Source organism: Chaetodon auriga, chromosome 10 (genome assembly GCF_051107435.1).
Source record: "Chaetodon auriga isolate fChaAug3 chromosome 10, fChaAug3.hap1, whole genome shotgun sequence".
NCBI classification, from domain to species: domain Eukaryota; kingdom Metazoa; phylum Chordata; class Actinopteri; order Chaetodontiformes; family Chaetodontidae; genus Chaetodon; species Chaetodon auriga.
In genome coordinates, this window is record NC_135083.1 from 16,943,281 (window position 1) to 17,153,904 (window position 210,624).

The 210,624-nt window shown below is 41.6% G+C and overlaps 1 protein-coding gene across 6 annotated transcripts; it reads right to left on the reverse strand.

Moving 5' to 3' along the window:
• Positions 1 to 12,565: 12,565 nt before the first annotated feature.
• Positions 12,566 to 179,337, reverse strand: casz1 (castor zinc finger 1). Of its 6 annotated transcripts, XM_076740825.1 has the most exons (22): positions 179,229 to 179,337; positions 177,574 to 177,630; positions 147,935 to 148,018; positions 106,662 to 106,709; positions 46,785 to 47,336; positions 40,436 to 41,336; positions 38,746 to 38,811; positions 35,980 to 36,076; positions 33,334 to 33,498; positions 31,540 to 31,712; positions 30,109 to 30,977; positions 26,419 to 26,551; positions 25,936 to 25,999; positions 24,731 to 24,894; positions 24,274 to 24,396; positions 23,847 to 24,167; positions 23,540 to 23,738; positions 22,590 to 22,761; positions 20,871 to 21,019; positions 19,664 to 19,895; positions 18,446 to 18,796; positions 12,566 to 17,672 (listed from the first exon to the last, which is right to left on the reverse strand). In XM_076740825.1, the coding sequence occupies exons 5-22, from the start codon at positions 47,290 to 47,292 to the stop codon at positions 16,393 to 16,395; spliced, it is 5,967 nt and encodes a 1,988-aa protein (XP_076596940.1). In that variant the 5' UTR covers positions 47,293 to 47,336; positions 106,662 to 106,709; positions 147,935 to 148,018; positions 177,574 to 177,630; positions 179,229 to 179,337; the 3' UTR covers positions 12,566 to 16,392. The 6 variants fall into 6 exon arrangements, with proteins under 6 accessions (XP_076596940.1, XP_076596939.1, XP_076596937.1 ...); XM_076740824.1 differs by lacking the exons at positions 106,662 to 106,709; positions 147,935 to 148,018; positions 177,574 to 177,630; positions 179,229 to 179,337 and adding an exon at positions 89,877 to 90,317; XM_076740822.1 differs by lacking the exons at positions 106,662 to 106,709; positions 147,935 to 148,018; positions 177,574 to 177,630; positions 179,229 to 179,337 and adding an exon at positions 61,561 to 61,655.
• Between the last annotated feature and the right edge of the window lie 31,287 nt (positions 179,338 to 210,624).

A 210,624-nucleotide genomic window follows, 5' to 3' on the forward strand; every position in this document is an offset into this window, starting at 1 on the left:
CCTGAACTGAATCTTCAAAAAGCATGACGAGGCAGGGACTTTCAGTCTGTTTTCAGCATTCTCTCTGTAAATGAGTAAGTGACATCGTTATGCACTGCATGTGTGAGTTTTTGTTTATTTCTGTAGGTGGATCATCAGCCTTTTGGTTTCTGTTGTGGGTGGTAGTGTTGCCTTGTCAATAGGGTTTCCTATTCTATTTTGAATACACTGAAGATGTTCAAGGTAGGCGTTTTATGCTAAATTGTGTTTTTTAACAATATTTTTTGTAAATAAATAACCTTTGCTTAATTCAGCAGAACAGAAAACTGTGAGGCAGAAAGAAACAGGTGAAGCAAGGAAGAAGGAAAAAAAAGGTGAGATGATAGTGGCAAATACAAAAAGGCAAGCTGTGAATGTTGACAGTAATCTGATGTCACCACAGTATATCGTCTTCCTGTGGCGTGTAACGTTCAAACCAAAAAACAGCAAAATATCACAGTTGGCCTGAGGCGGCACTTGAGAAAGCCATGTATCCTTCCTACAATCATGTGTTCACAAAGTGGTGAACCTCTCTCCATCCTCGCTTGTGACTGACTGAGCCTTTCCAGGATGCCTCTTTCATACCCAATCATGATCCTATCACCTGTTACCAATCAACCTGTTTACCTGTGGAATGTTCCAAACAGGTGTTTTTGGAGCATTCCACAACTTTCCCAGTCTTTAGTTGCTCCTGTCCCAACTTGTGTTGCTGGCATGAAATTCAGAATAAGCAGATATTTACAAAAATCAATGAAGCTGATGAAGGATTAAAGGATTATCAAGTTAGCACATTGTTTTATTTATGTTTGACACAACTCTTTTGAGATAGGGGTGTCGACGTCCATATGACGATTTATCTTTGCACTCTTAAAATATGTCAGAGCCACAATGGACAGTTTTAAGAAACTGGTGAAAGTCAATACAGCAGATCCAGAGGTATTTTTTTATTTCACCCATTCTTCTTCCAAAATCTGGCGCCTACATTACCCACAATGCAACTCAACCACTGATGGTTTGGTTGGAGATTCGAGTGTGTTACGTGAGAACATTTGATTGAATCTGTCTTCTCTTACACAAGCTATGTATATCATGATTGGATGCTGCTTTTGATTCATCCAAATTTCTGTCATATACTGAGTGTACTCTGTGAGATATAGGACCCAGAGCAGAGATCCATACCAGATAAAATGACAGCTGTGAAAAATGTACACCCCATTATCAAGTGAATGTGTCCTAGCTCATATCTTTATTTAGTGGCAAAATATGCAGCAAAATTTATTGAAGTAATATTGTATATTGAGTAACAATCCTGAGAATCTCAGCTTCAGTCTTTATTGTAATTTAAATTTGAGCATGAATGGGAGGATGCTGCTCGCACAGGTTGGGCTGCTGTTAATTCCAGGAGGTTCCCAGCATTGACAGCACAGCTCAAATCACACACTGCCACAGTTTGTTTTCTTAATATGCAATTTTCTACCATCTTGTCAATACAAGGTCCCACCATAGATCCTCAACCTAAAAAAAAAAAAAAAAAGGCTGGGCTAAAAAAGCTCATTTTTCCTCATACAGGGCATTCTGAATATTGCCATGCATTATCAAGTGTATGAATTTAATTTATCAAGGTCTAAATGATCAATAGCGTTTCACATATTGATGAGGTGTATAAACTTCTCCGAGGTTCGATACCACATCCCTTTGTAATCCATTAACCTCTCCCTGGAGTTCAGGCCAACCTTAGATTTATAGGGACCTACTGTAATAAATCCACTTGTACATCATTTAGTGTCTTATGGGATTTGCAGTGCATTCCTGTCCAGAAGGCACCATCTATCCTACCCTCATATTATCATATACATTCTGAAAGTCTCAACAACATCCACCACCGTCTGCATACCCTTTCAGAAACCATGTGCCCATATAAGTACACTTCCTGGGTAAAGTTGGTGTGTTAACAGGTAACCAGCATCTCTCAGTGTGGTGGTGCAGTGAAGGATTGTTTGTCCAAAGCAACACCTTGGTTTTGACACCATTTGGCTCCCCGGTTGGGAGCCTTAACCTCATCAATCTTGCTGCTAAACGGAGAGCACTCAATAGGGTAGTGTATTGACGCGCTCTGAACTCCATTGTTCACTGGAACTGAGCACTCAGCAGGTTAGAGGGCTGAGTGTCTCCTTGGATCAATGCAAGGGTTGTTAGCCCATCGCAGCCAGTCAGAGGGCTAGCGTGACTCCGTCTGCACCATTCACACATCATCTCTACTCATTTAAAACTCCTTCTTGAGTCCTTGAGCGTTGATCCCAGTCCAGCTTTTGTTTTCTCATCACACTGATTCAGGATAGTTCACATCCCAGCAGCAAAGGTTCAGTTCTTGAATCGTCAGCCTCAACCCAACGTGGTTTCCAGACATCTCTCTCAAGGGGGAAGTGTCCTGTAAAAAATTTGCATAGGAAAGGTCGTGGACAATGCAGGAAGAGGAGGGATGAGGATGAAATATGTGTCCTTCCTCTTCCCTGTGAGATAAGATGCATGTGGCATGCAGCTGGGAGCAATCTAATGTCGTACTTGATCTGTGGACAAGGCCTGTGGAACTCCACCGGTTGCTTTGCCCCTCTGGAAATATCTTTTTACTCCTCGGGAATCCTCGTTTGGAGTAATGTTATCACCATCTGCAGTAAAGATCTGTTAACCTTCTTTCAAGATGTTCTCATCTTAGTCTTACAATTTAGTTTCTCCTGTATATACTATATTTTTGGGGTCTGCGCAGTTTTTAACCATGATAGAGGTGTGACTAGGAATGGCAACATCGGTTGGTCAGTTGGTCTGCCACTTTGGGTCCAGACTTACTTATCTCAACGACTATTGCTTGTATTGCTATTTTGTACAGACATTCATAGCACCCAGAGGATGGATCCCAAAGATTTTGGTGATCCTCAGACTTTTTACCAAGCACTGCCGCCAAGTCAAATCTTTCATCTATCAGTGAATCTAAGGGATGGATTGGATGAGGTTTTGTACCGATATTCATGGTCCTAGATGATGCATCCTTGTTACTTTGGCAATCCCCTGATTTTTTCCTCTTGCGGCACCATGAGGTTGACATTTGTGGTTCTGAGTGATTTGTCTAGACAGCTATAAGATGGATTGTTGTGAAATCTGCTGCAGTCATTCATGTCCCCCTCAGGATGAATTGTAATAACATACTTGATCTCATAACTTTTCATCTGGCTCAAAATTTTTTGTCCATCATTTTAGTTTATGACCCTTGACTGTAAATAAAGATGGACGATGTGTCTCCACTTCCTTGCACTGTACAAAAATGAAGTCAAAATATCCCAGATACAGGCACTGCCCTCTTGGTGATGTCATTTCTTGGAGCCAGAGTCTGTGTGGTAGTGATTGGGAGATGGAGTCACAGTATCGAGGTCCCGCCCATACACTTGCCGAACACAATCACAGGTAAGAGTTAGCTGTCAATCATGATATTGTGCCCTGCTTTTATAGCATCGATTAACTAATTGAAACCAAACTTGAACACTTGAAGAAAAAGTGTTCAATAAACACTCGGCGGCAGGATTTATGAAATATACTGCAGGCACACACCAGGTGCGATTGAGATGTTTATTTTGATTTTGAGGAGCTGTCATCCATCTTATTAAACAGTCCTTGTTTATGGCCAGATACCTGCAAAGCTAATGACAATATTAGTTTCATTTGTACTTTGCCCGAGTACAGCCTCACACAGCTGCTAGCATCGCAGTAGACTCTTAGTCTTGTGGAATATATTAATGGTTTATATTCTGCATAGGTTTATGATTCACTGGGTTAGCAGACCTACACCTTTCACTGACTGATGTGTTGTCATAGTAGTGTTTTCAGCAGTGAAAGTAAGGAAGCATGGGTCACCTCCAAAAGCTCTCGGCGGCTGTCTCTCTAAAAGCAGCTTACCAGCTCTGAGCAGCCGCTGAACACTGGCTCCTTCCTGGTGAAAATGAGAACATTTGACAAGCCAAGGTCACCAGGGGGCTTTGCCTGTATAAGGCTTCAATCGCAGAGCCCAGCGAACACTGCAAAGTCATAAAGCACTTTGTCATCACTCGCTATATAAACTCTCAACAATCAAGTGGGATCACATTCCCTCCCTCCCACCCGCCTACTATGTGTGGCCTGTGTCACTTGATTTTTCTCCTGGCGCTGTTTCAAATCCAAATGGAGTATGTGGATACTGGAAGGCTGTCATGTGGAAGGCTGTTGGGCCTCTTGAACCTGAAGGAAATCTTTACTCATCTTATTGGCAGGTAAAGTAAGGCGCTGGTGAGGAGCAGTGAGGGAAAGCAGCAGCAGCAGGCTGTAAAAAACAGGGAGGTGGGTAGTGGCTGGCAGTATTTATGAATGGTCCAATAATGAGCCATCAGGAGCGTGGTGGCCATGAGAACACAAAGGGAGACAAGAGGTAGAAAAAACAAATGTCCTTGTCCTGCACTGGTGGAGAGCAGCAACGCCGTTGTGAGGAGATTGGATTATCCAAGGGAAGGCCTGTCAGCCTGCTGAGGGACTGTGGCTGCAGGCGGCGCAGGGGCAACAGGTGTGGTGCTTGCCAGCGTTTGTGCAAATTAGACTAATCACAGGGCCCAACTGTGGAACACCTGAAGCATGCTAGCGGCCAGGCGGGGCACGAGGAGGGGTAATGGGGAAATGAGAAGAAAATAAAGGGGGATAGAGAGTGTAAGCACTGTCTCCTTCGTGGCTTTTTGTATTCACAGTGGACCTCGTGTTCTGTTCAAACAGCCATTAAGCTGAGACAATATGTCTCACAGAACTTGTGCAAAAACAAGTCAGTCATGCTAGCAACTGAGACAGTGAAATGCTAACAGGCTGATGTAAGCATCCTCAGATTGATAATGCTAACATGCTGATGTTTAGTAGGTAGATTATTGACCACGTTCAGCATCTTAGCTTAGCATGTTAGCATGCTAACATTTGCTAATTAGCAAATATACAAGAAGTACAGCTGAGGCTAATGATAATGTCGGTGGTTTTTCAGGAATTCAATCATAGATGGCAAATTTTAAATTCCAACACAAAAACTATAAAAACTAGCAACTGAAAGACAGTGAAATGCTAACATGCTGATGTTAGCATCCTCCCACTGACAATGCAAAGATACTGATGTTTAGCAGGTGTAATGTTTAATATTTACCGTGTTAGCAGTTCAGATAGCTCAGATTCTGACGTCACTCCCAAATGAAGTATGTCACATTCTTTCAGCGAGGTCAGATACATACCAGAGCAATGACAGAACGTTCAGTCTTGCCACTTCTCCAAAGCTGATAACAATGAATGTATTTCTCTTGGCAGAAATTTCCGTTTCCAGTCAAAACTTACTTTTTCTCTGATTATATGCAGAATAAATTCTTTTCTAATCGATTTTGTAGGTCTGTGGTGACCATTTTCGGTTTTAAAAACCCAGAGCATTTACATAATAAATGAGCTGAAGACTCATCGGGCCAGGTCCCATAGCTTTGTAATTGTAGTCATTGAATCATGTCTTCTTGCAGCCGCCCTGAAGCCCAAACCTTCGCCCACCACGAGCCACGTGAGAATTAACGGGTAAAGCAGGATGGTCTATGAAAAACAGGAAGGCACCGACCTTGTCCTCCAAAATTGGCATGGATCGTCACTGCGAAATACAATCCACATTTTCATGCCCTCAGTGAGAAGGAGAGCGAGTGAAAAAAATAATCCCAAAATCCCTCAGTGGACACCCAATGTCTTGTTTTGGAGGGTCTGCGGTACTCAAAGAATTCTTTTGGTAACAGAAACCCATAGTGAATGATGGACGTTTTCTATTATTAGCATCAGCAGAATCTTCCCAACCTTTGCTTCTTCCATGCTGCAAATATCACATTGCTGATGTATTCCATATTAAATTACTGAGTTTTAACTGAGCGGGGCTGTGCAGTGTCTGTTATCAACAACCATAATGTGGAAGATTAGCACACACATGATGCCCACCTGTTGCCCAGCTCTGTTTTATGAAGGTCACAGCTGTGATACTGAAACCGGTCTTTTTAAAGGCTCTCGTGATGTTCGCGGGGGGGGGGGGGGGGGGCTGCTGGTGATAATCTAGAGTCATTCAGCATAAATAAAGCAGACTGTAACACTTTTATTTTAAATGTATTGCAACAGTTGTGCAACAAATAACTAACCAGAAACAACAGCAAACTTTAACCCGCTAAGTATTTTCTTAAGAATCCACCACACGCTGTCTGTCAAATGTTTCCGTTGTCACATTTCTGTTCAGCCCACACTTTTTCAAGTTTACCCTCACCCCCCCAGCACTGTTGACCATGTGGGAACAGTGACATTCATGCTTTTTGCCGATTTCCAACCGCCCAAAGAAGGTCACAAGAACCGTTTCATTTTGCCTTAAGTGGTCTCTTGCATCATCACAACAAGGTAACCTAATCAGCATGAAGCCTTTAAGCTTATGTCCAAGCCTGTGTCAGCCAAGGATATTATTAATTAACCACTGCTAATGTGTTTTGGCAATCATTCACCATCTGGCCAGTTAGTTGCTAAAGCTAAATGAGTTCCTGTAAACTGCGAGTTCAGCAGTGTTGATGTTTATGCACAGCACATTCACGTTGAAATAGTGAAATTTTAATGAAAACTACCCAGCAAATGGCCACTGCATTGAGATAATGGACCAAAGTGTATAAAAAAGATCATATTGCATCAATAGTCTGCCCATTTATTTATTTATTTTATAGCTGCTGAGGGTATCAGGAAGTGAATTAAGGTTACAGAAGATTCAGATCTTAAGTTTCTTCATATATTGTTCAATGAGAAAAGGATTGTGATTCCTGCAGAAAAGCAAATCTTTCATTTTCTTTTCAAATCAAAGTTTCTCCTTATTTCAGTGTCTGTTTGACCTCTGATGAGGCAGCATTACAGCGTCGACCTGTTCCCATGCATTAAAAAGATGTTTTGCTTCCACATTTGTGGCCTCTCCCAGACAAGACAGTAAGTTTCTTCGTGTAAATGAGACTCGATGTGCACGTGCACGGTGGCCTAGAGTATGAGGAATTTATTGGCATGTTTGAGTCGAGCAGTAAATACCAGCTTCCTCGTATGTGCAAACAGACAAACCACTTTAACCCGCTTCAGGAGAAAATCATCATTTTCTTCCACTGAAATTACAGTTGAAAGGCTTTCACAGCATTAACATAAGAGTGAGTCATAGAGCTCCGGTGCCAGAGTCAAATGGTTTTACAGCTCTGTCAAACGCTGTCCGTTGTGTGTTCCAGCCATCATCGCACAGCAGAAACACCATGTTGGACCATTCCAGCTTATTGTCAGCCAATATGCCAGGCTTTTTCCCTGAAAGAAAACGATCCCATTCCCCTCGGACTCACGTCAAATTAAGCAAATTTACAGCTTAGCACTTAAGAATTCTGCGTTTGCCAAGAAAGCAGCAGCAGGCCTCACTTGCCAGTTAGCGGTGCCGCACTGTGGCAATTGAACTGGAATGAGAATTACTCTGGCTTCTGAGAGAGCGCCGGGCCATTAGATTTTTTTGCCCCAAGCGTTCCCTTTTTGGATAAGACTTATAAAGTGATGAAACACTCCCACTCAACTCCAGAGACCTCTGGTCCAATTCTGCAGCAAACTACTTGAAGGCTAATGGCCATGTGGCGGCGAGCCAGCCTGGATCAACCGTTTTATTCACTTGTTTCTGGTTGCTGTCTGCTACTAGTTGTTTGCTCTGTTGGCAAAGTCGTGTTTAACTCTGGGGATGACTAATCTATGGCAATGGGCAAACTTGAGGCAAAGTAAAACAAATAGAACACAATGTTTGGTATTTCTTAGTAAACATTTATGTAACAGGGTTGACAGGAGGCTCATTTTTCACAAGCTGTTTAAAGGGCCTCAACTCTAATCTTTCCACTGGATTCTGTTTGTGTTTGTAAGACGACAACTGCGTGTTTACCAAATAACATCTCCCGTGTAACGTTACACCCCCGCCCCCCGCCCCCCCCTTTGTGAAAGTGTGTTCACCTCAAACAGAGCTCACAGAAACACAGGGACTGCATTTCTTCCAAACTCAGAGCAGTGGCCACGTTTCATTTGAACGTGTGGTCAGAGTTTTGACTGAGAAACAAACATCCATCAGCGTTTTAGAGCGAGCAGGCGTTAAGTACCTGATGTGCTGTCTCATCCGGAGGACTTCTCGTCAAGTGTGTTGAAATAATGAACCAGAATTTACATCTAAAGGTCAAACTGCGTGTCTGCAGAACAGCTGTAGCCTTGACTAACCTGCTCCACATCTGTGATAAACTCACATTCAGATTTGTTCTCGCTCACGTTTTAATGCTCTCAGGCTCCTGATCAAGACGCTGAATTCCTGCCTTCTAACAAAGCCTGACTTCTGCGCAGAGGCGAAAAACAACATCAAAATAAAGAACGATGCTTCATCAAGAAAAAAAATACGTGTGTCATTACCATGACAATTTGATCAGGAGTTTCCAGACAGTTTGCTCAACTTAATTTCTGTGAACTCACCAGAGTTGAATCCAGTTTTTCTGGTTTTTGAAGTTAATGACCACACCGCCGTTGTTTGTTTTCACTAACTGACTGTTCCTGCAAAACTGTGAGAAGAATGCTTTGTTATCTTTGTGTCGTAAGAGAAAAAAAACGTGTTGAGAGACAAAGATTTGTAGATACGCCACCCTCTGAAGAATGTGAGGTGTGTTTATGGAAAAAGGAGGAAAAAAAAAAGTTACCTTGCCAGAAAGGAAACACACAGGTGTTGCACAAGAGAGGAATATATGATTCAAAACCTGCTGAGCGTATAAAGCAGCAGGCCTGCGCTTCATGCAGCAAAGGTTCTTTAAAAGATAATTATATATTCGTACGTTTGGAGGAGGATGAAGTCAATACTCGTCTGACCAGCGGTTGCTATGTTGAAAAGCGTAACAACAACCTAGTTCTCCTGGTGTGGTTGGATTTAAATGTGGAAAATATAAAACGGATGGAAATCTCTCGTTTTTGCAGATCTTTGTAGACCAGCTTCTGCGTTTGATGTTTGAAACTATCTCATGTTACAACTCAGACTTTCCTACCAATGGTTTTAATAGCAATTCTTCCACAGACATGGAAATTCTTATTTTGGTTACCGTTATGGACTTGAAGTATTCATTCGCCCCGAGTTTTACTCTTAATATTTTCTGTGTTGTTGCTGAGTAGAAATCCTTCTTGTAATAGCTGCTTAGCTTTTTGGGATAACAGACTTGAGATCGCTGGAACACCGCACTTTGATCCCCAAACAAAGATGCCAGCACCATCGCAGAGCGCAGTCGCACACGTTCAAGAGGAACAGCAGCACATCCAAACAGAGCTACATAAGGCAAAGCCGCATGTTCCTATGGCCCTGCATCCAATAAGGTCTTGTTAATGGTAAATTGGATGAGTGTGTGTCCAATTCTCCATTTCCTCTGAGGTGTCTCAGCAGCAACAGCTGCTACCAATGGCAAAGCAGCTTTTTTCACACAGCCCCCTTTTCTGCCGTGTGACTGAGGCCTTTCCAAAATAAGCCCATACACATGCAAAAATAGATAAATGAACATCTATTGCAAAGGGCACCGGATTTAAAGAGAGGGGCAACTGTGGCGGAGTGCTGAAAGAGAGGAGGCAAACATCTCATCCAAAAACGGGAACTATAAATGGGCCAATGAAGCAGTAAAATGAGCAATGCGGCCATGTCAGAGACGCGTGATACATGATATACTGTATACCTGAGGGGCCTATCAACAACAGGCTGGACTGTGTCTGATGATGAAGGTGGCAGATGATTCATTTTATGTAAAAGGCTTTTCTACTTGTGGCCAGAGCCTCAGTTTCTGCGGTGCTGAGCTGGGCAGCTCCGGGGCTCAGTTATAAAAACTTTTCCTGCCACATTTGGGACGGAAATAATCTCACTGGATGAGTTAAATATCAACCGGTGGAGCTAATAAGATCCCTGATTTACTGTCCCCACGGCCAACAGGCAGAGAGTTGTTGTTGTATTCTTTCACTATTGATACTGATTGATAGTCTAACTATATTTATATATCACTATATATCATCTGCTGTATCTGATATGTCGATATTCATTCATTTATTCAACATTGTTTAAAGAATGCTGACCAGTATGTACTGAGCCGAACATTTACAGCTAAAAAATATTTACATATTACCTCAAACACATCTTTAGCCTTTCTGTGCTGCAAGTTCTGATTACTTTGCTCACTGCGTTGCTGAAGTCAAGGCAGTCGTATGGCGGACTGCGAAGATGCATCAGACTTTTCAGAAAACCCTTGTTATTGGTGATCCCGGTGGCCGTTAAGTGAACTGCAGTCAGCGTCCTGACACGTCAGTGCTGCACACCATTGGTGCTGTAGACATCGCTAATAAATCATTTGCGTTAACGTGGTTAAAATAATGAGGGAGAGTTTTTTTTTTTTAATCAACTAACAGACACAGATATGCGTTTAGCATAAAATATGCATGGAAAACCTCAGAAACATGTTTCAGATGGATGAAAAATCGCTTTACAAAAACTACAAAGTCTGTCATCTAAACGTTTTTGGGTTTTTTTTGGCCATTTGGGGGCATCAGAAACAAGCTGTAAACACAACGTTGACGTAATGTAATTTCACCTTTTAAGCTGAAGTGGCCAACAGTTGCCTATTTACACAGAAAACTCAGAGCAACAGTAGTCTTTATTATGCTAACTAATGCCAACATTCACTCTTTTTTCAGCTCTGTTTTGGGTCTCTGCTGAGGGAAACATCTGCCTCTTCAGCTGCTAAAAGCTGGCTATAAGATCAATGCTAAAAAGAGATGCTAAAATGCTGTGTAACAGCTGACAGGTGATAACTTTCTTCACCCTGCAAGCGAATCCTAGTCATGTGATAACATTGTTCATAGAAAAATATTGAATATAGATTCTTTGTGTATTTATTTTACGTAGTTCTGCATTTCTTTTCATTACAGACATATTTTCTAGTCAGGTCTGAAAAACTCGTGAAGTATGTTCTGCTTCAGGAACAATTTGTCATCTAAAAAATGCTAAAATCATGTGTCAGGAAGCATCAACAGGTCTGAGGGGGAGACGGGCGGATTGACAGACGAGTGAACAGTCTGTTTATTTGAGAGGTGTGTGCCTGCAGGCAGTATTTTCACAGAGACGTGGACTAAACTGAACTGTATTGTCGACATCACATATGACTGAAGCGTCTCTGTCTCAGGCCGTGACAAAGAGCGCTGTAGGTGCTCTGTCATGTTGGCAGCCATCACACTGTGAAGTTCATACAGTCCAAACAGACTCAGCCAATCAGAGCGCGCGTGCCCTGTCTGCCTACACTGATCTGGAGCAGCTTTGTTCGTTTCTCATCACACCTGTATCCTCAAATACACAAACATAATGACACACATTATCACCTTTTCCTGGTGGCTTCATGCGGTGCCTGTAGCTCCTGCAAAAGGGAGCTGAAACATGATGTAGACCCAAACCTGCTCATCGTTAGTGGTCTTCTTACGTCTGTAGCTGACGGTACGCTGTTAAGGGGCAGTGTGTTTTATTATTACAGTGCACATCTTCATGTCTCCACTCTCAACCCCATATTTAGTATGTATTGTTGTTTTTGCACATAATACATATAAAAATATAGGCTCTGTCATTTTTGTCACACGTATACTGATATTTTAAAATTTGCATTTTTTATAATTGTGATATATATCACAATCAGTTCTCTTGCCACTGATATTTTGCTTAATATCTTAATGTAATGTACAACCTGTGCATTTTTACACTTTCATCCATGCTTAAAAATGTCCCAGCGTTTCATTATTTTTGTGTATGAATGATATTCAATTTGTCTTTATTTCTCCGCATCCCTTTTACTCTTTACTGTCGCAGTGACAGACCATACACACAGGTATTATTATACTTTCATCTCATCTTATATGATCACAGTCTGTGGCACATTTTTCTCCCTGAGCCTTTCCAGCTCTCCCTCTCTGGCTATTACTGCAGGATTCGGGAAGAGGCAGGCGGTGAGTCCAGGGCGGGCAAATCTTCATAAATCCTTCCACAGTGGCTACCCTCTTCAGACTCCACTGTACAATATCTGTCTTCATCTAAGAGTGCACAGGCCCAGCCACCTGCTTTTCCTCTGTTCACCCCCTCCCCTCGCTTTGTGAACTTAATAAAAGCTGCCATTAAGCAGCGCTTCATCTGTTTGGGCCCTAATCTGCCTTATAGGCATCATGTGACCACATATGCAGTGCACACCTGTCGTGTGTGTTCCCAGACCCGACTGTTGCCTCTCCACACTGCTCACACTCAACCTGTTCCTGGCACATCAAGCGACCCCATGTCAGCCATGCATGCGTAGCCACCACACTCATAATATGTAGAAGACTTGGAGGTGTTTTGTAGAAAATAAGAGAGATGCGTCTGACTCTTCTTCAACATTCAAAAAGACATCGACACTGAAAACAGGCCTAAAGTCATTCAGTAGGTTTTTATTTCACTGAGTGAAAAGCTCAATCTTTGCATAAGACATGCAGAAACAGAAGAAAAACATAAATATAGCACAATGAAGATGAACAGCACTGTATCCAAGTGTAAATAAGCAATACGACAAGAATGAATAGTAGTGCTGAGGGCAACAAATTCAAGTAGAGACTTTTTAAAAAATTGCTTCATTGTCTACTTTTCATATAAAATGTCTCATGAATCTCGCCAAATTGAACGCTAACGGGAGATGGCTTTTAGTCCAAAAGTGCAATATATTTTACAAAGTCTAAAATGTTGCTCTGTGTATCCACTACGCCACAGTAAGCAGGAGGCTTTCGTATTACATTTTTCCAGCAGTGGAAATACATCTCAGTTTATTTCCCCACCACTTTTTTAAACCATCCTTTTTACTCTGTTAATTAAAACAGTAAAATGATCTGTCGTTTCGGCAGCAGCCTATGCAAGATTTGGAGGTCGTTTCCGTCTGGTTTCTGTGTAATATAATTTTCATGTTTATTCTTTTTTTTTCTGGTAGATTATATACAGGATGCCAGCTGGCTGACAGATGGTGATGCCTTTACCCGTGTTTTTTTTCTTCTTTTTTTATTAAAAAAAAACATCACAAGGAAGAGAAGGAGGAAGGACAGGAACAGCTGTAGACGAAGGGACAGACAGAACCAGCACACTGGCCACTGGGTGACATGAGGGAGTGGGAGGAGAACCCAGCACATGGCTCAAGGCAAAAAAAAAAAAAAAAAAAAAACTGAACTAAAAAATAAATGTGCCCTGTTAACACTGAACAAGACACAGAGAGCCATCTTGTTAGCAGTAGCAGGCCTCTAAATCTCCCTAATGGTCCTCGGCTCTGATCTCGTTCTCACGCCAGAATGTCGAGCGTGAACAACGGGCGACCTCGGCAACAAATATTGTTGATTCCTCCACCTGCACGAATGCAGATTTTTTTTGTTTGTTTGTTTGTTTGTTTTCTTCAAATTCTGACAAAAAAAAGTGTCCTAGTTGGATTCATAGCGGAACAAAGCAGGGAAGAGACGCACAAGGTCATGAAATATGAATCGAAGCTCTGAGCAGCTGGGACGGAGCCACAGGTCTGTGTTCTTACAGCCGTGGCCTATCTGTCTCTCTCAGGGGGAGACTCTCACACACACACACACACACACACACACACACACACACACACGCGCACACACACTTCAGTGGTGTCACTGACAGATACAAAAAGAGACAGAGAGGTCGCTGCTGTGACCTTTTGCCCTGCTGTCGTCCAGCAGCACCTTTCCCCTCCACGTGTGACCCAACGCTGAAGCACTATCAAGCACTACATGTGTATTGTGAATAATTATAGTTTCTTTATTTTCAACTTTTTACAAATCCTGCTATTTTACACCCTCTTTCTCTCTCTCTTTTACACACACACACACACACACACACACACACGCACACGCACACGCACGCACACAAACTAAATTCAAGTGCACAATGTCTCCCAGCCCCTACAGTTATCTCAGCAAGCGATGAGAAAACAAAACAAATGTCGCCTCTGCGTTTCAGCAGAGTCCCGGGAGAGATTTCAGTCTGTGAACGAGGCATGCCCACAGCAAAGTAAATAGAAACCAAGAGTTTCAATTAATGAGGGGAAAAAACCAAAAGCACACACATGGAAAAGTGACAATGAGTAAAACGAGTCGTTAAATAAAACAGAAACATCGATGAATGAATTCAAATCAGTGTATTTTAGTTTGAGCTTCTGACATAGTTTGGAAAAAGAAAAATATATATACTGCAAATGTCACAGCGGAATCTGCCAACGCTACAGTATGAACCACTTCTTCCAAAAATCGGGGGAAATTAAAAAAGGTCACGCACACAAGCAAACTATGATGAGGCTATTTGAATTTTTAACTTTTTATTATTCATTTCTCCTTTTAACGGTTTTCTTTTTAAAGGAAACTGTTCATCAAAGAGCATTTTGTTCATATATAGTTATTTTTTACAGAGGAAAATACTGTACAACCTTTTTTTTTTTCTTCTCAAAACAATATCTGGAGGAATATCATCTACACACATTATTATTCCCTATATTATGATCATTTATTTCCATTGCCAAGCTCAGGAGATAACTCATGATCAGTGTGTCAACTTCTCGGTCGTAAATATTCGCTCAATATAAACCAGAGGGTGGCTTCGACAGATTTATAATTTAGTACTACAGTAAGTGAGCATTGCCATGGACTTCTTAAGAATTAATTTAAAATCACAGTCCGTATTAGTGTTTCTTATCAGGGCACCGTTTCTTTCTGGCGCACAAGTTTTATTTTTTTTTCAAACTGTCCAATCACAGAAGCAAAATAAAAACCAGTCTTTAAATAAATCACAGAACGACAGTTCTTTGTCACACTAACATCTATTTGTGCATTAAAGCAAAAGTGAACTAAAACAACATCTTTAAAGCAAATTCCCTGTTAAAAGATATATATCATTTTTTTTTTTTTCAGACGGTAAAAATGAACCTAAAAAGTGCAATAACACCCTAAAAATTTCTCATTGGAAGGTCACATAAATATTAAATAAAAACCGTTACAAGAGGAGCTCAACCACAGCCATAGTGAATGGAAACAAAATGCCGTTGAGACATTTTCTGTCTGTATATTTTCAACGTAAAACACACTCCCTGACGCTTCCTTTGCCGTCCTCCTCCTCGCTGCGTCTGAGTGACTCATCGTTTCCTCTGGTCAGTCCGACCGCCCCCCGCCCCCCCCCCCCCCCCCGACCCCACTCGCCGGCCGTTAATCACAACCTCGCCTTGCTTACAGATCGATATGCTTCTGACTAACAACACAACAAAACGACATTGTAATGCAAAGATGCAAATGGTAACAAAAATATTTTTAAATATGCTTATGAGTTATCTATCGTCATTGTTATCATCATGGTCAGCTAATATAAAAGTGCACTATCCACACACAAACTTGATTCCTCCGCAGGGGGGTTAAATTACAAGGGCTGAGCTTGGTTTTGGTGCTAGTCGAACATTTCGAGCAGAATGTCAGAGAACTGTTGAGACTGGCGGCTTGTTGGACGCCCGACTGCAGCTGAGACTGACCCAACATTTACTGGTCAATTCCACATCATTGAGAACAAAGAAAAACACCTGAGAGAGGTGGGAACAAGCACAATGTAACTCCCTTTTCTCTCAGTGTCTCGTAATAATAATTAATAATAATAATAATAATAATAATAATATTAACACAGAAAAAAAGATCAAATGTCTGAACACATCCTGTTTCCCCTTAGTGATTCACATCCCTTTTTTTCTGCGTGTCCGCGGCCCTGCAGTTCATGTCGCCTGAGCCAGCAAGTTCCTTTTGTATATCATCGTTCACACACACACTTACATATATAGTTATATAGAGAGATTTGTTTTTGTTTTTCTAACGTTTTTGTTTATCCACACACAAAAAAGTGAAAAAAGAATTAAAAATAAATTAAAGTCAAACATGCACGCACACAAAAAGACTGATGTGTAGTAAAATGCTTTACATTGCTGCCCCGTGTGTAAAACAGGGCCTAATTCTGTGTGTCTCCGTTCATATTTTTTTAATGCATAATTGAATTAATAATGTTGGTCATCTTGTAAACATCATAATAAATCATTTTGGGCCGTCATCTTCTCCACGCTGTTGTTTTTTGTTGTCATCTGAAGTCTCTAAACATGATAAATGAGGCCACTTTCATCGTTGTTTGTTCAAAGTACACAGGGTTTTTCTTCACTTCCTACAGTCACTTTGTTTTTTTCATGGACCAACGTCTTGCTTTTCCAGTTGGGAAGTATCAGTGTGGTTAACGGAAGCATCAAAACTCTCGCCATTGTCCTTTTCACCATCGGGCTCTGCCGTCGAGTCATCATTTGAGTCAGTGTTGAGATCCTCCTCTGCCTCCTCCTCTTCCTCCTCCTCTTCTTCTTCCTCCTCCTCCTCCTCCACGTGCGCCTCTTCCTCTGGTGACAGGTCGTCTTCAGCCTCTCCGGATGTTCCTGTGGTGTCGTCCTGAGCTGCCGGCAGACCCAGCGGAGGTGCGGGGTTGTGGCCGGATCGCGCCGCATCGCGCTGCATCTTCTTGCTGAGGTCGAGTGAGTCGCTGAGACCCAGACCGACTGCATTCTTCAGGAAGAACAGGGAGCTGCTGGTGTCGGTGCTCAGGTTGAGGGAGCTGTCCAGGCTGACAGAGGATGGTGGGTATGGGTGGCTGTACTCAGACGCGATGCCGCCTGTTGGGTAGAGCATGGAGTGAGCGCTGCTGTTAATGGTGTGGGACAACCCGTGGAGGCCACCAGGTGAGGAAGTAGAAAGACCCATAGAGACCGGAGGGACCGCAGACACGCCTCCTCCCAGGTGGTGCGCTCCTTCCTGTTTGGGTGACACGGCTGGCAGCTCTCCCCGCTCCTGCTTCTCATGCTTTCTCTTGTGGGAGTCCATTTGGGACATGCCCACCACCGTGTGCTTGCACTCAGGGAAGGTGCAGTGGAAGTGTGAGCACTTGAGCTTATATTTGCAGTCGGGAATCTCACAATCAACACTGGAGCTGAACTGGCAGAAGCCAGCGGCGCTGATCACATCTTGCTTGCCGTGGTGCTTGCGGTGGGCCGTCACCTTGGTGCTGTCGGTGCAGCGGAAGCCGCAGCGCAGACAGTGGAAGTGGGTGCTGTTGCCTGAAAACTGGCAGTCAGGGAAGTTGCAGCTGAGTGAGGATTTGAAGCGCTTGAAGTCGTCCAGGACCAGGTTGTCCACGCGGTCGTGGTGCTGCGCATGCTTGTACATGTGGGTGCGGCCGCAGAACTTGTAGCCGCAGTTCTCACGTGTGCAGTGGTAGTGGGTCACCTTCAGAGAAAACTGGCAGCCCGAGTCCTTGCAGTTCTCGTAGAGGTCATAGCGGCGGAAGCCCTCCAGCATCATCCCCTCATCCAGCATCTTACGTGACGATGCAGTCTTGCGGCGCTTGCCGAACGGTGACATGTCCTCGATGATCCAGAAACGCTTCTTTGAACCAGTGGCTGTGGGAATGGAGATGGTGTTGCCTGAAAGAAAGGAAGGAAGTACATTAAAGAATAATCAGTTGACTCACAAAGTAAAACCCACAAACTACAAGCAAATTACATTGCGAGACCGCCCTAGTTGAAAGTCTAATGTGCAACCTTACTCAGCCAGAAGTGGTTCACAGCTGAGTAAGCACAGAGAGCCACAAATTTTTTTATTCCTAATTCCCAGAATGATTAAAGGAGGGGGAAAATGATAGATTGACTTTGGAACATGACACTTTTACAGGGTGTCTCCAGCCTCCAAACAGAAGTGGAGCGGTGGGTCTTAACCAACCCTCTTATCTCCATGTTGTTTTATGGGGGGCACCCACCTTTTGCAACACCCTGGGGTCACTGCTAATGATGTGATCCCTGTTCTGCAAGACAGGAAGCAGTGGGCCTCGATAAAACTTGAGGCATGATTAAAATAAGAGCCTGCTGATGCAGTCTTGTTAATGGAAGCTAAACAAGGCCCAGGCTTCATAGTGCAGGTGCCAAATTTACTGCTCCATCTCTAAATCCTAGAAATACTAAACATGAAAACACACGGAAAGGTGTACGAGAAGTCGTCATTATACACACTTGGTCTGTTACGGTACCCACTCAGTAAGCATGCATGTTTCATCAGTTCTACACAAATGTTGCATGCTGGAAAGAAAGCCCCGTTTATTTTTTCCACAATAATCCTGCAGAGAAAGGCTGGATCACACAGTTAAATGCTGCACAGGACTCAACTGACAGCTGCAGTGTTGGTTTGCGCCGGGGATAAGTACCTGCAGCATCCTGAACTATAGGGACGTCATTTTTAACCGGAGACGGAGTGGCAATGATGGGGCTGAAAGCTGGTGTGTTGGTTGGCATGACAACACTCCGAGTGGCTCCCAGAGAGGCGCTGAGCAGAGAGTATGACAGACAGGATGGAGAGAGGATGTATGGGAGTGAAGGGAGAGGAGGTCGGAGGAGAGCAGGAGAGAGAGATGGGACCTGGGACTGGAGGCCAGGCTGAGGAGCAGAGGGAGGAGGTGGTGGCGGTGGAGGAGGAGGGGAAGAAGGAGGTGCATTTTGGGTAGCGCTAGTGTCAGCAGGGGTGGTAGGAGCAGAGGTGGAGGCGGGGTTGCCTTGTCCTGGAGAGACAGGTTGACCAGAGAGGGTGAAGGACAGACAAGAGGGGAAGAAACACACAGAGAGGTATACACACACACAAAAACAAGGGCCAGATCACACACACACACACACACACACACACACACACACACACACACACACACACACACACAGGGATGGGAGGTAAAAAGGGAAAGATAAAAGATAAGAGAATGATACAAAATGAGGGCCATTCAAGACAAGTAACCCAAACACCAGCCAAAACAACAATGATGAGAGTAGTGGATAATATTGGCAACACATGGAGAAATGTGAAAATCACAGGCAGGCTCAGATTCAGAAAAAAGCAGAGGAGAACACATTTATTCAGTAAGTTTGAGGGGAAGGAGGCCATTGCTCCTTTCCTGTCCTTTCTCCCACAATCCAACCCGCTAAAAGTGCTAAAGTAGACATAGAGCCACAGGGATGATCTCTGGCCAAAGGAAAATGTAATAAGCTACATACAGTGCAATAACTCAGTCTACTGATGTACAAAATGGATGTTTTATGAGGATGACCAGGCAGACTGCAGAAGATCTTGACCACGACTCAGAACATAAGAATACACCATTGTCATCAACCCCATATAATATGACTGATGTGTCATTATGCCTTTGATTATAAGTCAAACTACTAAATCACGGAGTGAAGAATGTACGAAATGACACGTTGCTGGCATTCTGGGTAAGGTGGTGGAGTGTGGGCTGAGTGACGCGTGATGTATGATGCTGAATGTAAGGAGAAAACTTGAACTGCACTATTCACCTAAACTTTATTAAAGCTCTCCAAGTTGACACTTAAAAACCTCTCAGGTCGTCTTCTTTTTTTTTTTTTAAACATAATCTTACCTGATGGAGAGCCATCGTTGCCTACAGGTGTGCTGGTGCAGCTCCGGTCCTGATTGGAGGACTCGGAGGAGAGGCCCAAGGGGCTGCCCCCTCCTCCCATGTAGTCCATGTAATCATCAGTCTCATCCATGATGGCGGAGGAGAAGTTGACACCAGGCTGGTTCGCGACAGGGCCGGACATCACGCCGGACGCATGCTGTATCTCATCTGCCCTCTGACCAAGTGGCATCACCTGGAAAACAAACAATGTTCACCGTAAAGGCACATTTGGAACAAGCGTCTGAGGAAACAACGTGTAATTAATGCAGGTGTTGGCTCTTGGCGTACGACCAGGAATTGCTCACGCATTCAAAAGCATTCTGAAAGAACGAAACCAACAATTCAGTCATATGACGGCTTCAAAGTGAAACACAACAGAAAACTAGAAAATCCACATGTCGAAATTCACGCACAGTACAGGATGTACCACAGAGCTTAAGGTGGGAAATAGAGAACACTCCAGCGTGACAAATTCATCAAAAGAATGTCATGAGTGATTTGTCACCAACTGGTATGACAGGGTGTGAGCTGTACACATATTTAGTGTTACGGGACACAGAATGAACTCTTTTACCTGAATCTGACTCACAGAGCAGGAAGCACAACGTAAAAAGAACGACCTGAATAACACGTAAACTCCACTGATTTTGAGCTGAGAGAATAAAAAAAATCTTAGTATTTAAAAATCAATGATATAAAAATCTGAAAAAGAAAACCTGTCCTCAAAAAGACACTTGGCAGTGAAATACTTTAGAGGCTCATCTGGATTTTTTCTCTCATTTTTCTTTTCACTTTCTATAATCGTAAGACTTCCTGAGTGGCGCTTGTTGGAAAAAGACCTTTTCTTACTAAAACTGGATGTGTTTGCTGGAACATACAATTTTGGTGAAAATTCATTTAAATGCATCGTTTTAAAATATTTGGGCATTTTTTTTTTCGGAGCAAACTGGCAAAACCAAAATGGCTGAGCCTCAATCACAGGAAACTGGATCTACGCAGCATGAAGTTAATCTCTCGGTGAAACGGCGTGTGAGGCACTTGGCTTTGCTGGAAAATGATTCAATAAACTATTCAGCACCTGGTTTTGCTCACTGAGGTGTTCCACATGTATTTTCACATAATTACATTTTTCAGCACGTGTCAGACGTCACCGCTCGCGTGTTCGTACCTGTGATGGGACTCTGTCGAAGTTCTTCCCCAGCATCCGCCTCATGTGTTTGCGTGCGTGTGAGGTCATCTGGTGCTTGAGCAGGAAGGAGAACTGGCAACCCTCGCGGATGCAGTGGAAGTGACTGTTGACTTGGTTATACTTACAACCTGCGAAAAGAAACCGGTAACAGTTGTAAATTCTGCATTCGCAGATTAATTTATCTTTGGCTCGTTGAGAGGCGTCGGAGAGAAACTCCTGCGCTAAACGCAATATCATCAGTGAGATGGTGTTGTGATTAGATCAAACACAAAGTGAAATATTTTTAGGTTTTTTTAATTTCATGATATAGCTCTGACAAAAGAGGGATCGGGTTTCAAAGTGTTTCAGAGTGTACATGTAGGAGGAATATTAGATCACTCCAGTGTCACACTGAGCAAGTCAAGGCTTCTGTGCACTAAACCTGTGGAGCTCTTTTATTACACTGACATGCTTTATTCAATTAAGAATTTACATAAATAAATTCTCATTTTCTGTGGGCCAATAACGCACACACCCCTGCAAACCAAAGTAAATATACAATTATTACCATATTAAATTCATTTTTCAAAGTATCTCTATTGTGGTTTTTCCTTTTGTTCTCCACTGTACCGCTGTCTGCTTCACACTCTTCTGTTCTTTTCTCGTGTTTTAACCGGTCTGCCTCTAATTGCTTTATGATTTCAAATTAAATGAATGTTCCGTTTTGTGTCTGTTAATCAAATACCATTATATAAAAGCAGGCAGAAATAATTGAAAGAGTAACATGCTGGGCAGGTGCTAGCATGTCAGTAACCATGGCACCCAGTTTAAGAGCACAACACGTCTGTGTCATCAAATAGCTTCTGCACACACAGTGTTTTAAACACGCAAAGTTGAGCAAATAACAGTAACCCCCGTGACATGGAGGGCCTTTTGTGAGACAGAAACCAGGTAACATCATCAGCGGTGTTCAGTTTAATGTTGCTGCCATGGATACTGGCAACCCATCAATTCTTTATGACTGGAGTGCCACCGATGGTAATCCTTTCTGTTTTTTCCCCCAGCCCAAACAATACAGTTGGCAGATCAGGCTGGGGACAAAAAACAGCTGTTTAGGGCCTGTTTTTGTTTGCTTTTGTCTCTGCGTTCTGAAAAGCTTGTGTAACCGGCTGAAAAAAACAGATCACTTTTAATTCATTTGTGTGTGATGGCAGCGGTGGCTGTGAGGCGCAGCTTCAGAACACAAACAGGCTAAACCAGACAAGCCGGATAATTAACAAACACAAACCTAATTGCTCATTTCTGACAGGGGCAAAAGGAAGAAGAAAACAACCTGGATGTGATTGCCCCCTTTGACGTTATTGCTCATATAGTACAGGCAAGACTACCTTTGGGACTTGAGGTGCCATTGTGAATATGCAAAACACGGCAACAAAACCTATGAGGCAGACTTGTTTCATGCCTCTTAAACAACTCACATAGCACGACACTGTGTTTGCCAACACTGGTCTCTCTCCCTTTGTAAACACGGAGAATATCCTCTTGCAACATCCACTGAAAATCAATCTACATCTTTCTCAATTTAACACCTTTAATCCACACACCTCCCCTGGTAAAATATTATCAAAAGGTGGGGCGTTTAGACACGGAGAGCTTGTGATGCAGAGGCAAAGACAAAAAGGTAAAAACGTATACAGGATCAGAAGTCACTTTTCTTACCCAGCCTTCCACACTCCTCCCTCTTGGTGAAATATTTGAAGCCATTGGCGGCGCGGCGCTCTGCCTTCTCGTGCTTCTTGACGTGCCACGGCAGCTTGGTGGTGATGTTAGTGACAAAGAAGCAGCCGGGCCGTAGACAGTGATAGTGGCCCCTCATTCTGAACTCGCAGTGCTGCAGAAGAGGCCCATCATTTCATGAGTCAAATGTGGTGAACGTTTCAAAGCCATTATTTGATGTGTCTTTGTGCGCAAAGTTAAAGAGAACGCTACACACAGTTTCTCTAAAAACATAATCTCACGCTTCTCACAGTCCTTCACTTTCTGGTCATTTCTAAGTGTGATGACTTTTTTTTGCCAGGCTTCCCCCAAACACCCCTCCTCTCTAACATGTCTGTACACCACCATCTGTTTGTGAGGCTCCGATCCCACAGGACTGGGCTAAATAAGATCTGCTCAGTTCAGGAGATGGAGACTAAGGGGAGGAGGGGAGGGGAAGGAGGAGGAGGGGGCTTTTTGTGAGAGGGGTGATTTTCGACACATTAATGAATTCATTTAAACGGTTTTCCAAATACAGGCTCATGAGAGCAGGCAGGGGCTGCCATTTAGGTTTCATTTGCGAAGCATTCCCCTGATTTTTGCCCTATTCCAGACAGCCTTGTTTACTGTGCAAGTGACAATGATTTATTGGGTAATATCAGCTAAATTGGCCTTTTCTGAGAGGAGAATGCAGCAGTCAAAATGACATCATTGACATATAAACAGGCATTACTGGGGTGAGTCGACTGTCTTTTCCAGCAGAGATGGAAGACGGGGAGCAGCGGTTGTGAAAGCCTTGAGTCAAATAACCTCAAACACTGGTCTAATAGATAGCATACTTCATGCTTAGAAAACTCCGGGCGATGACAGAAGGTGATTCAGCTCCTGGCTGAGTTATCAAGCCACACGCTCACCTGGTTGGGACAGAGACACTGGAGAGAGTAGTAGGAAAACTGGTCACGGATGTTGACCAGGTTGTTGCTGGGGTTGATGTGGTCCAAACAGTGGGACTCGGCCTTGCCAGACGTCTTGCACACATACTTGCAGTTCCCAAACAAGCAGTGGAAGTGGAACTTGTTTGAGTACTTACAGTCAGTGGCCAGACAAGGATCACTGGATGAATAAAAACGGAAAACACGGTTTAATCAACACTTGGCCCAAAGAGGAAATCAAACACACTGTAACGTGATGTAATAAGACACAAATAAATGTTTCTCCTACTTTTCCTGGAACTGCAAGAAACCAGGTTTGACTTGTGGCTTAGCATTCTCCAGAGAGGTGGTGGCCAGAGGGGAGTTGGCTGGCAGGTTGGGCATCGAGGCCGACATCTGAGGGATGCTGCCAGTCAGCTGCTTCCAGGCCAGCAGGGAGGGAGGAGGGGAGCTGTAGCCACCAGAGGAAGTGAGGTGGGCCACATCCATGGAGGGATTGTTGGCCATAGAGACGGGGGCAGCAGGCTGCAGAGGGGCTCCCTCACCGGAGTCCTTGCCCTCGCCGAACTGAGGTTCTGACTTCACTTTCAAGGTGGCTCGGAGGTGGAAGCTGAAAAACAGCAAGATGGAAGCTCATTTTTATGTTGATCAATAAAGCCAAAAGTGAAAATGCGGAAAGGGTATATTTTCTGATTATGAACCGGAGTGACACTCACTTAGCATGTTTTATGGCCCCATCCACAGTGCTGAAGAGTGCCCCGCAGTCCTCCACCAGGCAGTGAAAGTGCACTTTCTGAAGGAAGTCACACTGAGCCTCACAGAAGTCATCTATGTCAAACCTTAACAGAGATAATGAAGATAGTAAATTTACGGTTTCTCAACGAATCAACACTCAGAGGACAACTGGTTCAACGCCTCATTTTACAGTAAGTGTTGTAGGTCTGTCACACTGTAAGTCATTAAAAATTCCTGCAAGACCGGATTCTTTATGTGTCAGGGGATTTCCAATAATGCAAGCATGTGAGGAATAGTATTTACAGAAAAGGGCCTTTTACTGTGTGAACAGTACTTTTAAACATTCTGACTGTTTTCTCACTATCAAAATTAATGAGTCAGGTCTAACTAAGTGAATCAAACTACAGTGACTCTGTGCACCTCCTGCACGCTTTATACCTGCGGAGGTACGTCCTCCAGATCTCAGTGTGTTTGTCTGGCACGGGCCTCTTCAACACTCTGTTCAGATACTGTGCTGCCTCCGAGGCGTTGCTGCTCTGGCCGGCCTCCAGCTCTGTCTTCAGGTTCATGGTGTTGAACAGGCCAGGGTTCACCTGTGACATCTACAAAACACACAGCACATACACAACCAGCTGCTTGGTTAGCAGAGCATACGTAAGCTGGGCACCTGCATATGTTAGTGAGATTCTGAGAGTTAACACACACACACACACACACACACACGCACACACACACACACACACACACACACACACACACAAATGTTTTGGCGAGGCAAAAAAGCACAGCCAGATTTACAAACATAGAGGCTTTTGCTTGAGTGCAGGCCAAGCGTGTTTGCCAAGCGTCCTCTGGGAGAAACTGTTAACCCTTTTATGTGATGTGGTGGCTTGAATCAAACCCCGAAAAGCTGACACGACATGAGGAGCTGTTGGACAACAGGTCTTCAAGCTCCTCCACTGTCTGGGTTTAATGACTGCTTTGAGGAGAGCAACTCTGAAGTTAAGCTCTCCCGGGGAGAGGTTAAAAAAGAAGACACGTGCGTCCCTCTGTGGAGGGGAAGCGCGTGGGGGGAGGGACGACGTTTTGATCGGTTGGTGAGGGGAGAAAAAAATAGAGGCTGATCTGTCATTACACCATCAACGTGATGGAAACCACCCAAAACATTTGTACCGATCAAATAAGATGTATGATTAAGACAATGTCCATTTCAATCTTCACAAAAAAACCCACACATTTAAATTTCCATACGCTAACATTTAGCGTGGTAAAAAATGAGGGCTCGCCTTCCTGTTTTTTTGCCTCCTCTGACTTTTTAATCAAATAATTTACAAACTCTATAAATAAATGTAGAGCGAGGCGGGGGAAGAAAAAGTATAAAGGAGGAGAAAAAATGGACGGTGAGTTCAAAACAGCTCATCAAAAAACAAACATCTCTATATATCTGGCACGACACCCAGCTACTGCTTCATTATATTAATTTGTGAGAGGTGCAGTGAAAATTACACTGTATGAAAAATGGCTGGAAAATTTAAATGATACAAACTCATCTTATTAGCGGTGAAACATTAAAAAACAAACAGGCCCCTCCATGTCCCGCTAATTTGTCTTTGGATGAAAGGCGTTTGATGGATGGATCTTACCTTATTCATAAGCGAGGATAAAAGAGATGTATTCCCTGGTACAGGGTGTCCATTTGATTCATTACTGGAACAAGGAAAATGAACAATGTTTAGTCAAGATTTGCATGAGAACAGTAAATATTACTATTTATCACACAAGGTGTGCCCGCATAATGAAGAAGAAAAATGCTGTCTTCTTAAGAAATAAGATCTACTGTGAGTTGGAGGGAAAATTGGAGTTGAAGGTTTATATAAACATCCTTCTCTCACAAAAACTGAGAAATATGTTGTGCATTTTCTAATTGTATGCACAAGTATATCAATTTGATATTTTTTGATAAATAATTGTGAATAGAAGGCTGGCTGCCAAGAACGTAGGAATCATCTATCAATCAGAGAAACCTTATTTCCTTGTTGATTTACTTCTGAATATATTAGATGAATTTACAACAACAATCAACATTTTCCACGGAGCAACCCTCTATGTACAATGCAGCTGTGTACCTGTGGTCTTTTTTGCTCAGGTCCAGGCTGTGCTCCTGCGTGGAGTCTTGGGAGGCCCCAGAGTTGGCGTCCACTGGCTCCTGCTTCACTTGAACCAGATTGAACTGGCTGGCTGAAGGCGACTGCCCATTCCCTGAGGATCAGGCCAGAGACGCAGAGGAGAGAGGAGACAACAAAGTTATTGTTGGTCAGCATTATTACCCCATGATGAGATCCAATCTGACTTCTGTCCTGGCCCGAAAAGAATACTCCGAGTGATAATTATTATGAAATTATGTCAGGCCGTCAAGCCTTTTAAATGGTGATTGAGAGGCGGGAGATATGAGGGAAAAAGACTCCTTTTTCTGCAGCACTTGTCACAACTCATTTGCCAGGCTGCCTCTTAACTGGTCATTAAGTGAGATGCTAATGCTGAGGGAAAGTGGCAGTCTCAGATTGGCCACCCCCCTCCCTTCCCACCTTCCCAGGCTCCTCGTTGGCCTGACAACGGACGGCAGCCAATGCCACTGAGCGTACCCACAAGGAACAGGGGTGCTATGTCGGTCAGATTGGAGCTGACAGCCAATCAGATTGGTTCAAATAGCGTGACCTCTCAATCACATTCTCCTCCAAATAGGTATTCAGTGGATGCTGTGAGCGAGGACAGGAGTGCTGAAATGAAATAAATAAAGACCACAGGATGACGAGGGGTAAAAATGCTGACAGGAAGGTGAATTCTGCCCCACCCCCGATCCCCAAGGGACTGAAATATTAATTTGTCCTGAGGCTACACAGAGAAAGCAGGGCTTTTGGTAGACAATAAGTGGTGTTTTATTTTTAAAAGAAATTGTGAGTGGGAGGGGTGACCCGGGTATGGCCTGTCAGACACTGTGAGACTGGAGGGTACCAGCGGCCATCATTGGTTTGGTGAGGAATCTGTTGTTTAGGAATTGGAGCTGGTGCTGAGGGATAATGACAGGCAAGGTCATGGGCAACCAAGTGTGTGCCCTTGGCCCTCAGCCTAGTGAGGCTCCTCTCCTTTTTCTTGCTGGGGAGAAAACAAGACCAGCCTACGTAAGGGGGAAACCGACCAGAGTTTCCCCCCTGCTAGAAGATGACCCAGAGACATATCAGGCAGAATAGGAGTGGAAAAGCCAGTCTTGGGCCTTGTCAGCTGAAAGCTAGATGGATATGGGGAAGTGTCAGTGTCAGTTCAGTTTGACAATGGCTGAGGTTGGAGGGGCTGGAGGTGGGGTCAGGGTGGGGCTAAAGGAAAACAGCAGTCAAACAATTTTGCGTCTGGTTTGAGGTCACTGAACGCTAACCAAGTCTCCGTCCAGCACACCTCCCCTCCCCCCAACTGGATAAGAGTACACCCAAAATTAACTAGCCAGACAGATCCTGCCTTGTCATTGACAATTAAATCAACACTCAGACCAAATGAGAGCACATTATATCAAGAGCAGCCACTCACTATATGATCTACATACAATCAGCAGGCAGATTAAAGCATTCCTTCACTATATCAGAGGACAAATTGGCTGTTTAAGGTGGATTATAAAGCATAAGTCACTTATTCTGCTGCACATCATGAAGTTATTTTTTTCTATCTACTTCCCAAAGAAGGAGAACAAATGAGTTTGACTCAAAGCAGCTTCTTTCTGGAAATTATCCAGGAATAATGTATCACCATGTAATTACTCCGGATAAGATACAGAGCTTGTGAGAGATCATTTGTACTGTGTGTCTAATTAGTAAACCCTTCAGATGCTTGAATCTCAGGGAAAAACACTTAGGGGTAAATTAGAGCAGAACATTAATAAAAAAAAAAAAATACGAGAGAATACTGAAAGCAGAAACAGGAAAAATGCACAATACCAGAACAGAGGTGAAGTTTCACAACCCCCTGAAAAAATAAACACTGTGAAAAATAGCCACGAACGCTGTGACTTTTCTCACACCTTTTTGACAGAGAAGCACAAACCACTTCCTCCTCATTTTAGCCCCAAATGTCCTGTTCACACATTTTATGAAGCAAATATGAGAAACAAAACTGCAGCTGCCCCCTCCATCCTGTGTGTGCACAGCTTTTATGATAAAGTGTGTGATTGAGATAGAGGAGCTTATTTTAAACCAGCTTTGTTATCCAGCAGAGAGATCTGAGATGCAGTCTCTCAGTGAGACAACGAGAGGGGTGGTGAAGGCACCATCTGTGGAGGCTCCACCCTCAGCGGGGGCCTTCCCAGTGTTCAGACTACCTGCTGGAAGCCCAGAGGTGGAGCTCAGCCTGACAGCCTGGGCTCAGCTCTGCTCCCCGGAGCAGCTGCCCCAGCTCTCTCACAGGGCCTGTCCTGCTCCAGGAACACCACCAGGAATTGTAATCCTTCCCAGTCCCAACATCCGGAGATGCTCCCCCTCACAGCCCCATTTACAATCCGCACCCCACCTGCTCAGGCTCCGAACAGGAGGCCCCACTGCTACTGAATGCAAGACTGTGCTCTGCACGGCATTACAATTTTAATGCTTTAACTTAATTTTCATTTTCAGAAGCTTTGTTTAGAGCAATATGATAAACATAGACAAGGCAATTACCCCCAAAATTTATGGGAATTGTGTTTATGCTAAATAGATATTGACATGTTTTGTGGGAAGAGAAGGTTTCTAGAAATTCAAAAAGTGTGTCTTTGCTGATGCATGCAAGTGTGTCTGAGTTCTTGTATCAGTGAAAAAAAGCCTCTTTCTCAGCTCTGGTGCATTGAGTCATTTCTGCCTGAGTGATTTCTGTTTTTTTATCAGTTTGCATAGAGGATACGGAAAAAGAAAAAAAAAAAAACAACAACAACATTTTTTTGTTCTCGCAATTTCAGAACTTAATTTCATTCCACCTCCATTTGCTTGGAACGGGCGCAGACACAGATAAGAGACCAATGATGAGGAAACATGTTCGACACAAGCCCCAGGAGCCCCCACTCTGAACATCATAAGAGACTTTTACAGGCTCTACTCTCCCCTGTCAGCGCATTTATCTCCAAATGGATTGTGGGTATCTAACAAACGATCAACACAATAACAAGCCCAGAGCAGAGGACCATGCCTCCGGTATGTCCCTTTAAGCCTGAAAGCAGCAGTTTTTCTGCCTTTCTCTCCACCGTGGGATAGTGATAGAAATGACCTCTGAGTGCACTTTCTCTTCTCTGGCTGTAGTGGAGTCCACACAGAAAAAAAAGGATGTGGTTTTTAGTATACAAGCAGTCTGTTCTCTTTGGACTTTGTCATAGCTCAAAAGGTTTGTCATATATTCCAATTCTTTTGTGACTAAATAGAGCAACAAGCAAAGCTAACCTTTACAGTTGACTATCAATTTATTAATGTGTGTAGAATTTCAAAGTTTGTTAAACTGGTTCAACATTAATCAAGAAGGAGAGGAATTATTAATAAGGCAGTGTGATAAATTAATCTGTCCATTATTTTTAGATTACTCAATTAATAGTTGTCTTCAAATTGCTCTTGTTGTCCGAACACCATTCCAAAACACAAAGATACTAAATTTAGAATAACATCAAACAAAGCAGAAAAATCCACTGTTGAGTAGCTGATATGTTTACCTAGAAAAATATTTAATGATTAAAAATGTTTTTGACCCATTGTTTTCCATTATGCATGTCTCAACACCAGTGATGTACACTAATGGCTACATGAGAAGTGACTGACCTATGTCAGGGTTGTTGGAGGGTTTCAGGGCAGCAGCTGCCAGTCTGGCCATCATGGGTGATATCAGACCTTTGCTTGCTGAGATCTTCTCCATGATGGAGGAAGTGGCAAAGGAGGTTGGGGTGGACGCCATGGCTCCGTCTGCCCCAGCTGTGGAGCAACCTTGGGTCAGTGAGTCGGTGGGCATGGAATGGGCCCCAGAAGATACGGCTGAAATCAGGCTAGCGGCTGGCGGAGGTGGTTGGAGAGGCAGCCTGGGCATGAGGGGGAAGAACGGGTTGGAGGCGGCCAGAGCGCTGTTGGAAAGAGCAAGGGCCACCGGCATGTTGCTGGGCAGGGCCTGGGAGAGCAGGCTGGGCATACGCTGGCCCGCACTGGACAGCGAGGGTGCAGGTTTGAGGGTGTGGCCCACTGTCGAGGAGGAGGAGACAGCGGTGGTGGGCGTGGCCAACAGGTGAGGTACAGTGGTGGACTGCTGGGTCGTAGGCGAGGCACTCAGGCTGGAGTTCTTGCTGCTGATGGCCGAGAAGTCCATCAGGTCATCGTTGCTCGATTCCTCTGGCTCATCCTTCGGCGCCAGGAATGCGGAGGAGAGGCCCATGACACCGGAGGAGCGGATGTGCCGGCGCTCGTGTTTGCGCTTGTGGGAGGTCATCTGGCTGGTGGAGGTAAAGGTGAAGCCGCAGCCTGAGCGGATGCAATGGAAGTGGTTGGTGGCTTTGCTGTACACACAGCCCTCGTACTTGCACTCCTCATACTTATAGAACTTCTTGAAGCCATCTTTGGCATAGGCATCATCCTTGATGTGGTAGCTCTTGTGCTTCTCAATGTCACACTTGTTCTTGAAGGTGAATGTGCAGCCTGGGCGCCTGAAAAAAGAATGGACAATAAAGGGAAAACATGATTGGCTATGATGCTCTGTTACACAGCCATCTCAGTACCTCTGTGCTGATGGGTGCCATGGAGAGGGTCCGCATGATTCAAATACTTCACAATGGAGGAATGATAACTGAGGCTGTTCAGTAACACAGCAGCAGCTCATTGACACGTTGCCACCTGCAACCTTTGCCAGAGGGACATAATCCAGGGAGGCAGTTTGAATCAACCATGTGATTCTGTATCTCTGTATCCATTGATAACAGCTGTGGTGAATGCTCTTCAAAATAAGAGCCTAATTTATGCATTTCAATGCAAGTGTTTCATCCAACTGTGATTCTGTGATGTCAAAAGCACTAATGGTGCAGGCCAAGACGCAGGGAAGCCATTACTTGTGATTTCACTTATTGTTGATGTTAGACTGTATGCGGTCTATGAAATGAAAATATAGGAATTGTATGAATAAAGTGTTTTTTATGCAGTATGCTTAAAGTAGAATTTTTCAATAAACAAAAAATCCCATTGAGAAACATCCATCCCATCAGGCCTATTTACCTGCAGTGGAAGTGTGTAGTCTTCTGCCCATAGAATTGACACCCAACTGTGCCACAGTCCTCAGTGGCACGAAATCTCTGGAAGCCATCATTGATCAGCTGGGCGTTCTTTTTATGGAAGTTTTCATGGGTCATGACATCTGAGGTGCTGGTGTACACCTTGCTGCAGCCCACCTGCAAAACAGAGACAAAGGATTGCAATCGAAAAACAAAATCTGAGCCCACAGCAGACGAGGAAGTTTCACTTTGCAAGAATGGTTTAAAAAAAGCCAACTTCTAAAATGCAGGGCTTTAAAGAGATGTGATATACTATACAAGCTATACCGACAGAAGCTCGGTGTGGTTAAAGAAAATGCTGGTGGCCTAGAAATGGGTGGAAGAAGGTTGCTTTCACACGTTCACAATTTAATTTGTGGTATTGCGCACCAGAGCAGTACAAGTTTCAAGTGAAACCTGTGAATTGGAAACAATCTTGTCAGTGACAATTGGAAAAAGAAAAAAAGTGACTGAAAGAGGCAGTGGTCACAGCAGGCAGCTGAAACTACAGTACCTTCCTGGCAAAGCTGCCTTTTAGAAAATGAAAATCATATTTGAAGGGTGACGATGCAGTCACCACAAACTTACTGTAACTCTGAGTACAAATTTCAAAGGTGGAGGGGGCAGAGGAAAGCAGACGGGAGAAAGATGACTGTCTTGGTCTTAAGTTTAAAATGTTATGGTACTCAGGAGTCCTCAGAGCCAACAGAGGGGGAAAAAACAGGTAATGTTTGAATTAAAAGCAGCAATTGTATATCATCCCTGGCACTTTTCACCGGTACAAACCGGGCAACTTCTCCATATTGAGTCAAACAATGAAAAAAATGCCACTCTGTTTTTTTTCCCCCTAAATCAAACGAGCCGATGCCAACATCTGCAGGTTCTCAGGGACTGTTAAAACAAGGGCTGAAATGTCCTAATAACAATTACGCCGTTAGAGGGGTTTAAAAAAGAATATATCTCAAGCCATCCTCCGCTGTGCTGCTGCCCTGCCGGCATGAAAGCTCTCAGCACAACGACACATTGAAAATAAGCAGATGTAAAAAAAATTAAACAAATCCAGAAGGGGGAATAATCTTCAACTGGCTGCTTGGTACTAAAAGATGAAAAATGTGTAGTTTATATAAACACCTAACTGAATTTTATCCATGCCAATTAAGGAGTGAGAGAGCGAGGAGGTGGGGAAAGCACCGGCAGCCTCACGTGTATTCACCCCTTTTTTTATTTTCTCTTATTTACTTTAGGACACGTTTCATCAAACTGCTCTTTAAAGACATTTTGGTGTAATGAAAAAAAGTGTGGAACTCTTGACGTTGTGTACGTCTCTTGAGTGGCCTGGTGTCCCAGATCCAGGCATCATCTACATCATAATACCCTGCGACTCCTTTTTCACCTGAGCTACGTTGTTATGAACTGACCCGAAAACATGTCATTGCTGCAAAAAGGCTCTTAATGGAACAGAACCAGGGTTTTGGCTCTATATGGACTGTATGCGATCTGGTTTACAGACAACTACACTTGTGTGGCTTTGGACTGTAAACTGAATGATGAATTCTGCATTTATCTCCAACATTATATTTCTTTATTTTTATCAGCATAAGTGAGTTGTTGGTTATTTGTACTGTGTGTAATGCTTAAATGTGTGGTTATAACTGCAGATATTTTACTTTTCCTTTGTGTGCACACATGCCTACTTTACATGTTTCTGGGTTTATTGTGGGTATGTGTGTAGGTGGAGGTGTGGTTCTGTGGAGTGTACCTGCATGCAGTGGTAATGGGTGCTTTTTCCATTGAGGTGGCAGCCATGGTAGTAGACACTGCAGTCATCCAGGGGGCTGAAGCGCATGAAGCCATGCTGCAGGGAGTTGTCCCTCTTCTTGTGCATGTTGTAGTGCCTGATTACATCCTGCTTACTGGTAAACCTCTGCAAAAAAAAGAAAAAAAAAAAGGGGGGGGGGGGATGTACGGCAACAGGTTGGTGTTTATTTAAACCAGTCACAGAATCAGCAACAAGTCACTTTATCTCTGTGGAAGCAGCAGCTGCAACCTGCAGGAGCCAATTGGCAGTTGGGGAGGGCTGTTCACACTGCAATGGAGAGGGCCAGGATGCCTTTAAAGACGACGGCTTCTGTGGTTATTGATTTACTTTCCATATCTCAAAGTTGTGTCCTATCCGAATGCAGCACCAAGGGCTCTGGGACTTTCTGAGCACAGCAGAAGCTTCCACATGGAACATGAAGTATGTTCCCCATACACCCACTGTCTCTGCATTATGTTCTCCCTTCCATCAAAATGTATTTTTTTAATTAAGATGAATCAATTGACATGCAAGATCACAGTTCTGATGTTTCTAGCTCTGGAAAAATTATGTTCCATGCAGATGGTTTCTCAGACGTGCACAGGGGAAAAGAGAAGACAAAAGAAACAAACAAACAAGCAAGCCAACCAAAAAACATTTTCCCTTTCAATTCGCTGAGATATGATTCCATTTTTAATTAAAGCATTAACACTCGCTTTTAGTGAAGGCTTCGTCTGTAATGATGAGCAAATATGCAAAGAGACCCGCCCTCTAAAATTACTAAATAAATAAATAAATAAAATCCCTCCTACACGCAGGAATCAGTATGGGAAAACAGAAAAGTCACTCCTCAGAGACCTGCAGCAACCAAATCTGCTGTAATTGGGCTTAAGCTGATGTTACAGAAACTGTAACAGGAGAAGCTCGAATCAATGAGACAGTTCTGTCTCCAATTTATATTTATCTCCAGTTGAGGGAAAAACATCAGAAAGAACTATTCTAAAAAGCAACTAATTGCTGTACAAAGTAGGGTAATTGCTTTGTGTCATGTGTTCCACTCACGCACAAGTAAAAAGCTAAGATCTCACACAGCTGTTCATTCCCTTGCTCTTGGCCTGTTTCCCACTGCATATTTCTGAGATGTTTGACTCCTGTAGGAGCAAACACTTCATTAGGATTTTTAATCTGACTGATGAATGCTTTGGATTCATCACATTTTAAATTATTTCCCTGACAAAAAAAAAAAAAGGAAACAGCTTATTTCTGGGCTTTGGGCTTTCTGTTACCTAATGGTTAATGATGACCGGAAGATAAGTTGAACTGCGGTCATGGTACATTCGATCCATCAAGCCATCCAAAATAGGCCATGGAGAGAGCTGACTGGGAAAAAGATCTCATTTTCAGTTGAGTGGTGATGAAGGTTGGGAGCCACTTGCTACATTTATTTTAGGATTCCCACTAGTGTGGCAAGATGCACACTCTCCCTCATGTGCAAGCCCATGAAAGGAGAATGTTAAGACTCAGCCAATCGCCCGGAGCCTGGCAGTGGGATAATATTCCAGGAGAGTGTGTCATGTAACATTTCATGAGTTATCGCTTCGAAAGGGGCTGCTCATCATTGCCTGCTTGTTTTTTTCACGGTATTGACATCCCCGAGAGCTGGCTTCCAAAGCATATCTGTGTTTCCACGCAACGCAAAAGCAGCAGAGAAATGTGGACCTGACCGTGGAAATTGCCATGATAACCTGAACTAACACTCTAAATAATGACATGAGATGATTTTCCTTTGTATTCCTCCAAGAATGTGTCCCATCAGACTATGAAGTGGGATTCATGCAGAAAATGAAAGCTTGGATCTGTAATGCTTTTCACCACATAAACAATATTTATCGAGCAGTAATCTCTCTTGATCAGCAGCAGACAAAGGAGATTACAGCTGAAGATGGCTTAATTCAGAAAATTGTTAGGAAAGGAAGGAAAACACACACAGCTCTAGCTGCGCATGGATTTTTGACATCTCTGACAAATCTTCCTGTGTTTGTCTAACTCTCTCAGGCCATATGCTACAGCAAACACAAGGCCTTGTATTATGATCTGCTCTGTGTTTTTCTCTTTCCTGCGCCATACATGACAACTCCTGGGACCAGGACAAGACTAATAACATGAAAGGGGATTAAAGGCAGGCCCCCAGTCAGTGGCAGATGTCTTTAGAAAAAAGAACACATAGATTGCAAAAAAAAAAAAAGAGCCATATTTCAAGCATATTTACAATTAACCCTTGTGATAAAAGGCCAACTGTCAGAGACCGACTGTGCCTGGAAAGATGCCTGCAAACTGAACGGATGTAAACAGCAAAAGCCTGTTGAGCAAACCAAGGGCCAACAGATTTTTCATCAAAGTAGACTTTGGCTGGGTGTGACCGCTAAGAGCTGACGCATTATACTGTTTGGCGATCCAAGGATCACCACGTCCCCTTTGCCCCGTCCTCATGAAAAAATGCTTAGCTTTAAGTCACCTAATCTAACCAAAGTTTGCAGCATACACGAGTAAATATCAAATACATATATGTGTATTTGGATAATGCTCAAGAAGTGATAAAGTACTCACGCTCACCTGGTAGTTACACTCAGGGTCCATGCAGTGGTAATGCTCTCTGTACTGGTATGCACAGTGCACATGTCCACAGTGTTGACTTCCAGAGAACCTGAAAACCAAGTTGCACGACACATTTCAACAGCTACACATTTTAACAGTCACACAGAGCAGTGAATTAAAACGGCATCAAGACTGGGAACATATCAGTGCTTATCGCACACAGAACAGTCACAGGGATGAAAAAGCCGAATGATAAAGCAGCTCGGAAAGATGTTGGCGTGATTCAAAAATAATCAAAAGCAATTCAAGAATGATTAGGGCAGAAAATATTTGAAATCCCAGGAACAGGACAAAATAAGACAGGTGAAGGAGTTTTCAAAGGCATTATGCTCGTCTCACCTTCAAAGTAACACAGCTCATACCTTCAAACTGACTTCTGCTTTCCACACTGCTGCAACAATTTACCCGTCTGTCACACCAATTTCAGCCAAATTAGCTCCATTTATTTCCAAAGCAGCCGTAAGAGACACTTATTACACTGAAACCCTTTCCGCCGACACGCATACACACACCCACTCAAGGATCGGGAACCCCATGCCTACTTTATTCCTCTGCGCTGTGAAAACCCTTGTCAAATCAATGCACAGTTCTTTCAGGTTAACCACAGTTTTACTCTGTGAGGAAAAGGGTCAGGTATCCTGAGATGTAAGCACTGCTCTGTCTTCTTTTCACCTCAAACCCTTTAAATCTCTCATCTGGAGTCCAAAAAACAGATGTTACTCTGGTGCTAGTTAAAAAAAGGCTGCTGCTTGCTACAGTACAGCCACTTTTACGGTGGTGATTATAAGCCTGACGATGATGACTGTTAAAATCCTCCAATTACCAGTGAAAACACACAAATAAACATTTGCACTGCTGCTGCCAAGAGCTCCATCTGCTAGTGCAGAGGAGAGGGGGAAAAGGGGGCTAAGTAATATTTTTTCCATCTCTCTTTCAGTTTTTTCCTTGTTAGGATTATCCCAGAGCTGCATTTACAGATCACTTTGCTGAGTTCATTAAGCTAATTGAACGGCATATCCACTACTCTTTTTAAGTTGGCTGTGTGAGTTTGTGTGTTTGCGTGTGTGTGTGTGTGTGTGTGTGTGTGTCTGGAAAATGGTGATGGGGGTAGAGGGGGCTTTGGGAAGGTTTGATGGCCCTTTTAGAGAAGACAAAACCAGAAGCCGAACTATGTGTGTGCACACAATAAAGCCAACATATGTCCCAAGCATTAGTGTGTTCTATACTCGTCTTTCACATACATAGATACATACACACACACACACACATTTACACTTATGAACGCACAAAGCCCCCCCATCCCCCTGAGACTATGGCCCACCCCTCTGCTCATTGCCCAGCTGTATCACTTTGCCTCTGGACAATTCCCACTTGCCGCGTCAGGGGGCCTAATGGGCCGCTGCTATTCAGCAGCAGATTAAATATTAATATCGCCACGATACAGAGATTGCAGTGCATCTCCAGTTACAATAGAGATACACAGATCAAAGTGCCGAGGCAATAGTGGGTGCATGAAAACATTTAAAGAGAGAAAACTGCAACTAAACGGCATGAGGGAAGCTCTTTCAAACAGCAAACTATGGGGTGGTGAGGAGATGAAGAACTTTTTTCTGTTTTCACAAGGATTGAGTACGAGCACGTTTAGAAAGCTGGTTTTTAGTATTAGTGTGCACTCATTAGCCCCAGCTCCCTCCCCCACTTCTACCTCCCCTCTCGGTGCTACATGCCCTTTTTATGAGCCCTCCTTTTCCATTTTTTTCCTCCCTCCTCTTCTATCCTTTCTCTTTTTTTCCCTACCCCAACACGGAAATTGAAACTGTATCTAAGCTTATCTGCAGCCTCCCCGTGCATCAACTGCCGAGATGTTTAGACAAATTTTATGCATTATGCAGCGCAAATATCAAAACAGTTCTTGGCAGTGCCAGCAGAAGCCTCATTAAAAATTCCTTAATTAAATCTTCTTGCAAAATGTAATCAGTCCAAGGAAGGGGTTTTGTGTGAGTGTGTGTGTATGTGTGTGCAGAAGAGGACGCGTGTGTATGTGTGTGTCTGTCAGTGCCAAGGCTTTGATTTGTGCCCTTCATGTTATGGCTTGGAGAAGTAATCATTAACGCCAAAGCCACTTTGGCTTTTCAAATGCTGTTTTTCTCTCTTTTTAAATGGAATAAACAAACAAGTGATAATCACCTTTCTAGTGTCGGCTCAAAATGAATCCAGAATGGGGGACATTGTTCTGTGTCCACTGAAACGCAAGATACCTCCCCTCCCCTGATGTTTTTGTCTTTGTTGGTGTGAATCACTGACTTTTTAGATCAGTCGCTTGCTCGTGTGTTCAACAGTAAACAGCACAACTCAAGAAGAACCTGGCCTAAGCTCATATCCTCTCTGTGTCAGTTAACAGCCGATAGTACAGAGTTGCACAGAATTATGTTCTCCTCAATGTTTTAGTGTTATGCACACCATGAGTATTTATTCAAGCAGTTACAGTAAGCTACCATCAAACCATTTCCCTTTCATTACTCCTCATCCTTCTACTTCTCCTCAGCACATAAATTGCAGTCTTTTCTTAATCAATTTACTGCACACAGAACGTTCTCATACCAGTCTACGGTGCAGTTACATCACTGAATAAAACACACCATCAGAAGATAAAAAAGGGTTCATTTCTGTTTTGGGTGTATTTTTTCATTGGTGTAGCACATTGAGGGATTTGCATACCTGGCAATATATTTCTGGTAGAGGTTGATGTCATCGCTGGCGGGTTTATCTGGTGGCAGGCCATTCCTAATGCAACAGCAAACACAAAAGAGACAGGATTAATGGTGAGGTTGCCATGCCTGTTGTTAATAAAAACAAACTGACACAATATTTACTTACAAGCCGCTCCCAAACTTTGGACTATCAATATACATTTTCTTGTGGCACAACAGCGTTTTCATGTGCCGTATGAATCAGGGATGGAAGGCGCACACTTTGATGCATGGTCTCCCAACCAATGAAAGGCAAAATGCAGGAGCAAAGGGACATTAATCTTTTATGGGGGTATTTTGGTGAGTGCTCATATGCAAAACTGGATAATGGGGATGTCGAAGAAAAGCTCTGAAAAGGTCTTTTCTGATAATCTCAAAGGGCCTTGGCTCTAATACTGATGTCAAGTTGTCTCCAATCAGTCTGGACTCAAACAAAGATGTGAGACAACACCGCAGCTTCAAATGCATATGGATCAGGCTAATCGACTTAGTGCTAGTTTCAACTCAATTAGTTTCAGTTCAAAACAGGAAATCAAGAGGAATTTATCACACTACAGAGGCGTGCTGAGGAAGGCTGTGTACTTTTTGTCACCTGCCATGTGAGTCCCTTCATGGAGCAGGTAGCAGTACTGCCTGTAGAATGACATAATACAGTCCTGGTTCTGCTTGCTCCCTTTCAGACATGGCATTTAGCTCCATGTGAGCAGCTCCACACGGGGGATGACCTGAGGTTAATCTGGCCCAGAGGGGAGGATGCACTGCAAGACTTTCTCGCTAGCACCCCCTCTCCTCCCTGTATACACGCACCAGACTGGGTCAGTTAGCCAAGCTTGCAGCTTCACTGAGCCCCCAACCTGACAAAGGCCAAAGCCTGAGGGAGAGGTGCCTGAGGGCTCTTGAACAGCGTCTTTGATAGGTCTTGACTAACTAGAGACAAGGTCAAAACCAATCAAACAGACTCTGGGAGCTGTTTCCTACTGGTAGTGCACACGACTGTAGGCTAGCTCCCCAAACCCCTCGTTTGCTTCCTTTAAAGTGCACTCGTCAGGCAGTGTAGAGTCGGCCCCTGTGACTCGCCGGGAGGTTAGTCACGGCTCCAAAGTAATTAAAGGGAGAGTTGTTACACCCTAGCCAAACGAAAAAAGTCAGTCACTTTGCGATGACTGTGCTAAATCAGTCTCCATGGAGTGCTACAGCGAGTAAACACTTCATGTGCCTTCGCAACTCATCATGCCGTGGATCTATTGGGCGCTATGCGCTATTTCACACCACATTCCTGTTGGCTGCTGTGGAGGTAGCAATTACCTTTGCGTTAGGCTAACTGACTCACAGTAGCAGTTAAGTGTATGTGAGCTTCACATTCGCTCCAAGGTGTTCCACTGGAACTTGGAGTATTTTCAGTCCACTGGTAAACTTTAAAGTGGAATTTTACGTCAAGCTAATGAATTTAATAGCTGTTTTTTAGGACCACAAATCTCAGTTATCAGTATGAGATAGGATGAGAAGCAATGGGATGCATGCTGTCATCTCTTTCCTGGTCCTGGTCAAACATGTATCTATTCATACAGGCCACGGTTGATACAGATGAAAAACTTGTCAGGCGTCTGTGCTCTCTGAGGGCTTACTAGTTTCATATTATGATCTTTAAGAAGACTTACTTAACGGAGGACACAGTGCCTGTGGTGATGGAGTCAGTCTTGGAAAAGCTTGACTTTAGGTAGTCAGAGGTGTTGAAGCTTATGTGGCCCGTCTGGTCCATTGTGAGCCCTGGGGCGATGCTGGCCCCAGTTGCACCTACAGTGGGGACACCAGGAGCTCCTGGGTTTCCTGGTGCTGTAGCGAGGACATTGGGCATCAGTGAGGCCTCGGGATTTCCTGGCATTAGCTTCTGAATTGTTCTGATGTCATACTTCGAAGGGCGGCCCACTTTGCCAGTCTTAAAGGCAATGGCACCGCCCATGTCAGGGTTGCCTTCACCAGGCTTGAAGAGGTGCAGAAACTTGACGTTCTCCAAGTCGTACTTGGACGGTCGCTTGTAAGCATTACCGTTCTGCTGCTGTAGACTCTCACCCATCTTCAGCTTCTGAATAAAGAAGTCATACTTGGAGGCTCGGGATGCCATGTTCTGGATGTGAGAGGGATTTGGTGGCTGAGAAATGCCCAGCTGAGGTCCTCCTGGTGGTTTGTGGTCCAGGCTGGAGGGGTAGATCTGCGCCTCGGCCCCTGGGAGGCATCCGGAGGTCTGGAGCATGGTAGTGCTCTTGTCTTGGGCCAGTTTTGAGTTGAGGTCGTCTGGTTTGGGTGGGGAAGCATGCATGGGCCAAGGTAAGGTCTCGCCGGCTTTTAGCTTGCGAATGTACTCTTCGTACTTGGAGAAGCGGGCACGCCGTGAAGCCTCCTCACTGCTGAGGGATGAGGGGTCTGAGGTAGCGGCTTTGAGCTTCTCAAAGCTGATCTTCTTGGTCAGCTCATCCCTTACCTGCTGGTCATCATAACCAAACATTCCCAAAAATTCATTCATGGTGTTGGCTGCATAGTCTCGCAGGGCAGATGCTTCTCCTGCACAAAGAAAAAGAATAATGAGCTTGTTTGTAAGATGTTGAAATCTTATGTAACCACTTTCAGATGTTTCCTTTGAAAGCTGCATTTGTTTGACATCACATACATCTACAAATGGAGTAGTCTGGCAACACAGTTTTGTGTTACAAATGAAGAATACATTTTGCCAGGCAAATAATGTCTCAACATTTTAGACAAACACTCTGCTAGGTTGTGATAGTGGAAGACTGCTAAACTACTGGAACTACATCAATGACATTATGTTATATCTATTTTTCTGAGCCATAAATGTTTATAATGATGTGGTGCTGTTATCCTTGTTATTTCAGAACTTTAGTAAACGTAACAACAGGAAAAGTGACTGTGCACTGCAAGCTACAGCAACATCTGTACATGTCTGTGTACAGTATTCATGTGTCTACAAATAAGCAGTCTGAAGCAATGCTCTTCCTGTTTTGGTTGCACTCTCAGTCAGTCCTGCAGAATTTGCGGGTGACTGTAGCACAGGACACACTGAACAAACAAACCCTTTCTGATTCTCTATGCTCATTATGTTATGCTATGATAACAATAGTACTTCTCTTATTATAAGTTAATTAGAGAATATCTTTGTTGTAAATAAATATTTTACAGCATGAAATCTTAGTAGACCTATGTTAGACAAAAATATGTACGGGAAGCTTAAGAAAAAAAATTGTTTATATAGCTTCTTGGAAATGGGTGACACCATCAGTGCTTTTCCCTGCACATTTTCACATGACATGATGCTGAATGATCTGAAAATTACAGAATTATGACGACTATCTGCCAAGAAATTATGGCATGTTAAATGCAAATCATAAAATCCCCAATGAATCTTTGTGTAAGGTATCTGAAAATAAGATGATTATTGTGTCACCTTCAAGAGTGAAAAGAACGAATCCTTTCCTCCTTTCCTCTTTTTACACATTTGTGAACTGAAACATCACTTTCATTTTAAGAGTCCATTAAATTGGACAACTTCTCCAAGGACATGGGCGAAATATAGCCAATGTATAGTTTAATTGCATTATGTGGAGATTAATTCTGGCCCATTAACTTTCATCCAGGTTAGTGCAAGGGGTCAGAGAGTGGGGAAAAGGGAAAAATGATTTGGCCTGAAAGCAGTGGAGGGACAAAGTTCTGCATAATGAAGAAGACTGTGGACAGAGAGGAAAAGGTACAGAGAAGGGGTGTGTGAGAGAGGCAGAAAATAAAAGAACAGAGAGGGAGGATTCGTGAGGCAAATTTTCCTTGATAGTTGTGTTTGCTGATTGAATTCGATTCCGAAAATCTCCTGTTGGCCCAGTTTGCATGTTGGGGAGAACACCAGCACAGCCATGCTCGCAATGCAGCAGATGAAAATTTCACCTGGGTCATGTAAAAGCTCGGCCCTCTAAACTCTTCCTTGGCACAGTGACAGGACCAGGGTCCAAAACCTTTTTTTAAAAATTTGTTTTATTGCTTTTATGACCACCAGAGCACAGATGGGCTGGCGAGAGGTAACACCACCGACCACCCGGGTAATTAATACACAAATATTTCTGCTCTTGTCTCAGATTTCTCAGTTATTGCTAAATCAGTCGCTGTGCCCTGCTTTTCACATCTCGTACCCAGCATGTAAAATAATCCCTAAATTTCCATTCACCGTGTTGGGGTTGCTCCTCCAGTGGATCAGTATGAAAGAGTATCTGGTGGATCGAAAGGGCATGAAAAATTGAAGAGAAATTGATCAGGTATTTGAGAGGAAATACCTGCATGTTTGCCACAGATCATTTGATCAGATCTAGCACGTTGTCACATGTACTGAAACCACAGAGTGACATACTGAACATACAGACCTAACTAATGCTGGGTACAGTGCATCTGACCTTATTCTATACTTGCAGTTTTGTTTTTCCTTAAGATGTTCAACTGACAATATGACACAAAGGATGACTGGAAAGGCATCTGAACATGTCAATTTAAAATGTAATTTGGCTGAACATGCTTCTCACTTGATTAAGGTGTTGATAACCTTAGGAGTTGGCTGGATTTTACTGCTACCGTATTTATGAGAGCATTTCAGGTCGCAGTATATCATATAGCTCTAAAGTTAGGGCAGACCCACCCACAGCAGAGTCAGAAAATGGAACTACACTTTACTGAGTGAGGAAAGATATTTAAAAAGAACGAGGCAGAATAAACATCATTGGATGAGAATAGCTAAAATTTTTTGAATAATAAAAAAATCTAAAAAACTGTATTGGCTGTGAATAATGTCCTGGCTGACTGTTTTTTTTGCAGTAGCTCTCAAACTGAAGAAAACATTTATTTTTTGTGGGTCATTCGGGTCAATTGCTAATTATAGCAGAGGGACTAGTAGTTTCTGTCATCGGAGCACTGGCATGCCTTTTTTCATATTCTATTTGCTGAGGGTATTATCATCACCTTTTTCAAGTCTCTTTTTTCATCAGCGGAGCCATGTGACAAGCTATCAATGAAAGGCAAATGATTGGACTTGAAAGGATTATGACTGGGACTGACAGGAGATAACCTTTCTAAAACACCCTGTAAATGAGTTTCCTACTCAATCTGGCTGCCTCTTAATGATGCCATGTGACACCAAGTGAGAAACTATGTAAGAGTGTATGGGTTAAAGTGAGACTGGCCCCACCACTAACGCTACTTCCCACCCCCATCAAACATAAATAAATAGACCTCTCTTTTTCATTTACTCTCATCGTTTTCTCATGTGTTTGCTGATGCATCTGACATTTCCCTCTGCACTCTCTCTGGTGTCACTTGAAAATCTACAAAGAAGTGCCTCCTAATCTTGACACTTAGGCGAGCAAAATCCAACACACGACACGGACCTGCCTTGTCTACATTTGAGGCAATTAGACCACATTTTCCCTCTCAGATATGATAACAGATGGGCATTATATCTCCTTTTGGTTGACCAAACATGGCCATCAGTGTGGCATAGCTTCTCTGCTCACAGGACTGAGAGGCAGAGGTGTCGCTGATGATAAAAGTGCATGCTAGTGGCTATATATGGACTAATCTAGAGTTTGATTACCCTGTAAAGGATGTCACTTTTGAACCACGCATGCACAGTGTAACTGTTTTAAAAACATGCAGCGTTTTCAGTGGAGTTCAGCCGCAGAAAGTTTTGAATAGTGGGATTCTTTTATAATGTACAATCATTTAAATAGAGTTTTAAAAAGCAATTTGTGTTCATGTTAGTGAATTAGTTTAAGTGTGTTTTGTTTAAATGGACAGTGGTATCCTAATAAAGAGTTGCTTTGAATAAATGACATTATGTGCATTTGTTTGGACTAATTTGACACTCACAAAAGTGTACAGAGCTTCAAACTTCCTCGCTGTTTGGTTAGTTAATTAACAGGCAGTAAATAGAGAGGGCTTTGAAACAGCTTGAAATGAACAATAACCTTTTACAGTGAACCCAGAATTGCAAATGGAAGTCATGGTCAAGCCTGTTTGATCCATCGCTATGAGCATCTCTGTCATTGCTTTCATAGTTTTTATTCATTGGTTTTTCCATTGACTGGCTTATGAGGGCTCTAATGCGACATCTAAATTATCTAGGAAAAGTATTCTGGGGTTTTGCACTGATAGGAAATCCGCACGATGCCTCAATGTGAGGAGTTAAATGTTTTGAAGGTCGCAGTTTCTCTCATTGATCTTGCAATGTTTGTTAATTACATTGTCACTGATGTTGTGAGAGATAATTAAGCCACTATGTTTATATGCATAATTACGTGCACTCCGCATCAGCCTTTGAAAGACAGCGGCGAGAGAGAGAGAGGAGAAAAAAATGTTTTAATTGTGAGCTGAGCAGAAACATGGCAATATAGATGCCCTAGTTACAATCAACAAAGAGCAACTCTGAAAAAAAAAAAAAAAAACACTCTAAAGACAAGATTTGCAACTGATGCAGTATGCTCTCCCCGCAGTCTTCAAACACTCTGGCTTTGTTGTGAGATGTAAAGTAGTAAAGGAACCAGTGGAGGGAAAGGTGTAGGCCTGCTGCACAACAGTAATACATATTTACAGACAGCATTTTTTCACGGCCATGAAATAAACACAAAATGACTAATTAAAACCACAAAGCCTTTTTCATTTGCCTCTGAAATGAAACCGGCTTCATTTTCTGAGAAGCCCCTGCCCCCAATTCTGTATGTGGCCAGAGTTACTGCTGTGCACTTAGTGAAAACAAAAAAAAAGAAGACAAAAAGAGCATGTGTACATGACTCTGAGGTAGATACCTAAACCTAGATGAAAGACCAAAAAACTGTTAAACTGAGGCAAGCGAGCACAAAACAAAACTTGTTTTCGTACCGCAACAACCGGTCTCACCTCCAAATTGCTGTTTTTTTTTCCTCTGGGTGTCTGTGAAAAGGGCTTTATCTATTCATATAAGCGCGCTATGTTTTTTTTTTTTCCTTTCACTGGCTCTGTATTTTAACTTGTGCTATACAAAGGCCGGATCTCTCCTATAGTGCGTATGCCTCTAGTTTCAAGGGTCACAAAGCATATAACTATAAAAGGTACTTTCTTAAAAGACTGTTTGTGCTGTTAACACTTAGTATTGCTAAGTCAGAATGACTGTTGGAAGTCTCTGCCACCTTTATCTATTTGATAATCAGTAAATTATAGCAAGGGAACATCATGTCACAATTAAACAGAGGTTATTATGAGTCATTTACAAAAGCACATTGTATCAAGGAATATATTAAAATATGTTCATGTCTGCTAACAATAAATACATGGTGCCACTGTTGTTTGTGAGGAGATAATAACACACTTAAGTGTGATATGGCGTTGCAATATAACTTCCCTATTTCTGACTTTATCTGACATTTGATCTCTTGGATTTGACAACTGTGGAGGGAAAAAAAACAAAAAACAAACTCCTCCACGGCAGACTACAACTCCATGTAATAGAGGAGCTTGAAGCAGTGGCTAAGTTTAGTGAGCTTAGGGAAAATCAAAGACTCAATATTTAATCCTGGGTGTAATATGAAGCTTAGCCTGGTCCTGCCATGCGCTCTTGGCCCACAGCTGCTGGGAGAGTGCACAAACGGCCTTACGTTATAAGCCTACTCCATTTATGAATTTCTTCGTCCAGTTAACCACACACTGACAAGTTCCTGTTTTCCCCCCTGGCATGCCAGATGAATCTGTCTTTAGGGTAATAATGTCACTGGCTATTCATAATGTAACTCTAGAGTATCTCTTTCCAATAATGGGCACACTTAAGCTTATGTGGATGTGGCAATGTCACCCCCCCTCTAGGTAGGCCTTTGCCCTGTAATACTATAGAGTTGGAGAAGTTAGTGTTACTTTAAGATGTATAGAAAGGGTGAAGTATGAATCAGAGAATAGCCGGGTGGGGGGTTGGGGGGGCAGAGAGTCAAAATGTACCTGGAGAGGAGAAAGGTGGTTGGTGACTCTGGGCCTCGCTTGTTGGCATGAAGGTGTCATCTTTAGAAGGCTTGTCTTCTGTTTCTTTGTTGTCATGGAAACTGCCATCCTGAGACCCCGCCACGGGCTCGGCCTCCTCTTCGTCGTCGCTGCAGCCTTTGGGCTGTACCATGTACACGCCCTCAGGAGGGCCATCTTCGTCAGTGCTGACTTTGAGTTCATGCTCCTGTTCATCCTCAGGAGCCGGCGGCTCATCGCCGTACTCACCGTTGACCCACCTCTCGATGGCCTCGCGTCTCTTCTGGTCCTCCTCTAGGCTCTGATTTAGGCTCAGGCTCTCGGGGAAGTTGGTCTCATTGTCATCGTAGTGGGAACTGCCACGCTCACTATTGTCTGCTACACTCTGGTCTCCCTCTGCATTCTGGGAGCTGTTGTCGAACACCACCTGGCGGCTCAGCTTGGCACAGATAGCATTGAGTTTTAGGCCACCTTTCCTTTTGGCGGCCATCTTGGATTTTCCTGAGGTCGTTTCAGTGCATAAACTCCTTTCAGCTGATGGAAACAAGAACAAAAAAGATTCAAGATAAGTTAAAGTTGTTCAGTATCACAATTACCTGTGTTACAGTTCAAGAAATAGAACTCTACTTTTCACTCAATCAGCAGGTTTTTTGAATGAGGGCCAGGCATGCTTTCAGTGTGACCAGAAACAAAGTTTGAAGCAGCTTTTCCATGTCAGTAGAGACTTGTAGAGATTTGAAATATCACAATGGAAAAACAACATAGAACAACAGTGACTGCTGCTATTAATAACATCCAAAAGCACTTAACAATAACAGCACAAGACTGGAAGGACACACAGAGATACTGTACATATCTTTGTAAGTCACACCTCTTCGGTCAGCGCAGAGTTTAACACAGGGGTGGAAAAAAAAAAAAGAAGTGAAAAAAACACAGACGGCTGAAAATCACTGGCAGATAGGCATCAGACCTCCTACGGTACTACAAGCAGCAAATACACGGCTACATAATCCTTCACATGACAGCGCCATAGAGACACTGTGAAATGTTATCTTCACTCTCACCTCAAGAGGCTGTGGTCCTGCCACTGAGAAGGGGGCTGCACAGCATTAAAGCTGTCAGTATGTGGAGTGAATATGCTGAGCACTTTTGGGCTGTTTGGAGCCCTGTTCTCATGTTGGCTATTCAATGGGATTAGACTCAATAAATGTTTCTGTAGAGGCTGCTGGTTTGACTTTATTAAAGGGAAAATAATAAGCCATGTTTATAAGCTCTTTCCACCCACCGCTGTTTTTTGCTTTGGATCCAGCCAAGACAGTAACATGCATATGTCAAACAGAAAATGTTAAAGTTGCTGTCTTTTACATATCTTTGTTTACCAAGACATACTGTACAGTCTCAACATTTTTTTTCCCCGGTGCGGCCTCTCTGAACAATAGAGTATGATAGAGTGTGCTTTGGGGCAGGAATGGGTGGCATTATTTCAACCCAAGTGGGGCTATCTTTATAACATGTCCTCTGATGAGGCAGGAACAGCTGCCTGTGGCATTCCATATCCAGAGCTGCCTTTTTAGGGCAGAAAATGCACTCTAGTACCTTTCACTTTATTTCCAGAGCCACCAAAGTTCACCTTCCAACAGCACTTTCCAGACTCAAAATCAAGGCCAGATCTTTATCAAGTTGTAAATAACTTTTAAAAAGCAAGGAGGAGGTGACTGTGAGTAACACAGTATTCATGATATTAAAAAAAAAAGCAGTGAAATCACCAGGGATCAGACAAGGAAGTTAACTTGCACTCTGGTTTTTATTCGGTAGTATGTAAAGCTGTGTCAGTTGAGGCTCTGTGAAAACAGTTAAACAGCACAACCACAGCAGAGATATTTCTTCTTGTGTGACACTGTATTGAATCTTAACTCAGCCACACTGTGGTTAAGATAATACACTTCACTGAGCTACCGACACACCATTTCAGCAGACAAAAATATGTGATATCAGAGGTAACAAAGTTCTATCTTAAAGACTCAATTCACTCTCTATAACAATGAGTGCGAGCCTCTTCATTTTCCCTCAGCCATAAAGCCAAGCACAATCATGTGTGAGCCATTGCCAGCATTATGTAAATCACATCGGTGCAACATAAAATCCTGTTTTCATTTTCTTTTGCAAAGCTGTGGAATCATTAGAGGATATACAATTTGAAGGAGTTTACAGATCACCCCGTCGCCAGACAATGCACCCCGCGCTCCCCACACATGCTTTCCCAGTTACTGTATTTACATTGCGGGCTTCCTCTCTGAAACAATGACTTCAGGAATTATGTAGTTCTGAGTGGGCCGTATATCAGTGGCACATTACTGTACAATTTAGTGTTAGACAATTGCAGGCGGGGGTGAAAGGGTCACCTTTTAGACGACAGCAATTTTGAAAAAAGAAAAAAAAAAGGAATCAGCTGGAAAAACTATTAGGAAGTGGAAGACATAAATTTTCAAGTTTTTTTTTTTTTTTTCAGAAATACTCTACAAAGGAAGATTGAGGTCATTTGGGTGTTGCAGTGGAGGTCATTTTCTCTGTTTACTACGTTCAGTATTTCATGCTTTAACTACCGATTTCCTTTGCATTGCAATCTCAAGCTCCTTGTAGGAAATGACCCCTACACAGTTGTTTCTTTCCATTAGTGAGTATTTATGTATGATTGTCTGTTAACAATAAGGAGTGTGAGTAGAGGACCGAGTGCTACTGGTTGAGTATCTAAACAGGCCGCTAACTGAATTATCAGACATCTTAAGCACATATTCAGTGTTTTCCTTTTAAAGGTAGTGCATGAAGGCAAACAAATTTAATATTGTGAGCTTCCCATGAGGAGGAACATGCTATGGTTCGATGGTTTATGGAAACTGTCTAAACTATTATTTATGCCGAGGGTTTCTGTCCACAGCAGCTTTTTGCCATTGCTTACAATAGGGATTGCTATGGTAACACTAAGCTGTTTACCTCAAGTCGTTTGTGTGCATGATAGCGTACAATGAGATAAAATCTGTGGGGACCTACATGAAAGAACAACTTTTCCCTCTGGGACCGACTCCCCCACCTCCCTGAGAGTCCAGTAAGCATTCTGCCTTATTAATGAATATCAGAAAGAAAAACAACACTGACACATGCATTGGACATTATTTACAGTCTGTTTTAGCCTGGTGTGCTAATTGTCAAGGAGGAGACACCTCAGTAAGCACTGGGAGTTGGAAAAAATAGACAGGTCTGAATTTGAACACAACAGCTGAAACTAATTTTTCCAACTGCTTATGTTAGCTGTGACACTATTTTTACTGGAAACAGTGCAGGGCCACAAAGGAGCGCCATATACTGTCTGTATAAGGCCAAAACCTGAGGAAAAAGTCAAGAAACTATTTTGAATACATTTGGAAGAGGTCAGACTCTTTTTCATCCTCAGTCAAAAATAAGTGCATCAAAGTTCTTTTGAGTCCTGGTTCTTGTCAGCGCTGGATGACACAGCCTGTGTTCAACTCCAGCCCTCCGCACTGACAAACTTACTCTTCCACAGCTCTGAGCCCCACAGGTCTTGTTGGTTTTTGATGCAGAGTCTCTGTTTGTGTGCCAGAATGATATCATGCCCAATCAAGTGGTGTTTCAAATCCTAATAACGCTGTTGGAAGTGCATTATTTGTGTGAACGTGCACAGACTGCAATCAAGGCAGCTACGGGTAAAAGATGTGGGAGTTAACAATGGTTGTGAGTGGCAGGGTCACGGCTTTACCTCTTTCTGACATACAAGACGAGGCAGCTTATGTCCAGAACGCTTGCGTAATCATCTTATGGAAGATGTAAAGCCACATGTACAACATACAGAAAACTGAATAACTTGGCTTTATTGTTCATTCAGAGCGCAGTGCTGCCCCATAAACACACAGACTCCCTGCAGTGTTGTCAGTTTGAATGGAGCGAGCACACAGGAGGGTCTGTATATAAGAGGGGTAGATATTACCTGTTTAAACTGAAGCTTATGTCTTCACCTAATCAAACACAGGTACAGGGCTTGTTGTAGATTCCTGCTGAGTTCCAACATGACTGACACAGGGACAAACCCCCTGCAATATCAGGAGTTAATTAATACAAACAGGGTCTGGGAGATGTCTGCTTAGCTCTGGATTATTTTACAATATGCAACCGAGAGTTGCAGTAGCTCTTTAAAAAAGCCCGGTTATAACTTTATGAACCTTTGGCACATTAATCGACAAGGCTGCAGCTCCCTCTGTGTAGCTCAGTGAACCTTTTGTGTCTCTGGCACTCAAGGGAGATGTACGTGTGAGAGGCTGTGTGCATGTGTGTTTCAGGGAAATCACTGAGCCACACAGGCAAACATACACAGACACTTGAAAATTACCATGTTTTTATTTTTGTAAATTTACGGCTTGCAGGAAGAGAATGTTTTCCTCTTCTCTCTCTCCCCCTGCATGGTAGAGAGGCTGCGGCAGCCGCGAGGAAGTCAAGCGGAAAGCCACTGATGGACAACTTCGCCACGACACCCAGACCCCAGCATCTGGCCCCTCTCTCATTTTTATTACACAAGAATAACAATAAGCAGGTCGCCGACCCCACCGTGAGATTTTGCCACAGTTTTCCAACAGTCGGTGCAGCCGATGCTGAGAAATTTCCATTTTTCCGCATGCATATTTAATTGAGTTTTGTCCCAGTGGTGCGGAAATGATTTGTTTTTTGCTCTCTGTTCACTTGACTCCTCTTCGGAGTCGCTAACCCTGATTAAGACGTTCCCGTTAATTTCCCAGCGCACACCTTTTTTTTGTGCATTAATGGTTCTGATCGTCTAATTAAAACTTCTCAGCTCGGCTGCTGATCACCGCTCGTTGTGCCTCTGACCTGAAGTTTTAATTGCCGCATCAGAAGCGATAATAATAATTTTGAGGTTCTGATGATTAAAAACAATGCCACTGCCAACTAGTTGATAGATGGGGGTTTAGGGGTGGGTACATCTGAGGAGAAGTTTATGTAGAGAAGGGATTTAGAAAGCAGGCTGTAAAGGCGGGTATACACTTCCACGGAGCAAGAAGGGTGGAGGGAGACTATTGTAGGTGATCACTGAGGGGAAGGGGGTAGCAGAGCATATGGAAATCTCCCAGCCTCCTGTCCCTCAGAGTCTTTTAGAAGAAACAGGTTTGGCTGGGACTGGGACTTAGCGTTCCCCACCTCAAATCTAAATCTACCACTAACTGATCCACTTTGGAGCTCTACTCACTTGGCAGGTTTACCAGGTTGGGGAAGAGAGAGAACAAGAGATAGAGAGAGCATGCAAGAAAGAATGATAAAGGCACATAAAAGATGACGACAGTTCAATACCCTCTGCTTATTTTCATAAAAAGATAATAGCACAGTAGGTGCAGTACAAAAGGCGCTTTGTTCATAAAGTGACTGCATGGAAAAAAGGAACCTGAGGTGACTGTTGTCTCTGTCATAAAACATGAAACTGATGAGATATATATGATGCCTAGATTACTGTTAAAAGAGGAGAAGTGAGCTGTTTGTGATCTTCTTTTCCACTGTACTTTCACACTGTACAAATCACACAAACTCCAGTAATGACAGGAAATGATTCAGGCAGCGAGAGGAGAGAGACCAGCACCAATCTGTCACATTTTGTTCTTTTTTTAACCACTGGATTTCTGATAGATTTTTTTAGGTTCCACTAGAGGATCAATGTGTTGCTGTGAAACACGCTGTACATGCAGGCACGCACATACAGCACACACACACACACACACATACACACACGGACATAGAGTCAGAAGGTGGCTGTCTTCTCCTCCCTGCCCCCCCCCTCCCTCCCTCCCCCCTGTCCCTCTCTCTCACAAATGTATTTTATTATTAATCAGTTGGTTGCACATCTGCCTGCTTGTTGTTTTTTTTCTCTATCAATAAAGCACTTATTGCTTTTAGTCTAGAATGTGACCTTGCACACTGTGTGCTGTCTTTCTGGGGGTGCTGACCTTGAAGGACCCGTTTGGACTATTACACTGCAGCTCAGTCCACGGGCTGTTATCAAACACAAGCCCTCAGCCAAGTGCCACGCTCCCGTCACACCACCGCGAAACACAAAGAAGACGCTGCAGGACAAAGGCATCACAAATGGCCTCACTGACTACACGGGACAATGGCTGAGGAAAACAATGTATATTTCAAGTGCAGACGGAAGAGGAAAGACGTTGAACTTCAGGGCAATCAGGCAGGAAAGTTGAAATCTAAGGACAAACACGCCCTCCAGCTTCATCACAAACAGGGTAATTATTGTGTTTTCCAGAACAGAGGACAAGCAGCCTAAAATGGTCTTAGGGAGAAAAAAAAAAAACAATCTGACATGAGTGACAAGAACCATTCTGACAGCTACGTACCAAAACAGCCAACTTTTATTGAGTTTGCTGCTTAGGGTAATTCATGGGACACGTGGCAAACTTGTTAAAAATGTACATCAAATCTGGACTCACAGCTGGCACCAGATGACAACTTAATTTGCAAGTGTTTGTGTTATGGGGAGGAAAAAGTTTACACAATCGCATACAGTCCCATGCTTCCATAGACTGAAAGAAGGAGAATGTATTCCCGTAGCTTTGTTTTGAAGCTCAGCTCCCATGTTCAGTTTCAAGACACGAGGAGTGCAATTTGATAAGCCAACCGCCATGGTAAATGAGCAGACGACCCCGTGTCCCTCCCTCATGGTTGCTGCGCTTGGTGCGGCAGCAAGGCAGTGTGGGTAGTACAGTGGAGAAGGGGCTCAGCGGTGCACCTCTCAAGGGCCCTTGAGCTAATATCTGTACAGATTAACTGCTTCAGTTGTATTTTGGTCACGGGGATCTCTCCTCGCCTTTGTGGCTTGTTGGGAGGGAGACGGGGAGATGTGTGTGAGTGTGAGTATTGTGCTCATGCAGAATGTGTGTGTCAGTTACACACTTTCTTCTAAGTGAGTGGCCTGCTCGCCTAAGAGGTCAGGAGCAGCCAGACTGGTGTTTATCACTCCATGTAATTTTCTTTTGGGCCATATTTAATTTACCAGAATCTGGAGCTACGCTGGTGCGTAAGTCATCCCCATCTTCTCACCATCACCTAGCCCTTCTATCTCTCCACAGGACACGAGCACCCACACAAAAACACACAGTGTCAATCCTCCGGGGTAAACTCAGCACACGCTGCTCCATTAGTTATCAATTAAGTCTGGAAATCTCCACCTGGCTTACACACACAGACGAAGCCGACACACTCGCGTAGCACCCCTCTCAACAGGAAGTTGAGGAGAGCGTGCCTTATTTGACTGTGAGTGTGGGTGAGAGAGTGCGTTTGTGTGTCCGTGCGGGTGGCACTTTTGTCCATGAGGTTAACCTTGATATGAGGCCCTGTCAGGCCAGATAATGTCAATCAATGACAAGCCCTCACAGATAACCCCTAATGTGAAGCCTAAAAAGCAAAGCTGTTTAGATCTTTAGACATGCCCCCTTTCACCAGCATATGAATTGCATTACAAGGAAATGAGCTGTGGCATTTCTTTAATAAGACTCTTAAGACATTTTGACAGCATATAAGGCACTCTGCCGTTAAAAAAAAAATTAAATAAAGCCCCCGCTGACAAAGCCTCCTCACACAAGGTAGCGTTCTGATGGGCAGATCCAAGTCCCTGTTAAGTGGAGGAGAGGAAAAGACATGCAGGGAGGGGGGGGAAAAGGAAAAAGGAGGTTGGGCCTTTCCCTTCTTTTTTCTCAAGCTCCTGGGGACTTCTTAATTGATTTCCAAGGTTACGTTTCAAATTTGTTTTTCAGATACGGGGGCCCTGTGAATGAGAGTGCGACTCAATGTTTTTCAAGCAATTTCCCTAAATTCAGCCTGGTTTGGAATGTTTGCATCAGCTCTCGCTGACCTCCTTTCCCCTCCCACCTCCTCCTTCTCCTCCCTTTGCTCTTTTTCTCCTTTCTCTCTCCTTGAAAAGAAAGGAGGAGGTGACATTTACAAAAGCATGTATTTCCAGACAGGATGCCTGCGCTGACAACATCGATCCCTGGCTCCCATTAAAAAATTTGCTCTGCCTGACAGACTTTTCCTCTTTTGGACTTTATAAGCAGTAGAATGAATCACAGGTGCCTGTTAAAATGTCATCCCGGGCAGGTTCTCTACCTGTCCAAAAACGGCCCGCGGCTCGCTTAAAACTGGAGGCTTTTTCAAATGCTTAGTTTTTATGACACTTTCAATGTTCAGTGTTTTCTTCTTATGAAGCACTATTAAATTTTGATCAAAACACATCTCTTTGTAGGGCTAAGAGAGGAAGTGATGAGAATCCGTCTTCCTGCTCCTGGGATTTGCATTTTTTAGACCCTGTGGCTGTGACTGCGCTGCCAGAACTTTAGTTTTACTTTTCTGATAAGCAGGATGACAGTGACAGTAGGGCTGAAATGAAATGATATGTGATATTTTAGTGTGTGTGTGCGTCCTTGTGTGGGTGCACAATATACTGTAAACACATATGTTAAGTGGCTATAACCAATATTAAGTGTGTGTGTGTGTGCGTGTGTGTTGCATGCCTGCCTGCTTGCAGCCTTGTAGACAGCAGGGCATTGTGCTCTGTGCTCTCTTTCTGCTCCTCTCTGTCTCGTGGCTGTAGGTCACATCATTTGCTCTGAGACGCACACTGTCAAAGACGCACACTGGCATTTCTACACACTCAGGAGAAGCAGATCCACTGGGAGGATAAACACGACGGTGTCAGTGACAGCACGAAAACAGTGTGCTTTACCAAAAAGTTCAATGTGAAGTGGGGGCGGAACTAAACGTGGCAATTTTCACCTAAAACAGGAACATTCTTGTTTCTGGGAGTTCAGTCGAGGGAGGAATGTGCTGTGACTGAATTTGAAGGTGTGATAAAACAACATGCACAATGAGGGAGGGAAAAAAAAAAAAGAAAGAAAAATGACTGTGAAACGATGAAACAAGCAAAGCCGCTTTACAGGAAAAAAGAATGCTGTCTATTTTGGGTCTCAGTATACAAAAGGAAGTGCTTCTAGTTGACTCAAACAAATAAATTTGCTTTTGATAAAACCACAGCAACTACTTTTGCATTCTACACCAAACCCACTTTGTTTCCTGCATCTTTATCTTCATGACTTGCCACATTTGTGAGAAGCCACTCACTAAATTGTCAAGCACAAACAACTGAGGGTTTTCAAATGGCGCAGTGTTGGCTGCTTAAAATGTAATTTTATTTGAAAAGTGACAGGTTAAAGGAAAGCCTCACAAGTGAACATGGAGTGCTTGCCAATTTGTGCTGTATCCAGCTGCCCGTTTTACATTTCTCCAACATTAATATTCCTCTTATTATTATTTTAAAGTGAAAACGGATACTCTGTTGAAGTGCAAATCTGATGAATTACGGGAGCAGATTGCTGCTATTAATTATTAAAACCTATTTTATAAATATTCAGGTCTGTCATGCATCTAATAATGAACGCTTTAGAGGAGGTTACTTCCCGTGCGCATCCTAATGTGTCAGAAATATCACTTTTAATCACGCTCGTGTCAGCGAGTGCTGGGTTTGAACCTGCCGAAAAAATCTACCAAATCAAGGAAACTCAGCTGGCCCACTACTGTGCTCATCACAGCTCTTCCGTTCCCGCTGTTTTGCATGATCCAGGTTCTTCTCTTGCCCCGTCTAAAGAGGTGGTGAACACCTCTCAGCTCCCCGCTGCATTCTTACTGTGGTAATTTGAATGGAGAATAATGCATCGGCAGCACTCTACCCTTCTGGACACACCTAGTCCCCGCGCTACTGCTGCCATATGCTGTGTTGATACATATTCATAACACTTTCTCGTGTGTTGAGTGTTGGTGTGCAATGAGGCTTAAATGAGTGTCTCACAACTTCAAATGAGAGGAGGAAAAAAGGAAAGAAAAAGCCGGGCACAAAGGAAGTTGGACTGCTCTTCCCCTTTTTCCGCTTTCCTCTTTTCTTCCTCCCTCTTCTAAAGCAAGACGACAAGTTCGGGTGCTGATAGGTGATGCCGATGCTTCTGTGAGGATTAGCGAGAGGCTGCGGAGTTTCAGGATCGTCTTCAAGAGGCGGCAACTGTCAACATGTTGGAAAAACTGTGCTGTCAGGTGGGCCGGATGGTCCCACTGGAAGAGCGAGAGTCAGTGGCACTGTACCACAACCCTCGTACACCCCGGCAGTATATACGTACCCTGCACAGTGAATACACACAACCAGATAGAGACACACACACCCACACACACTCACACACACACACACACATTGTGAAGCACTCTAAGATTAACGCTGTCAGAGCTACAATGATACCCCTTCATTATCTGCACACGGGGCCTCCTTCGTGCGCTTGCTTGCCTCACTGTCCTCTCCACTGCTTCTCTATGGAGGTAGTAATTACTAAAGCTAAGATTTCTTGCTCTCTGTGCCTCCAACTACCTTCCACTTCCTCCTTATTTTTTCTCCTTTTTGCAGCGCAGTTTCAAGTGCTTTGCCAGCCTTTTGCCAACTTGTGACACAGATGAACGTATGCCAATGTTGATGGCAGCGCCAGTGTGACTCACAGTGTGTGTGTGAGTGCTGTATTATGAGATTATTTGGTGCCCAGCTGATGTGCAATAAAGGCACAGTGTGGTACCCCAGATTCAGATCAGTCCACTGAGTCAAATACCCATCGTGGTACAACAGAGAAATGCTTGATGCACCACTGCAGTATCTGTTGTACTATACATTGTTGGTTTCACAGGCTGGGATCAGAGAGATGCTCCCTCTTGCATGGCATTTTTCATTACCAACAATGCTCTTAGTCTTTGGCTTTCTTCTCCCTCTCCCACTGGAACTATGGCTTTATCAAAGGTGATAGCTTGCTCAGGCGCATTTTCTCAAACGTCTTCTTCAGCCGGCCATTTCCCAAGCCGCTCTCGGGTAAACGTCACTCATAAAAACAGGGGAAGATTTGATGGTGAGATCAAAAAGAAAGGAAGGACAGCAAGGAGAGCGGGGAGATGGGGGGGAAAAGAGGAACGATACCCTCCTCCCCCATCTGACACCCACGAGTGCTGAGGGTAATTCCTCCGAGCAGGGCCTGTGTTTTCAGACGCAAATACAACAAAACGCCGGGTGCTGCCATGAGACATCAAAATGGGCGATTTTGACTTCAGAGGGTCTTCAGATGCTTGAGGAGCTGAGAGAACAGAAGGTACCAGCAGGCTGTTAACAACCAATACGGGAACCACGCCAGAAAGACTGTCTCCTCCCAAAATGCCAATCGGCACCAGATCAGTAAAGGCTTCCACCATACTGTAATATCCCACCTGAGCACTTTCATCTGCTCAAAGTGAAATGACTTTAAAGTTTATTAGCTGCTGCGTCTGGTATCATCTGTACTACTGGAGTAACACGCTTAAAAGTAAAAATTCCACAGGTAGGTGCCATGAAGGCAGAAAGACAAAAACAAACCACACGCAAAGACTATTCTGAAGAGTCTGAAGGCTTCGACAGGTGCGTTGAAAGCAGGAATTTTATGTCATTTGCCTCAGAGAGAGATTTTCATCAGCAAATCAAAGACTTGCCTCGTTCTTTGGAGACCTGAGTTGTGTTGTGACATGCCGAGAGGGATGTCCGCATTTTCTCCGGTGTTGTTCTCGCTCATTCTTGGAGCATTAGGCTCACTCTAAATAGCCTCAAGGAGATTAGGCTGGCTCATATTCAAATGCACATTTCTTCTAAAACCCACTCCACGAGTGGGCCAAGGAGATCAGTGCAGGAGCCTGGTGAGACGGTAGTCAGAGAAGATTCTGTCATGTATAAATCAGGTGAGAGGAGGAAAAGAGACAGAGAGGAAGAGTGGGAGAGAAAGGCCGGGGTAAAAGACAAACAAGTGTTGGCTCTGCTATATGAGTTTAGTTAGCTAGAGAGTTAGTGCATGAGTTATGGCTAGCGAAGGGCTGAGGGACGCTGTATTTATGAGGGGACTGAGTGAGTGTTAAATCCCTGGTAAGAAATAAAGTCGTCCCTGAGCGAACAGGGGAAACATTTCACTCAGTCTAAGAGGTGCCTTGAAAAAAAATGAAAGCCATCCCTCTTCCAGGGGAAGCACTATTCCGTATTCCCCAAAATTGCTTTATTCCTTAAAAATGCTATAGATCACCTCCAAGTGGATTGAATCTCATATTTGAATAGAGAGGAGGATTCTCCATGTGCATAATATCAAGGGAGTTCATGAGCCAAGGAAAGGGAAAGAATCTGATTCTTCTAAAATTGCATGCGGATTTTCTGAGGGATCTTTGGCTAAGGGGGGCTGCCAAAACACACAGTGCACTTGTTGCAGTGCAAGGGTTCATCCAAGAGAAGTTTTCCACTGTGGTTTACCCAGGAAAAAGTCACTTTTTTCAATTCAAATACTTGAAATCTCAGGGAATCTAAACATCGATACATCCATCAATCTATCTAAATGCATATACAATTCCTTTAAATGTATTTTTCCTTAAGAAACACTTGCAATGTTTAATGAAGTGAAGAAACAAGTGAGAAACAAAGGAGGGCACATGGCCAACAGAAAAGGAAAATCTTCACACTGCACCTCAACTCCAACTCTAACTCAGAGCGCTCTCCAAACCCTGCAGTGGTAATAACAATTATTACTTAAAAAGGCTATATTTTTGCATTAACTTAAAAGGCTATATCTTTTTCTTCCCTTCCAGCCTGTGCGGCCTCACTTACCCTAAGTATCTTCATAAATCACCAGTTACTGTTAACATGTACTCCACAATTCAGTCATCAATCTCCTACCAGGTCAGAGTGAAAACAGAGGGGGAAATGTCTGCTTAGTAAAATGTCTCTCTCGTGAATGCTGCTACCACCACCCACTACTCACACACACACACACACACACACACACACACACGCAATGTAGACACACACCAGTTAAATAACAAACACACGCGCCCGGCACACAGCAACCAGAGCAGTCCTATGGGACACGGGAGCGGTTGCCAGATCGCCACGGTAACGCAAGCCAAATTCAATTCTGACTTCACCTTTCACTCAGGAAGCTGCTTCCATTTGTTATAAAAACAAATAAACAGCAAGCGTGAAGTTAGAGCCGGCCAACTTCTGCCTCATCTTTCTTTTCCTTTTTCTTTTTTTTTTTTTTTTTTCCTGTGCGCTTTGACAAGAAATATCAGGCCCAGGCTGTAGCTGTAGGCTGTTTGAGAGACTGACACCCACAGGGCCGCATGTAAATCTGTGTTTATGTTCACAGACACAGTATTTATTTAACCAAAAGGAGAAAATCTAATTGTACACGAGGAGGATTATTCCTCTCAGAACCGTGTCTCCACGCAGAAGAAAAGGACTCTTTAGCCTTTGTTCAACAGACACTGTTTACATCAGCAGAGTGGAAAATCCCTGCGATGACAAACCTCTCCATCACAACATCTGTATCTTAACAGCCAAATCAATCTCAACCCGCACCGCAGATTACCTCATGTCGCATCCGAAAACATCTGCACTTTACATTAGAACAGAGGGATTTAAGGTGCTTTTTAATAATTCCTATTTTGAGCCTGCGGACTGGTGTTATATACATCATATTTTCTTTCCCTTTAAAGTCAAATGAAGTCTACTCGTGTAGCCTGTGATCACTTTAACAGCCTGAAATGGCTTCATGATAAATTAAAGTATTTACTATAAAGTTAAGTAATGTGTAATTAGTGGTTGGATGAAGTATTTAGATCCCTAACTGACACAGAAGTAGCAACACACAATTTAAAAATACTCAATTACAAGTAAAAGTAAAAGAATAAATATACATACTTTAAACGTACAGAAGTATTATAAGAAAAAGTATCAAAAGTCATAGTACTCATAACAGAGCGTTATATTATTATTGGATTATTATTCTTGATTTATACGCAAGCAACATTTCAGTGTTGTAGCTGGTCGGGGTGGAGCTCATTTATAACTACTTTATATACTGCTGGGTAGTTTCATCTGAAACTGTGTGTCATATTTTATAAGACAAGCTTCTCTTTCCTTTGAAAAGTATTAATCTGTTAAGTCACTGGAGTAAAAACTACAAAATGTCCCTCATTCCCCCATTACCCTGAAATGTAGTGGAGTTAAAGTATAAAGTAAAAGTACCTCAAAATATTGCAGTGCAGTATTCCAATAAATGTACCATCACTAAATGTCATAAACATAACTGTAAAATATCTAAGTGGAACTGAGGAGTGCCATAAAGCATAGCACAAAAAGTCAACAACAGAACTTTTGAGGAAGCAGCACACCATTAAAACTAATTAAACACACCACTGACATCCAGTGCACTATAAGTACAAATATGCATCTGTAATTAAAAACTACAATTTTTTTCTAGAAAGCAAATATTACACCTGCTCTGTTTCCTCACTCTCACACGCGCACACACTCTCTCTCTCTCTCTCTCTCTCACACACACACACACACACACACTTTGACACCACCCACCACATTACTACACATGCGTGCCTGACTCATGCCAACTGCAACTAGTAGCAGACCCGTTCACCTCGAGGTAGCACTCAACTTCTGTGTGTGTGCGTGTGTGTGTGTGTGTGTGTGTGTGTGTGTGTAAGGGGGGAGGGACAAGGAGGGCGAGAGAGAGAAGGAGGAAGAGAGAGAGAGAGAGAGAGAGAGAGAGGGCGAGAGGAAGGTGTGTGTGAGTCTTACCTGGCAGCAGACCGCCCTCTGCGCTCTGTCTCACCTCTCCCTCCTGCCCTGGAAGAATTCTCTCCACAAAGCAAGGCATTTTCTCCTCAACTGCTCTATGCCAAGGCTCTGCTCTCTCTCTCTCTCTCTCTCTAACTCTCCCTCCCTCTCTCCTTCTCACTCCTTTCCTCTTTCCCACTCTGTCCTCCTCTCTCACTGTCTATCTCTCCTCCCTCCTTACCCTCCCCCTCTCTCCTTCTCTCTCCACTCCCTCTCCCCCCTCCTTCCGTCTCTGAGCACAGATGTCGAGGCTGTGCGAGTTTACCCACTTTACCAGTAGGGGTCCTTCATCGCCCTTCTCCACCCCACAGCCACATGGGGACACACACACACACACAGACACACACACACACACACTGGCACACAAACACACACACACACACACACAGACACGGGCCCCAGGAAGAGAGAGCCACTTAACGGGCGCCCTCCTGTCACTGCTACAATGAGAGCCCTGTGCCGAGCAGCACGGCTGTATGAGCTGCGTGTGTGTATATGTGTGTGTGAGAGAGACAGGTGTGAAGTGGGTGGTGTGCACAGGGAGCTGGCCCTCAGCCCTTTCCAGCCCTGTTCAGCCCTGTTCGGCTAGGGTCGGTCCTGGCTCCTGGCCCCTGAAGTGTAGTACAGTAGTGGCTCACATGCACGCATACACACACACACACACACACACACACACACACACACACACACACGCACACACACACACGTACGCACAGGTATATGAGCACACAGATTGACTTACAGTGGGTCCCTCAGAGCCAGCAGCCAGAGAGAGGGTGAGAGAAAGATTTTGGGCATGCACAAGCACACACTTTCACTCATACACAACACAGACACACACACACACTGAACAACTGCCGCTGTTTGCTACTGCCTCTGGTGACAGTGATAACATGTGCTTCGTGCCCTATGTGTGTGCGTGTGTGTGTCAGTGTGCATGTGCACGCACACACAAACACACGCTTCCATACACAAACACACAGCGGATGACTATCGGCTCTCGTATTTCAGGTCTGTTCTATCCGTTTCATTTAAAAAAAACAAACAGTTTTCATTGACACTGGCATGTTAGATTTGAAGGCTCTTAGCTAGTGTACAGTGGGGAATTTCTAGTTTCTCTCCTACTTGTGGGGCACCTTTCACATTGCAATAACAGTACTGGAGAATCATAGCTGTCCCTGCTGAAGAATGTCAGATCTCTGTTTGCCTTTGATAAGGCCAGATTCCCCTGAGTAAAAGAAAAGGAAGTAACTATCAGAGTCTCAATAAGCCGGCAATTATCATCTGTGCGCAACATCATGTTAACAACAGAATTAAAGGTGGAAAATGTTACAATAGGGCTGAAAGCGCTGTTTTAAAGGAGAAAGAAGAGTGTGAAGACAACAGAGTTTGTACACCTTAACTGTGTATTAAGCAACAAACTAATTCTAGGAAAGAGAAAGGTCTAAGATTAACACTAAGTGGAACTTGATCCCACATTTTTTTTTTTTTATCAAATATTACCCAACTTTTATGATGCTTTATATTGCAGGAAAGCTGTGATCCTGATCAGGATCCTATGCTATTAAAATATCAGAACAGTAATTATCAGGTCAAGCTTTGTGCAAGGACTTGTTTTTCCATTTATTGCTGCCTGGAACAGGATAAGGGTATCTGCACTCAAGACGTGATATCCCGGACCTGCTGTTGGTATCATTTGAACAAAGGGTGGATCACCTTTATTTGAGTTAAACAAAGCCTTATAATGACACAAAAATCGTAGTCACTACTTGACAGAGAAGGCTCCAACGCCCAACCAGCCAGCCTTCAAAACGTTGACAAAGAGTAATAAAGAAAATAGGATCTTCAAAGAACAGGACACGGATGTTGAATAAAGCCACCAGAAAGTGTACATACTAAAAGTCATGATAAGCTAATGAGGGCAACAGAGCTGTGCTTTTGGTTTTGACTCTTATCACTGTTTGCATCAGTAGCAAATCTCCCTTGACAACAAAACTGAAATCAAATACAGGTTTTTAGACAGATGACGGAAAGTCATTTGTATTTACAGGAAATAAGAACGATGCACTCAATCACTATTCCCTTGCTGTGCTAACTAGAACGCAGCCCCTGTATTAGATGTTGGAGGAGCAGCACAAGGACAAGTAAAACATACCTTAAATAGACTACAAATGAAGTCACTTAACACCCACTCGCTTCCCTCGCCACCCCCTGCTCTGTCTGTCTTCAACAGAAAAAGCCTGTGTTTGACTGTCTCCCTCTCAGGTTCATAGTTGTCTTTTGCTTTTTAAACAGGCACCTCGCCTGTCACAGTGCAGGAACGGGCGCATTCCCCTTAAATGGCTCCTTTTGACAACTGATCTGTAAATACAGCCGGATCTGCAACTTCCCCCTTTCTCTCGCTGCACTTTCTCCCTTCTTGTCGATGCTCTCCCTCCCTCTGCCCAAACTCCTGCCAGATCCCCCCTCACACACACACACACACACACACAACATGAAGGTCTCACTAAGACACCCCCACCCCACCCCCCCGCCACCGACAATCTCACGGACGCACGCACACACAGACTGAAACACAACCATACACACACATTTACCCCCACATCCCCCTCTCAACTTCCCCAACTCCATTCCCCCTGCCTCTATAAAAACACAAATATGCCATAACTCAGGCAGTGCTGCCACATAGCCTCCATCTTGCCCTGTACCGGGGAGGGGGAGGCCTCTCAGGAAGGTCACCAACAAATGGTTTTCCGATTCACTGCCCCTGAAATAATTTTGTGTATTAAAACCTGAATCTGCACTTTCTGGCCTGAAAGCTTTTCTAATTATTCCGGTGTCCTTGGGACAGACACAGATCCTTCACACGCCGGGGGAAACAAGCTATAGAGCAACCACTACAGCCACAAACACCCCTCCACCTCCCTTTCCGCTATCCCTCCATCTCCCCACCTCCTCTCTCCTCTGCTCTGCTTTCCTCTCCTCTCCCCGCTTTACAGCCACCCCCCTCCCCAATCTGTTTTCAAAGCGTGTCTGTCCTTTATTAAATTGTTTTCTTTTCCACATTATCAGTTGCCATGGAGACCTCATCTCTCGGATTATTTGAATTTCATTATATCTATTGATTTGGGAGCATTTCATCTTTTTTATTGTTTTTCTGTCAATTTTCGAAACGAATAACCATCTAATTTGCGTCAGCGCTGATTACGTTCGTCCCTCAATAGAGGTCGGCAGCTGCGCCGGGGAAACAAATCAATGGAAAAACATCATAAAACTCGAAAGTACAATCAACCAGGATATGGGTGACATTCCGTGGTTGCTGAAACGAAGTCATCAAAAAATATATACTTTTTTTTCCTGCGCCTCTGCATGTGTGGGGGTGTAGTGAGGAGGACACATATGTGTCTGGGCAGATATATTACTATATTTCAGCAGATAATATACTATGGTAAATTTCCATACTGATAACAGCCCCTCCCTGCCTGACCAAAACAAAAAAAATGCTTACTGTATCTAAATAATTTATGCAATTTTAGCATTTATATATAAATTTTTTAATAAGCTGCTTGGAGCAAAGTGGCCATTAACAAAACACACAGCTGTCCAATGGGCTAAGCCCAGCAGATCAATTGCGCATTTTTATGACATGATAAAATGCTTTTAAAGCAATTTACACAAATATGGAAAAAATGACTTCATGGACTTCATTTATTCATAAGGATGTATTAGGAAAAAAAAAGTCTTACAAAAGCCAGACAGGAGAGATCGTCCCGGTCCTAACTAGAACGGACTTGCTGCCCTCTCCACAAGGACATAAAGTTTCATTACTGATGCACGCAGTCAAAGGCAATTTAGCAAACACAGTGTGCAAAAGAAAACATCAGCATATTGCAAGTGTTCCTGTATTAGGCGGACCTTGCATGTTGTTTTCCAATTTTGATTCATTTTTGTGGGGGCAGGGTGTGCGGGTGATGGATTTTTTTTTTTTTCTCCCCCTTCCCAGTGTCACCCTGACCCAAAGCCAAGGGGAGGTAGCCTCAGTGACAGGGACGTGTGCTTTCTGGCCCACAAAACCAAGCCAAACCATGTGCCAGACAATGGGGCCTTGCAGGAGGACAATGTGTACACACACACACCTTCAGCTGCACAGTGATATACATCACATGACACCCAGACTCATTCTGGGAGAAAACAGGCCCACAAATATTTCAGTGGATCTGATCATTTAGCATCTTAGTGCAGACGCACACACGCATGCACATTATGCACAGGGGTATGGATGGAGGGGGGAGGGCAGGCAGGGCCATTTGGAGGCTAATCTTGTTTCAAAGCATCCTCTCTTCATGTGCCGACAATGTGCCTGAGCCGCTCGACAAAACGCTGCTGCTGTTGCTGCTGCTGAAGGCCCCATGTTTGCAACACATGTCAACATTTGACAAAGCATTACTTTTCCCCCCAACAATATTCTCCTGCTCAGGCCTCTGAAATGAGGGCGCTAACAAATTAGCTTTTTATGTTTATTTGTGTGTGGGTGTGTCAGAGGGGGGAGAAAGTGAGATCTCATTTTCTAAGGCACCAGTCCTCAACCCGAAAGAGAGAGAGAGCGGGAGAAAGAGGGAGACAAAGAGGGGAAGAGAGAAAAGAAAGAAAGGCTGAATGTTTTGGAGTCACGATTCTTCTCCTGATTGCCCTAGCTGTCTCAGTTGTGCAAAACATGACCCTCCCCTCCCTCAGCCACGACAGAAACACGGGCGACTGGATAAACACTATTTTATGCAGTGACTAGATGAATCGTCAGACAGTAATTACAGTCTTCCTCTCGCGCCAACAAAACTCTACTGTACAGGCTCTTTCTTTGACACCAAACTGCAGTAGCACGTACTATAAAACTGCAGGTGTGTGACATGTTTGTCAATGCCTCTCCCAACTAGATAAATATAAATATTAGACCCTGTGACAACAGAGAAGTGCTCTCTGCCGCTCTCAGCGATGTGTTAATAATCTGTGGCTGAAAGAGGACTTGTTGTGTGGACGGACGATGTTATCATGTGCAGTCAAACGTTGCAGGGGCTGGCTTTGTAGAGAAAGTTTGGTGATTTTTTCTGCTACCCTTGCAGTTTGCGCTTTCCTCTCCTCGATGTAACAAAAATAACACGGTTGTGTCCCAAACTAAACATTCCCACACAGTGGCTGGTAGTCCGCTAGGTCTCTGACACCAGCCTGCCGAGCACAGGCGACTCAGTCCTCACGTCTGTGTAGAAGAGTTCCAAACTTGATGTGCTGACAAACCTGCTCAGCAAAGGAGTTGTTTTCTTCATTTGGTGTTGACGTGCATTGAAATGTCAGAAATGAAGATCGCTTCTACATCAGCTATGAGTCGGCGATGAGAGCAGTGAAACACACTCGCACACTCTTTCTCTCACTCCATACTGATTCATCCGGTCAGGCCGAGCCCCAAACGTGGTGCAGTAAACCATGCTGTCAATGTCCGAGCTCTAAAAAGCACAATTACAGAGGACCTCGACTGAATAATTTAAAGAGCATAATTATTGACCTCTATCCGAATTCCTCTGAAAGGTACATTAAGATATAGAAAAGCGCTGGAGGTGGAAGTGGAACTGAGGGAGTGTGTCTCCCCAGGCCTCCCTAATGCACTCTCCTGCTGTAGTCTAACTTCCTGTGGACCCCTAATGTGCCCGCTGCTCGCTGGCCTGATGAAGACTACGGTTAATGAGGCCCCTGTTTCTGAAATGAAGTATCTCTGAAACCATCAACATGCATTACTATCAAGCCACCACCCCCACACCAAACCACACGTATATACACAAATACACACCACCACTGTCCCAAACCAGCATACACACACACATACACACAGACCACCAGTCCTAACCCCCCCCACCCCCTTTTAGTACCACCACAGGTTCTGGTAGGCTGGATCAGTCTGGGGGAAGGGTGGAAGAGGGGAGGTTTTTTCTTTTTCTTTTTTTCTTTTTTTTTTTGGAGGTGGGGGTGTTTGAGGGTTAACTGTCCCTCAGGGGGCTATCAGTGAACTGGGCAGCCGTCACTGCTGGTGTCCCTGGTACTCAATTGACAACCAGGCTCTGACAGATTAGCAGCTAGTCAAGAGGAATCCATGGCCCAGGACACAATTAAAATAATCACTTCTCTCAAATTTGGCTGTATGTATGTGACTGTGAGTACAACTGGATTTGAATAAAGCATCACAAGAGTGTGTATGTGTGTGTGCATATGTGTGTGTGTGTGTGTGTGTGTGTGTGTGTGTGTGTGTGTGTGCATGCGCTGGGGGGGGTCGCTGAGAGCTGGCAGCAGGCTTGGGGGAGGATACAGCGAGATGAGGCCTTTTTAATTAAAAGAAAATATTTGTGTTTGCATACTATCAGGGTTGGAACCTGGGACAATTCAGAGAATTCTGGTCGTTTAATGGCTCACTCTTTAAAGTGATTCGAGGTATTTCAGATCCTCTTTGCATACATGCATTTTTAAAATTTCAATTAGGCTATACATTTTTAAAGTAAGATTCAGAAGTTGCATGTTTTTGGGTTTGTGTTACTCTACTGATGTTTTGTTTTTTTCCTGAGATAAATGACCACATTTTGGCAGAAATATATTCCTTTAGGATGGACTTATTTATCAACAGAAGGGTGCTCCTGTCTCTGCTGTGTGTCAACCAGGAAGGATAGAGGGCACTGAAATAATTAGGCGACTTCTGCAACATCCTGAATGCCAAGGACAGGTGGATTAAAGTATTAAAACAATCGCATTTCAGTCTTGAAATAGTCCTGTGCACGACTCAGCACCATGCGCATCCGTTCAAGTTCAGCTGCCAGCTCCATAACGCCACAGGAGAGGGATAGAAAAAAAGCCCAATCCCATTAGCTACGTACATGCATCTCAGCAGACCTGATAGAAACGTGAGCAAATCTCAGAGATGATTATCCCCCAAAGCTCTCAAATGATAATACATAATCGAACAGTACAGAAGATTTCTCTGAAATCTCACAGCCAGCGAGTACTAATTTGTGTTTTCCCATTTGTGTTAGAAAGTGGTGCTTTCCAAATGAAAAAGAAGAGACTGCCGCAATCAGTCCCCTCTGCACCCGAGGAGACACTTAAATGTTGTCCTCCAATTACAGGCCCGAGAACGGAGCTCCCTACATTAAGAGAAGGAAATTATTTAAGACAAAGGTTAAGACACAAGTTCACATTTGATTCTATTTACAGTGCAAAATTATTAAGAAGCAAACTGCTTCGTAGTCCCAGTTCACTCAAACATTTGGGTGACTGATCTTCAATTTAATCAGGGGTGTTTAACATAACTCTGCGCTTCAATCACAGACTATAAGAATAAAAGATAACAATGAAAAAAGCTTATTCTTCTTCAAAATGTGTAAAATTCCAGCTATGAGCGTTAAGAATTAAACTACAGTCACTTTTACTGATGTTGGGAAAGAAAAAGGGTTAAGGGTGCCTGTTAAATTCTTTTAAAACTCCATTAGTGAGCTCATTACTATCATGGGATTTTATCTTATCACAGACTGAAACACTTTCTTTAGAGATAACGGATGTATTTCATCAGCATCCACTGGCCAGCTCTCTAAACTGAAGCATCCACTTACAGAGATGCCTGTGAACGAAAAATACATTGAAATCAGTCCAAAAAAAGTTCTGTCGAGAAAATAAGTGATGTGCAAGGCTTTTGATTCAATTTTGTAAGTAGGCTACAGGTTACACAAGCAGTGAAAAGATCCTCTTTTCTTACAATTGACAATAATTAAGGTGAGCTGTTCAATGAAATCTAAGCCTCTTAGCCCACCTCCTGCCATCTGTGGCTCCAATATTAGAGCTCACGGAGGAAGGAACAGGGGAGAAATAAGTGCTATCTATACTACGAGTCAGAGTACCACGGTCAACCTGCTTGCCGTGGAGGTGGAATGAACAGTCTGTGACAGAAAACAAACAGGAAGCCGAAAGACGAGAGAGAGAAAGAGAGAGAGAGAGAGAGAGAGAGAGAGAGAGAGAGAGAGAGAGAGAGAGAGAGACCTGTGCCCTTCAGTCTCCCCCAGTAAAGACGCTCTTAACCAGGTCTGACAGCTGACAGCTCCTTGGCAATTGGGGTCAGTTAAAGGAAAAGTAGCTCAAGTTTTGTTGGGGCTTTGGCTTCAGAGATGTTCAGGAGCCACTGCCCACCACAGCATCAAAGGGGATTATAGGGACAGGGCCATCTGTTGCCAGAATGAGCGTGAGCCCTTTTATGTCTCTGCCTCTATGGCTGTGTGAGTGAGTGTGTGTGTGTGAGTGTGTGTTTTTGTCAGGGTGTATGTGTTTATTTGAGACAGACAGCGAGAGAGCAAGACACAGAACCCCTCATGTCTCTGTACTTTTAACTTAAAGGGCAGCAGAGGAGAGGGGTGCAGCATACACTACGGCAGACAACTGGTTTTAATCCGGGCTGGGGGCACTAAAGGTTAAAATCATGTCAGACAGGGCATCACCGTCAGATGGGGGAGTCCCTTGAAGGTTGAGTATGTCAGTTAAGCATGAGCGTGACAGTGATAAGTATGCTAAAACACGAAGTTCACACGATCTGTGCCAAAGTTAGGATCCACCGATCGTATTTATGTTCAACACTGCTTTACTAAAACATCCTACTCTGATCACAAAGAGTGTGTCTTTTGTCAACCAGGCAAAACACAGAACTTCTTTCTGTTGTGGGTTTATTGGAACACAGAGCCAACCTTGTTCCCCCTTCACCTCTCTAATTTGTTTTGGGTCCTGTTCCTGGCCTCCGCCTGGGAATGTTTTCTCGTCGATACTCTGCTACCTTTTAGCTGAGCCGCCCAGTGCTTGACCTACTGCCGACACTTATTTTCAGCACTCTAATTGTCGTTTAATCACATATCAACCTGTCACTTAAAGACCCCCTTTTTTTTCAAGGGGGAACATTTGCATATGCTGTAAAACTAATTCCTATCGAAAGCTCCAGTGGCTGTGAAAGCGGGTGCTCCGTCTCTCTTTTACTTTCACACCCATGTAGACACAGTTAAGCACGAGAGAGAGAGGGAGAGAGTATAACACACGCGTGCACACACGCAGAAAAGTCTACTGTATCGCACCTTAACAGACAAAAACACACATAGACAGACACCATACCTGATATTCTCGATTCAGGTGGTTTTATCACATTTGTTAACAGTGTGTGGTGACACGTAACGTGTTAGAATAGGGACAGCGACAAGAGTGATTCAGAGCGCACGTACTCGTGCGAGCCAAAACGAAGGTGACAGTGAATGTATAGTGTTATAAAGGAATCAATTAGAGTTAATAATGTATCACTCTTCCAAACGTTACATTCATTTGTTCACACTTAGATAAAGCTACTGCAAAATAGGTTGTGCCGGGTTTGCCTGGGAGACTATGCAACATTTACATTATCACCCTTATACATCGAGGAGCCATGTTCCGCTTGAGTGGTGACGGCAGAGCAGAGGGGGGAGTGAGAATCATGTTTTTCGGGCCCAAGGAATGCGAGTCCTCAGGAGATCTCCCCCTCTAATTACAGAGTGGGGGAAAGAAAGCTCTTTGTTCCACCTTTTATTACATTAATTGATAAAACGGAGCTCGGGTGGAGCCGTCTTATGGGGGGGGGGGGTAAGAGGGGATAGGGCTGGGGGTGAATTGAGGGGGATCCTTTGGGCAGATGAAGGTGGGTGAGAGGCTTTTGGAGCTGAGGTCCTATTTTCAGAGGACTCCTAATCCCGTTAGGGGCCCCAATGGTGGCACAACCCCCGCGCTCTGCTTTCCCACAGGCCCCGGCGGCTGCAGAGTTGAGGAGGGGAATGGTAGCAGCAGGGGCAGACGATGGTGTGGAGGGTGAGAGTCCCAGCAGCGTTGTCTGGGCACAGGCCTTAATTAACTGTCTCTTCAGGGGGTCCTGAGGGCCACACTGAGACCCTATGTCACAAACGCCAGCAAGCGATGGGAGGCTTTAAGAGGAAGTGGCATCTCACCCACTGTGGAATCGCAGGAAACCCTGTGGATCTTTAATATGGACCCCATACAGCTCAAAGCCATATAGATGTCGCAGGACATTAGCAGGGCTATTTTATGACTGGTTATTAGCTTAGCACAAATTGCACAGGTGGTTGATATTTTTAACAACTACACAGCCTTTCAATTCTAAACTAAATATGAACGGTTGAAATACCAAAGGACTTTTTTATTCTGACATCAGCATTGACTTTTAATATGACTTAGATGTTATCATCTTTCTAAAGTAAAAAGGACAATAAGTTCCATTTCTGTTTGCGCAGGATTGGCCGATCTTATTCGTCAGCGGTTAAGTAGCTGTAACAGGCTTTGTCATGGCTGTAATCTGCTTCTGCTCGTTTAGGCTACCTGCAGACAAGAGAGGCTGAGAAGTGTTGGTACAGTAGCCAAACGGAGTCTGAATATGTTACAGAGGCAATTAAACATGTTGGTGTGTGTGCACACACACACACAACAGTGTCAGAGGTGCTAAGCCGGGCCAAACACGCCTCATTGAAATGTCCATCTTAAAGCCACCCAAGTTCCTCATCTCCCCCGCCCTGCGACAACCAAGATGCTTCAAGACTGTCAAAAGCATTTTCCACAAAGCTGAGGAGAGGGCAAAGAAAAAAAGGACCTGCCACTGTCACATGCATGCTTGCGCATGCACACACACACTTGCGAGGCTGTCAGGTAAATTAGATCTGAAAGCTGACAATTTCTGACCATATTTCCTTGATTATTTCGAACAAATGCACACCAGCCGCTCTAAGGAGATTAAAGTGACATAAAAGTCCCGAGTGGGAGGAGGGAGGGCAGAGAATCCAGGTCACCCCCATTTGTCCCCCTGCCTGACAGCAGCTATATCGCTATCCAATCCAATAAAAGTCCCCCCCTCCTTTTGCTTTAATTAATTTTACAGCTAGCTTGCTTAATTACTTTCAATCAAAATCCTCTTGCCATCACAAAATTAGAAATGGTTCAACTCCATTAGTCTAAATTCTTCATTTACATACACAAAGACTGTCAGCTCTTGCTAAGCAAACGGCCTCCTGCTTGATGAGATTGTTTTTTTTCACACACTCTATCACTCTCTCGCTTACACACAAGCATGCGACTGTGGTGTTAATTTTTTTGAAAGGAGAAAAGTAGCATAAAATTATTTGATCCCTTTACTTAAGACATTCTCTCCCTAATCAGGGTTCAGGTAAGCTGTGGTGCACATCATCCAGGGTAATGGAGAGTTGAGTGTGGACCTACAACTGTTGAAATTGAATGCATCCAAAACTCTGAGTCAAAGGAAAATGGCTCGACCTTAAACAATGCAGCACACAATATGCGCTGTATATAAGGGATAAACAGAATTAGCAGGCACTGGCCAAGATCATGTAAATGAAGCTAACTAGTTTTTCCTCCGGATTAGCTATTATTTCCAACGCAATAGACGAGGTGCAGACTACCTCGTGGCACATACATAAATCTGCCTCCTTTGTGGCAGGGTGTCACTAGACTGTGGAAACTAGCAATGCACCACCGCCGGTCGGCTGCTGTGAGCAAAGCAATGGGATTTTTCAGAGGGGTGAGGGCCCATGCCCTGCCGCCTGATCACTTCAACTTGGCACACAGACATCCTCTCCATCACATACACTGCCTAAGGCCTACACATCATCAAGAATTAAGGACATGCAGATAGGGTTTGTGCACTGACCAAAGTGAAAACCCAGGCACACAAGCACACCACTGCGTGTGCGTGCACACCCACACTTCACACACACTACTAGTGCCATAATTGGGTCCCACGACGAGGGCATTAAACTGGTATAATGCACTCAGTGCTGCAGTACACTACCGCAAAATATATTGACACTAACCCTACATGCTCACCAGTGACACCCTCCCATTGCTTTTCTTTATTCGCGTGCAAGCTACTCATCAGGCCCAGCGCAGAACCACACAACACAACAGCCTTTGATCTGCTGTGTTCAGATCATCTTACAGGTGAGGGCCTTTTATAAAGGTGTGGGGGAAAAAAAAGAAGACCTCGAAAAGGACAGAGGTAAGGAGGGTTTGTATTTATGAACGTTGTGCCACAGTCTGGACACACTTATAAAATAATCCCCAACAAGCGCCCATGGGTTGGCACAAGGAAGTGGGGGCATCCCTTATGAGTTGCCAGGCTGAATACAATGCAGGTGTGACCTGGCCCCTTTGCTCTGTGTCTGCAATCACCGGTTTCCCTTGCCCTCTTTAACCAGTCCCCATTAACACTGTTAATTATCCAAATCCATCATTCTTGGGGTAAATGAAGACTGCCTCTTTAATTCAATTTAATAGGATCATTTTCCAACTCACGTTCACTTTAGCCCCAGCTGCCCGCCCACTTGTCCCCCACTGTGTCTCCCCTCACTGTATCTTCACTCCCTTGGCTGCATCCTCTATGGTCTGGCTCTCTCCCATTGGTCCAAGGGGAGGGTGATGAGGGCTAAGGCTTGATGGCAGCAATGGGCTGACACACTGTTGATCTCCCCTGTCTTGTCTTGGCTCGGCTGGTGGCGAGCAGCAGTTCTGGGTTCCCAGTCTGCTGTGCACACTGCCTGCCCGTCGCACACACACACACACACAGGCTCACAGTACCAGCCATGCTCACCGGGGCTTAGCTAATCCTGTCACATCAGGCCACGTTGGCTGAGTTGAGGCCTTTAGAAGCAACCCCCTACTCCCCCCACCCACCCTCCACTGCCGTGTACCTCCACACTTTGCCACCACTCCTTCACTGACTCCTCTCACTCACTTTCTCTCTCTCTCCTCCTCCTTTGTTCATTTCACAAGGTCATGGGTGGCCAACTACAGCACGTGAGTGGCGAGATGGGACAGCTGACGAATCCCTGTGTGATCCAGCCTTGAGCAGACCTTATCTTATGGCTAACGTGCAACACAAGCAAATGCTATTATAGGAATAAATCATAAAGAAATAAATACAACGTGAGTGCATATTTATTGCAACTCTGTAACTTCTTTTTGCAAACTTACATTTAAGTCGCAGTGTGATCACATATCAAAACATAATTTTTCTCCACTTCCTGTCTTTCAAAAGAACACCTTTAAGAGGACATTCTACTTGATTAAGAGGCTGGCATGCATGTCAATCGCTATGAAGGCACATCACTAAAATGTGTTTATAAAATACACAGGTGTCATTTTGTCTTTACTTGCCTGTAGTATGTCATAGTGGTATCAGTGTCAAAACACATTTTCCATGCAGCATTGCCTGGGTGTGGAAACTGGACACTCCTGCCCTTTAATCTGACTTTCAAGCTATAAAAGCACAGCTATATCAAGACTGACTTAGGCTGTGTTTTATATGCCTTCTAAGATTTTCCTTACACAGAACTTTCCATGCTGAGGCCAGTAAGATTTTCCCAGAAGTTCAACTACAATTAAAAATCACAGAAAATTTAAATAGAATAAAATAAAAACTTAATTCCAAGTGATTAAATAATAATAAAATAAAATAAAATAAAAACAGCCGCGAGCACACCGCATTGTGTAAAAATGCTGCTCTTTAAATTCTCTGAAGAATCTGCTAAATACTGACTTTCCTTATCCCATTATTCAGTGTGAGGGTTAATTTGGCCCCATTTCCACAGTACACCCCCTCCCATCCCCCACGACTAAACACACTCAAGCCCACACATACACAAACACGCAAACGCACACAGTGTTCCCTTTAAATTTTTCCCAGACTTTCTTTGTTGAGCCATTTGAGACAGACTCTGGGAGAGTTTCAAATGATTTTAGCCATGATTTAATTTGGTTTGTTAAAGGGTGATGTCAGCACAATGGGAGACGAGCCTCTAAATCCACTACATTCACCCAAAATGCCCAGATGAGATAATCGTTGGTGACGTCTACGAAAACACTTATTATATTTGCCCATCGCCTGGCTGAAGCTGTTAAAACTCATCAGCGTTATTCCCATTTTTTTCTCTGGGAGAGAGAAAAAAAAAATTAGCTCAACTTATAGTCAAAACTGTCACCCCTTTTAAAGAGACAGTGCTACATTGTTGTGGCTGTGGATAGAGTTTTATAAATGGAAAAAGACAGGGCAGAGGGCTATCGGGTGTCTATTCAATACTCATTTCGTTTGCACCCAATACTAATTAAATAAAACACGAACAACTTTTTAATTGGTTTTGCAGAGATCAACAGTTTCAAGGAAGTTGAAAAAGTATTGCGTCTACTGTAGCTGTATATATACATTCTTCATTAGTAAGCATTAATAACAGTTATTCTAGAAACTGTGAATGAGCACTGCTTGTCCCTTGACTTGTCCACACAATTTGAAAGGGCTCAGGCCTGACAAGGCAGCAAAGGAGATAAGAAATGGATCAACGTGAGCCTTTCTCATAGCTTAATTTATTTTAAATCCAAGCCCTATTTACACACTGCGCACCGGCAGGGCTTGTCAGCTCCAACTAGCATTGAGATATTTAAAACCATTAATGCTGTACAGCGGCAGCCTGAACGTGTATGACACAAGCTGTCGCTGTGTGAAACAAAGCCAGATCTCTAACTGCCACAGCTCCCACTTTTGAACACAGCAAGGCTACAAAATCAGTAACCATGCAGTCAGACACTACATTATACAACTGCCAGACCTCTCTAAATGTGAGAAAAAGGTTAAAAAGAAAAGCAAATCCACAATGAGTGAGAGAAGAAAAGGAGTGCTATATTTCTCATCTAGTGAATGTACAAGCCAGATCCAGTGTATCTTTAGTACAGGGGCTAGCCCCATAGAGGCAGGGGTCAGGATATGAAACACACAGGCTATCCGCCTCCCGACAGGATATCCTCGTGGATCAGCAGCGGTAGCCATGTTGACCCGCCCCGTTATTAAAGAGGCTAATCTGTTCAACATGTCAATGTTAGCACTTTTAGCTGCGATTAATAAAAGAAGACCCCAAGAGTGCTGTGTGTGCTTTTTCAGTGCCCCAGGTTGTTTTCATTTGGTTTGTATTTTTAGTGGTTTTCACTGTTTGGTAATTCAACAGTCCTTTTTTCTCCTATTAGCATAAACAGTGTAAATTATTAACTTTGTTAAAAGAATTATAATCAACCCTGAATCCTAAGCTCTGTAGTAGCTTTGTGTGTTTTTCCCTTTGTGCCACTGGCAAAGAGGCACTATGGCAATGCAGATATCATTAAAGCAAATCTAACTTTATATTTTATAGATAGAGAACAATATGCTCGTGATGCCTGACTTTGTGGCCATTTATGTGACGCTTAAAATGTATGGCCCAGTGGCTTTCACAGGCTGGTAGTAATAGAACTGCTCCCTAACAGACTTGCTTTCTAAGTGCCTGGTGCTGTGTCTTAATTTGTAATCTAGTCAAACCAATTGTCCGCTAGCTAAAAAGGTCACAGAGACAATAGACTACACAGCCTCCCGCAATGTAGAGAAAGCCCAGGGTGTCTTTTGTAGCTTTTTAACCAAAGATGTAATTAAGACACCTTCATCTTCAGGGGTGAGAAGGGCACCAACAAGAGTCTGCTGGAAACACAAGAGGAACTTCACATTACTGGAAACAGAAGTGAGACGAACACTAAGACAGAGCATTTGGTTAGAGGTGAAAAGCACCTGTCTCCGTGGCAAAATGTCACCACTGAGGACATTTTTCTAAGTTTACCTCCTCGTGCAGTCAGCATGTGATTTTATACATTGTGACCAACGAGTGTGGTGAAGAAAGCTTGTTGGGAAAAACTGAGTGATGCAAAGCAACACAGGAGAGGCAGAGGGGGGGACTTAAAGGACGTGATTTATCTGGGCTTGATTGCGTGTTAATCGAGGTTACGTGTATTAAGTGGAATCTAATTGGAACAGACACTGGCAGTCTGACAGATCGACATGATGCAGATGGATTGAGGGGGGGAAAAGGGGGAGTGAGGGAGACAGGGAAAGGAAGAGGGAATGGGAGAGAGAAGGGTAGTGCAGAGGAGGAGAGGCACAACGGAGGCAAATGAAAGGCATCTTTTTGCTACTGTACATGGCCAAACGAAGGGAGTTTTGCGATGCCAAACATTAAAACCACCACAGCCTTTTAAGCAGCTGAAAAACAAGAAAGAGGACGCCGCCGTTAGGCTCGTCTCACGTGCGTCTCATGATTGGCGGCTGATGAGACATGTAACCCTTCTAGAGGAGGACACACACGGGCGAGATTGTGAGTGACAGGGCACAGCACTGGAGTTCGCCCTCCCCTTCCAGTTGCCACAAACATTCATTTCTTCTTTATTGGAAATGAGGGGGGAAAAAAAAACAGTCCTCCAAAAACACACGAGGTAAAGAGGCCGAGTGACAGCTGCCGGAAAATTCTCACCTCGACGAGGGGACGAGCAAGTGTTCGACCGGTCCTTTGACTCACTGCTCCTCCTGACAGGCGACAACTGTTCAGAAGGCCCTCTCCTCTCCCCAAATCTGAGGTATTTAGCTAGTGGACTGAATGACCCTTTCAAATGTTACCAGAGTAACAGACCGTAAAAGATGACCACCTGTTAAGGCCAAGCAACTGCTAACTCATAACTAATATACCACAGGGTCTACGGACAAATAAGGAGAACACAGTTTGTGGAAAAGGTTCAGAGAACAGAAATTAAGATTTGAAGTAGAGGATATGGTGTTGCATGGACATAATTTCTGTTGTAACATTAGTCTGAATTGGTCAGTGTGGCTATAATTGGTAACGAGGGGATACAAAGTGTGAGTGACATGGACGGCCTCAGAGCAGCGAATAGCCCAGGAGCAAAAATGACTGTCACAGTGCCATTATCTAAATCTGGGTTAAAAATACAGTGGTTCCTGATGAAAGGGTCACTTCTACTGATAGCTGGCCAAAATGAAGGGAGGCAATGGCAAATGAATGTTCAAAGGTATTAGAAAAGGGCTTATAAAATGTGCAGAAGAGAGCAGAGGGGAGAAGAAGAGAGAAACGGAGAAAGGAGTAAAGAGACAAATAGATAAAGAGAGGGACTATGGGCATAATTTAGGGGCAGTTTGCAGGATACTACAGCACTCGAAACTTCACTCATCAACACAAAATGCCCAAATTGTTCCCGACATGATCCCGTCATAGCGCAGAGACAGAGGAGTTGCTTCGGTCATCCGCTGATTTGATCCATTATGACTGTTACACTAATGGCATTAATAAGGGCAAAATTGCTATTTTGAAACGCAGAATTTTCATCCTCTTCATTTGGCTAACCTTATCGCCTTTCTCCTCTTCCTACATGAAAGCCCACTGTGGGTGTGCATGTGTGTGGGCGTATTCGACTATGTCTGTGCCCCCACCATGTAATGGCTATAAGGTCATCTCTATTTTCCAGGCTTGGTGTACAATGTCGTTGGATTGCAACATTTTGCACGGTTTAAAAACAACAACACGAGCTTTGAAATTTGACTCCCTGCTATTTTTGATAGATTAACTACAATGTTGTGTTCACCAGCTGGCCCTGATAAAACACCCCAACCTCATTCAACACTGCCTCAACATATTTTCATCAAAACCTTATGCATATTCATTCAGCTTTAAAAACTAAAAGATGCCGTAAAATGGACAACATTGAGGTGTACTGAATACATTTAAAGGAGAAGTTACTTAAAATCTAAGTGTACTAAATATGTGCCCCTATCCTGTATTTTTCATGTACTCACTGTATCAGCACAGTGAATGTGTCTGCAAGTTTCCTGTACATTCACACTGAATGTGAGTATATGTGTGTATGTTCAGCCCTCATCAGCCTCTAACATTGAGAGGAATGACACTCTGTGATCAAGGACATGAATTGCTCATTGATTTTTAGGGGCCAGCTTAACTATCCATTCCAATTGATTTTTAGCTTTGCTGGGTGTGCGAGTTATGGCAATTTTAATGTATCATCTGTATGTGTACTCATCACCCACTGCAACAGGATTTACAATAGTGTGTGGAAAATGCATATACACCACCATGTGCAAATGTGAGACAGGGACTTCCCTTTTGTTCTTCTTCTATTCTATGAAGTGGAAACCATGAAAGCTTTCCTGTCTTACAATAGGTGAAAGAAATACCTTTAAAATGTGCTTCAACTTCCAGTATGTTGTATGCACGTGAACCAAAAAAGAGTAGAAATTTCAAGAGGGTTCAGATCCTCATGCGGCACAAACACATGTCACAGACGATCACCACGAACTAAAAAAAGCACACAAGTTTGACACTTTCAAGACCTTTTAGTTTTATGAGACAGACCAAACGCTCATCGTTTTACACTCAGGATACTACCATCATAACTCAAACTACCCATCAATTAACAATTCATACCAACTATTAATAATCAATGGTTTGATGATGTAAGAGACAAAGTCAGAGCAATGTGATCCAAAAGGCGGTCTAAAGTCATCTGTCAGGTAGAAAGTCATTAAAATAGGGGCTCGTTTTCCTGCGCCAAGCTTAGGTTTCACTGAGGCAGGGATACATTTCTATTCTTCAGCAAAAGGCTGTGCTCTCATATGATATCATCTCCTTTAGAACATTACTCTCAATGGCTTGTCTTTTTTGTCTTTTGTGTTTTTCTCCAATTTAAATGGCCCTTTTTTCCAAATGGTTTGGGTGAAGCGGTTCTCTATGTGAGGTAACTGCCTTTTGTTCAGTGAAAAGGGCTGCATAAAGCACACTTTACTCCATCCTTTAAAAAAAACAAGTCTGCTTAATTAATGTTTTACAAGTGCTGCTGTATTCTTAGTAAAAAAAAAAAAAAAAAAAAAAAAAGCCTCTATCAAAGCCGGCAGGTTCAGATTACGTACGCTAATTGAAATTCTGAATTTCTAAGCCAACTTCTTTTTTTCCCTGCTCTCGCTCTTTCTCCCTACGCACACAATAAAGCCTCGCGTTTTGTAGTCCACAAATGACATCAAATCATCTAAGTAATATGGGCTTTTCTTTTTTTCCTGTATTCTCATGTTCTGCTAGTGGGTTCATGAGACAGCTTAATAAAGCAGTAAATGCTTGGGGAAGCCTGAGACCCTACTGCGTGTGTGTGTGTGTGTGAGTGCGCATGTGTGTGTGTGCATGTGTGAGCGCGCGCGCGTGTGTGTGTGTGTGCATGTGCAGGCACGTCTGTGCATATGTGCACACGCATGCTCTCGTGTTTTACCTCCACCAGGGACCTCAAAGCAGAAGGCAAAGCCTGGTTCCATACTCGAGCAGATTTTCCCAAAGAATTAAGCAAGAATAAAGCCAATGAACAAAAGAGAATGACTAATACCTAAACCAAAGCCAAAACTAAGACACTTATCTCATGGGTTGACACTGATCAAGTCCATATTAATGCAGCCTGAGCTAAATGAATACAGCATAATTTACAGGTTATACATGCGTTAGGTGCTGGAGGTAGGCAGGTTGTGTGAACAGCTGCAGGTGTGGGAGCGCGGGGCTGAGGCCGAGTTTGGACAACCATCACAGACAGCAATCGGCACAATGGAGGAAACACAGGTTTCTACGCACTGGTGGCAATGATCTGAGATGTAGTGGGAGATTGGATCAACTGGGATATGGAACAAAATCTTTTTAGCTCAGCTCATAGTCTGCACATACACGCTTGTTTGTTTTCGAGGGGAAGGTTTCAACCTTTCCTACCATCATTATTTATCTGGCAAGGTAGCTGTAGCGGGCAATTACATAAATTACAGAGTTTAAAAAAATGTCATCCTTGATAACCTTTGTTCTGAGTTAATCATTGCAAGGAAAGAAAACTGCTTCTCTTCTCTTCTCTTTTATATTTACCCAAACTCCCTCCTTTCAACGGGGTATTATTTTATTGGCTTGTTTTGCAAGCATTATAACTTTGCATTCTTCTCCCAAGGTCAGTTTCTAGTGTGCCACGCAGAGTATTTACACATGGGGCTTTTCAGGTCAGTTCTATTGTATTTACATCAAATAATTTTTGATAAGGGATGTAAAAGACCTATAAACCCAACATCATAAACGGGAGGTGTAGTTGAAATAAGGACAAAAGATCAACGGCTGAATTTTTCCTTATCTTAGACACGTTGATATTTTTGAGTCAACTCTCTTGACCCCCCCCCCCCCCCCCCCCCCCCGCACAGAGCTGAGTAGAAGCGTGGACTTGTTAGATTTAGTCCAATGGCTTCCCAGTGCGGCCAGCAAGCGAGCTCTTGTTTCATAGAGAAGTACCTCCCCTGTTATCTCCCTAGCGCTATAATCACTTAACAAAGACGTGGGCATTTGCACAAATTAAAACATCAATAATGCATAAGTGCTTTTCAGTTTTGAGCTGCAGTGTCCCTGTATTGGGATGAAATACCCCCTCTACCAGTGGAAAAACTGTGCTCGCCATCTTCTGTCCCACAAATGACTTAAAGAAGCCAAGCCCTGCTTTGAGCAACAGCCCCCCTTCTTTTAAAGTTGAGGCTAAAGCTGTGGTGAACGTTTGGGATCTGCTTTGGTAACGGGACAAAATGGCTGGGCTGAGTGGGATGCGGAAGTTGTTTTAAAGCAAGAGGCGGTAAGTGGTGGTGGTGCATCAATGCAAACAGGCAACACCCTTGAGTGGCGCAGCGTGGCATCCTTCCATAAACAACACCACCGCCGTGTCCCCGACATTTATGATTTGTGGTCAGAATGGCAACACAGGCCTGATTCCAACCAAGTCTGCATGTTTGCCCTATCGTTACATGGCTAAATCTGCCCAACCTAGTCTCTTATTTTCTCAGATGAAAACACCAGACATTTCATATGGTTGTCAGAGAGCTTTGCTTAAAACAAGTCATATGAGAACATTACACTTGGACAAGGAAGGGAAGGGCGGGGGCATCATGGGAAAGAAACTTAGTGACACTTGTGAAACCAGGATGCCGTTCAGGCTACTGTTTAATTTGAGAAAAGGAAGGAAAAAAAAAAACCTCCTTTATATTTATTACTGCAGTTGTGAACATGAACTGCGTTGCGCTGACTGTGGAGGTTGGAGGAGTTAAGTATTATTATTGGAATAGTAAATCCATGACCAGTAGTGTTCCAACACCAATAGAGGACAAGCCATCCTATACAGATGGCCTCAAGGACAATTAGCAGTAATGATTGGTTGCCACATAAATGAGGGAAATTCTATTTGCTCCTGCACTTGCTGATGATCACACACCAAATGCCTATGACAATAATATGGATGGCTGCTTTAAACTTGAATGTTACTTGCAAATGTGGCTTGAATATGCCGAAGACTGGAAACGACCATTTCTGAAGTATCTGTCTCATTATTTAAGGAACACAGAATAAGGAAAGGTAGGATTTCGAATCTTCTACAGCCACCACATTATCAGGAAGAATAAAGAGACGAGACAAATAGCAGAGTGATCTAAAATATTATCTCTTCAATCATATCCTTTTCCCCAGATATCTTCATTTCCCCCTCCCTTCTCTGTCAGTTAGTCTGGCAAACAATCCCCTTGTTAGCAAACTGTTAAGACAGCCGCTTGGTACACAAATTGCGCTCGACCAAGCGAATTTGTTTTGCAAGGGTGACCTGTTTAATCATCTCATTTTCTTTGGCGGACATTTATTCATCTGGTTTCCACGGTTACAGAGAACATTAAGGGGCTACAGTAATAAGGCTGGAGAGTCAAACAGGTAATAAAAAAATTAACGCCATTTTCCAGCAGCCGAGGACAGTGGGTGAAATGAATCAAGGGAGAGGGGAGAGAAGCAGCGGGGGGAGCAGGGGGAGGGGGGTGTGTGTGTGCGTGTGTGGGGGGGGGGGCTCCAATATTGTCCAAACAATAAGCCTTAGCGGTTATTTTACTCTGTAGATCAGGTGGTGCTGTTATGGACATGACACTTTGGGCACAGAGCAGGAGAGATAAAGCTTTTAAAGTGGCCCTGCTCCTTTTTTATTGTCATTCAGCGATTACATATCAGAACAATTAAAAGTTAGCCTGAGATATCTATTAACTTTGCTCTTTTTTTATTCCTCTTGTACTTCAGAAGGAAGACAATCTGCACTCCTGGCAATGCAACGTGTCAACAACATGCAAGGGACAACAGGACATTTAGGTGCCCTGGTGAGAAATGTTTCGTCGTCCTCCCAAGTTGAATCATGTTTTCTAATATTGTCTTTTGAACGAGTGAGCAGCAGCAGACGAAAAAAAAAAAGAAAAGAAGAAAAATAGTGTTGGAGCATATAGAGTTTGTCTCTCTCAAACTATTAGAAACATTGACCTACACACCAATTGAGAGGGTCCAACTTCTTGCCAAATATAGAAAATTCCAGCACAATAGGGGGAACAGGTGCTGAGGGCCCATAGAAAGTGAGAAGCCAAAGAGCTGGGTTGCTGCTGAATGCCAAATAAGGCAGTGAGACACGTTGCACCAAGCCACAAAACAACCGACTGTTATGCGATTTTTGAAGTCTGACGACCGCCACCGATTGCCCCTCAAACTGTCCTCTGCGCGACATATCCCCGTGTTCACAAAACATTCAGGGCTGTTTCCCACTTTAATAATAGCCGAACATGAGAAAACAGGCTACAAATTTTATGCATTACTCATTTCTCCACTCCTTCCAAAAGTATTTCTAATTGACAGCAGGGCTTTGGCACTCCTAAATATATGCACAAACGTTCTCAACCTAACCCTTAATCATTTAAATCGTCTGGTTTAACCTGTATTTGGGTATTTTATGACTCTGCCAACACCTGTCCCCCACCCTTGTGAAAAACAAACGAAATTGAATTCTTTCTTTGTTTGCTGTCGTGTTACTTGTATATACGTTGTTCCGGGGGTGGCTCCGGTGTGACTGAGGTCGGAGAGGGAAGCACAACTGATGGCACACAATGTCTCTCAGGAGAGGGAGGGAAAAAGAGATGTCAGCCGACCCGGCCTCACACGCACGCACTCGCGCACACACAGAAGCGTAGGATACACACCATAACATCAAACGCACACCGCTCACGAGGAGCACAAGGAGCGCTCTCCCCTCCTCACCCCTGACAGGGGCGGGAGCCCGGAGAAACAAACTCCCGTCATACATGCGGGGTGAAATCCCCAAAAGGGGGATACAGAATGGACAGCAGCGAGGGAAGAAAAAGGCTAAGCTGTGGCTATGGGACTGCCAACTGTTCTGCTAACAGCCTCTTAACAGGTGTGGGCTCGGGAACCATGTAATCCTATCAAGTTACCAAGTAAAAAAAAAAAAGAAAGAAAAAAAAAAGAAAGAAAGAAATCCGGCAAACTGCAAACTCCTGGGCTCTTCCCCTCTCTCCCCCTCTCGTCTCTATCTTTCTCCCTCTCATTCTGTCTCTGTTGGCAGTGACAGAAATGAACAGCTGGGCTTCAGATTTATCATGTACAGACAGTAATTATTGCTGCTGCTGCTGCCTGCTACTGACCCAAGTGAATAGAATGTCACATGAAAAAACACACGGCAGAAGGGGGACCTGAAGTCGAGGGGTGCCGGGCTGGGGACCGTGTGGAGGATGTGTGTGTGTGTGTGTGTGTGACACAGAAGAGAGAGGAGGGCAGTGTTTAAACGTCACTACGTTCCTGTTTGCAGTCAATTACGGACGAGGACAGGGGTATTGGCTCTGTAACTCGGCCGAGCAAACATTTTCTCGCTCACAGTGAAGGTGACAGAAAAAAAGAGGTTCCATGTTTGTTTGTGTCGATCTTTTTTTCTTTCCTCCTATGAAAAAATAAAGCCAGTGACAGTACAGCAGGCACTGAATTACTGTCAAAGAAAAGGTGACAGAGAACTGAAACTTATAGATGTGCTCGACACTCAACGCTAAGTGAGAGGACAGCTGCTTCGACACCTACTCCTTTCATCTTTTACATGTTTACCTTACATGTACCATGAACTAAACTCACCAACAATTATTGATTCATAAAAAAACAAGGCAAAGCCACTGATGTTGGACCACACAGTGTTTCCGTCATTATATCAACCCAGTCTGACCCCACCTGCTGTATTTGTTCCAGAGATAAGAGGGTCAGGAGATATACTATCAATTTATTACCGGTGTCAATCACTGTCTTTGTCATTAACAGTAACAGTTAACCCCGCATCTGCTGCTTCCTTTTCCTAAACACACTCAGTAGTATGAAAGTTGTGGTCTGTCGCATTCCATACCCACTAACCTGCGTACGGACCGGTTCACACCTTAAAGACCCCCTGCCACATTTAAAAGGATTAGTCACCACATTTTGTGCCGGCTTAATCTCTCTTTCAGCTGGCCTAATAAGTGTGCTTCGATAAGCGAAGCATGCAAATTCATTCATGGCCAGTGGAGACCATGCTTTCAGACAAACGCGCCAAAGTCTTCCACTCTGCTAATTACCTCTTCATTTTCCCCTTTTCCCCTCTTATATAGCATATCAACGACTAGAGATTATTCCTCTCCCTTACTTTGCATGAAATTATAATTTCATATGTAAGATTAGGAAATAGAGTCGGCGGGAAAAAAAAAAAAGTTACCAGAAGCTTCTCTTCTTGACTCTGCACACAGGAATACATGACACGGCATATTCAGCGCTGAGATTAAAAGCAGGATTTCTTTTCGGCTGGTTGCGCTGAGACAAATGAGTTACAGACATTTTTTTTTTTTCCAGAAAATAACACATGATAAAACTTTTTTTTTTTCTAATTAATGATATAATTTATAATTCATTATCATAATCCTTTTTGAGATTGTATAATTAAAAAGGATATTTCACCATTTCCATTTCCCTTATTTTTAAGCAGTGCAGTTTAACAAACACGCATTATCTGTGATAATAAAAACTTCGCCTGTTATATTTTAGATAATAAAGGCAATGAAGACCCAAGGTGCAACCTGTTTATCATTCTGGAATATTTCTTCACCGAGTATTAATTAGGCCATTACTCCAGATTGGTGACGGGGAGCTTTGAGGTTTTAATTAGGTGCTGGCCACTGCATGAGTGCACAGGACTGAAGAAAGGGGGTGGTGATGCCACTTGCCTTGCTCCTGGCCCATATCAAGTAGCCCTGAACACTTTGGCTACTGCGGCAAGATGCATGGCAGCCCACGTGCATCTGGAGTTTATTTGATCGTTTGATCTCTAATGTTTCCTCTTTCTACCGGTTAAAAAAAAAAAAAGGCCAGTTGGTGTGATTTGGATATTAAAAGACGGGGGTTAAGGTAATTATGGCGTTGGGTGGCTTGTGTCTGATGACTGGGCACATGCTCAATCAGGACTCAGCTGTCCCTCTCTTTCTGTCTACCCCCCCACCCCACCCCCCCCAACACATACACGCACACACAAACGCACACTCGCACGCGCACACACGCAGACCTCCCTCCCCTTGTCTGCTGTCTATGTTCCCCCATCTCTCTCCCTGCCACTCTGCTAAAACCAGGCATAACACACAGCCTCGCGTAACATCAATCAAATACTGAGAGCGGACCATAAAACTACACAAACATATACGCTGCCATTAACTACTGTACTTGACACTTATTTAATAGTTCTTATCCAGTGTAGGTCTAAAATCAGAAAACTAAATTTAAAGACAGGAAGGGAATTAATTTAGACAGGAGTGTTAAAAATAAAGAATCAATTGGTGAGCTACTGTTTTAAATATAGTGTCACAAAAAAAAATTCTCTACTTTTAACATTTTTCAAAAAAGAAAATATAAGAGGATAAAACATTTTTCTTTACACACTCAATTTTACACTGACCCAAAGACAGTGATGTGAATTGTGTCAGTATATTCCAGTGCATGTGTAAGAGACAACAAAAATTCTGTATTTTGGTGTCATTTGAAAACGGTATTTAAAAAATAAAAGCTGAGAATGCGAGTGTTTTTCCTCGGTTGACAAGGCGATACTAATCACCTCGTTGCTGAGAAGCACTCTTCCCTGACAGGGCTCCTTAGAATACAAGGATCCCCCAGGAGAAATCGGCATGAAAGAGGTTAAAGACAATGACTCGCATTTTTTTTCCTCCAAATGTCTCCCTGTTAAATTTATTTCAAAACTCTGTTAATCTGCTGTACACAACATTCCCATTAGCATAGCCCAGCCCCCTAATAAAAATTCCGGCTAGTTTAATTAAAAAATGTAAATTTACTGTCATCCAAGGAGCAGCAGAAATAGGAGTGCAACAGCATATTTTATTGCTTAAGACATCAAATTGATTCAGGTTATTGCTAAATTGTGATAAAAGGTTATTGAGGGCCTCCAGAACTGGGCTTGTTTTTCTCCCTCATTTCGTCCTGGTTTTGTGGAGGGCCGTAAAAGATGGAGAGGGCCACAAAGGGTTAATGAGACAACTCAGTGAGGGAGAAGGCAATCAACATTATGACTCATATGAGGGTAGAAAAACATTTTCCGAGCTGACGAAAAGTTTGAAATTAGGGTGTGTCACAATAACAGTTGTCCTTGTTTGTTGTTATTTTAAACTATAATACAGGACACCTTAAATAACCAGACATAATAACCGAGCCCTCATGTATGTCTGAAACCCTGTGGTCACAGTGGTCTACTGTACAGTCTGTCAGAGTTTTATTTAATAAGAATCATCATCTCTAGATTGTCTTTTATTTCTCAGTAATGCTGCCATGTACAAGTTAAAGAGCACAAAAGCCTAGATAGTTTCGAATGTGCTGAACGGCAAGATGAGACAGCAGGAAGAGACACAGAATTGTTGAAAGCACAGAAAGACGAACTGAAAGAGCAGATAAATGGCAACTAAAGATATTTAAAAATAACAGCCTGAAGCAAAAACCTGCTTGAATGAAGCCTGAATTGCAGATTTTTTTCCCCCCTAAAAATATAAAAAGGCAAAAACAAAGAATAATTCTGTACATACATATTTTTCTGAGCATCGTTTCCGTAATTTAAACCACTTTGATGCCATTTAAAAAGTAACAGCCTACTCCAAAATATCCCCACAGCCTTTGATAAATATTTACATGCTGTACGAGTTTAAAATAAAGCATTTCGAAAAATAGGGCAGATAAGATTTCTCAAAGTCTCCAAAAAGTTAGAGTTTAGTTAGTGAGTGGTAATATTTATGTATGGCGCAAATAATGAAATACAGAGGGACTATTAATACACACACACACACTCACACACACACACGCACGCATATATAAAGACACCACTCAGTGTATGCAAACAGAGAACACACACCTACATACAGTACACGCAAGACAGAGAGAACCAGATCTGAACGTGAAACAGCTCTTATTTTAAAACACACACAAAACCCCTCGTTGAAGTAAAGTGGCGAGGAGAGTGAGGCTCTTAAGTATAAGGTGTAATCCAGTTACAACAGGACAAGTTTACCCTCCCAAAAGTACACACTGAATGACTGCTGTTAACCTGACACTTACAGGTCTGATACAATTTTAAATAATCTGCCCCACAGGTGCATCTGCACAAAATTGCTAATCAGCGAGAACAATCTTATTAAATACTTTAAATAAATATTGTTTTGGGCTAGAATTTGGTGTAACGTGCACCGTATTTGATTTATCAAAATGTTCAGATTTTAACGTGGCATCCACCAACGAACTGAACATACACGATTAGAGGTACCTGTGAAGGTGTTAGTACTACTCCTGCTCCTTTTACATGTGTGACAACATAAGCAACACAACAGTTTGTTTGCTTTGTCCCCTTGGCAACAAACCCTTAGGCCATTCAATGCACCCTAATGGCATTGCCAGTGCCTCTGTGGGTAAAACCAGTACCTGTATTTCTACAGGACCAAATGTTGGCTTATTCAAAAACATGTAATTAAATGAAAGAACTAAACAAGCAGGAAAACACGGATGAAGACGAGAGAAAAAAAAAAAAAAAAAGAAGCCTGACAGGGAGTTGTGCTGGTCTCATGTCCTACAAGAGAAATACACTCTGACAAGAGAAAACGAAACTGGCTTTGTGAACTTTCTTCACATGTGTGCTGCATGTAACGCAGCGTCATGAGTCGCGAGCTGGAGAAATGGGCAATCACATTTGATATTGCAGTCACCTTTGGGCACTGTCAAAGAGCTATAAATAAGGGTGTCGCAACACTTGGGTATACGTACGCGCTGGCACATAGTTTAATCATGAACAACTTCCCCCTTCAGTATATTTAGTCAGAGATAAAGGCACACCTTTAACTGTCAGCTAATAAAACATATCTGGCAGAGAGAGAAAAGAAGAAGAGTACTCACCATATTCAGGGAAGTCGAAGTTAAATCCTCTCAGACATGTAACTTTCATAATATTACTCAACTCTGTTAGAAAGTCATTCGAATGTTGGTTGGTGGAGGGGGAAAGAGAGCCGAAAAGTAACTAGATTTAAAAAAAAAAGGGCTTCCTTCAATCATGCACTAAACTCCTTGACATGTAATCTGTCAATAGTTTGTTGCTGAGATAATGCCGGCTGCCACGAGCGGATTTGATTGGCAGCTGAGGGTCTGGCCCCTCCTTCCTGTGGTTTGACGGGGGGTAGGTGAAAGAATATGGAGCCTCCCCCTTCTCTGCTCTCTCTCTCTCTGCCGCTCACTGTGTCGCTCTCTCTCTCTCTGCCTCTCGTGCGCTGCCTCTCTCTCACTCTCTGCTTTGCCCCCATACACACACACACGCACAGACCAAGCTGTTGGTGATGTTGTCTGAATAGGCTGATAGGAAATTATGGCAGAGGAACCGGAGCAGTTTTTTTCTCCCTCCCTCAGTGGGCTGGCCTTTTCCATCTTTGTGGTCTTCTAGCCTTTCAACTCTCTTGGGGTGGAGCCTCCACTGCCTCTATTCAAATGAGGGGAGCGCAACACTTTAAAAAAAAGGATTTTTAAAGTGAAGAGATTACAAGTTTATTAAATTATATTAGACAATGTGACTACCCGTAAAAGCCTCTTTTTAAACACCAATACTTTTGTTTTACATAAAGTACAAATGCAGTTAATGAAAAGATATTCTAAAAAACAGACCCCTAAGTATTAAATCGTCATTCAATGTCCCACATTAAAGGGACACAGCCGCATCAAGTACATTTCAAACTGCATTAGATAAACATGCCTGTCCTCTTACTGTGTGTCTCTTGCATGAAGCATCAATAGTTTTTTTATAATTTTTATGATCTTTGACAAAAAATATTAATCGAGCACTTTAGCCTGAAGCAAATAACTCCTTCACTCTTCTCACAAAACAGAGATCCTCTCTGTTTCAGTGCCGTGTCGAACGCTGTCTTTGCTTCTTTCCCTCTGAGCACACTCTTTCTCCTTCCCTCCCTGTGATAAGCTATCAGTTTTCATTGTAATTTCAGGTGAAATGATAAACGACAGCCGTTACCAGGTGACAATGAATACTTTATAAGACGAACCCCTTATTTGCCTGGCAGTTTCTTCCGCAGTGGCATGCAAAGTGCCTCTGGACCATTTGTACATAATGCCCATATACTGTAAACATGGCTCTGTGTCAAGAATTTACAAAGTGACACGAAATGACGAAAAGTTTCTACTCTGAAAGGCCACTGGATATTTCTGTTTTCCACAGCAGTCGTATTCTGAATAAAGGTGGTGTATAACTAACCTTTACTGATTACAGAAAAGAGGAAACGAAGCACTTTATGGCCGTGAACCATAATGCAAGGATACATAGTCCTGGCTTCAGTTCCTGAGTGCTGTCAGCAAAGTTCAAAGTATGTACATAAAACAGGTTTTGGTTGATTTTGAAATTATGATGACTCATCCCTGTTAATAACAGGAAAAAAAAAAACCTTTGTTCCTCCTTCCTAGGCAACATGAAGGAAAATGTCCTTAAAAGAGTTTCTATCAAAAGGTTCCACCTTTGATCTAACACTGTTCTGTAAATACTACTTCAGTTTTTGTTAGCCATGATAAAGAATCCTTACATGACCTGATTTTGCAACCAGACTTTTTTTTCTGTTCCAAAGGTGATGGATAAAACCTTTTGTCAAATATCAGTCCTGTTCTTCATCAATCACATACTATACAAACAAACATATTTTGTTGGGTGGATTAGTGAGACTTGGCAAGGTCTGACGCCCATGTGGATCATTACTGAACAAACTTTGGGCTAAATACGCCCTGACCACAGCAGTGACATGTTTACAAATCTCTGTTATTCAATGTAATATTGTGCAAAAAGTAAGAAATAATGTCAATAGAGCAAAAACATAATGGTGACTAAAATGTACTCAGATTACTTCTGCTTCAAGTGGTGAGCTCTTGTGTGCGGCACAATACCAACCACACCGTGGTAAGAGGCCATGCAGGTACTCTGAAACTGAACTGAAAGTGACATTTCTGGCAGTTTTAAATGATTATGGTTGAAAATGAAAGATCTGAAATCATCTGCTGGAACGCTGTAATGTGTTGCCTCACAGAGGTACAGCGTACAGCCACCATTCCAAAAAGTTTGGACGCTGTAAAAAGCATAAATTAAACAGAATTTGATCATTTGCTGATCCTTTTTGACATATACTCAACTGAAAACACTTCAAAGACAACAGATTTAATGTTTAACCTCATCAACTTCATTGATTTTGTAACTATAGGTTTATTCTGAATTTGATGGCAGCAACACGTTTCAAACATGTTGGGACACGAGCAACCTCAGACTGGGACAGTTGTGGAATGTTTAAAAAAAAAAAAAACACCTGTTTGGAACATTCCACAGGTAAACAGGTTCACTGGTAACAGGTGATAGTATCATGATTGGGTATGAAAGGGGCATCCTGGAAAGGCTCAGTTGCTAATGATGGAGCGAGGTTCACCACTTTGTGAACACATGATTGGATAAAGGAGATTACGACATGGACTCAGGAACACTTTGGAACTCTCGTCCGTAAACACAGTTTGTTTGCAAATGACTGCATTCTGTTTTTATTCATGTTTCACACAACAACCCAACTTTTGTGGAATCGGGGTTGTATCAATCAAAAAGGAAAACAAAAACTTCGACAGTATCCCTAAACTTGATATTGGGGACGTTTTAGTTTGCAGGGTGAATTCTATTCATGTCCACAGGAGGGAGGGTTTGTCGTCCATGCATTACAGCTCTCTGGCCTTCGAGCTGCCATCTTTGGGGGCGAAACCATTACTTTTCAAAAGGAGCTGTGGGGCTTTTCGTTTGATGTGGTCTGAGGGTATTGTATGGTGCATGCGGGAGAATGTTGGGGGCAAGGTGGAGTGTGTATGCGTGTGAGCGTGTGTGTGCACGCTGCCGTGCATGTGACATGGCAGGGGTACATCAGTCAAAGGGCCGCCGGGCCAGACGTTTGGCTGCCCCTGACAGTGCACTCCAGGAGGGGCTGGTCTGGTGAAGGGCCCTCTCCGAGTCCTCCATTCCCCAGGACAAAAGCTAGGGCCCAGTTGATAGATGTGAATTCAGTGGCTTTTGTGCCCAAAGCCCTGAGACATGCCGAGTGAGAAATCTGACCTTTGCCGAGAGTCAGATTGTGTTTTTGAACCCCTCTTGCTGTCTCTGGCAGTTCGGGGCAAAGAGTGAGTGAGCGAATGAGCGGCAAAGGAGTGGGTGCAAGTTGGCGTGGGGTGGAGGTCTGTCCGAACTGGTGGAGTGTACAGGTGGGGGGGTTACACGGGACGAGACGCACGAAGCACTTCTACTGCATCTAACACAACAAATTAAAATAGTTTGTGTTTTTCAGCAGGCAGTGGATCAAGTTTATTCTTGATATTCACTGTCATGTTGTTGTCAAATTGGCAGGAAATTGAATGTGTAAAAGCTTAATTCTGAAGCAGGGGCTTTTAAAGTGGGATTCAACAAGAGTTCACCCCAGTGTTATTCGAGGTTGTCTGTGATGTGAGATATTATTCCCTCTCACGTCTGTTTATATTGCATTATATATTTATTTTTAAGCAGAGAAGGTGCTGAATATTAAACTTACACACAAACGCAGCCAGAACAATGATGATGGCTATACACCACTTCTTGATGATCATCATTTGCATTACTCTTGACAATGATTCCTCAGAATCTCATTTGATTTTCATAATTGCTGCATGGCTGCATATACAGCTATATACATAAACTGTGAAAATTAAGGAAAAATCTCATTATAGGTACACACTCGGAAGAAATGAACATATAGTTTGTATGAGGTATACGCTATATTTGTACGTCCACATGCTGCAATGGCTTTCCTTTATTTGTGCACTGTTTACGATATTACATGAATTATGATATATCATGTTGCTTGGCGGCAGTGTGCTGAGAGCAGAGATTTTGTAGATAGAATAGGCCTATGTTTTTGAGTCATACATTTTTCTTGACACTGCTTTCATCCCCCGGCCGTAATCATCATATCTCCCCCATTGCTCTCCCGGATGCAGACATCCATAATGCAATCTTCCTAATTTTGATCCCTCGCAATCTGGTTTTTAAAAGGGAGGGGAAAAAAGGGACATATTTCTGAAGGCTTGCTCCGTAATCATTTTAGACAGATAGCCTTTCCCATCGCAGATGAGCAAATATTTGTAAACCAGCTATCTAATGGAAAATTAGAGTGAAATTAGAGTGAAATTCATGACAGTGAAATCCGATTATCTGTAATTCTATTATGCCATCTTAGCCCACACAGCATATTTTTGTAGAGTTTTTTCCATAAATACCTATGCCAGGGGTCCTGCTAATCAAATAAAATTGAAATTCATCTTCCCATTAAATTCAATTAGCTGCAATTTCTAAAGCCTAACAAAGATTTTAATTACTAAATTATAAAATTCTCCCTAGCCAAACTGGGGAGAGAAAAAGCGCATACCCTGCTTCTGAAAAACAAACCCATGAAAGGAAATTGTTGATCAAAAAAGATATCCAGGGGAAAATAACATTAGGGAGAGCACTGGGGCCTTTATTCAGCGAGTCTGGGTGGGGAGTGACGTGTGCCAAGCGCTAGGCTCCTGGGCCGGAGGAAATGAACTTAGCTGAGGTTCTCTCTGTCTCTAAATGTCTGCCCTCAGAGTTATTATGCTGTAATTGACTAATTGACACCTTAATTTCATTTATGGGGCTCCTGTGTTCATAAAGCAACCTCTGGGTGGGGCAGTGGTCTTGAGCGGAAGCAAGGAAGTCAACATCCAGGACAACAGGTAGGGCCTTAGGCCTTCAGTTCTGTCCTCGGCAGATGACGATTATGCATTTGATAATGAAATGGTCAGGAAGAACATACTGACTTAGCAGAGGCTTAAGGAGCATCTTACTCATATGTTTAAATCCCTCTGATGAATGCTGATGGGTAATAATCATGCATGTCCGGCCTTACAATCTGGCACTGCAGACAAATGACCTCCTCCAGGGTCAAAGGGGTTTATTTTTGGCAAGTAAGGTTCTTACACTCTCAAATGGGTATTCAAGCAATGTTTTTGGCTTATCTGACTTCACAGGTGACACGGGTGAAGACTGTGTTATTGTTCGCCGGCTCTGAATCATCCAGGAGAGCTACTATTTCTAGTAACGTCTAGTGGAGGGCACACTGCTAATAGGACAGCTCTGGGGTCTCAGGTCAGCCACCAGGTCCATTTCCCAGCCACCCCCTGCTCCTCACCAGTGGGCCAATAAAATAACAGCTCAGCACCCTCTGCAGACTACAAAGCTCCATCTGAAAAGGCACCTGCTGCTGTTTTTCACTTTAGCCCCTTTGGCAGCTCACTCTGTCTGTTTAAAGGACACGTAGAAGAGAAAGACTGACTGGGAAATGATGAATTATTTAAGTATGATGTCTAATTGTTTCAAGGCAGACATCTTGTTTCTGGAAGGTAAAGGCTTGGGGGTGGGGGTGGGTGTACATGTTGGGGGAGGAATCTTTGTGAAGAGGTCTGTCTACTGTGTAATGCAGGCAGTCTCGTACTTGAAGTGGCTGGGTAAATATGACCAAACTGAAACTTTAATCTGCTTTTTCCACACCCAAGCTGGCTGGGTATTAAAGATAATCTTTTTTGTGTGTCATATGGTGGGAGATATAGATGGAGCTAATTTTTTAGAGACAAATCTGATATTTGTCAACTGGTTGAAAAAAACCAGGGGATTTTCTCCTAATCCTCCCTTGGATGTGAAGGCGCGTTAACAGCAAAATGCAGATGGTGTTCTGTGCACGGAGAGTACCCAGCACTCAGCGCAGTGCATACGGAAAGGCGCAGCTAGCCTCGTTAGGGCTCAACACAACCTGCAGATAGCGAACTCCTCTCCACATTCAATTAGCAAGTGGCTTGTGAAAGCAGAGGCGTACTAGTTTATTCCAAAGAGCAAACTTTGCAAAATACATTTCTTGGTTGTTTCTCTTTACTTTTTGTTTCCTTGCTGACATAACATCCTTACTTCTAGGCTGTGTTCATCAAATATTCAGTTGCAACTCAATTCCAATAAGGAAAAGAAAACAAATTATAAATAAAATGGAGGCATAAATCTTTCAGGATCCTAATTCTAACTTTCCCTTGGAGTGTTTCTGTCTTTATTTTGTCACATTAAGCAGTTTTGCTTTCCGTTCCCACTGCTAGGCGTGGCTGATTTTACACTGGTGGAAAGAGCCCTTTATTCTTCTGCTCTCTTGTTTTGGAACACTGCATTTTGTGGTGTCACGTCTTTTATGCACAATTATCACTTGTGTAACTTCTGGTTTTGTTTTTATGAGAGACAGAACAATAAAACCTATGTGATGTTCTTTTTTTGGTTGCAGTGGGACTGTTGTAAGCCTGCACTTCACCCTCTCAAATACAGCTATACTATGACTACAACCAACTGCCACAGCGATGCAAAGCTGGCCTGACTGCTTTATCTTATCCAGTATTTTGGGACGATAGTTTCGCTGGTCATTTTAGCACCAGAATGCAACATGGCAGAGTACTTTGGATGCATTCCTAAACTGCTTTGTAGCTCTGCATTACATTTGACATTGTATTGATAGTCAGTGTGTGGCCTTTCGCAGACATCAGGTCAAATATATTTAGTACCACATCCTAGCTTCAGAGAGACTAAACAACTCAAAACACATGAGGGAGGAACATGTGGCGTATGCGTCGAAACCCAGCAGACTGTATTATTGTGTAGATGGGCTTAAGGGTTTGTACTTCTAAACCAATTATTGAATATATAGCTACTAAGGTTGACAGTATGGGACAGAGCAGATTAATGTCAAGAGGACAGGGAAGACGCTGACAGCATAAAACCTAGAATAGGTGCAGAGGGACAAACCATAAGACCTGCATCACTCCAGATAAACTGAACTTATTTGCTTTCACTTACAATCTCACAATATCCCATGTAGTCACTTTAATGTTACCAAAAATGGTTGTTTCTGTAATTTCTATAGAGTCCATCACAAGGGACTACTACAAGAACTTAAAGTAGAAAACATCAAACCAGAATGACATGTATTTGATGAATTTCTTAATATAAAAACAGAATTCCAAAAATCACTCACACATCCAAATTAATTGTTCTCTATTAAAGACTACTGGGTTACAATTAATAGTGGCAATCTTATCAAACTGCAGTGTCTCCTTTTCTACATTTAAGTGGTCGTAGCAGTAAGAAAGACTCTGAAACGCAACAGGCGAGGAAGCTATACCAGTCCACAGCCTGTGTATTTGTTCTGCACAAGATAGAGCTGACTTCTATTGATTAGTCCTGCTGTAGAAATATAAAAATATATGCACTATGAAATTCAGCATTTTTTTTAACCTTCAACAATGCTTGTCATTCGCTTGTAAAATAAATATATAAATATACACTGTGAGGAAGAGAAGGGGGGGAAAAAAATCGCTAAAGCTCTTTTGCTGTAATTGGCTGAATAGCAAGGGCAGCAGAAAATTTACAGGCAGACAACAGTGTGAAGGGGACTCGGTCACAGTGCAAAACTAAGCCCTCAGCACCAGCAAGGGAGTAAGCAAGCCAGAGCAGCAAGCAAGTGTCTAGGTGCCTGTCTGGCATATCTTAACCAGCATGAGGCACTTGTCTCTCCCTAGCTTTGGCGGTAAGCTGCAGATCACAGTCCATTTTCTGGACAAGTTAAGTAAATAACCCAAGCAAGCATGCATAAGACAGTGACAGGGAAAGAGAAATCCCCCAAAGTCACAGTGGTGACACTCTACTAAATCCAATCAAACTGAGGAGGGAGAGGGAGAGAGACAGAGAGAGGGAAGGAGGGAGGAAGATATCCTCTTTGCTGCCTGTGTGTGTCCAACAGCATTGATGCAATAACACCTCATTCAGTGTTTAGCCCTTCTCAAAGGACAGGCAGGGATAACACTTTAAACCCTGTGGCTTTATCTCCTGCAGATTTTCCATAAAATGCCAAGCCAGGGAGCCGGGGCCATGTGACTACCATGTAGGTCAGGGCAGATGGGGGGTAGAAAGTGTGGGAGGTGAAGGGAGAGAGGCAGAGTGGGGGAGGGTGGGAGTTTTCTAATGGAACTGTTGAAAATAGCAAGCAGTAACCAGATTAGATCAATTAAGATTCTGTCTGTATCTGTCGCTGTGCAAGACTGAGAATTGAAACATAAAGACACACACATAGCTATCAAAAAGAGTGTTGGGTCCACAATGCTCACTTATGGTTCAATGTGAAGTTTCTGTGACTGAGCAAAGTTAAGGTATGTCAGTCTGACTCTATTTGCACTGCAACATCTGGAAATTATTGCCAGAATTTACACACACCGCACTGAGCATATTGCTTGTTTTCTTTTAACTTATCCTCAGATCCTTGTATCATTTTAATAACAATTCACTATTCAAGAAGACGTGCAAGAGAAATGCAACATGGCGAATGCATTCATATATCAGCTTGGTCAGCTAATGTCAAGATAGGGGATATCAAAGCGTCAGTTAAGCAAATGCAACCTCAAAAAAACTAGACTGATGCTCTCTGCACCAAAGGCCCTGAGTACGGTATATCTACCGTCACTTCTGATATGACTACGTGCTTTGCGGATCCTCCAACTACACAGCTGACACCATGTGTGACAACATGGTAAAGCAGATGTACGCCCAACTGTTAAATTTTCCAGTGTGCAAAGATTTCCTCCTGGGGCAGCTGAGCAGCTTGACGCTGTTTTACAATCAGCCATGTTTTCGAGTTTGAAAACTCTTGATTAACTCGGAATATATACAATGTTCTCCTTGTACGCTAATAATCAGACAGCTTTGTGTTACTGGTGAACTGAGATATATATCGGAGGTCTTATAACTTCTCTATGGGTGAAGTGTATTTTGGTGCAACCAGGCAGTGATAATGGAAATGAATAGTGATCAATGAACATAACTAGGTCTGTTATGTAACCTCCTAATTTACAGGTAGATTTACAGGTAAATCCTGACTTCATAGCACAAGTCCACAAATCCTGTGCAGTCCATATCTAGCCTCCAGATCTTGGTTTCTATGAAAACATTTTCTGGTGAGCTGGTTGATCATTATCCATGACATTTTCAGAGTACTGAGATATGTCAATATTCTGAAGCTCAATGGGCTTGTATAATTGAACTAAGAGCCCTTAGTTTCCATATTCTGAGGGCACAGCTTCCCAGTGGAATACCAGTGATGCTTGATGGAATACAAAAGATGGACAGGATTAGGCTTTGTGCTGTTGACTGACCTTGACCTATATTTTGACCCACAGCCTCACTCAATCACATGATTTGGTTTTGATCAATAAAACTCAGGTGAATGTGCTAAAAGATGTACCCAAATGGTGACTGTGCCCCCTCTCAATATCTACATTTTTCTATTAGTCCTGAGCACCACTGGCTAGCTTTGTTTAACCTGGCCTCAATCAAACTCAAAGGCACTATCCCTGTGAAAATAGTATTGATCAAACCTAGCATCTATCCATGCGTAAGAGCTTGTTTCAATTGATTTTTCCTCTTTAAGCTGAAAAATATAATAGAGTTGATATGAATTACAGGGTGTTTTGCTTCAATTCATCAACACAACCCAGGTTAATACTTGCTGTTTCCAGGGAAACACGCTAACAGTTTTTGTCTGTTTTTCAACAATCAATTACTTTAATTCACTGATGCTAATGTTTACAGAGAAACACATGACAGTCTGTAGCCACTAATACTGCAAATTGGTGGTTTATAGCAGAAACATACATCCTGCATGGGGCTCATTCCATTGGAAATAAATTAGGGATAAGAAAGCTAGCATGCCACCTTATTTATGTTGGTGTCTAATAGCAGATTATTCCCATCATACTACATTTTGGTCCATGACATCATATCATGTGTAGCGGCTTTTTTTGATATGATATAAGAAATATATAAAGGTAACACTAAAATAATAAACCATGGGGAAAAAAATCTATAAATTGTTCAGCTAAAGCTGCAGCCCACTTGTATCCCTCCAAGTTGTCACGTTATGCTCAAAGATTTGCAGTCTCTAATTCCCAAGCTCAAGGCTGATCAGTGTTATTCTACTGACACTACCCCTAAAGCCTCTTGACATTAAGCCTTTATAAGACAGTTATGGGTGCTACATTGGTCTTGCAACATAAACTACTTTTTATGCCTTTACCATCACGTTTAAATAAAATAGCCACAGCAACAGATTAAATTCAATAGGCCAATAGGCTACCTCCTCCTTGTTAACAGGCTATTATTCTACTGTTTTCCTTGGACTGTCGTCTGTAGGTTTTAGGCTTGAGGCCCTGATAGTATTGATGTAGCAGAGTACAGTGATATAAAATAATAGACTAGTAATGCTTGTTTCACTGTCCCTGTCCAAATCTCTATTCATATCATTCTGGGCCAATAAGACAGATGATAACGAACCAACCTGAGTGGACTCGTGCTAAACATTTCACAGGCAAAGACTCTTAAGAGAACAGGGAAAATCAACTTACACTTGTGCCCACACCAAAACAGGCGACTGTAAAGCAGGTAAAGAGATTTAAGAACGTGCGATGGTAAATCAAGGGCTTACCTTGCCTCTAAAGCCTGTCTACGATAACCCCTCAACTTAAAACTATCTCCAGTTAAAAATACCATTGGCTAGTTTGTTGGTCACTCTACAACATCTAGCATCACCAACAGGTGAAACTTGTCACTTATCCAGTGAAATATCTGAACATCTTCAGGATGAATCAGCACAAGATTCTACAAAGACATTCATGGTTCCCAGAGGATGAATCCTCTGACTTTTCCTTTAGTGCGACCATGAAGGTGACTTGTGGTTTTGAGAGCAATATCTCAACTACTCAACTACTTGATGGTTTGCCATTAAATTGGTACATGGACGCTCGATCGTTCATCTGGCATCATCATCGGGTCAGAAATTTAATTTGTCCAATACTTTGTTTTATGACCAAATATCTGCAATACTATTAACATTCCTATCAGCCTCAGCTGTACTTTGTGTTTAATGCTAATTAGGAAAGGTAAGCATGCTAACACTAAACTAGCTTCTCCCATTTTTAGGAATACCAAAGTATCATTTATCCCAAGGTTGATAGTATTTGAAGAGCTTATTACTTTGTAAATAGAGACTTGGTGGCAGTGGTGCTGGCAACTTGGCTAGTCACCTCAAATGTCAGTGTTCATTGGAGAAAGACTGGTGAGGTATGACGTGATCGTTACTACACTAATGACTTGCAGTGGGTTGGTTGAGGCACTTGGGATCTTAAAGGGACAGCATTAACCTTAATTTGCATTGCACTCACCCTGTAAAGCTCTTTGCTGTTGGGTGAAACAGCAAAGAGATTTACTGCTAGCTCAAAAGAGCATATAGCGGACATAAAAGGTGGGATAATCCATCCCAGTCATGTGGTAAGAACAATGCAGTAGAGTCATAATTTAACTTATCTTCCAAAAGCTCCTAATACTGTCTCAGACATCCAACAAAGATCTTACAGATCTTACATTGGTTGTTGGATGGCTAGATGGCATGGCCTCATATTCCCCCAGTTTCCCCACATGACACCCTGAGGAACATTCATAAGCCCCCAAGCGCATGAAAAGCATGTGGCTTAATAGACAAGAGCCGGTCCGCTTTTCCATGACCAAGAATCTGCAATGCTCCTCTGGAATCTGAGGCTTCCACTAAGACTTCCACCTCTGGATGCTCCACAGAGGGTGTTAGTCATAATCAGGAGTTCTTTCTAATTCTTGTACAGCTCCAAGACACCAGCGCTGAACCAAGAACTCATAACTATTCCTGCCCCACATGGCACCAAGTCTGTCGGCAAGCACGGGTGGTCATGTTATAATGTGTGGTCATTGTGCATGCTGGATAACTTTGTGCCAAAGAATACTACCATTTGACCAAAGAGTGTAAATAAGAGCTGCTATCCATTATTATGATATGTTTATCAGTAGCAACAAGATTTTAGACATTTTGTATATTATGCACATTTGAATTGTACAACTTTTCTGAAATATTGTGATGCAATTTGTAGCAGGGATATTTAAGTTACTTTAGATTTAATTGTGAGAATGTTTTAAAACTGCAAGGCCATGAGAAATAAACGGAACTGTTTGAAGAATTTAAAGTCATTATGTATTTAAGTGAAGCTGGGGTTCTTCAAAAGATTAGAATAGTATGTTTAAAAAAAAGGCTCAGATAAACAGAAATATTACGATTGTCTCCAAGAATATGGCCTGGTCAATATCCTTGTGCTCATAACTGGTCCACTATCACGAAATCATTTTTCGCAACAAAATATGAAAAACACATATAAGACTGGTCATGTACAGTATGTGCTTGCATAACAGTCTTTTAGAGGACAGTCATTTTCATCTAGACGAGAAATTTAATATTGTTTCCCAACACATTAAAAGCATCTCTCCTGACTTCTTTAACAGATAAAAAAAGCACACTTGAGTTATTGACAAAGTTTCTTAAAGCTCAACAGTCCTACCCTATCCAGGTCTTTGGACTGAAAATAATACGATGCTCCATCTTTCAAAGATGTACTTTTCCTAAAGCATTGTTGATTGCCCTGTGTCCATTACTTGGAAGGATTATGATAATATTCCACATTGTGCTCGGCGTGATGCACAGGAAATTCAATACTCAAAAGGTTAATGCAATCAATTAGGATGACAAAGGAGTAAAGTAAAACCCTCCTGCTCGTGGAAAAAAGAGACAGGAGAAGAGAGGGGGAGAAAAGGTATTGAAAGCTTGAATGGATCCACAGAGAGAAAAGAGGCACTTGAAACGACAGAAAAATGGCATTTATTCAGCGTGTATCGTCCAAGGCCAGCCAAATGAAACACACACAAAGTGTACACACAAAGAAAGAAAAAATAGCTCTTAGATAGTGAATTGCATCATTCAGCACTCAACCAGTTGTAATTGAACAATACAGGAGCAATATTTTTGTTTGAAGGTAATCAGATACCTCAGCCAAGGAAAAAGTGCCCAGTACTAGAGGCTTGAACATCGATTCATAATTCACATAATGTTCTATGGACTTTTCCTCCGTTCCGAGACAAGTTTTGTCTCAGCACTCCATTCCCATGTGCATTGTTGCATGGGCTGAATATTAACAGCACGACAATTGTGTATGGGAGCGATATCTTTTGTTATTTAGATAGATGTTACAATGCTATACAACACAAAGGAGTCTCATCATTGCAGATAAATGGATAAACTTGGATGGCGGTATTGAGCTCTACAACCATTGTAATAATCCATATTACCTTTTCAGGCTCAGTCTGTCAAAATGGTGATGTATTAATCACATTTCAGCAATCCTCCGTGGCTAATGATAATGTTATGAGAGTCTGGGTGGCAATATTTCGCTAACGTCTGCAACGCCTATTTTCTGCCGATAAGTTGTGCAAGGAGAAAAGCCTAAAACCTTGTAATCCACTTAGGTAAGGCAGTAGACTTACCTACTTCTGCAAACACACACAACCTCATAAATCTACTACCTTCACATTCTTAAAGACTGTTGAGCTTGAAAAAATACTGCAGGTCCTCCGCTTTGTTTGTACCAAACGAAGACAAGTTTCACATTTCAAACCATTACACAAGTCAAAGAACTGTGCATGCACATGCCCTAACAGATACTCTGCATCTGTTCTTAAGTCTCATTCAAACTTGTAGGAGCAAATAACCTCAAAATACACAACCTCAGTACAGTCTCCAAACTTAATATAGAAGCAGAAATAGAAAAAGCTTTATACAATGTCATTTAAAACACATCATCAGCAAGTAAGCTATTTGACACATTGTTCCTGAGTGGAGTGTTAAAAACTAGAGAAAAGCAACAAAGAAAGGACTGGACTTAAAACATTGATTTTCTGCCAAGTATTCTGAACTACAGCCTTTCCATTCTACATTTACAAACTTCCATTCAGCTCTACTATGAACAAATAAAGAGGTACGAGGACAGCAGGCACAAAAGCCAGGGTTAGGCGGTAACCAGGGCTTTATGTTTTGACCAGAAGAATTCCACTTTTTTCAGGGGCACAACTGCTGTAATTTGACCTACATCACATTTTTCTGTTTGGGCATTTTTGGGTCCAGCAGCCACGTCACAGAAACAATGGACCAAAATGGGCTTTGAAGTCAGCCCTGAATGAAAACGGAGGGGCTGACACATGAAATGCCCTCACAGCTGGGCTGCCCCCAGTCAAAAGAAAAACAAATACTTTGAATGAGAGGGGGACACGCCGCTCCTGTCTGAGCTTCCTAAGGCCCTGAGCCACCATCGGGAGGTGGGCTTTCACGATATGCCCGTAATGATGGATGGATTGGGAGGAAAGTCTATTCACATGGAGATGTTACATCATAAATATTTACACAGGGCTGCCGTTTCCATGTAGCCTTTGCTTGTTTTGACACACAGGAAAAATTTAAAGGACAAAAAGTGAAGGAGAAAGAAAAGTGTGGAAAATGAGAAGGTGGCTACGCATTTTTGTTATTATACTATACTGAATGATACAATAATGCTAAATTGAGTTTCATGAGTTGCTCCTCTTTTTTTCCAGTAAGACAGATTATCTCTCCTACGGCAAACTGTGGGCTTTATTTACCTTAATCCATGACTGAATGAACTCCTGTTTATTAGAGAATCATTGCCCTCCTACACACAAACCCTGAAAAGCCAACAAGTCCCGAAACAAAGTGAGGCTGAATTTCAATTATAAATCATTTTCCAAACCAATTTCCTTGAATTCCTTGAAGAACTAAACACAGAACCGTAACAGAGCAAAACTACTAAACACATATTATACACTAATTTTTAGCAAAGCACCACTTGACTTTCACTGAGACCAAAGAGAAGTAAAAGGGAGACACCATTGTTGTTGGTAGGCAGCCCTACAAATTTCTACTCAGTGAGCTCAATTAAAAGCCTTGAAGCCCCCCGAGATTCTCCCTGGAACCAATGAAAACAAATTTGGCAGTTTAATTTTCTTCCCACTGTCGAAGAGAGGGACTCTGCTCTGGGAGTGTTGTCTAACCTAAGTCTGTGGGAGCCAAAAGGAGAGGGGGGGGGTGGCATACCAGCCAGTTGGCCTTTATGATTAGGTGCATTAACATATATCAAAAGCCAATTACACTAACTGTACTCAGTTATGATGTTGTTATATGGTTAGAGAAGGAGAAACCTAGGTTATTCTGTGTAGTCTTCACTACAGTTGACTCATACTTAACTTCGCTTCATGGGACTTCCAAAGCAACCTGTTTTTGTGTGAGCATCCATCCGTGCATCCTGCTGTGTGGAGAACTTATCGGGGGGGGGGGTTTGCTGCACAGAATCGCATGTGCAGCTGCTGTTAGTTATTGTATCTATGTGGAAATCTGTGGGTAGTGTCATCATCATGTTGCAGGGAGGGTACACTGGGCATGTATCAGGGGCTCTGATTGATGCAAGGAGTGTGTCTTCTCTCTGGTGTGTGAGTGACACCACCAGAAACAAAGGAGTGTGGTGTAGCCCTCTGCCTCAATTCACGACCATGCCACCCCCCAGTGATAGTAAGGGTCTCTGGTTTGACATGAGACAGCCCACGGTGTCACTTCTGAATGTTTAGATCCCTCTTGACTAGGAGGCCAGGGGCAAGGGCTGTTGTATGCATCCTCATGACAGACTACCACATCAGCATTGTGCTCATACCAGCTAACATCATTAGCACAGAAGGTTTCATCTCAGGGAGAGAGAAAAAAAAGCAACCCAGTTTCTTCAAGTCACAAGTCATTAGTGTCCTCTCGAGAGTCAAATTGTACAGAGGCAGATTTTTTATCAGCAACAAAAGGTTTTATATTCTTGTTAATTTGGTGGATGTCATCCGTACTTAGATGTCTGTGTCTAATGTCTGTTACAGTAATAAATGCCATATAGTGGAAAAATTATATTATTCTGTCAAGATGACAATGTGGGATGTTGCCATAACAAGATCTAGACATAAAGCAGGCATAAAAGAATATCAAATTATAATTAACAGAACAGCGTAACAGATACAGATAACAGAATATGACATACATGCTGGCACACTTATGAGAAACTACGGTGCTAAAATACATTTATTTATTATTGCCAGTGAAAAGCTCATACAATTCCAAATTCTAGCACACCATTTGGATTGTTCTGTATTTTAAGTACTCAGCTAAGTCACTGCTCAACAACGGTTGATGTCTGGAAACTAATAAAATGACATTTCTTATATATCAAAGTTTTGAGTTGTTGCAGCCTGGCAGGGTTTCTAATACTGTACGAAGTGTTAGGGGTGCATTTTATACTGTATAGATCCCTCATAGCGAGAGAGAGAGAGAGAGAGAGAGAGAGAGAGAGAGAGAGAGAGAGAGAGAGCCCTCTTTGGAAAACAGATACATCAGTGTGCCTGTATAGTGTACGACATTGCTGTGAGTTAATCAGTTGGAAAATAAAACGGTGGGATTCTAATAAGTCATTTGTCAATTTTTACAACCCCCAGACACATTGATCCATGGGGATTAATGAAGATGCCTGATATTGTTGTAGATATGAACAGGGGAGATGGTGGGGACAGTAATCAGTCATGTTGGGGATTTGTCCTACCTCGTTTTCTCTTCCTGGGGAGTCACTCCATGCAGGGGCTCACTTCATCTGAGGAGGAGAGCAAAGGAGAAACATTAAAAACCAAGACGCTGATTATTCCGATGTATATGAATGCACGCTTGTGTTGTCGAGAAATCCTGCCATTTACCCAACTCATCTCAGCTACACTGGCTGACATAATGTAACAAGCTTCCAGGTGATGCAAAAGGAAAATGTGTGCTTTTGATGAAACAGTATACAAGTGCACAGATATCCAGGCCCCATGCCAGGAAGCCTAAATCAGAATTAGGTGGAAGTAGTAACATCAAATAGCACAAAACAACACATTTTCCCCAGAAATCTCAGTGGAAAGAATTCCATGACAAGGATGAAAATGTTTCTGAATCATGCTTAGATAAAGCACAGAACTGCAGGGTCAACGCAGGTACTGGTTCCTTATTCATACTGTGCTACAATCATATACATGGTTGAAATATAAAGCTGACGATGACAACTATATGTCTTTCTTTTATATGCAGAAAAGCGCAGTGTCTTATATGACATCCATTAACCCAGACACGGAGTTACTGTACTTCAGGACAGAAACTGACTTTGGCAGAACCAGTTGAGTCACTCTTAAATCCTCTCAAAAGTTTCCTAACCTTGAGAGCCCGTGCATCCCCGAAAAAGTAATAATAATTCTAACCTGATCTTCCTACTTATTTTATATCTCCCCTCAGCAACCTAACTTCTTCTCGGCAACAGTGCAGTTATTAATTCATGAGGCACTAATTAGTTCTTTGTTTAATTTTGTGTTAAACAGACTGACCGGAATGATAACGACTCGCGCTGTAGCGCTTCGGTCCCATGCCACTCCTGTTTGCTACAACAAGGGAGCATCGTGCGACTAGCATGATGAACCCAATTCCCTTCTAAGTTGCACTTCATTAAGTCAAAATGTGACAAGGAGCTTAGAGGAAGAACTGGCAGATCTGATCATACATAACAATGCAGGCCCAGTAAGTTTGAGGGAGGTGGGGGGGGTGCTGGTGCGGGAGGTGGTGTGGGGGGTGGGGTGTAGTGGATTCCAGCATGCATGTTGATAATTTTCTATTTTTAACCCTTGGGGGCCGTCTTTCATTTTCCTTTAATTGTTTTTGTTCAGAGCTGCAGTGTCCTCTTTTTAAATTGCAGCTCCTATCAACTCCCCTGATCAACCCCCTGTGCAACATTGCAGGCAGACAAGTAAACAACAGGGTTGCCCTTTTCCATGATGTAGTGCAGATGCTCCAGTAAAACCAGTGACACTTTTATCACGCCGCACGCACACATATACGCACCTATTCAAAAGGAATAGTTGCATGACATGTCGGAGGTGTAGCAGTGATGATCAAAATGAACTCGAAAATAATGTTTTTGGCCTCACAAGTTGAAAAACCTGCTGAGTGAAACCAAAGGTAACTTGTGTTAAAATGTTCTTAACGTAGGAATGCATTAAGGTGGTTCCCTGCGCCCATATTTTACATACCTTCTTTGCAATCTTTTTGTTCAGCATGTATCTGGAAAACATATTCCATGAGACTCTCAAAGATTTGAGAGCTGATGCCAAGTCTTCTGTGTGGAGGCTTATAATTAATTGTCCCCAAAAACTTCATTGCTGTCTGAGTAACCCCTCCCTTCCATACCCAGGTATGGCATGACAGCATATACTTTCACTTGACACAATGCCGGAATCTGAAGAGAAGCCCTGCACACAGCAGGTAAAACCCTCAATAAACTACAATCATTGACTTTGTACATGTGGCAGATAGCACTTTGGTTTGCAAACCGGGGAATTTTTTTTCCACAGCAAATCATCAGCTGACAAGCTCCGCTAAGATGTTTAGCCTCTCCAAGTATCTTCCCACTGGCTGAGGATATGATAAAATCAAAAAGCAGACAAGTAATTACACTGTATAATAGGCAAGATTGGCATTTTCAAAATCATTTTCATGTGGATGGAAATGACATTGCATAGACTATTCTGTATTCACTGGTGCAGATAAATAAACAAGGCATGGAGAAGAGGGGGGGCATACAGAACGCACAGTACAATGGCAAGCAGGTCAGTAATTAGAAACTCTGTTTGCACAGTAATAATTTTAATATATTCATCAGGAAACAGAGCATGCCTAGCATGATAAAATCCCATCAAGGAACATATCCCGACTGCCTTAACCTTTTAAACAGGCTGCCAGCACATTGCTAAGAACCTGAAAGAACTAAATAAATAAATAAATGCATACATACACAGAAGTTATAATGACATGCAGCCACATCCATCGCTGTATTTTGAAATTTTGACATTACCAGCTGCCATTATAACATGACAGGGATATGCAATGCTTTTCCTGTGCTTAAATTCTCAAATCAGTGTCTGCAGCTACATGTGCTTCTGGAGCTTTTGACCTCTTATAAGTGTGAAGAGGGTTAAAGCCCTCCAACACCGAAACACGTTCAGCTCTGATTGCGTGAGTGTAAAGAGCAACACATGTGTGTAACCTTGTTTGTTATTGAAGGTGGCAGTGATGATGCTATGGAAATTATTGCAAATTGCTTAAAGGACTCCTGACACGCAAAAACCTTGACCTCACTATGCCGTTTCCCAAAGACAGAAGAATGCGTAACTGTTGGAGGAATTCAAGGTGCAGCACAAACGTAATCACTATGAACAACATTTTCACAGAGGTGAAAATAGCTGAAAGCCATTCAGGTGTGAAATATATTGCATGCATGCATGCATGCATGTTTTAATGTAATAAACATGCAAACCAGGCCGGCATACAGTAAAGTTCTTTTACACTTAAAGTTAGTAAACAAGTTAAGCTGAGACATCACACCGTAGTGTCTCAATTATTACAAATTCAAATAACAGGAACACACAAACAGGCACTCAGCTGAACAGAACAGTTTAAAATAATAACCCTCTTTGCCGTAATGACTGCCAATCTATTGTCTAAGTTTCCTGGTTTCATTTCCCACACATAAACTCAGAAACTTACAAGTTTACGTGACCTCATTCTACATGAAACAACCTCTAATTACATGAAGTGGAAGCCGCAACAAGAATACACTTCTCACTGAATAGGTCTGTACTTTGAGTCTTCTAGTCTGTGTTTCGGTCTGACTTTCTGAACACGCTGTGAGTGAGAAACTTACCATTTACTCATGCATATTTGACAGCACCTAGTAGGCCCCTTTTTATGCTGTCACTTCTGGCTCCTATTCTTCCTTTCCCCTAGGAGAGGACAGAGTCGGGGGCTTGAGGGCAGCTACCTCCACAGTCCCGCTGTCCCCTCCTCGCCTAATTTTTGTTGTCCAGCCCTTTGAAACCTCAATCTCATGCAGAACCAAAGAATGGTGATCCATGTGCAACAAGTGCCAGTGCCATGGAAACCCCCGTTTTCCCCCCAAAATATTCCTTTTTATCCCTTTTGAAGACCTGTCACCGGGCAGAGCAGGCATCACACGACCCCAGGCCAAGCCATGACAAAGCCTATTTTCTGGCTGCTTCTTGATTGATTAAAAAAGACTTTTTAGTAAAACCATGTTAAAGGACACAAAAAGTGACACACAGAAGAAAGGGCCCCGGGGATGGCCCAATCAGACGGTTTCTCCGGTAATAACGCAAAGAAAAAGAAACAATATCATAATCGCCACAAAGGAAGGATCAGGGCAAGCGTGAAACATGACAACAATGGTGATTACGGTAATGACAGAAGACCGTTTGCGATTTAGAAATTACTGTAGGTTACATCAAACTACACATACTACAACTGTATCCATCTCCACAAAGTGTGTGATTTTCTGCAGTTTTCATATAAAGACATATCATCACCGTAAAACTTTGTTAGCAGACAACAGGAAACTTCTCCAGCGTGTCTCCGGATATTTTATGAATCAATAAATATCGCGTGAACTTAAATAAACTAAACTTCTGTTTTGATTAACGACACGCTGGTCAGCCGATTCAGATGGCAGCACATTATCTCAGCATATTCACACTGTAGTGTAGCTCCGGATTATTGCAAATGCTTCTTGCATTATGTTCCTGCCACACTTGAGAAATATTATACATGTAGCACTGTGGTTCATGTGTGATATGGGATCAATATTCTTTGCATCAGACATTTTACTCCTCCAGTTGACCTAAGTGACAGACCATTTAAAACAGAGAGAGACTGGCTCGGCTGCTCTGCACGGCAACAAAGGGAGACCACATTATTAATTTATCTCAAAAGCACAGGTCGATATGAGAGGCCTATTGCTTACATGTTTTCTTTCTGTTGGCATTTTTTGTGTCATATACAGTGGCTTAAATATCTGGTCTCTTCCTGCGATCTGATAGTTGAACCGTGGGTGTCAAACCGGATAAAAATTAAATTGTTCTGTTGTGTCAGAATTGTTGCTCTGTCGCGCAATGTTTTATTGCAGTACAAAAACCAGATACTTCCACCGCCATTGAAGTGAGAAAGCTGCTTCTGTCTCTTTGTTTCCGCGTAGAGATGTGGAGGACATATTTACCAAGACTGTAGGGAGGGGTGGGGGGTGAAGAGAGGAGGAGAGGCATTAGAAGCGTCCACACATGAGCAATTAGTATTCCAGATCCTGATGGTTCTAAACACAAAAAGGCCTCACCAAATCCCCACGGCGGAGGTGTCAGACGGAAAATGACGAAAATCTGCTCCTTGACAGGGAGTCATTTATATTTTAGCTTCGTTCCATTATCTTAACGAATCCATCATCAGCCAATGCAATATTAACAGCAGAAAATCAACTCATTAGATCCAGGGGGATTTAATCAAGATTGCAATCATGTATGCGGTTCCTGGAGAGTTGGCTTCTTCTTTTTTTTTTCTTTTTGGTCCTTTCCACGTAATTGCCGCATCTCAGATCTTAATAAATTATTCTCGATCTGAGATTGATGCCTTTTTTTTCTTGCCTCTCACGCCATGCACTCACTGTCTCCAACTATAATATTTACCATAAACATTATTATGTCATGGGCACACAGTTTAAAATGGCCTTTAGCTAACTCGCAGAAGTAATTGGCTTCTCCATTTCTCTCTCGTTTCCTTGCTAATTGCCAACTGATATTGCTAACACTTCCCCGAGAAAGAAAGAAAAGACCTCTTTTGCACAAGCTGGGATATGTTGCTAGGATTTTCCAACCTTTATAAGTGAATGTAGAAAGAATTTCCTGTGTTTGATACTGCTTAACAAGACAAGCAAGCAGATGAAAGAACATTCCACTTTTGATATGTAAAACTTCATGTGAAACCACAGCATCAGAGAGAAAATAGAAAGAGCTCAAATTTCAGGTTGGGATATTTTAGTCTTGTTTCTCAGAAAAACGCTTAGCAGAAAAGGAGCCCCACCAGATAGATAACTGCCAGCAATATATAATTTTTCAAATCTGAGTGGAATCTGGATGTTTTATCAGACGAGAGAACAAAGGCTCTGCCCTATCCTGTAACTGTGTACGCTGCCTTGTGTCTGCATGACCACAGATACTGAACATTTATTATTAACGCTTTACTTGCTGGAACTAAATATAACAACAGTTGTATAAAAATAATACTTCAGACATCATAATTCCTTCATTGTTTCAAAGAGAGACATGTTTCATGGTGTGCGTTTGAAGGTGATATAATGTGCCTCCACATAATAATCCTAGCAGTATATTTTTAGAAGTACTGACATGGACAGCACACACAACACTTGTAAACAAAATCAACTCTCTTTAAATGTGCAGAAGGATAACAAAAGTGTAACAACTACATCATGCTCATACCTACCTGAATCACACATTATTATACTGTTATAGTCTCTCTTTCATGATAATGGAGTCCCTCACGAGCGTTGTCAGTTTTCTCACATGAAATGTGAACATGGACAGGACCAGAAAACCAACACTCTCACCATCAACATACCATCTCAGCAAACAGCTCAGAGCTGCTTCACTATCAGTGAAAACAGACACCACGCAAACTCACGCCAAGTGTCCTTAAATGATCAGTTTCGTGTTTGATTTGGAGATTGTGCGTGGGAAAATGTATCCTAAACTGCAAGTCAGTGAGACTGTCTTCACATTACACAGTGGTGTAATCATGTGTATCTGGCCAAGGGAGACAATAGTGGCTGTTTTTTTAAATACAGGCCAGATATAGCAGAGGACAAACAATTAACATATTTCATAGCTGATTTTTTTCCAGCTGCGATGTCTGAAGCTCATCCACCCCCGTTAACACTCACTAGCACCCGCTGCATTTTGTGAGAAACTCTTATAACAATGTGATGTGACATGTGCCGGTGCCTTCTTTCCCCTAATGTATCAATGGAGCAAGGAAAATATGCCGAAAGCGAAAACAGAGTCACCAACAAGTTTGGCTATAACAGAAATAGAGAAAGAAACATAATCGTTGTCAGTTGTGTGAAATTTGTTGAGTTGTTTTTGCCTGCAACCCTTTTTATTGAACTTTCTCTTTTCATATGCTCACCATTCTCTGCACCTATCTCTCATTTGTGTGGCAACAGGCCTTCTTCCCCTCGCAGACAGGATTAACTCCTAACATGTTCAACATGATCCAAAAGTGTAAAAACTGTCAAAGAGACCTTTAATCTGCCTATGGAACAAAGCCTTTTGTACAAGGACTAACCTGACCTTGTCACTGTGAGTTTAACTTGCTGTCTGTTAGGCAATATAAAGCCCTAGCCAGCCCTTCTCCTCCACTCCCTCCCTCTAAGTCGTCCTCACTCCCTCCCTCACCACCTCAGCCTCTATGCTCAGAACTGGGGGTGTGCAGCTACAGCGCCAAATGCTGTGTTAATCCCTGTTTCTCTGAGATGGCCAATAGTAAATCCGGGCCCTCTGTAAACCAATCTCAGAGTTTTTTATCTTGATTTATTAGATTACGAGTCCTGGGTCCCTGAGCCCATGCTACACATACTAATCCTAATCGGAATAGACAAGTATTAGCCCAGTTCAAGGGGAGCTAAACAGCAGCGGTGGCCAACTTTCAGTAAGAGGGAAACTACAAGCTTATAGGCTTGATGGGGCTTTTTATCCGTTTTCCTTTTTTCTCCACTTACATTAGTAGAATGAGTGTGTAATTAAATACATAAATCCTGACACACAAACCCTCAAAAGGCCTAAAACCACTGAACCCCATCCAGTTTGGCTTTCTTTTCCCCGCACAATGAAGTTACTGAGCCAAGCCCAATCATTTGTATTTTTCTCAGATTTTAACAGTGAGCAAGGCAAACATGAAAGTCCCATTGAAAACAACTGCAAGAATTAATTTTACATCTCAGTGAATTCAAGGCAGTGTTGTCAAATTATAAGCAACAGGGCCACGTAACTAATTTCCCTTGGTCCAAGGAGTGTTAAAAAAAACGCAATAAATCACTTTTTATCTGTGATAATAAATCGCATATAATTAGAAAGGTGTCTCTACTCTGTTTGCCTTCTGTGGGCAAACACAGGCCACCAAAATGTCAGAACTGGTCACATTATTGTTACTAACCTTAAACCAAAATGAAAGAACCGTCTCCGTCATACTGTAAATTGTTGGTCTCACACTGCTTTCAACCAATCCAGCCAATGCGGATGGCAAGTGGGTTAGGCTGGATGGAGTCCATGTGACACATGAGGCCAGGGCTGGGGAACATTAAGAAGTGTCTGCTCGTACACTAATGCTGGTGGCAGCTGTTAGTCTGCCAAAAACTGCAGCAGCAGCAGCAAGGATATCCTGAAATACTATTGAAAACCACTAAACCTCCTCCTCGCTGATGTAAAGCTATACAGCTGCTCGGCGCCAGCACAATCACTGATCAATCTGGGAAAGTTAAAGACGGAGCCGGGTTTGTGCACTAAATATGCTGCTTTTCAGCTTGGAAGGTCAAATCTCTTCATCTCAGGAGGGATGTTAAGGTTTAACAACACACAGTCTTTTCGCTGTATTTGACAAAGTTTGCACAGCAGCCACGACAGAGGCAGCATATGCTTCTGCTTTTCTGTCTATGTACTGTAAATGTGTGTGTCTGGTCATGTAGTTCTGTCCCTGCATGAGCACATGTAGATTTCCGTGGCGTGACCACACCGCAGAGGTTGCCCCTTTCCACTGCCCTCAGGGGTGACAGGGGAGCTAAGGGAGATGTGACAGCCATGTCTGCTCCCTGTATGTGTTTGTTTGCCCCTGAAAATGAGACACTGGTTTCACTCCAGCCCCCTGGGCATGTTTAGCTCAGCCTCCACCGCATCGCCTTCATCTGATACAAAGTGGAAGTCCACCAGATGATAATATGCATGTCCGCTGGTGAGGTGAAAGTGGATACATGCACACTTCAGAGCACCAAAAAAAGTTCATTGATTATTAACTTTTCCGTTTCAAACCTACACTGAAGATTAGATGATTTTTCTACATTTGTTATTTGGTACTACAAGTGATTATACAAGAAATTGTGTCAGAACACCAAAGCACATTTCGTAGTAACGTCACCATAAAAAGCCTTATACAGTCGGGTATTATGAGATGATAAAAAAAAACAACTAGGATCCAGTGCTTTTGCATGCCAAATAAAAGTGAGCAATGGATTTCCTGTGCTCTTGTGTTTTGTCCTTAGACCTAAGTGTCACCAAGTGTACTTTGCAAGGAATATTCATTTCCTTAGGAAGGCCTCGTCAGCCTTGTGACCCAATCCATATCCATTCTGTCCTGTCTGCCCTCCCTAGTCCCTGCCTCTTTTCTGTAAGTGGCAGATATTTCACCTGCCTATCAGTTTCCCTTTAAACGTGCTGGTATATGCAGGAAAGGCGCCCATATAGGGTCACTGACTGTCCTCTACGAGGTCCTCTCTGAAGCTACTATCTTGCTGGCGACCTCCCCCCGCTTTCTTCTATCACTCAAATTACAGTGTGTAGAGGTCGCTGGTAGAAATGGGTTCAACAGAGCTGATTAATTCTGATGGAGTTTTACATGTTATTGGGATGGAAAATGCACAAGTCTTGGGTGGCTCATGACTTAAAAAGTGAATCATAAATTTAGGCCTCCCTAATTTATATTTCCAACTGGGAAAAAGGAGCCTTCTTTAATTTTTCTTCAGTGCCTGGAACAGAGCCTGGAAGACGTTTGTCAACGTAGTGTGTGCTCTACCATAGAGCAAACTCTATTTGCAAGAGTACGTTTGTGTATTCAGCCCACAGCAAAATCCAGTTTACTACCAAATAATGGGAATCAGATCATTTCCATGCAGAAATGTGCAGCGGGAAGGAAAAGCAGCTGCTTCAATGTGAGGAAGGTAGGAGGAGGTTAAAAGGAGTCAATGGAGGCTAAAGAGACAGCAGGTCTACCGATGACAGAAAGAGTGGCCAGGGACTGCAGTTCAGGACTTCTGGAAACCACATCAAACAGACCATGGAGCGCTGCCAAGACGAACACACACCAACTGTTGCAAAGAAAGGAAGGGGGAGAGGAAGAGAGGAGCGGAGGAGGGCAAATGGCAAAAAGGAGGGTTCAGTAACACAACAGAAATGTTACAGGATCGAAGGAGTATTAGGACAGAAATTCATGCATTTTGGATTACTGATAGAAAACGAGAGAAAAGACAAGAGAAATGGGGAAACTCGCGTTGTTGTGTGCTTATAGGAAAAACCCATTTATCACCAATATTATTAGATAGAGTATTATCAACTAAAACTGGAACCAAGTTCCTTGATGAATGTACTTTCTCTCAGTATTCCGCACCCACTTCATTTTCCACTGTTTCACAGAGAGTCCTTTTTAACAGGCCTCTAAGAACAGGTGTGAACTTGCTCCTTATGTCAAAAACTGGGTATGAGCATATAAACGCAGGCAGCTTATGAATGTGATTAAAGTTTATAACGCAAAGCTCCACAAGAAAAGACAATGTGTGTTTCGCAGGGTTAAAAAATGTCCAGGTTTTCACCTGCTTCCCCATTTACATATAGGTTTAGCACTGACATTACATTAGCAATATTAGCATCACATTAGTGTGTTTTAGCCTGAATCACACCCTGGTTGAGCTCTCCAACACACTACTGCTTAGGTGTTGGGGACACCTCTTCCTCTTCACAAATGCAGAAACCCAGACTCAACAGGCTGTGTTTCTGAGTGGGAGGCCTGTTGGGGATCAAGTCCTTGTCACTGAACGGGCGACCCCTGCTGGTTGGTTGGCCTGCCCCGATGAGAGCGTCTAGTCTAATTCTAATGAGACAGCAGTCTCTCATTTGGTCTTTTGGTCCAAGATTGTGGTGGCTTATTAATGTGTACGAGTTTGTTAGTTAGCCCTACGCTGAGCTAGCCTAGCAGCTGTCTTGCAGTAAAAATGTAAAATAAGAACTAAAAGACAGTTGTCTTACATGTTTCTGACGATTAATTTTACAGCTGAAATGATCAGTTGATCAGTCAACCAACAAAAAATTGAAGGGTTAGGGTTAGCTTTGTCTTAAGCCTTTGCACTGAGGGTCAGCAAGAAGCAATTTGCAAACATCTGGGCCAATGAGAAATTATAACTGGTATATTTCATCATTTTCTGAAAAGCAGTTGTTTTTTATTAGTTGTAGCCCTGAGAAATGTACTAAGTAATGTGATTATCCCGATTATTCCATGACTGCGGTAATGTCAGCCACTGCATTTGTTTTGTCTGTATGCTTGTTTATGTACAAACAATAAAGCAATTCAGTGCGAGTCCCCTTTCTGTTTTGGCCGAGGTTTCGACACACTGCTGCCAGCTCGTACCCAGGAACAAATAGAATAATGACACAGAAAGCAAAACAAAGAATTAACCAATTTACAATGCAGTAACCTCATTTTTTGACACAATGCTATCAAAGCTAATTTGAGATCGACTTTGTGAGACCAAAGTACTCCAAATGTTCTACATGAAGGAGCTTTAAGGTGTTTCTTTAAAAAGAGATAAACCTTCTCTTACTACTACTGTCAGTCTTTTGCAGAGTGTCCAGAAACCCGGCCCCACAGCCTGCAGTCTGGCCCCATTCTCAAGCCTATCAGGAACCAGCCACTTGCTCAGAGGAGCACCTGACCCACTATAATGTCACTTCTATATTTGTATCCTGCTAATCTGCTCTCAGGCTCCAATCTTTTCCACTTTCTTGCAAATTTATCACTAGACTGAAAGACTGGTGCCAGATCCTAAGTGCCTCACCCTTTTAAATTAAATAGTGGCATTTGTGATAAAGCCACTAAATTCCTTATCTAACTGGCTCGAAGAGTCTTTCAAGGCAAAGTGTCACTTTTCCTAAACTGGAGCACTCGTGACGCCATACACCCCACCCTATCCTATCCGAATGCCACACACACACGCACCCACCCACAGTCTGTCAGTTTTCTTGTCCTTTTCAAGGACATAATCAGGTCAAAAATAGAACAAAACACAAGTGAGGCATGTTGTGAAACAGACAGCCAGAGGTGGATCTATAAATAGACAGTTTGTGTGGTTTTCATTTACAATTTAAACATAGGTAACTTGCTGAACTCATTTGCTCTGTTTTTAACAAATATTTTTCTGTTATAACAGTTCTGTAGCTATCTATCATGTGGATAGAGAGCAATTTCGAACCATAATATCCTAATATAAGAGAGACTTATGGAGGAAAAACCTTAATACTGTGCTTCACTACCAATTACGTGGGAAGTTATTCAATTACTCAGACAGGTGATGTGCTTCAATAAGCCCGAGGCAATGACATAAGATGTCTGTGATGATGCGACGTGTGTGCCAAGTACATTATAAGTCTCACATAATTTTACCTAAACTAATACAACTAAATCCAGCCTGAAGTGCGTAAAACTTTTTTTTAATTGCTCTCAAAACAAAGCCCACAGTCAGCATCTCTATCTTAGGTTATGCTGTCCTGTGCCTGGACTCAAAGGAACACTGTCCTGTCAATAAATTTTTTGTTCACTTCCTTCCCATTGTGAATTCATGACCTAATAAGGTACTCTCTGAATTCTGGGGTTATTTTGAGTTTGTGTGATAATGCTCACTCTAACTTTGTCCCTCTTCAGAGATTCTAAAAGGAGGGAAGCCAGGAACTTTCAGAGAAGGCAATTTGATCTGATAAAAGGCAGAGCGTAAGGACTGTGAAATACTACCACTATTACTACTGCGACCACCACTATGACTACTACCACTACAACCGCTACTGCTACTACTATGACTACTACTAATAACAATGTGCCTGTATGAGGTGTACACATATCATAATGACAAGGTGCAAGACATATTTAATAAATAATCAAAAATGTGTTCCGACCTTTATTAGCACACATGTATAAGAACATTAGCACAAGAAGCAGAAGCGGTACTTAAACCATTTCTGTCAAACACACACTGGGAAAAAAATCTTGGGTGTTTTGATGTTTTTCATTGCCACTGCTTTTGTTTTCATGCATTCATGTGTTTTGGCCTTTTCTTCAGTTTCTAATCTGTTTTTGATATGGTGAGATGTGACTTCCTACCCCAGCGTGTTCCATTGTTTTCCTGCATTTTTAGAGGAATGAGGTTAAAACAAACTGTTCCTATGTAGAAGGTCAAACAACATTGTTATGAAACTAAGAAAATGAGACTAAAGGTAACAGCGTGAGACCAACAGGGTATTCCTGTTCCTGAGCAAGGCCCCGTAAACACCACTCTGTTGATATATAATTAAGAAGAAAAATCTTCACTTTGGCTCTGTGGGCTCCTTGCAGTCATACTTCTCTTCGTCTCAGTCTCCTGTGTTTATTTATCAGTTTTCACATTTGTACGCTTAAGGACTCCTTCATTATTTAGACAAGACACAGGAGTATTTCCCGGGCCAACAGTGTGAAATCTCTGATGCAGGGATCCAAGCAGGCAGTTTGCTTAATGCTTGACCCCTGACCTCTCCTGGGTAATAATGCCTTCATATCTACCCTCACACACGTAGTGGCACAGAACAATCACATATTCAGATGCCTTGAGAGGTTTCACAAAACCGCGAGAAACACTGTCGAATAACCAAGCAGTGTTAGAAAAAGTTGCTACACGAGTGGCTCTAATGCCATGAACTCTGAAAAGTGATCGTCTGATTTATTAAAATATTTCACTTTTGAATGTGTTGACTTGGACCTGCAAGAAGTTACAAAACATTTATACATTTCCCCAGTGCCAGTCCCTGACCTTTAGAAAATGTTTTGCTCTCCTTCCTTTCTCTTCTAACAGAGCCAAAGGAAATCAGCATTTAGCACTTTCGCAGCACTTCCAGAGATCCAGATTGCTCTCTGGTTAACATCTCCGGCATTTTCATTTCTTCACTTTTTTTTCATCCTCTCAGCTGTTCTCCTTCCTTTAGTCATACCCATTTCACACAATTCATAAAATCTGCCACAAAGTCATGAAAGCAGCAACTGCAAGCTGAGAACTGCTTGCAAAAATAAAGGGCTCTCAGAATAGATAAATAAAATCTCTGTTATCCAGCTGCCCTCCCTAAATCACTCCCAACCCCTTCAACAAGTGGTCACAAGCCGGGGCAAAGCAGACTCTTTCAATAGCACATGACAACCACAAAAGAGGATTCTTTTAGATTCCAAAACTGATTGCTCAAGTTTTACAAGTAAAAACTGGGCTGAATCTGTATCTTTGAACATAATTACAGTATGTCCTTGTATCATCCTTCCTGTTGGTGAAGTAACCGCTTACTGCCCTGCATACATTCCTGGGAATTGAAAAAAAAAAAAAGAAAAAAAAAAAAGGCATTTTCAAAGAGGGGAAGTGGGAAGTTTTGTCAAGCCTATTTTCAGTCAATATTTCAGGACTTGAGCTTTTCTGAGAGAGGAAATGGACTCAGAGCACACATAAGCACCAAGTCAGACATTCCCCATATTTCACATATTCATCACAGTATGGGGGTTCACATGTGGAAGGACGTTTCAATAAACCAAGAGGTTAAGCACTGTAAAAATCTGCTTGTTTTCTTTTCATGTTTTGTTGAGTGAGACTGAATCCCACAACTGCACGGCCTGCCAAAGTGATTAAGTTTTTACTGTGTTGGCACCACTGCCTCAGTTTCTGCAGAGCAGTCCCAAACACTTCATCTCCGAAGGCCCGAACATACAATTGCAGCCACAATGCACGAGCGAGCATAAGTTGCCAGAGTTACTTAACATGTGCTGCTATGAGCCTGCCAGATTTGCAACCAGCTGCTAATATTAGAGCATTTTAGCTTTTCTGGAGATTGATCAAATAAGCTCGGAACACCCCCAACACAATGTAATGGAGTTACTGTGTTTGGAACTTTAACGCCTTTCAAGTATGATATGAATTATGCTACAACTGAGGTGATAACATTGTTACACTGCATCAGTCTTTCAACAAAACAAATAAGGATAACATGTTCTGAAGGAAGGCTAGTCAAATGCTACTTATATGGTTTAAAACGAGAAAAAGAAACCTTTTCCTTCCATGAAACTTTAAAAACAGCTTCCCTCAACATTACAACTGCCGTCCACATTATGATAAAATATCAACTAGTTCACTTAGTTAAAGTGTTTGTGACCCAGCACACAGTGTATACAGAGGCCACCCCACAAGCAGTGGTCCCTCTGCTTTGGTACAGCTAAGAGCGCAGTGGTCAGACTCACCGAGACAATAAATCCACAGTCAGCCCAGGGATGGTGTCTGAAATCCCTACAATCAGGCTGCAGATAAATGGTATTTTGTGCTGACTGCATTGTCTCCTGCCTCTATTCTGGTAATCTAATGTGTGCAACATGCTCTTGGTCACCTTGACTTTGGTTGCCATAGTGCTCAACACAAACATATCCCCACCCAGAAATACACCAAATAAGGCTTGGGGGAAAAATCTCATAATCAGACGGCACAGAGGGAGAGGCAGATATAACCTTAAATATATTGTAAACAGGTCAAAGCTATTCCAGTGTGTACATACACAGTGCTTGCAAGAGGTTACTGGTGACACACACGCACACAGTCTGGCTAATTAGTATACAACAATAATTGTCCTAAGCTCAGCTATTGTTGACTCAAAGAAAATGATAATTGCATGGGCATCAACAAAAAATAAATTGAAGTTCTTTAGAATAGAGAGGTCTTTCAGGACAAGTCTGTTTGTACTGGAAATGACCTTTAAACACCTTCCTCCAACACAGAGGAATCAGGCTACAAGAAGGCAGCCGTCCTGTCTAGCTGTCGACCCCGGCAGATGTGAGTTCTGAAGAGTTCAAAAGAATTCTGCATGGGGGCACCGCCATTTACATAATCCTCCAGATATATTCCCCTGCAACCTAATCAAATTATTCACAAGTCTAGCCCCTAACTATGTAGACCCCGCGATACACAGCCTTTCCATTAACCAGCCTGTGAGCCTTAATCGTATCGAACCAACCAATGTCACTTCTCCCTTTAGAATGGCCGACAGACGCAGCAAACAAAGAATGGTTGTATCTGACACACAAAGATTTCAGACAAACAACATCTTTCCCCCCTTGTCCACTTTGTTTGGCATTTCTTATTGTCCTGGGATTTTATTTACTTTTGAAGAACAGAGCGCACTAAGAGAAAGAGAATTTTATCACTGGAAGTACACAATCTTAAGACAATGGGACATTATGTTCAAATGACGCTTTCAAGGGAAGTTGGTTGTTGCAGTAATTAGCAGAGCAGAGTTTGAGCTATTGAGAATAACTTTGAAAGACAACTGCAGATGACACAAGGGATTTCGGTAATCAGGGGTTGGGTTCCCTCAGGGCCTAATCCGAAAAGAAGATAAACAAAACTGCTGATTCAAATGCAAGTATAATTTATGCAATAACAGAATTTCCAAGCTTGAAATAGGGCATTTTGTTTTTACTTTGTGAAACTGCTGATGAGTGATATATACAACATGTGGAACATTCACACACTTTCCAGGTTTCTGCATGCACATGTTGTCTATTCTACTCTAAACTACTACTACTAAAGCTTGATAAGGTTAGATAATACGAGACAGCAACACTGCAATCTACTGTTTTTACATATCTCAAGGAAATTTCAATTTCACTGACTTTGAAAGTGTCACAGTGTCACAAACACGGCGCATAAAAAACAAATAATAACCTTATAATAAGCATTTGATCTCGCTGCTGCTTTATTTTCTGCATCTGACTGAGCATTGTCTGTGTCTGACAAACATCATCTCATTGTTAATCAGCCTGTTGTTGCTTTGTGTTCAATCTGCTGCCAGGGGGTAAAGGGTTAATGGATCAGCCAAAGTTTACATCCCATACGCGGTCAATTTTCAATGACTTCTTTTCCCACATTGAAATAAACTATTTTATGTCTCCAAATATGCAGATCATTTTGCTTAATGAAAGATGCTTGACGTCTCAGATCCAATTAATATGCAAATGAAAGTGAGGATTTATTTGTGACATTCTGTATGGGTGAGAGAAAACAAAAAGGCTTCTTAACAGTAACACTAATTGCTGTGACTGATTGTCACATATCATCATTCACTCTGAATCTTCTAAATACCAAAATTCAGATAAAAAATCTCACCCGCACATATATTTATTTTTGTTTGTTTACAGTGCATCATGTCTTGTTTTGGCACAACAACGCCAGTACTACTACAATTTGTCTAAAAAGGTGGATACATGCATTCCACATTGATAACATATTAAAATGTGTTAAAACTCCGGTTACATATAGGTCCTCCTTCTGATTATCCATTACCACCCTTTAAAACAATACTGTTGAAAAGGCTCTACTGGCACAGTTGTAATGCCCACATTAAGTGTCACACACAGATTTTATGGCTTTCATGCGTCCCATCTCTGTTTCAGCTCATCGAGACTAATGCAATTCATCTTTGACGTGAAAAACCTTCAATCAGTGGTATATTTATCACGGTAAAATAAAATCAATAATGTAACTCCACTATTAAAATCCTTTAATGGATGAAGCAATATACTTAGCTGTTTGCATCATCCTCAAGCTTTAATGCCCAAGACACGATACAGAACAGGGCTTACATTTCCAGTGCCGTAAAGTTTGACTGACACCTATTGTGACATACTGCTTCAGCATACTACACAACATATTAGATTTCTTCGTCGTCTTAGGCAGGATTTAAAAAGAGTGATCGCTGATCCAGCACCTCATACTGTAAAGGACCAGAAAATATGGTCCTCAAAACTGACTGAATTCAGGCCTATATTTCTATATCTAAGGCAGGTTTGGATTTAACCTTCCACAAACAGAACAGTCAGCAATACAATGTCAGATGTGAGCAGCTTCTTTTGTCTGCGCAGGATAAGCATAGTGTATGTACTCCATGTTCCCCACTGGACAACCTTTAGCCATTTTATATAGCATTGAGCGGAGCGATGATTTAGTGCACCCCAATCGAGAAACACTTCCGGAGCCGTAAAAACAACAATCAGCCTCTTTGGATTAAAAGGCCATATGTCCTTTAACAACAACCAAAACAAAAGATGCTGACTAGCAGTAGAGTGGGCAAAATAAAATGATCCACTGACATCGTCTCTAATGCTTTTAATCTTCTTGTGATATCTTTATAGCTTTTAACCTTGCTTTGTAAGGCAGACAAATCTCCCTGTTTGGCTCCATGTTAGTTCAAAGAACAGCATTTGGATCCGGATTTGGAAGCATCTGAGATGTTGTTTCAGCATGGATGTGAATGTGTCATGGTTCTGATACTATAAAGTGTAACTGTAATACTGTTACATGATATCTCATCAATGCCAGTTTTAGGAAGCAAATGCAGTTTAGTTTTTCTGTGAATTGACTGAAGTTCTTTAGAAAACCACTGGCTCGGTGGAAAGGCGTGCTTAAGTCTCCCTTCTTGCTCAAAATCATAAAACAAGCAGCCGGGTTGGTAATTGGTGTTTTTGCTGCGATGGCTCACAATAGTAATTTAAGCAACGTCTTGAGAACATTTGCAGAGTATTCACGTTGTCATCTGTGATGTTTGATGTATCTCGAGCTCCAGGCGAAATTCTGAGGCAAAATTCAATTCAAAAGTTTTGTTTTAGTACACAGATCAGATCGGATTTGTTTCAATAAAAATGTAATAAAATACAGTTAAACACATCAAACAAAACACATAAAGAGCTATCTCACTTTTTTAGTGAGCATATCATTACAATTGCCCTCTGGAAGCAATACTTAGGACATATTTTGCTTTCACTTTGAAAACCAGTTATAGTTTGAAAAGGCTCTAATTCATCCACAAAGAAAATGAATGTAAGGTCAGTGTGTGATCATTTTAAAGAAGCTATTTGTTTGGGATTCACAATATTGATGGCTAGAGCAATAAGTTCAATCAGGTTCATCACCTTTTTCTGATCCTGAGCAGGTTTAGGTACGATACAGCATGAAAAGTCTGACTCATATCCGGTCAAGTTGCAGTGTTTAAGTATCACATCACAAAGCTCATCTTATGGAGTCTGCTTTTTAATCAAAATGCCTTTTTTGTTTTATAATCCACAATGATCCAGAACATCTAAGCGTGTGTGTCTGAGAGTCAGGGTTCAGGTTTCTTCCCCTGCTTCTGAATCAGGGGAAGTAAAATTAGATACTAAGATCTACATGTCACCAAAATGACTACTGCACGGCACATGTGCAACACTAGACAGGCCAAAATATTCATAACCAAAGCTTAACGAGACTCCGCAAAGTCTTGAGCAAACGTATTGCTTGTGTCTGAATCTGTCAGTGTTTGTGTGTGTACTTGATGTCTGTTTGCATGCCGACCTAGCCTCAGATTGCTGTTTGAGGATGTAATTGCTCTGCTCCTCTCCTCCTCGGAGTGGCCCAGGATGGATCTGCGCGGGCTGTTTAGCAGTCAATGGCCGGTGCAGATTGTAAACAGATCTCCCATGAATTGCGGGTTTAGCGGTTTTGTGAGTCTCCAAACAAGGTTCTACCGATAACGCCATTCTCTCCCTGACAAAATCAGCCACTTTGCTGCAAGGGTGTGATTTGAGAGGTGCCAGTCAATGTGATTGACAGCATTAATCCCCCACAGGAGCAAATAGGAGGAGAAAACAAACCATGCCCTTATAGAAAACATGTCCCTGTTTAAATCCTACTTTGGGTAAATATTTCACCCATCAAACTGCACAGCCAAGAACAGTGGAGGTTATTAAGAACAAAGGCTGCATAATTGACCAAATTAATGTTTAAAGAAACACACACATTCGCTGTCTTGGCATAAATGACAACCCAATCTAGGACACCATGCTCCACGAGCACAAGATGACTTCTTTTACATTATATACATGCAATCCAATGCGGAGCTGTCAAAGACAAACTGTAAACAAGTGATAATGAGAAGGATATCTATGCATACATGGAGATTTTACCTCATATAAAGATAAAGACTGGCACGGTAATTGCCAGTGATGCCATTACTTTCCTTTTGCTTTCTAAATTCATCCTTGATTTGTGTGCTGCCATCCTGATTAAGACCTGAGACAGTTGCACAGCTCTGACATACAAAGCACACTGTGACTTTTAAATTAAACATTAAGCTTTTCTGGCCAGTAGGAAAGCAAGTCATCAAGAATTAAGCACACATATTAATTTTCCAAGAACTGGCGGTTATGGGAACGTCTCGCAGACAGTGACGCTAATTTACCTGAAGCTGACAGGACATCCATATTTAATACAACACAACCGCGGTCAGCCAAAAATCCTGCTTTCTAGAAATACTTCAAACATGCATACATCCTTCATACAAAATGTCCAGTATTGCTGAATGAAAACACTCAACATGACGTCACGCACCAGTCCATGTCTAAAGACAAAACCACTGACAGAGTATTTCAATTTCATGGGGAACAGTGTGGTAGCTGTGATAAGGCTGATGACACAACCAAGACAAACACTACAGATTTGTGGAAACTCTACGGTGCGCTTCACAAAGCTTCCAGTTTACACAGTCAGTTTGACAAGAGAAAAGTACAAAAAGAAAATTTCAACTCAGAAAATTAGAATTACACACCAAAAATTTGCCCTTTTGATACTAAACTATTTGATGCTATTTGGATTGTTTCCAGTTTCATAATTACATTTCAGCAATTAAAGAGTATCTTTACAGAAGCCAAAGTGGCTCTTATCATATTCACAGTTACCTTAACAAACTACACAGTTCTGTCAGAGGACCTGAGAGCCAGAATACATAAATGAGGGTTATAATGCTTAAACTAAGCTATGAGTGGCAATTATCAAACAAAATCTATTAATTTCTGTAAATAATTCAATTAAGCCAATGATTTACTCAATGCAAATAATAAACCCTGACAAACACCCATGACAAAATCCCATCTTCAAAGTGTTTGCATAGTCTGACCAACAGCTAACATCCTAAACAGCTTACATGCAACAGCCGACAACATCGAAAATAAAATACAGGTGAACATTTATGGTGATATGAAACAGAAAATTAAGCACTTCTTCGTGCTTCTACTACTATGGCAACGTGTGACTAAGAATAATCAATCATTAAAACTGGCATAGCTCAATTTTCTGTCCATCAACTAATCAATTATTCAACCAAATCTTCCACAGATACTGAAAATTCTAGCACTAACTTATTTACAACAACCTAGTTTATACTTCTGTCTTCAGATAATCAAAGATCAAACGGACAATAAAGCTGAAATGATACTTTTTCCATCTACAAAGAAGTCAGAGGTCACATGACGTAAATTTTATCATCTGCACATATACACGAGGGTCAACATAGACGATCCGCATCCAGCCCAAAATTTATGGCTGCACAGACTACAAGCACCAACTGCATACATCGCCTGAACATCCACCTCTGCAGAGACCCAGTGCAGTACAAAAACAACTGCATGCATGTCTGCCATCTCTTCTGTAAGGAAGTGATCCACGTCATTGTGAATACACACTTTCATCAAAGCAAAACGCTGCCCGCGATGGATCTGCACACATCAAAAACAGCACGTTGTGCTGAAAGATGTGCTTAAGATGAGATCCTGCTCATGCCGATCATGATCAACCGACTTTAAAGACGGCTATCTAATGACAGAGATATCCCATGTTAAACACATACAGTAGTAGCAGAATTCCAGTAATCAGTGGGAACGCAGCTGCTACAGAAGCACATGCTCAATCATTTTTTCCGTACAAATGATGTGAAAATGGGCCATTATGGCAAGGAACAAAGAGGATAGGCCCCATGTTAGAGCCAACCCCTCATTGATGCCCTGGTGACTCGGCCAGCCACTCTCCCAAGGCCTATTCCTTGATTAAATGCATAATCCACTACTCCCCATCCCCAATGATTTAGTGTGCCTTTAAATCAGCTTGCGCACACATAAAAACCTCAAATAAAAATCACCAAGAAAAACCATTGCACTCTAACTGTTCTATTAAAATGATACCCAGCCCAGCCTTTCTTCTCTGCAATACCGTTTATTCCACATGAATGCATATCTTCATTTTTTTCATAGGTATGCATATAAAATATTTAAAGTTTAAAATGTCACCGTTGAAACATCAAATGCTGGAGTCTCTCATTAATCAGCAAGGATGGAGGTTCTCTTTTAAGGTTATAACCCTTTGAAAGAGCAAAAATTACATTTTTGACCTTGAAGATGAGACAAACTCATAAACGTAAAATAATTTGCAGTTTAAAGGGGGAAGAGATATCAGTTACCTCAGCCAGCAGTGCTCTGGGTTGTCAGGGGGAGACCAAACAAGTCTCATTTTCATATTTACATCCAAGCTGTTGAGATTAATTTGAAATCACATCAAGAAAAAAAGAAACAAAACTCAGAGAAAACATCAAAAGGGGCAACTGTCAAACTTTCAAATCCACGGGGGCCTAGCTATCTCCCAACGTGTGAAACACAGACTTTTTTCTTACAGTTTTATTAAATGGTGCATGACATTTTCATTACTCAAGGAAATTAAATTGACTAATTTTCTTACAAGCCCTGTACGTCTGCTATTTTAGGGAGGTGCACAGAAGAGAGCAATTGTTTCAACACCTACACAAAAGAAATGCAAACGTGGATGTGCTCTGAGGAGAAAAGTGATTTCAAAGCCTTCTAAGAAATGTGTTCTTTGATGAGTGAATTTCGGGTTTTGATCCTTTTCTTAAAACTGCGTTTTGATCTTATGCCTACACGCTGATTCCTGTTTATTCACATCAACACAACACAAACATATTCATACATACATGCACAGCATTTACAATAAAAAGTCAAGCTTCCATTCGTCTATAGTTTAGTACACCTGAAATTGAGCAGGGCGATGGATGTTGATGTTTTTCTATGTAGATTTTACCACTGGTGTTTAACAGAGACACCAGGACGTAATGGAACTGAAAGCTCATAATCCAAAAAAAGACAACAACACATTTATAAAGTGACAAACTTCAAAGATCCATCTTCAGGCTTTTTTATTCGGCAGCAGTTGAGTCATTAATCTTGGAAAAACTAAAGATCAGTCCAACATTTCTCTTCCATATGCTCTCTGTGGTAAGAGTCTTAGCACACACTTATTTCAAAAAGCGTTTACGGGGAAATCATGAAAAACATCTTGATGCACTACAGCACGATTAGAGAGATGGTCCATATAAGTAAAAGAGATTGAGTGCCAAAAGAGTGAAGCTTTGCTCAGACACTGCGAGGACGGCTGAGGAAAATATGGAGTCAGCCAGGACCTCGACATTGCTCCTCCTCTGGAGATGAAAAGGCTGATTACCTTCACCTCTCAGGGGTGTAAGCCACATGGCTGACAACATCATTGGAAAATAGACTACTGAGCTCCTTTGGGCCCTATAACAGCTTACATTTAATGTGGGGGGGAAAATTCACACTAAAAAGGAGGTGACACCGCAGCCATACTCTCATATTGTTGAATACATTATGAGGGAAACCACTTATTTCTTGTTGTTGGTTGTGAAGCAGTAATGGGTGAAAAAGGATGAAAAAATACTGTGTCTGAAATGAACTGGCTTGCGTTGTGGGAGTTAAAGAGGATAGTTTGAATAACACAGATGGTTTTCAGCTACTAATGACAAGCTGCATTGCTGTTTAAGATGTTCAACAGGGTATCCGTTCTCCCTATAGAAACTAAATAATACATCACATGTTGGAGGATTTCTGCAATATTTTTGTGTAGCCGCTGCGGTTGAATCGCAATTCAATTTACAACTCCTACCGAGCACTGGAATTACCTGCATAATGTACATCTGAAAGCTTCTATAAAGAAACCCGGCATGATTTAAAAAGACTTTTCTTGATTCTGAACACAACAGTTGCTGCTCAGAAACGCTATGACTCAATGCGAAAAAAAAAAAAAAAAAAAAAAGTTGAAGCTATTAAAATAATCTAAACCAAAACGGTAATTGTTTTTAAGTTCTCCACTGTGTATCAGTGACACATTTTGAGTGCCACTGGATAAAAAATAGCAATTCCAAAACGATATCCCACTAATCCTTTGATGAATAAGCGGGAATCCTCTGTATGACCTCTGTGTTCGTCAACAGTAACCACAATTTAGTGGCTGCCTGAACTCTATTTCAAAGGTTACTGAATTAACTTAAAATTACTTACAATGCTATTAAAATGCTGAGCTCTTTTGTTGTGGCTATAAATTAATTTAAAACCTCAGCGATTTGAAATATTCTGAGACATGTCGAATGGGGGGGCGGTGTAAAAAGAATGGCAGAAGTGGGGCTTTCTCAATGCTTTTGGCTTGGCAAATGCACATCTTGAATGATGAGAAAAAGAAATTGGGCTTAACTGGAAACATATGGTATTCCACTGGAGAGGAAGCCTTCTTAAGAGGATCAGGGCTGTGTAATAAACAGAGACAGGAAAAGGGCACGTGTGGCGGTTTGGGTGGATGAGGAGTTTTTATAAGGCGAGATGGAGCCAAAGTCTTTTTGGAAAGAAGCGGTGGTGGCTCTCTCAACCTCTCTTGATCAGGGACACTAGAAGCTAACGTAACAACAGAATACTCAGAAAACATGAATGAAACACACACTCGTTCACAGAAAAGCCACGGAGGGACAAAGTGAGTTACTCACTCTTATTTGCCCGTTATGTCTCTAATTATCACTATCAGACTGGATGCCCTGGTTGTACCCTGTGTACTTTTGTAATTAGAATTAGGATTTTTTGATCTTGTCTCTATGCTGTTCTTGATATGATTGCTGGGAGGAAAGAAAACTGCAACTCCCAATAAAGCATCGTACTGTGTCCAAACCTACAAATAACTGTTTAAGTTGACAGTTTTTGATAGCTATTTGTATTTTACATGACATTTTCTTTAAATATTATTTAATAAGAATCATAAAAAACATATACATCATGATATTTCCGACAAACTTTCATAGGTAAGCCAGTAACCAGGATCTTTTGGGCTTTCAGCATGCTGGTGTCTAGTTTGTATGTACTCTGCACTAGGGCATATGTCTGTGCTGTAATCATAACAACAATCTTTTACAGATTGCCCATAATTAGAAAAGCTCCTCTCCAAACCAGCTCCATGTTAAGAGCATGATTGCAGCCAAATTGAGCAGTAATTTGTACGATGTGGACGTGGGTGCTGTGTGAGGGGAGAAGTCTGATGGTTTAATGCCACTTTTATCTGGCCTGGATAGCCTGCCTCACTCAATCTAAACACACGGACCTTCGCATCAGACTGGAAAAGGGCCTCTGTGTTGCATCATGGTGAAACAGACATCAAGTGGATTAAAAAAACGGGGGGTGAAAGGCAGAACCAGTATACAGATTTTCTGTCCTCAACAACCCCAGGAGACCCATTGTGGATGCTAATGGAAACACTTGCCCTACTATTATACAAAACCTAAACATCACCTGGCATTCTGTGTGTAAAGAACAGATGTACTCATTATTATTCCACAGAGCTTATCAAGGCCATGCTACTGAGAGGTCCAATAAAGACTGTCCTGTTACTGTACCAACATTTATTCTCTGCTGCGATGTTTGTACTTGGTAATGTGTTTATGAACCTGAATAAGAACTGTGCAACTTCATCGGGACCTCTGATACAGTTAAGGCCATTTCGGACATAATGGTGTTCGTCTGCAAGCTTTACCAGAAGTCTGGGCGTTTTAGTCTTATCTTCATCAAAGAAAACTCCAACTATTTTAATCTACTTGTAGTCACTTTAGTCACAAACGTTCACACATTCGCTCTCATCTGGGCAAAAGCTTTCATTTTGTGTCATTTTAGTCAAAGGATTTCACATTAGATTTTATCTTTTCATTATCTGATGAAAAACACAGGTTGAATGATTAAGAATGCAGCTTTGCAGAAAGTACCTGGTCTAGCGCTCTGATGGTATGGTAACACATCAACTTTCATTTTGATGCTGTATATCAATCCAAATTCATTTCAATAGTACTGCGAAGGACAAATAAACGCGGCACTTTATGTGACAAAGTACATGTCAAAATACATCAGTTAGTAAGTTAGCTGCTCAGGTGGTAGGTGCGTGCTAGGCTGCTGTTTATGACTTAGACAGAGGCTCCTTTGCAATCTGTCTGAAACATCAGTATTTCCCATACAGTGTGCCCTGCTACTGTTTCACATCGGCATGCCCAGATAAAACCAACACTTGCGACATTGACCTCCATGCTGACACACACGCGCCACCCACACACGTACACGGACTGAAGAGTGTACAACCAACACGTCGTTCAGGTCATTGACAACATATTTTTGTGCCTTTAAAAACTTCTTATTATTGTATTTCGTGATGATGTCCTGCAGTTTGGATAAACAACGTTTGCGAATTATGAGCTTTTGACTCGTTTTGAATAGACTTTATTTTTGGTGCAATGTACAATGTTTTTGTCGTTTGGACAAAACTTTTCACCGCCACTTTTCTTTTTAACACCTTTTCCACACCCTCTTATTTATTTATTTTTTTTCCATTTTCAAACTCATCGTCTTCATCCCAAACCCATCCTGACTCATGTGACATCACTTGAGGTGATTTATCACACTATGTACAGCTCCCTTTGGATCCAAAACATGCTTTGTACAACATTTCTTTCATATGCAGTAGTACTGCAATCAGCCTTTGAGAAGTAAAATCTCAAAGTGTTTTAAGAGTGCTTGGTACGGATTGCCTTGCTAATGTGCAAACAAAGCAGGAATGCGATTACGTAGAGCTATGACTCAAAACAGCATTTGTAATAGCATTAATTGTGCAGCCTGAGTTTTTGTATTAGTGACTAACAGGTTAGTCAACAGAGCAAGTAGGTCAAACAAAAGATGCCTCTGTTTAACTTTCACAACAAAATAAAAAGTCATGAATTTACAAAGATAAATAAATATAACAGACACATACAGAACACAAAGAAAAAAAAACACTGGATCATGTCAAATACCATGAACAAGGTGTGACAGCTACAGTATGAGCACACCTGTAACAGAAGCTGTTTTCCATTACATAATGAGTAGCTCAATATGTCTTTATTATGCTTCATCACACTCTACATTTTGTTTTTAACGTATTTAAAAATACAAGCACTGAGCGAAACAGCAGCATATCAAACAAGGAAATCTCTAAACGGAGTGGAAAGACTGGACAGCTGATGGCTGCATGTTGGCTGTATCAGCGAAGGTATGAGAGAATGTCTCTTTCACCCACCATAATTACTGCTGCCAATCCAGAGTGATTTTATAATTCCAAAATCCTGACACTTCACAAAGACTCTATAATTGCATAAGGATGGCCTTTCACACTTCAAAGGTCTATTAATTATTTTTTCCTAGGACCTGTCCTGAAATATATTCCTCTTTTTCTGAAAGCCACCTCATGAGAAGATGTGGAATTTTTCATGAAAACATGAAAAATATCCACTTGAGATGACCACTTACTCTCCGCTCCTGCCCTCAAAAACATCCCAGAATAGAGCACTGATGTGGTGCTAAATACACATTGAAGCTTAAAGAATTTCAGAAATGGATCGAGAGACGACAGCTTCAAGTCCAACAGGCAGATTCAAGAGGAGCAAAGGTCAAAACAATAACTTTCAACTGCAGTCTGAAACCTCATGAGCGGAGGTGAAAACAGATTTGCTTGGCATCAGCTTTGGGCGCCTTTCACTGACAATAAGCCTAAATGTAAATCTACTCAAAAGGGACACTTTGATTTGAAACATATTAGTTAAAGGTTAGCAGGTCTACATTCACCCACAATGCTTGCCAGGTTCAAGACAAACTACTGAAGATTTTTGGCTCAGATACGTTTCTTGGCCAGGAATGTCTTGTCGTCACATTGGAGCATCACTACTGATCTGAACCACATTTCAGACAACTTTACACGATGCAGACACTTGTGGACAGTATGCATTAATTCACAGAGTCAGAGTCAAGGGGATGTCCATGATCCGCAGGCAGAGACTCAAGCTGAGGCAGACAGTGCTACTTTCTGGCTAGTGACTCCCTGCCAGCCAGCACCTTAAATGTACAACTGGCTAGTGGCTAGCCACTAGTGGACATACTGCTTGCATACACAATAAAAACATCTGCTACTGGAAAAGCATCAAGCTCAGTATCTGTGAACTAATCTATCAACTGAATGCTGCAAACAAGTTTCACTGGACTATTTTTGTTGGATCTTGTTGCTGACAACAGCGCAGAAGGAATGTTGCTGTGTGTAACAATGGGCAGTCTGAAACTTTTTTCTGATGAAAGGAAAATGCTTAAAGGAAAAAAGGGATCTTATGATGAATGTCGCAATTACTAGTAATGGGGCATGCAGTGACTACAGCATGTGTGTGCCCATTTCCCAGAAAAACATGAACTCTTTATTTCATGAAATGCTGAGAAGTCAACAAAATCTTATTTTGTTCCTCTAAGGCAGGTGCAACAGGTGTGAATCCTTGTCTTTAAACCATCAGATCATATACAGCCACTGAACCTTAAAATATAACGCTGCACATGCAAGCACAGTCCCCCAGTCCTTTACAAAGTAAAATCTGGTGCTTATCTCGAGAGTGAATCTGTTTGTTTGCTTCTTCAGAGTAAAAGCCTCTCTTGTCATGACTTGACCATTTTAGCTCCCGTGGCAACAACACATCGCTGCTGCTAAATACAAAACTAAAACAATTTTTTAACTTTGTCTTTCCAAAGACGTGTTTTAAGTGATCGTCATGTGTGGTTGTGCCCATCAACAGCAGAATGCAAATTCTCTTTTAGCCTTCAGGTGTTTATGAACAAAGGCTTACAGCACAACATCCATTCACAGAACTGGAAGACTAATGACATCATTCTAAATAAAGTTCGTTAGCATGTTGCTTTCCAGCCAAGTGACAGCTTCAGATCTGCTCACTTAACAAAATTGATGAGATCCATTGCCAAAATGGTGCCCTTGACAGACATTGAAATGATGGCAAGCACTAAGTTTTATGCGCTGTAGTTGACTCCAACATAACCACGCTACAAGCTCGGATCAACTAGTCAACCCATATGGCATCCAGAGAGAGTGCTGGCATCTTTTTCTCTCTTACACAAAGACACATTCAGTCCGAAACGCAGCCTCTCTTCTCCTAAAAAGCGAGACAACCGTGTTAAAAGTTGGTTGTCCATATACTGTAACTTCCTAGAAGTATCACAACTAGGGATACAAAAAGAAATCCAACAGAGAAAACACCCGTTTATTTGGTTCAAAACTCCAGCAGCCTGATTGTTTTAGATACACAAGAGCCACACATTTGGGATTCAAGAGGAAGAGGGAGTGGCAAAATAGTATTTAAACAAACAGACAGACATAAAATATTTCTGGAAGATGCTAAAATCCCTGCAGAGCACCAAAAGCATGGGGCTTAAAGATTTACTGCAGTCCTCTTATCTGTCATTACTGACGAGTGTGAAAGAGACGCAGACATATTCTACTTTTTGCATTTCTGTTCTGATCCCAGTCCAACTCTATTAAACATTTGTGTTTCAGAGGATGCGTCAACTTCATTCTCAGAGCACAACTTGGATTTGAGAAAAAAAAAAAGAAAAGAAAACTCTCAGAAATTAAGTTCTTTAAGACCATCTTTCAACCCCTTCTGTTCTTAATAAGAGATCTGTTTCTTTTTGTTGTTTTTTTTCTCATAAAGCTGTGCAATGTATGAAAGCCTTGGAATGAAAGCCAGTACAATAGCATTATGGAACAAAGGCAGGAAGGAGATTGAGGGGAAAAACAGGGGGAAAATGGCATCATCTCTAAACTTAATGAAACAGCATCCTTTCATTTTTTCTAGTAATTATAATAAAGATGGAAAAACATAATAAACGTCTCCCTGCCCCCACCTGCTAACAGTAATTATAATAGACTCAACAATAAATGGTAAAGCAGCACAGAGCTGCATCTTGGGAATTCTCAGGAGTCTGTGGATTAGCTTGAAAAGCCTGAATGATTAAAATACACTAATTAAAATTTTGTGTTCCTTGGTAACTCGTCTTCCAGGGCCCCTTGTGCTGGCAAAATGGGAATAAATGTGACAAAAGCAAACACTCTTTTGGACCTGAATAAATAAACAAGTCTAATCAACTTAGTATTTTTACAGAGCAAGTTACATAAAAACTTCCTTGATGACCTTTCCTCACACTTGTATTTTGCATCCACCAGGACAATAGCAAGAATATTTTGATTATGTTGTTCTAATCAAGCACGACTTGCCAGACATACCAGACAGGTTAGATGTCCTATTATACTGCTTTTGGTGAGGCAGTTCAGCCGCAGTTCAGTGACTTCTGATATTTAGACTAAGTTTGACATCAGTGGACAAATGGCTTTGTTACTTAACAAACTTTATGTTAAATCATACAGTACTTATCCACAACGCAGTCTCTACATAATCCAGAACATGTTACACATTACTGTTTTGAAGATGATGAAATACATTATACATTTTGGGAGTTTCTACACAATACCCGGTGTGTGCCATAGGTGTGATGAAAAAGGCAAGTGCAAGCTTGTTTGAAACACTGAGGCGGAGTTAATCTATAGTTAAAAGATCAGACAGGGAGGGATCAAAGCACTGGAGGCTGCAGTTAAAATCAAATAGCTGCCATGTAATCTACACAGGAACCAATATCGCTCCCTTTGCATTTACTAGGTAATGCTGGAAAACAAGCAAAATGATACCAGAAAGATGTTTTTTTTTAATCAAATACATTTTTACATAGCGAGAAACAGGCTTAAAGAGTGCCTCCACTGAGGCTCTCCCCACGGTCCCCCTCTACAGAGAGCACACGCTCAATCCACTTATATTATGCTGTCTTTGCAAATAACATCAAACTGTTGTTTAAAGTCAGCGGGGATAATATCGTGATATGAAAAAGAAATCCCCCACCTTGCAGTAGCCTCCCTCTCTTATGTACCACAAATGGGGCAAATCGGTGCCATGGTAGCACCACTGAAAATCAAAAAGACACAATGAAAATGAGTGGATTTACTACATGTTGGGCCACTGATTGTGAGGGTGTATAAATAAACTTGTTTGCACTATTTTAGAGAAAACAATTACAGGCACACAAACACACACACGTTAATGTAGAGGTGTACTGTGCATCTGGCTGCAAGGGCTGCTCTTTGTAACAACAGTAAAGAAGACGTCACGGCTCTGGATCTGTCAGTCAGTTGGTGCTTTGGCTGTTGTGAACCCTGTCTGGTCACTGGGACTTGGCCCCTTTCTGCCAGGGCGTCAAAATAGAGCTGTGTTCAAAAACGCCATAATCCCTGCCGGTATTACCGATGAGGCTAAAAAGATTCAAAAAGCCTGCTTACAAATTTAATTACCTTTGCAGTTAACCAGAGCTTAGCAGCCAATGACCTGATATTTCCACTGAAGACTAGCTAAGGAGGGATGGATTGGAGACGGACGCGCCGAGTGGGCCACAGAGACCGGCAAGCGTGGCAATCCAGGGCGGCTCAGAGGCGTCCGGTGGGCATACTCAGTGCCAGCCAGGGCAACAACAGCACACATGTGGCCCTATCTTCTGCTAGAGTGCAAATTAGATACAGTTGATTAAAATATTGAGTCATTTCACAGTCACTGTTGGGGGAATAAAAGGAGTGCAAGTACTGAAAACGTGCCATGGTGTGTGTGTGTGTGTGTGTGTGTGTGTGTGTGTGTGTGTGTGTGTGTGTGTGTGTGTGTGTGTGAGCGTGTTTGTATGTATGAGACAGAAAGTGAGAGAGAGGAAAGGGGGGCTGTGGGAAGGAGTAAGACCAAGCTCTCTTAAATTCCAACAATGCACACATTTCTCATTTATATAGATTCCCTTTGACAAATATGCCCTTTCCCAAAGGACAACATTGAAACACCTCTACTTGCAATAGCAGAGGATTCTCAGCAATCAATCAGCACACGGCAGCACCACAAGCAGCATGCAGCGTCGTACACTCGTGTTCACGAGCAGCATGTTCTGCAGGCACCGCTTAACACCCATGTCCCCATTTTTTTCCAAGAAAGAGGAAAATAAAAATGAAAGTTCTTTGTTCACCAAAAAAGTGAATATGACTCGTGGTATAAAAACTTCTGCCTCACTGCAATATAACAAAAGAAAATTAACACTTTGGGGTTGCCCTGGTAACCTAATTGCATCACAACACTGCACACAGGAGCCAAAGTAACTGAATTTTGATGAAAAGGCGGTGATAATTTACGGCATTGAGAAATTAGTTGCCGTGGCGACGCGTTAATTACATCTCAAATTAACAATGCAAGTGTAGTGAAATTAAATATAAATCATATTTTCTGCATAAATTACAGGGGTTGATTAGTGCGGGCGCCAGGAGAGAGAGGTTGAGATTCCAAGGGCCTGTCACATCCCCCTCCTCCTCCCTCCCTCTCTCTTTCTCTCTCTCTCCATCTTTCCCTCCTCCTATTCCTCAATGCCACCTCCCCACTCCCCCATCCTGACTGGTTCCTTTAAAGACAGGGACTGGATTACACCAGAGGACACAACTCAACCTGAGCATGTTTGCATTTTTACAATAAATTAATCAATGCAGGGCAAGTAAAGCTGGCCTGGCATCTTGGTGGATTTACGTGTTTTGTGTTATGTGTCTGCAAACACCTCTGCTTTGGTCAGAACATGTGTTTTGCTGCAGTCACGAATGCACATTTGATATATAGCTGTGTGTGTACATGTGTGCAACTGGAATAGTGAGCTCTAAATTTGGTATAAGTGGGACTATTGTACGAGTGTGTGTACATGTCTCAGTTTGTGTGTTTGATGGGTGGGGGGCAGTTAGGCAATTCAGCACTTTGAATCCATTTTAAACTCCCCACACTGATATGAGAAGAACTGTCACCAAGTGCTGCATAATGCATTTATAAGTGCGACGTAAAAATCTATTATCGGTCACACCCAGACTTATTAACACAATGCTCAGTGCACACTAATGATCAAAGGTTAATTATTGAAATCCAAGCCTTTCAAACTTCAAAGGTTTGCAAGGTGTACTGTATGTTTAGGACGGAGCACATCTACAGTTTCTCTACATATACAGTGTCTGCCTGTGTGTATGTGTGTGAAGGAGTATGTGCGTGTGTTTAACTGTTTATCTGAAGGTTGTGCATGTGTAGGAAACACAGAAGAAGGGAGACAGAACGCATAGCAGAGAGGGAAAGTGAGTTTCTCCTCCCCACAATTCCTCATGTGGCCCAACTTCCCTTTAAGCATCACAAACAAGCCTCAGGAGTGATGTCAAGGAGGGAGGGTGGGGGTACTGAGCTGAGAGAGAAAGCTGAGCGCAAACACAACAGCAACAGGAACCAACTTGAGCCATCTAAATTATTCATACACCAGATGGATACGTTTCCCCAGGATTTCACACTAAAACACAGCTATTCAGCTTCCCTACGCGTTACTCTGTCTATTCAACGGACGGCGCCGTGAATCAAGATAACTATCACTTTATCTAAATCGTTTCATGTCTGATTCATATCAACTCTGAAGAGTGGAAGCCCCTCGACACTGTGATCTCACGTTTGTTCTATTCCACAGGCACAATGAAGGGGGAACATGTTCTCTTTCCTCTGTCTTCAAAGACGTTGGCACTGCTATGACCTTGTCTGAAGGATATTATACAAATCAGAGGGTCCTTAGAGACGCATGTCATGTATATCACTGACTACACCTCACCCGTGTGATGTGTGCATGTAGGCAGCCCAAAGGTGCTGGGATTGGGGGGAAAAAAATTATTTATCATATATACACAGTGGTATACAGTGCCAAAACTTCCAAAACTCACATGATCCTTTCAAGCATATTAAGTTAACCTTAGAGTCCTGGAAATCCCCTTATGCTTTTTTACATTTTTTCTTATGTTACAGAGAACTCAAAACAGTATAATGTGACTCTCTCTTCCAAAAAGAAAACTGTGTTGTGAGCTAAATGTTGTAAATTAAACTTTGTGTCAAAAAAAAAAAAAAAAATGTAATAAATAAATGGAAAAAAAAAAGACATTTGTTGAAATACTTTCAAATGTTGACCTTTTATTTTAGTAGCTAATAAGCTTCCATTTCCTGCAGGCACTGTGGATGCAGCACAAGCTGGCTGAGTTCAACAGGCTGGTTTTCGAACGTTTCTCTGCTGCTTTTTAATCTTTACTAGTTAACGTTAGCTATAAACTGGGGAAGAAAAAAACTTCACAGTGCAACTCAAAGGCTACCAGCAGCTACCAGCAATTTTTAAGGCGGAATGTTTTCGTGCATGTTGCAACCAATGCATATGAATCAATCAATACACTTTAGTGACATTTGATTTTACTGGCTCTTTTGCATGGCATACCTTTAGTGATGGTTGGATCTACAAGTGCTTAAAAATGTTGAAGATTTTAGTGGCCCAGACCAACAAACGGAATTCCAGTTAAATATTATCTGATTATGGACTCTATTTTCCCATGTTTTTGTGTCCAAGAAACTAATGGAGAAAACTATTTTTGAAAGTGGTCCAGTATCGAGCGAAAGTGCTGCAGTTGGCAGCCGCAAAACAGCGTTTGCACACTGTCAATGTGCGTCCACTAAAAGTGCTTGTTTTTGCCACCGACAGGCTCAGATTGTTGTCAGTGACTGACAACATCATAGACAGGATCCCGACAGACAGACCTTTCTTTTCTTAGATCCTTTTTGTTTAACCAGAAACAGCCACTATTTCACTCTCGCCCAAGCCACCAGACTCCATTTACAGAAAGAGTCGTTTTATCATTGTAAAGCACACTTCTTTCAAACACGACAGACACAAAACAAAGCTCACCAAAACCCCTTTGGTTCATCCTCACACCATTCCAACGATCATCACCAACTCTGGTTGATTGAAAGAAACTTCTAATTCACCGAATCACAAGAGGAGCGAGAGACAGAAGCAGCGAAAACAAACTTTCTTAGCTTGAAGAAAAAAATACACAAAATAAAGTGTTTTCATTTAAAATCACACAAGAATGTACTCAGGTTTTTGTGCTTCCAATGGGCTTTTTCACAACTGAGTAACTCCCTCTGTCCCAACAAATAAATTCCACAATTTGTCCAAAATCTCAGTTCTGCAACAATTCATTCATGTGACCATGACACAAACCATAATAGATGGGTGTTGATAGTTTAATGACCCAGCTTGCCAATGGATGGATTATCATTTTGTACACTCCCATGAGAAAAATTTCGTTCTAACTTCTTTCACAATGCATGCTTAAATTCAGAGACACTGTATTTATAACAAGTTGGTGAAGCTAACAGTGCCAAGTTTTAATATATGAAAACAATCAAATAGCCATTCATAAAGAAGATCTCTGGCTTCTGTCAGTTAAGGATTCAGCTTTGACATGTTAACGCACTTACTCAAAAACACAAATATTATGTTTACGGTGTTTCTGCTGCCACAGCTATTAGTGGGCAGCAAACTAATCACAAATACCTGTCAACTAATCCAACCCCACAATAATTACTATGTGGTATCTGGCAGTACACACCCCCCACCCCCTGTCAACAAATTCAACTTTTAATGCGAACTGTCCTGCCTCATTTCATAGAAAGTAACTTCCTGTGCTGGTACAAGAAGGTTGGGATGACCTCAGTCCCTGGGGTGCTCCTCTGCCGTACTCATCCATTTGTGAATGAAGATGACGACTTTTAAAAGGACAAGACATCATTAAGAGAATAAGTAGCCTTTCCAGTGGTCTTTTTGCACCACCCCCCCCCTCTGGAAGTAATTTCGATGCATTTATACAGAACTGAAAGTGCTTGAGAGTGGGAGGGGCAGCAGTTTAATGGTCCAATAATGTCTTAGCCAAAGCATAGTTGTCCTCCCAAGATGGTACAAAAAAGTAACATACTGAGACTGACCAGTTGGACAATTTAAGAGGCAGTTAAGGAGGAGTGATTTAAAAAAAGGATATGACAGCAAGTGCCTATTTTCAGTCAAATGTAGCTCTATATACAGTAAGGTGATGCAATATTACATTATCCACATGAAGGACTTGAATTCCATCAAAATACCACATGTCAACGTGTGACACTGAAACCAGAGATTGTCAAATGACATTTATTTAAGTGGCATATCTTATACTGTAGATAGATAAGGGAAAGAAAAGAGAAAAGGTCAATAAAAACAAGTCAGGAACCTCAGTATGAAGCTGTAAAGGATGCCATCCTCATCTCTCCTCATGTCTTTCTCCTTCCTTCCTCCTCTTGCTCTTCCTCTCACCTTTCAGGTTACTGTCAGGCGGAAAGTGCTAAAAGTCTGGCAAACACAGCAGGCCTCCCAGGCACCTCAGCATCCATCATCCTGTGCTTATGCCACGGGCAGATGAGCTGCAGGTGTGGCCCACCCAGCACCACGTGGGCCATATCAAAAACCTGCCACCACGTCCCTGCCACGGGAAATCGGCACCTATAGTCTTCTGGATTGATAAGCCAAATAAAATCTGCTTCAGATGCAGTGAATTTCTCCTAAATGTCACGTAACCTACTGTATGAAAAAAAAGGCAAGACCTTCCCAACAAGTTTAAATAAACCCTGCAGGATAATGCTGGCTCTCCTGGGGGAACCAAAAGCTGATGGCTTTGAAACAGGAGGGAGGGTATTTTCAGCGGGGCTGCCCAGCATGAGAGATCCTGTATGTCTCACAGCTGAGCTTGTTTTATTGAAAGGTTGTTTGAAAGGCCCTGAACCCAAGACATCAGTGGTCATGTTTGTTTGGCTTAAAGAGGAGCAGCATTCAAAAGCTTCCCTAAAAAGAACAGTTCAAATAGTCAGAGCACAGGAAAGAAAATGAGATGGGTTAGTGCCCACAGCAACTTGGACACATATGCAGGGAAGATTTGTAGAAATTAATAAAATGGCCTCAATATAGCTTCGATTACAGCCTCCTACAAATGTGCACAGCACAAGTATAGTTTAACTGCACTGTGCAAATAAGTGGCAAAACCAGTGCTGTTATCAGGTAATGGACTCAGAGGAAGAGAGAGGGCCTTTGTGAACTTGACACTCCCATTAGGCCCCTACTGGAAAGTGCAGTATTTGATCAGGAGATGGGAATTGAGCAAAAATGAACTGAAACTAGATCCCACATGACTTATTTTCCTGTTGGCTCTCAGCTTTAGGTGTCACTCAGACTTAATAAAGCTCTCCGATTTTCATTTTATCACAGAAAATAGACTGGGCAAAAATAAAATCACTCGGTTTTGCCTTAATGGAGCAAAGTAATGGCGAGGTGAAACTGACACAACACATTTTGTCCATAGTAATACTATCAAAATGAAAGCATATTCACTTCTGGAGTTTTCCAGGAATCAATTCAAACTGAATATTGGCCTTTTTCACAGACTTTATTTCATAATGGTTCCAACAAATACAGCACTTTGGCAATAGCCTGTCACCTCGGGTGATACCAACACAGCTATTTCATCCTATAGAGTTACAGTATTCTCTAGCCCACACCGAACCTCCTCCACCAACCTATAACTCTTATTTTATTTCCGCACTTTATACATTAGAGGTACATTACACCCATCCCAGTAGATAGGATGAGTCCACTTTTACACCCAGGTGTTACATTGCAAGGTTAGGTCATTTGGATGGCTATGACCTTTGATGGCTCAGTCTTCAATGAAAATGATCTGGTGATCTCCACATTGACATGCACACAGATGCCCTTGTGCTGTACATTCACACTATGGTGATAAGGCCAGAGCAATTCACTGGGGAGACATTATGGAAATATTCATTTGGGAATTACGGATTCTAATTAGAACGTAAGGCCATATTTCCCTGTCTTAGGTATGGTGGGGATTGCATGCTTTCCCCCTGACAGGGCTAAAAAAAAGAGGTCTTGACAGGAACAAGATTTCCGTGTATCTTTCCTTGATTTTCTTCGCAGATATTTCCTTAGCTGCTATGTTTATCATCCCAGTCTTCTGTAGAGAATGCTTTGCTCTTAAAAGAAGTAATTAGATCAAGTAAAGTGAGAGAAAAAAATTCCCCACTGAGTCCCAAGTGTTCTGGTATGCGATTAATTATTCTGAGGAAGACAGATGTAAAATTGTGTATGCCCATCAGCGCTAAGACTTTATCATTCATGTAAATCATGAATAAAATATATCCTTGTTGAGAGAAAATGCTACATCTGTTTGGTGCATCATTTACTCCCGGCTGCAAGAAAATAAGCAAACAAATCTGACCTATTAAAGCCTGTTTTCAACACAGTGGACATACAATGTGAATGTGAATCTGAGTATGGTGATTTTTATTTAATTGCATACAATCACTTCACAGAGACCAAAAATGGTTTACTAAGTCTATACTGTTTCACTATCACACATTTGTAAACATAAACTGCTCTTCATTAGTATCAGTGATGCTGTACAAGTTTAAAAATAACATCACAGAGCTAAATTCCTTCCTTCAAGAAGCAACTAAATGAACTGTATTTCATGCATATGAAGCACACGTGTGTCTCTATTTTCCCCAGATGTATGAATAAATAAGTAAAAACAGTCAAGCGACTGTGAGAGTGTCATGGGGATCACGGACGAGGCAATGGTGGTGGCGGAGGTCGAGCCACAAGCCACCGGGACGGTAGCGTCTCCAATCGCCCCTGGCGACCATCACGTTGCCATGCTCCGGAACAGACAGGCTTGCTCGCACAACAGATGGAACTAATGATGCGAAACAAAAGAGATCATTTCACCGTGGTCCTCTAGGAAGCCACAAAGAGAGGCTTGGAAGTTTGAATGATGGGACCAGGGGACTTGCACGGGGTTAGATACGAGCAGCCTTTTTTTTACTGGAGGTGGCTCGGATGAATAGGAAAAAAAGGCCTTTGATGTTCCTTACAGAAAGCGGCATTAAAAAAAAGTTAGCATAAAAAATAAGAGAAACGTTAAGCAACCTTCAACTTCTCCCCAGGATCCCCACTAGGGATGGTTATGTTTCTCTTTTTATGGACTTGATATACAGTCACATATGGGCCATCAGACCTATGACGTAAAAACCTCATGGATGAAAAACAATGATAGAGAACTGACAGTTCAAGTTTTGACAATAATCCCCTGTTCATATCCTCACATGTTAAATTATTCAATCAACCAATTTTACAAAAAACCTCAACAATAACTAGCTGCAGTAATTACATTAAAGTATTCACTCCTCTAGCTAGGTCATCTCATCAGATCTGTTTGAGTTTGATAGCTAACCCTTGTTGCATCTTACCCCATAGAATGATTAGCTAATATCAAGCAAGGTTGTAAAACATCTTATCAAGCAGAGCCACATACATATGTGCACCATTGGATTTTTAGACCGTGTTGGATAACAGTTGTAAACAAACTGCTGTGTCCTGAACTGACAAAAACAAATCAAATTTGAGCGGAGGACATTTGCATATCCTGAGGGACAGGATTAGATTTAGAGGTCATCTCTTATGAGCCAGTCCTCAGCAGACACCAATGTAATGTTTTTTATGTCAAGTACATTCAAATGCAGCCCATGTGAGTCCAGTCTGTTTTCCAAGTCAGACAGTCAGAGAGTAGGAGCGAGGCTCTTTAAATACACTATGTGAACAGAGAGAAGCCAAACACCTTGGGATGGGATTTAACCAGGATGGAGCGGAGTGGAGCCCAATCCATGCCTATCCACACATGGAAAGGATCACTGGGAAAAGTTCAGCTTCGACACTGACACAAACAGCAGAGCAAGGCCTGTATTAGAGTCAGGTTAGCAAAGATAACACTATCATCCTGATCCCCATGGGTACCAAATGCCGGGCCTTGCTGGCAAATAAAGCTACAGTGTCTTGACTCCTTGGCACATTAGCTCTGATTACAATGACCTTCATTATATCAGCTACCCTTATTACAACACGTAGAAGGCGTCTCTCCCCTGGGCAAAGCACAGTGGGGGAAAGAGTAAGAGAAAGCAGTGAGATTCACTAGTAAGGCTTGGGCTGTGGAAAACAGTCCTAAGACCTGTACTGTAACGTGCAGTTGGCACCTGTGAAGACACTCATTCACACATGCTGACTAGTCACTTCACTTGAACAGAGCTTTTGGACATAGTGATGAATTCAGACTTAATGTCTGATTCTACAGTGTTTGTTTGTTTTTAATAAAAACCTTTACAGTGTCCACTCAGCGGTAACAGTACTTGAAATATGAGCATTTGTTTGGATCTACTCTGAAATTTAGTGAGTTTTAAGAAATGCAGTTTGTTCTTTTATTCTACAAACAGTAATTAGTTGTGATAGTTGTCGTATAATTGTACAAGAATCAAACATGTTTTCAGAAGTAAAAACTAATCATTGTCTGTACCGGACCTTTCAACAGCAAATATCACCTCACTACAACTTTCATGTCTTTATAATCCTTGATTCCTTAAAAGAGCCTATCCAGAATGAGCCACAAAATTGTTGACTTGATACAATTTTTACTGATTTCACTGGAAAATAACTCAAGGATTCCACATACTATGTGCACAGATGAGCCCTGTTTAATATGTAACAATGTTGTTAACCTCAATTTCCTTCCCAGTCTGCCCCTCCACAGGCCACATTGTTAGCTTGAGGAAGCTCTTGGCAAACATTTCCACCGTGGTGGTGACTCTCATTCAGTCTGACCACCCTGCAAGCAGGGGGATTCTCTCCCACAGCCCTGCTCATCTCTCCTTCAGGCCCCTGCTGCGCATCTCACCCTCCCTCTCTGCTGGCAGGTGACTCAAAATAACAGACGTTGCCCTGAGAGAGCCGCTTCATTGCATTCACTTAGCGCTGCCAACACTCCCCAACACGGGATGAGCTGAACTGTAGGGGTTCTGAGGACCATCCCTTCAGCCAGCAGGAGGGCGCGATGTTTGTTTTTGTGCTGAGATACAGAGGGTGTGTGAGGGGGTGGGGGGGGATTGCAAATCAGCTTGTTTTGGATTAACAGCAAATCAAGAGATTTTAAGAATTACAAGATGCGCCTCAACATCAAGTTGAAAACAAGAACACCTGTAGGAGGCACAGGATAACAGCCAGACAAAGACACACACGGCATCACTCAGGCTCTTATTCATACATTTGTCAAAGTATAATTCCTGGGGAAGAAGACAGGATACAATAGTAATATAGCCAAGAGTGCACTTAAAAGAATCAGAGTTTAAGCCACGTTGATCCCCTATGACAGTATGTTAAAAAAGCAAATAAAACTGTAACTTAATTATAGATTTATAATGAGCCACTGCACCACTGCCAAAAACAAGTCCCATACCAAGGCAAACAGGCACCTGTCGAATGCTCTCTGCTCGTGGGTTTTCATAGCTTAATTAATCTAGGCCTTGGGGTATCATGACTCGTGCATGCTGCTTGTGTGCATGTTTGAGACAATTAAGTTGTTCCTCGAAACAGAGGTGTAACTTCAACATGGAGCAGAGACACAAATACTGCACATTACAAGCCGCATTTTGTGTTTTGTGAGAGCAAAGTCAATGATCCAATAATTTGTTTCCACTGAAGGAAAGCGAAAATTAATGACAACGGTGTGAAAGGCTTTTACATATGACTGAGTTACAAATCATTTAGATCTCTCTCTGATGGTGAAACAATCCAGCCCCAATTTACACTTGAAATACATATATTTATATTTACCCATCACTTCCCTTAGCTATTGAGTACAAACTTAGAGAAAATATTGGTAAACCGTGTGCAAAGAGACAGGATTATAAGTTTAAGGCTCACCTTCTTGTTGAACAACCTGCGCTGAAGCTCAGTCTGCTGGAGTTATCGCCTCTGGCCGATGCTCACTCTACTGCCATCTGATTTCTGTAGATAAACATAAAATAGCTGTTTGCCATCACATGCAGCTTGTTTGAAATGAGAGATTTAAAGCACTTGATCTTGTGAGGATTTTTCTCTGTTTAAAAGCAACCTCTTGGGTGCAAACAGATTGATGTAAAAAGGTTAAAGTCTGACTGGGGAGCACATAGAATCCTGACACTGTTTTTCAGCCAGGTGTGACCGAGGGAGCAGCTAACATTTTCTGGCGGCAGCTGGTTAAAGCAGAAGAAGAACGAGAGGTTTGTTCTATGAAGATCCAGCAAATGGACATCTCCCCTAAATTCAATTGTTCCTGTTGATGAACTTAAAGAAAAGCTGAAACAATGCAGACAGTGCTTTGGTGTTATTCTTAGTGGTTTTTCGACTCTAAAAGTAGACAAGCACACTGTTTGTATGTTTACTGTGAAACCTAAATGAATGTGGTAATGATTTATTGACGTAAAATACAAAAGAAATAATTGGTGACCAAAATAAATTAGGACAAAAGCATGAAATTCTTATGACTGCTAATTACCAGTTTGAATGAGCCTGATAACTAAAGAGAAAAGGTATTAAATGCACTAACTATTACTATTGCTAATTACATTTCCAATTATGTCACTAATGAGAACAGCTTAATTATCAGCACATTGGATAAATAAGAGTTTTGCTTTCTTCCGTTTGTGATAGAGGTGGTGATGTAGATACATCAAGGGCGAGTCCTCTGACCAAAAACACACAAGTTAATGCTGTAAACTCTGACAGTAGCACAGTCTCCTAAATGGTGAAAGAATAATGATAATGTCAGGTATGTGCACAATTATCTATGGATTTGATGATGGCTCTTGCCCTGTGTGAAACTTAATCTGTTATCAAACAAAGTTACACAGTAGAAGTTGGGCTTGCTACGTATTGCCTTTATTATTCAGTGCTTGGTAGTTTATAATTAACAAAAATTAATTTTTCACAAACGAGCAGTTGTACGAAACACTTCACTGCTTTATTAGAAAGTTTTTACGAATTACCTTTTCAACAAAAATATCATGTTTATCTGAAACTTCACTGACAGAACTTCTAATTGTCTAAGATCAAAGAGACAGAGACACTGTCAGGCAGAGAAAAACTGGAAATGTGGAAGCTTAATTTATTCCACTTGTTCACTTCACAAAGTGGTGGGACGCACCAACGCTCCAAAATAACACGCCTGCGAGTAGCAGAAATCGAGACAAGATATGGGTCTCGTTCAATCGAAAGGGCAACACGTTTCAGCTCACAAAAATATGAACTGATGAGCTTTTCATTAGAAAGACAAGGGTTTTTTACAACATGCCAGGGCTTGAGAGCAAGCTGGTGTGCTAGTGCAGGTCAGAAAAGAGTTTAATATTCCATAAGTTGCAAAATGGAAAAAGCAGTACGAGAGTATTTTGGCAGAGGCCGGGCACAAATCTGCAGTTGTTTCCTGCTTTGGACAATATATGATGTACTGATCTATCCTGTGCATCTGATTGATACCTGCTCGAGAAAGACTATAAACACTCTTTCTCACTGATCCCCAACCAGCCCACCTGCACCCTCGCCCACAAGGGAAACTGCACCCCACATGGCTGTCAAAATATTGCTGTGTGACACTCTGAGTCTCAAAGTGCAGATGATATTTTGCTATTCCTTAAGGGCGTTGCTCTACCTTTAGACGAGCGGAAGTGTTGCAGAGGGCCGTGCCTGAGTGCCAAGTAAATGCACGATGGATTAGAATCATATCTTCCACATGGCTGCTTCCTAATCCTACCATCTGAGGTAAACACAGGACCAGGTGAGGCAACACGCCTGTCTGAGACACCTCTGGAACACAGAGGGATCTCCTCCTCAGCACGGGACTGCTACTCCCCACTATCATGGAGCTTGTTCACAGTCAGTTCCATTAATATTTGGGACACAAATGTTTTCTGGCCTATTGCTGATTCATAATAACACAATACTAATTCTGTGTGCTCTTAAACAAGCTTTTTAGATTGTTTTTTTTCTGTATAAACATTGTTGGGAAGATAATTGCAGGAAAAGAATCTCTGCTAGGAGGGGGGATTTTATGTTACCAGAAGGCACAACAAAGTTTGGAAATCTGTAATAAACAGAAGAGTTGGGCGGTTACTGTGATTACTGATAGCCACAAAGCCTCCACCCACTCTCAACTTAAAGATAGTCAACATTCAATATCCAGTGTTTGACTGTACAGTGCAGAAACACAGCAGCAAAAAAAAAAAACAAAACATTTATTTTAACAAAAAAGATGTTGACATTTATTCAAATAATAAATCAGATGGTTATACTTTTCTTGCTTTACACGCAATCTGTTCTCAGATCAGAACCTGAACATCTGGTTCAGCTCTTTGTGTTTTTCATGTGTTTAAAAAGTGAGCAATAAGGTGATACTTCTGTGTGTGTGTGTGTGTGTCAGTGCCAAGGAATGCTGCCAACTTTAGTTTCAAAGTCTCTCCCTCTCAACCCAGACAGAGGACAAGGAGAGGAGCAGAAAAAACAAACCAGAGAGAAACATTCGATGCGTGTTTGCGTAAGATGTGTACGATTGGGCTGATATTTTTAAAAAATATCTAGATCATTACACAAAAACAGGTTTTGATACGTTATGGCATGACTGTTTTTCAATACATTTTTTACACATGACTTCACAGGTTGAAAAAATGTACACACCCATGGAAAAGGCACTTGAGGTAAAAAACAAAAGCTTCAGGAAGATGGGTATTTCACAAGTAAATGGGGTATGTACTTTCTGGTATTTGCCTCAAACTGGTATTTTCCATTACAGTGATGATTCTTTCTGGGACAGGAAAGCACAAATGAGTAGGCAATGCTACAGAGCAAACATGACACCCAAACAGTATGGCAATATTCCATAAAGAATCTAATTCAGCTCTAAACATAAATAGACATCATACTGAAATTAAATTCATACACACCATTAACATTTACAAACTGTAAAAGTAAGTAAAGTGGAAGGAAAAACACATAAAAAAAAAAAACTTTTTTGTTTGCAAATCAGCATAGTGAAGTGTTTTATATTTCCCTGTAAATCAAACTGTTGTTTTTACAAGGTGACATTTTTCCACAATGTCAAAAACAATGTTTTAAGGTACACCAAAGTACGCAGTAATACTATAAACACAATTTAGAGCCAAGCACTTGTGAAAGCCTTGTCAGAACATGTGAATGAGGGAAGGTTCTGAAAACTGCATATTTTGATTTTGGTGATAAAACAGCAATCACAGGAGCTGAAATGTGTTAACTATTCAGTGCCTGTGAATGTTGCGCCCATGTGAAGGAACCTTTGCTTTAACACAAAGCTTTTACTGAAAGTTTTCTATCATTAAGTGCAAATCAAACGTTATAAGCTTAAGGGGAGGAGGAGGGAAGTGTTTGCCTTTGATACACGGCCTCCACAGTCAGCTTAGGGAGAAAAACAATTGATGAAAACTGAGTTTGAATCTACTGAAGAAACAAATGAACAAACTTCAGGTTTTGAGAGCAATACAAGACCGCTCACCCCGTAAACGAGCGCATGACAAAAAGAGAAAATCTGAACCTGAATGGTGAGATTTTCTGAGGTTATGTTACCGACAGTTGCCCTTGGGCATGAGTATGAGATAAATATACTGTACAATATACACACACCTTTGTCACGCAATGTGACTTGAACAAAAAGGTATCCAAGTTCGTCATTACACTCTATAAATGCAATGTGCAGCTGGCCCGCCTTGTTTTTTATGTAGGATTTTTTTTTCTGAGTCTGTTGCTGACAGAAAAATAGGTTTTACTCACCAAAAGGTGATGTTGTATTGTTAGTATTAAGAATTACATTAGTATTAATGTTCTGTGTGTATGTATGTGTGTATGTGTCTTTCAAGATCACTTGATCTAAATGGAAGTTAGCATGAGTTTTCAGGGTAATTACATTTTGGACACAGAAACATCCTGTGCCTATGCCACGCCGCTCACGTAATCACTCCAAATCTCATTCATGTTTTTATCAATGATTTCAAAGTCCTCCAACCACTGTTGGTTTTACTCTCTGAAATAAAATCCAGCTGCCTGGTTTCAGGGTGTGTGTGTGTGTGTGTGTGTGTGTGTGTGTGTGTGTGTGTGTGTGTGTGTGTGTGTGCGAGCGCGTCTGTGTGAGATGACAGAGGAGAAGAAGAATCTAGGCAAGCCTTTTCTCTCTTTACTCTCAGGGCATTTAGTACAAATCAGGACAAATTGTTACTTGGTTAGATCTACATGTTAGTTTGTTTGAACCTCAGTGGGCAGACTGTGGTGTCGCCTGTTGATTTTTGGCTTCTCACGCCACTGTTTTCGAATTTTAACGCCAGCTTATCCTATTTTGCACAGCTCTGTCTGAAGCTATGAAGTTTTGCAAGACTTTTTTCACATATGCAGTAGTATGCAGTAGTGACAGACTGATAAAAATCGGTTGAGCTTCTCTTTAATATGTAGCTGATTGAAGAGCAGTTGCAATCTTCCACCCACCACAATGCAGTTCAGTGCAGCTAAAGTATATTGTCAGTGTAAAAATATCTATGAGAAAGACAGTATTTCTCACACACCAATTTCATTTAATTTTTTGCAGCATCTGTTTTTATGTTTAGTATCTAAATGAGTAGTATATTAGTAGATATTAGGACATACCACTTTTCACACAGGTTACAAAACTTATTTGTGAAGAAGGAAAGCCTGAATCCACGTGGATTACAATGGATTCCAATACCAACATGTTATTAAGGTGAAAAAACACTCTGGCTACGCAGCCTACAATTTTTCTGATTCAAAGACGGCCATACAGTCACCCTGACACTCAGTTTTAAAGATGTTTTCATACCTTTTTTCTTCTTTTCCCCATGAGAATCTATTGAAACTGATATGAATACAAGCTGACCACCAGCGCTTTCTCAGTGAGGATAAAAACTTCAAACATTTTAACAGCAACCTTTCAAGCCGGCAGAGGGTGGTTATTTGATACTCCAAAGATAGATGCTGGGTGGAGTATCACTTTAATTGTATCTGCTTACCCAGCCAATTTTAAAATGCTGTTTTAAACTTGCGTTGTTGACTATATAACAGGGAGTGTCATTTTTATATTGTGCCTTGCACAGCATGGCTCCACCTGTTCCATGTTTCAGTCGTGGGTATCACAGTGACTGCATCAGCCGGGACAACTACATTCACTTTACCAGGATCAGATTTGGCTGTTTGCCTTAATAAACATCCTTATCATCAAAATCATATGATAGCAGTCATTCCATTTGCCATCACAATGACTCCAGATGACCTCCTTCTCAAATAGATCTCAATAGCTTTTCATATCCAAATGTAACAACAGTGTTCTCACACGCTTGGACAAACCAGACTCATGGGAAATCTCTCAAGGGTTCATACTGCTCGAAACGAATGGGACCACACTCCAATTTCACCTTCATACAGCACTGAAGTATAAGTAGTCACAGCCATATCTGTTTGCCTTGTTTGTCTTTTTGGCCAAAAACATTGGCATGATTAACAGTGATAAACCTTATAAAAACAGTTTAGAAATTTCACCCTATCAACAGATTGGGTGTGCTTGAGTTGGTGTGACTGTTGAGTGAGTCCTACTGGTCTAAAGAGATTGTGCGAGTCTAGAGTGAGTACCAAGTGGGGACATGTTGATTATGTATGCTAGGAGTGGTTCAGTCTTTTATTGGAAAATTTACACCCGTGCAGTGATTTATATAAATCAGTAGTGCCCACAAAGCAGTAAAACTCTAATTGTTTCTTCCATTTTGAAAGTCTAGCGTCCATTAAGGATGCAGTGAGTAATAAAAAGGACTTTTAATCAATCCTCTCTTGTTGATGAGTTGATGTGTGAATGGGCTATCCTACCTGACAGTGCTACCATATGTTGATTTCTTTTTCTAATAGCCAACAAAGAGATAGAGGGAGCTTAGTTCATTGTAGGTGAATTCCTCTCCTTGTAACTTCATGAAAATACTGTGAAGAAAGAGGGCAATTTGTCTGAATAGTTTCTGGTCTTTGACCATTATTCGTATGTGACTAAACATTTGCTTAATGAGTAAATTTGCCTCTTTTTGCTATAGTCCACTTCTTTGTCGCCATTCACTGAAAACTACTGTCTTCAAGGACTCTGATGTTCGACAGGATCCGAACCCTGACAAATAACTGAAATGAATACAACCCCTCTCATCGTCTCAATAGTAGTAACTCTGATAATATTATAAAGTAGTTTCAAAGCAAATGCAGTAGCATGTCACGTCGCTCCCTTTTGCCCACACTGCAGTCTCTGTCGTGACCCTTTCATTGTCAGATTAGACTGGCCGACCCCTCCTCGACAGGCTGGCATGGCCACAGTAAATCCTGAAGACTGCTCATGCTAGAGACCTCGGGTAATTAATAAAATCCCCATTACATGCCTTGTGCCCGTTGTTTGCTATTTCAACACCCCATTTGTGCCACGATTACAGTCATTATCAGTCACCGCCATTAATTCTCTACCCGATGCCAGAACTGCATACTAATAAATTGGGCTCTAAAATTTTTTTTACCTTTCAAGGAGTTGGTGTTGGAGCTGCGCCAGGAAGTGCCACTCCAGATTAGGAGTCATCTGGTGACTTGGAAAGAGCCCTTTCAATTGAGGGCTGCTGCATCTTTGGAGATAGTTCAAATTTCCCCTTTGATTATTTTCCTTTCCCCTCCAAAATGAATCTCTATTAAGCTTAAATCCTGAATAAAATGAAATTAGCAGACTGCAAAACATTGCTTTCTTTTCTGACTCTATTCCCTTGTGCATGCATGCAAATTATAATGCTTATTTATGTAAATGAGGTGTCGTCTTTAATTAGTTTTGCTTGAGGGCATTAAAATACATGTATTCTTTCCCCAAAAATGATTTGTTTTGTTGCTCCGTTCAGTTTAAGTTCAAAATGAATGATTATGCCGACTAAAAAGGTTTATTAATTCTCTGGGTTTTTTTCTTCTTCCTCTTTTGGAGAATTATCTTCTCCACCCACTTCCTGGGAAGAGTGTATTCTCTGTGAAATCGAAAAGCCTCTTCAGGCAATACTCTGAGCACTACTCTGACAAGCACTTGTAAAGGTCCCAGGTTGAAACCACACGGTAGAAATGGATTTCCACTTATCAAATCTGAAAGCAATTCTCGCTATACATATGTGTTTGGCTACATGTCTGTTTGTATAATGATACATTATTGAGCAGGAGATTAGCTTAACTGTTGTACTTTTACATTCATATATGTATCCTAATGTGCTGTTTAACCATTGGATAGAACATTGTGCTCCAAGCATTTGTTGATTCTATTTGCATTGTGTTCATACATCACAGACATATGTATACACTAAGAACATAACCCATCCTGAGAGTGTGAGCTGTGTTATTAATCAAATGTTAATATTGATGGAAATTCTGACAGCCTGTCGGCTATCCCAGCCCAGCTCAAAACTCAAGTGAATATGACCCGTTAAATGACATTCCGGCTGATTTGGGTCTTATTTTAATATTTGTTTAAAAGGATTTGCAGTGTTACAGTAAATCTTCCACCATGCTCTGTTTTTATGCATTTACTGCTGATTTACAGTGCCTTGTTGAGTGGCTATCGAACAGAAAACTGCTTTATGTCATCACAGAAGGTGTTGGGTCAACTTCTGTTCGAAGCAGCGACTGATTGTGTCACGCAGTATTTCAAACCACTTCAGGCTGAAAGTGACCAACTGCGGCTCTGGTTATTGTTCAATATCATATCAGTATTCAGCATCCCTTCAGCTGCTCGGATGAGCTGAAGTGGCAAAGATGCCCCCCTCCACAGCCTCCAAGTATGATTTATGGAAAGGAAGCTAAAACCATTATAGCATTTTTATTATTATTGTTCTTTCAAGGCTAATGCAACAATAGATTTTTGCATGATTGATGTGTTACACTAAACATTAGAGGATTACATTAACTTTGCATAGAACAGCTAAATGACATGAGATTACTTATTGTTATTTTTCCTCCACATGATCATACTGTAAACATTGTACATATAGTATTTCTTGGCACATATTGATTACTATATACACACAGTACACACAGACCAGGTAAACAATGCACGTGTAATACTGAATAGAGTTGGGGCCAACCTAAACCAATCGCCATATCGGGTCCCGATAATGACATAATTCACTTATCAGACATCAGACAGACGTCACCAATCCAGATTCCAGAACTATTTACAGTTCACTTATTTGAAGGATTTGTTGATAGTGTAGTGTGTTACTTATGTCAAATATTCACTTTGAAAACCTAAGAAGGAGCGATCACTTCGTACTTGTATGTAAATCTCCTTCCTAGTACTCCATAATGCACTGCTGCGCACTTGATTTGATAGATAGAAATTCACCCTCCTGTACCCGTTTGTATCTAAACGTTTACTTAACGTACAGTTCAAATAACTTTGGAAAACACAGCATTTAATCTAATGCATTTTTGCAGATTTTTTTGTTCTTTTAATAAGAAGTGCTGCGTGGTTTACTACAGCCTCATGTAACCTTACACATAATACCAACAACAACAGAATCAGTATCAGTATCGGGATAGGCAGATATCCAAATTCAGATATCAGAATCGGATTGGCACTGAAAAAAGGTTAATCGGTACATCTCTAATACCAACCATCTGCTACAGTTTCAGTAGTCAGCTTTCCTCACTGCTTTTTAGTGAAAACTGTAAACTGGTCTTTTGTGTTCTAGAAAAGTTACTGAATGAAGGACAGTGCTTCAGAGATTACGTGACTCTGATAACCTCTCATCTGCTCCCTTCATTCTGCAAATTATTAAAACTCTGGGCTCTTGTGGAAAGGAATATGGCAGCAATATGCTGATACTTCAATCAGCTGGGAGGAAATTCCACATGTAATAAGGAAGAATCACTGCGCTCTATCCTACAGTCCTTACCATAAGCTTCAGCTGTCAGAGCATTCAGTGCAGCTATAAGTTCTCTTTCATGGTGTCTGTGATAGACAAACTCTTCAGACCACATCAAACCTCTCACATGACTCCTTGCACATCAAGCACATGCACAGCAGGATCCAAACCCTGACTCTTTCTTTCATGAGACAACTTCTCAATTTATTATTTAGTGTAATAAAGTTTTGTTTTTGTTTTCAGCCATAAAAAACACGTTCTCAACTTGAAAAGACACTTTGCCCAGTGTTTGCAAAGACCTTGCATTTGCCTCTACAATGGCCTGTTTTTACAAATAACAACATTCACACAGCTCTTTAAAAATTCAAGCACTTTCAAATACCTAAACCAAAAATTTTCAGACTCTCAAAGCTTTAATCATTATATCTACATTGTTAGTATGAATGCAATTGCGATTATTTAATGTTGTCTAATTACACTTGAATTCAAACATATTCCAAAGCTTGAAAACAGACCCATTAAAATGAGGCATTTTCCAAACTTTCAACACTTTGTATCAACCCTGAAACAACCCTTCATGCTTCACCTGTCATGAAAGCACAACAGTAGAGGAGATATTGGTTCAGAACTGGCCTGCTTTTCAGGAAGAACTGTCCTGTAGCAGTGCTAAAAGACAGTAAAGTTTTTGATTCAGTCTTGAATCAAAGTCAAGCAGAGCCAAGACACATCCTCCATTAAAATGGTGACACACACACTTTGGGTGCCTTTAACAGGCATCTGTGCTCATGTGTTTATCATGTCCAGGCCATACAGGCAATGATGGGCATCCAGCCAACTGATTCTTCCCTCAAAGTGCTAATTTGTGCCACTCTAGTGTGCACAGCGCTATAATTACCTGAAAACGTAAACTGGAAGCTATGCTTGACAAAGACAAGAAACTGTAATAAAATTGAGCTTTTGGTGTTCAGTTGTGGAGCGTCTTATAAGACATATTAATGGGATGTTTAAAGGATATGGCACTTTTCCATTTGTCTTGTGGAAAAATCTTAGGCAAAACACCTGGTGCACTAAGTGTCTGCAGTCTGAACACTGAAGAGCAGCTAGCAGTCATGGCGTTCTTTTATAAAGCACTGTCACATCTGAAACATTTTCTATTAACTATGCACTGCAGCTTTATACCAGACTTGTCATTTCTTGATTGCAATTATGTGGCAACTTAATAAATTAACAGAGTCAGATTTCAGAGCCTTTTACCTTGTAAATTACTTAAAACAATAAAAAAAAAAGCCGCCAGTGTAAAAACATATCATTCAAATCAGTGAGTTCTTCCTCCACCGCTGTGCCAGGCAGTAATATTTAATCATGAAAAATGTGCTCTCTGTGGCTGAGGACTAGGCTTCAGCTGTCTTGAATACAGCTGGGTACAGAGTGGTTAGACCAATATCTTATCTATCTATCTCGTCTTTTTGTGTACATTTTTGTAATTAAAACGACAAATGATATTTTGTGCCAATAGTGCTAATAGTTTATTTAAATTCATTTGGCCAATTTCATACTTAAAATGTCTCACTATGAGGGGATCTTGTTCAGCAGATGGATTAGGTTCCATTGCTCGCTTTACATGTTACCACCTTAAAAGCTGTTTCAGCAACAGTCTGGTGCACCATATTGGAATTTCTTCATTGTCCCGCCATCAGAAATGAAATAAATAACATATTTACTAGCTATGATCAGTGAAAAAGAAATACTTAGTATATAATACAAAAGTACATCAGTACATGTAGAGAGTACATCAGTCAGTACTTCTGACTGATGTACTCTCTACCTGTACACAGTCTTAAAAAAATGTATTCAGTTCACACCTACCACGTTTCTCAGCCATTCCTTCCAAGGAACTAGTTTCAGCAATTCACAAAAAGAACACAATGTGTTGCTTTCGATGTGTTCAGGGTGCAAAATTTACACCAACCACTGACCTGAATCTACAGTGGTGAATAAAATAAATGAGATCAGCTGCCATTGGCGGGTTGCTGAAATAGGCCTACTTCACTATAATCTCTCATCACTTGTTGACTGACCAGGCTTTGTCTTGCATCATCTCTGCACACTCTTGGCAGCATGCAATGTATGACCATCACTATCATAGCTCTTTGATGGACCCACGCTGTTCACCATTGCTATGGCTATCGAGTTTCAGTGTTTCCACTGGTAACATCTGTCCATGGTAAGTAGCATTTCATACAACTGTGCTGTGAAGAGTTCAGGAGGACACTGTAGTAACAGTGCATGAACAGGGACTTTTAATTTCTCTTCTGTGACGGCGAACATAATACACACTCTTTCTGTAACTATTATGCTTATCAAAGCACGTTACGCACCCAAGGAGAGGCTCACTTCCCAAAACAAACCTGCTAGACTAGGACATCCCATACACAGGTTAGGGAGAGGCGGGAGTTAGGCTGTGAATATGCTAACCTAGCTTGTTAAAAAAACATAGCAACTATATTAATTCATAATTATTAAGCATTTACTCAGATCAGATCCATTACTTAAGGGTTAGGGCTAGCACTGAAAATGTTTCTTAAGTATAACTTTATTAAGTATAATAAGGAAAATGTACTTCAAGTATTCAAAGTAAAAAAATTACCCCCATGTAGTTGGTTGAGGTGGAGAATTTGCTGTATCATGCGTACTAAGTCACAACTCGTGATAAAACAAGACAGAGGAAAAGTTTGTTCAAGTTGATGAAACTGGCCCTGGAACTCGTCCTAGTTAAGACAATTTATATACGGTAAGACAAAATGTGTTCGAGAACTCAGAACAGGACAGACAGGTTGAACTGTTGTTAACTGTTGAGAGATCTAATTATTCTAATAAAAGTGTTCAACCACAACAGAGAGTACATTATGAATGGTGCTGTTCCTATGTGGGTGTGCATGGCAGAAAGAGAATGAAAATCAGTTTCTTGTTCTTGTTTTTACCCCTTGATTCCCTTAACAGTAACATGTCCGGGAGGGACACATCAAGTGTACAGAAAAAGTGATGTGAGACAAAAAACATGAATGTAAAACGTTTTTTTTATTTCATTCTTCCTGGCCACCAGGGGCAGTGGTCTCAGCACTGGATGACTTAAGAGAATAAAAAGTTGAGCAATGCTTGCGCAATTTTAAGAGGCAGCAGCTGTCTAGCTCATGCCAAAAAATGGAGGTATGGCAACATTTACAAAGGTGTACAGTAAGATGAAGACAAAGGTAACAGCAGAACTTTGTCATAAAGGACTACAACGATTCTCAGTCAAGAACCACAAAATCAAAGTTAAACAGAAGTTCTGTCTTTGATTATGTAGGTGTTTCTTCACTCCTCCAAGTGGCTTCATCAGAACTAACACTAGGATCCTCCAGGTACAGGCAGAAAGTTTGGGCCCTCAGAGAACAAATAACCACATAATTACCATGAAGCATGTGTTTACAATATACTGAGAATACAAAAGGAGGGCCGTAAACTGATTATGCTGCAAGGTTGGTTTGCGAAGTTTCTGTGGACATTGTGACATTTTAAAACTGTCACTGTCATTACATGGGGAGTGTCTGAAAATCTCAGTTATTCCTTCAACAGTTTAAAGGTTCAGCGAGTACAATTTAGTGGCATCTAGCGGTGAAGCTGTAACTGACTGAACACCCTTCACCTCACCCTCCCCTACAGCGGCCACTGAAAATGTGAAAAGAGCCAGTGTTTGGTTTGTCCATTCTGGGCTACAGTAGAAACATGGCAGTGCAACATGGCAGACTGTGGAAGAGAACCCACTCCTTCTGTAGATACAAAGGCTCAATCTGAAGTTACGAAAACACGACTCTTATTTCCAGGTGATTATACACCAATGAAAACACATTTCTGCCAATGGATCCCCTTAAATCTTATGCACTGGGCCTTTAACATTTTAACTAATTCAATTCTAGATTTTTTAAACTCTGTCTGCAGTCTGCATTTGTCATCATTTGACACATATCTAAAATGGGGAAGATAATCAAAGTGAAAAAACTTTTTTTTTTTTTTTTTTTTAACTTAGTCTAGGTCTCACAAAAGCCTCAAGAATTCGAGAGAAAACAAAATGCCTGTCAGGGCGAGCATACAAGAGGCAAACGGGGAATCTGGCATGGCCTAAGCAAAGTCATAAAAATATTTTCCCTTTTATTTAATGTTGTCCATAATTCATTGCCAGGAAAAGCTAATCAATAGCACCTTAATGAAAACTTGAGCCATATTTTATTTTGCCGCAGAGAAGTCCCGGATCAGCATTTGTTGCCTTGTTATGTGCTGGTTTTCACCCTTGGGCTGTTTGACAGATGTGCATCACATTTGCAGATACCTTAAATATTTGCTCTCTTCAACCACATTTGCCTTATCAAAACACCACAGAGCAGGAGGGAAATTTCTGATGATGACAGCAATGAAGATTCAAAAGAAGAAAAGTGATTCAAAACTCCTACATATCTCAGTGTTTTATCCGTGCTATAACCTCAGCTGAATATGGTAACATACACTACATTGCCAAACTAAAGATGTGCATAAATATTGACTAACACATTTTTGATGGTTTCCACAAGTGTCATAAATATGCTGTACTCCCCTGAGACTCTAGGTTCATATTAATGTCAGATTCAGAGGAGTGTGTTGAAAAGACAGAGATGCATACATTAAACACTGTATCTCTTTCAATGCAACGCAATGATGAACATAACCAAGTGCATTAGAGGTCTCAGGAATTATTTTCCAGTTGTAAATATATAATGTATATGTAAAATATATATAAAAATATATAAGAGTGCACAGTATCAAGGGATATACTGTTTGGATACTTCATCACTGTTTTACATTTTAGACTGTTTACCCTTTTTTAAAATATTCAATGACCAAAAGTATTACATGAAGTATAATCTACCTGATACACTGAATAATGTATTTTTCTTATTTTTTTTAACTGTCACATGTGATCAAATCACACTAGCATTTAAGCAAGAATGAGTAAAAAAAAACTGGTAACTGAGAGCTGCTTGCTGACTGACTGGGGAGATGCAATGCTAATTGTTTCCAGTGATCCTTGTCAATGTACAGTATGCTCTGCTTCCAGTCAACTATCTATGAACTCAGACTACAATTACAAGGGAAAAGGTCATTTTTCATGCTCTGAAAGGCATCCTAATGAACTGGTTGCCATCTATTTAACACGACTCTGCAGTCCACTAAAACAGACTTTGCATATCACAGCACACTTGGCGGTGAACGGGATGAGATGTTGCATTTTTTTTTTATTTTTTTTTTTTGCCATTTGTGTCAGGGGCAATGACTGCAAACCTTAAGGAAACTTATTTAATGCACACATTCAGAGTAAACAGTTATTCATCAAAAAAATAATAATGCCTCAAAGGTCAGGCCATAAAAAACAATATCTGCCCTCGTTCCATGGAATAGTACATTAGTTACTGTTAATGCCACGCAGAGCGTTATGATGGCAAGGGACTAGGTTAAGAAAAGCCTGCATACTAGCAGGAACTTGAGAGTGTGGACTAGTTTAAAAAATGGAGAACTGATTCCACTGTCGAAACGGCAAACTATTATTTTGAAAAGGGCCAACATCTTGATGGTAAACGTACACAAGACTCGAGTTTTCTTATCTATATGGAGTTGTATGAGCACATACAGAGCTGTCCAGTGACTACCCATCGTTTGCCTGTATTTGCATTGTCAGCCAGAGGTGAGAGGGTGGAGACCTGCCAAGTGTAAGGCTCTGAGCCAATGCCGTGACAGCTGACAACGCGGGCAGGCCATGTGTGCAGCGTTGCATTTCTAACAGCCAAGATCCCAGATCAAGTAAATCCTAATCAGAGAGTTAGCATGCCTCTAATGTGAAAATTCATATTTCTACTCTGAGTGTTTCATGTTCAAAAGGGAGCACATGTCATTTGGCATGCCTTCATAAAACACTAGGGCTTCCATCAGTCACTGATTATTGCAATGAGGAATTAAAATCCCTAAACACAAAGGAACCAGCACACATTGCTTTGGCTGTCAGAATTAACTAGTGAAAGTGACCTCGGCCTACACATGCTGAAAAAGGAGTAATCATACTCAATTAGTCAAATAGAAATATTCTCTCAGACGTGGACTCATTGTTGATTACTAAAGATACGGATGACCATATACAATTTTATCAAACCCCAAGCCCATCCTTACATTCACCATATACGTATATCTACTAATTTAACATTTTTAATACCTGAGGTAACTGACAGTAATAACCACACTGTACTGCTCTGTTAAGCTACAGCTGAGCTGCAGAGGGGCTGTCTAGTTTGTCAGTGAAGACTGGCTGAGGGAGGCGGTGCTGAACTGTTAGTCTTCTCCCCCTTATGGCACGCTGTGTTTACGCCGATCCCTCAGGCCATTTGTTTGCAGCACTTCCTTGCCCCACAGCACCATGCATAATGCAGGAATGAAAATGTTAACAGTGGCAAATAAAATCGGCAAGGTGCCCCCACAAATCAGGGCAGTTTAGGAGCACATTTAATCATCCATGCATTGGGGACAACGCATAGCAATTAATTGTGGCATTTCAAAGAAGATCAGGACCCCATTTTTCTACGGCCCTTCAAGCTTCTTCTTCAGTTGCCCCATCAACTGCAGACCAATGGCAGCTGTCTCTAAGCATCGCTGTGAAACATCTCCACATTTTGGCCCAATTATGTTTATTATCTCTTTGCTCTGAAGTAGATGAGAACTCTTGTAGAGGGTTACATAGCATTGCATCAACAGAGCCCACCCAGCAAAAGAAATAACAAAAAACAGGCATTGTTTGATGAGGGCCTCCCATGTATACACACAAGAAGTAATCCAGTCTAGGTCTTGCATTTCTCCAGCATGCTCCAAGACAAACAAGTTACAGCACCATATGGTGGTGTCAGGAAAATAAATAATTTAGAGAAATTCATGTGCGGTGCGCAGATGAGCAGCCGCAGAAATACCAACACAGGCGTCCTCATACTTAACCCTTCTAATAAGAACCCTCAGCAGGAGGGCCACAAAGAAACAACCGCAATATTGGGCCTTAACTGGATTGAGAACTACTTTGGAATTTCAAAGACTGGGACTGGCAACTGTCTCTGGACGTAAGGACAGGATTTCGTGCAGATACAATCTGCAGTGCCTTTCAGCACTTCCTGAACACAAGACAGCCTAATCTAATGAACTGGGGGGGCAGAATCTACTCAGGCTTTTAGCCCAGTGCCAGCGTGCCTCCTCTCACATCTGACTGCAGTCAAAAATCCACTTGTTATTTTTATTTCCACTGTATTTTCCCTGAGGTGTACTCAACGTGGCTTGAGTCATCATTGTTCAAGTCTTTAGAGTTGGAAAACAAACACACACACATGCGTGCACGTGCACGTGCACACGCACACACACACACACACACACACACACACACACACAAGCTGGTGGCAAGGTTATAGCCAGTCAGACACAGACTCTGGTCTGGTCAGGCACTTGTATTCTGCCAACCCCAGGGAAAACTCACAGAGGGCTCCAGAGAGAGAGAACAGAGATGTGCCATGTTGCTGACATGGCAGCCATCACGTCACACTAACCAGTTAGAGTGATGTGCACAGACAGCTCTGAGATTTGTAGAATACTGTAGTGGCCTCTAACCAAAACCATGCAGGGTTTGTGGATTACATGAACCACGATTGCCATCTTTATACCTAAATATGTAAAAAGGAGCATTGAGATACAAAGGCGGCAAGACAGAATACAATAATGAGCATCAAACAATGAACACCACTTAAAGATCAAGATGTGTAGAAAGCCAGAAGCATGGCTTATTAGCTCTAGGGTGATCTCTTCTGTTCATCGGATTCCATAACTAAAATGCTGCAGTATAAATTAAGCATGTTAAGTAATATTTATTAAGTAACAGTTTTGCACCTTGAAAAATAAACAAAACCCTTACACACAGACAAATCCTTTGATTGGTAACAAGGCCCAGTTGCGCAGAGCTTTCTGTCCTCGCTGTGCATCACTGGCACACTGAGGACGAGCAGCAGCTTCTAACACATGTAAGGTAACAGGTGCCAGACAAGTCTGCAGAGAATGTGTGAATAACGTAAATGAGTGACAACATAAAGCAAATAATGAACAAACAGCCCCACATTGAGAGCATCACTAGAGAAGATGCATATTGTAAAAGATACGCACAAGGCATATTTGATGGCTCTTTCGTCTCTATGACTATGAGACTACTATAATAAAACCACTGAGGTAACTGCACAGTCAGCATTTTTCAGTACGACAGTGTTTTCATTCAATGTCTTTGTGTCTTGTAATTTTGTGCCCAGCCGTGATTTTATGTTCTTTCTTTTTCCTCTCTTTGAGGGTGCTGGCCGACATCATTTCCGCTCTTAGTTAATAAGGTATATGAAGTTGAACTTAATCGTAATTGAAGTGCAATAAATTAAGAAACCACTTTAAGTCACAAAATGATAGGCTAGACAGGGAAAAAAGTTGACTTCTGAATTTAAAAGCTGGAATGTGGCTGATGAAGGAATTTGCGTATCGCCAGTGTAAAACATAAATCCTCTGGAGCACAGTCATGCTACTCCAAATGACCCTCATCTGATGCTAAATTCCCAGTCCTAACCAATGGAAAGGTGCACCACAAACCACAAGACTGTGTCACATCTCAAACTATTTTTAGACAGTTCAGCTTCTCTTTGTAGCTTGACTTTGTAATTAAAGAGATTTGAAATTTAACATGCAAAACTTCCTTAACAAATATGCTGCGTTACGGCCAGTGATATCACGAAATGTAGAACTATAAATAGGTATGAGAAGCTTTAAAAGTTTTAAGTGCTGTTGCCATATATCGCTCTGCCTTTCAAGGACCACAGGTACAACAATATCTGCTGCTAACACTTTCACGACTTGTGAAACTGCAGGCTTTTAACATGATGCTTCTCTCTTTAATGTGCACATCAGGACAAAGCAAGTTAACAGAATAAGCAAAACAAAAAAAAGATGGCCTGAGTTGCTCCACATCCCTGATAAATCACTGCCACTTTTTATAGCCTCTAATAAGTTGATGCAAAGCCATTTTTCTTCCTGCCCATCGCTCAAACATTTAAGGCATATTTACAAGGAACTTGTTAAAATATTTAATAATATTTAGTGGCAATTTCGGAGCAGGCTGTCATGGTGAAATTTATTGCCTTTAAGTGTTTAAAAAGGCGATGACATGAATAACAAACTGTCAAAATTTCCTAATTTGCATAGACAGGCTATAACTCCTGATACCTTGCATTAAAAAAAGAGGTTTTTAACAAAACGAGTCATAAAAGGAGCATTCAAAGTGAGTGATGGCAAAGACTCTTCCACAAAGTCGCACCACAGAGACAGCTTCCCCCCACTACAGATGCTTCCGAGATCAAGTCAGCCAATAAAAGGACATATATCCTGCTGCTTTGACTTATTTATCCTGTGTGGATGAGCTCAAGATGGAACATCTCCTATAGGCAAGCTTAATTAATTGTGATAAAAGGGCTAATTCAGAGGCTGCACAAGAAAAGTGAGCCAAACAATAATATTCCCCACAAATCATCTCTGCCCGTCAAATATTTCCTCCATAACTTTCTAATTCAAAGTCCTTCGGACGTGAGGCTTTTGTTAAGGAACCTCATGGAGCCAAACAACCTCCCACGCATCTCTGCCACTCTGTCCGCACTCCCAACTAAAATCATCAGATGAAACTGCAGCTGTGCGACATTAAACTCTCTTGTCCTTTGTTTGACTCAACAAGATGGTGGCCATGTTTGATGCTGCTTCGTCCACCAAATTCAATGGTTTTCATGGTAAGACTCAGTGACCTGGGTCTGCCCTGGCTGTCCTCGTCAGAAAAGGGCCCCCGTTGACACTGATTGCAAGGCTATGAGTAGTCTCTCCCCTGTGCCCTCTCAGTGCAACTCTAATTAATAGCCAATTCATCTTCTCTGATCTGAGCCAGCACATGGAGTAATATATCGTTAGTTTGGCAAGCGAGCTATTAAAGTGTAATAACCAAGTACCAGCACTCGATTTGGAAGAGTAGCACATACTTAACCATGAAGTGGAAACAATTAATTTATTGGAGGATCTCCTGTAACCAATCATTTACTAGCACTCACACTGTGATGCAAAAGCCATCTCCTGTTGTGTGTGACACAAGTCAATGACATATTTTGGGCTCCACGCCTGAAACCTCTTGCACTATGACCAGTTATGTAAGCCTCATCTAAGCACCACTGTCACACTTTCTGCCCGCATAAAAAAACATTCACATGGCCATCCGCAAGGTAGGAAGTTCATTACAAAAAGGACCTTGCTCATTTACAGGTTACCTTATCGCATTTACTAAGTATCTTGAAGGTGAAACACATCTGTCTAACACACTGATGATACTTTGCCTTGGACAAGTTTTATTTGAAAGAGCCATTCTGCTGAGATGAATTAGAACTTTATCTCCAAAACTATAACTTCGTAACATTTGAAAGCTGATCTACAATAATCTTTAGACTTTGTACTAATAATCAATTTGTACTGTACAAAGCATCTGAAGGTACAGTAAGCATGACAAAAAATATATGCAAAATAAATGTTGAACTGTTAAAAACTAAGACAGTTCTCTTACAGATCAGTGAAAAATGCAAAAACACAACCTGGAGGGTAAAATCCAGCAGAGCAGCCTCATGACATTCACCCAACTTAGTTAACTCGTGCTGAATGCTGACAGAGCATGAATACACGTGACAAAAGGAAGCAGCGTTTACATGCAACAAATCAATTCAACACAACCCAATGAATGGCATAACTGGCTGTGTGTTTAAGCCAGAGGGAAGGAGATGAACAAATTAAGCAACGTCAAGAAGCTGTTTGACATTAATGTCGAATCAAAGCTCCCGCTCAAACAGTAAAATGTCTGCGGCTTTCTTGTTTCTCAGTAAAGTTAACATGTGCCATCAATGCCAATTCATAATTTATTAACTAAAAATTCTGCTGCTCAGCTTTAAAAAATGCCAACCAGACTGTTGTATCCTGTACTAAATCCTCCACCATGGTGATAACCATTACTACAACTATGAGGAATAAAGATGACAAAGCAAAAGTAAAGGCACCATAGGAAAGCACTCAACAGTTGCTTTAAGACATCTCTACAAACTGATGGCAAGACCACCAAACCAACTAATTCTTACTTACATGAAATTCACAAATTAGAGTTTTCTGTAGCCTTAACTGCTAATTTATTTTTCACTTGAGGGACGGAAGTCATGGACAGTCGTGCCACGAGATAAGGACACTACTGCATAAAGAAAGCCAGTGTACACTGACAAAACATGCAATATGATTTATAATACACATCTAATCATGGTCCAAAAGCAACAGTCAACACCATCAACAACAACTTCAGTGCTTCCAAACAAAGAAACTAGGAAAATTGAAAAAGAATATTCTACACAGTATGATTCACTCCACCAAATACAACTAATTTTATTTGTCTTATCTCAGACAATTAAGGTACACAGTTACTTAGAAAAACAACCCACTGTGTCTGCTCCCTGAATCATGCACCTTAGAACAATAAAGCCTTCCCTCAAACTTTGATAATTGCAAGAAATAAATGAAAACACGAAAGACTCACTCCTGTGCTTTTGGCCTGCCTCGAAAGCAAAACCTTTAAAACCCATTATTCTTTTTGCAAGAACTAATGACGTTTTTTGTCTCTTCAGCTTAACACACTAATTGACAGTTTTTTTGGAGGATAGCCCAGATGGAAAAATAAGTACCCCCTTAAAGACCCAACTCCCTTGCTCATTCCCCTAGCTTTAAGTCCCTTATTAATTAAACTTTCACCAAGTCAGGAATTTTTATTAAAAAGATAAAGTCTGCTGTACCGTAAAACAGAACTAGCCTATTGTCTCTGAAGCTAAAATTTTATTTCTATAAATAAAAGACTTTTTAATACCATCATTTGCAGCAGAGGGACTGGGACTAAAGGATCCACACAGTACAGTAATTAGAAGGAGATTTTCATCCCAACTACTCTAAAATTGGTCAGCTTTAACCAATACCCTTTGCTCCAACTGAATAAATACTCTAAGACTGTTCATTTTAGCATCACAGGATATTATTTCCTGTATGACAAACAGAGGCAGCATCATCATGCTCAGGGTAGACTGAAGTGTAAATATGTGTTTTGCATTGCCATGTGTCTAGCCATACATCTCAGACACCCTGGCACACTGTTGTGCAGAGGGGAAATAAAGCTCCAGCCAAATATTGACTGCAGTTTTATGATCAGTCACCCACTTGATCAATCAAATCCCTCTTGTGTCATTATCTTTGCAACAATATTTGTCATTCAACATCATAAGGCAGGGATTGTGTTGCTCCAATTAGGATGCCCTCTCCTTTCTGTTTTACCAAAAAAATAAATAAATAAATTATTATTAAAAAATGACATGACATGCATGTTTATTAAAATACTGATTTGGAGAATACCATATGGACTTTTGGAAATGCACAATTTCATGACTGAAACCACTGGACAGTGAAAAGGCAGTTTGAAGGAATTCATGATTATGTTCCATCGTTAACAAAAGCATGGTCAAACTCCAAGGGTAATCTCACAAAATCAGAATGTGAAATGTGGTTTCATGAATGCACTCCCCACAATGTCTAACAGAAAAATCTGAAATTATGTTTTTTATTCTGTTTTATCAAATGCTTCAGTGACGAGCATCAAATAATGGAAGGCAGAGCTGCGTTGGTGCTCCATAGTTCTCTAAACGGATTCAACTGCTTTCAAACACAAATCTGACGTGAAAACAGGGAAACTGCCTCGGGGGATCACTGTGAAAGATCCTGAGGGACTTTCTCTGGATGTAGATGTCTGTAGAGAAGGTGAAAGAGGTTAACATCAAGTCTACTAATGTTCAACCTGCAGTGTGCAGGTCAAAATCATTGTTATTTCAGTCTGTTATGATGCTGAGATGAAGGCAACACTTGAACAGAGGACAGATACATGCAGCATTAAGGTGCGTTAAGGTGCCAGAAAAGTAATGTATCTTCCAAGGAGGATCATTACGCCACTTCCACAGTCACTGCTGTACAGCCAGCAAATCACAGCCAATTAAGAACCCTTTAAACTTACAAGTCAAGCATCACTTGTTGTGCTGTCCATAATAGGGTTTTATGGATATGAAGCAGTTCTGATGGCTGTATTGGTCTTGTGATGAATGTTAAAACTTTACAGGAAATGTGGCCTGCATAAGAATGGTGCTGAAAACTAAACACATCATTTGGTGTGTTCAGCTTCAGAGACACAAAGACAGAGGAAAAAAAGGGGCTTTGGGACCTGCATGTTCATGATCCAATTCTATCATTTCATGAGAATCACACTTTCTACTTATTCTGAGAGATAAACAATTCAGGCCTGTTTCCCAAATTTTTTCTGTCAGTTTTCTGTTTTCTGCTAACGAGATGTCACTAATATGTACTGGAATGCTGTGTGAATAGACAATTTGATGGGCCACGAAGAACTTAATGATGTATACCAAATGTGGGGGGACAGCTTCTAAGCGCAGATTTTTGTAGACAAACATAGCTGTTGACAACATTTTCCACCCAGTTTGCCATTTCTGTCAGGCTGAAAATCTAAAATTAAGAACAAAATGTTTCCAAGGTACCACAACTGTTAACAAATCATGTCTTATTAGCATTTTGCCTCTATTGGTCAAATTGTAAGGACACATTATGAAAAAAAATGCCACTTACCAAGAAGGAAATTATAATTAAAAGAAAAACAGAATTCCAGCATGCATGCATCTGAAGAAAACAAGTCTGACTGTGTACCTGCGTTCCTTTTAACTAATTAAAAAAAAACGTAAATCAAACAATGAAGTTTCCATTTACATAAATGCAGCTTCCTATTGTGATGTGAATTTTGTTGTATTGTTCCTCTCTGCACATAGCAGCTTATTTGAGCTTAATTTGTGCCAGAGTGTCTTCCTGTGAGCAGACCCCAGTCATCTTTAAACGGCTCCATTTAAAATGCAATTTGATTATCTGCCAAATTGCTACCAAGTCTTTCCCTCTGCAGCTTGGGGATGGGGGTAAAAATTTTAATTAGCATTTGTGCATAAAAGAGAGGTCTTTGTTGCATTTTGAACACGGCATCCCAGAATGACCACCACTTTCAAAGAGTCATCACCCAAATGATTTCAAACTAATAGATCCAAAGGGAGAGGAGCAGCCCTGGCACGGAGGGGTGGGGGAATCACAGAGGTCTTCAGTGGCCCTGAAAAAAACCCACAGGACCTGGCATGTTTAAATAATCCAAAACTTTTCTTTAATCATAGTTTAGAAAATTGGCTGGGACCTTCAGCAGGAGACAGCTGCTCTGCCCCATAGCCATTTAATGAGATTCACTGAGGGTTTCCCTTAAAATATTTACGCTGTCCCATGGCACAGCAATATTGTCCTAGAATGGGGAGATAAGAGCCAAGGAGGTGTGTTGAAGTTCTCCTAATCAATTTGCTAATTACTGGAGCAGCTATAGGAGACGAGAGAGGAGTCCCTTCTGGCAAGCTGTATTCTAATAAACGCTGAAAAATTTATTTACTCTCTTAGCCAAGAGGAATTCTGAAGTGGGATTACAGCAGAGAGCTGATTGAGACAGAGCTGTGTTGTGGTTGAGGTCGCAGTCAAAGGAGCAAGGAGAGGTCTCCAAACATAAAAGGATCTCTCAGGACCTGCACCTTTGCATCTGCTCAGGGAACAGAGATGGCAGAGTCTTTCAGACTTGGCACAAAAAGACCTGACTGCTATAGCTACATATCAACAAATATTAATGAGACTTCTGGCTCTTGCATATTAAAACAGGTTATTCAGGGAGTTGATGCATATGTATTTAGTATACACACTCAATAACTGACTCCAAACCCCCAAAAAATGCATGTTTGGAATGTATGTATAGAAATTCTGAGATGAGACAAGACAATGACTTTAATACATATCATAGGATAATATCACAAGGCGCTATGAGTTGGTATCCTATTTGGAGCAAAGGGCAGGGGGCCCAGACATTGTGCCAGACGTTAGGGTTGTGTGTCTGAAGCCCTTGTGCCCTCTGGCACAGGCTGACCCTCCCTCCCAACCTCTGGGACTGAGGGCAACCACGGACCTGTCATAGGACACAGCCCACATCTTCTTCAGGGTTGAGGGCAAAATCTGGTCCACCTCTTCAATGCCACATTATCTATAAGCCTGATTCACTCTCCAAGGCCTGTAGCCATTAGCATGTTGCCTGGACCAAGGCAGGTCAAGGGTCAGTATAAACCGAGAGCTTGAAGGGCATTACCATAAGCTAATCACGAGCCACTAAGGCAGAAGCACGGTGATGCATGGAGCAAGTTAGACCTTATGCCTACAGGGCCTTCTAGTGACCAATATAATCTGCCACCAGCAAAACAAAAATTAGGCAGGAAAACGATGTTCTCTCAGGTTATATTATTAAATATTATGTAGTTAGATTGCATAATTTTGTGAAGAAATTTTTCATATAGAAATTTTCATTTTAATATTTCTAAATCATCAAAATACTTACAAAATGCTTACAATTTCCACCAAATTAAACTACCTTATTATTACAAAAACCTTCCCATTTGCAATGTATTGGTATCGCAATACTAATGAATTCAGATTGAATTAATAATGCGTGATTCAAACCATGAAAGTGTAAAAAGATAATAAATTACTAAAAACCCTGCTGGTTGTGTTTAACTATGGGTTACGCCTTTATGGAGAATTTGCAAACACTTTTAATCAGATACTAAAAATGACACTCCCTCCTGGTTGTTGAATTTTTGTCCTGATGCTAAACACCACCACAGAAAAAAAAAAAGGAAAACAAAAGCACTGACTTATTAGTATTTACATGTCACTCTTTTCTCAAATCAACTTGTTTCCCTAACTCGCGCAGTCTCTACAGCAGTCCCTCCAGTGTAACTGAGCGCATGGATCTGAGCACAATCCCACCGAGAATTGTGGCAAAAACAAAAACACAAAAAAACCTGTTGCTGTGACATTTTGTTCCCTCTCACCTCAACGCACGCCAGTCACAATGGACCGGTGTGTGGGGGATCTGTGTTCAGATCACCATGGTGATGGCTCTCTGCCTCCCAAGGCTCCCTGGTGGGGGTTGGAGGGTTGGTGGGGAGGGGGGGGGGCAGTAATGGAGCAGGTTGCCAACCAAGCCTCAACCAAAACGCAGTGAGGAGAATGGTGAAGAAGAGATGTTCCTAAAAGCATCTTCCCTGAGTAACATGGTAATGTTTTCAGCCCAGTCTCAGTTAAGTCCAGTGCAACCTCTAAACGCAACATACAACAGAACCGAGCAACTGACACTACAGCAATCAAAAGAGGCTGACATGTTGCAGGGAAAGCCTTTCACTCTTTAACCTTTAAAAGGGCAAAAAATAGAACAAAATAGTGCAGGTTCATGAGCAAAGGTCTGAGAACATCTGTCTCTGGGTAAATCATCCTTACATGACAGAAAGGCACAGAGATGGCATTACACTGAGCAAGACAAAAGGGCACCCCCACCCTACACCATCAGCTCCAATTTCATTTGCTTATTTGACCGTTGTCCCCTTCTTGGACAATTAAGCAAACATATTCCCAAGAGGATCCACATCATCAAGATTCAAATGCATTAGGCAGTATAAAGCTGTAGACAAGGCCAGGAAACACATTTTTTTCCAATGGTCAATGTGGTTGGTGGATCCGGAAATTTAAAAACTACACCTACACCACAACACATGTCAATGACAACTCCTCCAGAAGGTGAAAATATTTGAGTGATAATTTTTCACCCCTCTAAAGACTAGTTTGGACTGATATACAAATCGCCTGTACACTGCGCAGTGTGCGACAGTGTGTGATATTCAATTGTGACCGTTTTTATTGCAATAAACAGCACACATGCAGGCTTCTCTCAAAGTTTTATGTTGTTTTGATTGGGCAAAAATCCTCTGAAAAAACTATTTTATAATGTGACACAATCTGGTTAAACTAGTGTCTATGAAGCTGCCATTACAACCAGGTAACCTGTGACACATATTTGTCATTAGGAAACTTTGTGATACACCACAGGGGTGGGGTACCTAAGAAGAACAATTCTTATCTTCTGCAAATTTTGAATTCATTCACAGTTTCCAAAAATTGATTTTTTGTTAATGTTACACAAAGAAAAATGCAGGACCCCGCTGTGAGGACACAGCGCACCTGGACAATGTACAGTACACGTACAGTAGAGTTATCTAGCAGTTATTCAAAGATGTCAAGTGTTTGGGCCCAGTTTGGATTTAAACACTTAATTTGCATTGCCAGATGCCATCATCTACACACACTGCTACTCTTGAAATCAGGAATTGATTCTGAATCAAACTGTAACATCAAAAATTGGAATTTCAATCAAACCATGAGATTCCTAAAGATTCCCATCCCTAATCACTACTACTACTACTACTACTACTACTACTACTACTACTACTACTACAAGTTATATTGAGGAGTCAACTGTGCTTAGGGAATAAAATGTTTTTTTCTAGTATGCTATATTTACGAAAAAGACAAAAATCGGACTCTAAAGTGCATTACATATCCAACAGACAGGCCGTCTTTACTGTGAGATACACGTGTATCATTCAGCAAACATTTATGCAGTTCTGCTCCTGTTGTTCTTTCCCGTATAGAACCTTGCTTGTGATGTACGAAAATCTCATATGTAAGTCGCTTAGGATAAAAGCGTCTGCCAAATGACAAATTGTAATTGTAATTCTACACTCAAATATCATAGTGTGTGTACATTTTAAAACAAAGCCTACAGACTGACAGAAAATATAACCGCAAAAAATACTCCACTAATAACTGAAAGTGTGAAAATCAGCTGCTGCTGCTACGAGTTGACTGTGGACTAAGATTAATGTGCCAGTTATGTCTCACATCTGATTTGATTCATGAACGGGAATGCTTGAATATGACTAAAACTGTAGAATGCATCGAGTGACACAACATTGGACTGTAAGCTTAGCACAGTATATAAATACATACCGCATTGGATTTCCATTAAAGCAACATGGTTGATCAACCAGTACAAGTGGCTGGCAATTTGTCAAATGAGTTAATTGGTCACCAGTTCATCCAATTCATCTTAATGCTTGTTTTTGGACCACACCCAAAGAACAGTGAATTAGGCATGCTCTGCAGCCAACAGTTACTTTGAGTACCAGACTGAATCCCTTGTGATGAATGGTGCCAAAGTTAAAACTGTCCTACTTAGATTTTTAATCAAGCCTTGTGCTCCTCACCTGTCTATTCTTAGTTCTTCCTCTAAATTATCATGGCCTACACCAGGTCTTATGGCCAAATACGACTGTTTTTAGTCTGATGCAGAAGTGTTTACTCACAAAATGCCAGGTGGTGCAGGCACTGAAAAGCCACAGGCTGGAAGAAAGGGCCTAACCTTTATACAGTGTCTAAACGTCCTCACTTTCTCCTTGAACATCTATCCTTAACTGTGCTCCTCTGGTCGCCTCCCTGTCCCAAAGTGGCCAGCTGGGAACGGTGCACATGTGCTGACGTCCCTACTAACCTTGGCCAGTGTAAGGATTACCGTGCATTTACACTCAATGCTCCTTCTTTCCTTAAGACTTATTAAGAATGATAATGAGCTCGGAGAGGGGCAGCATGTCCCTTTCTCAACTCTGTAAATGCTCTTCTGTCTTTCTTGCTGTTCACTTGTCTTATTCCTCTCTCTATTCTTCCTCCCCACCTTATCTGCAGCCTCTCTCTCTCCCCCAGTCCATGCCTCTCTCACGCTCTTTCTCCATCGTATTGAAAGGACCCAGGACAAATTACCAAAAAGGCCATTTTCATCTATGAACTGCAGGATTTAATCGATACTTATTTCATGCCTTCAAAATCAACCCTATATTACTGTTGTCTGTGTGATTTGTTTATTTTGCTCTGGAATATTCCTTCAGTGGAAGGGGGGAAATGCACGGGATGCAATTCACCTTGAACCTCCATTATATTGGATTTCTCTACTGGCTGATCAAGCATGCAAAAAGGACATTTCCTTAGCACTAAAATAAAAACAATAATGATGATTAAAAAAACATGTGTGCTATTTGTGCTGGTATAACAGTACGTGTGGAAGGCAGTATATTTTTACAAGGCAAAACACTATGGTTGTGGTAGTATGAATTTGTATACAAAATCATTACACTGAGGGCAATTGATAAAGCTTATGTACTGGGAAACAAAAGTAATCGCTCCTGAAGCCTGTCAAATGCCGCCTGGGATTACTGACACTTATTTGACATCAAAGACCTGCGGTCCACAGCCAAGGTCAAACAGAAAAGGAATATACATGGACTTAATTCTACACACCCCTTGACAGATGCAGATGGGTACTTATGAGACATGAGGCATTTCACTGACTGATAGGGCTGCAGGAAATAAGAATGTTGCAGGCATCGCACACTGATTAACCAATGAGATTCTCAACTAGTAGAGTGAACCAGGAGCACAGCACTATAGGCTACAGGGCTGTTTGGAGAGAGAGAAAGACACAATCAAAAGGCCTAGAGGACCACGTCCATAAACACTGAACAAAACACACAAACCAAATCGCAATTAAAATTGGACAATTAACATCTGTGCTTTCTCAGCACAGGCGACTTACCCGGCTCTACTTTCATCTAAAGTGACGATAAAATATTATGAAAGAGGGAAGGAGCGAGCGAAAGACAAGTCGAGAAAAAAGGGCAGAAGGCGAAGAGAGATGAGAACCTGTACCAGCAGTCTGACAGTAAAGGCTGGCTGGTGTCCTGCTGGAGGTGGACCTCCAGACGTAGGTACATGCTGTTACGTTCTCGAGATACGCTCAGGGAGCACACAGGATGAAGAACTGGAAATCACATCAGCTGGTCACTTTACACCTCTCTTTGGACTGACTGTATAAAAGTGCATGTAAAATACTCCTGCAATGCACTGAATGAACTATTGTAACCTGTAGTGTCACCTGCTGTTGGTTATTATTTTTGGTGACCTTATAAAATAAGAGAAGCCCCAAAAGTAAATTTACCTTTAGTCTGGCTAACACTTGCTATTCAAATCACACAAAATGGAACCTGATTTCATGTCCAAACATGTGTTTTTAGGCTCGCCTGTTTAAGTGTCAAGTGTGTGCTTGTTTTGCATGCATGAATACATCTGCAACAGTTAGGCTGCACAGCTGCTGCATTATGAGGGTATTATGGAAAATACCCCAAAAGCACACACTGTGTGCATAATGCATCTATTTACATTATAAAATTATTTAATCTACAACTGATTTGTATGACAACAAAGGCACAATATCAAAGCACAAAAAGGGACATCAAAACTGTAAAATTGAAAAAAAAAAAAAAAAAAAAAAAAAAAAAAAACTTTCATGTTTACCTTGTGTTGTACTAGCAGTGGCATTTTTAATATGGAAGATGGCTTTCCATGAATGATCTGTTTAACCAAAGACAGGAGAGAGAGAAAAAAAGGATAATTAATTACTTTTGTGAGCTATTGCACGGGAGAGACAATAAACCTGCCTGGTCGCCATGGATATGACATATTTGCTCTGAAAACAACACAATAATTAGCAAAGGAGAAAGATCCGGCGAGAATATGAGAACTCCGGGTTTAAAGTGCCAGCGATCTATTCCTGTCCTCATCCTCATCCCTGAGAATAACAACAAACACAGTGGCAAGCACAAAGCACAGACATTTATAAACGCACACGAGAAGGAACAGTGACCCTTTACAAAAGCATGTTAAATTAAATCTCACATCATAGTGGTGTTTTGTAGACATCACAACTAACCAAACACACAGAATACAAACAGTGTTTTTAAACAGATTGTTTGTTCTACAGTAGGTGGAAGTCAGAAAACCTGCCTCACAGCCACTGAGAGCAGGAACTGCAGGAAAATCTGATTTACCATAGCAAATACAGTTTGTGCATGCGTGTGTGTGTGTGTGTGTGTGTGAGGTGTCAGAGAGGTGTATAACCTGCCAATCCTTGACACAACGTTTTGGGTAAATGCTCAGGTTTAACAATGACGTGATATTTATGATGGCATTTATTTATTTATTGTATTTCTATGCAGCTGTCTATTAAAACTTAAATTAAAACTGGTAGAGGGATTTTGATGAAGTCATGCATTTAGCATGGTACAATTTTGGCTACAATCTGACACCAGAGCCCCAAAGTGACCTTCACATGCAAGATAAAGAAATAAATGTCATTTACAATCAATCTTCAACAGCAGAACTTCCGCATTTGAGGTTTGACTGCATTTATAGTAGTTCCTCTATTTACGGTAAATGATACTGTATAGACGCTACTACCTGTTTAGAGGCAAGCAGCGGAGTTTCAGTAAGTTTTTCTAGACAAAAACCGGGACTTTCGGCGCACCCAAAAAGTCGCTCATTTGTGTCGTTTTTGCAGTTTTGGAGACGCGTCAGCGGACAGTAATAACATGTACTGTAGGTTTGAGCTGCTGGTTGAATAATAAAATACCTCATATCATTTCAGTTTTCACGGTGTCGCTTCTAAACTCTGTATTTTGGGAATAGGAGTATTTGAGCTCGCCTTGACTGAGAAAAAGTACGAACTGAGGGGGAAAAGTTGCACCTATCTGACTCAACTTTGCAGCGGGACTGGCGTTTGGTCGCCTGTGTGTTTTCACCCGGTCTTTGCCGCAACTGAATTTGAGCGTTACATGAATTATCAAAGTTTTGGAAAGGCTGGTCCTCTCGTCGGCATTTTACAAAGGTACAGTAGGTTCACGAACAGACTGTGCGAGTCGCTCCAGACCTGCTGCTGTCGGCGCTGCTGCTGCCGCTGCATCGACACCGGGAGTCACACCGTGTTTACGGACAAGTCCTCACATCAAGTCTCTATCCTTTGGTGTCAGTCCAGAAATGTTTAAAGCTGCTTAATAATGCGCGTTTTCGGTGTCACTGCTGCAGCGACGAACACTTTGGTGCCGCTTTCTGCAGAGATGTTTGGAAATGAAACGAGCGTGTACAGTAGTTGAGAGGAAAAGGAAAACTCTTACCTGTGGTACTTCGCTGTCTTTCGGTCACTTCCACATAAAGGGACGTGTGTGTTTACGGTGGATAGCGTGAGAGCTTTCATTATTAAAGTTGCCACATTTTTTTTTCAGTTTTTCATGTTTTATTGTAGCATTTTCTAATTTCTTACAGGGCGAGTCGCCCGGAAGATCTGCCCTGGAGACCGGCTCCAAGTGGGAAGAGGAGTCCTTAATTGAATTTCTCGGTTAGCAGGTGTTGCTTCGAAAACCTGGACTGGAGTTTTAGTGGTGGTCTTCATCTCAGCTGACAGCTTAAAAATCACTTCGTTCTTCATTCGTTCTTCGTCCTTTAACTGTCTTATATTTCAGACACGGTAATCTAGGTGTTTTCAATTAAAAATGTAAGATTTTCAACCTAATCACTTGCTCAGGTGATATAGCTACGAGTGTACCTGAATAGCATTAAATTAATTGAAACACCCAAGTATTGTTACTGTTTGCTCAAGTATTATGATGCTGTTAAGTATGCACACTTGTCCGCTGGTTTAAAAAAAAAGAAAGAAAGAAATGATATAGCTGTATTATGAACTGCTTTTGGCAACTATATGGGACAAACAAACAGACTCTGTGATGCCTTCACCTACCAAGTTAGCTTAACGTGTTAATGATACTTAGCTTAAACGTTAGCTGTTAGCTAGCGCGTCCAAACTGACTCGCCTTTCTGACCAAGTGCTGTTTGTAACTTAAGCCTGTTGTTTACCGACGGTTTCCTCTGCTTGCGTTCGTCAAACTCAAGAAAAAGAAAACTGTATCTTTGGCCTAAATGCTAAATGTTTGACTTCCTCCTCTGGCCCCCTCATCGTTGCGCTGCTACCTGTCCATTGCGCATTACAGGTAACGGATGCCCACGAGCGAAGCCCCGCCCCCCTAGGCAACTGTTTTGTTTGGTTTGGTTTGGTTTGGTTTTTTCTAACATCATCACTATCATCATGTCCCACTGTGATAAGCTGGACCACTTGACCGTTTGCTCAAATTTGTTGTGATTTGTTTCTGTTTTGTTGGCCTGCATAACCAAAGCAGTGAGATGAATGTGGTTAAAAGAACTACAAAGTGCTTGGCTTGGTTTTTATTCTCTGATAACAAAATATATAGGCTACATAACATAGACCTACATAAGAAATTGCACAAAATAGTGGCATGGGCTATTGCTTATCTGTATGTCAAGCCAAAATAAATACATTTCAAATTGAAAATTAAGTAAATAACAATACAAAGTAAATACTGAAAAAAACATTCATGGTTTTCAGTGGTATTAAGAAAAGTTACAGCTATTTAACCTAACAAGGAGTTACTTCATAGATTTTTGATACATGAATGTATCTCATAAGTGTGTTATTTGGTAAAAGGCAAACTGTTTGATAGCAGCTGCAGGTGGTGCTCCGTTCACAGAAAGCTGGAGCTGCAATACATGATACTTATACATTAAACTCTACTTCACATCAACAGTACAGCAGCAGGCATAATGCAATAGTTGTGATTTAGAGGACATACCTCAAAAAGCAGAAACAGTCATATGAACCAACCTACAAAATGGTGTAATAATACCAACTGCATTGGGGCTGTATGGGGTTAAAGTTATGTCCCTCCTGTTAGCTCTGTTTTGGTCTCCACCAACACCTGAAGGAAATATCTGACTCCTCTGGCCCTTGGTGCAGGGTAAGTAGTATAATGTAGGTCTATTGGAGCTTTTTAGCTGAAAACAGTTGCTTGCTGCAGCTGGAAATGGGGTTACTGTAATTAGCGCAGTCAGACTGAGTCAACACAGTGAGGCTGAGGGCCGTGGTTCCAAAACAATGACTGAAGGGGGCTGAAATGCTCCAAACTCATTTGAGCTTCATTGACCAACACAATTCTCTATGGGTTCTTCACTACAAGTGACACATTTTACAGTACACACTAAGTCATGTGATCCATTGTTAATATAAAAAATATTAATTGGTGCAGCTTTAAAGTTAGAGATTTATTATTTTGGTAGCATAATTGATATTTATGCATTATTTTCATGCTTCAAATTCAGATATGAAACATGCTCTCCTCTACTTCACAAGGCATCACTTCTATACGTGTGTGGTTTAAGTTTCACAATTTATCAACTACTATTTGCAGTGCTTTCCACAGTCCACTTAAAGTTTACCTTCCTATTGGCAGAACACTAATGTCACCTCCTGTCTTTGTTTTCCTTCTCTCTCACCTTTCCTTCCACCTACTATACATCAATAATTTACTGTAAAATATTCTGAGCATGAGACTCCTTGAAGGTATCCCAGGAGCAAAGCCCATAGGAATAGTGGGGCTGTGATAATGTATTTTAAACTTGAACTTTCCTTATCTAAATTCTGCAGTCTTCTGAACTATTGACAAACAGATTATTGCCAATTAGCAGTTTTGTGATGTGTCCTGTTGTACATAATAAAGAATCGAGAGGATCGATAGCAAAGTCAACTAACAAGGTAGATAGTGCTTTAATCTCTTCCTTGCGTGGTTTAGAATTCAAGGATTGTGACCTACTGCTTGGCATACCTCTAATACATTTAGAATGTCTGTTAATTGATTTGTCAAATTTGAATCACATCATAATCTCATCCTCATGACAGAAACTCATCCCATTTAAACTTTTGTGCATCAAAAATTGGCCAATTCACAGAGACCCAAGGTTAGGCTGCATACTTTCGCACAAGAACATTACCTAATTAAAGGTTTTCGCTGGTATTTAGACTTTTTTCTGTAGCCTTCAACACTTGCCACACTTAGATTTGAATAAATTCACCTTAAAAAATCTGTTTCATAAATATTGTAGAGCTTGTTCACAGTTCAGACCCATCTCTTATTATCTGTGGCTGTTTGTTATTATATAGTGTACATATCCAGTGCTGATGAGGCCATGCGCCCAATGTCTTCCACAAATTCTCCTACGACTTAAAACGTCAGCATGATGACTCACTCAAAAACATTAATGCTATGTTTATAGTTAAGGATGTCAGTGGTAAGTTAAAAAGAAACACCTTATGGAGCATAAATCTACATGTCATTGTATATATTTATATGTTATGCCCACTACCCTGGAATGTGTTATATATACTACATTCTTAAGCAAACCCCCCACGGTCACTGCAGAGGTCCAAGCATCCCATCCATCAGTGGGTTCCTCCTGATGTTGCAATACTGTGATACAGAATAATAAAGAAGTAAGAAAGACCAAAAAATCAATAGATTATTCTGCAGATCACTTGATTCAGTAATGATCCAGTCCATTTATCGCCAGCCGTTGATTCATAAGGCCTGCTCTCAAGGGCGTACCCCCCCACCTCTGCCCTGCTGACTCCTTTGCCATTGATACTACTAATTATAAAACATTAAAAGCTAATCACCTGGCAGTCCAAGGTTAGAAAAGACATACAGTTTGCTTAAACTAAAGGTTACATTTCATCCTGGGAGAATCAAAGCTAATACATAGCTTTGATTGACTGATAAAGTCAGATTTATGCAGATGTTTATAATAGCACGAGGTATATTCATATGAAAAGGGTATAATAGAAATACTGTTGATAAAACATAAGATGCTTTTTGGAGAGCTACAAATGATACTATCAATTAGCACAGCTGCTTAAAGGAACATTCCTTTTTGGGAAATACATATATTTATGTGTATTTTTTTGGGTGGGGGGCTGATTCATATTACATGGTCAATATCAGTTTCTGTCTGACTGGAAGGGGGAGAGTAGGAGTCAGATTCCATCAAAATTATTTATATGATTTGTCCTGTCACCATGCAAGCTAGTCATGACCATAATCAAGACTATGACCCACGATAAGGACAGGATTTTTGGGATACAGTGTGCAGTCATAACGTCCAGCAGCTGTTGGTCAAGAAATAGCTCCAACATGCAACTGCTGCTAAAGACATAATGTCTCAATGTTCTATTCCAACACTTCTGAAAAACAGATTCAACATACAGTTTTGGAGTTTTTAGAAGGAATTTTTTTTTGGCTGGGGTAGCCGTTACCCCCTGCAGCTGTCCTGACTTGACGTATGTGAGTGCTGACCACGCTGAGATGAAACTGATAGCAAACTTGTCATCTGATTTTGCATTAGACATTTTTCCAACATGTCAGACTGTTCTTTTAAAAGCCTTACTGAACATCCAGTGCAGTCGTATTCAACTGGTGTGCCTTCAAAGTTGCCCAGGTGTGCTGTGAAAATACAGAGACACACTCAAATAAAATAAATTAGTGCAAGTAGAGCATTTTTAGCAGTCCAAAATGAACTGCCATTGCCGCTGCTCTCACTGACACACTCCCATGTGATAGCATATCGCATCATGTTCTCCTTGTCACCTGTTCTACATTAGCATTTTTACACAGATTCTGCTGTAGAAGCAGCTCCTGAATATAAGCCTGAAGTAAAATTCTGCAATACGACTCCTCAAGACTGAAGTATATAACAAATATCAACAGAAAAAGACAGTTGGCAGAGAGCTCTGTGTGTGCTTGTCATCAGTGACACCCACCGCAGAACTGTCCGCCCTCAGTTGACCAAAATACCCATATTATGTTCATTAAAACAAGCTCAGGTTTCACAGCGAAAGTATGTTATAGTGTATTCTGCTCTGCTGTGGCATAAAATAGTCAGAAAGCATTTGTTTGATCAAATATACACCATATGCGACGTGAACGTGTACCATTTTTGTGGCGAAAGTGACATTTAGATCAATGAAGAAGACCCATGCCCTGCGCAAGCCTCCCGACAGTCCGCTGGCAGGAGTCTTATCAAGGTCGACGTATTTTCAGTCACGTTGCATGAGGGGGCCGATGAACTGGCATTCACCTTAATTAAATAAAGACATGTACAAATGTCCTTTAGCAGGTGGCTGTCTTATGGAAGTTAACGGTGGTGGCAGCTGCCTATGTATGGTAAACAGGGAGCATTTTTGAAAAGTGATGGTGGCTGGTGAGGGAGGAGGGGGCGAGGGAAAGATTGGACAGCTGTCGCCATACCCACCTCACTGTGCTGACTTAGAGCTAATGCTCGATCAAGCCTTTGTATATATTTTTCCAGAGCATTTCAACACTGTGTACACCTAGTGTTTGAGGCCGCGCAGAGACACATTTGGTGTGACAGATGTACGCAACACATGAGCAGCAGAGGGCAAGAGCTGAAATGCCTTGGCCAGTGAACTACTCTTTCTGTCAAACTTGAATTTCTCATGACCCCAAAAAACACATCAGTCAGTAAAGGAGATATTCTCTCCTTTTTTAAAAAATCTTTTAGCAAATAAAACACACATATAAATGTTGTTTAAAGTCTCTATGAACCTGGTTGTTTGTCTCGTCATCACAGGGCAATATGTTTTATCTGAGCTATTTACATGTTTAGGCTGCGGACAATAAGAGGTACTGCAGGTGGCCACTTCCTCAATCACTCCCAACAGGAAATTAAGATGTGGGTCCTTCGTGAAAACTGCAGTATCACACCAATCTTAACTTTTCTCAAGGCAAACTATATATTCTGAGGTAAGAGCTTTTTTAATCCTCAATAGTCATTTGAAATGTAGGTCTGTGCTCAAAGTTCATAGCGTGAAATGATAAAAAAGAAAGAGCTGTTGCTTGAAAAGAAATCATCAGAGAAGCTGCGTCTGAACTCAAAACAAAATGGTCACCGTGCCATATGGTGATGAAAAGATGCCCAGGTAAAATCTAATTTTAATAAATTCCTAATCAGCTTGGAGGGATACTGAAACAACATAGTTAATAGAAATGTGTAGAGTCAGCAAGGTCTCTCACAGCTGTGGTCTTTAATAAGATTTGAGAAGCATAGAACAACATTGCAGTCAATGTCATGTTGAGCTGCTCCCACTGTCTGTAACTCCAGCAGAGGGAAAAAAGAACAGACAAATAAGGGAGGCAAGGGGAGGAAAACATGGTCATCTGTTTCAAAAGAGCTGAAATCTGATCTCTGGGGGGAGCGGCATCATCGGAGGCACTGTATAGTACATATCATCTCCCTCTGATCATTCATGCTTTCTAATTACAGAAGGTGAGGAGGGCCATAATTTTATCGTATTTGTTTTGCATCACTGCAAAAATAGAAAATGAGGGCTCGCCAAGCTGCACCAATTTACTTCATTTCGACCTTGATTAAAAGAAAATTAATTGCCACATCTCTCATTATGTTGCAGGCAGCATTTGATGACGCGAATGGAGAAACTCAAAAATAAGATGCAAAGGCTCAGAGGGAGTGTGAGCTCGACCTGGATGTTCAGGAGACAGCACACTCCTCTAATGATGAAAATAAACAGGCTCTTTCTCCACAAAGCCACTTCAGGAAAATGCTGAAGATGTTACGATACTGTAATTTAATATTCTGGATAAAGGACTTTGTGACATGTGCTCCAATGTATACTTTTTCTCACTAATTCTCAGTATTTGTACGGCAGATGCTTTATCCTAATCTATTACGCTTTCAAATGTAATGGACATTTTTTTATATTATAAGACAGCGCGTATTGTTTTTACAGTAACCCATTACTCTCAAGACCTGGATTATGAAACAGCAAAACAAGTTATTTCATGTAGTTGTTAGCTAAATTTGCCCTTTGCAAATAATCACAAACCAAACATTTAAATCCTATTTGCGTCCCTCAAGCCCCTGCGGCTCCTCCCCTCCCTAAGACACCATATGTCTCAGTGGATCAACTTCAGAAGTTTTCAGTAACCATGGTGTATGATTACATGAGAATTTCTCTCAGAGAAGGCCTCCAGGAGGAGTAAAATGCTAAATGCTATTTTTGAAATGAAATTCTCCTTCATGTGTCTGCACCTGTTTCCCTGGGAGAGTAAACAGAGCAGACGCCTGATAGAGTGGCTCTGCCCCTGACACACACCTAATTCTAAAATATTTATTAGCTTTTGACACTCTTTAAAGTCACAGTCTGGGACAAAGGGTACCCTGTTCCTCTTGCACTTGTTTGGCTATACTTATTCCTCTCCCCTCCTTGCTGTGCTCCTTCAGCTGCTTATCTGTGGCAACGGTGACAGAGACATTAAATGCAACTAGCTCCAATGCGCACTGGTGCTGACCTCACACAGGTCGACCTGACACAGACATCTTTCCACAGTTGGGCCCAATCAACAGGACTGAAATTAAAGTTTTACTGTTGTTGTGAGCTCGTGCACGTGAATTTTTCATGCTCAGCTGAGTATTTGTAGGTGAGCGTGAGCGTTTAGGTGAGCATGCGTCCTCACTTGCGAGCATGTGCGTGCGGGGAGGGATCGTTATTTGGCATGCCTCGTCAAGCCATCGTGAAGGCAATGGGGACATTTGAATAATTGATTGAAATAATGTAAAGTAATCCAGCCAGCTTTCATTCTTGGCTCACCTGCTCCTAATTCTAAGACTGCTCTCAGCTGACAGGGGAAGGGGAGGGACATCTAAGGACATGGGAGTGACATGGAGGAGAACATTTTACCCATCATTACCCATCGTCTCTTATTTCTCGACTGTTCTTACCAGCGATGTTGTGGTAAATAAAATGGTGTGTTAAGCCCCCTGTCTGCAACCATCATGAGCAGAAAACATGTTATTTATAGAACATTATATTTGAGGTGTACAATTAAGTCACGTCAAAATATTTCGAGAATGTGCACCTGTTAAAGTATGTGAAGTGTTTCAGAGGTAAAAATGTTGCTTAACTGGATTTCAGTGGGTTTCTCCACAACTTCTGTACTACATTTGCAGAAATTCCTACATATTCTTAGTGCACGCCAAGCTTGACGGTAAATGATATGGCAAAGTACATATATAAATGAAGACTACATGACAATGCAAACTCTGGATTGGAAAGTGTATGACTGATCACCTTTAGAGGTTTGAAGAGTGAAGCACATCAGTCACGCAGAGGACGGAGCGCCTTTGTTGAGACAATCAGCTTCGACCCTGCTACTCTCTCTGCGTCAAACTGTGATGAAGTTTTATGATTGACCAGAATTATTCCCACAGGATCTAAAGGCTCCTTCCAAATTCAGTTTTTCAGCCTTCCTGCTTATTTTCAAAGCATAAGAAATGTAAGTCTTTACAGTTTGGTGGTGTATTTTTCCCTATTAGAATTTCTTCTACATTTCATCTCAGAGAGAAAACAGGAGGCGCTCTCCTGTTACTCCAGGTGTCATTAGCAGACGCGCACAGGCACACCTGCGCTCCGCTTACGCTTCAGAGCTACTGTAGGTTGCACATTGCTCAACTACAGTTAATTGTTTTAGCATTTTGTAAAATGACTATTTTCTGGCAAAGTACTTTACATCATATGAATCATGTTCTTAAACTCTCATTTTGTTTTTTCCTTGCCTGTTTACACCTTGAGCAACGGAGGGATCTGTGGCAACAGTAAATAGGTGCTTGCTTAACTCTGAGGTGATGTGTTGAAAAGAAGTTGGTCCATCACAACTTCCCTGGCAAGCTCAGCAATCCCCCTCCTACTGCATTTTGTTGAAACACCATCGGGACGAGCCGCGTTCTTTTCAGTGTGTCATGCTGAGTGCTGCTGGGTACACACTATATCACCTGATATGGCGTTTATCCTTGAAAGCTTCATTGAATACCGCAAACTCCCCTGGCAGGGACAGAACTTGACATGTCTGTCCTCACTACAGCTGCTGGGCCTATTGTTAAACTGGTCTCGTCTAACACTTTGTCACAATTTAGAAAGGGTGTAAAAAAAAGGGGGAAACATATATTTTTGATAGTAACTTATCACACGCAGACGCAAGGTTTCTGTGTGACAAGGCAGCTACAGCAGTCTGCGCTCCACTCGTCACTTAGCAAACAGCGCCCACTGAAAGTGTTCAGTTTTAGGACACAGGGGTCACACCTGTTGTGGAACTTGATAGAAGGCTTATTTATAAACTTTCTGAGCTCTAAATTCCTCCTTCAGAGAAAACGCTGACACACAAAGAGTGAGGGGGGTCAGCTGAAATGCTTGTTTATGAACACAGCAGCAACTGGAAAATCCATGTAACTCTGAAATGAGGAAATTAACAGGCCATCTCATCGGGGGGGGGGGGGGGGGGGGGGGGGGGGGGGGCTTAAGGGCGTTTAGGTCAAAAGGACCAGAAAATAAAGTCATCTCCATGCAGACGCAAATCTAGGCGTGTCATTGAAAGTGACATTGTCATGGCATTTTTGAGCTCTACAGTGCAATCTTTTTGCACTTACATGATATCATGTAAAAGCTCTGCATTTAGTCTTTTTGAACACTGCGTGGGTCATCTGCGTTTTCTGGCAGCGCCATGCTCTCTGCTACCGTCGTGAAAACACTCTTTAAATCACGTCACATTGTGTATTCTGAGCGACCTTCACCGAGTCTTCGTGGTCATTTGAAAACTAAACACTGCACAAGGGCAGCCTCTGTTAAACGCTACGCTTTGCTCCCAAAAAAAGGCAAAAGTCACCATCGGGTGCAGAGGGGAGCGTCTTAATATATTGCCTAAATTTAGGTACTGAGTTATGGCCGAGGAGATATCTGGGTGGGCTCATGTGACGTATGAAAAGATCTGGAAACGCTGAGCGGATTTGAAGTATAACAGGGAATACATTATGGCTGTAGGGGAGAGCTCTGAAGCGACTGATTGCACGACAGGTGCTGTTCGGCTAGTGTCAGACGTGCCCTTTTGAAAATGTGAAAGCAGAAACCATTTCTGTGTTTTATTAGCAATGAAAGGATGGGTGTAAATAATTATTTCTGACCAGACATTTGACCTTAACTTTAAAGTCATAGAAAGGACATTTTCCCTTATGCCTTTAGTAAAATGTTTACGTCCAACCAAACAGATAAATGTAAAGTGAGCGCAGTATCAGAGCGTCACAATCCAGCATAATGTGCAGAAATCCGTTTGAGGTTCTTAAGCAGCAGGGCACTAATAGAAGGATCATCATGTTCTGCTGAGCCCCTCTCTCCGTCACTCTTGCTGTGCCATGTAATGTAATGTTGTTCCTTTAACATTTAGCAGGGTTCAAGTCATTCTGCACTGGTCAGGAAGTTGTAAGGACCAGATTGCGCACAAGTAAGCAGATACTCCACACTTTATTATAGACATCTGGGTATAATATTAGTCATCTCTGCCAATACCAGCAAACGTAACAGGCAAACCATGTGACAAGGCGCAATACCAGACAAATCGATGGCACAAAACAGATTGCATTGCAAAGATTCCCTTTGCTGACAGGCCACGGGATAGTTTTGGCTTTTAAAAAATAGCGACATCTTTTAAGGTGACCCCTAGAGTGCTTCTTATAAAATTACAAGAGACAGAAATCCATTTGCAACTGTGCTATAACACTGAGATTACATTGTTACTTTAGAGCCTCGGTGCAAATTAATTTGAGGTTCATTTCATGTATTATATAAATGGATGGTGGTGGGAAAATTAAATCCCTGTATTGCACATTTCTATATATTGTTTTATTTCTGCAGAGGGTGTTTTGGATCACTGTGCTTGCCATTCAATTGGCCAGCAGGGCAAGGTTCCAGCAGATTTAACTCTTTTATAGCTACAGCTGTCAAGAGAGGAGGACAAAAACAAGCTGCATTGTTCATATAAATAAAGAATAGGACTTTCACATTTGCATAAAAGTCAGGGACTAATAGGTGTCACCACTTAACGCCATGTTTGTGAAAATAATGACCTTTTCCTGGATTAAATAAGCTTTTTATCTGTATTATAAAATAATAATTTCTCTTGAGCCGCAGATTTCCTAATAGTCATTTAAAAGTGATACAATTCTAATCGAGTCTGGATCTGCTTTTTAAATGCACAAACTCACCTGCAGTGAAGTCCAGTGAACTCGCCTGATGATTTAAGATCCATGTACTCAGATTGGACTGCAGCACTGTAAAAGAAAAGTTGGATTACTGCATTACTTTGTTTGCTTTAGACTTTTATTCCCAGCTATTAATCATGTTGTAAACATAGCCTGTCAGAATGGATATAGTTACAATGTCTTAAAAGTACAGCGGGTGAAGATAGCACACAGTTTGTTGCCATTTAATTACAGCTGAAATATGTGACGATGGTAGACAACCTCTCAGGAGTGTTTTCAGCAAAACCGGCGGGGAAAATGGCAGAATTGGACAAAATCATCAGTAGTTTATTTAAAGAATTCACCGTGACACACTGTGCGTATATTAAGGTGTGTTTAAAACACAAAAGAGGCCACATTTTTACATATTTTAGGTTAGTTCAGGTAAGTCTCACAGACGTACGCTCTGTAATTTCATTGACTTTGTAGTTCGCTGACAAAATGTCACAATTTACCTCGTCTGACTTCTCAGAGAATTGCTGTCTCTCTGCCTTCATGCCTGAAAGAGTTACAGGAGCACCTTCCTGTAAAGTTATAAACTCTCTGACTGGGCTCAGCACCCTTGCACCCAACACTAGACACACATATGGAAAAAGTGCACAGCGTGTCAATGGGGCAGCCCTGTCAGGTATGAATATTGGAGCATCTCACACCCTATCTGGGGACCTTGGAGCCATGTGTCGACATGCATCGCACTGTTAGCTACATCGCCTGGTCATATTGGGGACAGGAAAGAAGTGGCGGAACAGAAGCACTCCAGATGTTCTTCATCAGTGGGCCACAGGGGAAGTCTGTTACCACAACACCTGGCTCATTCTGCTCTGAGCTCGGAGGCAGAGTGGTAATGCTCTGCCACAGTCTGGCTATCTGACTGAAAATCACACTGCTCAAGGATAGGACCGGATCCACTCTTCACATGGCCTGTGTCATGTAAACTCCTCTATGGAAACTTCAGCAACAATCTGTTGTATTAATAATAAATGTTGGATGTACAATGCTGCTACTGTATAGGTCTGAACACACACACACATACACAGCTTTGAAGTCATATGAAGCCTTCAGTCCGTATCTGCATTTATCTGTATCTGCACTCCAGTTTTTGCATGATGTGTTTAACCTTGCAAAATCAGTGGCCTGTAGCAGAAAAACTAAATATTTTCTTGCTGAAATAATGAGCAAATAACACCAAATCACATTGATAATCCAATTTATCATTACCATAAAGGAACACGTATTAAATAACACCTCAGTTTTAAACATGTTTAAATGGACCCTTTTTTCTTTGTGTTTTGCAGATTTGCAACTACAACTACCACCTGGCAGGCATCAGATTTGGAGCCTTCGTACTGAAGAAAAAGGCATTTGTTTTCATTGTGGCTGTGGCGAGCAGGGAAGTAAAGAGGGCAGCGGCCCAGGTGAAAAACGACAGATGCCACGCTCAATAATACCAATGTTAAAATCTCCTTGACCTGCAGGTCATCAAATAACAACCCCAATTCGTTTCATATTTTCCTTGCTGGATCAATGGTAGCATAAATTTGGGGCTCAATGACAAGAATAATTTAAAACAGATCTATAAACGATAGAATGCTATTCCCTGTGGTCACAGATGCATAACAATTTTCTAGATTGACAGGATGAATCTCCTGAAGCTTTGCTCAGGATTCATGCCCATGTGGGTGTGAGAAAAAAACAAATACACACAGACACACACAGTAATATTAGGTATGTATGTGCATAAACACACCTTGCCCTGTTTGGTGGCTCTGTGTCTTTATCTGGTGAGTTCAAGTACATATTGAGAAATCGATCTTTTCTGAATTTCTTAGGCTTTTCTGCTCTGATCAGCAAAGATAGGAAGGACAAATTGTTTAACATGCCTGAATAAATAATCATATCAATGCTGCTGCCCCTCACCCTCCTACACACACACACACACACACACACACACACACACACACACACACACACACACACACACCTAAATCAAATGAGTCTGACTTTCACCTCCTCCAGGGAACAAAAGAAAAGCAATAAATGTATGTGAAATGTAAATATTTACTAAAGAGCCTCAGAATATGTGTTATTGTCAAACTAACAAAAATTCAGAGATTTGCTTTATCATTATTAATTCATTTTCGTGAAAGGAGACAAAAATGAGACATCTGGTAGGCTCTTCAAATCCCAAACCTGTCTGTTTAAGCCTATGTACGGATACCTTTTCCCTGCTTAGAAGACAAGATTATTGGAGTTCACGTTAATACTATTTTGCAAAGCATAAAAGCCTCTTGCTGATAAATATTAATTTGAGCCTTCATGATGTATTTGAAAATTCCGGCTAAAATGTCACCACATGGAACATTAATGTAATATTTCAAGGCCTGAGAGCAATACTCATATTGATTGCATTTATTTGACTCTGGGGAGGAGAAATAATTCTTCAATGTGGAGACACATCTGGTAGCCAAAGATGCGAAGCAGGGAATGAGAAAATGCAAAATAACAATAAAAAATAATAGGACTTGTATTTAAATGCATTATCCCAGCATTGTTTGGATACCAATGCCTTATTATAGCCGAGAAAAGACAGATGCACCCAGGTCTTTTACTGCTACCTCTGAAAGGTTTAATTTTCTATAAAGTGTTTAATACCCAACAAGAAGAGAGCAGCAGATCGTTTGCATTCAGCTATTTTCTCTCCTCCCTGCTATTTGCAGCAGGTCCCCTGTGATAAAGCTAAACAGCTAAATGACAAGGGTCCTGGGAGAGGCTGCTTTTGGTGCTAATGCTCCCGTTTCTTTGCAGCACTGGGCTACACTTTGCCTCTCTGCTTGTGTGCTTTTCGCCTCTCCAGAATTGCGAGTTTATCCGGAAAAATATCCAACTTGAAGGCGTCGTCACATGAGGATCCTGTCCTTTGTTATTAACGATATTGACTCACAGTGGGCTGAGGCGCCTGATTGTCTTTGTGCAAATGAACTGAAATCTGAGAAACAGCACCTTGACCCTCAGCCCATCCGTCACCAGCTGCACGGACTTCAGTAATTGGATTAACAATATTTGGGCGTTTAGGTCTTAAATCATTTGCACGCGGCCATGTGTTTTGCTTAAAACTAGTCACCTTTGGGTTGGAGACTTGTGCAGCCCGCAGCAGCTTTTCACTGTCATGATGAAGACTGATGCAAATGGTCGAACATGCAATGCTTCCAATAAAAAGATAAAACTTTATTTGTAAGCTGTAGTTTAGCAGACACAATAACAAACGCCTGTTATGTGCGCCACGCTGCCGAGTTGTTAGACATCTACGGAAAACTACCGATTATATCCATCTGCGCCACACAAACAATAAGAAATGCATCGCAAAGTGTTCATGAAAATGTGTTAACCTGTGCTTTTCACCCATATCCCAAATAACGATGCTGCATTTTAATAATTGCTTAAGGTGGAGCTGTACAAAATAAAGAAGTGCACGTCAGAAAAAGTTTTCTGTCTGTGAGGAGAAAGCCTCTCCATCCTGCACACAGGCACCCTGAATACAACACGGCTAAAGCGCCTCCCACTGGCGCATCTCCGCACCGGAGCCCCCTGCATGGCTCATCAGGCACCTGACAACTCCTGCTCTCACTCTCATAGTTAAAATAGTAATAATAATAACATTTGAAGCCACAGTATTAAAACAGCAGGTTTGAAAACAACGTAAGGCACACAGCGATGTGACAGGATGAACGAGGTGCAGACAAAGTGAGGGCTTTTTTTTTTTTCCAGTCATTTTTTACACCGCACTCAAATGATTCAAAGCAGAATTTCCCACAGCTAAGAACATCATGTTAAAGGGCACATTCTGTAAATATTTAATGAAACGTCCCTTTAATTTCATTTTATGTGAAAAATCAGCCCTTCTGTCTCAAACGGTAGCAGCCAGTGTAATCACTGAGAGGTAGAATTATCCAGCAGAGTCAGTGCTTAACAGGGGTTGAATTCAGACTTTGGTGAAGGGACCTTACACACTAAAGAAGCCCTGATTGGCCCTGATTGGCCACTATATCTGTGTAGCCCCTGTTAACAGAGGGTCTTTGCAAAAAATCTGTTTTGCAACATGAATGTCATTGCATGGCATTTAGGGCACATTTCTGGTTTATTGGCAACTTTACAGCGAAGATGGAGAGAGAGAAGAAATCTGGGTGATAGACGATGTGACAAAGGTCCTGCTCTGAATTCAAACTGCATGCTAAGTCTGCTGAATAAGCCACCAGGACACTTTGATATGAGCGACACCTGTGTGTCGGCAATGTGCCGCAGTGTCCCACAAATCTATGACTTTATTTTCCAACCAAACCCCTCTGTTTGGTTAGAAGTGTGTCAGTCAGCTCCATAAGCAGCGACAGTGTTGGTTTGGATGGAAACCTGCAGGGCCTTGGTGATGCAGAAATGAGAACGACAGGTTTGCCACAAATAAACTGTTCTCATTCTTCTCTCACTTTTCATTAAAACTTTTTGAATTTGCACAGTTGCACAGATGAAATATCCAGAGGGCCTCCCCTTCATGCGTCACACCTCCAGGAACCAGGAAGTTTTCTCAAAATTCACAACAATAAACATCCAACCAAGGATATCCTAAATAATGGATTTACACAAAAACCCAAGACAGCGCCTTCAAAAAGCAAATACCTTTTATCACCATCTGTAGCAGGCACCTGGGAAGGTGGGCTTTGTGTGTAGCAGAGTGAGGAGGGAAATCATGGTTTTGGCGCAGACAATGTGAGCATTTAAATAAGAAATGGAATCTGAGCCCAACTGTTTACTTTATTTCACAATTCCCACGCCAGTTCATGAAAGAAACACAAAAAAGGAGTTGAAACAGTCACATTTTCTTCAGGTGTAACAGAAAAAAACCACTTCAGGAAAAGCTTCAAACCAGAGAGCTGAGGCACAACGAGGCATACTTGGGAAGTAGAATGTCACAATATGATGTATGATAATTATGAACAATCTCTAGTGTGCTCTCCATGTGTCCCGATCCATCTGTGCACTCACATGTCATTTTCACTTTCCTATTTTTGCATGAATTTGCAGGGCAAATGGTAAAGAATTAGATTTCTCAGAACAGTCACAAAGAAGGCTTGTCTGGTCCTGAACTTCTGCATGTGTGACATAAAACAGAAGTGTGTACTGTTGGGGCTTCGACGGGTCGGCCAGGCATCAGTAAAGTGGCTGCACTGTGGCAGGTGATTTAATGGTTGTCACAGCAGCAATAGAAGTGTACAGAGACAGGATTCCAGTCAAAGCTAATATTTGTGATGAATCACTGTCACGCCAGAGGTAAATGTAACACTAATAGACATGGGGAGATCTACTGTTAGCTGGTTTTGCTAATGAGCGTATTCTTTCAGAGAGGTGGTGTCACATCTGCGTGCTGGTTCCATACAGTAAGGAGAGAAATGAGGGGGCTTATATTGGATTGGGCGTAATGAGAGTGTCATAGCCAGACTGCTGTGAGAAGCTCAGTGGAGGAGCTCAGACATGCAGCACAGTGAGGCCTGAGATGCTGAGATTTTGTTGTTGGAAGACAGACTTTATAAATATTTATTTTAGGTTAGATCTGCTTGAATTGTGTTCAGCAAGGAGGGCTTCATGCTGGATACCTGAGTAGAAATGGGTGGGGGGGGGGGTACGGAAGTATGAAGTCAATATTTCACTTGAATATTTTTACCACTTTCAGAGGGGAATTCTTTTTTTTACTGTACATTTATCTTTATGTACCTACATTTAAATACTTTGCAGATTCGTATTTAACATTCACCCTGAGGTGAGTACATAAAATATTAATGTGGTCCACTCTTCAGAAACTATAGTATTAAATATATATACAGTGATGAAGGAAGTATTCAGATCCTTTATTTCAGTGAAAGTACTAATGTAACACTGTAAAATGAAAATAGTGAGAAATGTCACCACAATTACCATAATGACCAAAGCGACACATTCACAATGATTGCTTTGTCCAACCAACAGTAAAACCTCAAAGTGATTAAAAATACATCCAAATTATCGAAAGAATTAAAAGGAAAATGAGCAAATTCTCACATTTGTGAAGCTGGAAACATGAAAAATTTCCATCAAAAATGACTGAAGCAAAGATCAAAAAATTTACCAGTTAATTTTTTGTCTATTGACTAATTAATTAGTCAACTACTCATTTCAGCTGAACTTCTATAAATTGTTAAGTACTAGAAAGTTTCATAAAACATCGTTTTTTACAAGTTCTTTGTATAGTTTGCATTTAAAAATCTTCATTTGTAAAGTAACCAGGAACTAAAGCTGTCATGAAGTAAAAAGTACAGTATCTCCCTCTGAAATGTGGAGTAGAAGCAGCAAGTGACATGGGAAAAAAAGGACACAAGTATAAGTACCTCAAATGTACTGTACTTCAGAGCCTTGTTTCAGCTGATGACACCATGCATTTTAGACTTTTCCTAAAATTGGAGATAGAGAGTTATCATAAGATAGATAGATTAGATATTAAAGGCTCACTTGGAAACAGATGTCCAGGAAATGGAGGTTAAGGCGGCCATTAAAGCTCTCACTGCAGGATGGTTATAGTATAGAATTTTATAAATGTTCTCTGGACATCCTGTCTCCATATTCTGACCTTACATAGGATGTGGTTGCCACTCAGTCCATATGAGCACAGCTGTTATTTCCCTGTGACCAAAAGCAGGTAAGGACCATATACAAATGGATAGTTTCCGTCCTCTTTGCTTGTTTAAAAATAATTCTAAAGTGTTTGCTGAGATTCTTGTGATGCGGCTTGAGAAAGTTATCTTGCCATTAGTTCATTTAGATCAAGTGGGTTTTATTGCTGGACGCCATGCTGCTCATAATATGAGAAGGCTTTTTAATGTAATGTCAGAGGCTGCATCTCTCCAGCACCCAGCTGTTGCAATCCCACTCGATGCTGAATATCATTTGACAGGATAGAGTGGTTTTATCTATTCCACAGACTGCCCAAGTTTGGTTTTGGTCAAATATACAGTACATACAGAGGATTAAGTCACTGTACCATAACCCAGTTGCATGTGTCAAAGCTAATGCTTTAATATCTCCCCCTTTGCAGCCTTTCAGATCCACCAGATAGCGATGTCCAGCCTCACCAGTTCTCCTTACATTAGCACATGAGCCCTTTGCCTGTGCGATCAGGGCCAATGTGACTTTTCAATCATGATTATAAAGCTAACCTTTATGCAAATGAGATCATATTGACATGGTCCGGTCTAGATCATTCAGTCCTACATCTTCTCAAACTTGTCAGTGATTTTGGTTCCTGGGCACAAAATCAGTTGATCTGAGAGTGAGTCTATGTCTTTAAATCATCAAGCATGCCCTGGACATCCAAAATCAACTTTACTGTATGGAAGTCATAGGGCATGACATACCACAGCACATAGCATCTTTGAGTTGAACAGCCCCAAGATTTTGAGAAGTGTTAGAGAACATTTAAAGTTACCATTATCACTGTGAGGGAAGGTAGAAGTACTTAAAATGAAAGTAGGACCCAGATTAGCCTTCATTTTTTCTGCAATACCACTAAAATCTCCTCAGAAATGGTTCGACAAGATTGGCAATTTTTTTTCAGTGTTCCTAAGGCTAAAATCAACCCCACAAAAGTAGCTTTTCCTGGGAATAAAGATGGGTTAGGGATGCCAGATGTGTATTTATTTTACTTGGCTTACAATAATGTATATCTGATATCCTGGGCCTATAAGACAAATCATTCAGATGCAGGTAGCTGGAGCAGAGCAGACATGTTCCCTTAGCTTCAAACTTGAATCACCCTAAATATGAAGTGGATCAAAAACCCTGTAATTCTGTTTTGGTTCGAAGTGGTTAAAGCATTGCATGAACGTCTTAAAATCAGTGGTTTATTCATGTTGGAAGAACCCATTATTTACAGCTGGTGGTAAACCTCTTTCTAATGACATATGGCAAAATAGAAATATTGCTGAGCCAGGTCAGTTATGAAAGGCTGGAGATATAATAAGTTTTCATGAACTGAGGACAGATTTTGGTTTAAATAATTAAAACTTCTTCCAATATTTGCAGCTGAAATCTATTCTGCACAGTTACACACTTAAAAACACTACTCTTGGTAATAATTAATATGATACTGGTGTAATGAAAATCATATATTAAATATTGATATTCAATGAAGAGATGCAGCCACTGGAGGAGGAACTGTCTAAAAACTGCACAGATTATTACGCCATACTTTTTTTGATGGCAGTGCACCCGTAAAAGCACAGTGAGAGAAAGGTTTGGGTGTCGCTGTCCAGGGGTAAAAAGATGTTGGGTAAACGTGAAAGATTCTTTGTACCAAATATTGGACATAAATTTCTCATTATGTCCATCAGTGGGCCTACTGGGAAGTAAGATAGATGAAGTAACCTCAAAGGAATTCCAGCGCTTGATTGGATTAGCCTTCCTCTCAGTGAAACAGACAAAACATATTAATTGGAAGGTGAGGAAATTGAATTGTTTCAGTACAGACTGCTGACTTAAAGAAGATTTGGATTTGGTATCTTTGGAGCAAGCAGCACTGGGTCTTTGAGCTCTGGGCAGCGGCCACATAGACTTGTTGAATTTAACTCTGTCAGCTTTGAACAAAATGCTATGAGGGCAATTATCAATTCAGCATCACAGCAAAGCGTGTAATATACCCGCCAATGCACGAGAGGATGGCCTGTCAGTGTTAGGTTTTCTCTGCACATGTATGAAGGCGCAGCTCCAGCAGGGGGTGATAATAACAGGCGCGAAGGATGAACGTACTATAAAGAACAACAGAGTCCACATAAGGAGGGGTAATGGGTCAAACATTGGACTTTCACGCAGGAGGCCAGGTACGTTTGTGAAACCAGAAGTCAATGCTGACTTGTTTTAACTTACATTTGCAACTTAGATACTGCACTTAACCTACGTAACATACTTAGTACATAAGTTAACTTACGCACATATTTTAAGCTAAACAATGGTCCTCTCCTAAAACTAACCAAGCAGCTTTGGTGCCTAAATTTAACCAAACTGTGACCCTCACCTGAAATGTTTCTCAGGAGGTTTGTTATCCTAATGTCTTATTGACGTGGGTCTAATTTGGCCGGCTGAGAGAAGCAGGGTCATACTAACGTCACATCACATTTTAACATCTACTGTAACACTCACAAAGAGGCATTAGATTACAGACTTGCTAACCACTTATCACAGGCCTAGGTTAGCATGACAGCATAGCAGAGCTTTATTTTGAAAGTGTCACCAGACGTTGCATATTTGGTGTTGCTAACTGGAGCACGGAATGAGATAGTGTTCTTTTCATGCCCAGGGAGGCGAGCGTGACACTGACACCATACTGGCCGCAATTACAGTATATAGGCACACGTTGGTCCACGCGACCCTGAATAGATTTGAGTTTACACAGACTTTTTAATATCCCTCTTTTGAACAAATTTTCTTTTGTGAACATGCTTTGAAATGTCTTTAAAGTCCTGCAGTCTCTGCCCTGAGTCTGGTCTCGATGGAGGGGAGTGGGACACCTGACCTGTTGTTGTCGTCCTGCTTCACAGAATCAGGTCACTACTGTTGTCTGTTGGCTTTTGTTTTGTGTTCGTGTTTTGTGGGTTATGTCCTGCCCTGTCAGCGTTTCTGTGTATTGTTTTTGTTGCATCATAAATCAAAAAAATTGTAAATTGTCAAACTGTAGAGGAGCATACAACTTACAACTTTCAATTGTTCTCAAAGCAAAACTAATGTGCAAATTATTTCATTGTAAGGTGAATATATTGGGAGTTTTGGAGCAATTTGAAGACATCACCTTCACCTCTGGGAAGTTTTCTATTTTCACAGATTAATCAGTGATCATAATCATAAGTTGCAGTGCTGATGTGAAAACTTCTTCCTGCTCTGAAGACAATTAGGACAAAGCTCTGCGATGCCACATTTTCAGGCTCCTGATAGCTCATCTTTTGGATGGCACTGGGATGTGTCTGTCTGTGAAGGGGGGGACGTTCTTTTTGCTGAATGGCAAGTGTTTGGTTTCCTGTTCAGAACAGCCAGCTTTAAATCAGGCGCTGTGATACTCATATTGTGTGGAGGGTTTCTTCATGTTGGAAGGTCACGGGGAAGTTAGAGCGACAGAGTGGCTGAGAAAGACTTTCTCCGGCAGGTGAGATGACTCTTTAGCTGACTTGTGGGTTTAAGTTTCCCTCCATGGCCTCGAATCTGGTCCATTGTGCATCAGCAAAGACGGCAGCACCTACAGATAACAGTACGGACTGAGTTCATCATCACCAAACTGACGCCTCAAAAATGTGAACAGATTGAAGTGAAATATGGTGCAAAGTTCGGCCCTGGGCCAAGAACTACTGAGGATTTTTTATTTTATTGAGTTGGGCATGTATCCCACGCATGACCTGATAGACCACTATTGAAGCACATTGGACCCAGTTGCACATTAAAAAATTCTAAACATTTTCTCAAATTTAGAGGATTGCGCAGTGATGACACAAGTGCAAGTACTTTGTACTCGTGTTTGAGTCGATTCAAAAAAACATAAATTTGAAAGTCATTTCTCAATCTAGATTTCCAGTCTTCCCAGCAGCTTTAGTTGAACCGTAGAGTCAGACAGCGATCGTATTTCATTTTCAAGTACTGATGCCAATGTAGATTTACAAATGTGCCTATATAAACCAGGAACCACAAAAAAGCACAAGTCACTGATCTCACAGTTACTTAGTCCCGTTGGCCATCCACCCAGTCTTTGAACTCTATCTTGTGAACTGAGAGCGCCTTCCTCCACTGGAACGAGATGTGGCAACACCACATGATATTGCTCAATCCACTGAGTATTCAAAATTACAATGCGGTCTGTTGCATTTGCTGGAGCCAAAAAAATATCCTAAAGCCTATCAAAGTCTGATGGCCTAATTTGTCTTGTTGGGGGTCTCACTCAATCCCCGGCATCTAACTAACACACGGTGCTCTTTCGCTTAGTACTCCCTCCCAACACATTCAGCCCGAGCCCTCAATTGCTTGTTTAACTTGACACATAATTACTGTGGAAATATTTGTGTATTTTGTACGAGTGCCACAGTCTGCAATGCAACCAACTGCCAAGTCCTCACAGCTCCCACTGCAGCTATCGCAGCCAGAATCCCTGATTAAAACAAGATGCTTTCATTTGGGCCAGCTTTGGAAGAAATCACTCCCAGAGATGGGCCTCTCCCTGCCAAGCCCTACTACAGTAGGGTTTGCCATGTGTGGCAAAGCTGACATGCTCATTGTACCAAGAGAGGCTTTTTTTTTTTTTTCTTCTTTTTGGTTTAAACCCAAATGTGCTACTGAATCAAGCCTGCTCCATCAAAGTGGTGCTCTGAAAGACCACAGTGTAACTCAGTCAGTGCCACTCCGGTCAACATGAAGCACTGCTCTTAAAACTGGGCGAGTTGTTATTAAAACCCCATGCAGTCTGAGGTCACCTCTGTCATTTTTCACACAGAACCCTTTCATTTAATGCGTATTTAATAACTTTTTATATTAAGATGAAGGTAAAATGTGCATGAAAGAAGCAAAGAAAAAAAGCAGAATTTGATATTCACGAATAAAGCAAAGCCCATAATGTTGCTGATGCTCCTTAGTCTACTTGCACATTCATGATTAAGAGGTTTAATAATATAATTTATAGGTTTTCATGAGTAGTGGCCCCTAATCGTGCAATGGAAGGTTTAGACATTGGGCTGTTATTATAGATATATTAGGGGCTGTGTGTGTGTGCACTATTGACTATTGAGGTGTACTGTGTGTGAGCATTTTAAAGGTTTCTTGCATTTGTTTACTGTCTGTGCCTGGTGAATGTATTTACACTTTGCAGTCATTCATTTTTGGCAGTTTTGATGCATTTTTTGTTTGGATTTAAATTAAAAAATATTTTTTCTTTTTTATTATTTAATGATGCAAACCTGATTTTCACCCAAAAAGACAGATAATATGTGTGATTTTATTGTCCATAAAAAAGGTGTGAATCTCCACTTGTGGTCATTTTGTCCACTTTTTTTTTTTTCCCCAACATTTTATGCGCAATTACTAATTCATAAATGTCATGAGAATAAGCTGTTTAAGACAGCTGTGACCACAGAAGGTTGAGGAGTAAAACTGCTGGGTGAAAATGTCCTCTGACAGGTTGTGAAGTCACTCTCATGACTGGACGTCGGAGGAGTCTGGCTCCAGTGCCCGTTGACCCGGCAGCTTTGACTCACCAGCAGCACGAATCAGCAAAAACTCCGGCGAGCCACTTGAGTTTTTTGACACCTGCCATGCGACTTGAGATCCTAATTTGTTTGTTTGAAAGTGTTGATTTGAAGTTTCAAGGGAATTTCTGCACCAAACAAATACTCATTTCTGTCCTAATCTTTCCTACTGTAAGCTGTGAAATACAGTAACACATTCCAGACAGCAAAATAAGTAAAACACACCACTTCAATCAATGTTGGGGGCCACTTTCATGTAAATTGGGACCTCATTCACAATATCCAAAGCAAATTATCTTCATTAGATTTCCAAAACCATGCCACTGATTTGTCAAGCTGTGAATGATAATGAAGTTGTCTGGTTAATGAAGGGCTGAAGATGCAGGCTTTCACAATCATGATCATCTTCTATATAGCCCTTATGAATATTTAAGGATCTTAATTCTGTATATAATTGCGCACCAAAGCTTGGCATCTCTATAGACTTCACAAATAAAGTATGTAATGGAGGAGACAGACCTAGCTATATTTCATTAATCACTGACATTAATTAACTGGTGATAATATAGGATGTTACACTTGCTGGATCCTCAGGGAACTGTGAGGAAGGAAATGTGCAGAAGATGCATTCTGTGAAATTTTATGTGTGCGAATATTCACAGAAACTCACACACTTTAAGACTTTGTTCATGTTCCTCAGTGTTTGGACTCTGAGGCGTAAGATTTAAATATATTTTGTTCCAATGGGAGAAAAACAGACGTTGTGAACATGCGTGACATGTTGTGCGTTTTGCATATAGAAAACTGTGAATTCATGTTCAGGCTACATTTTAAACACCGTAACAAGGTTCATGTCGCTAAAGGGAAATAAATGATCTTTTGTCTACCAGTAAAGAGCAGAGGTGCATGTGTGACTCAGAGGGCTGAAAAACAGGAAGTAAATAAGCTTGATCGTATCCTACCTGCTGCCTGTTCCCAGAACAGCTCTGGGAGTAAACCGGAGTGGATTTGAGTGTCATGGTGGAAATCCTCAGTCAAATAAAACAAAGTGGGGCTGCATCGATGCTCTGTCTTGTTTTATATGATGGCTTGAAATAAATGAACTTTAAATGGAACCTTGGCAGGGACGCGGGCTATTGATCGATTGAAGCAGGAGCTGAAGTTTAAGGGCACAGCTTTCCCGGGGCTGGAGCTGTAACTGGAGTAATGAAATTGATTAGGCCAAGGGAGGGTGACAAGCCAGTAGAGTCAAGCCCTTGATGTAAGGAAACAAGAGTGCCATCTAATTGGGGTGTAATATGGGTCTTTAGAGGACATTAAGCACACAAGTGGCGGAAGGGAAGCCACTCTGCTGGATGGAGCCAAGATGATGTTGCACCGGTGTTATTATTTTGTAATTATTCACCCAGCTGATTGGATTATGGGAGTCAAAACTGAGAGTCCAGCCAAGGGTCAGCTTTTACCCAAACTGTAGTAGCAGTGGAAAAAAGCTTCCCCTCTCTCTGCCTCCTCATAGGTCTGGGAGCTCTGAGATTTCGCAGCTCAAAGAAGGAGGAAAAATGTGTTTTCTTGAGAAGAGAAAAGAACCATTCCACTGTATAATTACTGTTACTTCCCTTGGCTGATGCTTGGCTTCTCACTGTGCAGATTGATGATGAGTTTGTTTGTCACTAGAAGGCTGCTTTCACAATCCTCTGGTGAAGTTAAAGATTTTGCAACATCACAAGGAGCGTCACAGCCAAATATGATCCAAACTATGGACCAGTTCATCATTTTAAAACTTGGTACTTTTGAAATTATTTTGTTTGTTGATGCTGCCTTGTGTTGTTTTTAATGCCGTGTGCCGAAGCCAAAGACAATTTTGCACATTTTGCACAATAAAGTTCCAAACAGCCAACTAATCATACAAATTGCACAAGTGCTATGGAGAAACTTGAACCTATGTGTTCGGTGACGTTGGAGACAGCTGCAGCGCATAAACATTTGAACCAAATCATATTCGCTGATTTATGAGTTATCAGATTTTCAGTTTGATGCAGAATGAGCTTCAAAGTGTTTATTGAACTTTTTATGGACAAACTGGAACAAACATTAAAGAGGACCATTGTCACATGTCTTAAAGTGAATCTTTAGCTCAGGCCTAATAAACTTAGAGTACAAAAAATTAAATTATGCAGAATGGTCCAATTCAGAAGAATGCATACGCCTTAAATGTTGCAGCTGGTTAAGGTGGAGCTTTTTTTTTCTTACTATCCAGACTGCTGGGTAGCTTGTGAATTTCACCCTGGGGATCATTTTATCTTATTCATAATATCACATCATAATTTATTTGTTCATTAGATTCTAGATTAATCTGAACCTGCAAAGTAACTTAACTTATCAAATAAACATAGTGGAGTAACAAGTACAATATTAGCCTCTGAAAAGTGGTGGAGTAGAAGCAAAAAGAAGCAGAAAATGGAAATACTTAATTAAAAGTACCTCAAAATTGCACTTAAGTACAGCACTTGAGTAAATGTACTTAGTTACTTTCGGCCACTGCTGACCAAGCTGCTGCATTTGGCACGCCGGGAGTGAGAACAGGCTGATGTACAAAGATCAATATAAGATTCACTTTTCAGGGGAATTGAGCGCAGTTTTATCGAGACGTCTGGACGTCCATTTGACCTGCAGACCCACAAATCAGTGCTTACTGAGCTGTCACTGTTTTGAACCACAGAGTAACTCGGCTGGGATCACAGGGAGTGCAGTGTCCTCCTGCCAGCACAGGCCCTGTCCAGTACAGGGGCATTTATCTCCTGGCCTGAACTGTCTCACTCAACAGGATGGCCAGAAGTTACGGTGCATTACAAGCACTTAGCGCAGTGATATCAAGGTTCACCTCCGATTTCCAATCTCAGGCCAGAATAGTGGGCTGGGAGGCCGTCATTAAAAAGCCATTACATGCCCATATTTCATATACCAGTCTCTCCTATGTTTCAAGGTGTTAAAAGCTCAATGTATATTTCCTCTATATTTAAGCGGCAGGACAACGGAGCAGCACATAGCATCTCACTAGCAGCCATTGACCTTGGCCTAGCCAGCCTTCATTAGCTTTTAGACACTTATCACTCATAACTGGGTTTGTCCTCTCCGCAACGTTTCCTCCTTCACTTCACTTAGGCTGGAAAATAATGGCTGAAATCCATTTATCTGCCATTTCCAACAAGTGCGTGACATTAACAAATTATCTACTTTTCACTAAGTATGGCCAAGGTACCCTCTAAAGGATTCCTCCACTCTGCTGGCCAAGGTCAGACCTTTTTAGAAACTGCCTTTTTTTCCCCCTACCTGAGCTATTTTCTTTCCTTCCCATCTTTAAATATTCATTCTGCTTTTGCATGCCGGGCTGAGATTTTATGAGCACTATCAGCCATATTTCTCCAAACACACATCTTTATTTGTTTTTGATTATTTATGCTCCACTCTGACTTTATAACTCACATCCCTAGGAAAACATTGATCCAAGAGGCAAATGAATCTAATTAGGACCTCTTTCTTCTGTGCTGAATATTGACTTGTTTTGAAAGGTGCCTCTCCATTTCAAGCGAATGTCTCTGGAATGCTCAGTCCCAATCTCTTTAAGGAAAACTTCTAAATGCTGATGAGATATTTTAGTCCACAAATGCAATCCTGTACAGATCTATAGTGGCGCCTCCTCGTTCATAATGTATTACATTAATTGCAGGATGTCATCACCGGTGCTCTAATTTCCAGCTCTCAGGAACTCAGAGGCACCAGTTGTTTTTGCACTTGTGAAGGTTTTTCTTTCTCTTTTTCATCCTAAATCTTAATCCTAAATTCCTCAAACATCCATTGTGAGTGGAGAGGCGTGTAATCTCCGCATTGCACTCTTGCACATGCGGGGCCCCTGGGCTCATCCTGTCAATCTGGTCAACAAGGACAGTGCAGGAAGTGATGATGTACCATTAGTCAAGAATCATCTCAGCTAAGAAGAATCTTTGTTCTTGACACAGAAAACTTGTGTTCCATCTCGATCAGTGAGGAAATGGGGCCTGGCGAAGCGTGCGTCGTCTCACATTTGTCTTGAGTCGCTGTCCCAAGGCACCGGCGCCTGTTCACAGCATTACACTGCTGGCTTTTGTCGTAAAGCCTCTGCATTTCGCCATTTCACACAAACCCAATTCTAAAATGTTCCGTCGCATTCCATGTAGTTGATTTCTATTTAAAATGGTCATGATTATTTTATTTTGTAACATTAATGGAAGTACATTTGGGGGTGGAGGAGGAGGGGGGGGGAAGGCATTTGCAATTCATATTTCCCTGCATGATTACATTAAGAGTATGTTCTGTCATATTTGATTAATGTATCGTGTTTTCTTTAAAACAGGATTAAAATATGAAAACCGACAGAAATGGAGCTATTACAAAGAATGATCAATTTTTAATAATCTACTCAAGGAATGAAAAAAATGAAGTGCTGCTCAGAAATGCACAGATCAGGATTCTGCAACATTTTGTAATCAGTGTTAGGCTGCGAAAACAAGCTTTGTTTAAGGCACAGACACAATTAACATGAAAGGCTGGCAGGCCAAGCTTTTATGGCTTTTATGTTACAAAGCTTGAATTAGTGATATTACTTACCACGGTTGCCAGGTGTACATGTAGTACCACATTGGATGGCACATTTATGTAAAACGACCCAGATTCTTCGACTTTATAGGCCTGTTTCTGTGTGGAAAAACTATAAAAATATTGTCTTTTTCACAAACTCTTTGTGTATTTACGGCAGATATCTTTTAAATCTACTGATAATTTACACAAGCAATCATAAAGTTTAATGCGCACTCTTTAATTTCAACGGGTGAACGCAAATGAAAACATAAATAACAGAGAAATACAGGCTTAAACACTGGTACTGCTGAGACTGTTGTAAAAAGTACTTTAACTGTCAGTTTCTTATGAGCACGCAGTACATCATCAGTCGCACCTTTGGATGTGCTCTTTGTTGTGTATTCTGAAATATATTTGCGGAAAGTGTTCTCTATTAATCTCTCATAGGGAGACATCTTTCATGCACAAGCAGAAAGTACCACACTCAGTCAGATATTTAACCTTGTGGAAACACTGCAGAAAAGGCAGCTCCAGCTCTTTAGTCAGCGCCAGTAGCCATTTTTGAAACAAAGTGTGAGTACTGGAATAGACGTGGGCCTCCAATTCCACTGTCAGCCATTTAGCCTGACCATGGGTGACTGTGAATTAAAAAGAGGGGCCTTTATGTGCGACCCTGCAGCACAAAAGGCTACATCCATAACTTATAGAGACAGGGAGGCCATTAGCCGCCACTGCCAGGCCACCTTTACATAATATGGTGTGTGCGGACTAATCACTGAGCTGAGGAGTCAAACTGCTTGAAGTCTACACTGTATATACACTCCATCCACACGCAGGGAAAACAAGGTGGGCTCGGAATGATAACACGCTCCTCATGTGTCGCACAGGCTTTCTGTGCCAATAGCACTTGGAAAACCATTTTCAGGAAAATCCTTCTGCTCGGCTCAGGGTTAAAGGCTGCTAATCCAAAGTTAACGTCTATCATGTGAGATCAATTGACCGTTTGTGTGTGTTTGTGTGTGAATGGAAGCCTGTTTCTCCAAACAAATCACATCCATATGGCCTTCCAAATGCGGGGACAAATCACAATGTCTCTGAAAAGCCAATTATTAATGCTGAAGCGGTGCTTTTTCTGAGGGCGAGTAAAGACAACAAAGTGTGACTGGGGAACCAGAACCACATGGGCCGGGACGATGATGCTTACAGAGGAAGTTCCAACAACAAACTATGAGCAGCTGTCAATATGGCAGAGTGTGAAGCCCATATGAGCAATGATATGTCCCAGTCTAACCGGTTTATAAATGACTTTCATGCAAAAATCCCCCATGTGATTTTTTCCTTACTTTTTGAAATTCTGCGTGTGCTGCCGCCCATACGCTTTTATTTCCTCTCTGTTATTTTTAATGACACCTTTTACATTTTATCACATTACACCGATAAAAAAAGAAGGGAGCAATACGAGCAAAATTGTTTTGATCGGCCTATCCACCCTCTAATCTTTCAAATAAAGTGAAACACAAGTGTCTTTGATTGTGCTTATCTAAAACAGTTAGACTCACTATAAAGTTGCTACTTGTGCAGAAATCAGGTAAATGATACTGTGTATGCCGCTTAAAACGGATTTGCAAACCATTTGGCCTGACTGCTCTTCATATTACCTTAATGTCTCCCAAACGGCCAAAGCCAAGAATGAATTATTGATAGCCATCATATGGATCGCACGCTGTGGCTCCACATGCCTATTAGAGGGTTTTGTTCATTCATTTACGCTAGCTTGGACGGCTGCCTTGAACGACACATCACTCTTCTTCTTTTACTTTTATCCATTAGCTGTTAACAATAACTGACTTTATGCAGGTTGCCGAGTTTCCAGCAAACACTGAAAACAAAGTAACGCTGTGGGGATCATTTGCGTGCTTTGTGGCTGTACTTCACTGTCTGTAATTTGACCTTTGACGTCTCCGGTTAGCCTGCAGTCCATTTAGGCTTTCCTCCACTTCTGCATGGAAATTGGAAAAGGGGAGACAACACTTTCTGGCGAAACGATTGTAATGATAATTGCTAAGTTTAAAAAACAGAAATCTAATTGTGCAGATCCCCCCGGAGACTAATATTGGACTATCTTATAAAAGGCGCACAGTATCCCAGCAATGATTTATTGCTGAATTCCAGTCATTTTCAATACATTATAGTTTCCAAATTGTGTTTAAATTGAGTGTAGAGGAGAAAAGGCCATTAGGAGATGCAGAAATGAAGATTATATTTAAATATTCATGCACTCGGTACCTTATTATTGAATCTGTACACTAACAAAATCAATATTAAGTGCAGTTTGACATAAATTTATTTATGAATTTCGACTTTCTAAGTACTTGCGTTTTTTCACTCAAAAAAGGATGAGCATAATGCTGTAATGATATCAAAACAGTGTGTCAGGGTGCATTAGTCTGGGAGTTTATGAACCCGCACATAAAAACTCAGGAGCGTCCCTGTAGAAGTGCTTACTAGGCAGAAATGTCGCTTTTTACAAACATCAGTCATTTTACAGCCCTGTATCACAGGGTGCTCCTCGGCTGTGGGTGATAGTTAGAGAAAGATGCAGTCATCTTGTTTGTCCTAAATGAGATCTTTGCAGTAAGCCTACTTGTATTAAGGCCTGGGAGTGGGACTGTGTAACATTTAATTAAAATGGATGTCTCTCGTTGTGCCTAACCTGTCCCCCTAACTCCTTCTTGTTTCCAGGCCATGTCTTTGTTTAGACAACAGCCCAATGTGACACTTATGACATGAGGACACTGTGGTTCAGAGGATTTTCTTGTTGCATGACTCTTAATACAGCAGCACACAATAACATGTGATTGGCTGTCCCTCGCTGAAAGCCTCAAGGAGAATTATAAATATACTGCTGGTAATAAAATAGCAGTGTCTTGTCTTTTTATATTGCATTGTGTTACTGAGAGCACAGGAATTGCAAAGTTTCTCGTTCGTATCGCACATGCTTTGTGCACATGTGTGGGAATAACTGTTAAAATCGAACGTATTTCCATACGTTTTCAAAACTGTTTCTCATCCTTTTGTTTTTTATAGAAATGTGAGCAAAGTTAAAAGGCTCTTTATTGGAGGAGCCACATCTCTGGACACAAGATGATGCCATAAAAGCAGGAAGGCATGGAAAAGCAAAACATCAATCTGAACTAAGAGGGGGAAGCAATAAATCAGAGAATCATAGCCTTCTGCCCCGCCTTTAAAATCATTTAAACAGATTCAAAAAGCCTGATTCTGCTCGAGTCTGTCTGTAAGCACCCTTATAAACCCTTTATGTGCCTTAGACACAGAGGATAAAACCACAGAACCTTATTGAGAGACAGAAAAATGATGCCCTGTTCCTGGGAAGTGGATGCTTTAAACGCTAGTATCGGTATTGGGATCACAGAGCGGAGATGGGTAAGTAAGGATCAAGGAAGTCGTCCATCCAAAGCATTCCTCTAATATGTTTTACAAACCTTTTCAGGTCTCTGTTTCAATGCTGAGGTCCGCTCACATCCAGAGTTAAAGGATTTATATGAGTTTATCAGATCCTGAGTACGTCTACAATATTGTAATT

What these genes read in the sequence shown, in the direction of transcription:
- casz1 (XM_076740822.1), bottom strand. Translation starts at nt 61,639, where the DNA reads ATGCCTTGCTTTGTGGAGAGAATTCTTCCAGGGCAGGAGGGAGAGGTG. An exon ending in AGAGGGCGGTCTGCTGCCAG is followed by an intron (nt 47,337 to 61,560) that starts GTAAGACTCACA and finishes TGTTTCCATCAG; the next exon opens with CTGAAAGGAGTTTATGCACT. An exon ending in AGTGTCTCTGTCCCAACCAG is followed by an intron (nt 22,762 to 23,539) that starts GTGAGCGTGTGG and finishes CCTCTTCTGCAG; the next exon opens with CACTGCGAGTTCAGAATGAG.